The sequence below is a fragment of the Pelodiscus sinensis genome, chromosome 1 (assembly GCF_049634645.1).
Source record: "Pelodiscus sinensis isolate JC-2024 chromosome 1, ASM4963464v1, whole genome shotgun sequence".
NCBI classification, from domain to species: Eukaryota; Metazoa; Chordata; order Testudines; family Trionychidae; genus Pelodiscus; species Pelodiscus sinensis.
In genome coordinates, this window is record NC_134711.1 from 152272270 (window position 1) to 152560627 (window position 288358).

At 42.2% G+C, this 288358-nt stretch overlaps 1 long non-coding RNA gene across 3 annotated transcripts; it reads left to right on the forward strand.

Moving 5' to 3' along the window:
- Positions 1-91535: 91535 nt before the first annotated feature.
- Positions 91536-193550, forward strand: LOC102453810 (uncharacterized). 3 transcript variants are annotated; one of them, XR_012901142.1, is made up of 5 exons: positions 91536-91915; positions 169450-169603; positions 170913-171006; positions 175304-175342; positions 192784-193548. It is a non-coding gene; the product is annotated as an uncharacterized LOC102453810 (long non-coding RNA). The 3 variants fall into 3 exon arrangements; XR_012901144.1 differs by lacking the exon at positions 175304-175342 and having other exon boundaries at positions 192784-193550; XR_012901143.1 differs by lacking the exons at positions 175304-175342; positions 192784-193548 and adding an exon at positions 175380-176477.
- Positions 193551-288358: the final 94808 nt, after the last annotated feature.

The following is a 288358-nucleotide window of genomic DNA, read 5'->3' on the forward strand; positions in this document are numbered from 1 at the left end:
GCTGCTTGACCATAATCAAGTAAAGACTACAAAGATGAATAGCTGCTTTTTCATGTTTGCTATTTTTAAAGTGTACACAATTAAATATTTAATTCCTCATTCATAATGCTAAAAATGCATATCAAATTTCAGTTACTCCCAGAGGAGAAAGAGAGGAGTGAAAGATTACTTCCTAGATTGTATGTACTTGACTTACATTAATTGCTGATAAAGATTATGCATATTCTGATAAACTGGGGGATTTATCCTTTCAAAGGCACAAACAATTGCATTCTTATCTGACAGCATGTGCATAAAATATTGACTTTCTGGCTTTCTGAAACAAGAACAACAAAAAAACCCAGCAGCCAGTCAGCTGCTTTTTCTAAGAAGTCAGCATAAAAAGTTTTCAGGACCTGGAACATGCATGCGCCAGTACATTTTGTCTCATGATAAATTAATAACTGGATCCAGGGTTTTCACTTCTAGCTTTGGGAGCAATAATTTTTCAAAAGTGTCTTATTTAAATGAACTAATAATTGTAAGTATTGCACAGAAAGCAAGATCCCATAATCTGAATTTGCCCTCTAAGCATCTGCAAACAGGTACAATACATAATAGCCCAGGGTTATTTGAGTTACGGCTCTTGGAAGCAGGCACATCTCTTAGAGTAGTTATTGTGCCCTGTTTTCCAATGATATTTAGAGCAAAGCCCCAGAATTTTATTAGTTTCTGCTTCCTAGGTAGCATATGTAGAGCCAAACCCCTCCCCCCACAAATCACAGGTTACCTTTTCATAGTTTTCCTGAAACAACAAATGTTGTCGGTGTAAATGTCTTCATTGTAAATAGAAGTATATGTGCAATTCCGTGTATGTGATGATTTTTATTAATCCTTGTTAAAACTGCATCTAGGGCAAGGGTAGGTATGGCAGCTGGATCCAGCCCACCAAGCTATTGGATCCAGCCCTCAGGCTGCCCAGTCTGGCTCGTGGCTACCCCACAGGGACCCTCAGGCACAGAGCAGCAAGCCCCTTCACAATAGCTCCATGCCACTTTAAGAAACTGGCTATCCCTTTGGCGCTGTGTTTTGGGTGCCATGGAGGCTTCATACCCTATCTTGGTTCTCGCCCTCCTCCTTCCCCCCACAGCAAAATCTCTCATCTTGGAAACCAGCCACTGGAAGCTGTGAGATTTTGTTGGGGGCAGAAATAGCATGTATAGCCTCCCCCTACACCCAACATCCAGAGCAGAGAGCCACAGAGAGCAGCCATGCATTTTGAGCAACCTGAGGCTATGGCAGGCAGGAAGTGTGCATCAGGGTTGTGCAGGGCTGCTGTCCGAGAGCTACCTAGGTAGGTGCCTGCCTGCCAGCTACAGCCTGTGTCTGGCACCCCAGCCCTTCCCTGCCCCCAACTCCCAGCCCCAGGTCAGAACCCTCTCCTGCCATCCAAACCTTTTGCATGCCCCTGGTCTCCTCCTCTAGGTGACAACTCTTTTTCAAAGCCTGAACCTTCCCACACTCTTCTCCCCCAGGCCAGAATCCTCTCCTGCACGCATACTCCTTCCCTGACCCAGCACCGTAGTCCCCTGCCCCACAACCCCCTCCTTTATCCAAACTCCCTCTCAGATCCCTCATCCTCTTCTGTACCCTAATCCCCTACTCCAAACTCCCTTCTGCATGCTACCTCAATCCCAGATCTTACAACCCTTCCATAGAAAAGTGTGGCACTTCACCGCTCGACCATTTACCAAAATCTTGGAGTGCCCCCCCCATCAAAAACGATTGCCTACATTTGTTCTAGGAGAATGAGGTGCATCAGTATCAAAATCCATTTTCTGATTCCCCCATTGGTAGAAGAGAAAGCTTGTCAGTTAGCTAATATAATGGAATTGTGCAGAACCACCCCAGTAAACCTTAGCAGTTGATAACTGCTCAACAGCTCTGATATGTGGACTCTTAAATTGCAGAATCCACAAAAAAAATTATTTCAATCCCTTCCTCCTAGCTCCCTTTCCTGCAAAGGGAAGCTGTTTTAATCTTTTATTTATTTGTAAAAATGACTTTCAGCAATGGGTCCTGAAAGCCTCATGGATGCTGACTTCTTTGCAGCACTTCAGACTACCATGGAAACGTGACCATCCTCTTGATACTATATCTCAGTGGGAAATCCCACCCCAGTGTTTGTTTGTTGCAGCATTTCCATTGAGCGTCTGGATGTTGGCCTCCAGGAGATTTCCAGACCTAACAGAATTTTTAATGTTGGTTCAGCACAGAGCTATGCAAATACAGACCCCCTACTGCCTACGCCAGTCCAGGCCCAGGCTGCCTCTGAGATCTGCCACTGCAATCCTTTCAAGATACGTTCAGTTCTTAAAAGGGGAAAAAAGAAATCCCACCGTTCAGCACCGGCTTTCCAAAACATTGCTGCTTGTTAAACTAAAGTCACTCCTTGGGTGTGTTACCTGTTGACATCTCAGGGTCCATAAAGCCCCGATTAATTGCCCAATGGCCCTGAAACCTGAGACATTCCCACGCCTCTGCTTCAGGGTCACAGTTTTTCTCTTACTCTAGTCATAGCTTCCCTTTATCTTGCCTCATAAATGTTTCTGAGGACTTGGCACAGTAAGTAGCACATTTAATGTAGAATTCTCCATGAATAGGTTGGGCTTGAGCTTTGTCAATGAGCTAACTAACAGCACCCTGGGCTAGCAGCAGGGAGAGGAATTCTATTTGGTTTTTATTATACTAAAGCTTCTCTCTATAATATCAGCATGTCCACTGGGGAGAACTAAGCAAATACATTTCTTCTGCCTCCGTTCAGGATAACTGGTTGAATTTGTAATAGGCATTTGTGGTGAATTTTATGCATGAAGTGCACATATATTCAGTCATCATCTATGACCTCTCTCTCTCTCTCTCTCTCTCTCTCTCTGGACCTGATTTTCCTCTGACTTATGCTGGTGTTAATCCACTGATTTTTTTTTTAATGCTGTTTCTCTTGATTTACTCAGTGTCCGAAGAGAATTAGGGCCCCTTTCCTCTAATGCTCTCCAAAAGACTAACTAAAGAACCAAACACATCCCCTGGCCTCCTAACTAGCAATAATTGTCTTCTATTCATTAACAGCAGCCTCCAAAAAGTCAGGCAAGGGTTATTCCCCCGCTACTCCGTATCTGTGCACATCAATAAATGTGAGTTATACATCCATCTTGGGCTGGGAGATTACCAAAAACTCCTTACTCCTTATTTGTTGCACCTGGCTTCTTTCCAGGCCCCTGATTAATTCTGAAGATTCAGAATCTTTGGCAATAGATTTCTGAAAATGTGAAGAATGTACAATACAGCGTCGTGAAGGCAATTGGAAATGTCAGGTAGAATACAGTGGAAATAATGTACCAATCGGGAGATTAATGGCACTTTTCAACAGCATTTTGCTTTCTTCTGCAGAATTAGGTATTCATGATGGCGAAATAACTCATTACTCTTATGATTAATTATATCCCAGGTTATGGAAGTTCTTTGATCTTGACACCCTCTGTTCTAAGGGTTCCCCCAAAAGGCATGTGTTCCTCTCTTGCTTAATTATTTTCTGGGGTCTTCCAACCTACCTCCAGTGCTGGATTTAAGCACAAGAAAGTAAGCTACTGTTTATAAAGGGCCTCTCTTTTTTTTTTGTAAGCTAAATTTCAAGGTTTTTGTGGTAATGCTATGGGACCTCAACCTGTCTTAATCTGGCCCTGCCTACCTCCCTGCCTTCTGGCATCTTCAAGGAGTGGTTGGCAGATTCACTTCCCCATGTGGCCTAGTGGTTCAATTCCTCCATCCTACTTCTTAGGGGGATCAGCCAGTACTCCTGCCTCATGAATTCTCTGGAGAGCAGGAGACCTACCAATCCTGTATTCTTCAGCAATGAGACCTCAGAAATGGCACTCTGGTTTCATTGCTGTAGTTTTTATTCATCACTGAGGAAGGGGCTAAGGGAAAATCCCCTTTAGTAGCAGGTGGGATCCTGAGTTGTCTCTTCCATATATATGGCTGGAATAGGTAGGGTTGGTCTTTTGACCAAGCAGCACTAGGGAATTGGTGATCAGCACCAGAGAAAGGAATGGATGAATATTCATGTGCTGCACATTGCCCAAATGATATTTGAGCAATGGTAGTGTAACAGTGCCACTCCTTTGGTCGTCAATCAAGTCTGAGCCTAGGACCATTGGATCTGAAAGAAGAAATCTTACTAATGTTTCCTTTGCCAAAGCTGGCCCCATTGTAGTGAATGGGAATTTTGCCACTGGTTTCAATGGGTTCATGATTTCATCCCAGGTTTGTTGACTCACGGTGCTCAGAAAACTCTGTGTGGCTTTAGCCATAAAGAGGGGGTATAAAGCCACACCATGGCTGAGCACCCACTATCATGCAATGCATTTACTGAACAGCATGACATGAGTCTTCTCTCTGTCACTTAATGACCATAAATCAGAGTCTCATAAGGGATGGCAAATCCTGAGCAGAGTTATGGAATGTCTAAGTTTAAAACCCAGCTCTCCTTGTGGACCTGTGCTGTTGCTCTGTGCTGCTGCTGCCTCTGATAAAGAGGCAGCGATACAGGGAAGCAGCAGTCCGTCTAGGGGGTGATCTGAGCTCCTGGATCCACAGTGCCGGCCCACAACATTTTGGCACCTGAGGCGGGGAGCTCAAATGATACCCCCATGCCTCCTCACTTGGGCCAAAACTTTGAAAGGTCTCAATTCTCTGGGTCCTAGTGGCATCCCCCCACAGTCTGGCACCTGAGGCGGCTGCCTCAGTTCGCCTCATGGTAAGGCCAGCCCTGTGGATCTGGTGCGAACCAGAACTGAGCTGGGCTGCTGGCCTGCCCGCTAAAAAAATTACTGGCAAGTGGCAAGGGGGAATGCATTAACCTATAAGCTTTTGCTTATCAGTTTATCGGTTAATTGACTATATGTTTACATCCCTAGCATAAAATTTCATTTGACATCTTACACGGCCCACTTTGCACCAAATTTGGGGCAAACACACACTAGTGGGTGCAACAACGATCTGCCTACTCACATTAAAATCCAGTAATGTGACACTCACCTTGTGCAGTAACTGGTGTTCTTCATGATGGGTGTCCCTGTGGGGGGCTCCACTGTAGGTGTCTCAGTGCCCCTGCACTTGTTGGACCATTTAGCAGCACTACCCTGGGTGCCGATGCGCATCCGCTGTGCTACTCCCGCCATAGAGAGGGTACGTCTAGACTACATGGCTCCATTGATGGAGCCATGTAGATTTGTTGTTTTGGCAAAGGCAAATGAAGCCGCGATTTAAATGATCGCGGCTTCATTTACATTTACATGGCTGCCACGCTGAACCGACAAACAGCTGACCAGCTGTTTGTCTGCTCAGCGCGCTAGTCTGGATGTTCCCCCTGTCGACATCAAAGCCCTTTGTTGGCAGCCCCGGTAAACCTCAACTCCATGTAAATGTAAATGAAGCCGCGATCATTTAAATCTCAGCTTCATTTGCCTTTGCCTATGTGTCTAATCTACATGCCTCTGCCTACAGAGGCATGTAGTCTAGACACAGCCAGAGTGTGCCGATGCACTCATGCAGTCAACTGTCCCTCAGGTCTTTCTCTGTTGCAGAGAGATTCTAAGACTCTGAAGCAGAGGGGAAGAGGGAGGGTTGTGGAGCACCCACAGGGACATCCATCTCAAAGAACACCAGTTATTGCACAAGGTGTGTAACTTCTTTTTTTCTTCATTGAGGAGTGTCCCCTTGGGTGCTTCATTGTAAATGACTACAGAGCAGTGCTCTGAGAATATGGAAGGAGGGGCTTTGGGCGTGTTTTTGGAAATGGCTTGACCTTTAGAATAATCTGTATAGATGGAAATAGTCTAGGAAAAAGTCTAAATTGCTTTGTTCTTTCCAAGTAGAAGGCAATGGCATGACGGACATTTAAGGAATGGAGATGAGCGATATTGGTGTCTGGATGAGGCTTCTGGCAGAAGATAGGTAAGTATAAAAGCTCGTTAATGTGGAACTGTGAAACCACTTTGGGGAGAAATTTCAAGTGTGTGAGAACACCACTTTGTCCTTATAAAACACTGTAAAAGGAGAGTCGGCCATTAATGTGGCATGCTTGCTAACTTTTCTTGCTGTGATGTTGGCCATGAGGAAAGCGACTTGCATCGAGAGATGTGAGAGCAAACAAGTCGTCATTGGTTCAAAGGGGCAACCAACAAGGTTGTAAGGAAGAGGTTAAGATCCCAAGAGGGTAGAATTTGCCTAAATGGAGGGAACACATTGTTGAGCCCTTTCAAGAACTTTTTTGTAGTTGGGTAAGCAAAGATTGCATGTCCCACTATTTGTGAATACTCACTTGAAATTGTTGCCAAGTGAATCTTAACTGAGGAGTTTTACAGGCTCTGCTTCAAAGAAAACATGTAGTCTAGCACCCTCAGCAGAGGGGCTGAGTGTGGTGATAGTGAATTGTGAGTGGCTCAAAGAACAAAACGTTTCCATTTCTGAGTGTAGCTTTTCCTGGTGCTCAATTTGCAACTGCTCATGATAACTGTTGGACCTCTTCTGAATAGGTAGAGTTGGCTGTGATTAGCCTTGAAGGAGCCAGGCTTTGAGATGGAATCTCTGGATGTCTGAGTGGAGAATTCAGTCCTTGTTCTATGATAGGAGGTTTGGGACTTGTGGAAGACGAAGTGGAGGAGCCACGGCCATCTGTGACAGGTAAGGGAACCAGGTTTGTCTGGGCCATGCCAGTGCTACGATTTGGCCCCTGTCCTGCTTTATTTTTTGGATGACTTTGCTGAGTAGTGGTAGGGGCAATAGGAGGTCTGGGTGGTATCAGGCCTCCTCAGTTCTGGAGGTTTTGGAGCCACCGGCTGTGGTTTATGTTGTGGTGCAGCATGAGATGCTGCCATCTGGGCTCTAAAGGGGGGACCAAAGATTCCATCTTTGCCGAGACTGGGGAAAAGGTGTGGGTGGAAACCAGGGAAAGGGATGCCACATCTGCCCTTGGCTCTGTTGTTGTTGTTGCAGTTGTGAGGACAGTTTGGGTGAAAAGTGCAGTGGAGAGAGAAATCTCTTCATCATCTTCATCCTCGCTGGAAAAGAGTGGAGTAGAGCTAGAGGGAGTGGCAAGCCTACCTGGTCCCACAAGTGTAGGAGTGGCATTGGTACCAAAGCGGGGGGGGGGGGGTCCTTGGTACCGATGTGACTGCTAACTCTTGGGCTGTGTCTAGACTGCAGGGTTTTTTCGAAAAAAGTAGCCTTTTTTCGAAAAAACTTCACCTGCGTCTAGACTACAGCCGCGTTCTTTCGAAATTAAATTGAAAGAACGCGGCTTTTCTTTTGATGGTGGTATGCCTCATTTCACAAGGAAGAACGTCTTTTTTTGAAAGTGCTCTTTTGAAAAAAGGCATTCTTGAATGCAAACAGGGCTTTTTCAAAAGAGAGCATTCAGACTGCCTGGGTGCTCTCTTTCAAAAAAGCGGCTTGCTTTTTCGAAAGTACTGCTTGCAGTCTAGATGCTCTTTTTCAAAAGAGGCTTTTTTGAAAGTATCTTTCGAAAAAGCCTCTTTCGAAAGAGGCTTGCAGTCCAGACGTAGCCTTGCTGTGTGGTCAAAGGGCGCAGTGGTGGGAATAATGGTACCAAATGGTGTAGTCGTCTTGGTGTAGTGTTACTACGGAGGCATTATCCGATCTAGTTGTAGTCGTTTTTGGTGTGGGAGACATCTCGGTATGTAGCCCCGCTGCCATCTTAGATGGGATCTGAACTGATGGATCTGAGTGGCCTGAGTACTGGTGTGCTGTGTCGGTTTTGGTGCTGATGCTTTCAGTCCTGATGGTATCGGTACAGACGGTGAAGAGGCCGTCTCTTTTGGTTTTGAAGCCGAGACCTCAGGGCATGCTTTCTTGGTCAGCACTGGCCCTTGGGACTTGTCCACACCAAACATGGCTGGAACCTGCTTAACTCCCTGGAAGCCTGTGCCATCAGTGCTGAGGAAGGCTTCTATTGAGGGGATACTTTTTTGTAGGCCTTTCTGTGAAGAGGATGTATGCCTCCTCTTCGACGTCGTCTTGGCTGGAGGCTCCTGCAGTACCATTGTCCCTTGGTCTGAAACTGACATGGGAAAAGTTTGCGATGGAAAGGCTTGTGATACCAGTTCTGACCCTGGTCTCCCTGTCTTCTTCATCATGAGAAACTTGAGTTGCAGTTCCCTGGCTTTTAGGGGTCTGGAGAATAGCTTTTTACATTGATGGCATTTCTGTGGGGAGTGGTCCTCCCCAGATAACAGATGCCTTCAGCATGCCCATCCAATATAGGGACAGGCAGCTTACATTTAGGGCATCTCTTGAAACAAGGAGAGCCTATTATAACTACACAACTGGGAAGATTTTTTTTTAAAGATAATAGGAAGGAAAGGCACTCAAATTAACTAACGGAAATGCTAACGAGAGAGAACTACACTAATAACAATCTTATCTGTAGAAAGAACTGGAATGCTGCTGGATTCTCAACTGCCTCAGGCTTGGTAGGAAGGAGCTGGGGATGGTGGACAACACACACACACATCAGCATGTTCGCTACGGTGTGAGTGGCACAACACGTGCGCATTGGCACTCACGGTGCTGCTGCTAAAATGGTCCGATTTATAAGCTCAGGGGCGCTGAGACACCTACAGTGGACACTCCCAGAAGAAGTTCTAGATCCTGCCAAACATTCCAGTGGTCAGGGAGGTAAGGGTTCTGATTCAAACCCAACCAGAATGATGTGTTGCATATTTGACATGTTACCAACAGCTTGTGTTCTGCAATCTTAAAATGTCCACCTCACTTGTCCCGGTCTGAAACTTCATGGATGAATGACCAGTGTGTTGTGACAGGTCTTTTGATGGTGTTCTGTCTGATTCTTGGCAGTGAGACCTTAGAACAGGCTTATCTTATTAATGGCCACATTGTCACTGTATAGAGGGAACTGCAATGAAAATTCTCATTGTCTGTAGGGAATCATTGTACCATGAAAAGCCCTCCTGTGACCAGTCCAGGGGAAGATGTGCTATGTGGTTCTCACCTAAAATGGTTAGCTATCCTCCCATGTTTCTATTTATATGTATCCTCTTACCATTTGATATTTTAAATAGCAGAGATGATGAGAGAAGTTAGTACTAGCATTTGTTGAATTTGTAAACAGGTTCTGGAAGTGCTGGGCTGTGTCTGCAGGGAGCAGAGATGCAAAGATGATATGCTGAAAGCTGAAAGTTGCTAGCTAATGGGGTCTAAATCTCTCTTCACCTGAGCATCCTGGGTGATTCCTCTCTCTTACATGCATGGATGCCAAAAAAAAAAAAAAAAAAAAAGAGCAAAGCCAAAGTGCCTGACAAATAGACTCTCTCCTTTCTCAAAGGGATACTCCAGTATGTTTATGACCAGGAATGTGCTGACCAAATGAGGGCTGTATGTCTGGGTGTGCAGCAATCTTAAATGGATGCTGGAGCAGCTGCAAGCGATGGTGACAACATGAGAATGCTGAGAGTCTTGAGGGCCCCATACTTGCTGGTGAGGAATCGGGAGAAGGCAGCAGCCCCTGTTGAGATACCAACTTTGATTTATTTAAAACAAAGCACTTTCTAATATGTGGTTTTAATGTTTGCAAAAAAGTGCAAGGAAATTGTGGTAAGGAAGACAGAAGCGTATCAACATCAGGCCTTTTCTGTCCCTCTTCCCTACATGCTTTCCTATTTCTTACCACTGCAAAACCCTGGTAGCCTCTGTCCTCCCCTTCAGGGCCCTGTGTCATCTCATACATCCCCTACATATTACTTTCTCTCATACTCTCCGAGCCCTTTTTTGTGCCGCTCTCATTCTTTTCTTCTCCCTTCACCTCTTTCTTCCTCTTTTTTTTATTAGTACTGTCAGTCATACTAGTCCCCTTCAACTACTAGAATTTTCAACTTGCCTTCCCAATCATCTTCTCTTTTCTCCTTCGGATCTTGCTTTAAACTGCGTGACTTCTAGGAAGCCTTCTTGTACCTTGTTCTCATGATTTTAATGGGCAATGATAGCATGACCCCATCAATGTAATTCCCACTCTCTGCTTTCTCTTCTTGCCTTCTAGACTAGCACATGTTCTGTGGGTGCTCTGTGACAAGCTGGGCATAAGTTCTGTAGCAAAGATCATTGGTGTTTATTGCAAGGGAACTACTTAAAGGCACAGAAACTTTTGTCTGACAACTGAAAAGGTTGGAACTATTCAAATTATGGAAGGGCTGAATAAGACAAGACAAGGCTCAAATAAAGTATAAAACAATAAATGACAGAATAAAGGTGAGTTGGGCTAGTCTCTCATGATGCAAGAACAAAGGACACTGATGAAAATGAATAGCAACAAATTTAAAAATTGTCAATAAGCCTTTTGAATTCATTGCCATAAGGCAGTGATACTTGAATCTCAGTGGTTCGGGAGCAAAATTAGCAATCAATGTTACCCACAGTACTGTTAATTCATTGTTTCATTTACTATAATCCTGCATATTCATATTTGAACAGGGGAAATAGTTTACACGTGAAAATATTATCCTCACACCAAAATGATTGACCAAGTATTATTATTTTATCAACTACAATTGGCTAATAACATAGTAAAAAAATCCTGATTTTTTAATAACTCAGATGGGGTGGTAATTAAATCACAGTGTTTTAATATATGCTGCAAAGAGCCACAGGAAACACATGAAAGAGCCACTTGAGGCTTGCAAGCCTCAGTCTGAGTGCATCAGATGCCCAAGATTCAAATTGGAAAAAAAGTAGTTGTGCTTTCCCAAACTCCATGCATGAACACAGCCACACCTCCTTAAGACATCAAAACAAGATGCTCCTTGCAAAATATGAACATATGTTTTGCTGGGCTCCACAACATTCCTCAATCTTTAGAGAGTTGGATACACCCATGTGCAGGGCTGGTTTAAGGCATAGGTTTGTTCATAGTATCCTGGCTTCCATACTTCCATAATGATTTTAGTTTTTAATCTTTCTTTAAAAAATTTTTCCAAGTGGGGGTGGGGGAGACAATGATGGTACCAAATTATGTCACTTCCCTATCTGATGCAGATCTTCACTATCTGATGTCCTTTCGCCTTTCTACAGTGGATGATCAGCAATGGAATAGGTCATGGAGCTGACCTTTAAATGGTTGTAAATTTATTTGAATTAAGAGCCAATTAAGATGACTAAGGTACCTCACCCCTTCCATAGCTATTGTTTTAGATCACTGCAGACTCAAACATCATTACTTCAGGTTGCATACGGTTCAAATTTGTATAAATTTTCTCACAATGATACAGGCTATTGTGTATGAGATACTTAGTTTGGTTTTTTTGTGTTAATGCAAGTTAAAATTCTGGAGAGTGAAGGGCAGCCTTAAAATAAGGACTGGGTTGCTGACCTGGTGCTACTAAGCCAAAATAAAGCTCTGTTGAGGTCAAGAGTTTACTAAGATTTCTAAAAGGATTCAATCTTTAGGTTATTCCATCATTGTCAATCTTCTTGCAGCTTTCTCTTATTCATCGGGTGGTAGTCATTGTTGGAGACAAGATACTAGATTAGTGAAAATATGGTATGGCAATCCTTCCCCTGGCTAAGGAGGGTTGGAAAGTATGCTGTCCTTTACTCTTATCAATTCTGCTTCCTGGGGGAAGTCTGAGATTAGGCCCAGGTCTACACTGACCCAGCAGTTTGGCTTAAGGTATGCAACTCCAGCTACATAACTGGGGTCGGCTTACTTTAAGCCAAGCTTGGTGGTGTCCCCACAGCAGGAGTCCAACAGGATCAAACACTCCTGTAAGCTTCCCTTACTTCTGACAAGAGTGGCATACCAGATGCCAGCAGGGGCACCATCTGAGTTCAATTTAGTGAGTGATAACTAGACTCACTAAATCAAACTCTGGAACATTGATCACAGCAGTGGTGATCTTCCAAGGAGTGAAGACATGGCCTGAATGATGCCTCTATCCCTCAAAATTACTACACCTCAGACTAATATCCATCCCTTGCTCCATAGACAAGCGCTTCCTCCAAACCTTCTTTATGTTCCTTTTGATGCCAAGTCTTGGATCTTCCTCCCTCATAAGCAGCACAGATATCCCAACTACATCCCAATAGGCAGCTACACTGCTGCCTGCTGACTTTTGTGTGGCTAGATGAAAGCAATCAACCAAACTCAAAAATAAGCCTAGCACTTTTTAAATATCCTTTATTATTGAAGAAGACCTTTCCTCATTCCCAGCCCTTGTTATTGATGGCATTAGCTATTCTGCAAAATGGACACATATGTTGTATTTTGAGCGAGTTAAAATATTTTAACTCATCCATCGAGTATACTGTCACTGCTACACCTGATTATTGAACATCCAGCATCTATTACTTGTGCTGTAGTTGATGCATTGCCCTCATTGTGCTGAACTATTTAACTTTGTCTCTTTGAAATGTGAAATGTTAGTTTCTTATAGTAATAAAGCAGATTTATTCTTAGACTCTTAAAACAGGATAGTAAGTATGAAAATATTTATTTTGGCCAATATTTCTAGTGTTATGTGGTGAGTTATATCCAGAAAAAATAGGTTTCCGAAGTGCCAATGAATGAGCCATGACGTAGAGGCTAGAGCTCTAGTAGACTGGAACATACAAACCCCTTTTCCTGAATCTTGCCAGCTTCATCTATGAAATAATGCATGTGTGTGCCAGGATGCCATACATTAAGGCCATATTTCCAAAAATGACTAGTGATGTTGCATGCCCAACTTAGAGATGCCTTTGGGGAAATGGTTTCTAGAGGTGGGTGGTCAGCTCTTCCTGAAAATTAGGTTCCTTTTAGCTGTCTCAGGTTGGACACCCAAGCATTGAGGCCCTCAAAACCGTGACTCACTTTTGAAAATCTTAGCTAAGGAAACACATCTGGCAGGAGGCACACCATCACTGATTTATCACCTGGTACATATTTGATGGCCACTAGATGGGAGTGTAATCTCACAATATACATGTCAGATGTGTTCTTTTTCTTGCTCTTGGAAGGTTTCTTTCTACTTGTCTTTCCTATTCCCTCATGTCCCCTTCCTCCCCCGCCCTGCCTTTCTTCGCCTTCCCCCATACACTTTATTTTCTTCCTTTCCTTTTATTTAAATGCTGGGAAAATCAGCTAGTTGAAGCAAGCCATGCAGCTCATTGCACAGCCTTTGTGGCAGGGCAGAGTCTGACACTGCACTCTCATTGCCATGGCTGATTGGTCTTGCCATGTGGAGAGGGTGATGCTTGCGCTAAGCCTAGGAGATGCAGCAGGGCTCAGATTGAGGAGGCTGAGTGTGATCCTCCTCTGCCAAATAGGCTGGTTCTCTCAGGTTTAACGATAGATCAAAGGCAGAGGATACATGGGGGACGGATGAGGTATCAGAGTAGGAATGGCATCAACAAAGAACAGAAAAACAAAATCTCCCAAGGACTTACTAAACAAGATGGGAAAGTGTGCTCTTTTGAATGTTGTATTTCATGTGTATTTCAGTTCTCCAGATGCACAGTGGTAACCCACCTGAGTTGTCTGGTAAGGTGCTTGCACTGAAGTATCACTGGTAAAAATGAGACCCTGGCAACTGGCTGGGTTTTCTGTGTAGGGGCCCTCGTGGCTTTGGAATTTGGCTCTGCTTTAGTCTGACACCTTTTGGGGTGTGACAGCTAGCAAAGCTCATGTCTTTTTGAGGCATTTGGAGCTGGAGAAAAGCAGGGGAGCTGTGAGAATGGGGATGTGTCAGAAGGGATTTGAGTTTTAAGTTGCTGTTAGTGGGCATGGTAGTGCTGCACTTTGGCTGGATTGAGGTATTCATTTTAACTGGTATGTGAAGTGTATGGAGGGATATCCTCTTTTTTTAAAAGTGATTGGATAAATCCAAATAAATAAATTAGCCTTGGAAGCTGTAGAGCAGGATTACCTCTAGAGCTTGTGAATCTGTAACAACTCTTTTTCTAAATAATAGTACTCTTGTAGTGCCTGTTATCTGGGGATGTTAAAGCAACCTACGTTTATTAAGAATCCTCCTGCCCCCCCCCAAGCCTTCTGAGGTAGATAATATTAACTCCATTTTAGAAACGAGCAAACAGAGAGAAGCTTTTTTAAAAAAGAGAGTTAGTCAATATCAGAACAGACAGCAAAACCCAGAACGCAGAAACCCAGAACCCATAGCTCTGTGTCTACCAGTGTTTCCCAATTGGTTCTCTGTATGGGTTCAGTGAGAACTCGGCATTCCCCTGCCCCCTTTTTTGCAGTGGGACTTGGCAGGGGTTGCTTTTTTTTTTGCTTGACAAATTTGCTTGACAAACCCCTAGGGGTTCCTTGAAATTCTTTCGAGCTGAAAAGGGTTCCGTGGCTAAATAAAATTGGGAAACACTGGTTTATGCTAACATCTAAGGCACCATATACACATACACAGCATAAATATGTCAACAAGGACATACAGCCACTTGTGTGAGAAACTACATGTCGTCACAATGTTTATGATAAGGTGGTAAAGACAGAGCATTTGTGTTTCATTTTTTTCTTTTTTTTTATACCTGTGTCAGGAAAAGGACTATCAATGCTGAAAGCTTCCATAGAAATCCATTTTTCTAGGGATTTTTTCCCCACCTGTATCTCAGACACCTCTTCTGCGTGCATAAAAGGACAGGTAGAGATGGAGGGATTTTTTTTTCTTTTGGAGGCAGTGTTGCCTAGTGCATATGGCACTGGCCAAGGGCTCTGAGATACCACATTCAAGTTCTGGTTCTCACACTGGCTTGTGGAATAACCTTCACAAGTCATTCTTCCACTTTATGCCTCTGTTTCCCTATCTGTAAAATAATGAGACTGACCTCTGCAAAGTGCCTGGAGTTGTATGGAAATAAGAGCTCGATGCTTGTTCTTCACAAATCTCTTCCCCCTGGCTAACGGCACAGCTGAATGCAATGGTGTGTTGTCTCTGCAGTTTTTATGGCTTCAGATCCGTGTTCCTTTCAGCCTTGGTGCAACTCCTAATAACAGTAATGAGTTACAGGTGGGGGTAGAGGAAAAAACAGCAGCTTTGAACAGGCAGCTTGTACTTTCTGGAATGTGCTCCAGATGGATTGCTATATGAACATGTAAACACAGTTGCAGAAGCTGGGCCAATGTAGGGATGGCTATGAAACTGTTCCAATTGAATTAGAGGACAGCTTGAGCTGCAATATTAGGCTCTGGACCTTCATTTCAAACACACCAAAATTGTGAAGTGGTTGGATCTTTTTATTATGATTTGTATTACAGGTGCACATAGAGCTGCGACTAGGATTAAGGCACAGATGTGCTTGGTGCTGTACAGACATAGTTTGCCCTCCCCATTCCTCTGAAGCTTAGACTCTAGGGTCTAAATGCACAAGGGGGACTTAGGCATCTAAGGGTACGTCTACACAGCACACTTATTTCGAAATCAGCTATTTTGGAAATTTTTTCCTGAAATAGCTTATTTTGAAATAGCACATCTATTCTACAGGGAAGCCTCAAAATTAGTCTGAGGCAGGCTTCCCTAATGTGGATGCGCCACCTTGAATTACAGCCCCAGGAGGCACTAGGGAGCAATTTTGAATGGCTCTGGTGAGGCGCTATTTGGAAATAGCAGTAGTGGAGCATCCACACTACAGCTATTCCGAAATAGCTATTTCAGAAAAAGTGTTATTCCTCATGGAATGAGGTTTACAGATTTCAAAATATGCCATCCATTATTTCAAAATTATTTCAAAATAATGGAATTGCTGTGTGGATGCTCGCATTGTTATTTCGAAATAACTGTTCTGTGTAGTACAAATACCTTAAATGGATATTTCCCCCTTTTCTTTCTCCTACTTGAAAATGAAGCCCTTGTGCAAATATCAGTGACATGACACAGACCTATGCTTATATTTCCTTCTCTGAAATATAAGCCTGTTTCCCATTTTTTTATTGTGTCCATATCTATCTTTATCACATTACTCCTTGGGGAAGTCCACGCCCCTCGGAGGGCACAGAATTCATACCATCTGCAGATTTCTTGACTCCCATGCAGAAAAATGGGGGAGCAAAGAAATCTGAGGAACACTTCCTCTCCCCTCTTAGCAGCAGCTCAGGGATGGCTGGGAGCCTCTGGCAGTAGAGCACAGATCACTTGGGTTGAGGGGGAGGCAGGGTGTCCATTAAGATACGTGGGGGGATGGGTTGTGCTGGGCACCTCCATGCGAATGAGTGAGATTAGACTCATTCAGTCAGTCTAGTCCCTGATGCTGCATCCTGGCTTGGAGGTGTAAGGCTGTGTGAAGCAGGATCTGTTTGCAAGGCAGAGCAGAAATGTGACAGCTGAACAGGCAGGCTGCTAATGTTCATTAATTATTCCCATTCTTAGTCAATTAAGGCTCCTTTACCTTGCCAGAGTGGTGTAAAGGAGCCTTATTGTAAATGACAGTAACTGAATCCTCAGCTTGGATGGCTTATGTATTTTCTGGCTTTTTTTGCCTCTGCTAGAGAGGCCCATTCAGGCTGGATGACAGCTCAGGATCTATTTTACTTACCCATTAAAATAAATGCAGGACTGTGATTAGAAAACGATTCAACTTTTTGTGTGTGAAAGTCTGAGTAATGTAAATCCTTATCCTGCTTTACAGAACACCCAAATAAAAGCAATGTAATGTAAACGAAAATCTAGGAGTAGAACTAGAATGTAGGAGGCTCTTGGTTACCTGGATTTGTAACTAGGAGGTGCTGCCCCAGGACACCACCTTGTCCACTCTAGGCCCTGCCCTCATCCTTTGTTCCACCTCACTCTTTCTCTGCTCCCTTCTCCCATTCCACCTCTTCCTCTGAGCCTGCTTTCTTTGGTGACATGGCCTGTCACTAGCAGGGTGACTAATGGTGGCAGCAGGGGTCGGACCCAACCCTGCACTCACTGAGGGTGGCAGAGCAACCCGCTTCCAGCCCACTTTACTCACCCCAGCTACATCGCTCATGGGGATGGGGTTTGGGGGAAGGAGTGGGACCACCCCCTGCACTAATTGGTGATGTGAAGCAGAGAGACATGGATGGGAGCTGGTGAAGTGGGCTGGGACATTCCGTTTCCCACTGCCACTGGTACGTGTGTGGAGTGGTTCCATTTTTTCCCCGAAGGCCTTGTCCACTTCTTGCCACTATTGGGCTGGAGTGGTTGCCCAGAGCTCGCCTATGGACAGGATGGCTCTGTTTGTAACTTTCATGTGTTTCAAAAATTATGAACAGTTATTGTGGTTTTTTTTTCTATATAGTAGTTTAAATTACAAAAAATAAGTGAAAGTAGTGTGATTCTATTTCGTTGTTATGACAAACAAAATATGCAGAATTTTGGCGTTTTTTGGCACAGAATTCCTCCAGAAGTATCACATGACTATGCATTTTCCCGCTCACTCAGGCTTTACAAATAATCACATTACTTCCATCCAGCTCCCAACTAAAAGTCCGGTTCTATTTTCCTTATTTTCTTTCTCCATCAGTTGATTAGCAAGTCATTTATGTGTAAGTGGTGGCTTTCTTCCTGATTCCCTATATCAACCTGATTCCTTCAGTGATGCCACAATCTAGAGTTTGTGACATCACTATTCATCACCAAAGAAGGGATAATGGATGCCACAGAGTGTGTTTAAATCAGACAGCAGTAGCAGCAGCAGGCTGATAAGAAAGAAGGAGAAAGCTGCTGGTTTTTAAGCATAGGCAACTTGGTAATCAGCAAGGGAAGGTAAATGTAGACAGGGTGCTTAAAATATACAACAGTTGCAGTGTTTGCCGAGGTAAAATGAAAGGTGCGAAGGTGTGATTACTCTGATCATTCTAAAAAAAATTCTGTCTCCTTAAATTTCAATTGCATGTTAGTGATCAATTGATGTCAACAAGTGCAGAGGCAATTTCTGCCTGGTGTTTGCAAAAGTGGGGTGGAGGGGAGAGAAGCTATTGGTAACACGGTAGGGGAGCTCAATTCAATAGCTATCTGCTCTCATGAGATAATACAAAGATATTCCTGAGGCTGCCTATTCAGGAATTTTCAGCAAGTGTGCCCCGAGGAGAGCAAAAAAAGCTCCTAGGAGAGACTGAACCATGTCATCGCGTCTAACTCACTCTGATGTACAGGCTTTAAAAAAAGCAAATATTAAGCTATTAAGTATTAGTATGGTCGTTTGTTTAATTAGAGGCTGCTAGTGGCTGAACATTTCCATTCTCCTTTTGAAGTGGTGTCTCTGCTTGTCTTTTTTGTTTTCAAGCCCCTTATCACAAAGGTGTCTGGCTGTGATAAAATGAAATATTTTCAGGTGGGAGAGAAGGCGGAGCGGAGAGAAGACAAGCAAAGGCAGAACATGTGCAAAAATCTCCCTACGTGTGACTTTCCTACCACAAAATCCTCCATCTTAATCTTTGCAGCAGCAAGTTCACAAACAACTTCTTAAGAATGTATGATTTTTTTTCCTAGGTGTAGCACTGTCAGTCCCATGTATTAAAAAATCACAAGACTGCCTTAACTATTATAAGATTAAAAAATACAAATTTGGGTTCTTTTCACTTGCCTCGTGATTTCTGAGCTTTTAGGTTTATATGTTGGGTCCCCTTTGCTATCTTTTTCTCTGCACCTGTTAGAGTGTCATATTATTGGATTTTAAAGTGAGCGGACAGATCACTGCTGCACCCACGGGAGGTGTTTGCCCCAAATTTGGTACAAAGTGGGCCATCTGAAGTGTCAACCAAGCCCTGAAATACAACCAGATTTGATTCAATCCTGCAGTCAGAGACAAACACTTGTGTTACAGGTACTATACAGAGCATTCTTAAAACTGAAATATCCACCTGGAGAAGTGAAAAAATAGATGGATAGAGTCAGGAGAGTACCTAGATATGAACTGCTTCAAGACAGGCCAAGAAGAGAAAACAGAACCCCACTTGTCATCACCTACAGCACCCAGCTTAAACCCCTCCAATGCAGTATCAATAATTTACAACCTATGCTGGAAAATGACCCTCTTTCTCTCACAGGCCTTGGGGGGAAAATGCCAATTATCGCCTACATACAACCCCCTAAACTCAAACAAATTCTTTCCAGTAACCACGCATTACACCTCCATCATAATCACACAGGAACCCACCCCTGCGATAAACCCCGGTGCCAACTCTGTCCACACATCTATACAAGTGAGATCATCACAGGACCCAACCACATCAGCCACTACATCGGGGGCTCATTTAACTGCACATCCACTAATGTGAACTATGCCAGCAATGCCCCTCTGCCATGTATATTGACCAAACTGGACAGTCTCTATGGGAAAGAATTAATAGACCCAAATCAGATAGCTGAAAAGGCAACACACAGAAACCTGTTGGGGAAATATAAGTGGATCTCCAAGTCTGGGCACTCATTAATGGGTCTCAAAGCCATGGGTCTCAAATGGGTCTCAAAAACCGTGTTGTTTCAGGCCCATTCCACAAGCCAAATACACAGTGAAGTCTTGGAACTTAACTTCATTTACAGGTTTGGTTCCTATCACAAAGGTATAGTCATTGGCTGGATGCCCCCCAAATTCCATATCTTCATGACATAAAAACCCAAACAATAGGTAATTAAGAACAATTTGCAACTTCTCTGTCAGCTTCATGTAGTATGGAGACTCTAATTGACTGTCATTCTCTTTTTTCCTTCTCTCTCCCCTGTTTATTTTGGAACTGGACTTTTAATAGTTCCATTCATCTGAAGAAGTGGGTTGTTCCCATGAAAGCTCATGATACCATCTATGTGTTTTGTTAGTCTTTAGGGTGCTGCAAGACTATTTGTTGTTTTTAAAGGTTTTCTTTCTTGATTCAAGTTCACCTGCCAGAAAGGACATGGATCTGATTAGCAGAGACTGAGACTGAGGTTTGCTTCGTTATGCCACAACTTCTTGTAGTGTTACAGGGGTTGAAACTTAAGATTCCCTTCTTATTCATGCTTATTCAAACTACTGGTTTCACTAAGGGGAGCATAAGATGATCTATCTATCTATCTATCTATCTATCTATCTATCTATCTATCTATCTATCTATCTATCTATCTATCTATCTATCTATCTATCTATCTATCTATCTATCTATCTTTTTGCTGGGGTCTGTTGTACCTCAGATGTATGTACACTAATGTGTGTATATGTATGTACTGTGTGAGAGGCTCAGTGTGTTAAAATGGTGTGGGAGGGACATACAATCACCCTGACACTGTGAGAACAATGTCATTTTAAGACACAAAGATATTAGCAATATCTGTGGGTATGAAAAACATTATCAACTAGTTTCTCTTAGAAGTAGCCAATTTATTTATATTCTTTATGGGTTAGATCTCTACTCCCTGGATTTATAGCAAACATCTTATCTAAAAGTAGTTGCATGTTTGACAACAAAAGTGATAAAGAAGCGGTGGAGCGCAATGAAAATGGATGGGCGGGGGGGAAATGATGAACAGCAAAAGAGCCATTATGATCAAGTGATGGGGGAGTAGAAGGTGGGAGAGAAAGAGAGATGGGCTGTTCATAGTAATCTGGGTACCTCTAAACCAGTCTTGTTCACCTGCTTGTGAACATCTGCTTACTTTATTTATTGCTCTGCTTATTCGTAAAGTTGCTACAGTTCAGTAAAACAGTAAAACATCCTAAGTGTCTATACTCTCGTCTTTTCATTTGTGAGATGCAATTTTTATCCTTTTTTATCACAATCCCAGAAAAAAAAGCACCTCAACTTCAGTATAAAATAAGGAAGAGTAACCATAAGGGTGAAAATCTAAGAAGAAATGCCAATTTCTGGATGAAGGAAAATACACTTAGTTCATTGAACAGGGAGGGGAAAAAAGAAGAGACCCTGTTTATTTAGCCACATGGAGAAATGAAGTCTCTCCGAGGCAAATTAATTTAAAGGGGTGGGCCAGAGGTTTGGGAAAATTAGGTTTGACTGCTCTTCTATGTCCGTATCTGTTGCAGTCTTGTGATGGGATGTGCCCCCATCCCACTGTTTGAAAGGCTAATGAGCATTCCTGTTCTTAGGCAGTCCCAGTTTGTCCAGGAGCAGAGTCTACTAGGGACCGTTAGTGAGCTCCAGTAGCACTGTCTGAGGCAACAGCTAATCTTTACTTTATGCCTCCCAACCTTGTTTGGGGACACACATTGACCCACCAACCTGATGCAGACAAAGGACCCTGGAAAGCTGCTTCCAGCCAGCAACCTGGGACAAGATGTGGGGAGCGGTGACAGAGGCAAGAAGTAAATGGACTCAGAAAAGACCTCATGAGGGAGCTGAACTTCACTGGGAACCAAGAGGGGCTCCCATGGGACAAGAGACTCAAAAACATTCAAGGTGAGGATTGGCCGACTCAAACTTAGTTTTCAAACTAGTCCGTATTTGCACCCATGATTCCCATTGAGGTTGCTAGTGGAGTTAGGCTACTGTGTGACTTTGTGGGAGTAAGCCATCAGTTCAAAAAAACAAAAACCCAGAAGAAAACTTTAACAGTACCGTAATATTAATTAAAATATCTTCATGTTTTTTAAAAAAAATCAGTGAAAAGCATTTTTTCCCCAGGAAGAGAATATGAAGGCATTTTTAGAGATGTCTGTACTCCAGACACTGCAGTCTAGTGCTAAAATTTGAGAAGCAGCCTTGCTACAAAAGCTATACTTGACTTTTCTATTTCTATTGCTCAAATGTAGTGAAGCAGAAAAAGTTAACAAACCAGCCACAGACATGTGAATTAGACAACTTAGAAAATCGTTTTAGAATAATCAAACTTTAAGAACAGTACGCGGCAGGGAAGCCTGGCAGCAGCAGCAGCAGGGTGACTTACTCTGGAAAACACATAGTGGGTGAAATCTGGCCCCAGGGAAGCTAATGAAAAAGCTCTTCCAGGAGGTCACCCAGGTTGTATTCTCTGTCTGTGTCTATATTTTCAGCAAGTACGTGAGAAGGGGAAATGGCCAGAGCTGTCCATTCTCCCTTTGGGGGAGACACGTCTCTAGCTGTGATGCTCAGGAAAACAGGGATAGAGTAGTCTTCTTGTATGAGAGTACTGTGGGGGTGAACGGGCTCTCTTTGCCCTCTCCCAGATGCAGTGCGCCCACGGGGTAGCTATTCCTTAACCAGTGATGAATCCTATTGATATTGAGAGTTGGGGAATAGCCAGGGCATAGTTTACCCCAGTGTCGGGGGCCTCACACTCGGGGTTGCCGCCCCCATCCGGAGCATAATCCAGCCTGCTCGGGTCTAGGCCCGAAGCGCGATGCCCCTTTTTTAGGGGAAATATGGCCCACTGGCCTAGTCTCAAAGTCCACTGCCCCTGCAGTAGGGGGAATACGCCTCCTGGCCTAGTCCTCAATATGCGGCCTAGTCCCAAAGTCCCTCTCTTGGAGCAGGCCAGCAGTCTTCTATACCCGGGTACCCCTGGGAGCATGCCCAGTAGGGCTGTGTGGGTGGAGCCCTCTTCGCCCCTGGCACCAGGTGGCTGCCCTGGGCTTGAGTGTGGGGCAGGGCCACCCCGTCACACCTAGTAATGACCCGCGCACCTTTGGCCTGTCTCTTGTCCTGAGGGGGGATGGAGAGTCCTGGCCCTGTCACCAGGAGGGTATTCTTTAGGGGGGAGCTGGCCAGCTGCTTGTGATCAGTTTAAGTTGGTGCAGCCTGAATTCTTCCGAACTGGAGCTGGAACAACTAGAGAGAAGTTTGGGAGGAAGGTTAGGACCTGAGATGGGCGTAAGTACCATTGCTGCGAACAAAGGTGTTTGTGTGAGGGGAGGGACAGAACTGTACACGGCCAAGGAGGCCAAGGAGAAAAGCGCAAATCCCAAGGGGAAACTAAGCTTTAAACCAAAAATAAACACATCTACCTTTGCAGATTTTTGTTAAAGTTGTGAAATATGGAAGACACGTAAGCTCACATTGCCTCTGAGGCAAGGGCATAATATCACGTTTGCCAGGTTTGTTTACAACAAAAGTCGGGGTTTGTGATAGACATGCTGACAGAACTTTAGCAGCACTGGTGTCTGAAGGCGCTGCTATATTGAAGGCTCTCCTATCAAAAGGGAAAAGGGGGAGTGAGTGAATGAGCAAGAGAAAGACGACTAATGCGGATCCAAGTCATAAAAAAACCAACAACTTATCTGTGTGTTTTGAACCAACAATATGAGTTATTGTTGGGAAGATTTGGCATGTTTGTGCTAGAACAAAATTAGTTCCTAGATGGCTTGTACATTGGGCTAGTACTCCATGAGTAGCTCCAATTTCGGTCAGCAGCAGTGCACTTGGCCTAGCTTGAAAGTGTCACAAGGTTACACTGAATGGATCAAAAATGTTCTCATGTGGATTCTGATCCTTCTGTACGTATTGATCAGAGGAGACCAAGAGAAACATGCCCCATGTCCCACACTCCCCACAAACCACATGCAGCTCCAATCTCTGATTATCTCATAGATTCTTTGGGGGGAGGGGCGCTAAGGAGTTTTTATCATTTCTGCTGATATGTAAATGTTTTTAATATTTAAATGTTGGTGCTCCTGGATTTGCGGCTTGCTTTAGCTGCTAAATAAAATGATGGTTTCCAGTGATGAAGACAATTAAGAGCACAGAATGTAATGCAACTTGATAGCAGCTCCACAATCTTCCTCCCTATGAACTTGCACTGGCACATGTGTCAGCATTCACCAATTTAAAAAGCAATTAATCTGAACAGGGAGAACGTGACACTGTTACTTAAATATACTAACAGATTGTAAACCTTTCGTTTCCTCCCTTTTTTGTAAGGTCGTTGGTAGAATTGCAACTGATGATTTAAATCTTTCTGTCAGTCTGATAATTCTTACTACATTTTGAGAGCTGATACTTGTGAATGACATCTTGATATCATAATTACACATTCTCTGAGATTTGGACACCTACTATTACCTGGCATTGTGATTCATACCAGATATGATTAAAAGCTGACTGGCTTTAGAGATCTTTTGATAGTTTCCAAAGAACTAAATTACTAAAATAACAAAATATTAAGGAACAGTATTTAATATTTTGGCTAAGGGACAACCCTGAAGTACTTGGGGATATGTTTATGAACAATTGGCTCTAGAACATTAGGCATATATAGTGATACTAGCTACAGTAATTTGTGTCAGTTGCATTATCACAAACACAGATTTATAGAATGTATTGAACTCTAACTTAGCGATAATAGCAAAAATCATGTTTATTATGCAAAGCTGGAACTTTAAAATGTTTAAAAAAATCTCTAAACAGCATGCAATGTGCATATAAATGGGACATTGCATAATTTAACTTATTTTGAAAATCAGACACTAAAGATGATTGTATTGATGGTCTAACAAATGGACTTTCATAGAAATGAGTGGAGAAAGGCAGTTTATAAATCACCCAATATGTACTTTTCCCAGCTTTTCAGTTTTCATTTCTCAGAACCACAAATTGCAGATGTTCCTTAAGGTGTTTGATCTATCATCTCAAGAAGTCAATTTCATTTTTAATTTCCTCAGATGAGGCTCAAAAGACGCTGGATGAAATATTAGGTAAGTTCATGCCTTTTTCAGACCATGTAATGTATCTGCAGAACACACTGCATTCAGTTTGTCTCTGCTGCTTTGGAAACTACTCATCCCTTAAAGTACTTTTGATGGAATTGTCACTAAGCAGATGAAGGTAGTGCAGGCCTTGACTATAGCTGGGGAAAGGGTGGCTTAATCAATATAAGAACAGGGGTAATCAAATGAGGGAAAATAATTAACATGAAAGAAGTAAAGGGAAAAGAAATGAACAACGGAAAAGATTCCTAATGGTTTATTTACTGTGAGGGGTGCAGGGCTCTTACAGCTAGACAAGTTGTTGTGTGTCTAATTCCCAGTGATTCACTGCTAATAAAGCTATTTTATTAAAATATTAATAACCAGAAAGGACGTTTGCAAAACACTCTAAGTAAATCCTTCCTGTGTAAATAGGATTATATGGAAATTCAGCAAGGTAATTTAGTTAGATGGTGGGTTTTTATTTTTTTATTGCAATGGGAAATTAAAGCAAGGAACACAAACAGGCAAGGAAAATTCAAAGAACAAGCTACTGTATTACACAATGGCAATCTCTATTCTTATGTAAACCTACTTCATCCACACTAACAACAAAGAAATAGGAATTGAAACTGCATATTCCGTCATAAAGCAAACAAGCACATTATTTCCTGACCTAAAGCATATTGGAAAAAGAAAAAAAAATCATCTGCACTTTACTTCTGTGTGGAGGTTGAAAATATAGGGGACACTACTTTGATATTTTTCTAGGTTATTGTTAGTTGGATTAATATAAAGTCATTTTTTGACTTTTTTCTTTATTCTATTCATTAGTTATCTGTAAATGAATACTAATTATTGCACATTTGTTGTCTGAAATTTAAGAATTTGAACAATTTTTTTAGTTACAGACTAACACAGCTACCTTTCTGAGACTTTTAAACTAGCATTAGTGATTCATGTAAAACTATGAACACATACTTTCACCCCCAATTAAGTATTTAACTGCTTTATTCCCATGTATGTGAACCAATTATTTTTGCTTCCTTTTCCCTCCCCCTGAAAAACACATTGCTAATGAAAAGGTAGCTGTGTGACCACCAGTAAGCAGTATTAATACCTAAGAACTTTCAGCCAATGGGTTGTTCATGAAGTATTCACTTTGGCTGTTTACTTTTCCATATTAGTGACATGGGACAGGAATATAAAGTCATATGATACTGATACTGATCCTTGATTGGATGACTAAAACTTTAATTAACAGAAGGAATTTTCAAGATGGCCACATGAACATTTCTAGTGCAAACCTTCAATTAAACCAGTATTCATAAGACTTATACCCTCGGGGAGCATTATTATGAGCAAATATCACTCATCTCTGTTTTTATGGCAAACAGAAAAAAAGTCACAGATACTATTGAAGAAAATTCAGAATTGGTATGTGAACAAACTATTTTGTCATACTATCCCAGGCCTTGATGCTGGGAGAGCTCAAAATGCTCCATGAAAAAGTTTGGCTGGAACCTTCTGTCACAATTCCCTGTGTGACTTCTATTGTTTTGTATGATGGTTTCTTTTTACCCATGGGCTTTTGGGGCTACAGTTTCAACCCAGACAAGATGAGAATTACCAGATATTTGTTCATTGGGCTTTCGCCCTGAGAGATTAGAAACTGTGGTGAAAGACCTTGCCAAAGCACTACGGGATTGGATTTTGCTTATGGTCCCATGCTTTTAAATGTGGTTGTGGTGTTCTCCTATATTAAAACGTGGTTCCCTTTCAGTAAAAGTTGTCTTTTGGTGTACTCATATTCAGTTCTTGCAAGTGGGAAAGTATTTGCCTCTAGAGGTAGTTGTGCTGTTTAAATTCTCTCAGGGGTGAGATGCTGGGATAATATGGGATGCTCTTTACATTCTCTCGGATCACTGATTTGGGGGCTTGAGTCAGTTCTGTATTTTTAAGAGGAACCCCTAGATCAGAGGTGAACAACCTATGGCTCTAGAGCCAAATATGGCTCAGCACAGAACCAAATATGGCTCTTTGGTCATTCCCATAATGAACACAACTTTTTAAATTAAAATAAAAAAATCATTCAAAATTTTAAAAATGCATAATTACTCATGTCAAGATGTCTATTTCACCTTCAACTGTTCATTTTAACAACCATCCATCCTCCCCACACATTGTGTGTCATGTATATTCTCTTTCTATTTGATTAGTCAAGAAATCATTCTATCATCATACAGGATGGTGAACTCTGTAACCCCCAACAGTAAAAATGGAAAAGAGAGAGAGAGTTTCAAAAGGAGAGAGTGAACGTGTTTGTATATATGGATAGGTCTGGATTGCCACACTGTCTCATTTGTAGTGAGAGACTGTTCTCAAACAAACAAACAAAACCCCGCACGAATTTCATGACAAAACAATGTAGTATTGACTACAAAATACCTTGAGGGTGATACATGGGGGGGAAAAATGCTTGAAAGAAGCTGCAGCAAAAAATCAACATTGAATGAAGTAGCTGTTTGGCATGGTCAAAAAAGGTGGGAGCTTAAACTCCACAAGTTTTGTATGCTCATACAGCATTATTCAAGAGGAGAAGCCTTTTAATGACAGGAATTATATGAAGAGATGCATGCTAAAAATTGGTCATGAACTATTTGACCAGTTTCACAACAAGAACACAATATTACAGAAAATGTATGACATGCCATTATCGGCAAAAACAATTCATGACAGAACTATGAAAATGGCCCATCAAATTGACAAGGAACAAATGAAAAATTTGAGTACAGTTACTTATTTTTCGTTTGCTTTGGACAAGACAACTGACATATGTGACATTATTCAATTGTGTATTCTGGGCCAATGTATTTGTGGAAATGCTGTGCACAAAAAAATGATTCAGATATTGCCAATGAAAAATCAAACAAGGGGCAAAGACATCCTTAAAACTGTGGTGAACTTTGTAAGTGAGAGAGAAATACAGTTGGATAATCGTGTGTGTGTGTGTGTGTGTGTGTGTGTGTGTGTACAGACAATGCACCTAGAATGGTTGGCAAACACAACGGATTCCTTATTCTTGCCAGACCAGCTGAACTGCCCACTTTTGAACTTTCATTGCATTGGGCATCAGGAGGTACTTTGTGCACAATCTTGTGGAACCGAACTCAGAAATGTAATGGGACTGGTCATTCCAATGTCAATTGCCTGAGCTCATAATCACCATCAATTTCAGTCACCTCTTGAGGAAGTCGATTCTGAATACCTCAATCTACAAATGCACAATATTGGCTGGTTATCTCGTGGCAAAGTTTTGTCTCGTTTTGCCACCTGCATCAATGACATTAAACCATTTTTGGATATGAAGGGTGTCAAACACACTGGCTACGTCTACACTGGCATGATTTTCCATAAATGCTTTTAACGGAAAAGTTTTCCGTTAAAAGCATTTTTGGAAAAGCGCGTCTAGATTGGCAGGTCACTTTTCCGCAAAAGCATCCATGGCCAATCTAGATGCGCTTTTCCACAAAAAAGCCCCTATCACCATTTTCGCGATCGGGGCTTTTTTTTGCGGAAAATAAATATCTGCTGTCTACACTGGCCCTTTTGCGCAAAAGTTTTTTGGAAAAAGACTTTTGCCCGAACGGGAGCAGCATAGTATTTCCGCAAAAGCAGTGACAATCTTACATGAGATTGTCAGTGCTTTTGTGGAAATTCAAGCGGCCAGTGTAGACAACTGGCAAGTTTTTCCAGAAAAGCGGCTGATTTTCCGAAAAATCTGGCCAGTCTAGACACAGCCACTGAGCTTTCAGACTGTGACTGGTTGCTTAAGTTTTACTATCTCATTAACATTACCGGTCATTTGCCTTAAGCTACATGGGCAAGGAAATACAGTTCTGACTCTGTGGCAGGGAGTGTTTGGGTTTGAGTCAAAATGGACAGTCTTCATCAAAGATATAAGATACTGAGATGGGCAGACTGGCACATTTTGAAAGATTACAAATGTTTTGTGATTTGTATCAGAGAGAGAATCCAAATAACAGACTTGATTTGCAGCAGATTGCCAGCTTTGTTTCTGAGCTCCTGATGACATTCAAGTCTTGTTTTGTTGACTTTCACACACACAGTGCTCTGTTTATGATTCATCCACATAAAGCATCCAATGGAGAACTGGATTTGACAAGTTGAATTGTGATTTAGAATGTCTTGCTCAACAATGTGCAGAATTAACAAAACTGCACAAAAGGGCTCACACAAAGAAATTGGAGCACGATGATAATCTGATTCTGCAATCTTGGAAAGAACTTCCTGTCACATACCACACCATGCAGAATGTCAGCTTGGCCTTACTTTCAATGTTTGATTTCACCTATGTGCGTGAGCAGGCTTTCTCTCATTTGAATCACATCAAAGTTAATTTTTGCTCAAGATTGGCAGAAGACAGCCTGAATGTGTGCATGAAGCTGAATTTGACCAGTTATGATGTAAACTTCAAAGAAATGTGTGAAAAGATGCAGCAGCAGAAGTCCCATTAAAGAAAGTCCTTGAGTACAATGTTTCATTTATGCTAACATTAATAATCATGTCAATTATTAGTAATATTAAGTTGTATATTTGCAGTCATGCAAATGGACATTCTTATACTAGCTCTTTGTTGACCACTTGCTCTGAATTTTGACGTAGTTTGGCTCTTTGGTTTGAAAAGGTTGCCGACCCTTGCCCTAGATATTGAACCTGGTCCTTGTTGCTACTGACTCCATCTGGCAGATGATCTATGTGTAAATCAAAATAAATAAATATTCTGAAATGTGATGTTGAAGGCATTGGACCCAAACTGCAATGAGGCTATGCAAAATTTAGCATCTGGAGCTCTGTATTACTCAGCTAGGGATATACTCTGCAGATGTATTAATGCAATAGATGTGCACAGATCTTACAGCAGCAATAGTGCAATGGCAGCAGTGTTTAACAAGAGGGGTAGACAAGCTTTCTGTAGTATCTAATTAACAGACTGCAGATTTAAAATATGGGCAGAAGGAAAATGAAATTCAGGGCCCCCCAAAAATGCTGCAGCTGCAGAAACTTTTATAGTAAGTACTACAGGTGACTCGGTATCACAGTTTTCAGTATCAATAGTTATTTAATTCCTGGTCTTCCCACTGAGGCTGCCAATTACAGCGAGCTCTGATGGCGGCTTTTGACACTTGTGTTCATGGAGAATAAGACTAGTATCTCATTACATACCAGCTTCTAAACAACATCATACTGAAATAACTTTTAGCCGCTACCTGCCTGTACTAGATTCTAACCAGATGCCTATCACAGAAAAGGTGAGAGAGCCTGTATATTACTTTACTAATCCCTAACTTCTGACAAGCTTTCTAAAAATCTGGTTTTTACCGTTATTTATTCATATCAAGTAGGAATGAGCATGCCTCAATTTACTTCCTGTGTACTCCTTCAGCCATATTGACCTTGTACAGATCCTTCAGTGTGTTCTTAGGGAAAGAGTTTTTAACAGCACAAGGGGTATAAGGTTCCCAACTCCCAGTGAAGGTCAGTGGAAGTTTGGCCATTTAATGGTCCTTTTTGCCTTTGAAAATCTCCCCCTCTGTTCTCACAAAGGCAATGATGCAATTTATTCAGAAAGTTTTGCCTGGGTATTGGTGTATTGATCTTGGCTTCTTATCAATAAGCCCCTTGTGTTTTATATTACTTATCCACTGATGACTTTATCCTAATTGATACTTGGATGGGGAATATTTTTACAACCATTAAAGATGCAGATTTGTTTCTTGTATGGCACCCGTAGGTCTGAGTTCAAGCCTAGCTGCCCACCATAGGGCAGATGTTAGAGAAACATCTTCCCAGAGTTTACCATACTGTGTGTGTAACAAGCAGATGAGTAGTCATCTTTTGTCAAGACAAAAATGTGGTTAGGGTTCTGTTCTCTGCAAGCAATGATATTTCGGACTTGTAAAACATTCTTTAAGGATACTGACTCTGGTTTATGAACTTACATTTTTTGTCATAAACTTTTACAAAGAAACCTACTTTGGTTCTATATCATTTGACATTTGTTTAAGCTCTGGATATTTGGGAAAAACTAGACTAGATTTTTGGATGAACTCAATGGGAGTTGTGCCATTAATGTCAATGAGGGCCCTGATTTTCTTTTGAGCAATCTGTAACAAGGTGACAGACTAACACTAGAGTGTGTGGAAGGTAGGTATATTAGCCCTAGAATGCTAAAGGCAAGTTTCCCTATGAGATGAAGCGGTGATCTCAGGTTAGCTAAGGAGCTCTGAGTCCAATTAAATGCTGCCTATGACCTTGGGGAAAAAAAGTCTTTTGAGGAAGAAGAGGTGAGACCAGTTGCAGCATGTAGAAAAGGCTTCTCCTGGGTGGAAGGCAGATAACTAACCAAACTCACTGACAGTTTGTGGAAGGACTGGCATCTAGAAGTCAGTCTAACAAGGCAACACCTTGCCTGTAGCCCTATAGGGTCTACTGGGATGGCTAATCACTGGGTACTTAGAATACTTAGAGCCTACTCTATTAGCATCATTTAGCATGGACACTTTAATTAAGGGAGATTGCCTATCTCCTAGAACTGGAAGGGACCTTGAAAGGTCATCGAGTCCAGTCCCCTGCCTCCACAGCAGGACCAAGTACCATCCCTGATGAATTTTTGCCCCAAATCCCTAAATGGCCTCCACAAGGATTGAACTCACAACCCTAGGTTTAACAGGCCAATGCTCAAACCACTGAGCTATCCCTCCCAATATTTGACAATATTTCTCCCTCCCGCCTATTTTTCCCCTTCTCTTTCCCTCCCCATCCCCTCTCTTTCTCTGCTATTTGTTTGTACCATTCATCTGAAGAAGTGGGCTGTGCCCACAAAAGCTCATGATACCACCTACACATTTCGTTAGTCTCTAAGGTGCTGCAGGACTAGTCACTATTTTTTAAATTTGTTCAGTTACAGACTAACATGGCTATCTCTCTGAAACTTTTGAGATGGCTAAGGTTCTTCAGTAATAATTTTATGAGTTAGCAAGCGAGTCTTTCTCTGGCTTGCTAGAAAATACTTTGTATTCTTGTAGCACAAACAAGACCTTTGCCTCTTCAGCTGGTGTGAACTTGTTTCAAGAATCGATGCTTTCCAGAGATGACACAGTTTGGCATTCCATTAGTTTTATTGTTTAAACACCAAACACAATCTTGTATAGTTAACAATTACTTTGCCCTATATTCATGCACAAGTGAATTGACCTGAATACATTCTAGCACGACCTGATGTCCCAGTATCACAGAAGCATTCCTGTATAATTTCCCTTCCTCTTCAAAAAGTTTCCCCTTGCTAGGACCCTCTCTAGGACATGTCCCCTTTTGCTTTCTAGAATGGTGTCTGCCCTTTGTACATCTGCAGAGCACTGGGACATGACAATTGGGATGGCTTCTTCAGTTGCAGGGCTTGATTCTTCCTTCCCCAGCTCCAAGGACATGGGACATGCAGCTTTCCTCTGCCCTACATCAGCTGGCCTTGGCCACTCCCACCTCTGGAAATTCACTGATTCCTTCTTTGCAGAGGAGCTAGGAGGATTCCCCGCCCCCACTCCCCTGCAGTTTCTGGATCTTTTACATTTTCCTCTGGAATCCCACTACCATACAACATTAACAGCTTTAGTCATATGCAAAATATAATTCCCCGCCATGAGCATTTCTGTGGTGACATTACTTAGCATCCCTACTGTTCAATCACTCTCTAAACCTTCCTATTCCAAATGATCTCAAGTCAAAGACGCAGGAATTTTATGATCCCTCCCCGCCCCCCCAGCACAAGAAGATCTGCTTCATGGCTAATTAACATCAGTCTTTGGTACATGCTTTTCCTGTACAGACAGATGTGGGCACCAGTGTTTCTCCACCCTCTGTATTGTTTGCCATTCACCTTGGCAAGTTTAATAAATTCCATATTTACCTCGCCATAGGCGTGCGCAGCACATTTCATTAGGGTGTGCACCCAAATAATGTTTTTAAAATGCACTTTAACCCCCATTGGCCACAATCCTGAGCCCCATTGGCCACACCTCCGGAGGTAACATTCTCCAGTCTAGATGGACACATGACCACAAGTAAAAGATGTCATGTGACCCCCGCCCCCGAACTTTTCCCACCATCCTCCTACCAATAGGGATAATTTGGCCCCCACCAAATCCCCCTCATGCAACTATCCTGCAATTGCATTAACCCAACGTGTCTGACATTAACTCGGGGGCAGAGAGGCTGGGAGAAGTGTTCCCTCTAAGAGTTTCCTCCCATGAGCAGAATGAATTTTGTGTTGTGCACCAGTACTGTGTTAATATGGCTTGTTTGGCTGTGCCACTGTGGCACCCAAGTTATTAATATCTATCTCAAACCTCTACCTTTTCCCTCTGCTGCCATGTCTCCTCCCCTTGCTCCATCAGCTCCCCTGGTGCCTGCTGCCCCCCAGCCCCTCACCCTCCTCTGCTAGCCTGACTCCTGTCCTTCTCACTGCCCTCAGCCTTCCTGAGACCTGTCCCCCTCCGCCGGCCCTTCTCTCCCCCCGTGCCCACTCCTCCAGTAGCCTCACTCAGATCGTATGAGCTACCTCTCCTCATCCCCTCTCCTAACACCTCCCTCTACACACTAGCCCTGCCTCTCTTCTCTGGTGCCGGTCCCTCCCCTGAAGGTGTCTGCCCTTCTGCTTTACCCCCAGAATCCCCTGGCACCTGCACCTTCCCTTACCCCTGCACCCTCCTGGTACCTTCCCCTTCCCTCACTGTCCGTGCCCCCTTTGCCCTCTTTTCCCCTGAAGCCCAACCCCTCACCACCCTCTGCTCCCAGCCCCCTCATGCCCCTCTGTGCCCTCACACATGACTTGCTTCATCCCTGCCTTCCTCATGCCCACCCCTTCTTTCAAACCTTCTCCCAGAACCTCCCGTCTCCTCTCTAACCTTCAATGCTCTTACCCTCTCCTCTCCCAGCATCACCCTGTCCCCCCTCCCACTGACACCTCCCCTCCTGCCCTTTTCCTCATTGTCTCCTCTTGGCCCCCTGGCATTTGTGTCTCCTCTACCCTGTCCCTTGGTGCCTTCCCCTTTCTTCTCCTGACCTGCCCCCTCCCTCTCCCACTCCTTCCTCTTATTTCCCCCCCCCCTCCTCTCCCTTTCCTTACCTTACCTTACCTTCGGCTTCTGCTTTCCAGCTTGCAGGGCTGGAGTCAGTCAGCCCACACTACAGGCTGGCCAGGCCATAGCTCGGGATGCCTCAGGGGCGCTGCACGGTGCTGCCGGGCCGGGTGGGGGTGCTCTTGGGGGGCCACGCGGTGCTGCTGGGCTGGGTGGGGGCACTTCAGGAGGGCCGCATGGTGCTGCTGGGCCAGGCGGGGGCACCTCAAGGGGGCTGCACGCTGCTGCTGCTGCTGCTGGGGCGGGGCGGGGCTGTAAAAATGGCTCAGACCAGTGTGTGTAGTCGGGCCCCAGCTGCCTCTGGAGCTGGGCAGTGCAGTTTTAAAGTCCCAGATGTGACATCACGCCACGCCGAGCCCGGGTGTCTCCCCTCTCACCTATTGCACAGCATTTGAGGATGCTGCACATGCGCTCTCTCTGCCCCACAGTGCCCCGTAGATGGCCACGGGGAATTTAAAATGAGGGGCTGCAGCACCTCATCACAAATCCTCTTCTAGCCGGCCCGAGACATTAGGGGCACGACTTCAGGTAAGTGCATGCCTACCTCCAGAGGGTCTGCTCTCACAGAGCACCTGCAGTTAAAGACAGTTGCATTAATATGGGCTGGCCTGGACATGGGCTTAAGTTACTTGTAGTTTGAGGAATTAATTCCTCCAGGATTACACTGGAAGCACCTTCTAAAACCTTTGCTCTTCATAGGATGTCTGTGATGGGGTTTTCTGTAGGGGGATGATTTAGGAAGAGAGTGTGGCTGGGTTCTTAACCATCCTCCTCCTTCTTTGGGGGATGAAGGAAGAGGTAAAACTGGGTCCTCCTCCTGTTATATTGGGTTTGTGCCACTTCATCTGTGTCTTTGCCATTTCCTTTACAGCATTTAAAGATTTATCACGTACTAAATTTTTCTCCTTAGTACATTTGCTTAGGAAATGTTCTTGAACAAAGAGTTCAAACAATTTATCTCATTCCTCAGCCCCCTTCCCCTTTGCCCTTTTTTTCTCATTAGGTCACACATTTAATAGGCATATTCATTATGACTCAAACCAGCACATTTCTTGAGATTTCTAAATTTCGACCTATACACTTCAGGAATAATTTGAAGCCTTTGTAAAACATTCTGAATTTTAAAAAGCTATTTGAAAGCCTCATCAACTGGAATTTAATTAAATACATTTAAAGCTTTACCAGAGTTTTTCAATCAGTGTGGGGGATTTCTTGTTCTCTAGAACATTATGAACTTCACGTAGCCTTTCAGAAGTGGAAAGGTTTTTTTCAATACAGTCTGTTTGTGCAGGACACAACTTGTTCCAGCTGAGTGTTCCTTGTGTAGGATTGATTATTGCCTGAGGTTTGTCCACCCTTAAATCCCACAACGTGATTTCATGTTGACGTTTCTTTTTGTTTTCTTCCTGTTTATGTGACTTATGAAGGGTTTCCAGCTACAGTTTCTCTCTCTCTCCAGCTGCATCCATTCTGGACTTACCTGTAAACTGGAAGGCTTGTTTCCTCCTGCTGCTATGGAGCCTGACATCTCAGATGTGTCCTGATAAACTGCCCTGCACTCCTTTGGCTTTGTCTAATCCATGAGGAGATTTCTTAACTTCTCTGGCTTTTTGTTTTCAGGATGGAATAGGGAGCTGTCTGCATATAATTCTTTTTTTCCCATGTGCCTTCTTGCCCCTGCTTCTGTTCTGTCTCCTAACCTGAAATAAGCCAATAGTAAACAACAAACTGTAATTTTTCTTTGACTGTTACCATGTACCACACCTGAGATTCACTTAAAAGAGTTACTCCAGTGCTTAAAGTGTTCATTTCATCTAAAACAGCAAACTGCAACCAAATGCTGTTTAGACTATGATATTCTGGCCATCCAGACCAATGAGGGGCTATGTTGCCATTTGCAACAATGTGAAATGTTTCACAATGCTTTGCTGGTGTAGCTCCCAAGCTGTGATCTTCACAAACAGCTAAGTTGCTTGCAGGCCATACTCTGAGTGTCTGAGTATAGTCCAGCCATTCTGATCCCAGCAGTCTGGCAGTAAACACCAGCCACATTCTGGTTTCCAGCTGCTTTGATTACTATTTGCAGGGTGACCCCCAACACATCCCAGTCCTGGAGTTTGGCACCAGAGTGGTAATAGATCTAGTATAGCTGGACTAAGAGGACCAACATACTGTGCTAGCTTGAAAATGAGTAGTCCTACGGCACCTGCTCATTGTTTTGAAAGCTGCAGATTAACCCGGCTGTCCCTCTAAGACTTTTCTGCTATTTTAATTGAAGTTACCCAAACAATTTGCAACACTGGATTAGTTTAATTAAAGAATATTTAACTACAAAAAGAGAGATTTTAAGTGAGTACAAACAATCAGGCATTAAATTCAGTAATGGTTTATAGGAAAAATGTATCACACTTTCTAACCTAGACTTGGGTCAAGATGAAGTTCTTACCACATGTTTTCAATACAGTGCTGACCAAATTCTCAGTCCCGGAACTGCTTTCAATTCCATAGTCTTTGTTTCTTTTCTCATCTGAGGCGGAAAAAAGAGAGACAAATAGGGAGAGAGAACTTGGGGTGTTTTTGTCGCTGACATGTAGAGTTAAATCGCCTTTTGAAATGCATTTTCCTGAAAGTGACCCATAAGTATGTTTCCAGCTGAGAGCAAGGAGAAATGGAGTCTGGTGTGGTAAAGGTTTGCTCAAGTGCAGATCCCCTTTCATTGACAAAAAAATGGCCACTTGATGGGCTAGGGCCCATCAGTTTGATCACATCTGGCTGAGTGTCAGTTTATCACTTGTCTTTGAGATGTTTCACTTCCTAGACGTGTCTGATAAACACACTTCAGTCATTATTTCACTTTATGTTAATAACTTTACATATCATGTTGCTACATATATCTCACCATGAGTCTGTTAATCTGCAGCCATTAGTTTTCAAATGACACCTCACAAGGCATATTTTGTACAGAGATTATTACAACCTTCTTTAGGGTGTGACTACAGGGTGCATTCTATTATAGAGATGTATCATTTTTTTGTATTATGAATGTTTCTATTGGGCTGAAGAATACTGCTTGCTCCTACCTTGCAGCCCACCTTGTAAATAGTAAAAAAGGAAAGCTAAGTAAGGATACTATTCTGTGGAGTGGGACTGATTTGCTCAAATCCTCACTCCTCCAGAAGGGGAAAACCTTAAGCCCAACCAGGTGAAGGAGTTGATTTCCCCATGCTTTTCATTTTCATCCCTTCTTATTTCCTGTGCACAATGTAACCAAAGACTAATCCACAAGATATTTTCCACTGGAAGAAACTTGGTATCAGAGGGCTAGCTAACATGTTTGAAGATGGGGTGACATTAAGGGTAGTAGTGTGACTGTTGTCACTGGCTCATGGATCTGAATGCATTGTTTATTTTCTATTCGCATGATTAACCCACCCTTAAAAAACAAATATGAAAGACACCCTTAAAAAGATGGAAACAAGTCTTACAGGGCACAGAGCAGGAGGCTAGGTTGGATGGACAGAAGAGGTTGGAAAGTGCTGAATGCTGCCAATACATCTAGGGCAAACTGCTTTTATATCATGAATAGGGCAGACAGATTTTCTTTGCTCCAACGGTGACACAAACATGTTGCTGGCTTATGTGCCATTTCACTACTATGCCTCTTCCAAATTAAAAAAAAACAAAACACCTCTCCTATCAATATACAGGCAGTCCCCGGGTTACGTACAAGATAGAGACTGTAGGTTTGTTCTTAAGTTAAATTTGTATGTAAGTCGGAACTGGTACATATTGTAGGGGAAACTCTAGCCAAACATTTCTCCAGAGCTCAGTTTTATTCTCCCACACTTCACTTCCCTCAGTCCTTTATTCTCAAGCTGAGGTGTCTGCTGAGAAAAGCCTCTCCACGTCTCCCTGGTCTGCTGGGGGGGGAAGGAGGGCGCTAGCTTCGCGTCTCCCTGGTTTGCTGGGGGGAAGCAGCTAGTGCAGGGTTGCCTCACCCCGTTTGTAAGTAGGGATCTGATGTAAGTCGAATCCATGTAACCCGGGGACTGCCTGTACTTCTTCACTTCATTGGACTCGCTTTTGTGTCCAATTTTTGGATGGAGAATGATTGAGTTAGTCATGCCGTGATCTGAGCTTTTTGCAAACTTTTTATTTCAAGCAGGGTTAAAGTGGCAGCTAAAACACTGCCATTTTGGGGAAAGGGAAAATGCTTGGATATAGCTGTCTCCAGTGAGGAATAGCAGAATATTTTGGTCATTGTGCATGAGCTCTCTATTTGTTCAGCTTCTAAGAAAACACGGTTTAAATTTAATTTCAGACTCTCTTCTTAGGCTCATATATATTATTGTAAATCATGTTTCTGTAGGAAAGTAACCAACATGATTGAGTGGTGCTGACACTGGACCAGCGTAGCCCTGCTCTGAACTGACATTAATGAGTGCTGGCTTTGGTTGTCCTAGGGCTGGATTTAGTTTACAGTGTTCAGAGACTATTATTGAATATTGGTATTATGGCAGTGCCCAAAGACTCCAATTAGGATTCAGTGCTCATTTGTGCTGTGAGCTGAGATTATTAGCCTGAAGAATGACTCTGTCTGTTGCTAAATAGCAGATACACCCTAGGTAGCAACAGCACAAGCTTCCTGCTTGCTTACCTATTGCTGTGCTTCAGCCCTGTCCTCATGGAATCACCATGCTGTATAGGAAGTATGTGGCTGTCCCTTAAGTAGAGAAGTGGGTCTGGCCCACAAAAGCTAATCACCTAATAAACCATCTTGTTAGTCTTTAAAGTGCTACATAGTGCTGTTTTTTGTAGCCCCTTAAGTATGTCCTCTTGTGGACATTATGAAATATATTATGAAACTTGGCCACACACATGAAAAGTGGATGTCTGGCTAACTAAAATCATACTGGATGACAGATGTTTTCAGACCAGAGCATCATGGACTAGAGAGGTTCGACCTGTAGACAATAAGGGCGCATCTACAAAGCAGGGCTTACCTCGAAATAAGCTATGCAAATTGAACTATGTCAATTGTGTAGCTTATTTCAAAATAGCTTATTTCGAAACTGGGAGTATCTACACAGCACTTATTTTGAAATCAAGCACTTATCCGCCAACTTCTCTTACTCGTCGTACAATTAGAGTTATAGGAGTCTGAGTAAGAAGTCCTCCAGCTTGACAATATTTTGACATTATTTCAAAATAACTGCCTGCTGTGTAGATGTGGACTAAGTTATTTTGAAATGACACTAGTGATTTCAAAATAATGTTGCTGTGTAGATGTACCCTCTGTCACCAAGGCTACATCTTCACGGCAGTGTTCTAGCGCAAGAAGTCTGTAGTGCTAATTTTTTGGTGCAAAGGTTTTTTCTTTGATGTGCAAGACCACATCCACACATCAAAGCACCTCACTTTTGCGAGGCTCTTTTGCACAGGAGAGCATCCACACTGCTGGACGCTCTTGCGCAAGAAAGCTCCGATAGCCATTCACAGAATGGCCATCAGAGCACTTTTGCTCTTTCCATAGGGGTTTCTTACACAAGAGGCATCCACTGGAGCATCCACACTTGCCTTCTTATGCAATAGCTGTAGCGCTAAAAGCAGTTATGCCTCAGAAAAGGAGCTTTACCTAGGGCGGAAAAAGCCCTCTGTTCTGCCATTTAACTGCCCATTTAATAGCACTGGAGCTCATTTGAGGTGTGAATGCTCCTCAGGTTTTTGCACAAAAACCTTGTAGTGTAGACATAGCCCAAGAGTCTTCCAAAACAATGCTTTACACATGTATCCAGGCCTTGCATGCTATATATAGTTAGTAAACACAGTTATGTGAACCCTTTGTGGTTACATCATATGCATCTTGTGTAAAAAAAAAAAAAAAAAAAAAAAAAAAGTTATGGCAATAACCTGTAGGGGTGAGAAGGTAGCTCATTATCAATGTCTGTTCTGGCCTTGACCTCTTTCTGTTGAGTCTACCAAGAAGAGCCACATGGTGGTGTCCATTATAATTATAACCAATGCCACTAACTCATTCTATGTAGCTTTTTCTCATTATCAGTTGGCCTGGATCTGACCTGGTGAAAGAGGCAGAGAAGTGTAAAAAAGCCATGTCTCATTCTGACACTAATTCTTGACCCAACTTAATATGTTACGAAGTTAACATATTAGCCCTAATCCCCCAGCTGTCCCTAGTGCTCTGCTTGGCTCATCTGTATGAGAAGTGGGGCAAAGGCAGCAGTAGGCCATCTTTATGTTCCTTCAGTTCTGATGGCTGCTAAGAACCAAGGAGTTGAGATGGGGAGGGATTGTAACTGTTGGTGCTGACTTTCTATAATTCAAGGAGCCCCTATTCCAGCATCATTCCTAGCTACCTAATTAGGGTAGCTTCGCATCCCTCCTGCACTCCACCATTTAACTGCAAAGGGGTCATAATATAGGGCAGAAGCCCACTCAATATAATTAGTAGCTGTCTCTTTAGCGATTGTCATAGAAGTATGTTTATCAGAAAAATGCTTCCTTCTATGCCTTCCCTCCCTTATTAATAATAATAGAACTCACAAATAATAAATGTACATTGTATTTTCTTCCTTTCTGTTCCATCTGTTGTGTTTAATGCTTATTCTAGTTACCATTAGCTGGCATCAAAGCACCTTTCTTTCAAGGAGACATTGGGACTTCCTTTGAGACCCATTATGAATGCTATTTCAGATAAATTGCTCTCGGCGTGATACATCTGGCAGACTCTTTCCAAAAGCCAAATGCATCATTGCTGTATCACGTTTGACTTCTACCAGTCAATTTATTCCAATGCCCAGCTACAGTGAAAAAGAATTCTAAAGGGACCATTGTCCTCAGGGTAATTGCGAATCTCTTAAGCAGTTGTGCTAGAATAAAGGATCTCATAACAGTTTTACTTTGAGCTACCTAGACACATTTTCCCAGTAATCTAATATCTATAATATTTTTGTGGCGGTATAAAGATTTTATTAGCCTACATTTGAGATAGGTGTGTTACTTACAATTGGCAAAGTCATGGGTTATTTATGTTAGACTGCCCAAATGATCATTTAGGCCAAGAATGGGGAACCTTTTTTGGGTCGGGGCCACAACCGTGCACAGCTATGCACAACTGAGAAGCAAAAAAACAAAGAAATCCTCACTGACTCGGCTCCTGACTGAGAAGGAGAAAGGCACTCCCCACATTCCCCTTGCACACCATAGCCTAGGGGGATCCAGTGTGGGGGGGAAGGCTAGAACACTAGCGTGAGCTCCCCAGTGATGGGCGGGGGGAGCCCTGAGCCTCAGGGGCTGGATCCAGGCAAGCCAGAGGCCACATCTGGCCCCTGGCCTTAGGTTCCCCACTCCTGATTTAGGCCACCACAATATTTTTATTTTAAATGTTAAGAGACTTTTAAGTTGGGGTGCAGAGGCTGACTAGGGCAATAAACTGCTGCATTGATGAATTTGGGAATTTTGTAGCACTATATGAAGAATAATGGGTGACTTGCACAATGGTATTATCTTTATTATGCAGACAGGAAATTAATGCAGAAAAAATTGTCTTGATCAAGGCCACAGAAAATATCTATGTCCGTCATGAATAGCATACAGTAATTGGTCCTGTGCACAGTCCACATTCTGTAACTATGATAATATATTGTGTTTATGTAGAGGTTTTCCACAGTGAATCTCAAAATGCTTCATAAAGGATCATTACGTAACATTATTTTCATTCTACAGCTGGAAGAACCAAGGCAGAGAGGGGTGACATGTTTTGCCCAAGGTCACTCAGCATTCAGTGGCAGAGTCTGGAATTCAATCAGACATATTCTTCTGTACCTCCGTAAGTCCCCAAAAGCACATGGATGCATGCTTCTTGGGTGCCAAATACCATCTAAGATGGAAGTGGACTGATTGAATAATTTCTGATACAGATGTCTTCATATGTCTGTCTTCAGCACACTGTTGTATGCATTTCAGCTGGACCAATGTTTTGTTGGTATCTAGTTGAATGATCAGAAAATTTTACTTTCAATGTAATATGTTAACAAAACTCCAGAGATTGAGGTCAACGTAAACCTGGCAAAATACTGCTTTCTTTGCAGTCCTAACAGAACCTATGGACAATATTTCTGAAATTAGCATTTGAAATTAGTTTTCAAAACCACTAAATATTTCCAGGATATAGTTTTAACTTTCATATGTGCAACAGTAATACTGTGAGACAAATAAGCAACTTATAGTTGAGAAAAAATGAGTACACCATCTAAATAGTATGAAGATAAACTTTCAATTAACCAGTTAGCTACCTTGATCTTGTCGTACATTCACTAAAACTCAATAAAATGAGGACCTCAAAATGTGGGTGCAACTTTAAAGTAAATATTCATTTTCTAGGATGAGAATTTATTTTGGAACCTTCCACATATGACAAGAACAACATATTGAGACAGCATTATGGTTACTTGTGATGATCTATGAGTGTGGGGATTTCACTGGCCATAAATGAAAAGAAAATTACAAACAGTATTTTTCCTTTGACTTTTGGAAGATTAATTCTCATCATTTACAAATTCGCTCTGTGCGTGCGCATGAGCATGTATGTCTATTTATTAGTTTCTCCGAGTCCCCTGGCTACAATGCCACTATGTTGGTGCAAATCCTTTTTTAATGAATTTGTAGTATTAATGCTGCAGGATGCCAACTCCCAGGGAGGATGAACACTGAGGTACCTCAGTGTTTACAGATATGCATCTCTGTTAGTTACAGAGCCTGAGCCTGCAATCCCTTGTGCACAGATTAACTGTAGTGATGTGACCAATCCCACTGGATCTGGTGGGACTACTCATGACAATCTGCAAGTGTTCGCACATCAGGCTTTTTGTTCCCTTTATGTTCCCCCAGATGAAGAGAAAGCTGATTTTTGTTTTTAATGGATAATTGCCACTAATTTTTTTTACAGGTTCGCCTCGTGATCCTCTGACTCCTAGCAATGATTTCTGAAGTGTTAGAAGCTGCTCACCAAGAACCAGACTTTACAATCCAATTGCCTAAGGTTAAGGCCTGTGTGTGTGTGTGTGTGTGTGTGTGTGTGTGTGTGTGTGTGTGTGTGTGTGTGAAGGAGAAGGGGGGTCATCATCTCGTCTTTCTTTTAGCTCCTGAGCATTTACTGATTCTTTGGCTCCTCCCTCTTCCTTCCTGTCTGTCCACTGGTGATTAGATACTCAGCAAAGATGATTGCACCTGTTGATACTCTGTTTCCTGCTGCTTGGATTTCAAAGAGGAACTCATTTACTGACCTTCTATGCAAGTTTTTGTTACTCACTCTTTATTATCTCTCTTCATAAAATGCTACAAGGATCTGGATCCTTCTAATGAGGAAAAAGGCACATGTACAAACTCCACAATAACTTTCATTCTGTAGTATCTCTGGCTTCCTCCAGAGCATTTTAATTTGAAACTATCTAAGGGTATGTCTACACTACCTTCCTAATTCGAACTAGGAGGGTAATGTAGGCATACCGCACTTGCAAATGAAGCCCGGGATTTGAATTTCCCAGGCTTCATTTGCATAAGCCGGGTGCCGCCATTTTTAAATCCCGGCTAGTTCGAACCCCGTGCCGTGCGGCTACACGCGGCACGGAGTAGCTAGTTCGGATTAGGTTTCCTAATCCGAACTAGCTGTACTCCTCATTCCACGAGGAGTACAACTAGTTCGGATTAGGAATCCTAATCCGAACTAGCTACTCCGTGCCGCGTGTAGCCGCACGGCACGGGGTTGGAACTAGCCGGGATTTAAAAATGGCGGCGCCCGGCTTATGCAAATGAAGCCCGGGAAATTCAAATCCCAGGCTTCATTTGCAAGTGCGGTATGCCTATATTACCCCGCTAGTTCGAACTAGCGGGGTAGTGTAGACATACCCTAAGATAGGGGTCCTCAAACTATGGTTTGTGGACAACTATTGGCCTGTGGCCATCTTGCAGGTGGGCTGCAGCTTGAGGCTTAGTCCTGCTCACTGCAGTTGGGAGCCCATGCTGGTGGTCCAGCCCTGCACCACTCCCCCCCCAAGGTTTGAGTGCTGGCTTCCCACTGGGGAGATGGAGAGTGCTCATGGGGGGAGCAAGCAGCTCTGTGTGCTAATGTTCTCCTCCTCCTCCCCCTGCCCCGGCTGGAGGAATGGCAGCGCAGGGATACGCTGCCTGGAGGCTTTTATTGCTGCTCTCATTCACCAGAATCACAGCCCATTGTAGCATGAGAGGTGGGGGGTGGCAGTGCCTGGACTGGCAGGGGTGTGAAGCCAGGTAAGTGACCCCCATGCCCAGATCCTGCACTCCTCATCTCCATCATGCACCTCCCTGCTGAGACTGCGCACTCCTAGCCTGCTCTTGCACCCTCTCTTGCTCCCTCCCTCCTGGCCAGACACCACACTCCCAACCTGCTTCAGCCCCCTATCTCCCCCCCACCCCTCATCTTCCCAGTCTCCTGCACCCCTGTCCCTATCCCACTCTCTGGTAGCCCCCTCCTGCACACTGAATCCTTCATTTTTGGCTCCACCCCAGAGCCTAAGGGGGCTCATAAAATCTACTAACCCAGGGACACTGTGGCTGTGTCTAGACTACATGGCTCCATCGACGGAGCCGTGTAGATTAGGATTGTAGGCAAAGGGAAATGAAGCGGTGATTTAAATAATCCCCACTTCATTTAAATTTAAATGGCTGCCGTGCTGAGCCGACAAACAGCCGATCAGCTGTTTGTTGGCTCAGCGCGCTAGTCTGAACGCTCCGCGGTCAACATCAAAGCCCTTTGTCAACCGCCCCGTTATTCCTCATGGGATGGTGCGGAAGCCATTTAAATTTAAATGAAGCAGTGATTATTTAAATCGCCGCTTCATTTCCCTTTGCCCAGTAAACAAATCTACATGGCTCCATCGACGGAGCCATGTAGTGTAGACATACCCTGTAAGAGTTAATCTGACTTGAGGGAAGCCCTGAACCTTGGTTCTCCCTGTCGGTGCCCTTCTCCCCGCTCCCACAGACTAGAGCACCAGGGGAGTAAGGTGTCTAAGTTGGGGGCCACAAGAGTGAGGGTTCGGAGGTGTGCGTGTTTTGTTTAGGGTTTGTTTGTTTTGGGTTTTTTTGCCTCTGACTTCTGGGTGGCCCCCAATTGATTTCCTGTGGTTCAGCGGACCCTGACCCAAAAAAAGTGGTTCTTCGCCCTTGTACATAAAAACAATGTTGAAACCTTTTGTTTTGGATATAAAGTAATATTCTACTTAATTTAAAATGAAGCTTCATATACTAAAATGGAAAAGTTAAAGCCTTTAATTGGTTTAATTATTTTGATTTTGATTAATATTTTGTTACTTACTGGTTACATACACCTCCTAATGTTATAGCTTAACAATAGAGCATATTTAAGTTTTATGTTCCAGTAGCTTACTATGAATAATATAGTATTTAAGATATTTAGAGGTAAGTTGAAGGCATTTTGTCATTATTGGTGGTTGGCTGAATGTCCTCAGAAAGGTTTGCACTGAGCAGGGTGGGCCACGGGCCAAAAAGTTTGAGAACCACTGATCTAAAAAATAACGTGTGTGCTGTGAAATCTTTAAAAACCCTCTGGGAGAAATCCTTTCCCCAACACTAGATCAAGGGTGGGGACATTCAATGAAATGGAAAAGTGTCCAGTTCACAACAGATACTGTGGAAGTCCTTGCCAGGAGATACCACCGAGGCCAAAAGTTCAGCAAGGTTCTGCAAGATATTTAGACCTTTATATGGATAAGAATATTCTGGGTTATAATTGTGAAAATTAAAAACGAACAAGAGATTTGGGGGGTATATTAACCCTCATGCTTAAGGGCATCAACCAACCTCTGACTATTGGAAGTTGTGACAGGGCACTTGCCCTGCACTGGCCCTTTAAGGGCAAAAACCCAACCCTGAGTGAGGGTGGAGAGTGAAGCCCCAGCTGAGGTAGTTGTTGCTAATGAGGGCCCAGCTGGGGCCTATATAAAGAAGGGCTGTTGATGGGAGAGGAGGATTGACTGCTGCTCTGGATAGAAAGCAGGTGGGACCTGACTACCAGGCTGTGTCTAGACTACATGCCTCTGTCGTCAGAGGCATGTAGATTAGACACATAGGCAAAGGCAAATGAAGCCGCGATTTAAATGATCGCGGCTTCATTTACATTTACATGGCTGCAGCGCTGAGCCGACAAACAGGTGATCAGCTGTTTGTCCGCTCAGCGCGCTAGTCTGGACGCTCCCCTGCCGACATCAAAGCCCTTTGTTGGCAGCCCCGTTATTCCTTGTGGGATGAGGTTTACCGGGGCTGCCGACAAAGGGCTTTGATGTCGGCAGGGGAGCGTCCAGACTAGCGCGCTGAGCGGACAAACAGCTGATCAGCTGTTTGTTGGCTCAGCGTGGCAGCCATGTAAATGTAAATGAAGCTGCGATCATTTAAATCGCAGCTTCATTTGCCTTTGCCAAAACAACAAATCTACATGCCTCTGATGACAGAGGCATGTAGTTTAGATGTACCCCTAGAGAGCAGAGCAGAGCAGAGCAAAGGAAAGGAAAGGGCAGGGCAGGGGAAGCTCTGGCCAAGTTAGTTCCCAGGATGCAAGGCCTGAAGCCACTAGGGCTGCAGAGAGGCAACAAATAGGCAAAGGCAGGATGTCCACACCCCTTTGCCAGTGATGAGTGCTACAGTTTCCCCTGAGGCAGGGCTAGATGAAGGCTGGTGGTGGGTACAGGGGAACTGGGTGGGTGTTCCTTGGGATGAGAACAGGTTGCCCTTTCGGAGAGGAGGACCCTGGAGTGTGAAGTTGGATAAACACCAACACCTGGAAGGGGGCTCAGAGACACTGAAGTGGGCACGGCCGGAGGGCAGTGTCCTGAAGAGGATGCCCTGGTCCAAGAATGACACGGGTCTGGACTATTGAGGGAAGTGAGAACATGGGGAGATACAGCTAGAGGGAGGCATCCAATGAGTCGATGAGCTAATGCCTAGGGCTACCAGCTGGAGGCGCCATTGTGCTAAGTCTGTCCCATGACACAGGCTAAGAAGGAATTTTCTCAGGGGATGAGTTATCCCGTAATTGCCTACTGCAGTGATTCCTGCTTTGAAACTTTCAGCACTAACCACTATTGGAGACAGGATTATTGGACTACTCTGATCTGGTCTTGCAAGTCCTATACCCTTAAATCCTTACAAGAATGAGTGCCACAAATTTTAACACTTTTGCATCTTTTCCTTTAATTTTGAAATTTCTATCTAACAATAAAGAAGCAGCTAGGAGTAAGGAAACATATTAGTCCTTCTTAGATTATTTAAGTGGTCATACTTCATCCAGAGAGTTAAAATTGTGCCTCAAAACTCTAAAGGCTATGTGAAATCTCTGGCAAGCACATAGAAAATTGACTTTTAACATTATAAAAGCAAAAAGTCCTATAATGTCCCCAAAGCCCCTTGATGTGACTGATGAATCCATCTGAAAAAGGGCTGAAAATTGATTTCCAAAAGCATAATGTGTTACAAATAAATGATACATTTGAAATATTTCCTTTGAATTTCACAGCAAATTGACAAGTAATGATTTTTTTAATGTCTCTGAGTAAAGTAACTTCTGGATTATTTCAAATGCATTGGAAACATGAATAGCTATAGTTTTCCATATGCAAAAAACTAACATGGAAGTTGTTAATGCCAAATAAAACATTGAATCTCCATAATCATGAAATGAATAAGAGAGAAAATTCTGTTGTGCAGTTGACGACAATGTTTACTGTGAATGCTAAAACTGGTCACTTCCTTTGCAATGAACAATTTATTCAATGAAGTTATCCTTTTTTCCTGTTTCCAAACTATTTACAAACAGATGAGACAATCCCTGACATTGTTAGACAAACCGTTCAATACACAATTCCAGGTAATGAACAACTTGCAGCCTATGGATTTTTGACAAATCCAGCACTATGATTGTTCTTTCTGATTTGCTACCTAAGTCACATGATGATACATCTGTTCCTGATTAGATGACAACCTTTTTAAACAGATGAATGAGTGTTGAATAGCAAACTACAAATTCTCGTTTGTACACAAATACTTGTTTGCCAGTTAAAATAAGTATTTTGTGTGGATAAAGGCACTTTTGCAAACATTCAGGAAAAGACAAATCCCTTTCTACCTTTTGCAGAAAATGGACAAATAGAGGCATGAATGAAATTGCTAGGTAGATTTCAGGAAAAAATCAATAGCTCTTCTTGTTCAACCAGTCCTATTTAAGCACCAGTCCTACTTCTTCTCAAACAAGCATTAAAGGATTGGTTTCTTCATAAGAAGTGAGTATAGAAACTCTCTGTATAACTGACAACAGCCAAGTGCCTTTGAACATATCTACTTTCCCACAGGCAGTGTAGAAGTTTTACTCTCTGGCTACATCTACATTGGCATGATCTTGCTCAAATACTCTTTAATGCAAGAGTTCTCGTGTTAAAGTATTTGCACAGGAGAGCATCTACACTAGCATGTACCTTTGCGCAAGAGATGTATTTTTGCGCAAGAGCATCTGTGCCAGTGTAGACGCTCTCTTGCGCAAGAAAGCTCCGATGGCCATTTAAACCATTGGGCTTTCTTGAGCAAGAAATTCGTGTTGCCTGTCTACACTGGCCTCTTGTGCAAGAACAGTTGCGCAAGAGGACTTATTCCTGAGCAGGAGCATCATAGTTCTTGCACAAGAAGCACTGATTTCACACATTAGAACGTCCGTGTTCTTGCACAAGAACTCCCCACGAGTGTAGAGAGGCAGCATGTTTTTGCACAAAAGTGGCCGCTTTGGCTCAAGATTGCACCAATGTAGACACAGCCTCTGTGTAATACTTCTAGTGGGAGACTCCTGATCCCCCAACTGCACCTATCTGAAGCAGCAGATGTGGTATCCTGGGTATGTGTTTCTGTAGTGGTTGGATCTCCTTCTTCCCATTGAAAACAGAGCTCATTTGAGGCCACTAATACAGTTTGGCTGTGTCTACACGGGTGCGATCTTGCGCAAAAGCGGCCGCTGTTGCGCAAAAACTTGCTGCCTGTCTACACTGGCTGCATGTTCTTGCACAAGTAAACTCACATTCTAATGTATGAAATCAGGACTTCTTGTGCCAGAACTCTGACACTCCTGCTCAGGAATAAGCCCTTTTGCACAACTGTTCTTGCACAAGAGGCTGGTGTAGACAGGCAACATGAATTTCTTGCGCAAGAAAGCCCTATGGCTAAAATGGCCATCAGAGCTTTCTTGCACAAGAGAGCGTCTACACTGCCATGGATGCTCTTGCACAAAAACACATCTTTTGTGCAAAAGCACATGCCAATGTAGACGCTCTCTTCTGGAAGAGTTTTTGCAGAACTCTTCCGCAAAAGAGTTTTCGTGTGAGAATGCGCCAGTGTAGACGTAGCCCTTGTGTGCTGCAGTAGTCTTTGTGGCTTCCATGCTCCTTTATGATGAATAGGTGGGACTGAGGATTGACTAGGTGGTTCAAAACATAGTCACATACAGCACAGGGGTGGCCAATCATTTTGATGGCAAATGATCAAGGGCCACACTCTTCCATGATATTGATGGAGGATGTGTGGTGTTTTGGATGAAGGTTGGGTGTAGAAGGGTGTTTGGGGTAGGGGATTGGGGCATAGGCGGCAGTCTGGGTAAAGAAGGGGGTTGTGACCTGGTGCTAGAGGGGTGAAGAGTCTGGGAGGGAATATGGATATGGGTGCAGGAGAGGATTCTGACCTGGAGGAAGAGTGTAGGAGGGTTTGTAGGTGGTTGTGACTTAGAGCAGGTGTAGGGGTTTGGGTTGTAACTTAGGGGCAGTAGAGGGTTGTGACCTGGAGCAGAAGATTGGGGTGCAGGGTCTGGGAAGGGGTTATGGGTGTAGCAGTGGTGCAAAGGGATTAGGTTGTGGACAAGGCAGTTTGCCAGGTTTGCTCTGGCCAGGAGACACCTACCTGAGGTGGCTTCCAGCCAGCAGATGAATAGAACCCTCAGGCAGGCTACATGCTTGCCATGCCCCTGTACACTGCTCAAATGGCTGGCTGCAAGGGCCATATGGTCTCTGTGCCACGCACTAGTTAAGGAGTGAGAGGGCTCCATGCATTGCCTGCACTGCAAGCACAACCTAGGCAACTCCTATTGGATCCACCAGTTGGGTGGGCTTAATTTAGCCCATGGGCCATATTTTGCCTGCCCTCATCTAGCACCTTATTGCTGCTAGGAACTGCATGTTTTCTGCTGCAGGCAGAAAGCCATTTTCAGAGAATATAAACAACTTGAATTATCCTACAAACTTACAGACAGTACTATGTATTCTCATGTGCTACAGATGGTGCTCTTTCTATTACCTATCTCCATATTTACATATATATTCAGAGATGGTGGGTGAAGGTAGGGCTGTGGGGGAGGCAAGCCCCCAGGCCCACCCCCAACCTGACCTCTTCTACCAGGCCCCATCTCCCACCACCACAGAGAGAAGGAGGGTGCACGGCCCAGGCCCAGGCCCCGGCCCCAGCAGCACCATAGGGAGGGTGGGCGGTGGGTGTCCCCAGAGCACTGGGGAGGGTGGGTGCTGGAGGCAGCAATATTCCACCTACAGTAGATATTCTCAGGGATTGGGGGTGAGGGCTTGTGTTGTATGCTCACTGCCCCTTCTCCCTCTGGTGCTGTCCCCCCAGCAGTCTCCCCTCCCCCCGCTTTGCCCAACTGGCTCCTCTGGATATAACAGTAATATGGGCCAGTATATGTCAATGGATATGGTATTAGACTTAAACCTGAGAGACCTGGACTCAGTTCTGGGTTCTGTTATTGGTTACAGCAAGGGACCTCCCTCTGTTTGCTTAGTTGTGAAATGGCAATGTTGATACAGGCCTCCTTTATAAAGTACTTTGACAACTAAAGTTCTATCTAAAAGCTATATATTATTTACTTACTTGATACATAGGATGAACACTGAATCATTGTGATGCATCATATGATACATTCTATCAAGTTAACATTATACATATTAATAAGTTAGGATCATAGGAATATATCTATCTAGATCTATCTATATATCTCTGCAGCCCTTTATTAATCATAGATTATACATATATATATATATATATATATATATATACACACACACACTTGTGTATGACTTACTAATATATAGGGCTGTAGTGAGGCCATGGCTACTTTGTTAAATAAGACAAATATCTTTTATTCTTGGATTAACATTGTACAAATGAAGAGACTGAAAAGTGTAAAATATCAATTTCCCCATTAATGTACTTCTCAGGTAGTTCAGGTCCTATGAATGAGTCTGAACCACAATCATAGGGTGCTTTATAATGGATCTCTATATGCAAACATTAATCCTGGCCCCACCCCAAAATAAGAAAGAATGAGAATATGGATTGCTTATTACTATGAATAATTACAGACCTGAGTCTAGAGTTGTTAAACACAGGACATTTCTCTAATGGTAACAGATCAGTTTTAATTGGTCAATAATTCATGTTTGACATAAATTGGAATAAAATAGAGAGAGATGTCTAAACAAAAAGAATGGTCTCCCACAAACCAGACCATGCTGGGTTCAGGTGAACCCTTCCACCAAGGAACAATGGATAACATTTGGATAGTTCCCCTCCCCCCCATATCATGTGACAATGTAACCGTCTCTTGTTGCAAGTCTTTAGATGGTAAAAATATTTTAAAAATACTGCTTTATTGAAGTTTCCAGCAGGGGAGCTGCAGTAAAGAAACACTACTAATTATCTTAGCAGTCAAGCTAGGCAAAGCTCCAATCTAAATGACAGAGACTGACACTACATTGCAACATCTTGGAATAGCATCAGGAAGCCAAGAACAAAAATGTTGGAGCTGATTCCAATCTCAATAAGACAAATGCCTAGGTATATGTGTAAATCAAAGGCTAAAATGAAGTGCAATTGTCTGAAAAAAGTAAAGACACTGCAGGTGTGTAATTAACAAAGTGCTACTTGGGTAGGAAGAACAGAGGCTGATTAGGAGGTTTATCTTATAACAAAACAGCTGCAAGCACTGGTCTCTGAGTAGAAATAAGAAAAAAATATTAAACCCCAGATTTGACTGTTTTGATCATCAAGAAACAGAAGAGAGAAAAATCTGAACCATATAGACATTGAGAAATATACACATGAAGCATGTAAAGGACTATTTTAGCCAGGAATATGGGAATAATGAAGATGGATTGACTTAACTGGAGTTATTCCAGTTTTATACCTGATGATCCTGTAAGAACTACTTTGCCTTAGTGTCTAAATCTGACAATTCTCAGAGGAGGACGTACTCACAGCATGTGGGCAGCCAGATTATCTGTGACAAATTTTGGGGGAATATATATTCATAAAAAATGGGCATGAGAATTTCACTATGGTTACAGCTACTACAGAAGGAAACTTGAAAGAGCATATCTCCTGGATACCAAAAGCAGGGCTGTGATTAGTCATTAATTCTAGCATGAAGAGGAGACAAATCAAATCCATGGGGTATTTGGTCCATTGTGAACAAAAGACCTTGAGAATCAATACCCTTGCTTTGTAGCTATTAAATGAACAGTGAGGAATTAATACATCCCACAAGGCCAACCCCTTTTTAGACCACTCAGGAACAGACAGATGCAAAAGACTGTGCCAGAAACAGTCAAGCAGGCAAAAACAAAATCTACATTACAAGAGAACTTCCAAAGTGCTTGTAAAGTTAAATATATAGCAAGTGATTCTGTTCCTACACAAAAACCTCAAGGAGACCACTTCTGTGAAGCACATCACTAAAACTCTTCATTTCTTTGTAAATTATTTTATGATCTGAAAAGGAAGAGCACTATAAAACCAAATATGGGATTTCTCAGACCTTTAGAGGATGGAAATAAATCCAGACTTTATCATAGTTCACGGTCTAGATGGTGGCGGCAGGTTTAAGATATGGCTGTGACACTATTCCATATTTAAAATACTTTTTTTATAATAAAGAAATCACAATTCAGAATTGTCTCCCAAACAACTACACCTCTCCAGGCCATGTATACTTTTTTTAAGGACTTCTGAAGCCTGCGTAGTGTATTTTGATTCACTGGGGCTCCAGGATCAATGGTGAGAAAAATGGGAACTAATCCAAAGCCTATTAGATGTCATACTGGGCTCTTGTAGTATGGTCAGGTTTGTAGGATTTGTTATAGCAAGAAACTGCAGTATGAACACTGGATAATTGACCCAGCCCAGCCATTTGAGCTTCATCGTGCTTACACGCTAAATCAAGTTATTTCGTTCTGTGCAATATTATAGATCTTGTTGTTGAACTTCTGAAGTGTAGCATTTGCCTTCCTCATGACTTGTGGACTAAAATTCAACATGTTCATCAATGATGATGGTCAGAGCTGATTTATTACATTGCCATCCACTACATATCGATATTTAGTATATCATTGACTTGGGACACATTTATTTTTAGCTATTGCACTTAGACTTTTTGAAGATAATAGATCTCGGACTGTGTACGAAATTAAACTGAGTGAAAATGGACTATATCTGTTTGATTTGAATGGGACCGATCATGTGGATCATGCTTGATTGTGCCACTGTGCATTGCTTAAGGAGGTTTTTTTTTAGTTGTGAAAATTCAGTTAATATCTTTTTTTGCATCGTATATTTTTGGGGATGAAGAAAAATGCATTTGGACATGGGATTTCACGCGGAGGCAAATTATGATTACAATTTGGTCACTGAGTTGGCAGAGATCATTAGCTTTATTTCTCTTAAATTGTAGAGGAAAGGCTGACTTTTTCACAGTGGCTCGGTGCAGTTATATTTCCTTTACCTATTACACACCGAAACATGTACAAGTTTGGAAAATAACATTTGAATTGAATTAGGATGCTGTGAATGCTTATTGCATATTTAAACCTGATCCAGTATTAACAATGGTTGGGAGGATTATTGGGCCTGCATAGAGCTCTGTTGTGTATTAGACTTTTTCTACACTTAAAAGTATAAAGTGCAGCTGCGCTAGGTAAGCCACCTCCATTAAGGGGAGTAGCTAACCACTGGAAGCACAGCTCCCAGCACTGTAGCTTGGTTCACATATGCACTTCACCATGGATTTCAGGGGGGCCAGAATTTAAACCCTTGGTGAACAGCAGGTGGATTTCACAGGCCATTGTGAAAACAGGTGGTTTTCATCTAGTTTTGGGTTGAGTAGGGAAGACCCACATAGCTATAATTTAAAATTAATTTAAAGCAGCAGCCGGAAGCCAAGGCTGAGTCATGGTACCAAGGTACTCCTCATTTTCCTAAAGTTTTTCCTTTGGGACCAATATGCTTCTCAGTTGACAGCCGTGTACATGCATAGCTTGACATTTTGGAGCATATCATTAGATGTGCTCATCACAGAATTCAAGGACACCCAATGAATTACTGAAAAAAGTGTTTGTGTCCTACCTTAATCTTGATTATTTTGAGAATTCCTGGAAGGCATGTCATTAGGATAAGCGGGGGGTGAGGATAATTTTAATATGTTGGCACACTGGTTTGGAAGCATTGCCATGAAAGCTTCCAAAACACAACTGATGCTGGTGAGGATGATGATTTTGAAATCCACAAATATATTCAGATCCCTGTAGCTTTCATCTCTGAAGGTGAAGTTTTACCTATATATTGACGTACTCGAATACAGTACTTGGAAGGCATGATGTTAATAAGAGAGAGTGATTGGAAGAAATGTATGCAGCACTTCTGAAATGGTGCTGCAGGCCCTTTTCTGTACATCTGGTGCATATATTTAATCTTTCATTTTGCAGTGTAAGGTACTGGAAATGTGGGAGTCATCAGCACTTAGTTCTCTTAATAAAAGAGAAAATGCTGAAAATCTAAGTAATTACGAACCCATTTCAATTTTATCCTCTGCAGTGAAACTATTTCAGTGTCTTTTTTTTTTTTACAGCCAAAAAGAACAAGTTTAGTTTACAAATATTTTATTGCCATTAGGGAAACTTGATTTCCATTATCTTCATTTTTTTAAAACTGTAGTATGATTGAAAGTGTCAAATGGTTTCTGTAGTGAACTGCAGCTTTGGGTAAAGGTATTAGATGGTGTGGATGATGAGGTATATTTACTGCCAGTCTTTGAGCTGATGAAACACAGCATATTTTACTTGCAAAGTTATAGTCTCTTGATTTTACATATGATTCAGGCCATTTTCAATGTGCAGGTTTTGCCTTGCTGATACAAAGCAGTTCATTTTAGAATGAAGCAATTTTCTACAGAAAGATACTAGATATCACGAATGTTATATTCTTGGGTCAGTTAAGTCTTTGATATTATCCTTATCACCACCTGAGGGGGCAGGTTTGTAGAAATTTTGGTAGTGCCCCGAATGGGTCCAAGTCCTTCCCTGTTACCTGTCTAAGTCTCTGGAAGGGAGTTTGGGTAGGGGAGGCATGCAGACTTGGAACTGGGGCAGGAGGTGGGGCAGGCTCTAGAAGGGGGTTTGTGTGCAGGAGGGGTGAGGGGTCAAGCTCTGGGAGGGAGTTTGGGTGTTGGGGCATAGGCCTGGGCTGGGGCACGGGATTGAGGTGCAGGAAGGGGAACAGGGCACAGGGTCTGTGGGGAGTTTGATGCAGGAAGGAGTGAGGGGTTCAAGGTCTTGGAGGGAGTTCGTGGGTATGTGGGGAGAAGCTGGGGGTGCAGCACTTACCTGAGGCACCCCTCTCTGGTAGTGGCTCTTAGGTGGGGAATGGAAGGAATCTTTGTATCCTGCTGCCTGCAGGCACTGCCCCTGCAGTTCCCATTGGCTACTGGGGTGCTTGGGTTGCGGCAATGTGTGGAGAACCTCCCGCACCCATCCAGAGATGTGCCAGCAGCCATGTGCAGAGCCAGAGTGGGCAGGAACCACTAGGTCTTTTAAATCACCCAGGGACAGCAGGCAGGGGCAAGGGAGAGAACTCACTGCCCCATCACCACAGCTCCGTGCTGATGTCAGTCTTAGCGGTGCACTGATGGCTGCAGATGTAAATGCACGACACTTGGCCCTTTTTTCTTTGACTCCAATGACGGCTTAGTGTTAACTTCTTGAAGGGTTTAGTTCCAGTTTTTATTGCGCCGTGAGCATACAAAACTGAGTGAGCATTTACAGCCCTGCACTCCAGTAAACAAGTACAAGTGAGAGCTGGTACAGCTTCCAACTCTTCCTTCCTCCTTCCCCCCCCCCGCCCCACAACCTGTGCTCATCTCTCCAAGTCCCATGCAAATTGCTACAGCAGAGAACAAAACCCAACTGGTTATGAGTTCTGTACTTAGATTGCACTACCCATTTTGTCCAGAGTAGATGACCTAGTCACTATAATAACCTAAACATGGAGTCACAGGCAATTCCTTTAGATAGTCCAATCTATTTTGCCACATCAGTGAGCCTGCCTTTGTGATAGATTATATCTTACGCTAAGAGTCACAGCTATATTCAGACTACTCCCATTCCTAAAAGACCAGTCACTTACCCAGGTCAATTGCACCTTAGATCGCACACCGAAGACAAAATTTTAGCCAATCCTATAATAAAATATATAAAGATGTATTAAGTAGGAAAAGGAAATTAGAGTGTTCTTTAGAAGGTTGAAGATAAGGTTGTAACTCATTTGTGTTTATGAATTTCTATAAGTAATAGAAGCTTTTATCATAAACTCTACGGGTACGTCTAAACTACATGCCTCTGAGGCATGTAGATTTGTTTGTTCAGCAAAGGCAATTTAAATGATCGCGGCTTCATTTACATTTACATGGCTGCTGCGCTGAGCCGACAAACAGCTGATCAGCTGTTTGTCGGCTCGCCGCTAGTCTGGACGTTCCCCCTGTCGACATCAAAGCCCTTTGTCGGCAGCCCCAGTAAACCTCATTCCACGAGGAATAACAGGGCTGCTGACAAAGGGCTTTGATGTCGACAGGGGGAACATCCAGACTAGCGGCGAGCCGACAAACAGCTGATCACCTGTTTGTCGGCTCAGCGCGGCAGCCATGTAAATCTAAATGAAGCCGTGATCATTTAAATCGCAGCTTCATTTGCCTTTGCTGATCTGTCTAATCTACATGCCTCTGCCGACAGAGGCATGTAGTCTAGACACAGCCTACATGACCTAATTAGGACTAAACATTGGGGGTCTCTTGCTTAAGCCTAGAAAACCTTGCTCATCAAAAGCCAAGCAACATAAAATACCACCAGGGCCATCCCTAGGGAGGTGCAGGACCTGGGGCATTCCCCTCCAATACCCCAGGCACGGGGTCCAGGATAGCTCCTCACTGCAGGATCTGCCCCCTGTCTTTGCTTCACCTCCTCTTGCCCCAGCTTTACTACTTCCCCTGAAGCCCTGCTCCTGCTGCACCCCTTGCTGGACGCTTCGTTCACTGTCCATAGGACAGTTGAGGTAGCCGCTGCAGGGCCCTCCAACCTCAGGGCCTGGGGCCAAGTTTCCCTGTAAGCTGCATGCCTGTGTGGCCCTTTTCTGAGGCCCACTCAGAGGTTCAGAGCTCCCCGTGCTGGCAGGGAGCTTAGCTGATTGCCTGGGGAAGGGTGGGCCAGGCGCTCTCTCCTTCGTGGTGTAAGAGCAGAGGCAGCAGCATCTGCCTGATGAACTGGCTCCAGCCTCTACTCTGGTCCTCCACCCTCCTCTCCCCACTTCCCTGGAGGGTCTGTACTCACTGGCGTGAGTGAGTTCTCCAATCAGAGAGGCAGGAAGTACTTGGGGGATCATGTGACCCAGATCGTGCTGAAGCTGCCGCCTAAAGGGGAGGAGGGATCTATGCAACCAGCCACCTGCAAAAAGCTGGGTAAGTTACAGACACTGCCAGATAGGATGAACTTCTCTGCCTCTTCCTCAAATCCTCCCCTGCTCTGTGAACTGCTAACGGAGCAGCAGCCTCTCCCCCTCCCTGTTTCTCCCCTAGTCCTCCCATTGGGGAGTTGGCTGGGCTGGAATCCCTTGTGTTACACTCCCCTGCTGTGTGTGTGTGTGCGCGCGTGCAAAAAATCCTGTGTTACTAATTACTGCATGGTAAATTGTATTGCGTTAAGGTCAGATCTTTGCTATTTGGTAGAGTGTTGGCTCTTATGAGTCAGAAGTAGCAAGTAATAGGTGTGATGCTAGCTGTTTTGTAGAATGAAACCTTATTTGCAAGGTCTTTGAAACATGCATCTGTCTGTTAGAAGGGATGATGATACATGTGCTCTAAGGTCTCAGAGGGGTAGCTGTGTTAGTCTGTAATTAAAAAAGCATAAAAAACAACAATGGTCCTCTAGCACCTTTAGCAAATATATATATAAATAATATCATGAGCTTTCGTGGGCACAATCCACTTCTTCAACCAAGGGTAGTGTTAATTTTCTTATTTGATTTCATATTAAATAATCATAAGCATTGCGCCTTGTTAATTATCCCTTGTTTTAATATATTTTCTTCCACACCTATGGATTATTTACACATACTAATATTGAAGTAGTGTGTGGATGTGCACCCACCAGTACAAACAAAAACCAAAGATATATATCCACACACTACCTCAATATTAGTATTGCACATAAGAAATTTCAAATACCCAAGAAAATTCAACCCGTCCAAGGATCCAAAATCTTAGAGGGAACATTGCTTAGAGCAACCATCCTAAACTGTCCTATGGAGAGGGTGACTCCAAGCACCATTTATTCTTGTTCGGGGCTTTTATCCCCCTCCTTCCTTTGCTCTGAACTTCAGATTTAGCTGATGAGATGAATCCACTTTGTGACTCCTCTGTCAGGGCTGGAGGGCAAAAAAACAAAACAAAACAAAAACCTTTTTTTTGTTGTATTAATTATCCCACAATCGCTCATCTGGTGTTGATGGACTTTTTCTACTGGCAGGACACAACACCCTGTGTTGGAGATTAGCACTACATGCCAGTTAATGTCTTTCCCAGTCTGATGATTCACACTCTCACAGAGGCTTACCATACATCTGCTCAAACATTGCCTTTCAATAAGGGATACAGATGTTCAAAGTGAGATTGATACAGGTAGCAATTCACAAGCATTCAAATAAAGTTGAAACGCTGACCACATTCTTATAATTTCAATACCTCTTTGAACAATACCAAAACACAGATGAGCCAGACTGATTCCAGCTATGTATTTGTCAGTATTCAGTTGAGACATGGAGACCTTGGCAGGATCTGGCACTTGGTCTGCCAACATCACAGCTGCATTACATTCAGTTAGTTGAATACTTTGGCTCTAGTTAGAAGGCATACTAGTCAATTTTATTTTTTTATGTAAGTGGAGCAGCAACGAAGTCCTGGGATAGCTGTTATCACATTAGTCAATGTCATGTTGCCTGTCCATTTAAAGACCACTTTTTGACAACCAGGTTAAAAAATGTGTTCTAATTTTGAACAATTTTACAACTAGATCCTTCGGTCATTTGTTCCTAGAGCATGCATCCAAACATACTCTTTTCTTCCCTTGTATGTATTATCATAGAACACTAGAACTGGAAGGCTCCTCAAGAGATCATCAAGTCCAGACCCCTGCCCTCATGGCAGTACCAAGCACAGTCTATATCATCCCTGATAGATGTCTGTCTAACCCAGGGCTACTCAACACGTGGCCTGTGGGCTGCATGAGGCCCATAACTTGTTTGTTTGCGGCCCGCAGTGTGGTTTGGGTTTACACGGGGCACAATATGCGGCCCACGTGTGGAAGCCAAAACAAAAAAGTAGTCAGTATAATGGACTTCTATTAATATGTGTTTTAGTAGTTAAAATCCTGGATTGTCATTGGTCATTAAAAGTATTGGCAGATGGGTGGAAATCAGGTAAATATTGCATTTTATTGATATCAGCAGAACTGACTTAAATGGGGCCTGGGTGTTGTGTAGTCTTGCCTTAATCTTTGTATTCAGGACCTTCAGTGTGAAAAAAGTTATTTGCATATATTTGCATATATATTGGCATTTACATGCAGCCAACTGAAATTGAAGCCCTCGGCATGTGCTGTGTATCATTGTGGCCCCCAGGGCTTCCAAAGTGGAGTAGCCCTGGTCTAACCTGCTCTTAAATATCTCCAGTGATGAAGATTCCACAACCTCCTCAGGCAATTTATTCCAGTGTTTAAGCACCCTGACAGAAAGTTTTTCTTAATGTCTAACCTAAACCTCCATTGCTGCAGTTTAAGCCCATTGCTTCTTGTCCTATCATCAGAGGCCAAGGAGAACAATTTTCTCCCCTTCTTCCCTTTTAGATGCCTGAAAACTGCTATCATATCCCCCCTTAGTTTTTTCTTTTCCAAACTAAACAAGCCCAATTCCTTCAGCCTTGCCTCATAGCTCATGTTTTCTAGACCTTTAATCATTTTTGTTGCTCTTCTTTGGACCTTCTCCAATTTCTCCACAGCTTTCTTGAAAGGTGGTGCCCAGAACAGGACACAATACTCCAGTTGAGGCCTAATCGGCGCAGAGTAGAGCAGAAGAATAACTTCTCGTGTCTTGCTCACAATATTCCTGTTAATGCATCCCAGAATCATGTTTGCCTTTTTTTTTTAACAGTGTCACACTGTTGACTCATATTTAGCTTGTGGTCTGCTATAAGCCTTAGATCCCTTTCAGTACTCCTTCCTAGACAGTCACTTCCCATTCTGTATGTGTGGAACGGATTGTTCCTTTCTAAGTGGAGTACTTTTCTTTTGTCCTTATTAAACTTCGTCCTGTTTACTTAAGATCATTTCAATTAAGACCCTATCCTCCAAAGCACTTGCAGCCCCTTCTAGCTTGGTATCATCTGCAAACTTAATAAGCGTACTCCCTATGTATCATCTAAATTGTTGATGAAGATATTGATCAGAACTGCTCCCAAAACAGAGCCCTGTGAAACCCCACTTGTTATGCTCTTCCAGCATGACTGTGAACCATTAATAACTACTCTCTGAGAATGGTTATCCAGTCAGTTATGCACACGCCTTATAATAGCCCCATCTAATCTGTATTTGCCTAGTTCATTGATAAGAAGGTTCATACAAGACCATATCAAATGCCCTACTAAAGTCTAGGTATACCACATCCACTGCTTCTCCCTTTATCTATAAGATTTTTCCTGTCAAATAAAGCTATCAGATTGGTTTGACATGATTTGTTCTTTACAAATCCAGGCTGGCTGAGACCTATCACCTTATTTTCTTCCAGATGTTTGCAGATGAATTCCTTAATTACTTACTCCATTATCTTTCCTGACACAGAAGTTAAACTGATTGATCTATAGTTTCCTGGATTGTTCTATTTCCCTCTTTAATAGATTTTAAGAAGGACTGGTTGCATTTCTTTATTTTTAAATGACGATCCATTTCACTGAGATTCCTACAGTTTTCTAAAGTGGGAAATTTTCCACAAAAAAGTTTTCATTCTGGTTTTTTTTTTTTTTTTTTTTTTGGAAGGGTGGTGTGTAAGTTTCCTTTTCTTGAAACAATTCCGTGAAAACTTTGTTCATGGGTGGTAGGTGAACCTGCTGCTTGGGGAGGCAAGCTTCTCAGCCTATGGCTGTGCCCATAGTCCACCTCTCCTCCACCTAGGCCCTGCTCCCACGCTACCATGCCCCCCCCTTTCTCCACTGTCTCCCTCTTCCCTTCCCTTCCCTTTCCAGCTTACCCATTCCAGCCAAATTCCTAAACCCAAATGGAGCAAATGACATTTGGAAAAACAAATCTACTCTTCCAGTTTCTTTTGGTAAAGAAAATGGAACATGTTTTCCACTGCTTGCCAGTTGTGAAGATTGGACATGCAGAAGGCACCCAATTAAAAGCATTACATTTGGAAATAAAAAATGTGTGTCACAAGGTTTTTTTAATATACCTTAAAGTTTGTCAGAGATTTATTTACAAAACTTTTGTAGTAAGGGGAAGTCAGCCGTCCTGCTGAATACAATGTTAAATGTTAGGGAATACATGATGTACCCTTCTCTATTTTACATTTTCTTCATCAGTATTTCTAAGCTGATTTTATATTTTTTAAATATACTCTTAAGCCTTCATGAAGGAAACATTCCGGATTACTGCGTATTTGTTGTACCGAAACAAATACATTATTTTAAATTAATCAGTCAGAGTGGTTTAGTGTGTTCATAACAAAGTTAATTGCTTTTAGAAAAAGGGAACACTAATTTATTTTGTGTGATCTCCATAATAGTAGACATGTTTATGAATAATGTTTCCTAAGATTTTAGGCATCACACAGGATCGTATATCTTCCTACTGATTTTGGTGGAGAGTTCTCTTAAAACTAGTACTCATTAAATGGTCTAATGAAAGAATGGGAAATTCATTTGTCCCACTATCTGGAAGAAAAGGGATATTGTCTCATTAAAGGCTCTCTTCAACAGGGATAGTGAAAGGAGATCAGAGATGGACAGAAAGGACAGGAAGATTTTGGAAGCAAGTTGTTATACTATACATAGTAATTACAATTAAAATGTATAGGTTAGATAAGGTTGGTCTTTTGAAGAATTTATTTTAAAAACTATGTTTGAAGATCCAGGCATTTAAGGCTAAAGCTGAATACTCAGATTGTGCATATAAATATCTCTGCAAGGATATGTGATTTCTATAATCTTCAGCAACAAACTAATGACATGTTTAAAGCAAAATTTAAACTAAGGTCCTGTAGACATAGTACAGAAATGCACAACTATTTTTTCGTCAGTTTAAATTCAGAAACTAACAGATTACCTCCAGGTTGGCATCTGCCTGTTACAACATTACCACTTAATGGCTCTTTCTCAGGTTCAGTGTAATGCTAATAGTCTGGGAAGCTGGAAGGCTTTTTACTTTTAAATTACTAGATCCTGTCCAGAGATTCTCTAGGCTGCAAAAGCCTTCTGTGGGAGCCTGCAGGAATGGTTAGAATAAAGATAGGAAGAAAGGAGAGTTTGAGTATTAAGATCCCGGGAAGGCATTGCCTCCCCTTGCCTCTTATTTCCACCATCTGTGAGCCTGTTGCTTTATCTTTAAATTACCTCTTTACTCTTTTGCCCCATTTTCTGGTTTTGGTTTGTCAATGCGTAATTCAATGGGCCAGCTTGATCATTATTAAAAAACCCAGTTTTTGGAAGTTTCTGATTGTGATGTTTAAAAAAAAATGTATTTCCAAACTCTTGTATTAGGTAAATTATGAACACAAACATAAAGAGACAGAAAATAGTTCAAAGTTGAAGTGATTTGCACAGATGTTCCCATTCAAATTGGAGTCATATAAAAATCTCCAGGATCCTTCATGGAGCATTCCATGCAAGGCTCTGATCTGGCAGACACTTACGCATATCCTTAACTTCACTACCAGGCATGATCCCACTGAAATCAATGGAATTATCTGCAGTCATAAAGTTAAGCAGGTGTATAAGTGATTGCAGGATCAAGACCTGCATGGAGCCTTGATTCTACAAACAATTGTGGGGTTTTTTTATAACCAAATAACTGTTCACAAAATATTTCAGTTATTTAGACATCTGTAATGTGCATGTATCAAAGGAGGAACATGCTTCTTATTAATTACTGTCAACCTTGTGCACCATTGCAATCATTTTACATTTACTCAGTGTAAGTCCAGACAAGAGATGTGTTCTAATATGAAATCAATGCTATCATTTTAAAGGAAAGTACTGTACAAAGAACAAATGTACTGGAAATTCTGCTATGTTTGATTTGCCAGAGGGTACCACTCAACCTTTAGTACTATCCTGATTGCTAATTCTATGGACAGGCCCTGGTGCTTTCACATCTCTGCAGCTCTAGGGCCTTGTAAAAAGAAGATGGACAGTATATTCTCACTTGGGATCTCCATCATTAGCATGGAAGATCCTTCAGGCTATGGAAACAATGTGGTGAAGCTACATGGGTCACTTGGAGAGGGGGAATGTGACATAACGGGGAAACGACTAGTGGTGAGGCCACCAGATTTGCCACTTTGCTGATCCACTATGCTTTGCCCCTTAGTGCAAGGACATGGACATTTCAGGGTTATGTCTACACTGAAAGTAGACACCCGAGACTGGCCTGTGCCAGCTGACTAGTGCTTGCATGGCTTGGGCTAAGGGGTTGTTTTGATTGAGTGTAGATGTTTGTACTTGGGGGTTTGTGTAAGTATCCCACATACAGACTGGACACTATAAATCTTACCTAATGATGCAAAATATTGAACCAACAGCTATCTAGAGATGGTGAAAGTCCTTGTCAAAGCCAACAAATAAACATTATGCATGGAGCTTCTATGCCAAGCAATTGTCAGTTATGGGGTGTGTGTGTGTGTGTCTATCTGTCTGTCTTTCTTTCAAAAGGGTAGAACTATTTGCCCTGCTCTTTTCACCATAATTCTATCCTTTTGAAAGAATTCAGACTTTCAGTGCTGTGAATTCTCCTCATTTTATTACCAGTCATGTGTTTTCTGTTATTTTGCTGAAAGCCCCTGCTCTTGGAGACTTATGATGGGATGAGATTTGAATCACAGTTGCAAAAAAGCATGGAAAGTGTGACCCAAATGCACCCCAAAGGCGCAGACACTGGAAGGCAAAAATGTACTCTCCTTTTAAATTACTACCTCATGAGGTCAAAGATAAGGTCAAAGATGAGGTCAAAGATGATGACTCTTGAAAGTTGGGGGTTATTAACAGTGGGGATGCACGCACAGTATAAGGTGAAGTGGCTGCAAAATGATGCCTGACCTTACCAGTGACTCCATGCAGATTTAAAGATTTACCCAGGTGTAATGCAAGGTAATTTTGCATGTAATATCTGCCTTATTACACATTTGTGAAAGGGATTCAAATTACACTATTTCAACTCATTTCCAGATAAATGGAACTCAAGGAAGTAGGTCTGGTTTAGGGAGACAGCTGCTACTACACAAACATTAGAACAGGGGTGGGGAACCTCAGACCTGGGGGCCGGATGTGGCCCCCAGCTTCCCTGGATCCAGCCCCTGAGGCTCAGTGCCCTACCCAACATTTGGGAGCCTCTGCTGTTGCTCCAGCTCCTCTGCTGTCCCACTGTGAAGATGGCTTACGAACAATTTATTAGACTGGTACCCCCTAGGCTCTGGTGTCTGTGGGGAGTGTCTCTCCTCCTCTGTCAGGAGCCCTTTTTTTTCCTTCTCACTGGTGTGCCACCCTTGACTGATTTGTCTATGGGTTAACAGCCCCCAACCCAAAAAAGGTTCCCCACCCCTTAGGACGTATCATTGGTTTCTCGGGGTGCATCTGCACAGCTCCTCTGGTATCCCGAAATAGCTCTGAAGTGTAGACATAGCCTCAGTTTGGTTAATAAAACTGTTTTTTGCAAACTACAGGCTTGCTGCATTGCTTAGTGCTAATAAAACATGAGAGCAGCAACTTGTCTGCAAGAAATGCTAGTGTGCAACATAGAATCATAGAATACTAGAACAAGAAGGAACCTCGAGAGGTCATCACATATAGGCTATGTCTAGACTGCAGGGTTTTTTCGGAAAAAAAAGTGGCCTTTTCTTGAAAAAAAAGCTTCATCTGCGTCTAGACTGCCACTACGTTCTTTTGAAATTAAATTGAAAGAACGTGGTGGTTTTTTCAACAGCGGTAAATCTCATTTTATGAGCGATAATGCCTTTTTTCAAAAGAGCTCTTTCAAAAAAGGCGTTCTTGACCACAAACAGGGCTTTCTCGAAAGAGAGCATCCAGATTGCCTGGGTGCTCTCTTTTGAAAAAGCAGATTGCTTTTTTGAAAAAAGTCGTGGCTTTCTAGACTACCTCTTTCAAAAGAAGCTTTTTTGAAAGATTCTTTCAAAAATCTTCTTTCGAAAGAAGCGTGTAGAGTAGACGTATCCTTAGTCCCCTGTATTCATGGCAAGCCAAATACCATCCTAGACCATCCCTGACAGGTGTTTGTCTAATCTGTTCTTAAAAATCTCCAATGATGGAGATTCCTTACCTCCCTGAACAATTTCTTCCAGTGCTTAACCACTGTGACAGGAAGATTTTTCTAATGTCCATCTAAATCTCCCTTGCTGCAATTTAAGCCCATTGCTGCTTGTCCTATCATCAGAGGTTAAGGAGAATAATTTTTCTCCTGCTTACTTATAACATCCTTTAAACACTTGAAAACTGTTAGCATGTCCCCCCTTTATTTTTTTTCCAGACTAAACAATCTTAGTTCTTTCAGTCTTCTCTCATGGGTCACATTTTGAAAGATCTTTAATGATATTTGTTGCTCTTCTGTGGACTTTCCTTAATTTATCCACATGTTGCCTGAAATGTGGTGCTCAGAACTGGACACACTGCTCCAGTTGAGGCCTAATCAGTGCAGAGTAGAGTGGAAGAATGACTTCTCCTGTATTGCATGTATCACTCCTGTTAATACAACCCAGAATCATGTTTTGGTTTTTTTGCAACACTGATTCATATTTAACTTATGGTCCACTAAGACGCTTATATTACTATCTACAGTACTCCTTCCTAGGTAGTCATTTCCAATTTTGCATGTGTTGTACTGATTGCTCCTCCTTAACATCTAACAGCACAAAACTCTGTTGTATCATGGAACTTGTTTTTTGCTATAAACAGTTAATAAAGCAAATCGTTGGGAAGTGGCATATTGATGTAGTGGGTAGAAGTAGCTGGGCAGCTTCATTTGTAAAAATGCTTATGTTTCCATCTATCTATGGACTGTCAAATAACAATTTCCACTCTGACCATTATAGAAAACTGTTTAGTCTCATAGAACACATGGTCAGGCACACTAGATCACAGGAAGGTGATTTAACAGATGAAGTGAGAATCTGAACTCTAGAGTTCCTTGCTTTTGTGTGCTTGCGTCACTACCTTTATGGTATTTTGTCATTTGTCATTTTAAAAATATTTTTACTATGAGCCATAATATTCAATTTACTTTAAGGTGGCCAGATGCCTCTGCTTGACTTGATTCTTAAGTAAATGTGTCCTTTTTTTCTTGCTGCTTTCTCAAAGCCAAGGAATTTAATAGTTTTCATTAGCCTGGTTTTAGCAAACATTGGTTCATATCCGACTTTATAGTTCTATTATACACTCGGTTATAGAGTTTTAAATTGTATTATATGGCTTCCTTCAATACTAAGGATTTGAGTATGTACTCCCTTCCATGGTGGCACGCGCTTGTGTTGTTACACAGCAATCATACACAATTTTATATTTTATAAGCATTAGCTGTAAAATATGAGACAGTAAAAGTTTGTATTTTACAAGGCTATAAATGGTATATGTGTATTTTACTGGTTTTAAAAAAATGCATTGGCTCCGTTTTGAGATGGATTCTATTGGGTTCCAAAAAGATACAGCATATTGGTTCCATTAACACTCTGCATTGTCATGTCTTTGAGAGAGAACATTAAAAAATACAAAAAACGACGTTTGGGCTCTGTTAACTGCGACAGATGTTTCCTACATATGCCAAATCATCTTGTCTTTCAAATCATGGAACTCAATACACATGAAATGGCAGGAGAAATAGGCCAAAATTCTGCAAACACATACCCATGTGGTTAATTTATACGTGTGCACAGTTCCAGTGATTTCAATGGACTTAAACTCATTTTAGATCATCAGCATTAACATACACATGGGCTTTTTTAGCAGCTCTGTGAATAATTTGTGTGACCAAAAAAAGCGGAATGTTCTCAAAACCACACATAAGAAAATTTAAATCCAATCTGAGATTGTGTATGAAGTGGGGAGGAAGGAGGAAACAGAAAAATCTAAGATTGTGCTGGAGGCAGCATTGTCTGAATGAGACTCTCACTGAGAATCAGTGGGACATATAGAATTGTCCAAGCTCACAGTATGTTCTATCCAAATTGAGCACTTAAAACTGGTAAGAATGACTAGGTTCTGCTGGGACAATGTTATTTTTGAGAAGGCTGATTTTGAGGTGCTTTGATAACAAGCGCTTGATGGGACTAGCTTTTTGGCATACAAGGATGGTGTTGTTTGAGGCTAAGGACAACTATCCTGGGGAAATACTATAGTTAGGAAGCCTCAGCATTTTGGACCAGAATAGCAGTCTGAGAGATTGATATATAAATTTGGGGTGGTTTTGTTTAAAATGGAGACACATTTTATATATATATATAAAAGAAAATATTGCTGTGCATCTTAAATAAAACAAGTCCAAATTTACTGATTCAAATTATTTTCTATGAGGAGGAGAATTTTAATGATTCTGGAGCTGAAAGTTGATTGTTTAAAAAAAAATACAAAAAATACAAATAAAAATAAAACAGGTGAAAAATTTCACATCCAAGTGGCACAACTAAAAAAAAAATGAAGAAATGGCAACATCACAAGTTCAAACTAATACTATGACAGGCAAACAGTAATTTAAAACAACAGCACAAACTCTTGTTTTTAAACTAGCAATAGAGGTGCTTACTTGAAGAATGATATCACTTTTAAAGCATTCTCGGGAAGATATGTTTTCCAAATATGCTTAGCAGTTCAAATAAAAATATTCTCAACTGAGCAGTTGTGTATTCATTTGATTAAAAAGCCATCCATTCTTGGTTACTTCAGTTTTTGAAAACTACCATATTTCCATTAGCATGTAACTATGTACACCGGGATAAAATAATTGATTGGACACATTATTATAGAAGCCAGGGTAGTTCATTTCAAACCTATTTATTGTTCAGTGAAGCAACAATGTTGTGACATTTTTTCTCAGTGTTCCAAAATGTGGGACACAGTGCTGTTCATACAATGCTGCCATTAATTTTATTGAGTAGGTGCTCATGACTGATGTATTGCATCATTATCATTAGCTTCAGTTCCATCAATGTTGTGTCATTATCACATTTAGCTTAATTAGTATGGAATTGCTCTAAAAAGAATGCTTCATATAGAAAAAAGTTGTAAGTGCATTCTTGGCTCTTGATAAATAAACCAATAGGTTAATGCATAGTGAAGCATTTATAAAACAGCTGTTAGAGTGGAAGACTGGCAAAAAGTAACACTCAGGCTCAGGACAAGATGCTAGGAGGATAGAGAAAGAGATAAACAGCCCACATAATTGCTATATTATGGCATCATGTTCTCTCTTCAGATGTTCTATGGGGAGAAACAGAGCTTCTGGAAGGTGGTAGATAAGGCTCTGTGGTGTATGTGGCTATGATGAGGTATATATTGGGTGTCTTTGTTTTCGTTGTTCTGCACCGAAAGCATTTCCAAAAGCACTGCCTGCGTGCTGAGACTGGTACCGTTTTTGAATGGCTGCAGCTCCTACAGAGGCAATGTTTATTATTGATGGGTTTCCTTAACCTGAATGGGTGATCTATAGCTATTAAAATGTAAAAGGCTCCATTTCAGAACAGTGGCCTTCCTGGCTTGATCAATGCATTCACTCTCTTTCCCTTCTCCTGGTCCAGTTTTTTTAACACTATCACACAAACCTCTGTGAGGAGGTGTGCTGCATGGCAGGCACATTCGCTTGTGATATACTGTGATCTCCCCCCTCCCTCCCGCATGCTTTATGAAATGGGCTTATGGATACAAATATGCATAACTTGAAGATGTTTGGGACAAATGCCTCGTGTAACCTCTCAGTCTTAATTTGCTGGGTCTATAGATCTTATTTTGGTGTATGTGTCATTCTTGTGTGTAAAGTTAGATATATGGAGTATGGAATGCTTTATGGTTTTAAATGTACAAATGAAAGGCATCAAGGGTGTTTCCAGTGCTGGGATGCCTCAATGTTTGGGCAATTATATGTAAACACCCTCTTTTGTCCCTTAAATCTTAGCAGTGGTTGGTCTTAGGAAGTCATATGACCTCCCTAACTGGTAGGGACTGGCCAGGTAGCCTCCTCATGTAAAAGGGAATTCAAAAAAACAATGGGAAGCTTAGCAGGGTCTTTGTCTTTGTCTGACACACCTGAGAGAACAATCCAGAGACCCCCAAGGGAAGAGGAGTTTTCCCTGGTTTTGAAGTTTTAGCTGGAAAAGGAACAGTTTTAAGGTGAGTTTCTAATAAATTTGTAGAGAGATGTTAGTGTTAGAATTAGCTAAACGTTATTTTTAATTTGTAATGTGCTTTGCTCTCCCTGTTCTCACTTATGGCCACTTAAATCGTAATGCTTGTACTTAATAAAATCACTATTATTTACTATTAAGCTCAGTGTAAATAATTGCTACCTGGGGGAGGAACCAGTGTGTACATTCCCCCTTTCATTGCCACAGGGGAGGGGGAGTTACCTAAATCATTCATTTGGGGTTCTGATCCCATTTGGGGATGATATCCTGGGAAGCTGGGCCCTAAATTGCATTTTCCTTGAACCTGAAGAGTGTCAGTGGCTGCACTGCTTGGAGGTGGGGGAGACCAAGCAGTGCTCTGTGCCTTGGCTGGGGAAGACCAGGAAGCTGGCCCAGCAGGACAGAATGGTGATAAGCCCCAGAAAGCAGGAAGATGAGTGGCGGTGCCCTTGTCAGCACCCTGGTAAGTCCCCCCCCCCCCCCGGGACATTCTGTGATGGCACCTGTCACACACATTTTCTATGATTTCTTCCCCATTTCAAATATACCACATATGTATTTTCTAATAAGCAATTAAGATTATTCAGAGGTTGGAATTTAATTTTTTCACTTACCTCGCTGACCAGGCTTGCCCTTCACTACACCCATTATTCTTCTTAATTTCACTGTGACAAGAGGGCAGTCTTCATGTTTCCCTATTCCCCATTTAAAAGTACTGGGGCTGCAGATTTGCCACAGTGGTAGTAATGTCACAGATGACCATGACAGTTCCTTCTGTCTGTGATTAAACCCAACCTCTCTTGTTGCCATAGCTGAGCTTGAGGCAGGCTATCTGGTGGAGCCACGTCGGGAAAGGAATGGGGCAGTGCATTGCCTACATGCGATGGCAAGAGACTATGAGCCAGAACAGGAAGCCAAGCCAGCCCTGCAGGATAGGAACTACCAGGGTGGGTTGAGTGCAGAGCTAGCAGGCTCTACAGCCTCCCACAGACAGCCCACTGCTCCTGGGCAGAGCATGATGCCTCTCCCGCCTCCCTCAACATGTTCCCTATGGCTTTACACAACATTTTCCACTAAGCCAGTGACTTTTACCAAATTTTCTATGTCTAAGCTATGATTTTTGCTAGAAAATGTTTTGTCACATCTGTTGCTCAGTAACTGTTCAAAAATCATGAGTCAGGGTCCCCACAAATCACCGGAATGGATGAAAAAGCCTAAGATTAAAACAGAATGCCTTCTGTTTTCTGAAACATTAGGATGCACTTAGGTCAGATCTTTAAGCTTTTTGTCTACAGCCATCAAGACTCGAAGCATCCTTTTTAAATCAATGAGATTATCCCGTGATCACATGCTGCCCATAGTTGGACTTTAAGAAAACCATAAAAAACACAAGACTTGACAAAAATCACAGATGATAGCAACTTCGATGTTAAACTGCAGTGAGTAAGATCAGGTTTCCTGCAGTCCTCCCTGGTTATAAAGAATATTTTGACTTTGCCCTCCCCATGTATCAAGGGGTATTATTAGCTTGTTGGTTTTAAACAGTGCAGGAGAATAAAGAAACACCATAAATTGCCTTTTCTTTAGCAGACTTCTTTGTAAGTGTTTCTTGAATTGAAAAATTAAGTCCAAAGGGATCCTTTGAGAGTGGTACTGAGAACCCATATCTCTTGCTGACGCCAGGATCTGGATGGCAGGATCAGGTTCCTAATTCTGGCTTCAGACACATATGTCGGGCTCCTCACTGACTGTCAGTGTCCGGGCCAGCCCACAACATTTTGGCACCTGAGGTAGGGAGCTCAAATGACACCCCCAGGCCACCTTTTCTCCTGCCTGCCTGTTATGTCTCTTGTGCCCTCCTTCCTCCAGCACAGCACTCCACCATCTCTGTGCATCTAAAGCAGAGAGAATACATATGCACCAGCAGCAGACACAATTTTCTACACTCTGGGTCCTAGTGGCGCACCCCTCCCCCCCAGTCTGGCACCTGAGGCAGCCGCCTCAGTTTGCCTCATGGTAAGGTCGGCCCTGGTCAGTGTGACTTATGCATGCACAACAAATGTAGGACAGAGACTTAACTGCTTCTCTCACTGATTCTGGCAATGACATGCAATCTATTAGCTCAGTATATTAAACCCTTTTCTGAAGGTGGTAAGATCAAAGACAATTGAAGCTAGAGGAAAAGTAGTCAAAAATGAATAATCATCAGTTAGATTTTTTTTTTAAGTTCATTCCCTGTCTTCCAGTTTGTGGCAGATCGAATTGTCTGTTTTTTGCATCACAGAGAAGTTCAGGATTGACTGGTTTAGTACCAGAACTATAGGTGAATGTTAGACACAAGTCATGTTTCATTGGCTCTATAGCACAATACATCAGAACGTTTCTGTTTGAGATCCTAAGAGGCTGCCAGAAAAATTGGGGACATAGGAAGAATCTGTCAACAGACCTAAAAATCCATTCTATTTCAACAATATCACAAACTCACAGGTGGTGAGAATTAGAATTCATTACTTGAAAATTAAACTCAGATTATAAAATATTGAGTTGAATGCTATTTTTGAAGTGGATTAGGAGATATTTATAATTTTAATCAATAATTTTCAAATATTGTAAGGAGAGGGAAACTTTTAACTCTATTAACAAGAGAGTACTAAAAAAACCTGTTCATATTTCTTCATATTTCAAAACACAGAGGTTTTTGCTATATTTTTGTTTGAATCATTTTCCATAGACATCTGAGCAAGGGAGTTTGACTGGAACATGGAAGGCAAATGTTCTAAGTACATAGATAAAAATTTACCAAAAACTGACCAGTAAATTCACATGTGCATCTTTCAATACCCGAACAGCTTGCATAGCCTTCCCATCAGGGAATAGGAGCAATACTATATGGCTTAACTAATCAATCTAGCTGAGCAACACAACTTGAATTTCAAATATTTGTGATCACTCCATAGAACAGAAAAGTTCAAACAGGTATTCATCAAATACATTTGAATAATAAATAAGTTAGAGGAAATCAATCTGCTTCTGGATATTTCATGAGCAGAAAACGAAACTATAACTGTTAAATGTTTTCGTATTTATGAGGGTAAGAGGAAGGATTTTTATTCTAAAAATTCATTTTCTGTAGGCAGTGCTTTAGAAGTTGTCTTTGGGGAGTAAGTCAAATGAGGAGGATATGCAAGTAGACTTTGGATGTCATTCCATGCACAGGGAGTAGCATGGATGAAGAAACAGCGATGACTTCATGAGAAGGGGAGAGATTATGGGAGGGGTATCAAGACCTACATCTTTTGCTGAACCAATGATGTCTAAGAGATGTAAGCAGGGGCAGCAGCAAGAAGACACGTATAGGCAAGAACAAGACATTTTAGGATTGTCTACTTTGGATTTTTAGCCAGGAGTGGTGTAGTGTTGATCTAGTTCAGGGGTGGGCAAATACCAGCCTATAGCCTGGAGCTGGTTCCTCAGGATTATCTCTTGACAGGCCACCACCTCTATATTTATCTGTGCCTCTGCAGATACAGATGATTGCAGCTCCCAATGGCTATAGATCACTGTTCCTGGCCAATGGGAGCTGTGGGAAGTGGTGTCCACACCGCTTCCCACAGCTCCCATTGTCCAGGAACGGTTATCCACAGCCAACGGGAGCTGCAATCGCCAGCACCTGTGGAGGCACAAGTAAATATTGAGGCAACAGCCTGTCAGAACTAATCCTGGCACACGACCACATTTTATTGCTTACCCCCTGATCTAGTTCCACTAGTGGAGACCCTTAGGACAAGTGCACTACACGGATGCAAATTGTGACTCACAGCAATGTAACCTACTCCACTTTGTATAAGCCACACTGGTCAAGTCACAATGTATGTTAGTGAGCATATCAACTTTAATGGCTTGTCTGTGTACCTACGCAGTAGTATAGACTACAGCTCCAGTTGAACATGAAATACAATATGCCACGATATAGTCTAACAATGGCTTGTATTCGGCAGATGTATTTTGGCTTGGCTGTGGTAACTATGACATACATTTGGGGGATGGAAGATGGAAGGTAACAATCAAGGTGGAAAAGGACTAGATTGTGCACTATAGTTAACAGTAGAAACAGAAGGGAAGGGTCACATTATGCAGGGGATGTGTAGGCAGAAATTAGAGGATTTAGATGAGAGGGGAGAATCATACAGTCTTCCATGATGTTCTTATCAATAAACTAGGCAAATACAACTTAGATGGGTGCATAACTGACTGGATAACTGTTTTCTGACAGTAGTTATTAATGGTTCAGAGTCATGCTGGAAGGGCATAACAGGTAGGGTTCTGCAGGGGTCTGTTTCGGACTTACATTGCCGCAAGGGAGGTTTAGGCTGAACATTGAGAAACTTCCTAACTGTCAGGGTGGTTAAACACTGGAAAAAATTGCCTATGAAAGTTGTGGAATCCCCATCACAGGAGTTCTTAAAGAGCAGGTTAGACAGACATCTATAAAGCGTGATCTAGACCATGCTTGGTCCTGCCATGAGGCAGGGGACTGGACTTGATGATCTTTTGAGGTCCTTTCCAGTTCTAATATTCTATGATTCTAAGCTGATGATGACTGTGAGGCCTCAGGCTTGTGAGAAGAAAATAGAGGCTTTGGTGACAGGAATGAAGACAGGAGCGGTAGAGAGGGGTAAGAAGGAAAAGTTAAGAGATCAATTTTTATTATATTAAGTTTGAAATGGTGGTTGGCCATTGAAAGAAACACCAGAAAGGTAGTGCTGATTGTGGGACTGGTTAGAGGCAGATAGCTCCAGGTGGGAGAAATAGACTTGTAATTGAAATAGGTTAGTTCTAGCTGTGCAATGTTAGGAGGTGCAGATGGAAAAGAGGAGCAGAAGCAGACCTCTGGAGAATTCCCACTGATTTGGGAGTGGGGATGAGCATCATCTAACAGAAAATGTCTATGGGCCAGATCTTCAGTTGCTATTAAATAGTCTAGTTTTACTAAAGCCAGTGAATCCATATGGATTTACAGTAGCTGAGTCTCTGACCTATACACAAACATCTTAACTGTCAATGTAGTTAAGTACTGGAATAAATCAGCTAGGGAGGTTGTGGAATCACCACCACTGGGGATTTTTCAGAGCAGGTTAGACAAATACCTGTCAGGGATGGTCTAGATGGTGCTTGGTCCTGCCTTGAGTGCAAGAGACTGACTTGATGACCTCTTAAAGTCACTTCCAGCTCTGTGATTCTATTAAATGATCTGATCTAACACTAGTTGAAATCAAGGGGAGTGGAGTGAGCCAAGGAGAAAAAACATGTGCTGTTTTTATAGGGTGAAAGGCTATGAAACTCTTATTAACAAAGTGTTGCTAAATTTGATCTATTTAATGTGTGAAATGTTTTAGGCATTTCTTCAATTTCCTGACATTTTGCTTTAGAAATGTGGATTAATATAGAACTCGAATGCCAAGGTGTTCAATTTGAAGGGCCTTTTTTAAACGCACTACTGCAAATATGTGTAAAAGGTATTTTATCCTTTCTACTGCATGATATGATTACAACCATAGGAATTTACAAGTATTAAATTAGCCACAGTAGGATTCCCGTATTGTTTCCTAATTTCCAAAGAAACATATTGAGAATTACATTGAAAAAATGTTAAAAATATAAAAGGCTGCACTATTCAAAGAGAGTCTGTTCCCTACTTATCAAGATCTGTGCACATAGCAAATTTCATGCAAATCAGACTTAATCTACTGTTTGTTTTTACTGCTTTGAGAGAGAACAAGAATCATCTGTCATTTTAGCTCTAAATCACTACTGCAAATAAAACACTTATTTGGATAATGTTGTTCATATGTGATCTAGGTGTGACTAGATCTGTGTACAAACACTCAAGTGAAATCCTGTATTTAGTCAAAAGAATACCCCAGATATCCTTTCAGAGGGTTAGCCATATTTGCCTGTAACAATAAGTAGACCTGTGGCACCTTAGGGCAGTGGTCCCCAACCATTAGAGGCTGCCGGGCACCAGGGGGCATGGCCATTCGTCTGCCGGGCACCAGAGGGCAGGGACACATGTGCTCGGGGGCGGCGCCCCCCCCCCCCAAGCGCCACATGCCCAGAGTGCGAGCGGCCAATTCGCGGTGCTCCCGGGGCCGGCACTTACCATGTGCCCGGGGCCAGCTCTGGCACCATGCATGCACCACGTGCCTGGGGCTAAGCCAGCCCCGAGCACTTGGCGGGTGCACACAAATGGCCCATGTTGGGGACCACTGCCTTAGGGCATGTCTACAATAGGAAATTATTTAGAAATAACTACATTAGAAGAACTGTTTGGAAATAATCTTATTCCCTGAGGAAAGCAGGGATACAGATTTCAAAATAACTCAGCCCATTATTTCAAAATAACGGGCTTGGTAGTGTGGATATTCCACTTGTTATTTTGAAACTAGCCAATTAGCCCGTCATAAGTCGGGATTTTCAGGTCTCTCCTCCATGTCGGTCTTCTCTCCTGAGGCTCTTTTGCTCCGTGTCTCTTTCTCTCTCTCTCTCCTCCTCCTCTTGCCTCCCTCCCCCCCCTCAGCTCTCCTCCGCCTTCTGCTTCTCTCTCCATCTCTCTCTTTCTCTTCTCCCCCTCCTGCCTCTAACTCTCTCTTTGCTCTCCTCTGTCTCTGTTGGGAATGCACGATCATCCAGCCCCCCCCCCCCCTCTGGCCGTGTACGTCACTTCCCCGTCCCCCTTCACCTCCCCCCATGGCGCTCGGCTGACTTCTGCACCACTCAGCCAGGCTTTTGCAGGGGAGCAAACAGAGCAAGCGGCTGTTTGGGCTCCCCCATGGTGGCCCGGCTGGGTGGCACAGAAGTCAGCCGAGCACCATGGCAGGAGGCGAAGGGCAATATGAAGGGGGGCGGGGTGGTGACATACACAGCCAGGCCCTGCCCCCTGGCCGTGTACGTCACTGCCCGGCCCCCATCCCCTCCTGCCATGGTGCTCGGCTGACTTCTGTGCTGCTCAGCTGGCCTGCCACAGGGGAGCAAGCAGCTCAAGCAGCCATTTGGGCCCCGCTCTCCCCATGCAGCAAGGGGATAAGTGAGGGCAGGATGTCTGCTCTCCCACACTGCTGGCTTCTGGACCTGACAAAGGCAGCTGCCAGAAACCCAGAGGGAATGCTGGAGCTGCCAGATACTGGGGATACTGAGGTTCTATTGGGGTTGCCACTCAATATCTGACCCAAGGATGTCAATGACAACCCCTGGAACCCAGGTACCCCCAAATAGGAAGTGTAGGAAGGAGCCCAGGGGAGTGGAGGACTATGAGAATGGGCAGCTTTGCAACCGTTCTCCGGGTTCATCCTACCAAGCAGCAGCCTCAGAGCACTGGAATCTCCACCAACGGAACCTGGCTGCCTTATTTGGGCCTAATCTAATTGGCTATTAGATTGGTCTGAGCCACAGGCTTGTAAGTATAACAATAATCAGCAGGACTGGTCTGTATATGTGCGAATGGATGCATATGTTGCCTTTTACACGGTATTCTCATAAACGTAGCAGTTATAGATGACCAAATATGTTTACATGACGTTATAAGCAATGGCTACACTGGTAAGCTTTATTGAAACACAAAATTGACATAAATGAACAATACTCAAACTCTGTATGGCACCCACAGTGTTATTTCCAATGAAATAATCAAATATTTAAACTAAGACCATAATGTGTCTATTTTACAAATGTGCAAAAGTAAGAGGTGTGCCAAGCCATTTCAGAGTAAATCAAAACACTTCAAACTCAGAAGACTTGTATTCAGCATAAGCAATATTAATTACTAATTTAGTTAATAGAATGTGCTTAATACCGGCTACTCTTGAGCCACAAGAGATTATGAATTAGCAAATTAATTCACTGACACAGAACATCATTGTTTCTTAAAAATTCAAACAAGCATGGTATTATTCCCTAGACATGTAGTATTTGTTTTGTGTTTATACTTGAATTTATTGGTCTGCCACACATTGAAAAATGTAAAAGATGACAGCATCAAGATCGTGGTCAGCATAACTAAACTACACCTTTGCTGGGCATTGGCTCATGGTGGCCGAAAAGCTTTGTCAGGCCCTGAAGTTCAAGAGCTTCATGTCTAGAAAAAGGATTTTAGAAGCAAGATCCTCCATTAAGATCTTTACTTGCTTCCTCAAGATCCTTAAATCTGATGACTGACTAATTTGAATGTTTCAACTTTAACTGTCATGGTGGAACACAAGGACAGAGATGGCTTTTGGCATAGCTAGACTGCAGGTATCAAAGGGCTTATTGAATCAATGTCTACTCTCTGAATTCTGTGCAGAAAAGCAAAGAAAGCTAATGAAGTCTTTGGAGCTCTGAGGTAATGCACTAGTGTAGCTAGTGCCTCCAAAAAGAAAGCTTGTTCTGCGTCAGCCACAACCGTGGAATGTTCTTCGAGTATGGAACCACACAAGATATATGAAAGTAATCAAACCGGTGACAACAGCATGGATAATCCGTGCAAGAAAAAGTATAACACTAATCTCTGGCAAAAAAGCTACATACCTTTGGTCATCCAACTTGTTTTTCTATACTACAGTGGGGAGACCATATAGGGCTGTAGATAAATACACAGAAATTTCCATGGATTCTAGCAGCAAGGGCATGATACTTGTCTGTAGTTGAAGTTGCCAGCAATTTTTTGCAAAGTCATCAAGAAATAGGGCATCCTCAAAATATAGGCTGGTGTAGGTAGAAAATCACAGCTATTCCCTTCCTTGTTTTACCATAGTTATTCTAACATACTTTACTTAGGGTAACTAGCACTGACCAAGGCTGTGTCTACATTGGCACGATCTTGTGCCAAAGCGGCCACTTTTGCGCAAAAACATGCTGCCTGTCTACACCGGCGGGGAGTTCTTGCGCAAGATCACTGACATTCTAATGTGTGAAATCAGTGCTTCGTGCACAAGAACTATGACGCTTCCACTCAGGAATAAGCTCTCTTGCGCAACTGTTCTTGCGCAAGAGTCCAGTGTAGACAGGCAACATGAATTTCTTACTCAAGAAAGCCCGATGGCTAAAATGGCCATCGGAGCTTTCTTGCGCAAGAGAGCGTCTACACTGGCATGGATGCTCTTGCGCAAAAGCACATCTCTTGTGCAAAGGCACATGCCAGTGTAGACGCTTTCTTGCACAAATACTTTAATGCAAGTACTCTTGTGTTAAAGAGTATTTGTGCAAGATCATGCTAGTATAGACGTAGCCCTAGAGAGCAGCCAAAAAATTGAAGCAGAAATGGTTTTGCTAGGGAAAATGTGTAAAGAATATGTCCTCCTCAAACATCATCAGCAGGAAAGTTGTAGACCTGCAGTTGTGATGAGGGAAAGATCATAATCAGCTGTACATAAAACAAAAGTATGGCTTTGCTATGTGGTTTCTCCTTTGCAATTTCATTTTGTTCTTGTTCAGGGACCCTCGTGAAACATTGGCTGTTCAGATGCAGTGAAAATGATCCTGCTTTGTTCGTTTTGATTTTTTTTTAAAAGCAGGAAAACCTCTCTCCCTGCTGTGAATGAGTAATACTGGGCATCAGAAAAACACTTTGCCATAGGTTATGGCTATATTTGTTGCTGACTTTTATAGAGTGACAAAGTGAATTACTGAGATCATTTAAAAACAGTAATAAAACCTTGAACAACAAGACTTTTGATTACTAGGCCAGCTGAGTTTGAGATTGGATATTTGGGGGGTGGTGATATCTTGCTCAATTAACCCAGAATTGTGAGCCAATGTGTTGCCCCACTTCCTTGGCAAGAGTGAGAGTTGTACTTAATTCTAAGTTGTGTGTCACATGTCTCTGTGTTCCTTGCCAGCAAACTATTAAAATCTCTGCCAGTCTAAACCTTGCATCATAGGTACCCCAGTTCTTGGGTTCCCACAGAGGACTTCCTGCAGTGTCCAGTGCCTCTCAATGGGCATTCCCAGAAATTATATAGTTTGCTGCCTTCAAAGAGCCCAATTAGGTCAGTTAGTTAGATTAGATGGAGATGTACTCTTCACCTGAACACACAACACTGACACAGTTTTGGAGAAAACCAGGAATAAGTCTATTAGTAAAGAACAGAAATTCATATGATGCTACACAAGAAAAAGAGAGGCAGGTATGCTTACAAACTAAACAAAATAAAACCTGGTATATGGTGACTAAAACTTAATCTTTTGTGAATTACAATCTTTGCCAGAGCAGTTTTCTTGCATCCAGTTACTTGTATCTCTGGTTCTCTAGGCTGGGGGATACAACATTTACAGAATTGAAGGGTGCTGCTAAGTGATGGATACTTAAAAATGTCTTCTTTGCTCCCTTACATTATTCCTAATGTGGAGACTCTATCTCCTGGCAAGTTTTTCCGCAAAAGCAACTGCTTTTGCGGAAAAACTTGCCAGCTATCTACACTGGCCACTTGAATTTCTTCAAGAACACTGACGATCTCATGTAAGATTGTCAGTGTTCTTGCGGAAATGCTATCCTGCTCCCGTTCGGGAAAAAACCCTCTTGCGCAAATGCTTTTGCGCAAGAGGGCCAGTGTAGACAACACGGTATTGTTTTGCGCAAAAAAGCCTCGATGGCGAAAATGGCAATCGGGGCTTTCTTGCGCAAAACCGTGTCTAGATTGGCATGGACGCTTTTCCACAAAAAGTGTTCCACGAGGTGTACAGCTAGGTCGGATTAGAAGCCTAATCCGAACTAGCTAGTCCGTGCCGCGTGTAGCCGCGCGGCACGGAGTCCGAACTAGCCGGCATTTAAAAATGGCGCCGGCCAGCTTCATGCAAATGAAGCCCGGGAAATTCAAATCCCGGGCTTCATTTGCAACTGCGGATGACTACATTACCCCCGCTAGTTCAAACTAGCGGGGTAGTGTAGACATATCCTCTTTGTACATAACCTGTACATACATCATGCAGTGATTTTTGGGACCAGTGTGTCACCAGTTTATGTATGATATTTTACATGACACCTGTTAAATGCAGGGATCAGTGTTCATGTTGTGCTTCCTGTCTGTACCTGCCCTAGCCAGGGAAGCCAATCATCCAACTAGCAGATCCAATTTGGTGATGAATCTTGGTAACCTGCCACCTCCAGCACATTGCACATATGCTAAGAACAAAAACAACCACAGTGTATTGGGAGTATGTCAGGTCTGATATGAGAAACAGCATGGTGGGCCCTCTCCCACTTGGCATTAAGGAGCTCCTGTGCTAGAGTGGCTGCTTGTAGAAGCTAGGTTTAAACCATAAATCAATAGCTACACTGTTGGAGATAGATCTTAGTTCTGGAAACAGAGTACCATGCAGACAACAGTGACTAGCCTGGGGAATTATAGCATCCTCTTCTGAGACATCAATGCAGACATTGGTTTGCTGTTGGCAGACATCTACCTGGAAAATACACATCTTAGCTAGCCCAGAGATTTGTGAACCTCCTGATCCATTTATCATAGGTGAAAATTCAAGTGTAATCTATCCAAGGTGCAAAATTGTTTGCTACTAAATTATTCCCAGGAACTGAACACTGACCTTGCACTGTCTGACTTCAGTTCAGATTTATAACCATTAATAGTGAAAAGTGTGGAAAAACTGCAACTAGCTCACAGGTTACAGGTTTTGTTAGGTTTCCTCTCTAAGGCTGTGTCCAGCCAGACTCAGGGTTTTTTTTCGGGAAAAGTAGCCTTTTTCCGAAAAAACTTCACCTGTGTCTAGACTGCAGCCGCGTTCTTTCGAAATTAAATCGAAAGAATGCGGCTTTTCTTTCGACGCTGGTAAACCTAATTCCACGAGGAAGAACGCCTTCTTTCGAAAGTGCTCTTTCGAAAGAAGGCGATCTTGAAAGCAAACAGGCTTTTTAGAAAGAGAGCATCCAGACTCACTGGGTGCTTTCTTTCAAAAAAGCGGCTTGCTTTTTCGAAATTCCGCGTGCAGTCTAGACGCTCTCTTTCGAAAGAGGCTCTTTCGAAAGTATCTTTCGAAAGAGCCTCTTTCGAAAGAGGCTTGCAGTCTAGACATAGCCTAAGAGATCCCAGAGTGCTCATTTGCCTTGAAGGTTCTCATCTGACCCCACAAAGTCCTACCCACCCTCTGAAACATTTGTGTGGGAGTGAGGAAGGTAGTTTGGGAGGCAAGATGCTAGCAATAAAGACAACTATGTTGAATGGTAATATAGTTTTAACAAGGTGCTCTGTGCTCAATAACTCAAAAAATGAACCAGAAAACTCTGCTGGCAGAATGTAACAGGTTGCATTGCCCATGTAGGTATAGTTCAAGTAAAAGCATTGCATTCAACTGCTCTAGAACTACCTGTATTGCCATGTAACCTGAGGAGCATTATGGGAGCCAGTAAAAAGCAGAGGGGAGTCGAAGCTTCTCTTTGAAACCGTGAAGTGGATACACACACACACTCACATTGTCTTCTTTTAAACACTTTCTTATACATTTGATAGTAACTATTTTGTTCCTGATGATTGTGTCCTTTTCCCATCAGGACAACTTGATGCCCAGCCCTTCCTATCCGTCCTTCTCACCCATTGCGTCTGTTAGACTTTATTAGGAAACACAATGCAACATGGGTCAGCTTCATTTTTGCCTTTTCTTTGTACCAACCTCATTGTAGCTCTGAATTTAGTAGTGAACTAACAAGATTGAATTGACTGGTGCTATTTGTTCAAGGTGCATCCCAGTAGAGCAGACCAGCATTGCTCCTGATGGCAGCCTTATGTTCTCTTGATTTCAAATGGAAGTTAATTGATGATGGCAGCGCAGTAGGTATGATGTTGGAACAGCATTGACAGAGTTAATTTGCACAACAGCTGGTGCCTGTCTTGTTGCTTGCAACAGAAGTGCACAATTAGGCTGTCTAGACTACATCCTTTTTTCGATAAAGGCATGTAAATTAGGCACATCGATATTGCAAATGAAGCCAGGATTTAAAGATCCCACACTTCATTTGCATAATGGCAACTGCCACTTTTTTACGGAGCAGGGCTTTTTCGAAAAAAAATGGCAGTTTAGACGGGAATCTTTCGAAAATAAAACCTTTTCAAAAGATCCTGTAAACATCATTTTTTGAGGAGTACAGGATCTTTCAAAAATGGGTTTTATTTTCAAAAGATTCCTGTCTAAACTGCCATTTTTTTTTTTTAAAAAAAGCTCTGTTTCGGAAAAAAGCGGCAGCTGCCATTATGCAAATGAAGCACGGGAGCTTCATTTGCAATATTGATGTGCCTAATTTACATCCCTTTACTGCAAAAGGGATATAGTCTAGACACGGACTTATTGTGAGGTCATGTATAAAGAGTCAGTTTTATTGGTCAAAACTGCTTGAGCCTGGTAAGTAAGCCAGTAGACTTTCAAGTTTGTACATTGGAATTGACTGTTCCCATTAGGAAGATTCAGGTCTTCAAAACACTTAACATTTTAAATTTCAGAGAAGAAATGGACATATTCCGCTCTTAGCAAAGTCCAGAATAACTCCACTGATTGCACTGAATCGAAAGTGCTACAGATTGCACAAATATAGAGGATAATTGTTATAACTCCTTAAGTTGGATGAAGGTTGGATGGATGAGTTTGTTCATTCAGATTCCACCGGGGATTCTCTGAGGCCATATATAAGCAAACCAAGAAAAGAGAGAGTAGCACACATCATCAGCGCCTCTGATGACAGCAGAGCATATGACCAATTCATAGATTGGTGGCAGGTGCTCTGTCTTGCCTGCTCCGGTTGCAGCTGAAAGTACCCTGAAATCTGGGTACGTCGCTTAAGTCAACTACATCGCTTAAGTCAAAATAGCTTAATTTGGCTTTTAGCACTGTCTTCACAGCAGGAAGTCGAAGGAAGAACACTCTTCCTTCAACTTCATTTACTCCTCATAAAATGAGGATTACAGGAGTTAGAGTAAGAAGTCCCTCCAGCTCACCATTATTTCAAATTAATGGCTTGTAGTGTAGACATGTTCTTTGTTATTTCGGAATAACATTAGTTATTCTGAAGTAATGCTGCTGTGTAGATGTACCTCTAGGCTATGTCTAGACTACAAGCCTCTTTCGAAAGAGAGCATCTAGACTGCAACCACTTCTTTTGAAAAAGCGAGCCGCTTTTTCAAAAGAGAGCCCCCAGGCAGTCTGGATGCTCTCTTTTCAAAAAAAGCACTGTTTGCAGTCAAGAACGCCTTTTTTTTGAAAGAATAGTGATAGAAGTGTCGAATTTAAGCATGAATGACAGTTCAGAGGATTCTCTTTCAAGTGAAGTCTTAAAAGGCCTTTGAAGCAGGATGCAGGTAATCAAGTCATTGAGACAATGTCCTTTCTGGCTGAAATGGCAAGAAACTGTTTTTTCTTTGTGATCCTGTCTGATATCTGATTTGTGGGCATTGATCCTTTGGTGAAGTGTCTGAGACGTTTGTCCAATGTAAATAGCAGACGGACACTTTTGGCACATGATAGCATAAATTATATTTCTGTATGCATAGGAATATGTGTTCTTGATCTTATAACTCACTTGGGTAGGTCCATTAATGGTATCAGCAGAGTGAATATGTGGACCAACCAGAAAGGGCATTGTCTCAACGACTTGATTACCCGCATCCTGCTTCAAAGGCCTTTTAAGACTTCACTTGAAAGAGAATCCTCTGAACTGTCATTCATGCTTAAATTCGACACTTTACACTCCAGTTTGAATAAAGACGCTAATTATCTTACCCATTACAAAGATAGCTTCTCCAATTATCACCTCTAATATCATTAGCTCACAGACATTTACCTCCCCCCATCCCCCTTCTGTTCTGAAATTTGATTTGTCCTTTTCATATGTGTTCATTTTTTTAATTTTATCCTTTGGTATATATGGTTGTAACAATTTTCTTCCACTATTTGATCTGAGGAAGTGGGTCTGACCCACGAAAGCTCATCACCTATTAAACCATCTTGTTAGTCTTTAAAGTGCTACATAGTCCTGTTTTTTTTCGAAAGAGCACTTTCGAAAAAAGGCATTCTTCCTCGTAAAATGAGGTTTACCGCGGTTGAAAAAAAAGTGTTCTTTCGACTTAATTTTGAAAGAACACGGTGGCAGTCTAGACACGGGGGAAGTTTTTTTGAAAAAAAGCCACTTTTTTCAAAAAAACCCTGTAGTCTAGACCTAGTGACTACATTTCAGATATTTGCAGTTCTAAATATTATGCAAATGGTTTCACATGCTGCTCAAATGAGCCAAGAGGATGTAGGTATCTTTATCAGTTTAAAGGGAAATCAAATACAAAATAGGAGAAAAAAGATAAAACAAGAAAATATTAACACAGAGAAAAATGTGATAGAGTGTGTAAGATTATTTTACATTAAAGGACTGAGTGATGGAATAGAAGCAGGAGCTAGGCAAGATAATATTAATGCGATGCATAAACCCATTAATCAGACTCTGTGTTGTATGTGTAACATTATGCACCCTACTGACAGAGCAAGAATATAATAAAAGGTTTATAAATCTATCTGGAAATATATGGAAAATGTGTGGGCTAATTTGAGCAGAGAACAGAGCAGCAGGATCAAAGGGCATCTGAAAGTAAAATAGGTGATTAGCACACATGGAAACAAATGCTTCTAGAATATTGGTAATGACAATTTTCAAATGCTGACAAAAGGGGCCTCTTAAAGGCACATGATATCAAAACAAGGCATGGTTAGGCAGGTTTGCTGAATAAGGATGCCAAGTTATAGCCAAATCCCCAGGCCAGCTACTCATTGTTAGTTAACATAAACCTTCTTAGTTAATGGACAATTAAAGAAAAGAAACCATTTTAACGCATTAGCTGGGTAATTAGTTGTGGTAAGGATCTTACTTTAAAGCATCACAGAAATAGAAGCCAGTGAGCTGAGACAGGAAACCATATCGAATGCCCTTTTACAAATAAAATGAATATATTAATCTATTATTGATGAGTAAGCCAAAGTCGTACGTCTGTACCATAAATATATATTTATCTAAAGTCTTTTGTTGTCACGTGGCTTAAACTTTGAGAGTGCATTATATTCATAAGAACATCTTTTTATTGGCTTCTGGGTTTTACACAAAAGCAGTAAATTAAATGATGGAGTGGTATTAACATTTTGAACAACTGGAGATTAGATTATTTGGTCTGTCGAGTTTTGGATTTGAAAGTTTTTATGTGCAAGTGACCTGTTTTTAGAGGCTAGAGCCCTTAGCCTCTTAAACTACATAATAGCTACTATGAATAACAATAATGCTGTGATTTAAGCTCACCAAAGCAAGGAAATTCTGACTAAGGTTGAAGCCCTTTGCTTAACTTTCTTATAAATTTCCTTGGTGGCATGTGCAGAAGATAAGATCGCACATTCTGTTAAGGCACCAAAAATGTCTATAGCAGGCGAAGTCTGAAAGGCCTTAATTTTCTCTATATTTCAGAGTGTTTGTGCTTGCGTCTCTCTGTCTGTCCATCTGTCGTCTTTGAGTCTGTTTATTCAAGAACTCCTTCTGAAGTGGCATTTTCTCTTCCAGCGCGGCACTGTGGCTCTTAAAGGGGCCACAACCGAATTTTGGCTTCCAGCGCAGTTTTTTTTTGGTTGTCTCAACAAGTTTGCCCCAGAATACCGGCACCGTTTTTCTTACAAAAAAACCTTTGTATAACCTTATTGGGCCTGCAAGGGGCAGGAGTGGAAAAAGGAATAGCTATCTACTATATATTTCAGAGAGTTTGTCTGTTTCTGTATTTGTGTGTCTGTCCCCCAACTGTGGGACATGCACCCCTCCTCTGGCTATGCATGCTGCAGTAGCCATGGACAAGCACTTCTCACCTAGCCCCATGCTGCTATGGTGAGAGAGGGCTGGGGTTGTCCTCTCTCCCTGGAGCAGCCTGTGTACAGGCAGTCCCCGGGTTACGTACAAGATAAGGACTGTAGGTTTGTTCTTAAGTTGAATCTGTATGTAAGTTGGAACTGGCGTCCAGATTCAGCCGCTGCTGAAACTGACCGCCAGTTCCGACTTACATACAGAATCTACTTAAGAACCCCAAGCGTCCCCAAGTCAGCTGCTGCTGAAACTGATCAGCAGCTGATTCCAGGAAGCCCGGGGCAGAGCAACTCTGCCTCAGGCTTCCTGTAGTCGGCGCTGGTCAGTTTCAGCAGCAGCTGACTTGGGGACGCCTGGGGCAGAGCAGCTGGGGTGCTGCTGGGTTGCTCCAGTAGCACCGCTCCTTGGCGCTACTGGACCAACCCAGCAGCACCCCATCTGCTCTGCCCCAGGTGTCCTGATTCAGCCGCTGCTGAAACTGACAAGCAGCGGCTGAATCAGGATGCCTGGGGCAGGGCAGCACCCGGGTTGGTCCAGTAGCGCCCAGATCGGCGCTGCGCGACCAACCGGCAGCGCCCCAGATGCTCTGCCACAGGCGCCTGGAGAAAAGCCTAGTCTGCTGGGGGGGGGGGCGTACTAGCTGCGCCCCCTTCACCCCAGCAGACCAGGAAGACGCGGGCGGCGGACCGAGACGCACCGTGGTCCCGCCGCCTGGGTCCTCCGCGGCTTTGCTCCCCGTCTCCCTGGTCTGCTGGAGACCAGAAGACCAGGGAGATGGGGAGCAAAGCCGCTGAGGACGCCAGCAGCGGCTGTCCCGCTGCCGGCTTCCCCGAGGCTTTGCAAAGCTGTGGAGGGGCTCGGGCAGCGAGGCAGCCCAGGCACGCCTGGGCTGCTCCGCTGCCGGCTTCCCCGAGGCTTTGCAAAGCCGCGGAGGGGCTCAGGCAGCGGGGCAGCCCAGCCGCGCCTGGGCTGCCCGAGCCCCTCCGCGGCTTTGCTCCGTGTCTTCCTGGTCTGCAGACCAGGGAGACGCGGAGAAAGCCCCGGAGTACACGGGCAGCAGGACCGCGAGGTCCCACAGTCCGTGTCCTCCGGGGCGAGCCCCGTTCGTAACTGCGGATCCGACATAAGTCGGATCCGCGTAAGTCAGGGACTGCCTGTACTGAACCTCTCATCCCTAGCCTCACCCAGAGCAATAATTTAAATGAAGAAAAACAAAAATATTTCAATTCAGGACCTGAGCAATACCAGATAAATCCCTTAGTATTTTAATAAATGCAATAATTAGAGGTGGGCAGTGTTTAGGCAAATTTTTGTCACCAGTATTTTACATGATTTTGCAACTCTCACATTTTGCTTTTAATTCAGTTTTGGGGAACTAAAAAATTATTTGTAACAAACTCTGAAAACTCAAAATCCCTGGTTTTTTTTGCGTGTGCAACTTCAAACGTGAGTCCCCATTTCATCTTTGTTGCTGTTTAGCCTAAGTAATACTTTGCATACGTATAAAGCTTGCCACAAGGATTTGATTGCAAATATCTTGAGCATTTGAGAGGTGGGAAAAGTTGAGGATTAGAACAGTTAGCTGGCTTGCTCGTGGCCATACAGGTAAATTAGGACTGGAAGCCGGTGGCAGATTCTCTCTTCTGAGTTAGGCTGGTTTTCTAGCCATGTAACTGCATCAACCTCCGTGAAGTTTCTTTTGAGGCACATTGTGGAGAGTTAGAAAAGAAATAAGCCCAGCTCTCTAAACAGTTAGACTCAAGTCATTCTAGATAAGCCACTCAACTTCTGTGTTCCCATTTTCTTTGCTAGTATAATGGAATGATTATAGCTCTCATTATCAGTATCTAGAGTCCCTAAGGAAATTGGCACCCCATGGTGCCAGACACTGCAAAGGCACATAATCACTACTCTGAAGAGTTTATAATATGAAGAGATAGGATAGTCGAAGGATAGAAGGTGAAAAAGGCCCAGAGAGGTGAAGTGTCTTGCTTGTGATCACACAATGGGATAATGACAGAACCAAGGTTGTAGCCAACTGTCCTGACACCCAGTAGAGTGTGTGTGTGTGTGTGTGTGTGTGTATAAGTGTAAGCCCTATTATTATGCATAAGACAGGGACTCAGCATACATGGATTCTAGTCCAGAAATGACTTAGTGTGATCTGGTGCAAGCAACCTAGGTACATCATAGAATATGAGGACTGGAAGGGACCTCGAGAAGTCATCGAGTCCAGTCCCCTGTCCTCATGGCAGGACCAAGTATTGTCTAGACCATCCCTGATAGACATTTATCTAACCTACTCTTAAATATCTCCACAGATGGAGATTCTACAACCTCCCTGGGCATTACAAACAGTTGGTATAATAAGGATCTTACTGAACCTGCATTTGTAAAGTGAATATTTGTACAGCTCTATGTAGGCAGAATAATCTTTGTCAACCTGTGGCATAGCTGGACCTTGACTCCAAGCATGGTGGTTGATTCACTAAACTCCGTAGTTTCTATGGAACACCATTTCCTCCTTTACAAGTGCCTCTTCCTAAAACTGGCAGTGCAAATATTTGTGTGGAAGTAGCATTTACACTGACTTTGTCACCAGACAATAAGAGGCAAAAGAAGTTGCAATAAATTTTTACTCTGAAGTGTTTGTAACTTCATATTTTGATTTTGTAGAAGTTTCACTAACTTGAAAAAAGGTGATTATTGATAGGGGAAAAAAAATCTTCATTTGGAATACTAAAGACTTCCATGCACCTCCTGAGACATACTTCATTAGTTTAACACATTTCTTCGTCCCCATTATTAGGCTTATTATACACATGGGATGCGTCTAGATTGGCATGATTTTCCGGAAATGCTTTTAACGGAAAAGTTTTCTGATAAAAGCATTTTCGGAACAGAGTGTCTAGATTGGCACGGACGCTTTTCCGCAAAAGTACTTTGTGCGGAAAAGCGTCCGTGCCAATCTAGACGCGCTTTTCCGCAAAAAAGCCCCAATCGCCATTTTCACGATCGGGGTTTTTTTGCGGAAAACAAATCTGAAATGTCTATACTGGCACTTTTGTGCAAAAGCTTTGCGCAAAAGGGACTTTTGTCTGAACGGGAGCAGAATAGTATTTCCGCAAGAAGCACTGATTTCTTACAGTAGGAAGTCAGTGCTTTTGCGGAAATTCAAGCGGCCAGTGTAGACAGCTGGCAAGTTTTTCCGGAAAAGCGGCTGATTTTCCGGAAAAACTGGCCAGTCTAGACACAGCCATGGGGAAGTTGAAGCTCAAAGGGAAGGGATTTGCCCAAAGTCACACGATTAATTGGTATGAGATACAGGAAATCCTTGCTCCTGTGCCTTAAGTTCAAGGGCATCCCTTGGTGTGCTGTAACTCTAATACAGTTAAGCATAGTTCTTCACTGTTTGCTGTTCCATTGGCTGGGATCAGAGAACTGGAGCCACAGGGAGTGGCACAGGGAGGGGAGATAGTGCTTGTGGATGATGAATGTCAGCAAAATGTCTCCCAGCCCACAGTCTGATTACCTATGAGCACATGTTGCCCATCACTGCTTTAGAGTAAAATTCACTTCAGAGAGGTCACCTAAACAAAGCCGATTTGCCCCCTTCCCAATTCCTATTAATCTTTACTTTTCATGGGTTTAAATGGTTCATTGGCCTTGTGCTATCCCTCTGCCCTACAGTGGATTGTCTTGTGTGTTATTGGCTTATGTCTGGGGGAGATGCCACGGAATTAAGGTTTTCTTTGAGTTCAAGGATCAACCAAACTCCCCCTTATGTGAGTTTTATTAAAACTGAGCTTGTTTTTTCTGGAAGAAACGGGGGAGGGAATCTTTTAAAATTTATAGTTTGGTAGTGTATATTATACATTCTCATCCTAGAAAGCTCTGTGTAGTGTGTGAATTGTTTTAATGTTATGCACACCTTTACTATGGGAAAGGAAGTACACTCAGGTTGTGAGTAATGTTCCCTTTATTTTTTTCAATCCACGGGTGGAATACATTTTGTTATGTGCACCAAAGCATGTGAAGATGTGCACCACCAATATAAACACATGCTGCTGACTGTGGGTGCTCTTCTAATCAACTGGGCTGCAGTTGAATCTCTCCTGGGGTGGCCACCTAAGCACCCACAGCTTACAGGGAACTCTGGTTTGTGAGTTTTGGGAATTGATGTTCAGAACCATTTCAATGGGAATTAGGTGCCTAAATACACTTGGGGATTTGCCCTGAGAAGCTGGAAACCTGGAGGTCTCTTCATTACACACTGTTTGGCTTTGGGCAAATTGCTTAGCTGCTCTGTGTTTGTTTCCCCACTTATAAAATGAGGACAGAGATGCTTATCCTCCATTGTAAAGAGAGCATTTTAATTAAAAAGGTGCTGTGTATCATAGTATGACTAGAAAGAAATTTTTTATGTATTTTTTTAAATTAAAATTGTTGCCTTTTTTATTTTTTTGCCATTTTTTCATGATTTTAAATCAAATTAATTGAATATTTTAGCAAACATTATAAAACCTCTGTGATGGGATGTTCACCTCCACCCCTTTGCCCTGAGAGGGTGATGGCAGAACAACAAAGGGGCTAATTACCCAACAGGCCACAGCTAAGGGGACTCTGGTTGCTAAGTAATCCCCTAATTGAATGAAGAAGTCCACCTGAGAAGGAATGAGCTGGGCCTGGACTCTAAAGACAGGAAATTGGAAGTTAAGGGTGCCACTGGGAAAGTCAACTGTCATTCCTTGGGAAGGGGAAGTGGTAGGAAGTGGTCCAGGGAAAGAGCAGAGAGGGCTGGCAGAGGAAAGCTCAGATTGGTTGCTTGACTGGAACTCGGAGTAGAGACTGGAACCCCTATCAGCCAATCAGTGTGGCAGCCAAAGGGCAGACTGCCTAGATCAGTTTAGGAGGAGGGATTTAGGTACCTGAGAAGGGGGAACTCTGGGAGACTTGGTCAGAGGGCTGAGTCATGAAGTGGATGCTGTGGTTCCTAGAATGAGAGGAGGACTGCAGAGCAGATAGAGAAACAGCTCCATGGCAGGGCAACTATGGAGGGGGTGTTGACTTCAAGAGCTAACTCTCAGAATGACTCTTTCTCCCTTGTTGAAATTTGTAAGACCCAGATCTTGCCACCTTTATTCAGGTAAAAATAGTTATTTCTTTTCAGGATTTAGCTTAAAGAGATGTGCAAATGTTCTAAGCATCTGTGGTTTTTGTTTTTTTTTTACTATTTGCATGAAAATTTTGATGATACATTTTTATAATAGATTACTGCTGAGTGCAACTTAACTCTCATATTCCTGCGACATTGCAGAATTCTTGTATTACAAATGCTCTCAGACTCAAAGGTCTTGACAGTTGTTTGAGTGAAATGGTTTGCTAAAGTATCTATCTATCTATCATAGTGCCCTGAAGCCCTACTAAGGGCTGGGCACCGTGTGTGTATAATAAGTTCTGTGCTGCAAAGTACACTGATTGATACGCGGCTATTCAGTTATTCTAGGAGACCTGTCTAACTTTTGGATTTCACTGATGGGACTAATGGTGTAATTGGCTGCTGCCAAATGCATGTTTTGTGTGATTGCCAACACTTCTATACAGTATTTTTTCCTGAGCATTTGGAAGATTCAGTCACCTCTTCCCTATCTGCATGGCTCTTCGTGGAAGCAAACATTTGCATCCTTATGTGGTATAGGCAGTGATAAGCAGAAAAAGTGTATGCAGAAAGGTTATAGTTAAAACTAGAAGGAGCAGAGATATGGAAAGCCAAGGATTATGTGAAAGTAGATTTAATAATACCACTTGGGAATTATCCAGCTCTAAGCCAGGCCCCCAAGTCTGAGTACTTCCTAGTAAAATGCTACAGAAACTTCAGGGATAGGCGAGCCTTTGCTTTCACATGCATGATAAGGACATCAGCTGAAAATCACTTGTAAGGCATGTTAAACCCTCATGTTCCATGGTATATGCCAACCTCTAACTACTTGGGATTAAGAAAAAATTCCACTATAGGAGATTTACTGAAAAAGTATCCATTTTACACCTGCATATGATACTGGCCACTAATGGAGACAGGATACTTGATGGACTGCTGGTTTCAGCAAATCAGGATGTAAAGGTGCTTCCATTGTGACAGTCTAAGGAACAATCCTGTGTCAATTGTCACAGAGGTAACGGTCATTGTGAATTAGATACTTCATTTGGTAGCAGAGACCTGACAGGTTGTGAACAGACTCTCTGGGATGAGCAAGAAGGGCTATCAGCCACTGAATAGCTCTGGTGAAGCAATGGGGTTATTACTGGTGGAACCACTAACTTTTTAAACAACTCTCTTGCCTAACAATAGCACAGAGAGGTTAGAGCATGGAAGAACAGCATGCTTTAAAAAGGAGACCTGTTCTGTGAGTAAGTGAGCCCGGTCCTTTGTGAGAAACAGAGGACACAGCCGTACAAGTGGGGAAGGTGGGATATGCCTTTTCCCAAAAACCCTAATCAACCCCAAGGGGTCTTAGGCTTGATGGGGACTCTGGGGATGGAGGTGATAGTATTCAAGCATATATTTTGCCTAGATCTGTAACTCTCCTGTGCTGTCTTGGAGGAAAGTATATGTGGTTAAGAAGTTCCTTTTCATAGCTTGTGGTCTTTAATGTAATGGCATTGTACTGTACTGATTTTCATGGAAGTTTTACAATCTGAAAATGGTCAGTGGGTAAGAGATGCCCAACACCACTAGGGCAGAGAGGGCAGCAGGCAGGGGAATGAGCAGGCAGTGGGAAGGTGAGGGCTTGCTGCTGCTGCAGTAGGGCAGTCTCAGTTGCAGTCTGTGACTGGGGCTCTACAGGGAAGAGCTGAATCCAGGGAGTTCTGGAACTTGTAAACTGTGTTTGTTTGTTTTTCAGAATTGTGGGAATTTTGGGGAGAAATCCAATAAACCCCCCAAATTCCTTGACTATAAACCCAAGTGCTCGTGAGGGAAGAGCTTCAAGGAAAAGTGTGCATCGGGGGTGAGGTAGGCTGAGAGGGTCCAGCACTGGTCTTGGGGTTGAGGTCAGCTAGATTTCAGGGTCCCCTGGAGGGAGTCTGCACCACAGGAGCGTGTCCTAGAGGCCCGAGCTAGAGACAGTGACTGGATTCACCCCAGACCCAGCTGTTGGGAAAGTAAATGGGAAGCCCAATATTAGATTTAATTATAACAGCCTGGTGACTATCTGCTAGGGGGACTTAAATGGAGTTGTAACACCTATTGTCGCTATGACACTATTTTACCCGTATGTTGCTATTAGAATGGGCACTGCTAGCTAGGACTATCTACAACTGCTGAGTGCATTAGTTAATGTTAAGATGCATGAGTCTCCAGTTACACAGGGATCTGTTTGCTTTTGAAACAATTCTATTATTTCCCCCTGTAATCAGTGCAAAAAAAATTAAATTAAAAGCCTTAGTGTTCCTACAGTAATGATGACCTGTAATTTTATAACTCAGCCAAGCTTTTCATAGGTTCCCAGTAGCCTATGGGAGGCAATCAAACTTGTCTATTGTAAATCATCTGGAGTGTGAAATAGGACTGTGTTAAAGGTGAGATGCTTATCCATTGATTTAGTTTTTGTTTTTGTTTTAAAATCAGATATAAGGATGCCTTGCTATTTGAAATTCCCTTTTGTCAAGCCATTGATTTTGGGCATTTTGATTTTTCTTGGACTTTTTCACTGAATGAAAACTAGTTTGTTTTATATTTATGTAGTGCATGCGTGTGTGTGGGCGCACGTGTGCAAAAGAGACGAGCCCCACGGTTTTACAGATGCCCTGAAAAGCACTTAAAACAAAACCTGCCTAGATTTTCAGTTAGGGTATGTTTATATAGCAACGTTATTTTGAAATGACTAGCTTTATTTTGAAATAACTTAGTCTGCATCTACACAGCAGGCAGTTATTTTGAAATAATATCGCAATAATATCAAGCTGGAGGACTTCTCACTCCGACTCCTGTAACCCTCAGGCTACGTCGACACTGGCAGCTTCTTGCGGAAGAACAACCATTCTTCCACAAAAACTTGCTTTCTGTATACACTGCACGAGAGTTCTTCCAGAAGTAAATTTACAGTATAGCGTTGTAAAACAGGGCTTCTTCTGGAAGAGTTATTCCTCTCCCCATGAGGAATAAGTCCTCTTGTGCAAGAGTTCTTCCAGGAGAGGGCAGTGTAGGCAGGCAAGATGAATTTCTTGCGTAAGAAGCCCCTATGGCAAAAGCACATGGCAGTGTAGACTCTCTTGTGGAAGAGTTTTTGCACAAAAAGAGTTCTTGCGCAAGAAGCTGACAGTGTAGACGTAGCTTGTACGAGGAGTAAGGGAAGTTGGAGGAAGAGCGCTTTATTTCAAAATAAGGATTGTATAGACACTCCCAATTTTGAAATAAGATATGCAATTCATGTAGCTCAATTTGCGTAGCTTATTTCAAGTTAAGCCCTGCTGTGTAGACGCGCCCTCAGACTTTTATTCAATGCTGTTTGAAAGGCCATCTCAGAAGCTTAACAGAGTTCTTGCCCTGTAGCCAGACAGGAACCATTCCCCCCCCCCCCGCCATAACATCCATCTTTGCTTGCCTGGAGCACACAGGGCATAGAGAGAGAGCAGTAAAATTAGCATAGTCTTTGAAGCCTTGACAGAAGGCCCAGATATGCAGGCTGCTCTGACCCTGGATGGCTGTAAACAGAGAGATGCCAATTGTTGACCAACAGGCTGCCAAGGAGTGCCCTTGTCTGAAATCTATATTGATACAAACACACACTTGTCCGGGGGGAGGGGGAAAGGAATCTCCCACCCAGTAAAGAATGTCCAGTACTCACAATTTAGTTCTCTCTCTTGCAAGTGTAAATTAAGTTGAAACTCCCTTGTAAGAACTGGCGTCACAAAGACAGACCAGCACAATTTGGCATCTTAGATAAGAGAGAGGGTACGGGCCCCTATGGGTATAAAGATGGGTCCAGCAGCACACTCGTTCTGAGCGTCAATTTACCATCTATCTGCTGGTCGGGTTAGGTGATTGGCCTCCTGAGGTTCCAAGGAGATGCCCACCTCGTATTCGTCTTTCCTAGGAATTGAGGGACCGGCCCTGGCCTGATATGCAGGAGTCGAGAGGCACAGAAGGGAGTAAAAATTGTACTTGGATGTGTCCTTTGTCTTAAGTGTACACATAGATTTAGAGCTCTTTAAAGATTAAGCTGTCACTTGATACCATTATTTCTATTTTCTGTCTTTATTTTCTTTGCAACCATTTTTAAGATCTATATTTGCTAGTAGTTAAGAAATAGAGCAATAGCCATTGTAACCATATGATTTATAAGCTTCTTTAATAAACCTGTAACTGTTTAAGCTTTAACCTGACTCCTTCAGTTGCTGTAACAGAACCAAGCACAATTTAAAAGAACTCCAGCCTGTCATAAGGGACAGATACAGGCAGAGCTGGGCATTTGGATCGTGTCACTTACAGGGGACAGATCTGTAGGGGCATCTCTCAGCCTTCCCTAGGCTGCCCGCTGCGAAGGGATCATGTATCCTAAAAGTCAAAATCTGAGGTGTAATAAGCTCTCCCTGTAAACTCTGGGGCATCTGTCAGCCTGTTGGCTGCCCACTGTGAAGGGACCTGGTCCTAGTGGTTAAAGACACGGATGTTAAACTTCTCGGGGCACCCGTCAGCCTTCCCTAGGCTGCCTGCTGCAATAGGACCTTGTGTCCCAACAGTTGAAGACTCGGGTATAACGCACACACACTGCCCTGACCATTGGCTGACATGCCTTCATCACATTTTATTGAATCTCCCCCATTTTTTTCCAGGCATTAAGTTATTTTGGATTTGTTAACATATCCTTTTGGATAGAGCCTTCAAAGTAGTGTACAGTGTTCCGGAAGAGACATGCTTAGCTTTGACCATAGTGCTGGTTGGCAATATCCATAGCAAAATTATTAAAGGATGATCCATAAATAGTAGCTGTTGACAGTGTATTTATTTTAAATATCTTGGCAATAATTTGAATAAAAGAAATACTGAGTATTTTCCACCTAGGCAGGTCAAATTTAGGTTCTAATCTACCCAAGAAATATACTTTTAGAATATGTTTTGGTACGTCTACTTCTTTTACTAAAAAACATAGAATCATAGGACTGGAAGGGACCTCAAGAGGTCATAGAGTCCAGCCCCCCCGCCCTCAAGGCAGGACCAAGCTCCGTCTACACCATCCCTGACAGATGTCTATCTAACCTGTTCTTAAATATCTCCAGAGAGGGAGATTCCACCACCTCCCTTGGCAATTTATTCCAATATTTGACCACCCTGACAGTTAGGAATTTTTTCCTAATGTCCAATCTAAACCTCCCCTGCTGCACTTTAAGCCCATTACTCCTTGTCCTGTCCTCAGAAACCAAGAGGAACAAATTTTCTCCTTCCTCCTTGTGACACCCTTTTAGATATTTGAAAACCGCTATCATGTCCCCCCTTAATCTTCTTTTTTCAAAACTAGACAAGCCCAGTTCATGAAGCCTGGCTTCATAGGTCATGTTCTCTAGACCTTTAATCATTCTTGTTGCTCTTCTCTGTACCCTTTCCAATTTCTCCACATCTTTCTTGAAATGTGGCGCCCAGAACTGGACACAGTACTCCAGCTGAGGCCTAACTAGTGCAGAGTAGAGCGGCAGAATGACTTCACGAGTTTTTTGCTTACAACTCACCTGTTCATACAACCTAGAATCATATTTGCTTTTTTTGCAACAGCATCACACTGACTCATATTCAACTTGTGGTCTACTATGACCCCTAGATCCCTTTCCGCCATGCTCCTTCCTAGACAGTCGCTTCCCATCTTGTCAAGTATCAGAGGGGTAGCCGTGTTAGTCTGAATCTGCAAAAGCGACGAAGAGTCCTGTGGCACCTTATAGACTAACTGAAGTGTAGGAGCATAAGCTTTCGTGGGCAAAGACCCACTTCGTCAGATGCATCTGATGAAGTGGGTCTTTGCCCACGAAAGCTTATGCTCCTACACTTCAGTTAGTCTATAAGGTGCCACAGGACTCTTCGTCGCTTCCCATCTTGTATGTATGGAACTGATTGTTCCTTCCTAAGTGGAGCACTTTGCATTTCTCTTTATTAAATCTCATCCTGTTTACCTCTGACCATTTCTCTAACTTGCTAAGGTCATTTTGAATTATGTCCCTATCCTCCAAAGAAGTTGCAACCCCACCCAGTTTGTATCATCTGCAAACTTAATAAGCGTACTCTCTATCCCAATATCTACATCATTGATGAAGATATTGAACAGTATGGGTCCCAAAACAGACCCTTGAGGAACTCCACTTGTTATCCCTTTCCAGCAGGATTTAGAACCGTTAACAACAACTCTCTGACTACGGTTATCCAGCCAATTATGCACCCACCTTATCGTGGCCCTATCTAAGTTATATTTGCCTAGTTTATCAATAAGAATATCATGCGAGACCGTATCAAATGCCTTACTAAAGTCTAGGTATATGACATCCACCGCTTCTCCCTTATCCACAAGGCTTGTTATCCTATCAAAGAAAGCTATCAGATTAGTTTGGCATGACTTGTTCTTCACAAACCCATGCTGGCTATTCTCTATCACTTTATTACCTTCCAAGTGTTTGCATATGATTTCCTTAATTACCTGCTCCATTATCTTCCCTGGGACAGACGTTAAACTGACCGGTCTGTAGTTTCCTGGGTTGTTCTTATTCCCCTTTTTATAGATGGGCACAATATTTGCCCTTTTCTAGTCTCTGGAATCTCCCCTGTCTGCCATGATTTTTCAAAAATCATAGCTAAAGGCTCAGATACCTCCTCTATCAGCTCCTTGAGTATCCTGGGATGCATTTCATCAGGACCTGGTGACTTGCTGACATCTAACTTTCCTAAGTGATTTTTAACTTGTTCTTTGTATATCCTATCTTCTAAACTTACCCTCTCTCTGCTTGTATTCACTACGTTAGGCACACCTCCAGACTTCCTGGTGAAGACCGAAACAAAGAAGTCATTGAGCATCTCTGCCATTTCCAAGTTTCCTGTTACTGCTTCTCCCTCCTCACTAAGCAGTGGGCCTACCCTGTCCTTGGTCTTCCTCTTGCTTTTAATGTATTTATAAAAGGTCTTCTTGTTTCCCTTTATGCCTGTAGCTAGTTTGATCTCATTTTGTGCCTTTGCCTTTCTAATCTTGCCCCTGCATTCCCGTGTTGCTTGCCTATATTCATCCTTTGTTATTTGTCCTAGTTTCCATTTTTTATATGACTCCTTTTTTATTTTGAGATCATGCAAGATCTCCTTGTTAAGTCAAGCTGGTCTTTTGCCATATTTTCTATCTTTCCTACACAGCGGAATTGCTTGCTTTTGGGCCCTTAACAACGTCCCTTTGAAATACCTCCAACTCTCCTCAGTTGTTTTTCCCTTCAGTCTTGCTTCCCATGGGACCTTACCTACAAGTTCTCTGAGCTTATCAAAATCTGCCTTCCTGAAATCCATTACCTCAATTGTGCTGGTCTCCCTTCTACCTTTCCTTAAGATCACGAACTCTATTTCATGATCACTGTCCCCTATACTGTCTTCCACTTTCAAGTTCTCAACTAGTTCCTCCCTATTTGTTAAAACCAAATCCAGAACAGCTTCTCCTCTGGTAGCTTTTTCAACCTTCTGAAACAGAAAGTTGTCTCCAATGCAGTCCAGAAACTTATTGGATAGCCTGTGCCCCGCTGTGTTAGTTTCCCAACATATGTCTGGATAGTTGAAGTCCCCCATCACCACCAAATCTTGGGCTTTGGATAGTTTTGTTAATTGTTTAAAAAAGGCCTCATCCACCTCTTCCACCTGGCTAGGTGGCCTGTAGTAGACTCCTAGCATGATATCACCCTTGTTTTTTACCCCTTTTAGCTTAACCCAGAGACTCTCTACACAGCTATCTCCTACGTTCATCTCCACTTCAGTCCAAGTGTGTATATTTTTAATATACAAGGCAACCCCTCCTCCCTTTTTTCCCCTGTCTGTCCCTCCTGTGCAAGCCGTACCCTTCCATACCAACATTCCAATCATGTGTCCCATCCCACTAGGTTTCTGTAATACCAATGATATCATAGTTGTATTTATTGGTTAGCAATTCCAGTTCTTCCTGCTCATTACCCATACTTCTTGCATTTGTATATAGGCATCTAAGATACTGATTTGATCTTGCCTCCCTGTTGTGCCCTGACCCTCCTTTCTCCTTGCCATTATAGGCCGTAGTCCCCCCCCCATTTCCAACCCATCTCCCAGTCCCGCACATTCAGCACTTACCTGTGGGCTTTGCTCACCTGTCCCCGTCGAACCTAGTTTAAAGCCCTCCTCACAAGGTTAGCCAGTCTGTGTCCAAACAAGGCCTTCCCGCTCCTGGAAAGGTGAACTCCATCTCCGCCAAGCAGTCCTTCCTGGAAGAGCACCCCATGATCAAGGAATCCGAATCCCTCCTGGTGACACCATCTTCGCAGCCAGGCATTCACCTCCAGGATGCACCTCTCTCTGCCCGGGCCCCTACCTTTGACAGGAAGGATCGAAGAGAATACCACCTGCGCTCCAAACTCCTTCACCCGTACTCCCAAAGCCCTGTAGTCACACTTGATCCACTCAGTGTCACACCTGGCAGTATCATTTGTGCCCACGTGGATGAGTAGCATGGGGTAGTAGTCAGAGGGCCAGATAATCCTCGACAATGCCTCCGTAACATCTCGGATACGGGCCCCTGGCAGACAGCATACCTCTCGAGATGAGCTATCAGGGCGACAGATGGGTGCCTCCGTTCCCCTCAGAAGAGAGTCTCCAACATGAATAGTGTCAGGCAAAATAGGCAGAAATATACAAGGGTCTGGTCTAGCTAATGGTTAGATGCAGGATGGGGAGTCAGAACTATAGATTCTATTCCTGGTTCTGCTATGGACTTGCTGTGTTACCATCTGTTTTACTCATCTGTCTATGATACTTCCCTGCTATAAGGATAACACTTAAGCTATGACTGTGTAATGTTAAAATGAGACTGGTTATGCTAATACCTATTGTTACACTACACTATATTCATTAGGGATTAGGACTGACATAATAATAATGCAATTTGTACTGATGAGTCTTGTAAGGGGTCATTGGAAAAGTTATGATTTGCTGAGTGACGAGGAGTCCTGTGGCACCTTATAGACTAACTGAAGTGTAGGAGCATAAGCTTTCGTGGGCAAAGACCCACTTCATCAGATGCATGTGCGTCTACATGCATCTGACAAAGTGGGTCTTTGCCCACGAAAGCTTATGCTCCTACACTTCAGTTAGTCTATAAGGTGCCACAGGACTCCTCGTCACTTTTGCAGATTCAGACTAACACGGCTACCCCTCTGATACTTGATTTGCTGAGTGATTTTCTTACTTATGTGCATATACCATTTTTGTATTTAAAGTTATGAATATTAATTATGTATTTGTATTTCAAATGTAGTTACACCTGAGTGACATCATCTGTAGGCAAGATTCTTCCATCTTGTCAAGGGTATATTCAAGGTAATGGGCCTCTGGGAAAAACAATAGTCCTTATGAGTAACTTATCCCTCACCTGAGGAGCTTCCTGAGAATTCTCTAGCCTGAATGACTCAGCAGGGCATGCAAGGTCATATGACTAGACCACATGACACTGATCTCCATTTTTGGTACTTGTATTTTCCCACAAACTGGGCTGGGAATACGGTTGCCAGGTGTCCGGTATTCACCGGACAGTCCGGTATTTTCGCCTCCTGTTTAGTTAAAAAAAAAAAATTCAGAGACTACCGGACACCTGAGATGTCCGGTATTTTCTGAAATTTGTCCTGGCCAAGAGATGAAAATGCCAGGCACCTAGCAACTCTACAAATACTCAGCTCCCAGCCTCTCCATCTTTCTCCCCCCCCCACCCGAACTCCCCCCGTCTTTCAACACTCCCCACCCCCAGCCCCTATGCTTACCTGGTTCCACAAGGTTGCCGGCACAAAATGGCTGCCAGCCAAAAGACCAAGGGGAAGCAATGCTTTCCCTGGGTCTTAGTGCTCAACTGTTCCCCTGTTCCTATAGCTGCACTCACTCTTAAAGGGGGTATGTTGTTTTATTTTAATTTTTTTCTTTGGCTTAAGTCTTTTTTTTGCTCAAGAACTTTGGTCTCTCTTCCCTCCCCCACCCCTTTTTTTCCCCCTTCAACAGAATTTTTTCCTGGTGTGGTGGTTTTGTTTTTTGGGGGTTTTTTTTTTGGGGGGGGAGGATGTTCGGTATTTTTGTTTCAACGATCTGGCAACCCTAGCTGGGAACTCTTTTTGGAACAAAGGTTTCCCACCATTTGTTAAAGCTGTATAAGACAGAGTGACATCTATTGTTCTTTACTGCCTTGAGAATCTGCAAGCCTACCTGTATCATCAGTCAGGATGAGAAATTGCTAATTTATATCCAGTCTTCCTAGTGCTTTGGCTTAGTTTGTGGTTTTGTCTATTTACTGGGTAATCTGCTTTGATGTGCATGCTATCTCTTTTCACTTTTATTATCTACAAAAGATAGGCTTTAAAATCTTTGACTAAAGTGTCTGGGGGAAAATATCAGCTTGGTTTAACACAAGCATATTGTGCATATTCCTCTCCACATTGAGGGAGGGGTGAACTACGTAACAGTCATACTGTTCAGAGTTTCAACCAGGGCAGGGTGATTCAGCTCTGGGGTCCTAGACTGGGAAGCTGGGGTTTATTTTGGCTGTAGCCTTTATATTGTTGATCCATGCTGAGGCTGGCTGCATGCAATTGCAGCTGGGTGTGTCCCTAGGGCCGTGTCCAGACTCAGGGTTTTTTTCGGGAAAAGTAGCCTTTTCCCGAAAAAACTTCCCCTGCGTCCAGACTCAAGCCGCGTTCTTTTGAAATTATTTCGAAAACGCGGCTTTTCTTTCGATGGCGGTAAACCTCAATTTACGAGGAAGAACGCCTTCTTTCGAAAGTTCCTCTTTCGATAGAAGGCGTTCTTCAATGTAAAGAGGCCGTCTTCGAAAGAGCATCCAGACTCGCTGGGTGCTCTCTTTCGAAAAAGCGGATTTCTCTTTCGAAAGATCCGCCTGCAGTCTAGACGCGATCTTTCGAAAGAGGCTCTTTCGAAAGAAGCCTGCAGTCTAGACATAGCCTAACTGTTTGAATACTGGTGGGAGCGGTGCACAACTTGTCACACCAACACAGGCTGATAGGAAGCTTTGGCTGGTAGGTGAAGAGTGCTTAGTAGTACCCCAGTTCCAGGTGGCACTGCAAGGGGAACCCATCATACCTGAGTTAACCTCTGAGCATGCTGAGCATAAAACTGATGTGTAGAGACAACTGACCAGTTTCAATGGGAGCTAGCTGCTTGTGCAGCTAATGAAATTTCTCTGCCTTTTCCTACCTGTCTCTTGAGGGCTTGCTCAACATTACACCTACTTCACAGGCAATACATGAAGCAGGGTTGTTTGTTTGTTTGTTTTGTTTTTTGTTGGCCTGAAGACCTTGGATAAAAGGTATTGCATAATGTCACGTAGTCCAGAGTGAGCTCTGGGGGTCTGATTTTAGGTAATAGCTCATCAAACCTGGTTTCTCTAGCTACCTGCAAGTGCTGGGAGAGTTGGAGATAGAGAAGGTGAAAAGAGGTAAAGGTAAGAGGATGCAGAAGAAGAGGATAAAAAGGGAGTGGAAGTTCAGTAAAAAACAGAAAAGGAAGAAAAGGGCAATAAGGGCTCCTAGGCACTAATGTAATAATAGCTCTTCTTTCCTGTAACTATGCAGGGAGAATTAGGGAGCAAAGTGGGGAGCCTGTGAGAGGCTGAAGCTCCATATGAAGTAGTGGAGAAGAGAGAGATGTCAGGAGAAACTCCACTCCCAAATATGCCCTCCAAGGAACTGAATTTTCTGGGACAAAGGGGAAACTACACCTAAAATGAGTAGTCTCTGAGGCTATGTCTAGACTGCAGAGCTTTTCTGGGATACTTTAGGTATCCCGGAAAAGCTCTGCCGTGTCCAAGGAACACTCCTGCTTTTTCAGAGCAGTTTCAGAAAAAGTAGACATCATCCCTGTACATCATCCCTGTATTCCCCTCACCGAAGGGCCAAATTTCAGAAAAGCCTCTCTCGGAATAAAAATGGAAAAAGATACGTAAATTGCAGTTTGCATATGGTGTGTGTGGTGTTTTTACTTTTTCGGGCAGTATAGACATAGCTTTCTCCAGATACCACTTAGCACCTGAAAGGACACAACCAAAGCATAACTTCCTAATGAGGCTTTGACTAATCCATCCACCTCAAACTATTATTTAGGCCCCTCCTCTGACTGTAGGGTGACGCTAACACGTGGGGGCCTCGCTCCCTCTCCAATCTGATGGAAAAGGGGAATACCACATTGCAGTCTAACCACCTGAACCTCTCCCTGTGATGCTATCTGCAACTTTGCAATTAAAATCACAGACATGAGGTCTAGATCTGGGTCTTGCTTAGCACTGATTGGAAAAAAAAATGAGAAGTTTTTGATTGGCAAATGCATTTCCATAAAACAGGCAAATGCAGTTCAGCCTAAATCTAAACTGTGTGTTGAAAGAAGGCTGAATCAAATCCTTTGATTTTTCTTGATTTGTTTTGATAATCTCATTGTTACATTTCAATAAAGGAAAACATTGCTTCAACTTCATGGCCTGTATCTTTTTCCCTGAGTTTTTAATATTGCATTACAATATAGTATGTTGTATTTATACATTTGTTATGCATACATACATAATTTATAATGTTTAGACACTTTCACATTGAAATGTTTAATGTTTCCACACTGATATCTTAAAAGCACTTTTGATCAGCGAGAAATTCTCAAGTGTTAGAATTTCCTGTGGAATGGAAATTTCCATTTTCTCACCATCTCTAGTCTTGGTTAGTCTAGGGTTGTTCAGATCTGGATTGTGGCTTTAGGCCTATCTCTCTTAGTCAAAGATAATAACTGAGGAACTGCAGCTAAAAATCGCTTGTGTACATAAGAACATGATATTCTCATTATGTGACCCTAAGAGAAATGAACACTAGGCTTGGAAATCCTTCAGTATATGACTGCAGCTTTCAGTCCATTTCCCTAATTTTAAGATTAGGTTTGTATTCCTTTGTAGATGTGTTGCAAAGTAGTTAGATTTGCAAAGTAGTTAGAATATCTCGATGTCCAACACTCTGTACAGAAAGCTAAGTATACAACTGCTAAATGTTAATGTTAGGCAAGCATTTCTTGGCCTACACCCAGGCAGTCCTGAAAGGGTGAGGCTCATTCCAGATGGTCAGGACATCTATTTTAGAATGTACTTGAGGGGTTGACTTTCATAATCCATGTTTTCTCAGCAGCACAGAATGAGCTATTTATGCACTATTTTGCAGAACTAAACAGAAGTAGTTGTTTGCTTTAAAGAACTCGTACTTACCTTCATTTGTTTCTGAGGATTGTACCTCTTTATGCTAGTCTGCCAATACACAGATTGCAAGAGCAGGTGACTATGTCACATAGGGCATGGTGTAAGCCATATGGAGATGTAATTTGCACATAGTACAATTCACTGCTCGTATAACTGTAAGCCTAACTCTTCTTGGCTGGGCAGACAGGAAATAGGGCAGGATTTGTGAACTAGGTGAGCATGTGATTGATCAGAGTCTCTAAAGGAAAGCAGCCCTTCTGCCTTAACTTCACTCTGGCTTAGTGCTGCCTTCAAGACATTGCATAAACTGGCACCGGCAACTCAGATTTACAGCTGGCTCAATTGTAACTCTGATCTCTCAACAGCTATTACAGACGTACATAGCAATGTCAAAAAAGTTTCTTACAGCTGGGGATTCACAATTCATGAGTCCAAGCAGCTAAGGCATCAGTGGTGTGGACAGAGAAGTGGATTCCAGCTATTCAGGTTGTTACCAGCAGCAGCACACTGATGTGTATTTTGGTGTTGCAACCTCTGTTTTCCCCACTGTTCCTGTCACTTATACTGCTCTGGCTTGGCTGTGGCTAGCTTTACAGTAAATAATGATCTCTGGGTGACTTTTGAATGGTCCTGTGTGGAGCAGTTATGAATATCATGCCCTGGGTACTTAGTCTTGCACTAATGAGCACCTAGCTTTATAGCAGTAACACCCAGACTGATATCACCCAGAGTGTTTGATTACTCAAAGAGGTGCACTTTAGTCATGGTTTCAAGCCAGGAGGCAGAACTGAGCAGGTTCCATTATTTTGATTGTGCTTAGCAAGCTTATGAGGAAGGATGGTAATTTTAATTCCATGTTCTTGATATAATAAGACTCTATGTATGAAATTAACAATACTGGTGCGAAAATGGTATTGTTTCAGTGGCAGGGGGGTGGGGGGGCATGGCTGGATTGGCCCGGTGGGATACTGGGAATTGACTGGTGGACCATCGTCCGGTGGGCTGTCGTGTCCATACGCCATTGCCCCTCACTCCGAGCAGCTCCGTGTCCGTGGTGCATGCAGCACGCAGAACCTGATCCACTGCGTGCTGGACATGATGCAGGGGGCGGGGCTTGAGGGGCACGCAGAGGTGATGTCATGGGGAAGGCCATTCTCAACCCATTTCCCAGGCCTATTTTGATTGCCAGTATGCTCTTGGGGGGAGGGGGTGCTAGAACAATTTGTAGAGTGGGGGAGGGGATCACTGAGAGCCACTGAACCAAAATGTAAATCCTGTCTGTGATGGAAATCACTCCAAGTCAGAGGGTGGCAGCATGAGACTCCCTCCACCCCGCCCCCTTGTTCTAGCACTGATAAGTGTGTCTCAGCACAGTGAAGGCTGGGCAGTTAGTGACCCCAGTTGTTCAATTCTATAATCCCTGTGCCTTGGCTACAAGTGAGAGTTTGTTCTGCATAATGACCCTACAGCTATTGCTTAATAGTGGAGAGGGAGTTACAAGATCTTTCACTTTTTCCCAATTAATATTATAAGTGGAACAGCTCCAATGGGAGAGATTTAGTCACCAATGGAGAGATTGATACTAGAGCCCAGTTGTTGGGGCACTCACTGAGGAAGCAGAAAATCCTACATGCTAGTTCCTGAACCATAGCAGGCAATGCATGACCTCTGAATCTGGGTCTCCTACAGCCCCATCAGTGACCTAATGACTTGGTGGTATGAGCCCCCTTACCTCTCTCTCTCTCTCTCTCTCTCATGAAAAATGTTGAGGCTATGCCTTCATTCTGCATTGGAACTGAAACAGAGGTCAGAACCCTGAACGCTTTTGTGAAATGGATGTCTTGTTTTCCAGCCAGTGCCTTCTCCAATCCCATTATGTGGCTGCTGGTATTAAGTGTGTATGTATATAGATCACTGCCACACAAAACCACATGACTAAATCAAGTCTTGCCACTGCCAACATTTCTCCATCTGTGGAGAGGATGAGCAAAGAAACACGACAGACCTGTAACTGTGTTGCTTAGGGAATGATTGGAAAGAGCTCAGATACTACAGTGGTCAACAGAAGTAACAAAAAATCCTGCTTTCCTATTAGTCACAGAACAGCAGTAGAAGAATTGTACCTGCCTGTTCTGAGAAGCACTGTACCAAGAGCCCTGTGTTCAAACTTGGCCTCTAAACTTACACCCACATACAGGCAGTCCCCGAGTTACACGGATCCGACTTATGGCGGATCCGCAGTTACGAACGGGGCTTTTCTCACCCCGGAGGACGGGAGCGGTGGGATGCCGAGATGCGCTGCGGTCCGCCGCCCCGTCCTCCGGGGTGAGAAAAGCTGCTCCCCATCTCCCTGGTCTGCAGGGAGACGGGGAGCAAAGCCTTGGAGCACGCCCGCAGCGGGACAGCCCGGGCGCGCTTGAGCTGTTCCCCTGCGGGCGTGCTCCATGGCTTTGCTCCCCGTCTCCCGACCAGCAGACCAGGGAGATGGGGAGCAAAGCCTCGGAGCACGCCCGCAGTGGGACAGTCCAGGCGCGCCTGAGCTGTCCCACTGCCCGCATGCTCTGCGGCTTTGCTCCGCGTCTCCCAGGTCAGCAGACCAGGGAGATGGAGCAAAGCCGTGGAGGACTTGGGCGGTCCCGCCACCCCCGTCTCCCTGGTCTCCTGGGGGGGCGGGTGCAGCTAGCACCCGCCCCCCAGCAGACCAGGCTTTTCTTGCCTACCCCTGGGGTAGAGCAGCTGGGGGCTGCCGGGTTGGTCCTGCAGCGCCGCTCCGGACCAACCCGGCAGCACCCCAGCTGCTCTGCCCCAGGTGTCCCCAAGTCAGCCGCTCCTGAAACTGACCAGCAGCTGACTACAGGAAGCCTGAGGCAGAGTTGCTCTGCCCCAGGCTTCCTGGAATCAGCTGCTGATCAGTTTCAGCAGCAGCTGACTTGGGGACGCCTGGGTTTCTTAAGTTGAATCTGTATGTAAGTCAGCACTGGCATCCAGATTCAGCCGCGGTTGAAACTGATCAGTTTCAGCAGCGGCTGACGCCAGTTTCGACTTACATACAGATTCAACTTAAGAACAAACCTATAGTCCCTATCTTGTACATAACCCGGGGATTGCCTGTACTAAAAAAGGCTCCTTTGAATAAACTTTTATCTAAGAGCCAGTCTAGTGCAAGGTGAAAGCATGGAGCTGAATGAAGGAGGTAGTGTGTAAATTTGCACTTGGGTTCAGAGTTGAGAATGGAGACGAAATCAGTTCCATGGTTCAAGCTCAAGGGTGATTAATTCTTGTGGTAGTACCTCTTATCATGAAACGTGTTGTGTTTATAAGGACTTTAGAAAGGTGGCACTGTCTTCATTGGCATTCCTGCTGTAGGCCTAGTGTGAAGTCCTGGCACCATTGAAGTCAAAGTGGCAAAATTCCCACTTGACTTCAGCAGGCTAGAACTTCACCTCTGTTTCTCTGCACCCTTGATTTCTCTCTAGATATCAAGGACCAGTTTCACAACCAGTTTTTACCTACTTTGTGCTGCTGAGGTGATGCCTGAGTGGTCTAAATGTGCTGGTGCATATTAGTGAAATTGGACCAGTGTTTCTTTACTGAAGTGGAAACCACTCATGGAAACACAGATTATTTAAAAGGCCAGTAACTCGTATTGGTTGTCTGCAAACCTGCTCTCCTACGTTCCTGCATTCACCAACAGGAGGCATCTGCTACAGGCATCTTCAAAGAAGCATGTGCGGGCTGGGGAAGGATAGATTTTTAGGAAAGAATGAGCTGAATGATATAGCATTAAAAAGCCATTGTGTTTTGTCAGGCTAAATAAGATTGACTTTTATAAAACTGGACCCCTCCCACTTTCTCTCATTCCAGTTTGCATAGAAATGATGCTTTATTGATTTAAAAACATTTTTTGGCTCCTGAAAGCTTACTGATTTAATTTCTCACATTTATATTCCACACAAACTTTGTTAAAATTTCAGAAAGCTGTTGGAGCTACTGCTGCCTGTATTATTAATAGTGATATTTTGTGGAACAATACTTTCCTAAACCTTCCCAAAATATGTTTGATGAAATAGCTTTTTATATTTATATAACCAGTTGGGCCATTAAAAAGGGGAAAGATGCCCATTCAGCATTTATATTAGGAATTTTCCTTTGTCTAGGAAGCATTTGAGAATTGCTTCAATTGGTCAATCTCCTCTCAGTGCACCATAAACGATCTTAGTCTAATATATTGGTCCTTCAGGTTTCATGAACATGAATAACTGAGGCTATCAGTGGACAGACAGAGAGCTGGTTAAGTTGAAGAAAAAGTAATAAAATGCCTCTCTATGAGGACACACAAGCCCAGAGAGACTGATATTCATTTCCTTTCTTGTTTTCATATAATATCTGGCACAAATGAAACCTCATAGTAATTCTCATTTTAGAATCCTTCAGACAATAAGGTTTATTAGCTTCTCAGTGTAGAACAGTGATACTCAGATCTCAGTGGTTCAGAAGCCAAATTGGCGATCAGCATTACCTAAAAGAGTAGTGTGAATTCACTGTTTCATTTACTATAATACCAGTCACATTAAAAAAATATCATGGAGAAATATTTAGTTTATGGGGTTGAGCCCCTACATCTCCTTTTGAAAGGTGGAATACTAACTGGAGATGTATGTTCTCAGTACATTGATAATTCAGACCTTTCATTCTGCTGGCCTCTACCACATAGAGATAAATGGGACCATTTGCGTGGATAAAGATGATTGGCATGAATAGCATCTGTATATACGTTATAAAGCTTTACATGCAGCTAGTGGTCTGTGAAACAGAGAATTTGATTCTGTAAAAATATCGGTAAAGGAAAAAATAATGAACCAAGCAAAATTTCTCAAAAGGGCCCAGATTTCCATCTTCATAAGCCATATCCATAGGTTCTTACATGATTGTAATGCATTGAGGTGGTTTCTGCTAACCTGGTAGTGTTTTGGTTCTAGTTCGGGATGTAGTGATGTTACCTGTAAGCCTGTGTGGGCTTTTTCTAAAAAGTCTCTCGGCTGTTTGTTTATTGAAACAAAAAAATTTTCAAGTGGTTTTGGAAGAATCTATGTTCTACATGTAGAAAGGCAGCTATTGCTTTGATTGAAATCCGTATTAAAGTCAGATAAACTTGGGAATTTTTTCAATGCCAAGTCATTGAAATAAAATGTTACAAGACAAGGTCAGTGTGGTGAATTTTCCCAACTTGAAAAGAATGTTGAAAAACATTTTGGAATTGTAGACTTTTGACTCTTTTCCAGACAAAAAATGTATTTCTCTTTAGTTCGAAATTACAGTACTTTGTTTTACAATTTAACTTCAATGTCTAAGCAAGAGGTTTAAAAAGAGAGAAAAAAATTAAAATCAAAACAAAAATTTCAAAAATATCAAATAATGTTTTCATTTTTTGTTTTGTTGGTGCATAATTTTTTTCGTAACTTCCTATCCTGCAAGAAGTCTTTTTTCTTAAATCTCCAGAGTTTTCTATCCCAAATCAGAATAAAAATAGAAAAGTTTTCCACCAACCACTACTTACATGCCCTTCTACTTAATAAACCCCTCCTCTTATAAACTCTTTTTCAGTTTTGTATATTTTAAGGTAGTATTGACTGTATGAGAGAATAAAAAAGGGTTATTTTGCTTTTTCTTTCAACTTTTCTATTACTGAAGTGGCAGTCTACCATTTTGCAGCCTAGTAAGAATGGATAAAATGGCAATGTGTAAGCCCTTGTTCAAGATAAGACTTTTTTTCTTTCTTTTTTTTTTTTTTGATTTGATCTGGCCCAGGCCTTTTGAAGTTTGTCCTTATAAGATATCTGCATACATTGATTCTGCTGGGGTGACATTGTCAGTAATCAGATAACACCTGGGTCAGATGCTTTAAATATCTGTGGCTTAAACAAAAGTATAAATTGTAAAAAATTGTAGTAGAGAGTATGGAAGAAATGAAACACAGAAATGTAAATAGACTGGAGTAGGGATCACATCTAAGAGTTTGCTATCTATACTATAGCTATAATACTTATAAAACAACTAAGAAGCATTTGGTCTTCAAAGAAGGACCCTTTAAAGTAAAACAAAAGGGAAAAAATGTGTGTATTTCAGATGGTTCATTCAAAGGAGAGTATACCAGAATTCAAGTAGTTTGATAAAAGATTTGGACATAATTTGAATAATCTAGATTGTTCAACACCAACCTCAGGAACAAGAATCAGTAAGAAACATAGTATGCAAATGAAATGAACAAAGTGAGATTGTAAAGGGTATAACAATCTTCCTCTACAGAATGAATCAAAATGTACTGCAGCATAAAGAATATACCCTTCTGAACAGCTTTCTGTAGACACTGTTGATTTTTGTCTAGAGTGGATCTTGTGGCAGGCAGTTATCCCTTCTCTGATCTCACTTCTAGCTCGAATCCTATTACTGGGAATTCTTGCAGAGCCAGGAAAGAGAGTGTATGCAGGTAGATCTATCAGATGGGCACAATTAGTATTTTCTTTTTTAAAGTAATTTGAACCTCCGAGTATGGTACAGAAATAATGTTGGAAAAAAATTCAAGGAAACGTGTGTTTTACATTGTTTGTTGTGTGCTTTACAGGAACAAAGGGGCTCTGTGCTGTGTTACAAGTGACTGAGGGGTGAAAGGCTCTGCGTCAATTAGTCAGTTCTTAAGCTAACTCAACTGCAAACAAAAAAAAACCCCTCTGTATTCTGGGATGAGCCACTTAAGGCTGCAGACCCTCATCGTTTGTAGCACCAAACACAAGGTCATGTTATTTATAAATGTATGTGTAGGTTACCTGAAGTGCATCTTTTAAATAAACAGTCAGTTTATTTTTGTAATATAAAGGGTCATCCTGGGGCAGGTGGGTAACAAGGCATAGCTGTACACTTTTCTGATAATTACCACCACTTCTAGAGGTGGTAATTATTAGAAAAAATATGATCTTGTGCACTCTTGACTATTAGAACAGTTTCTCACCCCCCCCCACTTGTGAGATAAACAAATGGGGAATTAGTAAGATGATCAGGTCTTAGCATAAAAGAAAATGTAAATGTATGCAAAGGTTCTCCAAGTCTTTTTCTCAACATGCTACAACATCTAGGGTATAGAGGATGTCAACCAACTAATCCTCAGCCAAAACGCCCTTGGTTTATGATAAGGACGTTAGGGCAAATTTCCGTTCTTAACAAATGTGCTGCAGTTTATTTTAATGAAGGATAACAGAGCCTCTGATATTTTAACCTTCTTTTAAATAGTGTTCTACAGTAATAACCTCAAACCACTAACACAGATATATTGTAAACTGCAGCGGTTTTGGACCATAATTGTAGAATACTACAGTATTATAAAATATAAAGGTCCATGCAAATTATTGTGCAGCTTATCTACCTCAAAAGGTTTTGCCATCTCTAATGGGGTAGTGCTGGACCTTTAAAAGAAGAGGAAGCTGGAATACCCAGCTGAAATGACCAAAGACAGAGGAAATGGCCTGATAATGGAAGAGAGGAAGTTTGGAGCTGGGGAGAAGCCCCAGGATACTGCTCCTTTAACGGCCTGGGATCAGGAGCCCTATCGTGTGTGTGTGTGTGTGTGTGTGTGTGTGTGTATGGGGGGGGGGGGCGGGGAAAGGCTCCCATTTCTTCCATCTAGTTGAAAGGAACGCTCTGAAGGAGGGCAATATATAGAACAGGAGACACACTGGCAGGAGAAGGAAGGAAGTGAGCAGGCTAAATCTAGGTAGACCACGCTAGGGGAAGCTACCCCATGAAGAGCAGTGTGTGGCTGGGGCAGAGGTCTGTGTGGATGACAGAGGAGTAAAAGCTAAGTGTGTAACCCTTTGGACTACAGTGATGGATTTTATTGATGGGACTGCTTATCATTAAGCCAGGTGGAAGATCTAGATGGGGCCCTGGAGAGGAGAAACAGTGGGAGGCTGCTGTACAGGGAACTCATTCTCCAAAGATTGCTATGTCCAACAACATGGATCCACTGAACATGAACAATGTATTCAATGTCTACTGCACTTTCATTTCTGTTTCTCTGCTTGGAGGTGATATGTGCTCATTGACCTACAATATAGCTGGAATGTTTGAAAGGAAGAGGGCCAAAATAATTGCTGGTGGAATAATTGCAAGAGTTTATATAGAACAGGGGACTAGATTAACCTTTAACTCTGTATTGATGATTCTGTCCTTCCCCTGCCTAATCTATAACCAAGCCTCAAAGTCTCGAATCACATAATTTGGGGTGTTTGGATCTAAATGTGACTATTACCAAAAGGCTCTTAGTTCTAAAATGGCCCAAACTCTAAATGTAATACACAGAATTAGTACATTTGGCCATGTCTTTCCTCTACAAGTTGGCTTCAGTGATTAGAACAGCATGCTGCTTAGTTATAGCTAAATACGGAGTTTGCCTGTAGCACAGATGGTACAGTTTTGTTTTGATGCTGAAGATGCCAAGTTCATACCTTGGTGCCATCTATAGTACTGTAAGAATTCAGCCATCAGACCAAATTCTCTGCTGGTATAAACTCAAGTTAATAGAGTTCTGCCAATGGACACTTCCAGAGAATTTGGCCCACAGGTAATCATTGTGGGTGTTAGGCTCTCAATCTGACCTCTGTGACCAAGCAGATAATTGAGTTCTGGAAAGTGATAGTGTCACATACCTCTTCTTGGACAGTGACACCATTTTGATTTTTGTGGGTCTCTGAGGAAGAGGCCTAAACTAATAGTGAATTTGATCGTTCAGATGTCAGAATGTTCAGCAAGTAGTCCATCACTCAGGTAAGCTTCTGACACCAACATTTTGGAAATCATTTTAATCTATAGATGAGGAATCTTTGCAACAGTAAATACTTTCAGCCATTTTTCCCCCTACAATACAAAAAATATATATCTAAAACATAATGTTTACTCTGTGTTTCTCCAAAATCAGAGTCCATCATTAAGAATGTTTAGGTTTCTGGCAAATGTTACTGAGACAGTTCAAATTAAAAAATCAAAGATTTGCTTCTTGGCTGATGTACAGCGATGTAGTTCCATTAAGCTATGTAGTAAGAGCTTTAGATTTCAGTTGACTCCCTTTGATTTACACTAGCTGAAGGTGTGGCCACTGGTGTGGCTGCGATGGCAGTGGAAGTCCACGATCATTGTCTTTAGTATTTATACTGTGCCCAGTGTTAGGGAGCTTTCACCATTTATAAAGTTTTCAGAGTTGAAGTTGGGATTTTCTAAAGAACGTAAAGGAGCGAGGCACTGAAATCCCATTGAAAACAATGCTTGAGATTCCCAGTCTAAAATACTGCTCTCCATTTCTCCTCCTCTAACTCCTAAATGGCAAGATTTCCTTTAAGATCTTTTCTGCTACTGTGGGCAGCCTCTCTTAAGAGCAGGTTGAATAGATATCTAGATGGTCCTGCTGTGAGGGCAGGGGACTGGACCTGATGACCTCCCGAGGCCCCTTCCAGTTCTAGTATTCTATGATTCTCTGTCTCTGTACCATTCCCATTTTTTGCAGCTCCTTAGCACACTTTAGTAACTTATTTTTCAATGCAACTTTTTCATCAGGCTAAAGATTGACAAGGTCACTTCTTTGATTTAATAAGGGCTCTCCAGGGCATCTGGGAAACCAAGAGCTAGTATCATTCCTACCCTTGCTTTCAAAAATTAATTGAAAAAGCACTTTACCAGCAGCGCTGCTGTGCCTCAGAACACATGTACACACTGCATTAAAACAGCTTGGATCTACTCTTGACAGCCTACTTTCATAGTTCTGATAAAATTTATCGTCTCAAAGTAGTCTTCCTGACCCAACATTCATGTGTCCCCCACCGTAACTTTCACTTGTCTGTCTAAAGTGTGTTTACCGTCATTTGCCATACGCTACTGCTGATCTCTCTACATGCACACAGGCCTGGAATAGCTTTTGGGAGAGTATTATGGAAGGATATTTTAAAAGTTGCTTTCTGGATAGCAGCAGTCGCTTTACTTTAAATCTCCATGGAACATAAACAGTCAGATTCTTCAGAAGGGGATAAATCAACTATTTGGACCATTTTAAAAATTCACTGAGCAGTGGCCTCTTACCATAAATGCTAACTGTACTAAAACCCAAAAATGTCATTGTCATAAAATATTGCATATGGGCCTCTAATTAGATTACACCATTCTTTTAAAGCCTCACCATACCTAATGCACATAATTGCTCAAGCAGCATGATAATATTCCATTTTTTCTAAAATGCATTAGATCTTGTTCAAGGAACAATAGTTTAGTGATTAATATTCCTTCGCTTTAATTATCAAGATGAAATGTGAGTATTCAAATGGTCCATGGAAATTGTAAATACTTTTTGAGTGGGGGAAAAGCTAGCAGATTTGTGCTAAATGTGGCTACTTAAAATATTATAGAAATGTTCTAGGCATAATTAGCTTTCGTTATTGAGGATAGGTACCTGGTAACAATGCTAAACAGATGTACAAATACTGTAGAAGAACATATTGACGAAAAATTGCCATTTAGCTCAGTCTAAATATGCAATATTCTGCTAGACAATATAACAGGAGTGTCTAAAGATGAAGGAAATACACCAGCTCACTTATATGTTCCCATATTGTCTGATTGCTACCATGTTTGGATGCTTATTCCATAGCATTCCGACAAACTTAAGTAACTGACAATTAAAGAGACACATTTTCTCCTTCCAATAATAGCAACTGATTTTTGGGATGCTTCAATATCTGGGTGTCTCACTTGAGGCACAGTGGGCCTGATTTTTGAAGAGGTTATGCCTCCCACTGACTTTATTTGGAGGTCTGCACATTCTCTGAATCAGGCCTGTGCACCCATTTATCATGGTGGCAAATGTTGTCAAATATGGTAATTTGTTTTGTATTTTATCCTCAGAATTTTGCAGTATGTATAAGGGCTTGATTGTGACCCTCTTTCTGAGATTAGTGAATAGTTACTCATATGAGTAACCCCCCCCTCCCCATATCTGTTCAGCATCTTTGCCAGGCATCTATCCTTTCTTACAGAAGTTTAATTTATGCCTAGAACATACTTTGTGTAATATTTTAGAACAGGGTATTGGCACAATCTGCCAGCAGACTTTCCCACTCCCAACCAAAGATTTTACAATTTCAGGCTCAGCAGAACTTAGTAGTGATAGCTTACAGTTGTAACTGCTCACCAGTGTGTATAAGGAAGGGGAGGCAATAATTTTTAAAAGAGGGCCACTTCAGAAATTTCTGAAGTGGCCTCAGGCTGCCAGGAGACTTCTGCTCCCTTGCCTACAGGTGCTGATTGGCCTGGGGGAAGGGTGGGGTGGGGTGGGGTGGGGTGGAAAGTCTTTGCCCTCTCCCATCCCCAGCACCGAGAGAAACTGCAGCTGTTTTAAAACAGCTGGTGGTTCCCTCTAGGCACTGCAGTGGGAGGAGACCTTGCTAATCAGGGCCTGGGAGTGGAAGGACCACACAAAGTCTATTGCCTGTTGCATCCCACCCCACCTTGCCAGAGGTGCGCGCGGCAGCTAGATTGTGATGACACATGCCCCTGGTGGGGGAAGAGACTTTGCACACTCCTCCATCTCCAGGTCTCGATTGGCCTGTGGGTGGAGGAATTGAAGGGTGGCCATAGACCGGATCAACCAGCTTGGCTGGCAGAGGCTCTTTGCCCATCCCCGGTATAAGAAGTTCAGTCAGGCCCCAAGTAAAGACAGTATACTTAGAAAGCAACTAAAATAAATATAAATGTGTCTCTGAAAGGAGGACATCTATTGTAAAATATTCATGGTCTCCAAGGACTTCATGGTTGTCACTGCATTGTACTCCACAGCCTTGTGCTACTAAGATTCTCCAGCTCAAAGCCCTGATTAAGGAAATCATTTGAGGATCAGTTTTGCATAGAACTAGTTGACAATTTTTCCTCTAAACACTTGTCTAGGAGAAAATGCAGATTTCCTGACATTGACACATTCCTGCAAAACGTTTCAATTTTAATCATGTTTTCAATGGAAAGGGAAGTCAAAACTTAAAATTTTACTATGTCAAAGTGTTTAATTTTGAGAAGGTGAAATATTTTGACTTTATCATTTCTTTATTTTGCTGTTTATACTTTAACATTTATTTGTATATATTTCAATATTACCAAAACAATATTTGGATTGTTCTAATTTAAAATAATGTCATTTCAGAGGCAGTTTCTAAACTTTGTCTCTGTTCAAGTTCAGATTGAAAACCAAAATGTCAATTTCCCACATAGTGGAAATTCTGTTTTCAGATCAGCTCTAATCCTGCACTACTTTAGTCATTTGGTCCACGTCTATACTAGGAAATTATTTTTTAATTTACTAAATTTGACTTATGGACAAGTTGTCATGGGATAAGAAGGAAGGTCCCTTTATGGATTGAGAACTAGTTAAAAGACAGGAAACAAAGGGTATGAATAAATCGTAAGCTTTCAGAGTGGAGAGGGCTAACTAGTGAAGTCCCCCAAGGGTCTGTCCTGGAACCAATCCTATTCAATTTATTTATAAATAATCTAGAGAAAGGGGTAAACAGTGAGGTGGCAAAATTTGCAGATGATACCAAACACCACAAAATAGTTAAGACCAAAGCAGACTGTAAAGAGTTCCAAAAAGATCTCACCACAATAAGTGATTAGGCAACAAACTGGCAAATGAAATTTAATGTTGATAAATGTAAAGTAATGCACATTGGAAAACATAATCCCAACTATGTATACAATACGATAGGGATTAATTTAGCTACAACTGCTCTTTGAGTCATTGTGGATAGTTCTCTGAAAATATCCACTGAGTATGCAGTGACAGTCAAAACAAGCAAATAGAATGTTAGGAATCATTAAAAAAGGGATAGAGAATAAGATGGAGAATATTTTATTGTCTATAGAAAACCATCATACACCCACATCTTGAATACTGCGTACAGATGTGGTAGCCCAATCTCCAAAAAGATATATTTGAATTGGAAAAGGTTCAGAAAAAGATATATTTGAATTGGAAAAGGTTCAGAAAAAGGAAACAAAAATGATTAGGGGTTTGAAATGGGTTGATTAGGGGTTTGGAATGGGTATCATATGAGGAGAGATTTCTAAACTGATAAGGTCAAGTCTTTTTAAAGAGGAGACTGAGGGGGGTATGATAGAGGTCTATAAATTCATACGGTCTACAAAATGGTGGAAAAAAGTGAATAAGGAAAAGTTATTTACTTACTCCCACAATGTAAGAATTAGGGATCACCAAATGAAATCAATAGGCAGCAGGTTTAAAACAAAGTTTGTTCACTCAGTGCATAGTCAACCTGTGGAACTCCTTGCCAGAGGATGTGGTGAAGGCTAGGACTTCAACAGGGTTCAAAAAAAGAGCTAGATAGATTCATGGAAGTTAGGTCCATCAATGGCTATTAGCCAGGATGGGTAGGAATGGTGTCCCTGGCCTCTGTTTCTCTAGAGGTGGGTGACAGGGGAGGGATCATGTGAAGATTACCTGTCATATTCCCTCTGGGGTATCTGATATTGGCCACTGTCGGCAGACAGGATACTGGGATAGATGGACCTTTGGTGTGATCCAGTATGGCTGTTCTTATGATTTAACCAATTTGAACTTCTGTATCCTTACTACAGGGAAGTACTGAAATTAGTCTGAGGCAAGCTCTGTTTATGTGGATGTGCTACTTCAGACTCAGAGCTCCAGGAGCACTCTAGGGAGCTACAGAAGGCCTCCCAGAGGCCAATTAAGGCTTGAGTACACGAGATAATTATTTCAAATAACTAAATTCAAAATAACTCATGAAATAGCTATTTTGATATAAGCTTATTCCCCTAAGAAAGTAGGAATCCAAATTTCAGAATAATCAGCCTGTTATTTCGAAATAACATGCTTGGTAGTGTGGACACTCCATTTATTATTTTGAATTAAGGGAGGTTTGAAATAACTCCCTAGTGTAGAGGGTTTAGTTCGAATTAGTGACACTGGAGCAGTCACACTAACATTATTTCAGACTTACAAGTTCAGAATTAGTGTTCTTCCTCATGAAACGCAGGAATACAGATTTCGAATTCTGCAGCTCCTTATTCTGGAATAACGGGCTTGGTAGTGTGGAGGCACTGCTTAATAAGGTCCTAGTGTAGACCAGGCCTAGGAGTTTTGTGATTGATTGACTTCACTGGGAACAGGATTGGAGCCTTAAAGAATTGCTTTACTTTAAGCATATGAATGATCCCATTTGCTTCAATTCAATGACTCAGATACTTGAAATAAAGGACATGCCTAAGTATTTTGCTGATCTGGGGCTTAAAAGTACTGGCCTCTAGTATTGGGCTAATGGAGAATCTTTTTTTTAGCCAATGCATTTTAGGGCCTTTGATGCACAGTTGAGAAATTCTGTTTCTTTCATTAGGCGACAAGTTATGCTCATGCAGCGTGTATGAAGTGTTTTGTTTTTTTTCTAGATGGCACAGTTGAACATTAGGGTTTTGGTTTTTATTTATTAACTGGTGTAACAGCCACCAGATGGATTTGAAGCTGCGTCCTCTGGAGTTTAATATAGGAGCTTCTACCCTTTGAGCTAAAAGCCAGCTGGCTCCCAGCCCATGATTTAGAGGTCTCTTGTTGTTGTTTGTTACTTTGGTTTAAGTGCCACTGCATGGGACAGTGAACCACACTAATGATGCGTCTAGACTACAGTGTGTTTTTTAAAAAAGTGGCCTTTTTCCGAAAAAAGTCACCTGCATCTAGACTGCCGCTGCGTTCTTTTGAAATTAAATTGAAAGAACGTGGCAGGGGTTGTTTTCAACTGCGGAAAACCTCATTTTATGAGGAATAATGCATTTTTTTTTGAAAGTGCTCTTATTGAGCGCAAACAGTGCTTTTTCGAAAGGGAGCATCCAGACTACCTGGGTGCTCTCTTTTGAAAAAGCAGCTCTCTTCTTCCAAAATTCTGGTTGCTGTCTAGACGATCTCTTTTGAAAGAAGCTTTTTCGAAACATTCTTTCGAAAAAGTCTCTTTCGAAAGAGGCTTGTAGTCTAGACATAGCCTAAGTGTGTTGGTTACGCTAGCACATTTACCTGGGCCCTTATTTCAATTAAGGGATTTTTGGAAAATAAAAGGAAAATGTCATGCTTTATTTAAATGATTGTTTTTCAAAACTACAGTGTTATTTTTATGAACTTAATTTTAATTTCAGATTTCTTAAAAAAGGCTTGTAAATTTTTTCCCTGTAATTATTTTTAGTAATTTTTTAAAAATGGGAATTCCATCTATTCATCCGTATAAATTCTTATCATTCACTGTGTTTTAACTTAAAAAAAAAAGGAGGGGGGGGGGGCTGAAGTCAATGTGGTTTGCAATAACACATTCTTCTAATGTTTATACCTTAAGCATTGACTTAGCTGTGCCAAAACTGAACACTACTACAAATTTCTCCATTTTATTTTAAACAAACTCTCTAAAATATATAGTAGGTTCATTCCTTCCCCTTCCTCCCCCCGCCTCAGAAGACTGAAAGAGAGGAAATAGCATGGTTCAGACATTAATTATGAGTTTTCAGAATGAGAGGAGGCTGTATTTGTTCTGGATAAAGCAGCAATATTCATAACTTTTCTCAATCATTTATTGCATTTCCTAATTTTAATGTATCACCACCTCACACTAATACAGGCAGTCTCCAGGTTTCGTACAAGATAGGGACTGTAGGTTTGTTCTTAAGTTGAATTTGTATGTAAGTCGGAATTGGTACATATTGCAGGGGAAACTCTAGCCAAACATTTCTCCAGAGCTCAGTTTTATTCTCCCACAGTTTTATTCTCTCACTTCCCTCAGTCCTTTATTCTCAAGCTGAGGTGTCTGCTGAGAAAAGCCGCTCCACGTCTCCCTGGTCTGCTGGGGGGAAGCAGCTAGTGCGGGGTTGCCTCACCCCGTTTGTAAGTAGGGATCCGATGTAAGTCGGATCTATGTAACCCGGGGACTGCCTGTATACTATATTTCTTCCCAAAGGGCTTTTGTATCTGTCTGGAAAAAAAATCACTTTACGTGCCACTGACACAAACCACCCTAGGATCAAAAGACAATGGACAACCGGAGCACAGATTGCTCACAACATTAGCTCCTTGTGGCTTAATCATAGTTTTGATCTCACCCAATGGCAAAGGATACTGAGTCTGAATTCAATAAAAGCTCTGTCTGGCTTTTCCACAGCGGAATGTAAGAAAAGCTCCCAAAGCCTAGCCCTCGGGCAAGAGAAGCCCAACAGAGTTTAGGTGGAATTTACAGCAAGCATCATAGCAGCAAATGCTTCTGACATGACATTCTAGTATCCTGTTCAGCATTTCAAAGCTATAAAATCTGGTTGCTGAGTCTCCAGCAAGGCTGTTGTGTGTTTTTTGTTTTTGTTTTTTTGTTTTGTTTCCCCCCCCCCCCCCGCCCCCCTTTGGGAGATGTATGCTGCCTACTTTGTTTTAGTGAACTGGCTTGTCTTGCAGTTAAACTTATATGTATGTTTACCTTTTTTTATGCAGCCAAGAATTTGAGACAAATAATTCAATTTGAGGCCAAATACCCTTCAACGTAGTGTTAGAATTAAGGTTGCCAGGTGTCTGGTTTTGAACCGGACAGTTGAGTATTTGAGCTTTCTGTTCGGGAAACACATTGAGAAAATATAAATGTCCTGTATTTTCTAAATAAGATGTTATGTAGATTGTGATGTAATGTCAAGTGTGTCCAGTATTTTTCTTGAAACCATGTGGCAACCCTATACTGAATTATTCCTGGCACTGAACTACTGATACTTCTGTAACAGGAAAGTCATACCTAATGATGGAGACCTCTGAAGTAAAGTAGGAGTCTCAATACTTTTACATTTGCTTATAGGAATTCCTGGAACACTGCAAGTAACAATTCTAGCTCCATAGGCACAACTTAATTTCCTACTACTGCCATGGATACCGCCTTCAAATACAACAAAAACAACATACAAAATAACACTAGGGTTAAGACCTAGCAGCAAGTATTGGTAGAGGTGCTGCCTACACCAGAGGTTTTCAAACTTGGGTCCTGGGCCCATCTGCGTAAGCCAATGACGATCTGTGAGAAGCTTTGTTAATCTTCAAAAGCGACGAAGAGTCCTGTGGCACCTTTATAGACTAACTGAAGTGTAGGAGCATAAGCTTTCGTGGGCAAAGACCCACTTCGTCAGATGCATGTCAGACATGCATCTGACGAAGTGGGTCTTTGCCCACGAAAGCTTATGCTCCTACACTTCAGTTAGTCTATAAGGTGCCACCGGACTCTTCGTCGCTTTTGCAGATTCAGACTAACACGGCTACCCCTCTGATACTTGACACCATGCAAGGCACTGCATTTAGCCGTATGGAGTGGAAATCTATCAACCTCATGAAGAAACTTGCACAAGTACAAACAGATATCATCTTTCTCTCCAAATGCAAACGGATGGACATTATACCAAATGGACTGAAGGTGAAAAATCCATTGCTATCTACATACTGCACAGACTACAGTGAGAGATTATGCCATATACTATCCAAAAAACTGAGGAACCACCTGATCAGCATCCTGTACAGCAAACAGGAAAACATCAAAAAAGAGCTCTCCAATCTGGAGTCTCTCATAAAACACCAACCTTCTGCACAAATGGACTTTACTAAAACAAGACAGGAGATCTACATTACACACTTCACTTCTCTACAGAGGAAAAAGGACTGTAAGCTGTCTAAAATCCTACCTGCCACATGGGGCCACAACAATGGTACCCCTAACTCACCCAGCAATATCGTCAATCTCTCCAACTACACACTCAGCTCGGCAGAAGAATCTGTTCTATCTCGGGGACTCTCTTTTTGCCCCGCCACCCCCACTAACATGATACAGTTCTGCGGTGATCTGGAAGCCTACTTTCGCCGTCTCCGTCTCAAGGAATACTTCCAACACGACACTGAACAGTGCACTGACACACAGATACCTTCCCACCAACAGCACAAGAAGAAGAACTCCACATGGACTCCTCCTGAGGGCCGAAATGGCAGTCTGGACCTCTACATAGAATGCTTCCGCCGACGTGCACAGGCAGAAATTGTGGAAAAACAGCATCGCTTGCCTGGTAACCTCAGTCGTGCAGAACGCAATGCCATCCACAGCCTCCGGAACAACTCTGACATTATAATCAAAGAGGCTGACAAAGGAGGTGCTGTTGTCATCATGAACAGGCCTGACTACCTAAAGGAGGCTGCCAGACAACTCTCCAATACCAAATTCTACAGGCCACTTTCCTCAGATCCCACTAAGGAATATACTAAGAAACTGCACCATTTGCTCAGGACACTCCCCAAACAAACACAGGAACAAATCGACACACCTTTAGAGCCCCGACCAGGGTTGTTCTATCTATTACCCAAGATCCACAAACCTGGAAATCCCGGACGCCCCATCATCTCGGGCATTGGCACTCTTACTGAAGGACTGTCTGGCTATGTGGACTCTCTGCTCAGACCCTACGCCACCAGCACTCCCAGTTACCTTCGTGACACTACGGATTTCCTGAGAAAACTACAATGCATAGGTGATCTTCCAGAAAACACCATCCTAGCCACCATGGATGTAGAGGCTCTCTACACAAACATCCCACATGCAGATGGAGTACAAGCTGTCAGGAACAGTATTCCTGATGATACCACAGCACAACTGGTGGCTGAACTCTGTGAATTTATCCTCACACACAACTATTTCAGGTTTGGTGACAACATATACCTCCAGACCAGTGGCACTGCTATGGGCACCCGCATGGCCCCACAATACGCCAACATTTTTATGGCTGACCTGGAACAACGCTTCCTCAGCTCTCGTCCACTTACACCCCTTCTCTACCTACGCTACATCGATGACATCTTCATCATCTGGACCCATGGGAAGGAGACTCTGGAAGAATTTCACCATGATTTCAACAGCTTCCACCCCACCATCAACCTCAGCATGGACCAATCTACACGGGAGGTCCATTTCCTGGACACCACGATACAAATAAGTGACGGTCATATCAATACCACCCTATACAGAAAACCTACCGACCGCTATACTTACCTGCATGCCTCCAGTTTCCATCCCGGACACACCACACGATCCATTGTTTACAGCCAAGCACTGAGGTACAACCGCATATGCTCCAACCCCTCAGACAGAGACCTACACCTACAAGACCTTCAACAAGCATCCTGTAAACTGCGATACCCACACGAGGAAGTGAGGAGACAGATTGACAGAGCCAGACGTGTACCCAGAAGCCTCCTGCTACGGGACAAGCCCAAGAAAGAAACCAACAGAACACCACTGGCCATCACCTATAGTCCCCAGCTAAAACCTCTCCAACGCATCATTAGTGATCTTCAGCCCATCCTGGACAATGATCCCTCGCTCTCACAGGCCTTGGGAGGTAGGCCGGTCCTTGCCCACAGACAACCCGCCAACCTGAAGCATATTCTCACCAGCAACTACACACCGCACCATAATAACTCGAACTCAGGAACCAATCCTTGCAACAAACCTCGGTGCCAACTCTGCCCACATATATACACCAGCAACACCATCACAGGACCTAACCAGATCAGCCATACTGTCACTGGTACATTCTCCTGCACATCCACCAACGTAACAAGACATGCATCTGACGAAGTGGGTCTTTGCCCACGAAAGCTTATGCTCCTACACTTCAGTTAGTCTATAAGGTGCCACAGGACTCTTCGTCGCTTTTGCAGATTCAGACTAACACGGCTACCCCTCCGATATTTGTTAATCTTAACATCTATAGGCATGGAGTCTCGCAGCTTCCTTTGGCTGTGGCTTGCTGTTTCCAGCCAAAGGGAGTTGTGGGAAATGGCAAAGGCCGGGCCACTGCTTCCTGCTGCTCTCCTTGGCTGGAAACAGTGAACACAGCTAATGGGAGCTGCGAGGCTCCATGCTTATGGATATTTAGATAAACAGAGGTCTTGTGCCCTGCCAGTGGCTTACCTCAGCAGGTCTGCAACCCAAGTTTGAAAACTCCTGGTCTACACAAAGCATTACAGTGCCATTAGAACTGGTAAAATATAACACTTAAAATGATTTTGTTCACAATTCCAAACTGCTGTTGGGTTTTTCCAGGTTTGTACTTTAACATGTAGAGATTTTGGTTCATACAGGTATATGGGAAATTGTTTGTTTGTATGAATATTCATATGAACACAAGTATTTTTGGGGTGATCAAAAATTTCTCATCCAATGAGAGCAAATACAATATCATGTTACTTATGGTATCCAGTCATGCAGCATAGAAGAGCAAAGAGTTGTGAATATCCACAAAGCTGAAGTGTGTTTATCAATGCTTATACACCAGAAATGGATTAATAGAAGTCAAGACTGATTCCCAAATTATTTGAATTTTTCAAGCAGGAAAAAGAACTAATTTCAACACACAGTTTATTTATTAAATAAATAAACTAATAATTTGACCAGCCCAGCTTCTCAGCATGAGAGCTTAAGTAAGATGAAAGAGACCTCTGTAGTTCCTGCTGCTGAATTACAAAAATGTTTAGAAGTCTGATTACTGTGGAAGAAAAAAGTAAATACTTAAATGTTTGACCAGCAATTGATGAATGCAGTCTTTAGAATGTAAATAGGTTTCTCCAGCAACCAGAACTATGTAAAAACTTGTTAGACTTATATTTGCAACTTGATTAGAGTTCCCACTTGGTCTCCTAGTGTATGAAACATTGCAATTAAACTAATAACATAATTGTATTTATTTTTTCTCCCACCATTTACTCAGTCTAGTACATAGCCATATGACTCATGCCTTTTGAAGCTACAAAGACAAGAAAAAAAATCATATTTTCTTAACTTGGAGCTGTTGATTTGAAAGAACAGACAGGCACCAATAAAAGTCTGTCAGGGCTATGAGAAAAAAGCAATCATTTTGTTTTCCCATGAAAGTAAACATTTTTAAAAACCTTTTTATCACAGATACAGTCCGCAATAAAGGTCAACTGCAAACTACATCTTTCAAAGATTTAGATATTTGACAACATTCTTCTGCGGCTTGCCAAGCATGCATTGATTGCAAGCATTGGTCAGAGGTATATAAACATCTATAAATATTGTATGCAGAAGACAAGCTGCACTTAAATTGATGATTAATAGATCTGCTGGTAGTAATCTATAGCATCTCTCTTGCATGGAGAAAGCAATTAGAAATGTGTTTCCAAATGTCCCAGGTAGATCTTAAATGCTATGCAGCATAACACTGAAGACTTGGAATATATTCCTTCAAGAGTCTAAATATATAGATACAGCCTTGTTGTTATAACACATTGTGCTGTATAACAGCGTGCTGTAGTTAACAGGACACTATCAAATTTATTTAACTGAAAATTATTTTTTTCTCTCCTCTATTTTGCACAATCCCTGAAATTTGTAATTTTTAAAGTAGCTTCCATGAACAATCCTGCAATAATAATCCAGTAAGTGTGCTGTGTGAGAGACAACAATTAGGAAACAAACAGCAAATAAAACTATGTCCTTTAGTCACAGCGAGGCTTTGGCAATTGAGAGTCAAAGCTGTTTGCCATTAGCAGGTATTCCTGGAATGACAACGCAAGCTTTGCTATGGCAAGTACTAGAGTAAACCCTGCTTTGTAGACAGGAGTGCTCCTCTACCAACAAAGATAATTTGGGAGAGGGAGGAGGGAGATTTTTGTCTGCAGAAGAGCAAGCAAACATTTACACTGCCGGACATTTAGCAACATGAATGTGTGGACATGACCATGTCACTAAAAGCTGTGTAGTGTAGACACATCTGAATACTAACTTGTGACAAAAGTGGTTCCACTAATTTTTTGTGTGAAGTATTGTTCCTTTACTGTGGCCAAGGGGAGGGCACATTAAACGTTTATATAATAAAAATGCCTAGAGGCCCCATTGGAGATCAGGACCTCATCATGCTGTACTAATATTTAGAGAAGAGACCATTCCTGTCTCCAAAAGATTGACAAGACATATTGGGTGGCCCAGACAAATTAGTGGGGATCGGAGGACAAAATAACAGCAATACATTTACTACCTTGTTTTGTTTAACTGCAAATATGGCATAATTTAGCCAGACTTCCATTGGTTTCAATAGATTTTGGATTAAACTCTTCAGGATGAGGTTGAGTCTGTCTACACTGGGAAGTGACAAAAGTGCTGTTGACATACAAATCACCAAAAGTGAAAACTGGTCAGTTTTTCGGCTTCCCATAGCTGACATTTTCCCATGGCCACATTACTAGCACTCTGTCAACAGATAACCCACATTGCTTTGCTCTATCATCCCAGAGTGCAGTCTTGTGGGAAGACAGAGATGATCCCTGTGCTTCTTGAGATGTCCTCTGAGTTCTCCCACAGCATTCTCAGCTGCTGGGAGTGGCATCTTGAGTAGCTCTGTGACTTCTCCATGCTGAGAAATGTCAAAACAGTACAACAGTCTCTCCAGTCCTCCCCCTGCATCAGAAGTCTGCCTGCTGCTTTGTTCCTAATGCAAGGCAGAAAAGAAGCATTCTAATTATTTGCTTTTTATTCCCCAAATGGAGCAGCTCACTCACCCGTCAGATACTTTCCAGAGCTTTGAAAGGGGAGGGGTGCATGCCTGCAGGGCAGCAGAGATCACAAATCACTGAACACAGCCATCAAGGCAGGCATCGTGGGATACAGGCGAAAGCCAGTTCTTTCGACAAAGCAAACCACAGAGGTCCATACTAGCTCTTTGTCAACAAAAAAGGGAGGAGAAAAAACAAGTGTCTCTCATAGGGCTGGAAGTTTGTTGTTGTTGACAAAACTGGATGTTTTTCCTGACAAAAGTCACATTGCAATGTAAATGCTCTCACTGTTTTGAGGGCCAAACGTTTCAGTATAGACAAGGCCTAAGAGTAGTGGTTCTCAAAGTGTGGTCCACTTTGGCCACTAGTGGTCCATAACTCTTGCAGGTGGGCAGCGGGCTTGGGACTCATCACCAACCTGCAGCAAGGAGCCTACACTGGTGCACCAGTCCCACTCTGCCTTGCACGAGGTTGCCCTGCCAGCACGAGCTTCCTGCTGCAGGATGGGGGGAACCTCGGGGGGAGGGGGAGAAGGAAGTGGCTGGGAATACGGCAGCACAGGAGACTGCTCAGCTAGGGGCTTTCCCTGTTGCTCCCATTGACTCATCCTGCTCTTGTACCTTCTCTCCCATCCAGACCCCACCTCCACGCTCATTTTATCATACTGAGTAGCTGGGTGGTGCTCCGTGGAAAAAGTCTGCATTGAGTGGGATTGGCCATGGGCCAAAAAGTTTGAGAACCAGTGACTAAGAGGGACACTGTCATGGCTTTACAGATTGGGAGGCTGTGTAAGGGTACAATTTGTTCCATGCACAAGGGGAAGAATGGGACAAAGCGTGGAGGTTTTTACTGGATAATGGGAGAAAGAATAGAGGACTAGATAAACATACAGTAAGGGCTGACTTTGTTGGTTGAGCATAAATTCAAGTTGATGACATAAAGCAGCAATGCTGATAAGCAATGCGGAGATTATATTAGGGGAAATATTTGTGTTTATATAAGATGTCTTTTATTTCAGAGTCACTTGCTACTATAAATGTTGTATATGTTACCTATTGTTTTAGGTTATGGGCATTTTTATTTAAATAGAAAATGTTTAATTTTTAGCATATCCATAGTTTTACAAAAGGGATGATAGACTATCTATAGCAGTTCAACCTTGGCTAAAACATGGCATGGAATGATGCTGTCTTGGGGAGAATTATAAGTTGTTTTTTTACAAAAGAAATGTAAATAATGGAAATGCAAAAAAATCAAATCTTGCCCAGTAGCTGGTTCTGCTATTGAGGCGATTACAAAGTCACGACTGGTTCAGGAGGTTCTGTTACAACCATAATTTCATATCAAGCCCTACTCTTGGATTCCCTTTTAACTGAAGAAGAAAAAAGCCCTCCTTTTGCCTGGGAATTTCTCATGCTGAAGTTTCAGTAAGAGGAGACTTTTTTTCTGGGCATGTGTAAAAATCTGATGTAAATAAACTTCATTTCTACATTTACTATCTGCATGTTGAATATCAGTTGCATTTCTATATTTATTTTTCATATATATATTTATATATTTTAAGGGTCTGTCTCAGGCCGGCCAATGGGGATGGGGCAAGGGAACAGTTGCCCTAGGACTCGATGTTTCAAAGGAGCAGGATTAGCAGCAGTGATGGCTGGAGCCCTGGGCCCTTTAAATTGCCGCCAGTCTGGGTGGCTCTGAGGGCTTGCTGCCCTGGCCCCACCCCATCAACTCGAGACTCTTGCCCTTCTGGGAGCATGGACCCAGCTCCCTCCCACATCTTGCTCTGGGGCCTCACAAGCTGTTGACTCCCCTGGTTTGTCTAGACTGCATCTGGGAGCAAGCCCCCCAGCCTGGCGCCACAGATTTGAGTTAGTGGGGCTTGTGCTAGCATTCTAAAAATAGCTGTGCAGTTGTTGTACCTTGGACTGAAGCCTGGGGTGGTGGTGGTCAGAACACAAGCTGCTGTCAAAAAGCACCATCTGCACAACAATTTTTAGCACATTAGCATGAGCCCAGCTAACACCAAAAAGAAATTTTGAACTAAAAACCTCTCCATACATTATTTTAATGATCTTCGACAATTCAGATCCACTTTACTCCACATTCTCGATCTATTCTACCTACATTTTTTGAAAGAGTCACCAAAACAAGACACCTTACAAGATACCAGAAACCCACAATGCACACTGTCGGCATAGTACGCTATTGGATACAGAGAGTTGAAGCTTAGTTCAGAATTCCTTTGCTATCATGGAATACCTTAATATTATCTGTATATAGTGTTTTGTGATATTATTTAGACCTGTTAGGGGCTAAAAGTTGGCCTGCTGAGTAAGGCTATGTCAACACTACAGTGATCTATTGGAAAAAAGTACACAAATTGCACTCCGCAATTTGCGTTTCTTTTTCCAATAGTTTTCTTCAGAAGATGCTTTTCTGAAATTTGACCCATCTACACTGGGCCAAATTTCAGAAAAGCCTCCTCTTTCAGAAGAGCCATTCTTCCTCGTGGAAGGAGGAAGACTGGGCTTCTGAAAGAGAGCGTCTGCTTTTCCACAAAAAAAAGTAGAAGAGCAGAAGTGTTCCCCAGACACAGTGGAGTTTTTCTGGGATACATTTGGTATCCCAGAAAAACCCCTCACTACAGACATAGCCTAAGTGAGCTATTTTAAAAAAAATATATGTCCAACACTCCTGAGTCCAACATGAATTTTACTTAAGTAAAGTCACCAAAGAAGGAACAGTAAAGAATTTTAAAGGTCTGACCAGGACTTATTTTTCTGCCTTTTCTTTCTATGAGGAATACAGAGAAAACTAAACCATAGAAGAAAACAATAGTTTCAGTTGGATGGTTCAACAATAGAAATACTCACTAAATTCTGGTTGTGAGCCAAAATTTTGTTCTGTTACACTTGGGTAAACTGTATTGGACATGGAGGGTGAAGACCTCACATCACTGAAGTTTGAGAATTTTGTCTTTGGCATCAGTGAGGCGAGGGTTTCAACCGGAGAATGGGAAATGGTCAATTGGCCTGTAGTACCTCTGTTACTGATAGTGTTATATGAGAAGGAAAATATCCATTTTAACTTTCAGACCCACCATTGTGTCTTCTTAAGTGTTAGCCCTGTAAGTTCACCTTTTTTACAAGGCAAATTGGGCAAGTTTTGGTCTGGAGTCACTCAGATAGCAACATGAAGCCCTTATAGGCTGTTTTTATAGATTTCCTCTCTTTACCCTCCTCCCCCCCCACTAGAATGATCAGGCTCCATCTTCTGAAATAGTCCTGACGGTGTCCTCAAAAAATCAACACTGGCTCCGTGGTGTTTAAATTAAGCCCCACCCATCCCATTTTACCTGGTCTCTGAAAGATTAGTGAGAGGAAATTAAGAGCCTGATTTTTGTCTCGCTAAGGGCAGAATCCCATTGCAGTCATCCTAAACAACATTGAAGCAGCATAATATTTTCAGTCTAAGACAACATTTCAATGATGTACTGAATTCCTAGCATCCCCTCTGTGAATAGTAAAACAGAAGAGTCAGCAAATCATGAGTCTGTAGATAAGTTTTAATAAGGCATTACTCCTAATTCGTAGTCTCTAACACCAAACTCTCTCAGACTTTGAAGACTCCATGCATGCAAGCTACAGGCAGTGGCAAGATTTACCAGCATGCCTCTGTCTGCACTGTTTTAATTTCCCTAAAAAGCAATCATGGTGGAGTGAGTGAAGGCCCTTCAGTCCTGAGATCAATTATGATTCAAGGTGAGAAATCCAAAGGGGACACACTCAATTTGAAAAGGATTACAAGCCCAAAACAATCAAACCTAAATTATACGTGGGCTTACCGAGATGACTACGAAGGCCTAGGATGCACAATGCTAGTGTACATTTATGTGACTCATATGCATTATGTTCCACAAAAGCTCCAAGGATGTGTATTTCAAAAACATTTGTGTTACCATGTCATCTCAATGTTTTAATGGAAACACTATTTTTTTAATGTAAAGAATAAAGTCTCAACAGGGGTTGGAGGAAAATGTAAGCATCTAGGAATGCCTGGTCACTGAAGGGCATGTTTAATTCATTTGCTTTTTTATAACTAATTTCATATCCCTGGTGCTTTATAAAGTTTTGCTAATGACAATCAATACTCAGAGCACAAATTCAGGGAATTCACCAATTGCCATATAAATCCCTATATTCAGATTGTCACTCCAGTCTCCTATATGCCCCGTCCCACCATTGCCTACCATAAAAGATGGCCATCACAGTTTATTCAACAGGTTTAAACTAACCAGATATGGCTAGAACAAGAAGGAAGCAAATTCTGACATTAGAAACCTCTCCTGGAGAACTCTCACCAGGTGAGGAGCCCTGTTTAAGGATGTGATTCAGAGAGCATTTGAAGTCATCAGGAAAAGATGAAATGAAATAAGGTGGTTTGGTGCTAAGATGCGATTTGGGAGACTGGGTAAAATTCCTATGTAACCTCAGGCAAGTCACTTAATCATTCTGTGCCTTGGTTTCCCATCAGTAAAATTAGGTCAATTCTAGTTCTCTACTTCACAGGGATGCTAGAAGGATAAATGCATTAAAGATTGAGACACTCAGATGCTATGGAAGTGGGAGCCATGTGATTCTGGGTGATCAGTGTTTGAACGGAGAGAGAACCAGCTTGAATTGCATCTTTGATTATGAAACCAGGATAGATGTGGTATCTTTAATAACCAGGGTTTTGTAGTTGAGACCAATGCCTTGAATTCAAACCAGAAACTGATCTGCAGCCAGCAGAGGCTGTAAAGCATGGTGTAGTGTGTGGTTTCTGTGTCAGCAGGTAGCTACATTCTGAACGGGTCTTGGTTTCCAAGTGGTCTCCTGGGCGGGAGCAAATATAATGGAATCCACATCTAGAGGGGAATTAGGAGGATACCCAGAGGGGAAATATGTTGACATGGTGGCATGTCCCATGTGTAATGCATGAGCGGGGCTGTTGGAGGAACAGCAACTATGCTCATCAGGTTTCCCACTCAGGCAGATTAGGACCTGCTGGGATGGGACTAACTTGGACCAATTAGCATTAGCTGATTCCTCTTCAGGCCTTTCCAGAGACCTTTTAAAGCTTCCCCTGTTGGGTGGAAGGAGCGCAGAGGCAGGCAGGAATACCTGAGCTAAGAGACAGCAAGGAGCTCCAGAAAGAGAGGCTGGGCTCCCTACCCCAGGGAAAGACTATAAGCCCAACTTTCTCCTAAGCGGAAGGCTGACTGCCCTGTCATGACAGGGGAGTGTTTTTTCCAGTGCCCTGCCAACCAAGGGGAGAAGTGCAGAGGCTGGCGAAAGGAAAGAGGGGCCCTCGCGACACAACATTCCTGATACTCTCATTAAAACTCCATAATATGTTCTGCCACCTCCAAGTGTCTAGCCAATAAATATAAATTATTAGTCAGACCTTAGTGACCAGTAAACAGTCTAACTATGAGCATTTTGTGGATGTGGTTGTAACTTCGGCACCACGTATTTTCAGGCCTATTTCATAGAATCTTCTTCTTTTCTTCTTGGTCCATAGAGTTGCCTGGTGTCTGGTTTTCACCGGGACAATCTGTCATTTCTGGCCCCTGTCTGGTTAAAAAATGCAGAAAATACATGTAAAATGTCTGGTATTTTCTGTTTCTCTTGGATGGAAGGCTGGCGGGGACATTCTTCCCCTGCTGTGTCTGGGGTGAGTGTGTGTGTGGGGGGGGAGGGGGAGAGATGAGGAGCACAGGGATATTTGAAGGCGCAGCAACCTTTTTTGGCTCACCCCCCCCCCCCCTTCTTCTCTTCAACCAATTTTTTTTCCCTGCAATGTTTGGGAATTTTTGTGAAAGTATCTGGCAGTCCTATTGGTTCATAATTCTTGCCATTCCTTTTTTTAATCAAACTTTTAAATCCCTGCTCACTCCACAGAATCTCTACATCAATTTCTCCATGTTTTTAAAGTATTTTGGGTGCTTTATCTGCAGTTTCATTGTCCAGTGTCGTGGCACCATCTGGAATCCATGCTAGTAAGTGTTATGTTCCAGGCCTGTGTGTACTAACTGTCAGAACCAATGCTTCATTTATTAGCTCACCTCTGCTTTCTGAGGTACCTCTTTTAATTGCTAGTATACATGATAATGAATCCAAAAAGGCAACAGTTGGGATAGGCTGTATGTCCCTTACCCGGTTTAATGCTGCCATCATTCTCACCAGTTCAGCTGTCAAAAGGACTACAAAATTGACTGTTTTTTTTTTTTTTTTTTTTTTTTTTTTTAAAGCTTTCTTAACTCCAGTCTCAGGGATGCAAAAGGCTTCTTCCACTCTACCTGTTCTTTCATCTTTCAATCTATCATTATATAGTCGGCTCTGCTGATTCCATTTCCCACATATAAACTCAAACTTTATTTGGCATATATGATGACTCACTTCCTTTATTTTATTATATAATTCTAAAATCCATATCTAGAGAGATGACTCTCCAGGTATAATTTATTGTCCCATGGCAATACATTTAAATCTCTTCTAGTCCTTCCTTTTCACTTAACTATTTTACCCACATTTTAACCCTAAGAGCACAAAGGAGTTTGTCTTGAGCTACCTTTAATCTGCTTAATTATGAATATTCCTCAGATATTGGCCCACTATTCTTATCAGTGGTATTTCCCTTGGCTTGAGCCCAACATGTCACTGTATTACAGGAATGTTTTAAGAAATGCAGCACTTGCAGTACATAGCACTTGAAGTTGAATTGACTCTACCTTTTTAAGCTGCAATCTGGATGCAGAACTGAAGGCTTGGTGTGCATAATCTATTACTGATTTCATTAATGCCCTACATAGTATCATCAGAATTTGCTGATCTGCTCGCCAATTAATCCCAGCAATTCTTTTATGTAGATTAATCCTACTTTTACATTTGCTTTGTAATACTGTCTGAGGCCTTTAAATTTTTATTATCAAACATCACCTAGAAATTTAAAGCTTAACTACATGCACCTGTTTCCCACAAAGACAAATTATACTCCTCTTTAATCTTTCTTCCAGGGCAAACTCATTCCTTTTGTTTTAGTGATTGAAAATTTAAATCCCTAGGCATGTCCTCAGTCTCAGACCTCTCTGAAGACTTCATTGATTCCCTCTTCAGGAACTTTAATTCTCCTGTATTTAACCCATAAAGCACAATCATCTACAAATTGGGTAGCACCTACTCCTCTCCTTAGACTTTTTGGGTGATCATTTATTGCAATGTTACACAAGGAAGGGCTGATGACACTCCCCTGTGGGGTGCTGTGATGAGGTGTGCATACTGGGCTGGAAGGGGTTAATACACTGTGGGTGGAGGAAGCCCCAACCCTCAGCCATACCGGGCATGCTCCAATTGCTGGGCTAGCATAAAAGGGAGCAATGCAGCTCAGTCTGGGTTGATGGCTAGAGAGGACAGTCTTGCAGTAGGAGCTCCAGAGGTTGACCAGCCACAGATCCAGACAGAGGGAGCTGAAGACCTAGAGGACTGGAATGAGCCTCCAGAGCCATAGGAGCCCTGGGGAGTGACTTGAGCTGTGGAACTGGAAGACCCTGAAGCCTCATGGATCACCCTGCTGCCATAGACAGTAGGAAGTGACCCAGGGAGGGTGCATGTGGTATCTTCCACTTGAGTGAGATCGATGTGTTTTGGTGGGATTCCTCACTTAGCGAGTGGTGAACCACTCTGCCAGTACCAGGGCCCTGGGTCCAGGCCTGGTAGAGTTGGCTGTGCTTGGGCTCCCCTACTGGGACTGCTGCCCTACTCTTTCTGAAGACAGCTCAAATGGCACTGGCTCTTAAGCCATGCTGCCCTGCAAGCAAGGGCTATTCCATAGACTTTGGCCATTAGGCCACACTGCCCTGCAACTATTCTATAGACTCTGGCTATTAGGCCGTGGTGCCCTGCAAGCAAGGGGATGCTCTATAGACTCTGGCCTTTCGGCCATGCTGCCCTTTCAGCAAGAGCTGCTCCGTATACTCTAGACTCTGTGCTGCCCTGGGGTGACAGACTGATTTGTGGCCACAGGCAGAGTGGTGGTAAGAGCAGAGTCCACACATTCCTGTGACACTCCTCTCGGGACCAGGTGTGCATATACCACCACAGGTGTCATTGGCAATACTATAGATACCTGATAAGGCTTTCCCTCTCCTAATCATTATAGTCCTACTACTCAAAAAAACCTCATATTTGCTAGAACATTCTTCCTTTTATCATTCAAGTCAAGGACAACTTTTATTACAACCCCTCCCTCCATAACACATCTTAGGTTTTTTTCAGAGTCCATAAACCCAGAATTTTCATTCTTTGTTCCTCATACTTCCTTGTATTCCTATTTCTAATCTTGCAATATGATTTGCCCTTCCTAAAACCATTTATCAGATTCCCCCCCCCCCCCAGTATGCAACTAGCCTCTGACTTTTTCTTTCCATAACAACCCACATAAGATGTGAGGGCAACTGATCTCTCGACATCAATTCTTGTTAAGTAGCTTCCCCATTAGTGGAATGGAAACAAGCCATTACATTTCTAGCACTACTCCTTGTTCCTAGATACTATTATAATTTTCACGAAATCCTCCTTTCAGGTACTTTTAGTTGAACTATCTCACCCATTACCAAGACAGTTTCCCCAATTATCACCTCTAATACCATTAACTCACAAACATCCCACTCTCCCTACCTCTAATATCATCAATTCACAGACACTTACCTTCCTTCCTCTCCCCCCCCCCCCCTGCATCCCCCTCCTGTTCTGCAATGTGATTTGTCCTTTTCATATTTGTTCATTTTTTTTAATTGTATCCTTTGGTATATATGGTTGTGGCTACTTTCTTCCACTATTTGATCTGAGGAAGTGGGTCTGGCCCACGAAAGCTCATCATCTAATAAACCATCCTGTTAGTCTTTAAAGTGCTACATTGTCCTGCATTTTGCTTCAACTACCCCAGACTAACACGGCTACATTTCTATCTCCTTTCAGGTAAGTATTTAAGGGGCGTCGTACATATACTGTCTGTACCTGGGGCTGTGATTTTGCTATACTCTATAAACTTCTCCCCCGCATATCTCTGTTTCATTCTCATTATTACTAGCATTTTGGTAAACTTTTGCTAAGATTTCTGATTTTCCTTTGTTTGAACGTATAACTTTTGCTTGAGAACAGGGAGAAAAATTGTCACTGCTCCATGTTAGGAGAATGAATGGAACATGTTTGTGAACTCCTCTAACCTTGGCATCTTTATTTATACAAAAATAACTCTGTTTTAGTCGTCTTGTTAATTTTGTGCCACTGCTTTAGTTGAAATCCTCACTTTCCATGATGATTTTAGCTTCTCGGTACACTTTTTTTTTTTTTTTTTTTTAATTGAAGTCTCACATTCTTCATGTCACTATGGAACCAGGTTTCTCATTTTAGGGTAAGTAGATGTCTCATGAATAGCTATTTTGACTGCTGCCAAAATTCCCTTTATTACATTATCACTAATTTCGTCTATCATGTCACTTATACACTTGAGCAATGTCTACACTAGGAAATTATTTCAAAATTACTAAATTTGATTTAAGAACTCCCAATTTAACAAATTTGAACTAGTGTCCTCATTATCAGGGCTTGGCAAAGAGGGCAAAACCTACTCGCCAGCCCGGCACTGTGCATGCACAAGACTCGCATTGCGCATGCGCGTGCCGCTGGTGAATGGGGCGACCAGCTGAAATCTACTTGCCATGAATGAGTAGATTCAGTTATTTCTTGAGCCCTGCTCATTATGGGGAAGCGTCAAAATTAATCTGAGGCTCTTTTAATGTGGATGTGCTACCTCAGACTTAGAGCCCCAAGGAATCATTCTGGGGAGCTCCAGGAGGCCTCCCCAAAACCAATAAATTCAAATTAGTAGCACCAGAGCATCCACAATAATGTTATTTCAAAATTACTATTTTAGGATTAGTATTACAGCCTCTCTCCGAGTTACAAACGAGTTACGGACCAAACACTTGGCCGTAACTTGAGCTGTTCGTAACTTCACTGAGTTACATGAGACTGCGCTGTTCATAAGTGCGGGTCATATTCATAACTTGGGGACCGCCTTTACTACCGCTCCATGGGAGCTTTGGTCGTAAGTGCGAATGGTCATCTCAACTGTTCGCTACTCGGGGATCGGCTGTATTCCTTGTGAAAAGCAGGAGTACAGAGTTAGAATTCTGTGGCCATTATTTTGAAATAATGGGCTTGGTAGAGTGGACACATCACTTACAAATTTGAAATTGGGGTAGTTATTTTGGAATAAGGTCCTAGTGTAGACGAAGTCTTGTTGATCAAACATTCATCACACTTATTCTTGAAGAGCTCCCAGTCAGCCTAAAATTCTGTGGAGGAGTTCTTCAGTATTTTTATCACTCTTTCACTGGTGCATAATGATCTTAGGGAAATTATCACTTCCCACGCCCTTCTTCTTTGTGAATTTCCCAACTACATTTACTAGCTATCTTGCTTGCTGCAGTTCCCACATCCAAACAGGAAATGGAACTAGCAATGGAGTTAAATCTCGTTGGTGTTCCATTACTTAGTATTACCATACCATGCTCATCAGTAAAATGTTCCAACCACTTGCCATTATTATCAGATTTCATACTTCCACGTAACTCATGGCTATTCAAATCTCTGCATATAATAGATGAGTCCTTTTTACATCTGTAATTAGCTCTCTTAATTCTGAGCTTGCCAAATCTTTACAGGGGTTATAAACATTATAGATCCTTAAAGAGGTATATTTATTCTGCTTTGGAATCTCAATGGCACTATATCCAAACTCAGCTTCTAACATTATTTTGAAATGAATGTACAGATTTTCTTTTATGAATGAACAGTCCCCTATTCCCCTCTTCATATTTCTCTCTTGTAAGACTATCCTTTTTCCTTGGATTTTAAAAGATAGCCTTTCTCGTGGCCACATTTGTGGTACACTGATATTAGGTATGACCTCTATTTCAAGTATAGTCTCTCTTAGTTCTTGACCATGTGCTGCTGTTAGGCTTGTGTATTCCATCAACTTTTTAAGCACCCTATGAGTTTAATGGCAGTGTTATCTTCACTCCAAACTGCGTGACTGCATTCTATTGCCACGTTATTAACTTGCAAATATGTTATCCACTGCTTTTATCATAATCATTATTCTTTCAGTTTTCTTTCCTGTTTGTAAAGCACTGTGCATTATTTCTACCCTAAATGCTATGGATATTTTTCTGTACAAAAATGACATCTTCCCTTATTTCTCTTCTATTATGTACTATAGCCTTTGTAAAACCATGCTGTAGCAATGGCACCTTCCCCTTACTGGTTTTCTCCTCTTTCCCCCCATGCCACTTGGGAATGCTTTTTAACAGCTTCGGTATAAGATACCTTGTTGATAATTACTGTACTTCTCTCTAGCCCATATAGGGGGTGTCTACACTAGGAAATTATTTTGGAGGCAAGAGCGGGGGTGGGGAGGGAACTTGGGAAGGATTGGGTACAGGGAGAGGGGTGCTGGACTGCTCAATCGAGATGACCAGGCGGTCAACAGTGGCGGTGTATGCTGCGCACATGCTCTGGGTCTCCTGGGACAACTCCTGCCAGATGGTGTGGCACAGCTCCCTGCCAACATGGCATTCGTCCAGGTTGGCATCCAACCTCTGAACCTGCCACTCAGGAGACTGCTGTAGGGCAGTGCAGGCAGGTGATGTGTTCCCATTTTAGGTCCTTGTGGGGTTGTCTGCAGCGGCAGCTCTCGCAGGGTCAGAAGGAAGGTGCGGGAGGTGGTGATTCGCCTCACTTGCAGCAGATCCAGTTGTGAAGAAGAGAGAGACATTTATCCCAGGAGACACTGTGCATGAAGCCTGGCCCTAATGTGAGCCAACACTCGGTTCACATGATGATGAAATGCTTTGAGCAAGGCCTCGCTACCCCATGTCCCAGGTGCCGGCCAGTCCAGGAGCTTGTGGGCAGGGAGTGGGGGTGGTGGTGATGGTGCAGCTGGGCTTTCCTCTGTGCTGCACACGTTCCGGGTCTGGCAGTGGCAGCATCCCACAGAGAGAGAGGATTTATCCCTGGCTACTGGAGGGGAGTAGGGAGAGGGTGTTTGTGTTGAGGGAGGTGTGTGTGAGAGGCAGACGCCACTTGCCAGGGAGGGTGCTGCTGGGGTCCCTCCTGCCTCCTAGCAGGTTTCCATGCAAGGGCCCAGGGTCCTCCACCTCACTGCGCTTGCCCAGGAGCGGATGCTGCCTAAGAGTGTGGGCATGGCTGTGTGCAGCACTGCTGTTAGTCCATGACCCCAGACCCGTTAGTGGTGGCTTGTGGTGGGAAAGTGCCCACCACGGAGTTGGAAGAAGTGTTCCCTCAAAGATTTCCTATCCATGAGCGGAATGAGTTTTGTCTTGTGCACCTACATTGACATCATGTATTCGGATGTGTGCCATTGTGGCACCCACCAGTTACTAACACACAAACAAATTTTAACTGTTATATATGAAAAAATACTAAACCAAGGGATAATGAATGAGGTGCATGACCCTGTGGTACAGGAGTCAGGATGGGGGGTAAGAGACATGGGGTGGGGGAGAGGGCTCAGGCGAGGGGGAGATCACAATGGTGGGCTGAGAGGTTGGGGAGGTGGTAACTCCTGTCTGGGGCAGAGGCTGGAGCTCAGATGCCCATTCCTCCTGCAGTTCCTTGCAGGGGGTGGGCCCGGGACGAGGCTGCTTGTCCCCCCAGGAAGCAGTTTGCTGGGGGAGGGGAGGGAAGGGAAGCAGAGCTGAGCACTGCTGGACCCCTGGCCAGCCAGTAGCTATTTATGGGAGGTAGGGCTGGGGCTGGGCTGCCAGGCTCCCTTGACCCATGGGCTGTGCTGGCCAGTGCTCCCCACTGGCTGACTGTCAGTTCTTGGGGGGGCTCGTGGAAGCACTTGGGTCTGCCATAGTAGCAAGAAAAGTAGCGAAGGCTGCTCGTGTGTGACATGGGACTAGCAAGGCCTTCCTTGTGCCACAAGGCCTTCCTCTGTGGCTGGCTGTACTTTTTAAAGTCTGCAGGGGAAGGTAAGCTATAGAGTTCTGATGGGTGTGGACAGAGTGGCCACTAGGGCAGCTGTGCGAAGCCCTGGAGGCCAATTATTTTGAAAAAAGCACAGCTGTGCTGTCCACACCTACCCTATTTCGAAATAATTTTGGAACAGGCATTATACCTTGTGAAATGGGGGTTTATTATTCTGGAATAAGAAGCCTGTTATTTTGAAATAATTTCAAAATAATGGGCTTGCTGTGTAGATGCTCACCTTGTTATTTTGAAATAATGCTGGAGTGTAGATGTGTCCCCTCTGACTAGCACCGGGTCACAACTATGCTTCTTAAATTTCATCCTCAGCCTTTTCCAACAGACACCATATTTTACCTCCTCTTGTTTTCATCATAAATTTGTGTGGTTGACAATCTGCTTTTATTTTTCTCGGAATTCTAGTATTAAGCGTTTTTTCAGCCTTTTCTTTACTGGTACACTCTACCAACAAATATCTACCCTGTGTAATTTTCTCACTCTGGATATAACCCCAAAATGTTTCCTGAACTATTCAGCTATTTTCAAGAAATTAATGTCTTCTATTTTCACTTCCTTTCTTGGCCTTTTGACAATTGCAATACACTGGTTATCCACACTATACTTTGTTGCCTATCTGCCTACTTCCTCACATTCTGATACTTTTTTTTTGGAATTTGCACCTCTTCTCCATTCCTACTTTCTTCTCCCTCACCTTCTAGAGTGTCTTCTGTGCTATTCATTCTTCTTTTCCCCCTAAGCCGAGCACCAGCCCTCAGCTAGTTAAGCTTCCCCAGACAGAGTCCAAGCTGAGGAAAAGAAACTTCTGTCTCTCAGATCATGTCGTTTAGTGAGAACAGCTTGATGCTCTCATGGCCTTTTCACTTAGTTGCTAGCCTTCGGAGGGAGTTCAGAAGGAGATCAGAAGTGGCTTTGCAGTTGAACTTCTGAACTAACAACTACACCTGTTTGATGAACAAAGGTGAGGGTATAGGTTGTTTGAATGAGTGCTAAATCACTGTGTCCTAGAAACTATCAATGGGTGTTCTGCAAAGCACCAAGCCTACCACAGAAACATTATTAAGCAATCAAAGTGAGTGGGAATATTTTGGGTTGTGTGGAACTGAATTTCAAAATGTAATATTACAAAACTGTCTCTTTCCTTGGGGAGGGAGACCCCAACCTTGCAAGCTTAACATAATTCCCTGTGTGATCATGAGTTAACCAACAAATCAGAGAGAATCCTCCCGCTAATCTGAGGCAGGAAGAATACATTGATGTAGAATAGAATCTACTCAAGTAAGAGACAGAAAACACATTCTATTCAAAATCCATTAACAAGAGCATCAGTCAACGACATTTCTCATGTAATCAAAGGAAGGTAAAAGTGCTGCTCTTAATAGCCTTTATGACAAGGATTATTCTTTCGGAACCAGTTACTGCTGTACGTGTTTATAAAAAAAGTATATAGACGTGTTTACAAATCATCTGCATTGACAGCATTCAAGAGCTCTTGAAGAATACCTTGAAATGTGGTGTATACTTTATAGCCCATTGTAATTTAATGAGGGTGAAATTCTCTCCTGTGCAGAGGGCCCGCACAAAGTTTAGACCTACGTGAGCTCCTGAAATGGGAATTAAGTGGTTTATAGGCCTATGCACCCATGAGTTTCACCCTGCATAGTTCTTTGACTTCCGCTCTATGTATAAACATCCTCATACCAGTATATTAAAAGTCTAGATAAAGGGCCAAATACTCTTATGTAAAAGTAGATACAGTAATCTCTCTCCCCCTCCCCCCCCCCACACACTTGGGATGTTACTGGTTTGGACATTTAGGTGTCTCTTGGTTTGGACACTAGACATTTTTCAAGAGCTGTCCCCAACTTGGTCCAATCGACCCAGCTCCATAGAGAGTTCTGCTGGAGAGTAGGAGGGGAGGGGGAAGAAATCCACCGTCCTGCTTTGTGAAGCTCTAGTGACACCAGTCATTACAAGCTGCTGTGGTGTCTGTTTTACTTGGTTAAAGTGGATCTGGATAGGTGTGAACCCCCTGCCCTTTTGCTAACCTGGTCCCCCTTCCACCCTGGTAGTTATGGGAATGGTGTATAGATGAAACAGAGATGTCTTTGTTCATGGTAAATAATTCACAGACTAAAGTGCCTGTAGATGGCACTCAATCCTATGCAGAGCCACAGTTGTGCAGGTTCCATAAAGCTTCTTGCTGATGTGCACAATAAAAGGCTTCATGTGTGCAATGCTTGCTAGTAGTGGGGGGTAAGCTTTTGCTAAGCTGGGCTCTGATGTGTTGGGTGTACATCTCTTCTCAGTCAGAGCCTTTGCACCCTCAGAGAAATAATAGGATTCACTCCTCGGAGTGAACAGGTTTGCTATATGTGCTGTTCTGGTCTTCAAGAGCTGAGAGTTGCAGTCAAAATTCCAATCAATATAGAAAATAGACATTATTATTGTCATGTATGATTAGAACTGAGCATTTAGTGGATCATGAACAATTTTCTGGCTATGTTTAGTTTTGTTTTTCTGCTTTGAAAATATCCAGAAGCTGCCTGCAAACTTATTTGAAATGATGACGTTGTGCAAAATGTAGGCAATGATTCTTTTCAATTTCTTGTTAAATTCTGTGGGTTGATTGAGAACAGCTTGTTTGACATTCAGAATTTGAACTGCATGCCCCTATTGATTATTCTTATCGGGAGGGGACCTTTAATCAGTCAGACAGGTAGCAGATAAAACAGGACTGGCGAATTTTTAGAACAGTTTCGAATGTTGTCACATATATGTGGCACGAAACTGCCATGGTTGTGTGTATGTGGACAAAACTTTAAATATCTGCTAAGAGCACTGCCATCTTGTTGTTATGGACTGATACAGCGGTGTCTTGTGTGTACATGCTGTACTCACTCATGGGGACTGCTTTCGCTCTTTTGTTTGTTTGCCTTAAGCACAAAAGTAAAAATTTGTTTTCCAGATACCCCTCCATCCCCATGCATGAAAACATATTGTCACCCCTCTTGATAAGTTCATGGAGGGTAGATCCACCAAAGGCTGCTAGCCAGGATGGGCAGGGATTCTAAACCAGGCTCCATGGGCCATGGCTGAAGGTAGGGCTGGGGGAGGTAAGCCCCCAGCTCCACCCCCAACACCACCCCATTTTCTGAGGCTCTGCCCCCCCAGGCCGCCTTCCCGCCCCCACCCCCCACACCACGGGGAGGCCAAGCAGTGTACCACACCTCTCCTCCAGCATGGGGAGAGAGGTGCATGGCCCAAGTCATCCCAGAGCATGGGGAGGGAGAGAACATGTGGCCCCAACTTCCCTGATCCTGGGGCATGGGGGAGAGCAGGTAGTTGGGGCCAGCAACACTCTGCCCCCAGTACACCTATGATAGGTGTTCTGGAAGTGGAGTGTGGGCGATGTGAGACAGTGCCTTCCCCTGCTGAGCATGCCAGCTACCCATGCCATGCTCTAAAGTGTCCCTCGTCTCTGTTTGCCAGCATTGGGGAATGGGTGAGAGGGATGGATCATTTGATGAGTATCTCTTCTGTTCATTGCCTCTGGGGTGTCTGGCATTGGCCACTCTCACAAAACAGAATCCTGGGCTAGATGAACTTTTGGTCTGACTGAGTATGGTTGTTACGTTGTCTTCTGAGCAGTAGCAGCTGTCACAACTTCACACGTTGGCTTTCTACCGGAGGAGAAATCCTTGATGTGGAGTTCAGGTATATCAGACCTAAGCCTGGTTCCCGGGGAGCAAGACTGCCTAAAGAATTGAATCAAAGTTACAGACATGGAAGCAATAGGCACATTCCTTTGCTGTTTGGCACATTATCCCCCAAAGCTCTGCATCAGAAAAATACAACTGCCACCAAGCTGTTCTTCCACAATTAAAACCTTGCTGTTGAGATAAAAGGAAAAAGAACTAGAAAGTCTTTGGGCAAGACTGCCATACCAATCACTTACACTTCTTTTTTTCTTGGCTATATACGATTTATTGGAGCTATTATTTTTAGAAAATGATGTGAAACCAAAATCTTGCCAGACCATGGCTGTTGCTGGACCCGAGCGTGCAGGACTAGTTGAGTAGATGTTCTGTTTATGCCTAAATGTACAGCTAAATTGCAGGAGAAGGGAAGGCTTTTTTTTTTTAACTGAAGGAGCAAGGCACAATTAATTAAAATCTGATTTGTGTGAAATTATGAACGCAACCAAATTTTGGTATGAAGTAGGGAAAATCTTTTGTTTGAACTCTTTATTCAATTTTTTAATTAACTTTTCTCCGTAATTCTCAATATGTTTCTATTGTAATTCACAACATGATTCTCTGGCATTCAGGGAACAAAATGAAAATTTACTGTGGCTAATTTAACACCTGTAGATTCCCACAGAGGATGAGAAAATGGAGACCATGTAGCTTTTTGGGAGTGGTGGTGGGGAGTGCAAACCTTATGCTGTAGGAGCCAGGCATTTGAATGATGTCTTGATTGCTGCTTTAATTATAACTTGAATTTTTCTCCTGTCTCATTACAATAGATGAATTCTGACTATTTTAAAGCAGTAAAATACTGCATTCAATACATTTCACATTTGGTTAAATTAATAATAAAAGTAGGCTTAGGGTTAAAGTATCAGATAGTGAGTTGAGAAGGCATGGATTATTTCCCAGTCTTCTCTGTGGTCTTGTATGACTGTCACTAGGTTACTTACACTTCTAGCTGCTTGGTAGATGTATGCTCAGTCCCAGGTCTGATAGACATACCCGAGTTAGTTCTGATTGAGCTACTGTGCTAAAGATGATGTAAGTGGAAAGATGAACTATCCACACTGTGCACAATTGCATCCTAAGCAAATAGATGTGTCCCTGGCATAGGCATCAGCTCCCTAGGATATCCAGGGCTCAAGCAACCAAGGGGAGAAAATGGTGAGTGCTGAGTACCCATAGGTAGCCTCCTACCAGTGCCACCCCCACAGTGTTTCCTGCCTTTCATGATCATCTGCTCTGTGAAGGAGGCAGAGGAGGGGAGTTGGAGGAGGGCCGAGTGCACTTGGGAGAAGAGGAAGGAACAGGGTAAAAAGAGACAGGACAGGGTGGGGCTTGGAGGAAGGAGTGGGGGAGGAGGAAGGGGGGACAGGGCCTGAGATGGAGCAGGAGGAAGCCTTCCCCTGGCAAATTAGCAGCTTGGCACGTATAGTCCTGCCAGCTGGGCAACCATTGCTAGACTGCTATTTTTAGCACTTTAGCGGGATGAAAACTAGTATGGATATGTCGACCTGAGCTGATAGCTACATCTTTCATGTAGACATACCTTTGGAATTAAATTATCAGTACAGGTTGGACCTCCCTGGTCTGGCACGCTTGGGACCTGAGTCGTCCTGGACCAGGGAGTTTATTGGACCAGGGGAGGTCAATGATCCCCTGCTGGCTGCCCCACTGGGGCTCCTAAGGCTGGAGTTCCTCACCCTGCTGCTGCCCCACTAATGCTGGCCTATTAGAGGCTGCCCACTCTTCTGCCACCAGGGGTTCCCAGGCGTTCCCCAGTCAGGACTACTTGGCCACCACCAGCCCTGTTCTGTTGCTATCTCTGGGAGTTCCTTGCAGTCCCTGATCCTGGGCTGCCGCCTTCCCCGCTGCTGCGGCCTGGCCCTGCTGCTGCTGGAGATCTCTAGGGGTTGCCTTCCTGGGGCCACCAGGCCAGTGGTTTGTGCAGAGCTGCTCCCTGTAGGACTGAGCTACCGGTAGCAGTTTTGATTTGTACTAAATTCTCCCTAGGGAGACTGGCTCCACTGCCACTGGGGTTTTACCCTGCTGGGCTGGGACTCCCTGGCTGTACTGTCAGGCTGTTGCATTTCCCTGCTGCTGCTGGTGGGTTTCTGGGGTTCCCCAACTGGGGCTACCTGGCTGCCTCCATCCCCATTGCCAGGGGCTCTCTGGACACATGACCCCACTGATGCCAGGGGTTTCCTGGCTAGGGCGGAGGCTCCTGGCAGATGCCAGGGTTTCCCTGCCTAGCCACTACTGGCCCATCTGGGACTCTGCAGTCCCTGGGTCCTCCTTGGGCTCTTTGGTCCAGCAACATCCATGGCTTTGCTGGACCACAGATGTTGCCAGACCAGAGAGTCCTGGATTTGGGAGGTTCAACCTGTAGTGGCTTGTGAGTTTGGAAACCCCCATTTTTACTTGCCAATCTATAGGTATATAAGGCCTAAATTTTAGCACTTTTGAAGATCGGGCCAACAGGCTCCAGTTCAGCAAGGTGCATAAGACCATGCCTGTCTTTCAGCACAAGCTAATGTTAGGCATGTGGTTAAATATCTTGTTGTTTGTGTGTTAGATGTCTCAAGCTGGGCAACAAACAATTGGGGCAACATTAAAACAGTGGATAATCTGGCCTTTGTTGAGACAGTTTTAAAAAAAGAGAATCAGATGTTTATGCTCCATTCTGTGATTTGAAAAGGGGTTGGACAAAACTGCCTTGATCACTTCCTCTCCCGCACCTCCTTCACCCAAACTAGCTGAGCAGTATATGGCTTTGGGAGGTGAACTCTTTGCACAGCACTCTTCGACATCCTCCTTCTGTAATCCACATCTCTGTCCTTCTAAATAATGTGGATTGTGTGTTCCCTTAGCATATTGTCTCAGAAAATTTATAATGAAGCGTGATTATGAATTGTTTTAAAAGTGGAAGACTTTTCTTGGTGTACATCAAGTTTGGTTCTCCTGTGTGATGGAACATTCATTAAGAGCATAAGACTAATGGTCCATCAAGTCCAGTATCCTGTCTTCCAACAGTAGACTGGCCTGGCCAGGTGGTTTAGCAAGAATGAATAGTACAGAGCAATTATGGAATTATCCCTCCCCCAATCATCCAGTTCCAGCATCTGGCCGAGACAGAGGGGCATGTGCAGTATGAGGCTGCATCCTGAGCACCTTGGATATAGACATAATCTCATTCTTTTTCTTGATCTTCACAATATCCATGACAATGAGTTCAACAAGTTCACTGTACATTGTGTGAAGAAATACTTCCCTATGTTTGCTTGGACCTGCTGCCAATTAATTTCATTGGGTAATCTTCAATTCTTGTGGCATGTGAAAGGGTCAATAACACTTTCCTATTCTCCATGCCATTCATGCTTACATAATCATGAATGATTATGTAGCCTTCTAGCATATCCCTTCTTTACTGTCTTTTTTTCTAAGATAAACAGTCCCAGTCATTTTTCATTGTCCTTTATACTTTTTTCCAGTTCTAATGTTTCTCTTTGAGATGGGGTGATCAGAGCTGCACACACTATTCAAGATGTGGGTGTACCATGGATGTATCTCACAGCATTATATTTTCTGTCGTCTTTATCCCGGTGCTGATGGTTCCTAACTTTGTTAGCTTTTTTGACTGCAGCTGCACAAGGAGCAGATGTGTTCAGAGAACATATTCAGTGAATAATGACCATTAACCATTTAATTTGATCCTTTGTCTTCATTGGAGATCATTCCAGAATGTAGTTCATATAACCAGAAACCAAAGTAATGTTAAGGGAGAAAGTAATTGTGTTATAGTGCCACTGGGAGTTGAGTAAAGAGAAACACTCCAATGTTTGGCTATATATCCAAAGCCGATCTAAACTATCCTAGCCTCTTACATCTGAAAAACTGGGTCAGGCATCTCCTAGGAACTAGTTTTCTCAAGAGATTGGTTCCCTTCACTCTTTTCTTTTACATTTCTGAATAAAAGGCAAGTCGAGGGCCTAGTATGCTCCCAGAGTAACAGATTTTGTGCTGGTGGTTAATTCAGAATATTTTTTCAGTCATTGCAGATATTCTGAGAATAGGCTTCATTTTCCTAGCATTTCTCATTAGAGTCAGGAAATGCAGAAGCACATGAAAGGGGTAGGTGGTGTGTGTGTGCGCTCGTGCATGTGAGAAATTTAGTTTTATGATCCTCCGGATCATTCAGTGCTTATTTTGAAGGAAGGTTCATATTTTTTCTGATTCAATTTACCCAACCTTACTTAACTAACAAGAGGAGAGCTTGGTAGTGATTAAATTGGAGGAGTGGGAGTCAGTACTCCTGTGTTCTTTGTTCCTGGTTCTGCCAATTACTGATGTGGTTTTGGGATACAGTGCATTCTTAAACCTGATCTTTCTGTAATGCTGATTCCTCTGTGGAAAATCAGCCCAATTACCTCTCAGTGCACTAACTAAATACAGCAAGGGGAGAATATTAACTTAGTATGAAGTGAGAACGTAAGCAGTTCCAGTGTTACGTTCTAGAACATTAGAGAGATTTTAAGGTGGTGCCCTTTAAGATCGAAGGATGGATGAGAATCCTCTAAGTACTTTCACGCTGGGTGATAAGTTAAATGTAAGTACAATAATAAAGAGCTCAATGATGTATGTTATGCAAATGAAATATATTGGAAAACCATATTTTCTGTCTTGCAAAGCCGTCATAGTGAAATACTTTTGTTTAATTATTGTAATAATCAAGTGTAGATCAAGGTTATTTGGCAAGAATGTGAATGTAGGAAATACTAATGGTGTTCTTACTCCCCAAGCTCTACATATTAAAATAAACAGCCTTTGTGGCTCCAAGCCTCCCGGGATTTTCTGTCATGGAAGCTATTGTGGTTTCTTAGGAGTAAACGATGACTTAGTTTATCCCTCTCCCTTTCTGTCCCATTCCTCAGTAGCCCATTGTCTAACAAAGAGCAAGTGACTCTTGCTATGTAGAAGAGTGATCTAAATCTAACTATGGAATGACCGAGGTGAGTCAGGGAAATCTTGTCAGTAAAACAGGTTGCTCTTTTTCAAATGAAATACCTTTCGTAAGGCATCGGTGCTGGAAGTAGGGGCATTCTTTAGACTGAAGTAGTTTCCATCATAAAGAAGGCTTGCAAGTTGCATCAATGCTCTCAGCACCTCTGAGATACACATTATTCAAGCACCTCTGCTGTATGGTATATTGTGGGAGCCACAGTGTTCCTAAACCCCTTTATAAATCCTGCCCTGTTTTGACAGTCTGCTCTGAGGTAGGCACCTACATGATGAGCCACTCCAGACACCTCAACAATCTTGGGCTGATATTAGCTAAATTCAGGACATTTTTTTATTATTGAGGGGAGGGCAGGGAGGGAGAAAGTATAATGTACACTTAGTTGGAGTAATTTCCAACTAACTTAGTTGTTTGTGGTGATTTGAACTCGCCCCTTCTCCTTCCCTTATATGCCAACACATGGGGTCTTCTGGCTTCCTTGGATCCCTTATGGAAACCAATTCTATAGTGTACTCTCACTCAAGAGGATCTGCCAATATAGATGTCCACATGGACCTTTTAGAAGGACAAGAGTGAATGAAGAGGCAGTGCTATCGAATAGATCCCTTTCCTCACCAGATGAGGCAGTTATACTTCCCATCCCATTCTTTGTGGATTACTTCAGTCCTCCTAGAACTCCAACAAGAGAGTAGCTGTATCCTTATTGATGTGCTTGGAACGGGTGCAGGAATTACAGTATATCCTGGTACGTCCCCTAGGTAGGATAGCCTTGCCCACAGATGACACTTTACATACCCATGAAGGTTCTCCATCCCACCTTGTGGTCTATGCCATATATAACAGAAAGAGACAATATAGCTCCTGGTTGATACTTTTTTCATTGTTGCTATTCTTTGTTTGAATTACAAGTTAGGGTAGCTAACTATTATGCCATATTGGTAAAGTATGACTACAAGAATTACAGTATTTTCTTTGATTTTACTAATGTGCTATAAAACCAGTTACAGGCTCTCTTCACTAATGATCCTGTGATTACCAAAGGTGTTTTTTTTTTTTTTGCAATAGTCTTTGGGTGTAGCCAATCGAGCCCCTCATTCTGAGGCCGAGACCATAGTTCTGCACTTTGCTTTGTGGCTACAGTCTTCTGGTCCCCACAGAGAACCTCTTGCACTGTATCCTGGACTTCCATTCAAAGGCCTCAAGCTCTTCAGCAATGCCACAGATGAATCCTTTTATTCATTAAAGAATTCTAGAGTCCTCTTGTGTCTCTGAGCAGCTTCTCTTCTGCAACCAAAAGAAAATGTAACAGGTCACAAAAACCTCCTATATCAGTGTTGTAGGATATATACAGCACAAGGGTGGACTCCACAGATAATGTTTCGAAAAATCTTTAACCAAAAGTGCAAGGGTAGGCATGCAGCTGAAGTGGAGCACTCATTGGAACCAACCATCTTGAAGGACACCAATTACTACACAGTAACATCTCCTTTTGATGAATCAGTATCTTCAAGTGGAAAAAAATGTGTTGAAAATTTCCTCCCAAACTAAGGGGGCTTTTAGCAAGTTATCTTTCAGCACATGATTCTACTGGCATGCTTATGTAATTGAATGGTCAGTATGTTATATGTCCCTCCTTCCCACTCCAGGCCTGAGCTACTAAAATTGTGATTCTTTTATGGCCCCCACCTTAAGATCCTATTCCTTAAGCTTACACTGTAGACAATCATGACGTTAGCTCTAGAGGTGTTCTGTTTAATCCATGGTGTGCTGGCTGGCTCATGAGTGAGGGCTTGTCTGGGAGTCAAAGTGCTGTGGTCAATCTGAATCTAGTGGCCTAAGCCCACACGAGTGGGAGTCGAGAACCTCTGCATTATTTTTGTTTAGCTCTTACCCCGATTCTCAGTCCTTGGACAACTCGTTTGCAACAACTTGGGAATTTGTATAAAGGTATGCATTCTGGCTGATATTATGAAGTGTCCCTATGTAAATTGCTATATCATGACTGACTCTTTACATATATCTGTGTCAGACTGCAAGCTCCATTTTGAATGTGGGGCTAATTGCCCTCTGTTGTCCTTTGAATTTAAGTCTATTGGAAGGAAATTCCAACAAGGCAGGGACCAAGGTCTAACAATAGAGACCGCATTATTTAAGGAAAGGGCTCAATCACAGAAATGTAATGAGATTCTTTGACTCTGTGTTTTAGGCAACTGGTATATCTCAGCGATCAGGGCTAGGGCTAGGGCTGGGGCTTAGGCTGAGGGATTTCATTTCCCAGGAAAGTTAGCAAACTGAGAGATTTTCTGGAAACTGACGAAGAGGGTCCAAAGAGAGGAGGGTCCATTGCCTTAGATGTTCACCTTGGATTTACCTCCTAGCAGTGGGGGGATGGCAGGAGGGAGATATGTCACCCAAACCTGGGACAGTGGATTAATCTTTTCTTTATAATGTGTGTAAGGTGGTAATGCTTAATTGCTTGCCTGAGATGTGTACAAAGGGGGTTCATGTTTATGAAGTGCCTACATATAATTGCAAAAGCAACCAAACTTATGATTTGGTGGCAGTGTCTTGTTTTTTTTAAAATTTATTTCTAGGGTGCCTTGGCAACAAAATAAACGATGCTTCTAATTGCTCACTGGGTGTTGGCTCCCATCCTGGGTGACTATTACTATAAATATTTATTTGAATTACCATAATGCCAAATGCCACAATCAGGGCCCTATTATGCGAGGCACTGCACAAATAAGCACTCACAGTAGGGGTTTAGATCTAAGAGATGTGCTAGGTTCTATTTTTGCATCTTAAATAAGAGTTAACGAGCAGTTGCAATATGCTCATACTCATTCATTAGGGTCATAAAATTTTGAGATTTATTTAGTAAGTCTTGATATGCAGAATATTTTTCTTTTATTTTACATAGTGTGATGTCCAGGATTTTTCAAATCACATTAGTCTAAAACTTAGTGGTGTATCAGCTTTAGAATAGTTTTTAATATAACTGAAGGCATATTTAAGTTTTCATTGCTGCATTAAAACATTTTTTATTGTGCAATAAAGTATATGGGCAATATTTACATTTTGAAATATTTTAAATATGTAGCCAAGTCCTTGAAAAAGGATGAGATACTGGCATTTCTCCCTTCAGTATGATTTTGCTTTAATGAGAACACTTGAGAGTATTATTGCTAGATATTATTGCAGAAAATATCTTTGTTGGAATGTATCTTATGTGAGTCAAATGTCATTTTATGGGTTGCCTTCAGGAAGAGAGTTACCACATGTCATTGCTGAGAGGCAGTGTTGACCTTGGCTATGTCTACACTGAGTTTTCGCAGCAAAAAATATGCTAATGAGGGACTTATTTCCATGAGTCGCGATCTCATTTGCACATTTTCCGCCAATCTGTTTTTGTGCTGGGGTTTTTGCGCAAAACCCAGAGATCTTGCGGGAAAAGGGGTTTTTGCGCAAAAAGAAAATGTCCACACTGCTTGTTTTTGCGCAAAAATGGGTTGGTAGAAAATATGCAAATGAGATCATGACTCATGCAACTGAGTCCCTCATTAGCATATTTTTTGCCAAGAAAACTCGTATTGTAGACGTAGCCCTCGTGATTAGGCTGTGAAACTGGCAGATGCAAGACTAGATTTTTACTGCCACTGTGGGTATGTTGCACTGCAATAAAAAAACCTGCAGTACTGAGGGCAAGTCTATGCTGGAGTACTACATTAGTATGGGTACACTGATGCAACTTCGCCACTGTAGAAAGCCTGGTGAAGATAACACTATGCTGATTGGAGAAGGTCTCCTGCCAACCATAGTGCCAATGTGGACAGTTGTTAAGTTGATGTAACTTACATCTCTTGGGGGAGTCTTTTTTTATGTAAAAACTGGGGTGAGGTGTTTAAAATGCCTACCTTTATGAAGTATTTTAGTGTCTGGATGAAGTGTACGATGTAAGTATTTGCTTTTATTCTACATTATCAGTAACATCCATTGCAATGAAGAAAGTATTTTTTGCCCACTGCTTTCCGTAAGAAAAAATAGGGATATGTTACCTAACACGGCACTGAAATCTAATACATTCTAAGAACGATGTGATTCAGATGCTCAAGCAAAACAGAGTTGCTTTGTAAGTAGTGCAACTTCATCTTTAAAATATATTTATTCCCTATGGCTCCATTAATATGTCATAGCTTGGCTCTTGAGGGACTAACTCTAGCATTGAAAGACTAGTTCAATTTCCACGCAAGTTTAATACTCTATATTCCCAAGAGGGCCAAAGAGGGTCCTATTTCTGCTGTGGACTCGGATCACTAACCCATTTCACACAGACCTCTGCACAGTCATTGCATTATAATAAGAATCAAATAGGTTGATATTCAAGCTTGCTTAGATTGTTTGTGGCAGCTGTTATTTGCCTGAGACCAGGAATGCATAATGCAAATATTATCTAGTTTTGAATATCAAACTCGATGTGCTTCACTCTTGCTTTACCTGTCAATGCACAGCGCTGCTTCTCTTCCCACCACCTACCTCTTAGATCAGAGAGTGATAACAGTAGGGATAGTCAACAATGCTATATGTTAAGTGTTCTTCTATACTAGATATAACAGGAATGTCTTTCCCCGCAGGAAATTCTCTCATGTGCAGGGAGAGGAGAAGATGTTCCCAATGGGAGTGAAAAGACAAAATTTCCTACAGGAAATATAAAAAACTTTGATTCTAACCAACAAAACACTTCATTTCAATAGTGTTGAAATGTTTCATTTAGACTTTTTATCATGTTAGTGAATACATATTCTTTATTTGTATTCCAAACTGCCCGGAGTTTTAGTCCAGACCAGGCTCCCATTTTGCTAGGTGTTATACAAACACAGAACAAAGATACATACGAAATAGCTATATTAATAAAATGTAAAAAGTCTAAATAAAACATTTTGACTTTTTCTGTCAAATTTAATCCCAAAGTTTCTGTTAAATGTTTAGATTTTGATGAAACAAACTTTTCTAATCACGTTATTTGGTCAGCTCTTAATATACCATTTTGGTTTTCAGATTAAGAGGGAGATTTACTACAGGTGGAACCTCTTTAGTTCAGCATCCTCTGGACCTAACTGGTGCTAAACCAGAGAATTTGCCAAACCAAGGGAGGTCAATATTGTCTAGCAGAATTACCAACATTTCCACTGCTTACTGAGTTCTTAGAAGACATTTAGGAGTAAATTAGAGCTTAACAGCACAGAACATTGCGAGCCAGGACTGGTGGCTGTAAACACACTTTATGGGACCATGGAAACTTGGCCACACCCATAATAAGTAGACATCTGGGTAACTAAAATTCGTGCCAGACTAGAGTGGCTCAACCTGTACTGATTTCTAAAGAGCATCATAGTAGTATTGCTGGTTAGAATCCATTCACAGAACATGGAGCAGCAACATCTCTGCTTCACCAAACCAATGACAAGCAAGACAGGAAAGAACAACAGTCTATCAAGAAACAGGAAGTGACAATAATATACTTTCAGGATCCTGTTGCACAAACTGATTTGTTTCCAGACCTGAAAGAGGAAATATACTTCAAAAGGCATATCACACTATTAGTCATTAGAAATTCTCAAGAACTCTTAATTAACATAGGGTCAATTCACTCTGTTTACTTAAAGCCCAGGGAATTGTATGGGTGAAATGTGTAGCAGTTAACAGCAAGAGATGTGATGAAGAAGCTTGCACTGGAAAGCCAGGTGAAAACTTCATAAATATGAACGTATATGAACGTTTTCTCTTAGCGACTATTCTAGAGCATAAGTTTAATAGCATCCCTTAGCTTTTTGCATGGCACATTTCACAAGTAGTTCTTGAAGTACTTCTCAAAGGCCATCAGCCTCATTATTCACATTCTTACATACGAGGAAACTGAGGCAGCAGAGAAAGTGACTTGCTCAAGATCATCTGCCAGGCAGAGCTGTTAGAGCCAGGAATATGACTGAGTCACCTGAATCACAGGGCAGTTGTCTAAATGCTAGGGAACATTGTCTTTCATCACGGCATAAGTGTTTATGGAAATGGTATTTTAGGGGAATATTTTAGAAATTTGCAGAAGGCACATTTAAAGTCATAATTGTGTGGATCCCTAGTGACTCAAAGAACTTTTCTTATCCATTGGATAATGGGATTCTAAGGGATGTAAATGCCAATTAAGACATGGAATTTGAAATCTACTATATATTTCAGAGAGTTTGTCTGTGTCTGTCCTCCAGTGAAGGCACATACACCTCTCCCCTGGTTGTGCCCGCTGAAGCTGCAGTGGTCTTGGGGAGGTGCTTCTGACCTAGCCCTAAGTTGCTGCTGTGAGAGGACTGCGGCAGCAACACTCTCCCTGGGGCAACCTGCATACTGAATCCCTCATCCTTAATCCCACCCTGGAGCAATGATTTAAATGAAGAAAAACAACTTATTTGAATTATGCACCCAAGTAACACCAGGTAAATCTAGTAATGTATAATAGAAATTAGCTTCCCATGCACACAGTATAAAGAAATAATTATTCATCCGATAATGTATTCCAGAAAAATATGGTCTACACTGACAGTAAAAGGGGGCAAAAATTGAATGACATTATGTATTAGGAGTTATACATAAAGGTCAGCTTGTGATTACAAACGTATGCCATCTCTAGATGGAAGAATTTCTTCTCTGGAAGCCTCCAAGGCCACTTCATTTAATTAAAAAAAAATCAGAGGTATACCTGTGACCACCTCATTTCTTCAGTGTTCAGTAGGAAGTTTGCTTGAATCAGTTTTTTTTAATAGCTTGTAAAATGTCATACAAAGCCAAAATAGACTAGAATAGTAAATCTTATACAAAGTCAAGTGTTATTGGGCGCATTCGTCGTCAGCTGCTTCAAATAGCATTTTTGCAACAATAGGCTCTGATTTTTGTTTCAGAAATGAATTAATAATGACTGTTGTTGCTCATCCTTTTGGAAATTGGATGTATTGTGGAAACGATGGGCTATGTCCCTGAAGAGAGGGGGTGGCAGCTGCAGTGCACTACAGCTGCTTCTTGCTAGTTCCTGGGAATATCCTTGGCTTTTCTATAGCAACTATTGCAACTAGGAATAACCAGATCTTAGATGACTTAATGGAGTGAAAAGGTGTCTGGCAAGAAAAGAAAAGAAAATCCTATGTGCCTATAGCTGAATATGGCTTGAATTAATCTCTGAGAGAGAGATTTATTTTTACAGTTACGTAACATATGTATTACTCCAGCAGATCACTTACACACAAGCTTAAGGTTAAACCTAAAGGTTAAACCACTGAAGTTAGATCTATCAGGGAGTGTCTTCACTGCAATTAAAACACCAGCAGCTAAGTGAACCTCGTGGGTCTCTGACTGCCAGGCTGTAATACTGAGGTATAGAGACACTTGAGCTTTGGTGGAACCCCCTCTCTGAAACTCCATGATGGGTAGGGGTCCCACACTCCATGTTCCAGTCTCAGCTTGAATATCTGTGCCATAGTTTTACAGCCCCGCAGGCTGAGGCTCATGAGACTAAGTCAGCTGATGTGGGCCAGCCCTGTGTGTTTAAATATTAGATTTTTGTCAATAGCACCAATCGCTTGCTTAAAGTTTATGCAGCTGCTTAAGAGATCTGCTGGACTGAGGCCCAAGTCTGGACCTTGGGGCTACATCTACTCTGCACTGTAGTTTGAAATAAGAGATGCAATTTGAGAAACATAAATTGCGTGTCTTAACTCGAAAATAACTGTGTGATGAGGAGTGCATACCCCGCACTGTAACAGTGGGGGTTTAAGATCATGTGGGCAGAGGAAGTCCCATCCTCTTCACCCAGACTGGGCATACTCCAAATGCTGGGGCAGTATAAAAGTCAGCTCAGTCTGGGCAGGCCAGCGAAGGACAAGGATCTCCAATCTGAGCTGCAGCAGCCAGTGACTCAGACAGTGGGAACCAGAGTCCCAGGAGACAGCCATGATACAACCCCCACAGAGTTTCAGGGAGAACCAGAAGACCCAGCTACTACACGAGACGTTGATCTGGCAGAAGTGGTAGGAAGTAACGCGGGGAGGGTCCAGGAGAGGTCTCTACCACCCAGGTATCCTCAATGTGTTTCAACCAGATGCCCTGCAGACTGTTCTGCTGCTCACAGGGCTCTAGGTTGGGACCCATTGGAGCAGGGTCCCCCTACCAGGGTGCTTGCCCTAACCCTACTGACTCTGGCCCTTAGGCTACATTTCCCTGAACCAAGGGCTGTATATAGACTCTGGCTATCAGGGCCATGCTGCTCTAAACCACAGGCTGCCTAGAGACTCTAGTTGGTAGGACATACTGCCCCGTGCTAGGGGTCACTAATGGATTTTCGGTGTTAGCCACTATCTTGGGGTATTAAGTGACTTTCGGCCAGTGGACTATACTGCTCTGTGCCCAGGGCTGCTTATGGACTCTGGGTCACCCTGAGACAAAGGAAGATTTGTGGACTGCAGAGATGCCCTGCTACCTCATGGCTGAGCAGGCAGTGTACCACCCTAGAGTATACTCACACCTGTAATGGGGAGTGCATATGTAATCACCACCAAGGCAAATTTGAACCTGGGACCTAGGAAGCTGACTATAGGAGCCTCTACCCTCTGAGCTAAAAGCCAGCTCTCTCCCAACCCATGCTGTAGAGGTCTCTTGATCTTAACTGTTGCAGTGGTCTAGGTGCCACTTGCAGTACAGGCAGTCCCCGACTTACGCGGATCCGACTTATGTCGGATCCGCACTTACGAATGGGCCATTTCTTGCCCCGGAGCTCACGGGCGGCGGGTCGCCACCCGTGTCCTCCGGGGCAAGAAAAGCTTCTCCCGGTCTCCCTGGTCTGCTGGGGGGGGGGGGGGGTCCAGCAAAACCGCTGGTCCCCCCCCCCCAGCAGACCAGGGACACCCGAGCAAAGCCGCCCAGGTGGCGGGAGTCCCGCTGCCTGGGCATCCCACTGCCTGGGCGGCTTTGCTCGTTTGCCCCGGAGCAAAGCCGCCGAGGCAGCGGGACTACTGCCGCCTGGGCGGCTTTGCTCCTGTCCCCCTGGTCTGCTGGGGGGGTCCAGCGGCTTTGCTGGACCTCCCCAGCAGACCAGGGGGACAGGAGCAAAGCCGTCGAGCACGCCCGCTGCGGGCGTGCTCCAAGGCTTTGCTCCCCATCTCCCTGCAGACCACGGAGACGGAGAGCAAAGCCGCTGAGCACGCCCAAAGGGGGACAGCCCAAGTGTGCCTGGGCTGTCCCGCTGCGGGCGTGCTCTGCGGCTTTGCTCCTGTCCCCCTGGTCTGCTTGGGGGGGGGGGGCGGTGCAGCTAGTGCCCCCCCCCAGCAGACCAGGCTTGTCTTGCTTACCCCTGGGGTAGAGCAGCTGGGGGCTGCCGGGTTGGTCCCGCAGTGCAGCTCCGGACCAACCCGGCAGCACCCCAGCTGCTCTGCCCCAGGTGTCCTGATTCAGCCGCTGCTGGTCAGTTTCAGTAGCGGCTGAATCAGGACGCCTGGGGCAGAGCAGCTGGGGTGCTGCTGGGTTGCTCCAGTAGCGCCGAGGAGCCGTGCTACTGGAGCAACCCAGCAGCACCCCAGCTGCTCTGCCCCAGGCGTCCTGATTCAGCCGCTACTGAAACTGACCAGCGGCTGACTACAGGAAGCCCGAGGCAGAGTTGCTCTGCACCAGGCTTCCTGGAATCAGCCGCTGCTGATCAGTTTCAGCAGCAGCTGACTTGGGGATGCCTGGGGTTCTTAAGTTGAATCTGTATGTAAGTTGGAACTGGCGTCAGCCGCTGCTGAAACTGATCAGTTTCAACCGCGGCTGAATCTGGATGCCAGTTCTGACTTACATACAGATTCAGCCGCGGTTGAAACTGATCAGTTTCAGCAGCGGCTGACGCCAGTTCCGACTTACATACAGATTCAACTTAAGAACAAACCTACAGTCCCTATCTTGTACGTAACCCGGGGACTGCCTGTACTCAGTAACCACATTAGGTGAGGGTTACACATACGCCACCGCAAACCTGCTATTCTGAACCGTCCTTTACTCCTCATGGAATAAGGTTTACAGGGACATCAGAATAGTGAGCCTGAAATAATGGGCTTGCTGTTAAGCTGAGAGGTAGGTATTTTGGGATAATCCAAAAGAGCATTGCCGTGTAGATGTAGCTTTCAATCATTTGTCTTTGGGTTAATCCAGAATAGATATATAGAGTCCATCAAACCACACCAGAAATCAAAACTATTGTATACAAGGCATAAACCATTATATGAAATGGTTTATACAAGGCATAAACCATTATATGAAATACCAATTCCAAAAGTATATTTGGAATTATACCAATTCCAAAAGTATAAAGTGGGAGAAGTTCTGGGATTTACCCTAAAATTCAGAACACCTGGCTACAGTCACACCTTTGTCAAAAGAATTAGGCCAGAGGGTTCTTCTAGGCTTGCAGCATGACCTGGGACTGTATTATGATGCTAAGAAAAATTTACAGTTTGGGTTTTGCTTGGCAGGTTAGAATGAAGCTCAGTTTTGGGGAGTGAATTCTAGCTGAACCCATTTGCTTAGACCTACTCCTGCAGCAACATCCAAAACCACCTGTTTCGCTGCTGTTCAACATTTCTCCTTATCTTTTTCCTGTTGATGCCTCTGTGTGTTCTTTTTGTCTACCTCCCATACAGCTGCCTTGCAGCATATTGTATTTCCCCCACTTCTGATAATCGGGACTTCTTTAGAACTTAATCTAGATCTGGTCGAAAAGTGGAAAAAATAATTTGTCAATACATTTGCCAATTGACAAAAAATTGCAAGTAATTTCTCTGGTGAATACTGCTCAGCCATCTATTTTCATCTCTATATAAAAAATACTCGTGATTACCTCCAGCTTTTACTTTATTTTCAGTGAGACCTTTTTTTTTCTTTCACTTTGCCACTGAAGTTAGGAATATGACTTATTTTCCTGAAATCTAATCAATTTCTCCTGTAAACTGACTGATTCTATTTTAACTCATTATCATTTAGAAGGCTAGGTAAGTCACGTTGAAACACAGGCACTATTCTGGGATTTACAGTGAACAGTTAAAATGCTAATATCAGAGGAGATGGCTGTGAGGCCAGCTCTGACAAACGCACTGGCCCCATACTCTCCTTGATTTATTTTTAAACAGCGGAAGAGTGAGGTGCCCCCTCCTAGAAAGGCTCATTTATTTTCTATGCTGATTTTCAGGGCTCAGAAGCATCTCTCCAGGGCCCCAGCCTCTCTGAATGGTAATCTCATTCAGACTAGTAGATATAAATACATTCTGGATGATCTCTGCTGGGAATCCCCAGCTTGTGGAAAATTATGAATTCAGAGATCAAGAGCTCAGCAGAGAGGAATTCACCGCCTGCACCATCAAGCTTCACATATTTCTCCCCTACTCCTACCCCAAATCAAAAATTGAACTTAGGAATAGAAGAAGCTTTCTAGGAAACTGCAGGCAGGGAAAATCTTGAGGAGCTTGGTTTCTATAGGATTCAAAGGTAGGGAGGCTGGCAGCAGGTTGGGGAGCCTTTTAGGAAGGGGGTAGAGAGATGAAAGGTGCCTGAGTTACATCTGCATTATAGCCAGCAGCATGAAAGGCAGCTTGTGTAGACTTCCCTGTGCTGGATGTATTCTAGCCAGCTAAAAAGAAAACTGAGGATACTCTGGAGTAGGCATCAGCACACGCTGCATTAGCCAGCCTGACCCTTTTGGATATGTACTCACTTAAACAGCCACCTCTGTAGCCCATGCCACTACATAAATCACTTCTGTTGTTAGTGAGCTAACTGGAATATAGCTTGCACAGGCATGGCTATGCAAGCTGCTGGTCACGCTCTGGGTGGGCAGTATAGACAGAACCTAGGACAGAAGTGCTCTGGGCAGCTGAAGGGAAAGAACCTCCGAAGGATTCAAGAGGTAGAGGGAGAGAGTGGGAAGACTGGAACCTATCGTGGAGGAAAAGGGGGGAGTAGTGGAAGCTAGTGAAGATGGCAAAGATTTGACAGGAATTGTGGGCCACAGGAATGTAGGAAAAGAACACTGAAAAGTTTGGTTTGTTCACATAGGTACAGTATGGATCCAAACTGACCCAACCCAAACCTCTAGGACACATCTAGTTAGAATATGTCCCTGATGCTCAGTATATTGTCGCTGATGCTCAATGTATTATGTATAGACAAAGAACTCCATGCTGAAGTTCTGACACAAGCAAAGTACCCAGAGAAGACAACTTGCCTACAAAAAGACTCTAAGAGAACACAGTGTGTGGAGAACACGGACAACAGGACTAGATATATACTCTGTTTGGAACTGCAACACATACATTACCTATTCAGAGCAATTTGTAAAAATCTACATTTACAGTCTGGTAAATAATTATAACAACACAGCAATTACACCACTTACTCTGGCTAAGAATGTGGTTCAGACCTGGTTTGGAGCCATTGAAGAATCTGGTCCATTATTTCAAGCGCTACCTATTTCAGTAAAAAATAGTAGGTAACTTCTCTGTTCCCATGTGATTTATGCGTCTCACAAATCTTTATGTATCAGACATTATCTTTTCAAACTTGGGGCACTTAAATACAGTCTGCTGAGCACCTCTGAACATCAGCCCACTCTTAAATGCCTAAAGATGGGCATAAGTGCATAATTTTAGGTGCGCTTATCTGAAAAATTTGTCCAATTTTTCTAACTATTTAAAACTCCGCTCCTTTTAGAGCCAATATCTCTGCATTTTTACATATAATAATGCCACACAGGTATATTTTAAAATTAGTTTTCAAAGTCATTGTTAGCAGGGCTCAGAAGCAATTTTAACAATCCTCTCTGTGCAAACCTCTCACCAGCAAATGCACACATGAACTGAGCAGAGCTACAAATTTGCATGGCAGGTTGCTAGTATGCATCTGTTGCTATTTTCCTGGCTATAAAAACACGAGTTCTTTCATAAATTGATTGGAGGATATTGGCTAGGAAAAGGCCACTAGTTTCCTGGAAAGTTAAATCAAGCCCACTTTTCTACTCCATGCCCCTTTATCTTCATAAAAATGTCCTCATCTCTTAAACTCATTATAGCATTAGCTTCACCAGACATATTTTTCACCTTAATTCGCATATTTGATTGAAATGTAGCTAAAATAATTGACTGGACTAAAAATGGCTCGGATCAATCAATCACTGGTCTAGATATAGATCTCTTGTGCCTCCCACCTCACTGGGTTAATGGTTTATCAGCAACTTCTGTTGTAAGTAACTTCTTCCTTTTTGTGAGTTTGTTCAGAATTTGGACTATTTTGGCTGTGCATGCTTCAGCAAGGGTGATGGGAGTTCAATAGCACCTTTTGGCTTGAAGTGGTTTCCATCCTATATAGGATTTACATTTTAGTTCAATAGCTTTCAGCACCCATACTATAAACGTTGTTCCCATGCCACTGTTTGGTGTCTGATATATAGCTTCCTGCGACCGCATGCCAGACTTCTCATTGGCGTTCTTAGCTTGCGCTTTCTCTCCTCCCTGCCTTTTGACCCCAGCCTACTTGGAGGTAACAGGTCTCTCCAAAACCTGACTGCTTCTGTATAAGATGAAATGTACTTTTAAGAGTCTTTAGTTGAACCTCTGTTTCCTTTGCATTTTCCAGCCAAAGGGATAAAAACCGTCTTTTGTTTTGTTTTTTTTAAATCTAAAGCAAGTGGCAAGTGCTGACCCAAGAGGCAATCCAAGAGATGGCAGGTTGGACCTGAGTAGAGAGGAACTCAAACCAAAGCTGAGCTGCAGAAAGATGCCAAACATCAGGGAGCAGAGTTCAAAAGGTTCAGATCTGAATTCTGAGCTTGGCTTCGGTCGCTGGTTCCAAATTCTGGTCAGATCTAACCCCCTCCCCCCGCCCAAGTCAGGGAGTTCAAAAACCTACCTGTGCAATATGCTCCAGGACCCCCATTTCCATAGGGCCTGAGCGTTCACAATTTTCAATGTATTTATGCTCATAACACCCTGATAAGCTAGGGCAGTGATACTAGCCTGATTCACAAAGGCACAGAGACTGAGTGACTTGCAAAGCTGTACTGGGTCTTCTGAGCCCCAGGTTATCATCCTAGCCATTGGAGCATCTTTTTCTCCTCTGAATGTGTTCTAAATATTGCAGTTCTGGCCCAGTTCTGGGGGAACTGTTGATTCAGCATATTCTCCTCCGTCACCTCTGCCTGCAGGGCTTCCATGGAGCTCCCCCGCCCCCATGCAATGCAAAGCTGTCCCTTTGTAACCTGGCGTGCCGAACATAAACCCTGAGTGGGCTGGAAGGACACTCCAGGCAAAATGCCGAAAGGGGTAATGGTGGTCTCTGATCTCCTACTGGAATGTTAGAGGCTACTATGAGCCTTGTTCCTCCAAAGGCAACTGAGCTGTGCATACAAATAACCCCTAGTGTCTTCCTATAGGTTTGCTGCCATTTGGCGGGATAGAGTGAGAGCGTTTAAAGAGGGAGAGCTTGAAAAGGTTCTGGTCAGTGTATTTCAGACAAATGTCTAACACAACCTAAACCACTATTGCTGTGCTTTCCAAATTCCATTGCAGCCATGCTCTAAGGGACCCATCCAATCTGCTTCTCAGTCAGCTTTTTATTTCTATGCTTGCTTTTCTGTGTGTTTGTATTTGTTTACTAGGGTAAGACTGAGGTGGACAGGAGAATAAACCAGATTAGCTATACTTGGCTGAGATAATTACCACATAGCTGTTCAGCAAGTTGCCTAAAAATGTATGTGACTGCCTGTTGGATTGGACACAAGTAGCTTAACTGAGTTCAAAGTAGAGCTAGTGGATCATTTTGTTACAAATACTATTAGTTACTGTGACCCTGTGACCCATGTATTCATGCTGTACACATTATTGTAATAATCTTTGCATAAATTATACCTTGTCAGGTGCATTTGAAAACTAACTCACTGAAAGTTAATGTTCTTATGTGATGTATGTAGGTGATGTGATTAATGGATATACGCTAGAATGTGTTTAAACCACACCTGTCGGGGGAAGTGGTAAGCAGGCCTGCCCTAGCCAAAGGAATGTTTTTGATTCTCTGACTAGTGTAAGGGGACTGTTAGCCCCTTACTAAAACTCAGTGGGAGTTTTTGGTTGGCCAGCTCCCAGTACCAAAGGGGAAGGGTCCATGAGAAATCAGGGCACTGAGACTGACAGACCCCAGGGACAATGGGAAGAGGCCAACACTCCAGTTCAGCCTGTTTGACAGGTTGGACAGATCAATGAGAGAATTAGAAGTCCAGGTCCCCTCCTCTGTGTGAGTTTGGGATTTTCTGGGTCTCTGTGAGAAAAGGAGAAAGAGCTGAGAAAAGCAGAAGGAATAGAAAGCTGTGTGGAGAGACAGACCTTCAGCATCAGAGCCATGAGCACAGCCCAAGGAGCGCAGATCCTGTGCGCTGAGCAGCAGACTTGCAGTGATCAGAGAGCCAAAGGGGTGAGAGAAGCAACACAAGGAGTTGGAGTTTGGCAAAGCAGCACAGTCTGCAGCTGGGACAAGCAAAGGGAGGGAAAGAGGCTCTGGGCAACATGCCACCAGCCAAGAGGCCCTTCAGGCCAAACTGGGAGAGGGGTCCTGCCACCTAGAGCCTGAGGCCGTGTGGTCACTGCCAGAGCAAGTGTGTCCAGCCTGCAGCCCCCCTGCAGCACAGCCAGGGCCTGAGAGAGAGCCCCAGGACCTATAAAGAACAGACTGTGAATTGTCCTTACACTCTGCAGACTGCTGTTTGTGATGTCCCCAGGCTACAGAGCAGGACTGTGTGTTCTTATTAACCTTTCTCGTTTTTCCTTATTCTTTTCTTTTTAATCAGTTGTTGTTTAGTAAATTGTATTTGCTTTGAACTGTATGTAATGATCACTGGGCCAAGAAAGCATGCAGTGTGCGGAGACCACCCCGGAGGGAGGACACCCTAGCCCCTGCCCCAAGTGACTATAAAGTTGGGGATTAAGCCCCAGAAAACCTGGGCCCAGCCTTGTTGGGATTTCGAGGACTCTGCTACTCAGGAGAGTGGAAGGGGAGCCCTCAGGGTCAGGGAGGCCTTTGGGTAAAGGAAGTGGGAGCGGGGACTCAGATCCTTTCGCTGGTCCATTTCACCAGAGTAGTATAGAAGCCAGGAAAGTTCCTCATCATAGCAGGACCATTCCCCCAATTACACTAGCATCCCCATTACTAGGCAGAGACAAGGATGGTATATTTATATGCCAGGTAAATATCAAGATAAAGATGTCAAGCTACCAAGTGCGGGAGGAGACAGCATGGTGTCTAGGCCTCAGCAGGAGACAGAAGCTTGATCAGGATTTTATTTCAAAGCATACTGTGGAAAGGTTTACTGGCCTGTAAAATGTGTGGGAAGGGGACGGAGCTGCACCTCAGGTGATAACCATGTGCATCAAGTGCTCGTGAACAATATAACTCTATTATGAAAGTGAATAGAGTGAGGTCTTTTCTGCTAATGACGAACTGGTGATTAATATCTGTGTGAATTGCATGTACTAACACTACATAATGAAATAGGAACACTTAATGATATTGTGTTTTAAAGTCTGTGGCCAAACAGGAAGAAAAGGGTTTCCTCACAGATAGGAGAAAAGGCAGTTACCTACCTACCTGTGTCCAATGTAAACTAAGCTGGGGATGAAGCCAGAGTTAAGCTATAGGCAGGCTGCTGGGTCAGAGTTGTTGAACCAGAGCTGTCCAGTATACAGGCACTGGGGCTGTGAACTGAAAAGCTTGTAAGCTGGCTATAAGCGTCTGTGGCTGGGAGCTATCGGAGCAAAGCTTTGTAAAGTACACAAGATGGCAGGGCAAGTAGTGACATACCCCCTCACTGGTCTGGATTGCCCTCTCAATCCTGTGACAGCGTTTAGACCCTGTTGTGGTCTACAACTCATTTGTGGACTGTACCTCATCTCTTGAAGGAAATTCATTATTTGTAAGCATTCATTGAAGAGTTTGGATGAATATTTTCCAGTCTATAGATCATCTGCAATGTATTTACTACAGTTATTTATTGTTAGACTATGCAGACTTACTAATGTTGGTATACACTTTCTCACACTAGACCCATAGAAGTAAAAGGCCCGAGTCCTTTCCATTGTGAATAAGCATTAGCAGTCTAGCCCTAATAGTGTGATGCGACTGGTCACCTAAGAAGAATGGAATTGTTTAGATACCCTCACTGGATAAATAAAATACATGAAACAAACAAACAAAAAAACCCCTGGCTAATAGTGACTATTAATATATTATTACTATATATTAGTATACTAAGTAATATAACTTAGCTTTATTTATCCAAAATATATCCCCTTGTCCTAAAATTAAAGCTTATGGATTAGGGCTGAGTGAAACTTGGACCTTCCAGTCTGCTGAATATTTTGACATTTGGAAATTTCCAACATGTTCTCAAAATGATATATGTTCCTTGGTATGGAAGTAGAACAAGGTAACTGCCAGGGATTCTGGGATCTATGGCACTTCTACCATATGGACTGTTATAGAGCCAGGCACTCCAAGTCTTCCATACTCCCATGTCAGTTGGCTTCTGGGTCATCATACCCCTAGAGCCTGGGAAGTCAACTGGCTTAGGAGTCTTGCAGGCTCCCAGATCAGTAGGAAGAAGGCTGGAATGTCACTTCTAGAGGTAGGGTCTCTAGGCTTTGAGCAGTGCTTTCAGGCCCCAAGAAACCAATTGTTGACTTTGAGCAAGTCCACAGGGCCAGTCCATTCAGAAGAGCTGTAATTCCTGAAAGTCCAAGTCTCTAGCAATCCATCAAGTGAGCTGGCAGGAAACTAAGCGGGATTCTATGGGAATCTTGCCAGTCATTTGCTCGTTCTCTGTCTCTTCTCCCCCCCACCCAGTATTTTGGTTTCAACAAATTGGCATTTTCCAGTGAAACCAACCAGCCCTATTTAGAATTCAGAAACACTTTCAAGAATACCTTATGGAAGTTCAAACTGTCATGAAAAATCTCTCTATATATATTAGTGTGTGTCTTTCTATGCGTCTATTTGTCCATTTGTTCAAAAACTTCTCCTAAACCATAAAAGCTAGGATCACCAAATTTGGTATGCAGCTTCCTCTTATCATAACTTAAACCAGTGTTTCTTAGTGGTCTGCGGATCCATTCAGAGAAAACTTCTGCCAGGCCGGTCTTGTTTATTTTACCATCTCTGCAGCCATAGAGCCTCGTGTTCCCATTGGCTGCCATTTGCAACCAAGAGAGCTGCGGGAAGCAGCGGCCCAGGCCATGCCACTTTCCGCGGTTCCCCTTGGCCATAGTTTTGCAGTCAATGGGAGCCATGAGCTATATACAGTAAAACTCCAATAGTCCGGCACTGCTGATAGTCCGGCATCAAAATGGCAAGACCTAGTGAGTGAGCTTCAGCAAAAAATGAGTCACAAGGTAACAGCGGCAGCAGCTGAACTGAGCAAAAAGGATAAAAAAAAAGGGCTTAAAAAAACTAAAATATTACAGTATACTGTATACAGTATAATAAAAAGGGTTAAGAACACTTTGTATACTGTGTGTGTGTGTGTGTGTGTGTGTGTGTGTGTGTATATATATATATATATATATATATATATATATATATATATATATATATATATATATATATATATATATATATATATATATATAAAAAACCAGCCTATAGTACCTCCTGATAGTCTGGCATATCTGATAATCCGGCACCACCTAGGTCCCATAGGTTCTAGGTTATCAGAAATCTACTGTAAATAAACAGACCATAACTAGAACCCCCACAATTGGTATAGAGCTTCCTCTTATCATAACCTAAAGCAATGTTAGAGTTTGGCTCTGCCAAGAAAATAAGATGTGCCTGGAATGGGATTGCATCTCATAAAACCAAACAGAAGAGAGACAGAATCACCAAAGCAATTACATTCCTCCGAATTGACACAACTGAATGAATGTTGATTGAGACTGAGCTAAGATGAGCCAGAATAATAGAATGAACCTGAAACAGGAATACTTCTTAATAAATCTTACAGAAAAGAGATCACACATAGAGAAATTTGGAGTAGTTAAGGACCTGAGCAACACCAGATAAATCTGCTAGTAAATAATATGATCTTCTGAATCACAGTGAACAGAACATGGATTTGTCTATGGAATATTCACTATTGTTTACTGCTAAAACTCTAATTTTCAAGATGGCGTTTTGCTAAAATGTGGGAAGGAAAAAAGCTATAAAAGAATGTTTCTTGGTCCTGGCTCTTCAATTGAATCAGCAGATTGTTGACTGTTTAAAAAACAAAACCACAACAAAACAAAATAAGTCACTTTGTTCTTTTAAATAATTTTTCTAATGTTAAAGAAATTACTTAGTTCTTCCACATGGCTATGTCAAGTTAATAGTCCAGATATTGCTTGATTTGTTGTGGTCTGGGTGTTATTTTCCTTTGCCCATGTCTGTGTGGTATCTGGATGTTATTAATCCGTGGTAGAATGGGAACCTGTAGGCATACAGATAAGTCCCTTTCTGTTTCAATTTGTCTCTAATTTCCTTTCCTAAAATGACCTTTTTTTCCTTTCAGAGAATTCTTTGGTAATAGGGACAGCACACCCTTAATGCTGGGGAATTACGAGAAAATCTACAGAACTCAAGGTGCCAGCTGTAGTACTTTGCCTGATGGCAAGTGAAAGAGATGGGAGCAAAAAGAGAATCAGCAGCTGGATTACAGCAACCAGGTAATTAATGTAAATGATCCTTTGGGAATTGGCCTAGCAATGACAGTTGGTAGAAAAGTCTGCCTAAATATGTGGTTTTTTTCTCTCCAAAGGTAAGGATCACGCTAATCCTTACTCTTGTACATTATGTATTTTAAATGTATAATGATTTCGCAGCTAGAACAACTTGTGTACTCAGAATTTTAAACTATTGCCTGTGCTGGTTTGTACAGCTAATTTGAATCAAAACCTCTGTTTTTATACACATTCTGGAATTCCATAGTTATTTACAGAGCATGTGTTATAACATGGCTTCCTGCCTAGTTGTCTTGACAGCAGTCCGGGATGGATCAAGGCATGCTTTTTAGATCCTCCAGATATTGATGCATTTAGATAGGGAAGAGTTCCTAGGCAGAGTAGTGAGACAGAATAACAGATGGCTGACAGTTATTCTCTGTGGTAAAATAGGCTGTCTCTAGTACAAGGAAAATTATGGTATCAAGAATTGGGAGAAGATAAGTGTCCATCTTTGGATGTCGTCGTCGTCGTCATCATCATCATCATCATCATCATCATCATCATCATCCTTCATGCCCATTGGCGTATAGGGCAGCAGAATTCTTTGTTGCTGTTTCCGTACCAAAATGTTTTGCTACTTCAGGGTTGTTAGCCCTGAGCCAAACCCCCAATCCTGGAGAACCAGTGTGCATGCTTAATTTGGCTCCTCTCCGCTTGACCTTTCCGGCTTGGTTGAACCTACCAGAAGCACTAAGCTCCCACCGGCATAGCTTCTGGGATCATAAGAACACGCAAGCTGCCCCACCCCAACACGGCGCATGCACTAGGGGCAGATCTTTGGACGTGGGAAGTAGATTTCATTTAGCTGGAAGGATGAGTCTGTTCTGGGTGAAGGCTGGAGAAAATATCTAATTCTGTGTATTATTCAAAAGGGTGGTGGTTGCAGACCATATTTAATCTTTAAATTTTAATCCTAATCTAGCCCTGATAGAATCAGCTCTGTGGAAGAGCTTTTGGTATTCTTCACTCAGAGCATGATTTCAGCAGTGTATTTAAACATGTGTCTAACTTTAAGCAAATGCTTAAATGTATACCTTATTCACCAAAACGTTTAGGACCTTAGTCTGGAATGATTCCATTCCTGTACAAACATCTGTGGAGGCGTGACTGGTAACAAAAGGGAAGTATTTAGCTTTTATTATTTGGAATCTCGGTAAATTTTTGTTTGGATAATGAAAGAAAACTGTTCCATTAAAAATTCTATATACTAATATGCACTATGTTCGGTGAATCATTTTGTCACCATACACAGGCAGCAGGTGCTGAGTCGGGAGCTTGAAACAAGAGTATCAGGATCACTATGGCCACAGAGCAGTGCAGCATTCATTACTTGGCAAGAAAATCATGTAAGTAATCAGCGAGGTCTCAGAAGGTCACTCTCCTTCAAGTATTACCTAAAAGCCTTTTTCCCCCCTTTCCTCTATTTGAATTGATCCTGACCTACAAGGTCCCACCTGGTGAATAAATTCTTGAAAAGTTTTTTACCTTCACTCTAGCCATTTTTAATTCACTTTGTACTTTCTTGGTGTGTAAAGTTCCTCAGAATCTGCAATGATATCCAGTATGAAAATTATTTATTAAAAGCACACGGTGAAAGTGAATTAATCAAATACAATGGCAGCCAACATTTTCCTGAAAGCAGTTTCAGCCTAATTTCTCCTGCATTTTGGCAGCAGGTTTTCAAATGTGCCTAAGTGACTTTGGAGCATAATGTCCCCATGAATGGCAGTAAGACTTGGGCTCATTAGTCACTTGCATGCTTCTGAAACTCCTGCCCCCAGTTTGTAATTGCTAAGCTGTGTGAGGAACCAACTACCTAATGGGAAAACTGTGAAAACTGCCAGTACTGGATAGATCTGGAGTGGGCAATAAATCAGAGGTGATTTGCCAGGGTTAGTCTGCCACAGCTTTATTTACCAGCGCCTCTGCAGACACGACTGCTTGCAGCTCCCGTTGGCCATGGATCACCTATCCTGGCCAATGGGAGCTGTGGGAAGCAGCATGGACCTGGACACCGCTTCCCTCAGCTCCCGTTGGCCTGGAATGGTGATCTGCACCCAACAGGAGCTTTAAGCTGCCACACTTTGATGTAGTCGGGGTGATCTCCACTCAGCTTATTAGCATGTGTGTAGTTCTTTCAGTGTGTTAATATGCTTTCTCTAATGCTTTTTTATTAAAAATAAATGTACTTGCTTAGAAGTTTTCACATAGCCCTTTCTGACTCAGCAATTATGCTTTTTATATCCGTTGAGGAGAAAGAAAAGTGGGCCTGCTAAGGAAGCTGGGCTTGCCTGGGAGATCTCAGTGTGGCAGGAAACTGAGCAGCCTGGAAATACCCAAATCAGGAGCAAAAGAGACTCAGGTCTCTTCTCAACCGAGGTGATGGCTGAGGAGCCAGGAGGCTAAAATGGATGCCCTTCCTGTATCTCACAGGAGGAATATTAATGCAGTTGCCCCAAACTGAAAAGGATGGGAATTGTTATTTCACGTTCACATCCGAAAGGCGTACTGATGGCACGCTGCATATAGTTCAGTTTTGTATGTCAGAAGGCTTAAGGACGAGCTGCCTCCTCTAGAATTTGAACCTTGCTTGCTATCAAGTCTAACTATTTCTAGCCTAATATGGAGACCACTTTGCCTGTACGAAAAAGAATCTAAAAAGATCATGAGGTGTAAGTGTGAGACTGAGACTGAGGCTGATTTCTAAGCCTCACTCACTCCATGGCTGTGGGTGAATCACTTATTCACTTAGTGGCTTGGTTGCCTCCTCTTTGAGAAGGGGATTTAAGTATTTACCACAAAGGGCTGTGGTGAGGGTTAATTAGCTAATGGATCTAATGCACTCTGAAGACAAAAAGCACTCTATAAATGTTTCGTAGTAGTAGTGTTACTGGGGGAAAATAGCATAGATTTTTGAGCACCCCGCATCTGAATTACTGGGATAACATGGGTGATAAATGGCGCATCTCCGTAAGTCTTTCACAGTTATAGCATAACATTAAGGGAACTATTGCAAAATATGTGCAGTAGCATTATGGCAATTTTTTAACACCTACTTAAAAACCATTTGTAAAATGTTTCTCTATAAGCATTCAGAAATCTGGATGCTCCATAAACTCTAATTATGAGGTTAGACTTTATATGAGCCCATGAAAATGTCTTTAGTTAATTCAACTGATATTTCAAAACCAATAATCCTCCCCACTGCCCAGCAAATGTGGAGATAGCAATTAAAGAAAGAACCATATGCAACTTTTTAACAGTATAGACCCTGTTCATTTATCCTAGGACTGAAAAAATGTATGAACTCGGAAAGAAGGAACACCTTAATTCTCTTTGGACTTGCATTGCCCCTAGCTGGCTTGCTGTTCGAATGTACATCCTTTTTATCTTTATGAATGGAAGTTGAAATTCGAATCCCGTTCTAGAAAGGAGTCGTTCCGTTGCATTAAAAAAAAAGCAGACTGATCGAGTCATAAATAATTTATGAACTTGGTATATTGATTTTCTTTAAGCACTTATAGGAAATTATACATTTGTGTCTTCAAGAAATAATTGGACCAATCTGACCACATAAAAATTATGCTTCTATATAACTCTTTGGAAATGGAACATTAATGACCTTTGGGTCATATAGTGGGGTTGGAATGGAGAGGGGTAACTCTACAAATTGAAGAGAAATAGAAGGGTCAAAAACCTGCAGGTTTTCAGACTTGTAAAGATGACCCCCCTCCTTTCCCCATGGCAGAAGTTTCAGATGAAATTGAGTTGACATCTATGTGATTACAAACCAGCCTTTCCAGAAGGAACTGACAGCTTCTAATAACAATATTAAATAGCATATTGCAGACCAGTGCCACAGAGCACTTGAGAGGTTTTTGCCCCATTGTAAATATCAATATGTAGAAGGCTCTTTCTTCAATTCAACTCAGTCCCCACGTTCAGTAAAATAGCTCCTTCTGGGTAAAGTTTAAAAAAAATTAGGGGCCAGATATTCAGCCTGTGTACATAGATCTATGTACTCTGAAATGCCAGTTTACAACAGCTGAAGATTTTTTTTTTTAACTTTACATGATGCAAACGGAAGTAAAACGAGCTTGCTCCTGGTCTCATTGAGGACAGGGTTAAGTCTCATTCGGTCGAAGGTGCAGGTTTAGGGAAGGCAACAGTGCCTGTTCTTTGGGATTTCTGCCAAGAGGAATCAGCTGTAAGTGGCTGTGGCAGAAGTCCCTCGGAGTAATGTAACAAGCTCCTAAGACAGTACTGCCATGGCTGCACTGGGTATAACATGTCCAGTTCTTGGCATGACCCCCCCTCTGACTCCAGAACAATGATAACAGCTGAGTCATAGTGACCTTTTCCTTTGAACATTATATTCAAAATAGACAGTCCTTACTGAGAATGAATGCTATAAATGTAGAATGCATATATATGTTACACTTCAACACACATTTTAATACCACCCGGCACTTATTTTATGATCATGCAATAACAATTTTATTAAATATAAATTTAAAGGTCTGTTTTCTGTTTGATGTGCATTTATGTTAATACCTTACATTAGCATTTTTATGAGTGAGATTTCAATGACAAACATATTAAAATATCCCTGGGCAGTGTTCAAGCTGATGGCATGCATTCTTGTACCATTTTATTTGGGGAGCTAATATATTTTCCCATTTGTCAAACTTCAAATGATAAAGTTTAGGAACAAACAGGTCACAGGAATGGAATTGCTCAGCAGAATGGTAATGGCAAATCAAACCTTTGACCTTTAAGTTGCTTGTTCAAAGCCAATCAAAGTGGGTGGTGAGTACTGACTGACTGTCATTACAGCTGATAACCAACTGGTGGCTTATGGAAAATAAGTAAATGGTTTCAGGCTAGTTCCCAGTGGAAAAGAGTCCACTGAATAAAATCACCACTTTAGTTGATCTCTTCTTGTCAGGCTTACAGGATAGTCTAAGGTCTGACTAGGCATGGAGAGTAGATTATGTATTGGTGCATGGGGGAGCCAATATCACTTCAGTTCCAAGGAATGCCGGCCTGGAATTTTTCACAGCAGTGTCCTCTGACAACCCAGACATCTCAGAGAAGCAGGCACTAGAACTCTCTGCTTGATGTCCCCTTCTGGTTTCCTTTTGATTGTGACTGTAATGCTGGCAAACTAGGTGCCAGCTCTTGCCAAGGCTTTTGTATTCAGCCAAGTACTGACTAATTCATTGCTGGGAACCAGTCAGTTTCCCTATGGGTTACTTGGTTAAGCTGGACATTGAATTTATGACAATGTGTGGAGTGTTTAGACTCTATGAAATGCTCATAGGCTGCTTCATACATTAATCTCACTTATACTTTTGTTGCAGCTGTAAGGTAATATTAAAGTTTTTGCTTTGTAACTGTAAAATATGTTTTGCCATGAAACTGTTGGCCTTTCAGAAGGGATTGTCTTCTGTTCATTTAGAAGACTGTCAAAACTAAATTGACCATTGTGGGACCTCACAATACAAAGCCTTTGTTCCCTATTTTTATTTCCTTCTTCCAGAATTCTAACGGGAAGCTCTTTTGCATATATTGTTTTCATTGTGTAAAGGGGTAATTAACGACCATTTTTCTTTGTCTGTTTTGCTGTTTGGCCTCTCACAGGTCTGGAGCTATGAAACGGAAGTAGAGTCATAAAATCCAGTAAGCAAATACTCTTTTATTTTTTATTTTATTCTAGAACTGGCTACAAGCATTATCTTCTGTTGTGAGATATGAGGTACAAATTGACCTGGGATAAGTAACTGGTCTCTTGGGACTGAAGCAAACTGTGTCTCTTGTGATCTTTGGTATGTAGCCACCAATTATCACTACGTCCATCTTGCCTGGCATGCCCAAAGTTGGTGATAGACTGGCATGCCCAAAGTTGGTGATATCTAATTATGGGACACAATAGTTTGGGGTGTTTGCCCTGCTTTTGGGCAGTCTAACCTGAGATGATTCACATGCATGGTTGTAAATCACTTCAGATATTGTGACAGTGACTTTGGTCCCACTCTTGTCCCTATGCTTTTTCCTTTAAACTGCAAATGTAGCAAACATCTGTGTTTTTGTGACTCTTCCCCTCTCTGGATGGGGAGACCACTGTTTGGTTTGGTGTGAATTGCTTTTGAATATTCCACCTCCTTCCTTCCGCTCAAATAGACACCTGTTACAAGAGCTGAGCTCCTTGAAAAGATGGAGTTGATATGAAACTCAGAAATACGTTGTTGTGCTGGCAATGTTGTTAACCGCTAAAGTGCTCCCCAACTTATTAAAAATGATGACTTTATTAGGCATCAGTTGGGCTACATCTCCCAAAATGCACCTTGACTAGGTACTTCCATAGTGAACTGCTTGATGTATCATGGTAGATGATGTCCAATCACGGACTCTGATTTAGAGAGGAGAATGGGAGCTCGAGGCACTCAAAATTGTTTCTTTGAGGCAGAGCAGCAGCTTTTCCAAATCAGACTATTCTATTTAGCTGATTTTTTTTTTCAGGTTTTGGTAAAAATATTTTGAATGTTTGCCAACAGTCAAAGTTTCCCTGGGGTGAACCCATGTTTTTAACTAGGTCTAGAAAATATCCTTCCAACACAGGAATTCCATGAATAAACTCACATTGCAATGCATACAATATGGAGTACTACAGCTCAAAGTGAATTCAGTGTGAACTGCATTGTTTCGAGTAATCAGCAATCTTTAGGAAGACAGCTGTGGGGCTAAATTCAGTGGAATAATTTGCTCACAGCAAACAAACATTGCATGGACCCTACTGTCAGATCTGTATGTGGTGTGAAATAAAATACATGTGATGAGGAACGTAATCGTCTTAAGTTTGTGGAAATGTTCCATTTGGGAATATGAAGAGGTGAAGGGATTATGAAAAAGCCTCTAACTATATAAAAGGTGTATCTAACTATTGGGGACATCCTAAATCTGATGGTGCCTGGCTACGAACTTGATTCTAAAAAGACGTAAGTGAGTAGCCCTAATCCTATTCATTTTAAGCTTAAGTCCCATCAAAATCAGTAGGTATTAGCAAATATAAATGGCAAAATCCACAGTGCTTTGGTTAAACCCCAATGTGTGTGTGTCTGCCATGATAGTTTTCTTTAAGGGAACATTAAAACAAGGGATCCTACTCATTGGAGAGAAACTAATTTTTTACTGCTCAATTAGAAAAATTATTCTCTTGGAGATAGCATTGTTCTCTGGGAGTATTTATGTTATCAGTCACTGTCTAATCACAGACAAAACAATCTGTTACTCAGATACAGTAAGTATAGTACAGACTCTGATTCTAATACAGACTCAGGACTGAAGAGGTGGAGCGTGCACATGTGTGGGAGGAGGTTAGGAAGGGGGTAGGCAAGTAGAAGGCAGGGGCTTAAGCTTTGAACAAGAGTATGAGACGAGCATTATGATCCACATCTAGCAGGAGGAAGAGGGAAGACCAGTGACAAAAAAGGGCATATGCTGATCATATCTTAGCACAGATAATTGGACCAGATTTGATTACAAATAAAAGAAATGATGGACAGTTGTGAATTACAAGGTTATATAATGCTGCTGAGCAGCTTCTGGTGACATCTAGAACAGCAAAGCAATAAAGAGGATTAATGGGTCTGCTTTTTCAATCTCTCTGCTAAACAACTCACTGAAAAATGCCTGGCCGTTGCTTGCTAAAAAGCACATCAAGGATCTGTATGCCAGAGATGCACAGATGTTGTGCTAATACCTGCTGCTTATGTTTTGCCTAGCAGTTAAGAGTGTGTCCAGAACACACACACACAGTTCACAGCTCATTTTCAAAGATTTCCTTTCTACTTATTGTTCACTTCATATTCCAGCCTTGTTAATTCCTGGTGGGGCCGTTCTGCTGTATGTTTCTGAGTTGGAGCATGGTTCAACAACAGGGTGACCTTTTCCAGATGATATATTTGAGTATCAAGCTCTCAGTGGGTGGTGTACAGTTTTACAGCCCTCTTGCCTGCTTCCTCCTCTACTTTGAATACCACTGGGAGCCTGCAGGGGGAGCACTGACTCAGCCTGCACCTAGGAGTGTGTGTCAAACAGGATAACACCCCTTCCACCCTCCCCTCAGCAAGATTAGCCATGGAAGAGAAGAAAAAGGGAGCCAGAGAACCTTGAAAAAAGCCTGGAGATAAGCAGAGGGCTTGTGGCAGGAGAAAGAGGATGAAGTGACTAAGACGGAGGATAAATTGGAAAAGGAAAGACAGAAGATTAATTGTCTAGGGATGGCTGAGGGAAGAAGGTTAATTAGATGTGGTGAAACTATAGGCCAAAGCTAAACTAACTGGGAGCAAAGGAATGACTTTTGGGCTGGAGGATGAGATGATTGGTTGAGGGTGCCTAAAGGGCAGAGAATGGATTGTGTGATTGATTATCTGGTCTTCCAGACAATGGCTGGGGTGGGAAGAAGGCAGAGATTGGATTGAATGGCATTCTAAGAAGGTCTTTGATTGGGTCTCCTGGGTGCTGGGTTGAGAATCGGTTTGTTAGGGAGTCTTATAGGACAGAAGATTGATTGATATGGTGGATTGTGTCCAGAAGGGGAATTGAAGAATCTTGGGCGGGAGAAGAAGTTGAAGAGGGTGGCTGATGGTGGCACAGATGTATTGACGGTCGGAGTGGGAAGGATAGAGACAGGAGTTTAGCAGAATTGTGAGAACAAACTAGGGAATTGATAAGAATCTTGGGATGGGGGAGAGAATTGATTGGGATGTATGGGCTAAGAGGTTGGCTTGGGACAGAGAATTGATTTTAGGAACAATATAAAAGCAGAGCATTGCTGGCTATGCTGAATGACCCAATTACTTTGTCTGTGTTTTGGGTGGAAATAATTTAAGGTAGCACCACAAGTTGGGTACAGTATTTTCATCTCCTCTAGCTCTGAACTACCATAGGACCCCTCTTCAGTGGAAGGAAACTTCAGAGTACACATTTCTTTATAAAAATAAGTAGTTTCATTAATGAAGTGGTGACATGCAAGGTCACGGGTAGCAGGGGAAAGTGTCTTGAATTAATAATACTTGGTTGATTTCTTTAACAAGTTTGCAGTTCCTATGCCTGCTGCTGAACTCAGATTCTAGCTGCAGTGTTCAATTAAAAAAATAAATCACTATAAAAGGAAAGACGAAAACAGGTGGGTTTCATTTCTATGTCAGCTGGTGTTTTGACATTCCCCTCCCTTCACCACTGGTGAGATACAACAGTGTACACAGGAAGAGTCATTCCGATGTCACAAAATTATTTTAAATAATTTGTATGAATATTCATGTCATTTAGTGTATGAGCTGCTGTCATGATTCCATCAAGTATCAAGGGATGGCAATAGGGTGCTATTTTGATGACCTCCTATCTTGTCACTCCTCCCAACAATCTCCATCAAACCCTTTGGGTCCAATCATGGTGGCGTATACTGTATTGCATCTAATTGCATTAATTTGAAACAGAATGAAAAGAGATACAACTCAGGGACATTTAAAAAAATCTAGGCATAATAATGTTTTAATAAGTTTCCTATTGCAGTTATGTGGCTGTGAAGCAATGTCCCTGTTATAAACCAATGTAATATAACATCTTGAGGGCCAATATTTCAATTTGGTTTGCCACATACATTCAGCTTGGCTTTGTGACAACCAGAATCATTTAGATAAGTTCTGTTTATTTTAATTTGAGCAGACTGTTATTGACTTGTGAGGGTCACCGTTGTCCCAAAAGGAGCAGTCCCAAAAGGAGCAATCCCAGAATCCTTTCTTCAAAAACTGAAGGGGAATGAAAGAACAATGGTACCAAAATGAAAAGTATTGGGAACAGATCAACCCCTAGCAGTGGAGTTCAGGATGTTTGTTCCTCATCTCAAGGATTTCTATAGAAAAGATGGCTATAAATGTGTTTAAAGATCACATTTAGGCTGTCAGATACAGACTGACCCTATACTTCTCAGGGTGCGGCTAGACTTCAAGGATCTATTGTAAAAAATAGCGCATTTTGCATATCTTTTTCCTAAACTTTTGTTGGAAGAGACTTTTCCGAAATTTGGCCCATCTAGACTGGGCCAAATTTCAGGAAAAAACCCTCTTTCGAAAGCCCCATTCTTCCTTGTGGAATAAGGAATATGGGGCTTCCGAAAGAGTGCGTTTGCTCTTCCACAAAAAAAGCAGAAGAACAAACTCATTTCCTGGATGCGGCTGAGTGTTTCTGGGATACCACTCTAACACAACCTATACTGGAAAAATGAATAGTCTAGCAGCACAGTAAAATTAACAAATATGTATCATGAGCTTTTTGTGGGCACGACCCACTTCTTCATACCATATACATGTTTTGTTAGTCTCTAAGGTGCTTCTAGACTATTCGTTGTTTAAGTGTTTCCAGTTACAGACGAAGGGTGTGTCGAGACTACAGGGTTTTTTAGTAAAAGGTGGACTTTTTTCAAAAAAACTTCCCCTTCATTTAGAAATTAAATTGAAAGAACGTGGCATTTTTTTTCTACCATGGTAAACCTCATTTTATGATGAAGAACGCCTTTTTTCGAAAGTGCTCTTTTGAAAAAAGGCATTCTTGAATGCAAACGGGTCTTTTTCAAAAGAGAACATCCAGACTGCCTGGGTGCTCTTTCAAAAAAGCGGCTCACTTTTTCGAAAGGGGCTTGTAGTCTAGATGTAGCCTAACATGGCTACCCCTCTGAAGCTTTTGAACAACCTATGCTGTTTGTCACCCTTTTGCGTGTCTCTCAGCCTTGACCTTGATTTACCAGTCAGGTAGTAGTGCTGCAGCAAAGCAAATGTAATAATCTGAACCAGAGGATGGAAGTAATAAGTAGAAAATTCATGTTTGAAACTGGGTTTGAGCTGCTCTTTCCCAGAATTTCTATCTTGTCTTGAGTCACAAATTCTAAGGAAACACGAGGCCTCATATTTTGGCATTTTCCATCTGGCATTGGCTGGTTTATTAGGAGCTGGGGAACTTTTTGGGAAGAGAAGACCTGTAAAGGAAAGATGGGGTTCCACCTAAACGAAAAGTGTTAACAGATTGCTGGCATATAAAATGATAAAGATTGTTGAGTTGTTTTTAAACTAAAGGCTGAGGAAAGGCTGATTGATGTGGAGGAGCACAAAGTTCACACACCTTAGAGTGTCCTCTGTATTCTCATAAAAAAGGAGAAGATGACTGGGCCACAAAATGGCAGAAGAAATTCAGTGTTGGTAAATGCAAAGTAATACACATTGGAAAACATAATCTCAAATATGTATACAAAAAGATGGGGTTGAAATTAGCCATTACCATTTAAGAAACAGATCTTGTGGTTCGTTCTCTGAAAACATGTGCCCAATGTGCAGTAGCAGTCAAAGTTATACAGTAACGTTATAAAAAAATAGGAAAAGAATAAAAAAGGGTTGGAAATATCATAGTGCCACTAATATAAATGTTTGCACTGATAGTAAGCCAATTTTTAAAAAGACATGAGAATTAGAAAAAAAAAAAAGGCAACAACATGATTAGCAGCACTGCAACCCACCTTTCCCCGACTCTTTTATGGGTCAGGACCCTTACAATTACACCCCCAGGTAATTTCAGATTTAAATAGCTGAAAACATGAAATTTATGACTTTTTAAAAAAAAAACCTGTGGCTGTGAAATGCACCAAACTTGACTGTGAATTTGGTATAACCCTAATACTAATATCTTAGTATCTAAAATTATAAATATTGACTATATACCTGTTTTTCAAGTGTGCTTGCACTTGTCGTGACACACACAAGGTAATGTACATCCAGGCTGGTCAGAACATTCTGAATGAACAATCTGAGTTATTGGCACGTTAAAGAATATGTAAGTCTTACAATGAACTACAGACTCTCTGCCTGGCAAGCCTTCCTTTGGACGCTTTAGCCAGAGTATGGGTAATGGCCACTGCTGTGAGTTATTTAGCCAAGTAAGGGCACATGACTTATGTGACTCTGGATTCCATCTTGTGCCTCTAATTTCCCACCAATAAAGACTGAGAGCATTCCCTCCACATGGGAGAAGGTATAAAAACACTGGAAGGATCTCCATTTTGCCTCTTTCTTTCTCTGATCTCAGGACTATGAACTGACACTAAAAGGTGCCATTTTTTGGAAGTTACCGGAGGCCTTATAAGCCAGCAGTTCATACCATCACTGCTTCAAACCTGATGCAAAAATTCAGCAATGATAGTGTGTATATATAAGATTCCTTCAACCATTGAAAGCCTCTCCCCTTTCTTTTCTCTTATAAATAAGCCTTTATATATTAAATATTAAAGGATTGGCAATAGCATGCTTTTTGGGTAAGATCTGAGTTATATATAGTTCAGGCTATGCAGCTGATCTCTCGGGATTGGAGGAACCCTTTGTTTGATAAAACCGGTTTGAAAGAATCACTCATCAGTAGCTCCACTGTCTGAGTGATGAGACAAAGGCTGGAATGCTTCAGGAGACTGCAGTTTGGACTTCCATGCCTTGAGGCAGAAGTTTACTTTTAGTTTCTGGCTTTGTATATCTTATGGAAAAATAACCACCAGTCTCGTGAGAGTCTGCCCTGTTTCTCAGGAGTTGGTCCTGACCTTGGCATCTTCAGCTGTGACGCACTGAAGTTCTGTGACCGCTTCATTTCAGGCACGTAGTTGATTACTCATTTGATTTTTGATATTTGAGGTACCTAATGCTGGGAATAATGTTCAGTTTAACAGGCCACATTCAGTCATGCGGTCATATGGACTTGAATAGAATTCTATTAATTTAGATCAGCATTAACTCGGCTTCAAGGATACCGAGCCATGTTATGGCATAGTTCTGTTCTCTATGGGCTCTTAGCCCACCCTTGCCACCATCATATCTGAGTGCCTTGCCATACATCAAGTTTTGAATTTTGATTTAGGAGTCATAGTTATGGAGAGAGACTGAGCACACCCCACCAAAGCTGATACATTCCTCACATCTGCAAAATGCTTATGCACGTGTATAACCTGCATCATATGATTAGCCCATTCATTTTAGTGGTACCGCTCGCAAGCTTAGTTACCAGCACGCTTAGGTGCCTTGTTGAACAGGGACTATGCTAGCAGACATAGTCATCCATAAACAGATGAAGTAACATTGAAATCTAGGTAGCAAGGATGTAACTCAGAGCAATATTTGACCCCTGTTTCCATGGATGAATACTCACTCTACTGCTCAACTTAGAGAAGTAGTATTTACCAGGATGGCTGGAAAAATTTGCATGGGGTGCTGAGAGGCATTGAACCACATTGGATAACCTGTATATGATGGAAGCCACTTCAAGTCCAAGGGTATGGCAGCACCCCCAGCACTCTTCTAGATCCAGCACCTGTGGTATTTACTCACCTGAGCTGAATACAATCAGCAGCAAGAAGCCTCAAACATTCTGTCTGGGTTGCATTTCAAAACATAGGAAAATGTAAGGCTTGACAAGGGATCAAAAACTAGCTTTAACTCTTGATACTGCTGCCTAAAAGGATTAAATAACTTTTCAACTGATATCCCAGCACTTCCTGCTGAATTTATAAATGAATGTCTCTAGATCTCTTAAACTGCATTTTATATTAACCTTTTCTTTTCGTTGTGAAAGAAGCCAAGAACAGTGGCCATAGTATAATGTGATTTACAGAGGTCATAGAATTCTCATTTCAACCTATTGCACGCAATCAAATGGCAGATGAAGGTCTCACCTTGATAGCTGGATACTTTTGTTTCTCTTTTCTTTTTAAAGGGTAAATACAGCAGATTTGGTAGGTGTGCAAGCAATGAGGATGGCTGTACACATACTTAACATCAGGTTTCTTTTCTTGATGGGTGAAATTTTACAAATGTTCTGTTAATCAGAATATCCACATTACTTTCAAGAAAATAACTCAGAGGAGGGATAATCTTGGCAGTATTCCCTATAAGTGTAAAATGGAATATTTCAGTCTGACCCCATACTTTTTCTGAGATGAAGATCGTTATTTATATTGAATAATATCACTACCCCCAGTACATTTTAGGGCCTGCCCTCTGAAGATCTCAGCATAGCACTGACATTTGATCTAGATTTTACAAAAGGAGAGGGCAGTAAGAACCAAAAAGCCTTTTCTACCAGTGGGACCAATGTGATTCCCCCAAGTTCAAGGACTGTTCTCTGTTGGTCACTAGCTCAAAGGGAATGGAATGGAGAAGGAAGGAGAGAAGCTGGGGTCCAGTTTCTAGACTCAGCTTTCGATCTCTACACAAAGAGGAACACGCTTCTCCTCACAACTTCTGTGAGGGCCAAAAGTATAACACTGTTTTCAAAAAAATATTAGGTAAATGCATGGAGGACAGATCAATCAGTGGCTATTCGCCATGATGGTCAGGGATACAACCCCTTGTTGTGAATGTGCCTAAACCTCTAACTGCTAGAATCTGGGACTGGATGATGGGATGGATCACTCGATAATTGCTCTGCTCTGTTCTATTTCTTTCCTCTGAAGCACCTGGCATTGGCCACTGTTGTAAGACAGGCTACTGGGGTGGATAGATCATTGGACTGACCCAGTATGACCACTTGACTGATAACAGCAGAGGATGTGTTCCTACTGAAGGCTTGGGCAATCTAGGAGTGGTTATTCCTCCCTGAGATGCTATGTCTCTTGATTCTCTTGCTGAGAGGGGGACATTTTGCCCTGTCACTTAATCATGGCTGTGCCTCTCTGGGACATCTGAGTCCCAATTGATGGAGTTTCACAACTCCTTTGTGATGCAAGTATGAATATACTCACTTTATAGAAAGGCAGACTAAGCAAAAGTTCTGTCTTGGAACAGACTGTTCCTTGACTAGACCTTCTACTTCCTTTCCTGGGAGCTGTTTCCACTCATTTACAACCTGAATTTAATCTAGTAAATCAAATACAGGTTTGGAATACTATAGAACTCACTAGTTCTGGCTCTGAATCTCTTGCTTTCATGCTCCATTCTTGTAAGTGATGATACATTACTTCAGCCTGGGAGAACAGAATATGATGTTACCAATTGCATCTGCACATGTGCAAGCTCAATCCTGTTCTGATTATATGAAAATAGGTTAATTTTAAAGACTGAAAACCTTGACACTGTATCTTTAAAGGAACATAAAAAATGTCTGGCAGCTTGCTGGACTGTATTCTTCACTCCCAGACCCTAGAAGCATAAGGAAAATGAATCCTGCTCACTAGCATGGTCTGAAGTAGGAATGGCTAGAGTCAGGGCCAAATTAACTCCACTGGGGGCCCAAGACTAGTACATTTTGTGGCTCCTCCAGGCTCTGGGATGGGGCCAAAAACAAGAGGTTCTGTGTGTGTGTTCGCGCGTACACCACTGGAAATCAGGCTGAGAGTATGGCGTCAAGGAGGGAGGGTGCAGGAACAGCCTGGTATTCAGGGCCTGGGAGGGAGGGAGGGTGAGCGGGCTAGGGGTGGGGATGTAGGGTCTGGGAGTGAAGCAGGGTGCGGAAGGGATAGGGGATTGGGGCACACACTTGGTGCAGCTCCCATTTGACAGAGGGAACAGGTGGTTCCGCACCACACTGCATTTGCAGGCACAGTGGCCTGCCACTCCCATTGGTTGAGATTCCCAGCCAATGGGAGCGGTGGGGGGGAAAGCCTGCAGACAAGTGCAGGGACAGAGAGCTTCCCTCCATTATTGACAATGATTGTGGCTCCAGCCTGTTGGGAATGTGCGTGGGGCCACCTGCTTCTCCCCCCACCATGTGTTGCTGTCCTGGAATGCAGGGACTTAATCCCCATTTCATAATCTGGTCCTGGATGGAACACCAGATTCTAGTCAGAGGCCTGGCTCCGGTTCAGGAAAGTCTGTTGAAATATTTGAAGTCCATCTCTCCTAGACAAACTTATAGGCAGAGGGAGCAGAAATGTCTGATCAATGAAGATTCAGAATAAAAGATGTGTTGTCTTTCCATGTCATGGGGGACAGGGTGGGGAGGAAATGACTCAAAACAAAAAGTACAGCCAGTTGAAATTTTGTTTCACAAAAATGAGAAAATATAAAAGTATTTCTGGTTTTTAGTGTTCAAAATAGTCGTTTTTCATTTTACAAAGTTCTTTGTCTTCTAAAAACATTCAAAACTTCAAAGAGAGCTTGGTGTGAGTGAAAACCGGAGCAAATGCACCCAATCAAGGAGTGGGGAAAATGCAACATTTCACAACCTGTATCTAATCAAAAGCTGAAGGGGGAAAAGAGTGTTCATACACCTGAGAAACTTTACTAGAGCTGAAATTGTTCATGGATTTTTTTAAAAAACATGCTATTTTTCAATTAATTTTGAACCAGCTCTACTTAAGTTGCTGAGCCATGTTTAGTAAAGTGTGTGTGTCTATTTTAAAGATTGTTAAAAATTTGAAGTTAATGGCCATATACTGGCTGCTGCCTTCACAGAATGATTTTGGATGTACAGTTCCCATAGATAGCTTTTGAAATCTCAGCCCTTGGATTCCTGAAAATACACGTTGTGCAGAATTTGCCTGTGACCCTGCCAGGACAAGGGAAATTGTCTGTTGAAAACGGCCAATTCAAGAAAAGATGTCTGAGGAGGATGTTATTTTGAGCATGGAAAGGGAAGACAAGTAAGAAAGGAGAGTTGCTGGATAAAATATAGCATAGCGAACTGGTAGTAATGATACATGTTGCTAGAGCCAGGTAAAATAATTTGTTGAAACATTTTTTTCCAGATTGTAAAATTCCTCTCTGCTTCTTGACACACATTTCTGAAACTTTTTGAGAGAGAGAAATTGTTTTGTTTTTAGGAAAACTCTTCCAAACTTACTTATTTCCTGTCTCCCCTTCTTTCCAGTGGAGGCAGTGGAAATTTTTCTAAGGGTACATCTGCACTGTGGCATTATTTCAGGATATGTCCGGTATCCCAAAATAGCTATTCCTTGTCTTTGAAGCAAGCCAGTTATTTCACAATATAACAGGCTGGCTATTCCAACGTCCCTGTAAACCTTGTTTCACAAGGAATAAGGGACGTGTCAGAATAGTGGTTTATTGCAAATTTTGGTGTTGTGTAGACAGGGTTACAATACAAAATAAGCTATTTCAAAATACACTCAAAATAAGTTATGTAATTTGTGTAGCTCAAATTGCATAGTTTATTTCGAGCTACGGGTGCAGTAGAGATATACCCTAAGAAACAAAGTGAAATGTAGTTGAAGATTTCAGTTTTTTTGGTCAAAAGAATGAAAGATAACAAACTTTTCAATGAAAATGTTTCCTTTCTGTTCAGATGTATTAACCATATAGACTTTTTTGGGTTTTGGACTATTCTGCACATTAACTAAGGTGATAGGGCAGGGAAAACACACCTGACAAGGATTTAAGAAACCTGTCTTCTTTCGCTGGTTCAGACATTGACTATTGCTTTCATTGCTCCGTGCCTCAATTTCCCTACCTCTACAATAAGGATAATAATACTCAGTCACCTTTTGTAAAGCACTTGGAGACCTACACACAGTATGTTCTCTATAAGGTCTGGTAATTAACTAAAAATGGGAGCAGGGCCTTAGTTGTGTCACAGACCTGAGATATTGGACCCCTAGTACCTTGGCTTGTGTTGGGGTCCTTTGTACCCATTTCCAATGAAAGCATCAAAAACAACAAAAGTACTTACCCCGAAGTTCAGTTTAAAGCAACTTGAAATCAGCATTTGTTTAAAGTAAAAAAAATCTCTGCTAGACACAGAACATGCTGAGAGTTCCCCATGGTGAGAGATTTTTAAATAATAAATTCTGCCTGGTATCAGCCCTAATTAGCAAACTGGATTTGCTCCTGTCACATGTGTGCTTCTGTTCTTCTCAGGACTTACTTTTATTTAAAGTGGCGTGTGTGAGGCAACCACACACCTGCAGTGAGAAGGACATGTTTTTTTCATTGTTTGTTGGTTTTCTTTAAGCAGTTAAAGGCATGTGGTACTGGATGCTGTAGACATAGACAGGAAAGGAAACTGTGATGTCTTGAAGACAGAGAAGTCTCCAGCACTAAGGGCACTTCTGAAAATGTAGACTTTTAAGTTAGGAGCTAGTGGCATTGGGACTTGGCATTTTCGGGCAACAGGAATAAGAATGAGATCGAGTTGTCTATATCCATCCTTTTTGTCTCTTTGTAGCCAGCTTGCAGAGAGTTCTTCCGGGGGGTAAGTTTTAGGAACAAGCAGCTGGAGGCAAGCCAATTGATCTAATGTTTAAAGTTTGATTTAATTTTTTTCCCAATCAGGAAAGAGCGACTGTGAAAATGACATACTGGAGTTCTGCATTTATTCATTCTCTGTGGCTTACTACTCTTTAGGGTTTTTCTTGCCACCAGCCCTGCAGACTTAGCCTGGTCCCTGACAAATGAAGGTGTGTTCTTTCTGCCTATTTCATCACCAAAACAAATGATTCTCTGGTTTCATGTACCACAGCTGATAATTTTGCTGATGCTAGAGGCAGAATAGTCTCCATCTTCTTTTCCCATGGCTGTCTTGGCTCTGAAGGTATATTAATATCTTGATTTTGTTGGTGAAGCAAGCCGATGTGACTGGCAGATACACAAGGAACAGCCTTGGTGAATGAGAATGCACAATCTTTGCATTTAGCAGATCCAACAGTGAAGCTGATTAGAAATTTGGGCCACAACCTGCCACTTAATGATAAGTCAATTACAAAGATCTCGATTATAATGATTTACAGCAGAGGTGAGGGCAACACAATATGTCACAGAAATCTAAAATAGATTCAGCTCTAATCTGTTCTTACACTCATTCTATTGGCCAAACATAAAACTCTAGCTACACAAAGAATTCCTCATCCAACCTCAGAAAAAATATTTTCTGTCACGGAAGCCTCTGCAGTTTTTATTGAAAGATACCTACAAATTATAATAGGAATCAGTCCTGAATGGTCAGGGATGGGATGGATGATCTAGTAGAGACTTGTCATTGGTAACTCTGCCAGGATGGGCAATCATAGAATCATAGAATAATAGGACTGGAAGGGACCTCGAGAGGTCATCAAGTCCAGCCCCCCGCCCTCAAGACAGGATCAAGCTCCGTCTACACCATCCCTGACAGATGTCTATTTAACCTGTTCTTAAATATCTCCAGAGAGGGAGATTCCACCACCTCCCTTGGCAATTTATTCCAATATTTGACCACCCTGACAGTTAGGAATTTTTTCCTAATGTCCAATCTAAACCTCCCCTGCTGCACTTTAAGCCCATTACTCCTTGTCCTGTCCTCAGAAACCAAGAGGAACAAATTTTCTCCTTCTTCCTTGTGACACCCTTTTAGATATTTGAAAACCGCTATCATGTCCCCCCTTAATCTTCTTTTTTCCAAACTAAACAAGCCCAGTTCATGAAGCCTGGCTTCATAGGTCATGTTCTCTAAACCTTTAATCATTCTTGTCGCTCTTCTCTGTACCCTTTCCAATTTCTCCACATCTTTCTTGAAATGTGGCGCCCAGAACTGGACACAGTACTCCAGCTGAGGCCTAACTAGTGCAGAGTAGAGTGGCAGAATGACTTCACGAGTTTTGCTTACAACACACCTGTTGATACAACCTAGAATCATATTTGCTTTTTTTGCAACAGCATCACACTGTTGGCTCATATTCAACTTGTGGTCCACTATGACCCCTAGATCCCTTTCCGCCATGCTCCTTCCTAGACAGTCGCTTCCCATCTTGTATGTATGGAACTGATTGTTCCTTCCTAAGTGGAGCACTTTGCATTTCTCTTTATTAAACCTCATCCTGTTTACCTCTGACCATTTCGCTAACTTGCTAAGGTCATTTTGAATTATGTCCCTATCCTCCAAAGAAGTTGCAACCCCACCCAGTTTGGTATCATCTGCAAACTTAATAAGCGTACTCTCTATCCCAATATCTACATCATTGATGAAGATATTGAACAGTACGGGTCCCAAAACAGACCCTTGAGGAACTCCACTTTTTATCCCTTTCCAGCAGGATTTAGAACCACTAACAACAACTCTCTGACTACGGTTATCCAGCCAATTATGCACCCACCTTATCATGGCCCTATCTAAGTTATATTTGCCTAGTTTATCAATAAGAATATCATGCGAGACCGTATCAAATGCCTTACTAAAGTCTAGGTATATGACATCCACCGCTTCTCCCTTATCCACAAGGCTCGTTATCTTATCAAAGAAAGCTATCAGATTAGTTTGGCATGACTTGTTCTTCACAAACCCATGCTGGCTATTCCCTATCACTTTATTACCTTCCAAGTGTTTGCATATGATTTCCTTAATTACCTGCTCCATTATCTTCCCTGGGACAGACGTTAAACTGACCGGTCTGTAGTTTCCTGGGTTGTTCTTATTCCCCTTTTTATAGATGGGCACATTATTTGCCCTTTTCCAGTCTTCTGGAATCTCCCCTGTCTGCCATGATTTTTCAAAGATCATAGCTAAAGGCTCAGATACCTCCTCTATCAGCTCCTTGAGTATCCTGGGATGCATTTCATCAGGACCTGGTGACTTGCTGACATTTTTGATGGGGGGGAGGCCACTCCAACAATTTGGAAAGTGGTTGAGGGCCACAATCTTCTAGGGTATTAATGGAGGAGCTACAGCGTATGGGATGGAGGTTGGGTGCAGAAGGGAGCATGGGGTAAGGGACAGAGTTTGGGTGAAGGAGGCAGGTGTGACCTGGGGCACTAGACTGGAGTTAAAGTCTGACTTAAGACAGGGAATTGGGGTACAGGAGGAGGCGCAGGGATTTGGGTTGTGAACTAGGGCAGGAGGGAACTGTGATCTGGGCAGTGGATTGCCAGATCTTGGAGGGGATATGGGTACAGGACAGGGGCAGAGGATTTGGGTATGTAGATTAGGGAACAGAAGCAGGGGGCAGACGATTGGGGAAGGGAGTGACTGGGGTACGAGAAACAGGCTGTGGCCAGGAGAATTACCAGCCAGCAGCCGTTCCTGAATCATCCTCCCTGCCTGCCAGTGTTCCCTCCAGATTGTGCTGTAGCACAGCTTCACAGGAATTAATCAGCCCTGCCCAGTCAGAAGCTCAGGGGTCTGGGCATGGAGCCCGGAGCCTATGACTGGGCAGGGCTGATCAATCACTTGTGGCACAGCTTAGAGGGAACACTGCTGCCTTTCCTGCCCCAGCAAAGGTAGCAGCCATGTGCTCTGGAGCTTCCCCCCTCCCTTCTGGACTTACGGTTTTTAAAGAAAAACTGTCCTGCAGCCATGTTTCTGAGCGGTGTGCAGTTGGGGAGAGGCAAATGGGATCCTGCCTGGGGCTTCCTGCAGAATCCACGGGCCGGATCGTGTGGCTTGGCAGACAGGATTTGAACTGTGGACCATATTTTGCCCAGGCCTACTCTATGTAATTACATTATAGTTTTCTCATTGTACTACATCAGACTCAATATGTACATGCTTTTAATAGCAGAAACATGGAAGAGGTGAGAGGATATATGTGGAAGATTCTATCTTCACAGCAATCTGAAAGTGGGCATGTTGCAATAACCTCTATAATTACCCACATACTAACCTGCATCTTGAACAGTCTGTTCATCTTAGGTAAGCTTGTGTAAGACCCTGTGGGTCTAGAATATGGGATTACAAGAGTTCTGAGTTCCCACTGCTTCCATATAGCCATTAGATGCGTAAGACAGGTTTCTGCTGAAGGCTGCTGTGATGCTAGCAACTGCAGGATATACCAACCATGAAGGCTTGAGTGGTACCCTCCACTCCCTGCACAGTTTGGTGATTGGTTTGTGCTGGTATATAAACCAGGAAGCTAGCATGGGGGAGCTATCTGGGCAATCATGCAGACTTCCTCCTTCAGCCTCAGACCTTGGCTCTCTATGGATCCTAGATCTGTCTTCTGACTGTGTCTTTCCCAGCTCTGTTACTTGTCAGGTACCTGACCTTGATTTCCTGTTATCCTGATCTGGCTTGAACCTGATCTTGCTACTTATCCCTTGACAGCAATGCCATAACTGATTGGTGCACATAGCCCAGAACTGGTAGTGTGTTTGTGTATGGGTGCTTTCTTACACAACAATCTTCAATATTTTCAATGGTTTTCTGTTCATCTATAAACCCAAATCAACTGTCCTTCTAGGATTTCTGAACTGTTTATGGATTATCTTCACCTTACTGCTTTGATCTCATTCTCTTGTTCTATCAGCTATTCACTTCAGTCCTCCAGTTGTTGCATTCTTCATGTGTCTTCTCTAGGATTCAGTCACCAATTTAGCTGTGGTGACTAATTTCAGGAATCTACACCCCATGTGTTATTTTTGTGATGACTTCATATTTAAATATTTTATCCCTTCCCTGCCCTTCCAATTATCTTTATGTTAATAAATGGTGTTTTCCTCCTCTATGAAATGTATTGCAAGAGATCAATTCCCTTGCAGTATATTTTATGCTAGTCCAGGTTCAAAATAGGGAACTCAGGTCCGTGCAAGCCATCAAATATGTATATCCATTGCTGGCTTATAGACCTTGCCATCCAATATTAGGCCTGAAAATCTGAATTCTAGAAATAGAATTATTTTAAACTTTTAAAAATCATTTATGTCTAAGCAAGATTTTTAAAAGTTCCCATATACTGTAGATATAGTTCAGACAATAATGTTACCTACATTGTATATTTTAATAGAACTTTCTTGACTGCTACATTTTTCCCAAAGCAAGGAATTATTACAGTGAAAATATAAATGTCATCTTTCTTACATTTTGGAATTTTACAAGCAGTATTATATTAATAGAAACTTGGGAATCCCTACATTTGAAGGGGAGTAAATAATAATAAATTCAGTCATTTTCATTCTTTGTCACGGAATGACAGTGTAATGTTACATTATGATTCAGCACACACCATCCACACCAAAAAGCTTATGTTCTGGGGTCCAGAGCTTTTCATTAAAGACCCAAATAGTGCATCATAACCCTTTGAAAACTTGCAGTTGGCAGGCTGGTAGTGTTCCAAATGCTGGCAGGTGTACTAACTGAAATATGAGATGCAAACTCTTTTTTCTTTTCTCTATTTTCAGCCAGATACAATTTAACAGCATTCTGGATTATACACCTTCTGTTAACAAAGGGAAAAGAGCAAGGAAACCCTGTCAGGAAGTGCGTCTGAAAAGGAAAGTGTGTTTCAATGAATCAGTTCAGCATTTTTGTCCACCTAATCCTGTGAAGCAGCATGCTTTGGCTAGTTAAAGGTGACTAACCCAATCCCATCTGTTCACAGGAAAAGTGACTGAAGATGAATCCAAAGGGACTTTCATGATTTGAGGATGTAAAAATGCAGGTGGAAATGAAAGCAAAAGGACAAAATGTTGAGGTCGCAGCTGAAATTAAAGGTGAAGGGCTAATAAAAACATCTTACCTTCCTTCTCTGTCTAAAGGAAGTTAGCCCAAGAGGAAATTTCTGAGAAAACTGATTATTAAAAATACTATGGGTCTTTGTTAAGCTTGTTGGGTTTTATTTTCATTATCACAAGAGGGGAGGGTTAGTTGGCAAAAGATAACACTATAGAAGTGATAGGGTCTCCTTGCCCCCATCAGATGTGGGGAGAAGGATGAAAGTCTCTGAAAGGCCGCACATATATCCTAATAGGAAAACCAGCATCTCTGCCCTCCCAAATGGAATTATCTGAGGAAAGATTGGACGCAGGTGACTGGTCCCTACAGGGGCAGCAGAGGCAGGGAGGGCCACCCAGAGGGGGCAGGCAGAAAGTATGTTGGGCACCCCATTTAGCAATTAAAATTTTGGCAATCTCATAAGCTATGATTGGGAGCCAAGCATTCCTCTTATTACTTCTTCTGTGAAACATTGGGAAAAATTTTCAGATGTGCTTGTGTTGCTTTTTTAAAACCATTGAAATAAAACAGGTGCTTTTGAAAATTTTACTCAGGAGCATCTTTTTTACCCTGATCTTCTGCCTATCCTCCCCTACTCTTTTCTGCTCAGCAAGAGCAGAGGAGGAGGAAGAGGAGGTGTTTGGTGCCCTTGGAGGACAGCACTTTTCTCTCTGAAAGCAAATGACAGCAGGAGCCACTTAGGACACTGAATTTTGCTGTAAATTGAGTGAGACTTCACTTCAAGGAGTATTGGAAGTCTGTTGAAATATACTGAAGCCATTCAGGACTTGTCCGTGAACATATGTTACAGCACTTTAAATGTACTGGTACAGTTAAAATGGTACAACCATCTCAGTGGCTTCAGTTATATCAATAGAAAACAGAAACAAAGTACAGGCAGTCCCCGGGTTACATACAAGATAGGGACTGTAGGTTTGTTCTTAAGTTGAATTTGTATGTAAGTCGGAACTGGTACATATTGTAGGGGAAACTCTAGCCAAACATTTCTCCAGAGCTCAGTTTTATTCTCCCACACCTCACTTCCCTCAGTCCTTTATTCTCAAGCTGAGGTGTCTGCTGAGAAAAGCCGCTCCGCGTCTCCCTGGTCTGCTGGGGGGGGGGGGGGGGGGAGCGCTAGCTTCACGTCTCCCTGGTCTGCTGGGGGGAAGCAGCTAGTGTGGGGTTGCCTCATCCCGTTTGTAAGTAGGGATCCGATGTAAGTTGGATCCATATAACCCGGGGACTACCTGTAAGTAAAATTAAATAGAATCAACCATGACTTTTTTAAAGTTATGGTTTAAGGGATTATTAGTACCAAAGAAGACTGACATTTTAAAATACAGCAATAACCTGACATTGTCTTGTGAATTATGTGCATTCCTCCTATTTGAACATTTTGGGAACCGCCCTAACCTGTCTCGGTATTTATGATTAGCCAATACAGTGCTTCTGTTCCATTGCTGGGGGTCTCACATGGTGAACGGCTGACCACTCCCTACTGCCACTAAAGCTAAGGGCAGTTAACCAGTTGAGAACTGAGTCCTAAGCATATATCCAAAGTGTGTATAGAAGGTCTAATTCCGCAATAGGAATCAATGAGTTTTGCCATTTAATACACTGGGAACAGGACCACATTCTTAGTCCTCATAAAACATTTGTGTAACAGTCTCATGTACTTAGGGTGCATCTACACAGCAGGGCTCAAGCAGAAATAAGCTATGCAACTTGAGCTATGTCAATTGCGTAGCTTAAGTTGAAATAGCTTATTTTGGCTTTTGGTGCTGTCTACATAGCAGGAAATCTGAATTAGAGCACTCTTCCTCTGACTTCCCTTATTCCTCATAAAATGAGGGTTACAGGAGTCAGAGCAAGAAGTCCTCCAGCTCAACATCATTTCAATATTATATCAAAATAACTGCTTGCAGTGTAGAGTCAGACTGTATTATTTTGGAATAACATCTGTTATTCCAAAATAACCTTCTGTGTATATGTACCTTTACAGAGGAACTTATACCAATATATATTATTGCTATTAAGGAAGGAATATAAGCTATACTCAGGTAAAGCACTGTTATGCCAATATAGATGCATTAACAGTAGGGGCTGTACAGATTTAAAACAATTTGGTGGCAAAATTATACTCCCTAGCTGAAACAGTTAAATAGATACATAGATCAGGGATTTCACTGTGACCTAACATATAAAGCCACGATCCTGCACCATTAATGTTGATGGAAGTTTGAGCATTGACTTCAGAGATTATGAGATCAAACCCTTGAATTTCTATTTATTCTTCAGCAGCTGTACAGCCTTCCCATTATGGCTTTCTGTAGTTTAGACCTGGCACAAATACTGTTTGTATTGTGGCATCTAAACCGGAACAGGGTTAGGTGATACAGTCGTGTAAAATGGCTTGGACCTAATAAACACTAGAATTTGGACTGCTGGCAACAGTATTTCCTAGTGGAAAAATATCTTGCAGATGGGTTCCATTCTATTTGGAAAATTGGAAATAAGAAGTTAAAATTTCAGGTTTTGGACACAGTATGATCCATGGAAATTCTAAGTAGTATATACAACATATTGTTAGTAGTAGTAATAATAATAGTATGAAAATACACTGCCAGATTTTACCTGCATGTAATAAACATGACAGGTTAGTTCAACCAGTTAGCTAGTGTTTGACCAGGTCAAAGTATATACAACTACTTCTGCAGAGAATTTTTTTTTAAAGGAAATTTCAAATTTTCCATAAGTTTTGACCACCCTGTAAGCTGGTTTAAAATAAAATGAGATTTTCTTTGGTCAGAATTTCCAGAATTAAAAATCTTGAGTAGCTCTAGTCAGTGGTCTCAGCATCATATCCAGGAAAATGTCTCCTTTCTATAGGGCAGCAGAGTTCAGATATACTAAAGGGATGACAAACTACAGCTCTGAAAAGAGACCTTCACATTCATTGTCCCCACTTTTTAAATCCCAGCCAACTGATCAATGTAATTGCATGAATAGGGTGTCTAACATTGGATACAAGCATACCAGAGTCCATAGATTCCCACCAGCTTCAATGAACTTTGGAGCTGACACTAGAATCTATACTGAAACACCAAAGCCTTAGATGTATATTTAGCTGATAAATCTGGATTTTAGTGCCTAACTTTTGGCATGCAAAAATTGAAAATTGTAGCCTATGTGTTTGGTATCCAAATTTATTGCACAAGATCTGGAAGAATGAGTGAAACTACCAGGTTGGAAAATGGTATTTGGCACAGGACTTTGAAAGGAAAAGGTTAAAAGGGCTGCAGAAAACCATATTTTTTGTACTTGTGATTTACAACAGTAACCTGTCTCAGCTGTATCAGTATGATGAAAGAGAAAAATGAGAAAAGCAGCAGGAATAGATCATTGTAATAACAACAACAATGTTCTCTATCATTTTGGACTTGTCACTCTAGAAATGATTAAATCCTAGCCTCATCCAATGTATAGCGAGTAACTGGCATGCTTCCAAAATGAATTAGTAACAATCATACAAAGCCTGGAATTTTCTATGTAGTACAGAGTTTGCCAGAACCTATTTTTAAGGGCCTACTATAGAGTTTGAGCTAAAATCCATTGGATTCAATGAGCTTCTATCTATTGACTTCAGCAAGCTTTGGATTTAGCCCACGTGATTTTCAGATCCTAATGTTGACTGTGCCATGCTCCTTATTGTCCCCAAACTGCCCAACAAGAAAAGATGACTAAGAATAAAAGCTTCTCTCTTTGGTCTTGTGTTCCAGTCCCTCATGAATTTGTGTTTTCACACAATTTGGGAGAATGCTAATGGCTGAAATGATGAAAACTCATTTTAAAAATTAAATTAATTAAATTTTTTAAAACTCTTTGCTGAACCTCTCTGATACCAGTTTGGGTGTTTATCTTTTAATACAAGGTTGGCTGTTCTCCACTGGTCTGAGAGCCATATGCTCTCCCAATATATTTTAAAGCATGGCCCATGTGCTAAATAAATTCCATAATCAAGCCCCCTTCCTGGTCTTTGCCTTTATTAATAAATTTTGAGTTGGCAATTTAACAATATTCAGTTCAAACCCATTTCCAGGCTTGGCTAATTTTAAGATCCTTCCCTGAGATCTGCTCAGCCAACAGCTGAGACCCTCTCTCTCCACCTCCCTTACTTCTGGATAGAATAACAAGCCACCTGCCTCAATGAGTTAGTAAAGCAGAAGCGATCATTTTCCAGAAGGGCATGCATTTGCAAACAAGATGAATTGTAGAGAAGTATGACCAAGGTGAGTTCAACAGACATTTTCCATATGTTAAAACCTTTGTTAATATCATCTGTCAGAGTTGGGGGCCAACTCTGCTATTCTGTCGGGGTTTGTTATTCCACAGGGCCAGGGCCCAACAGGGTTGTAGATTCGCTTCAACACAGTGCCGATTAGGGATAATGTTCTTTATTTAGCTCACTACTCCACTGCTACTACATTTCACAGGGTACACTCTAGCAAGCGAAAGCACTACTGAACAATGGTTAAAGGAGTAAAAGGCTCCTTGGAATGCTCACGTCCCTTCAAGTCTGAGGGGAGTCCTGTTCCCGTTACCTCGCACCCATCCGCAGTGGACGTGGCTTCAGCATGGGGGGAATCCTGGTCAGCCCTCGAGGTTGGGTCCCCAGTTGAGACTCAGCTAGGGGTGGGACTTTCTACACTGGTTATACTACAGTTGTTTACCAGGTGTGCGCGTACCTGGCTCAATGCCATGCTTATGACTCTTATGGGCTGAGTCCAAAGTCAAACCGCTTAGCAGTTTCCCAGCTCAAGGCATGGGTTAATGCTGATAAAGCCCACAGCTGCTGTTTGGGCTTGCAGAGTCCCATACTATGCTAAGGTGGGTACAGCGGGGATAGAAACTTCCATCCTAGGCCTGCTAAGCTGCAGGACCCACATATGACTTTTATGTGACCGGGTTAGATGCCTTTAGCTGGTAAATGTTTTCATTCTGCCCTCCTAGAGCTTGAGGGCCTGATTTTCAGAGCTGTTGAGCACTCATTTCCATTAGAGTCAATGAGGGCTCCAGGCTTCTCTCAATCCAGCTGTTAATATCCGGTCACTAGAGCTCAGGAAGTTTGCTTTTTAATGAAACTTTTTTCACGCTGGTTTTTGCATTTCTGAACTGTTCAAGCTAGAATCACGGATGCACTGTTCAGTCTGGAGCATCTTCCCAACTGACTGTGAAGGGAAGTGAGACTTGCTTTGGCTGCATAATGCCATCATCTCTACCCAGCAGTCCTCATTACCAGGGCTTTGTATGGGGGGAACCCCCCACTATTGCTATATTTCTCATGAAATAAAATGTATTCCTACAGACTGATCCATACTGATCATTTTTAACGATCGGTACTGATATTTGTGCAAATATACTCCCTAGAGACAGAGGCAGGTGAAGTTCATATGCCTTTCCAATCTAGTTGGATGCATAAAGGCTCATGAAATGCTTTCCCCAAATTGCTACTATCAGTGTTCCATTAAGAATACCATGAAAGGTACTGAGCTGTTTATTTAGTCACTTTTCCATTCCGTCATGTTACCCTGGGAACTTGGCTAGATGTACAAGCTCTGTACTAGGAGAAGGAGGATAATTGGCCTGCTTCCTGCAGCACTGTATTTATAAGAATATCTTTCAGTGATCTATGTCTGTACTGTCTGGAAGTATGATTTCTATTCTGCCCTTGAAACACACATGCAGCAATGCTGCCAATCCGTATTATTCCCTGTCAAACATTTCACTGAGTCAGGAGTCTGTGTAAGGCTTTAAAAGCTACGTCCTCTGCCAGGATTATTGCAGCACTGTCTTCTTCAGCAGCAAATTTGGTTAACCTTTTGGGAGGGAAGGGCTGTAAGTCAGACACTTCTCTGTCCGTTTCTATAGAACACAATCTTCACCTTTCATTCACTAGTCTGACAAGGCTGGATTTACATCTCACTGCCATATTGTCCCTGGTGGGTCAGTGGTCAACAAACAGAGTTGTCTTGCTGTGGGAGGTGCTGGGAAACAGCCCCACCCTGCTGACTTAGGCTGCATCTAGACTGCCGCTTTTTTCAAACTTTGTTCCGATTGTTTTTTCGGAAGAGGCTTTTCTGAAATTTGGCTTGTCTACACTGAGCCAAATTTCATAAAAACCTCCTCTTTTGGAAGAGCCCTTATTCCTATAAAATGAGGAGTACCGAGCTTCTGAAAGAGCACGTCTGCTCTTCCACAAAAAAAATGTTGGCAGAGCAGACGTGTTCCCTGGACGTGGTGGAGTTTTTCTGGGATACCTATGGTATCTCGGAAAAACTCCATAGTCTAGACATAGCCTTAGTGTCTTTGGAGTCCTTTTCTAAATGCCCAGCCTCTAAATTAGTCATCTTTTTCTTTTCCTTCATATAAATAATTCTTTCCTCTCTAAGTGACAGGTCAGCAACAATGGGCATCTCTGCTCAAAATTTCACACTCTCTCTCTCTCTCTCTCTCTCTCTCTCTCACTCACACACACACACACACACACACACACACACACACACACACACACACACACACACACACACGATTGGCTTTTAACATAAACAACAGCCGCCCCTTTCCTTACAATCAATACTTTGTTTCTTCTTCTGACTGGTGGAGCCACTGGTTGCATTTGGAGATATGACCATTGATCTATTCTCAGGCACAGCTTGGAGCAGCCCCTATCTATCTGCCTATGACTCCAAGGAGCAGTTGTGGTAACCAGGGACTTCTGGGGTACAAAGATGCTGAGGCTCCACTCTCACACCTTTTCCTCACTATGCCTCTTATGTTAATGGCTGAGGTGATGTGTGGTATATGAATTGCTATAGCAATTCTACATGGCTAGAGAATCCCCTTATACAAAGTTTTTAAAGTTGGCTCTGAATTTCATGCAGTAGTTCCAGAGGAACAGACAATGTCGAGTAGCAGAATTTGAAACAACAGCCATGTGCAGCCATGGTACTGGCAAAATTACTCTGTGGTACTCTTACAACTCACTAGTGGGAATTTTTTTACAGCAGTGAGAAGCATGGCAATGCAGAATTCTCACAGGAATGGCCAATTTTTAACACATCTAGGCCTAGATTTGCAAAAGTGATTCTTTAACTTCAATTTTTAGGAGGCCTGTTTTTTAGAAGGCAGAACTTTGGTACTTTGTAAATATCAGACATCAAGTCATCTTAAGTTAGGCACTGAAAATTACTGTTGACTTTTTAAAAGGTAGGTCCTAAAGGGGCTAATGTGACTCAGAAGGGGCTGACAGAGCACACCTGAGGGAGAGTTAGTTGTGAAAGGCAATCCTCGATTGAGGCTACATCCCAGCTAAGCAGGAGCTGACAGGACTAGTATAAGGCCAAGCAATGAAGGTAGAAGTGAGGAAGCCAAGGGGGAAAGGAGAAGTTTTGGAATTGTGGTCTAGAGAGGTGATAGAGAAGTCTGACAGAGGTGGAGTAGGAAAAGGCTCAGGTAAACTTCAGCAGGGTTTGGGATAATGCAGAGCTTGGTTTCTGATTTGAAGATTCTTGAGCTGGAACCCAGACTAGTAGCTGTGCCCAGATTCCCCACAAGCCACTGCGGAAGTGGCGCAATCTAGATAGGAAATTGAAATAGTGCCTGGAGCAGGTAATTAATACACAAAAATGCTGATGCCCTATGTGTCTCCACCTTTTAGGATATGTTTAATCTGCAGTTAAACACCTGTGGCTAACCTATATTAGCTAACTTAGGCTTGGGCATCTCAGGCTTTAGAGCTGTTTAACTGTAGTATAGATATTTGGTCTTGGCCTGAAGCCTGGACTTTAGGACTTTCCTCCATCACAGTGTAGATGTATCTATGGTTATCTGGCTGGAGGGCCAAGCCATGAAGAGGGAGCATTGTAACTCCTGGACTGTAAGAGGGGCTGCAGCATGAATATGAGAGAGAAGGGAGCATCCGAGTAGGTGGAGCTCTTCCCCAGATGCAGCCATAAAATGGCACCCCAATAGTGAGTAGAGAACTCATTGACATACCCCTGTTTAAAAAAAATCCTATGGCTTATTCAGATATACTTTACAGAGCTCCTAAAACAGTTAACTTGAGAGAGAAGACTTCTAACATGTGAGGAAGTAGAGGTTTTTCCCCCCACAAATTTAAATCAGAAGTAAATGAGCAAACAAACAATTTCTCCTTTGCATGACAAAAGGAAATTGGGATGTATATTATAACTGTTCTTGCTGCTCAGTCATAAAGGAGTCTTCTCCTTTGTATGTGTCACACTTATAGCCACTTTGTCAATCCCTGCAATAAAGACTCAGACAACATCTGCCACATTCACTTTGCTAGTAAAAACACTCATTTAAAAAGGTGATGGGGAGGGAAGAAAATAGAGAGCAACGATATATTACTTTTTTCTCTGTAACTTTTCCCATTTGCTACCAGGTAGGTTGCTTGACTTGCACAAATCTCCTGTTCCTTAAAGCTAACCTGTTGTGTTGTGCCTTTGCTTGAGTCTGAACATTTACATTGCAATTTTTAGCTCTCCAGCCTGAGCTCTGTGAGCCTGTCAGTTGACCTGGGCCTGCTACAGCTGTGTCAGTCTTCTACTGAAGTGTAGACATACCTAAGGCATCACTGACGATCTCACCTTTATGTGGCTATGAATGGGAGTAAGTAAAGGGAGGGGAAGGATCATTAACTCCTCACTGTGTAGTTTGGAAGAGATTAGCGGAGAGGAAGCCCAGGTCCAGAGTGAAAGCAGGCACCACATAGCTTCTACACCCTGCCAGGAGCAAGCAGTTTGGGGGCCTGGCTTAGTTCCCCGCTGTGTGCTGGCTTGCAAAGCAGAGAGCGAGCAGAGATGTCAGCTGTGTCCTGGATAGCATGACGGGAAGGGGATTGTGCCCCTGAATTGCTATGCATTCCAGGGCTCTGACTGAGATGGCATTGCTTGCTGTACATTGATCAGAAAACAGGGCTTGGACCAGAAAACAGGGCTTGGACTCAGCCTAGTCCTGTCTGGGTTTAGCCCTATGGACAGCAGAAGTAAATTTCAACAGTGATACCCCTCTTCCAATCATGCCTTATCCCTAGCAAAACCAAACCAAAAAATACAATCAAAACTGTTAGCTTTAGGGTTTAGTTCATGCCCAATTACAGTGCAATTGAAATAAATGAGTTAAATTCTGCTCTATTTTAGAATTAGCCTGAAATAAACTCATAGATGTAGCTACTTCAGATTTGTACTAATGTAAGGTCTGGCTGTGATGAGGTTGAATAAGGCTGGAGACTTTGCAGCTCTATCACCTGCTACCCTAAATATGACAGTAGAGAGAGGTCCTAGAGCAATTGTGAGGGAAGCAGCCAATCAGAGAGACTACAGGTAGCAGCCAATCAGGGCCCAGCAGGCTACTATAAGAAGAGCTACAGTGCTCCACTCAGATCAGTTCCTCACAGGCGTTAGAGTGTAGATGATGTCCCTGGTTGACTAAGGGAACTACAGGACCGGGACATAGCAATGCTGATGGAGGCTGGGGGTGGCAATGTGAAGGTTGGCTGCTGGGATTCAACTAGGCTACGGCAGGAAGATAAGGATGAAGAATTGGGGGATTTGGGGTAGTGTTCCAGGGAATCCTAGCAGCAACACAGTTTATTTAAAGGAATGGGGTAGATGGCTGCTATCTATAGGATTCTATAGGATTCCTAAGCTAGTGTCGAGCCTGGTGTCGAGCCAGGCCAGGGTCCCCACCCTACCAGCCTGGTGTCAAGCCAGGCCAGGGTCCCCACCCTACCAGCCACTAGAGGTACGTCTAGACTACATGCCTCTGTCGCAAGAGGCATGTCGATTATACTACCCGGCATAGGAAAATGAAGCGGCGATTTAAAAATTGCCTCTTCATTTAAATTTACATGGCTGCTGCGCTGAGCTGATCAGCTGTTTGTCGGCTCAGCACGGTAGTCTGGACGATCCGCGGTTGACATTAAAGGCATTTGTCGTCCTCCCAGGTATGCCTCATCCCGGGATTCTGTGCCCCTAATATAGATTTGCAGTTACAGCCTACAGCAGAGTAGCACAGACACTGTAAGCATCTCCATTCCTGGAAGACTCAGTCACAGGGCCTTGATGCAACACTCGGGTTCACATCCCCAATGGTAGCAGAAGCCCAGAGAAATCCAACTTAATTTGCATAAGTTTTACACACAGCAAGCTCTTCAGTTCTGTACCTTTATCAATGAAAGAGATGCACAGCTGTTCTCTCCCCCGCCAAGTAACAATTACTTACACTGGGATTATTAATAAATGAAGGTGAATTTATTAAATATAAAAGTAGGATTAAAGTGAAAACAAACAGATCAGATCAGTTTATGTAACAAGCAAAATAAAACAAAAAATACCAGAAAGCTTAATACTCCAGGGCTATGTCTACACTGGCGCGATCTTGAGCCAGAGATATGCAAATGAGGCTAAGCATGGAATATCGCCGAGCCTCATTTGCATATCTAATAAGCTGCCATTTTTATGGAAGAGGCTCTTGCGCCAGAAGGAGCTGTCTACACTGCCCCTTCTTATGCAAGAAAAACCCTCTTGTGCAATGCTGTTATTCCTGAAAATAATCAGCATAGTGGCATTGCGCAAGAGGGTTTTTCTTGCGAAAGAAGGGGCAGTGTAGACAAATCCTTCTGGCGCAAGAGCCTCTTCCGCAAAATGGCGGCTCATTAGATATGCAAATGAGGCTCAGTGATATTCCATGCTTAGTCTCATTTGCATATCTCTGGAGCAAGATCATGCCAGTGTAGATATAGCCCAAGACTATATCTACACTGCAGAGTTTTTTCAGAAAAAATGCTGTTTTTCCCCAAAAAACCCTTCAATTGAGTCCACACTGCTATCACGTTCTTTAGAAAAAAAAAATGGAAAGAACAAAGGCATTTTCCCGACACTGGTAAATGTGAGAGAGCATCTATTCAGTGTGCACACTATCTTTTGAAAAAGCAGATCGCTTTTTCCATGTGCTTTGGCAGTGTGGACGCCCTCTTTTGGAAGATCTCTTCCAAAAAAGCTGCTTCTGAAAGAAGCCTGCAGTCGAGACATAGCCTAAGAAACTTGTTACATGCAATTTCTTACCCCAACAGTACTTTTTCTCTTTTCTCACAAGCTAGGCAGCCTCCTATCTTGGGCCCAATCTTTCTGCCATTCAGTCTTTGTTTCCAGCAGTAAGCAGCAGCCGGCTGGTGTCTGGCAACTGCTCCTATTTGGTTTCCTGCCCATAATTTTTTGCCCAAGGCACGAATCCTTTAGGTTCAGCTTCAATGCTTTTACACCTCTATGGGAAAGTAATGCATCCAAAATGTATTCCAACTTCAGGTGTCCTGGCTACATGTCTTGGAAGGAAAAACCATAATCCAGGCTTACAGGAAAAACAAGACTATTCAAGATCATAGTCTGTAGTACTCAAGGAACTTAATGACCCAGCACTTATAATGGCTGTCACTAGCACGTCTAGATCAAAAAATGGGTTTATGCTTCATATTTCTAAGTTCATATTCACATTAAAGGAATTGCAAGCTCTCCAAGGATAAGTCACATGCCACCTTTTGCATAAAGCATATGGGCATATTCATATTTCTGTACAAAATAAGGGGGTGACATTACACATGTTTAATTGTAAGTAGTACTTTGGACTTCTAATTAAACAGGTGCACATGTCTCTGTGGAATTCGACTCTGTTGGAGAGCCACCATGGAGGCTGGGTAGGCTGAGTAAAGGGGCCGGTGGGAGGAAACGAAGGAAGGAATGGAACGTTAAAACTACATGGAAGTGGGGAGCAGGCTGTTTCTCAGGGTTCCTTTTCCAAAATGTTAATCTGTTTTGGTGTAAATGCTCATTAAATAAACAGTGTAAAACAATTATCTGCAATCCAGGAAAACTCATTTTTAACATTAATATGTATCAGGGTTTCTTATATGTGAATTTCCCAGTTTTGGAAAGATCCTCAACATTTTCCACTGGATGATGATTCTGGAAGTCTGGCTCAATCCAATCTTGTATATCACGTGACAGAGTAGACTGTAACTCTGTAATTCCAGAAAAAATGGAGCTGTTGGAAATTGAGCTAATAACAGAGCTGCTTTCAAACTTAACTATGCAGTGACTTATGCCACTCTATAATAAACCTGTCAGATATCTTCACTTCTTGTAGTTAGAAATGTTTGCAGACTCTTTAGTATAGGGAAAAATTTTCTCTTATAACATCATACTCTGCTTACACATGTAGGTTTGGTAATTTTGAGTCTGTGGAGGTTTGGAAGAGAACACTTTCTATTTTTTGACAATGCTATTTGACAGGCTAAGAAATAAAATACTAAAGTAATCTTGCATCTGAAAACAAAGATGGAAACAGCAGATGTCACTTTGCAAATGGAAAGTAAAAAGGTTTTTGTGTTTGTCAGCAAGCACAGTTTAGAATAATTTTTTTGCATCAGTCAAGTTTTTAAATTATTCTAAAGTGGCTGGTAAACAGGAGCAATACAATTAAAGCTCTTTTTAAAGGGTTTGTGTAAATTATTGATATCAAGTTACAACAGCAAAACTGCAATACATCATGTATTAAAAAGTAGACATCATTTGTTTTCCTGCTAGATGGAACTAGATTCCACACCTGGCCTAATCGGTCAAAGAAATTGGTCATTGTTTTTCAAAGTGCATAAGTATTTGATCTGTAGAAGACTGGCAGGTGCAAATGTTCCTTAAATTAGTATTGCCTGCTTAGAGCAGCATCAGGCTTGGTATAAAAGGACTAAAAATGAAGCCCGAGAAGGTGAGGCATGGCTATTTTGTTTACTGGAAAGTGAGGCCTCAAATTTTAATCACTTCTGTTGTACCTAAATTTCAGGATAAATTTAAAGAGCAACAAATGGTCTGGTAGCACTTTATAGACTAACAAAACATGTAGATGGTATTGTGAGCCCATCTGAAGAAGTGGGCTGTGCTCACAAAAGCTCTAAGCAGGCAATACTAATTTAAGGAACATTTGCACCTGCCAGTCTTCTACAGATCAAATACTTATGCACTTTGAAAAACACTGACCAATTTCTTTGACCGATTAGACCAGGTGTGGAATCTAGTTCCATCTAGCTGGAAAACAAATGTCTACTTTTTAATACATGATGTATTGCAGTTTTGCTGTTGTAACTTTATATAAATAATTTACACAAAATTTGACTTACCCCCTGAAGCTTCCTAAATTTCAGAGGTATTCAGAATCTAGTCCCAAGGTGAGAGTCACTCTGACTTTGCTTTTTAGCTGGATGTTAAAGTAGTGGAGAAATTTTTTTTTCTCTTTTCAGCTGTGACCCAAGAGATTAGAAATATTTCAAGTTTGGGTGATTTGGAGCTTGTGTCTTTGATGATCAATTTGGAGAGAATTTGGTGCCACTGAACCTATACTTCAAATCCCAGTTTAAATCTAATTGGACTGCTGGTGTGAGTACTGTCTCTTTGGGTCATCTCAAACTGTAATTATTGATGAAAGACATGATATAATTAGCTGTCAAACAGACACATTCATTTTCAGATTTAACAGCCTTTAGCTTTGAGCAACTGTCATACCTTGGGACCCTTGTGCTGCAACAAATTATTCTCCCCCACCGGGTGTACCGGATGTCTGGCGGATGGAGCACTCTCTTCTTGCTATCTCATTTAGCCTGATAAGTACTTCAAAGTGCCCTGTTCTCTGACACCAACTGAGAAGTCAATCAGCTGCAGAGAGATCTTCTTGTATTCTGCTTGCCAGTAGGCTCATGTTGTCTTGAGTCCAAGGAATGCTTGGAGTATCACCCTATATATTAAGGTTCCCATGTATAAATGGTTTGTTAAAGGGTAACAGAATGATCAGCTTTTATAATCACATTACAGATATGACTAATGTATAAGTGCATCAGTTACAAATGATTAACCTGTGGTAATAAGTGACTAGACCTGGCCAGAAAATAAGAAATCTAAAAGCTGTTGGGAATTCATTACCCTTGAATGAGAATGACAAACTTTCCATAAGATTATATGGAATGAGTGTGGTTTCAGGGCCTTCAATATCATAAGCCACACGCTGGAGTAGAAGTACAGGACTAGAGAACTCTGTGGTCATGCTGAGAGTAATTTATGAACAATTATCCAGAGCATTCATATGATCAAGCTGAGTGATTTTTTTTATTTTTATTTTTGCATGCTAAGGACTGCAATAGAATGAACCTGCCATGGTCTGCTCTCACAGTAAACAGCTAAAAGGTACCTTAGGCTGGAGTATTAAAGGAACACTGCATTTCAGCAATGTGGATTAAGCTCTTGAGGACATTGCAAATCCACGTTGGCAATGCCTTAAAAAGGAAATGGTGGTGAAATGTAACACCGAGCACCATTCTATCAGGTAACCTAGAGTAACACCATTCTATCAAGTAACCTAGAGTAACACCTAGCCAGCATCACTGAGAGGAGAATAGGACTTTGTAATCACAGAAATCTGACATGTAACTCTCAGAAACATTGCCCTTTTGAATGGGCTCGGATTCTAGAGGTGACCATTTTAATATGAATGGGAGAAAGATTACCATAAGTGATGATGGCTAATGGTAATTTAGTGAAATAGCAGTTGCCCCTTTACTTCTTACACTTAGGCTATGTCTAGACTGCAGGCTTCTTTCGAAAGAGGCTCTTTCGAAAGCATCTTTCGAAAGAGCCTCTTTCAAAAGATCGCGTCTAGACTGCAGGCAGATCTTTCGAAAGAGAAATCCGCTTTTTCAAAAGAGAGCACCCAGCGAGTCTGGATGCTCTCTTTCGAAGACGGCCTCTTTACATGGAAGAACGCCTTCTTTCGAAAGAGGAACTTTCGAAAGAAGGCGTTCTTCCTCGTGAAACGAGGTTTACCGCCATCGAAAGAAAAGCCGCATTCTTTCGAAATAATTTCGAAAGAACGCGGCTTGAGTCTGGACGCAGGGGAAGTTTTTTCGGGAAAAGGCTACTTTTCCCGAAAAAACCCCTGAGTCTGGACACGGCCTTACTGACTCAGTTTTGCTCGCAGATATGCTGGTGTGAATCCAAAGAAACACCATTTGACTCGATGACTCGTCTACCAATGTTTTTCTTCTTGTATTTATCCTACATATGAAGAAAACAAATACTTGTTCAGATATAACATGAAAAAAATTGCAGCAATTTTCCTAACTATGTTCAATTTAATATAAAAATCTGCACAAAAGATGATGCTACATGTAGTGACATTGAGGTTGGAGTTTATACAACCACCAAGGTTTATATGTAAACATTAGGAAATTCCGTTTCCCCTCATGCGTTCTTTCCCTCTGTTCCCTCCAGAGAAAGGGCTCCTTCACACATGGTGTGACCGCTATGATCTAATTTTACTAGGGTGTGCTGAGATTAAATTGATACAAAGAATTAATGCAAATAGCATTTCCTTTATTTGTAACTACAGTTTAATTCTCGTACCACGGCTTATACCTTTGGGCATACCACATCTGAGCAATTATTTCTCATTGTTACAGTCCTTCTGTAACATCAATTGTTCTGACTTCAATGACCAGGCAACTTCTTCTTTACTACTCCACATGCTACCTGTCCTCCTCCATCACCTCTGAGGCACAGTGCAGTATATTTTCTTGTGGCAACTCTGACACACTCAGTAGATGTGGTATGACAACTACTTAGCATAAAATTAGCTTCAAAGGGAAAACAACCCTGATGGGTGAAACATTACCGTCTGAGGTTTTGCAAAATTCTTCCAACAGCATTTACAGGTAGAACTCTCAAGATGTGAGGCTCTGTTACAAACTCAGATGATGTGGTTGCTTGAAGGGTGTGAATATTGCATTTCTCCTCTGAGTTAGCTCCAAACTTGAGTGACGTTTCAAGACTGCTTGGACCTCTTTATGGATTCAATTTATGGAATGTTTAGGTCTGAACCAGGTAAAATGTGATGGTTTTAATTGAGTTTATTTCAGATTCATTCAAACAGGACCATGAGTCCACCCAAAATTACTGAGTTCTGCACAATGCCACTCCTAACTCCTAAGTGGAAAGAGACACCTACAGAAGCTACCCATTAAAAGACAAATTAATAAGGAAAAACTAGAGCAACCATAAGCTGTTATTTTGCCATGTCCATTTCCATGGGAGCCTATGAGTCTGCATTTCTGCCACTGTGTGGTGCTGCTAAAAGGTATAAATAAGTAGCCTCTCACAAGGCTAGTCACATGATTCATGAAGGCATTATTCTCCAAAAAACACATCCAGGCTCTTTCCTGAATCCCAGAGGAACCCCAAAGAGTAAGGAAATATTCCTTTTAAATAAATGCAGGTTTGTAAAATAATAGGCAGGAGAATGCAGAATACTCAAGGCAATGTACGATTTTAGTTGTTTCTTTGTATCTATGGTGACCAGATTTGTAAACTGGAAAGTCTGGACATCTTCCCTTTTGGTATGGAGGTCAGGCAGCAGGCAGGCATAAAATAGCTTGGGCAGTGATGTTGGTGTACCAAGTCCCATTTTTCCATCCACCCCTACTCAGCCAGGACCTCTCCTCGCTGTTCTCAGGATAAAAGCAGAGATTTTAGATTAAAGGGTGTAATGGTAGATAGCATAGCATTCCTTTTATAACCAATTTCTACCAGTCTTGGCCCATTTATGATGTGTTCTTTGCTTCTCCATTTAACATGCTCTTATAATTCGCTCTTCACTTTCTCTGTCTCTCTCTCACTCCCTTGCCTTCACAGTGGAATTTATTGTGTTTCCAATGCCTTCATCTTCTTTTTTCACCCCCCCCCCCTTCTGCCCCTTCTGCTCACTCTGACCCCATATGGACCTGATTCTGTATGATGGAAGATAGAGGAAGAAGGAAGTAATAAGGGCAGTATGGAAAAGATGGAAGGAGGTGACATTTGAACCACTCTGCCAGTCCTGTCAATGGTTTCTTCAGATGGCCAAATCATGGAGGGCTTACAAGACCAGGATAAAAGCTATCACGTCCAGCAACAATCATTGCTTCATTGTCAGTGAAAACATCCACCAGCCTTTATGCTGGTTTAATCTATGCTGTAATAAATGAGCTATACTACTTGACTTCCAAATGAGACTTTCTAATGTGTCCAAAAGCTGCATGTAAAAGACCTCAAGTAAGGGGTGGGTGGGAGAGGGTGGTCTTTTTCCTGGATTACAATTTTTTGGGAAAGAAGAGGATCAGCTGATGTTCATGAATCTTAATATGATTTAGGGTGGGGGAAAGGTCCTTGAGGAAATAGTGTGTAAGTGAGAGAGAAAGCGAGGTGGGGGCAAGTTTGTGAGGGGATTAATCTTGGAATTGCAGGACAACCATTCTGGAGCATCTCTGATATTTTCTAGGTGGCCCTTCAGAATTAGCATCAGGTTAAATTACTCTTTCTGTAAATAGAAACCAAGGTACAGTAGGAGCAAAGTGGAGAGCACTTCTCTGAAACATTGACACTAGTCATATGTAACTTCTGTTTTCCCTCCTCTTTAGCCCTCTGAGCCTGACACTATAAAGTGGATTGCTTTAATCCCTGGAGGAGCGGTAAGCCATGGACATTCATTGTTGCCAGCAGTGTTTGGAATTATACTGAGACAAAGTCACACAGGTCATTCAGCGAAAGAGCTTTTGTAATTCTACAAAGTCAGACTAACTGAAAGTGGATCCCCTCTCTCTGCTTCTGGTAGCTGATTTCCAGCACTGGGTTGAAGCAGTAGCTGCATAGTTCAATGATCTTAACTGATTCTTGGGTTTGTTTTAAAACTTGTTTCAGGTACTGAGTTATTCAGAACTGAACATTGTATCTTGGATGCATTTTCATGAGGCCTACAGAGAGGAACAGTTGGTACAAAACAACTGACATGTGAGCTCAGATAGGGCAGCCAGAGTTAAGTGGGGGGCAAGTCTGGCTTAGTAATTGGATGTCAAGGTTACTATTTATGCTCCGTAGTTTTTGGGGGAACTCCTGTTGGTCCTGATTGCTTACATGACTGATTCTTATTGATGAGGTAAAGAAAAGCTAGCCAATCTGTGGCCCTGTGTGTAATGACTGACTTAGGAGTTGTCAAGGTAGGTAGTTTGATAAGAAGAGACTAGTTTTGACTAGAACTTCATGTTTGAAGGTTTAAATATTGGAGTAGCATGGGACATAAAAAGGAGTGATTGGGTGATTTTTTTTTTTAAATACAAAATTTAGATTGATTTGCAGGAAAAAAAATCCCAATAGAAAATTGCATTAGAATGTAAAACTGTTTCCCAGGGGAAATGATGGAAACTCCATTTCTTGTAGCTTTTCAAACTTGACTGGGAAAAATACTAGTGAGTATTCTGCATGGAATAGTAGATCATTGGCAGACGATTTAATTTTTGGGTTCCTTTGTAACTTGCTATCCATTGTCCCCTCTGTTTCCTTGTACAATATAGAAGATGTTATTCTCGATACAATTTATTTTTCCAAAAGTGTTTTCCAAATTTCACAGGTACCTCTGATAAATTCAGAGATCTCAATGTTTTCCCCAATTAGATGTTTAGGGTTCAATCAATCATTAGCTAGTTTTTCTGGAGAACTATGATGATCTTTTCACAATATAGGTTGGACCTCCCAGGTCTGGCACCTTCGGGTGGTCTGGAAGGGGGGATTTTGCTAGAACAAGAGAGGTCATTTCTGCCTCCCTCGCCACCGGCCCCCAAGCCTGGCTCTGTTCCTAGTCTGGCCTCCTAGCAGGCTCCCCACCTGGAGCTGCCCTGCCATGGAAACACGAACCCTGCCAGCCCACAGTCCTGCTGCCAGAACTCCTTTCCTTGTCCCCCATCCATGGCAGATGGCTGCTCAGCTGCCAGGGTTCCTGATCTTGTCAGCTCTACCGGGGTAGCACCGGCCCTGCTGAAAGGGTTCTTGTCTCCACCAGCTCTGCTGAAGCAGCCCCGCAGTTCAGCTGCCAGGGCTCCTGGTCTCACTGGAGCATGCTGGTGTTCCAGTTCAGCTGGACTCCCGCGGCAGGGCTCCCAGCCCACTGGCCTCCCTGAAGCCAACCTGGCTGGGTTCCTGGCCCCTGCAAGGCTCCTGCCCCTTGGTCTCTACCGGGTCTGTCTGGTCCAGAAACAACCTACTGGACCACAGATGTTGCCGGACCAGGGAGTCCTGGTTGAGAGAGGTTCAACCTATTTTTATTATATGCAAAAAAAACCAAAGAAACCAAAACCCTGTGGTAAGGTTGCAAAGTCAGCTAGCTCATTAAGAAATGCTCAAATTAACTTTGCCTCTTGAGCTATAATTTGGCCCTTTTGAGCTACAACTAACACCCATAATGTTGTTTTGCTTATCAATTTACTGTATTGACAACATTGTATCTTCTTTAACTACAGTCGTATCAATTAGTAGTCTTTCGTCAATCCGTGTACAATGCTTTTGTGACAGGCAATGCCCACATCTTCACCTTGGGCTCATATCATTCCCCATGGAGCTAGTATCACAACTGTGTGGGTGGCAGCCTGTGCCACCCTTCCCAGGGTCTCTATACTCTGTTGTGAGGTTGCGAAGAAAAGTTCAAGAATTCAGAGGCAGACCCTTATGCACCACAGTGAGACCAGTGGCCACAAGATCATGGAAAAGAGGATCTCAGGACAGGCTGCTGGATTCAAATGAGAAAGGGTGCAGCTACACTGCACCGTTATCTTGAGATAACTAGTGTTATTTCAAAATAACAGTTTGAGCATCTACACAGCCATTCCATTATTTTGAAATAATTTCAAAATAACAGAAGGCTTATTCTGAAATCTGCAAGTGTAAGCAAGGTCAGGATAAGCTCTACCCTGACATCTGTTGGTGAACTGTGGCAAGTGATGCAAAAAGACTTCAGGGGCTGATTCATTTGCATTGGCACGCCCATCCTGTCTAATATGTGCTCTCAGCAGCCAAATAGTCAGTTTGGCCACTGTGGGATCTCAAGTTTCTCTGTTATTGAGGCAGGGAGGATAAAGTGTTGTTACCCTGATTATGTGAATCAAATAATGGAACTGTTTCACCATAAACTAAGTAGCACTCGCTAGACGAGGGGCATGGGTTCCAAACCCAGTCAGACTGAGAGAGGCTGGGGATAGGTCTTTGTACCTGGTGGTGAGGGCCCTGTCTGAGGGCCCAACATCCACCAATTGCACCTTCTCTCTTGCTGGCTTCACTGTGGGCAATGGTGCACTTGCACTGAGGCTCTTCTACTGTGAGCTGAAATCACTGTTGCTGAGCTACTAGCAAAGCAGATCGTGGGATGGCTAGCAGAGAGGTTTGTGGGGGCGACTGGTGGATGCAGGTGAGCGGCCAGTGGAGCAGCTGTGGGACCTACTAGCTGGTGGCCGGGGAGCGTGGACCGAGATGGGCTGACGGAGCAGACGCTGCTCCATGGAACGGCTGGAGCAGCTCACAGGACAGCAGGTGGAGTGTGGCGGAGTGATTTGTGTCAATGGCGGCAGCAGAAACCTACGGGGAGGTGGAGCCGCCGGTGGACCGCGTAAGGTGTATCAACCCCTGCCCCCTCCATTGCACCCAGGTTGGGATGGTAAAACCCTGCCAGGTGAACTTTTGAACCTTGTGGCGGCACTAACCCGGGGCAGAGACTTTGGGACTTTGGGTGATTTTTGGGTTGCTGGACTTGAGAGACTTTTGGGGTGTTGGACTTTTGGGGACCTTGGGTGATTTGTGGCTGGGGGGTGGGTCTTTGCTCATGTCTAGTTTATGAATCTGAGTTGTGGTGTTTTCCCCCTTCAATGCTGATGTCGGTTACCTTGTGTTATTAAAGATTTGCTGCTATACCAAGGCTCTGTGCTTGTGAGAGGGGAAGAATTGCCTCTTTGAGGCACCGATGGGTGTGTGTAAGACACCGAGGTCACTGGGTGGGGGCTCGAGCTGACTTTGTATTATGATGTTGGGAGGAGACCCCTAGATATTGAACCCGGCCTTTGCTGCAATTAACTTGTCCTGGCAGAAGAGTTACACAAGGAACAACACCTATTCCAAAATAGCTATTTTGAAATAAAGCCTGTGTAGATGCTCCACTTCTGCTGTTTCGAAATAGCCCTCACCAGGGCCATTCTAAGTTATTCCTCCCCAGTGCCTCCTGGGGCACTAAATTGAGATAGCACAGCTACATTTGTGAAGCCTGCTTCAGACTAATTTTGAAGATTCCCCGCAGTGTAGACGTGCTGTTTTGAAATAAGCTGTTTCGGAATATCGATTGCGGAATAGCTTATTGTGAAATAAGCGTGCAGTGTAGATGTACCCAAAGAGGGCTTTTAGATATTTCTGTTGACCTTACTGTCTCAGTTCATGAATGTGTAATAGGAGAGCTATTACCAGACTGGTGTTATCAGACATAATCACTTACAGGTCAAAAACGTGGCTCCATTGATATCAGTGGCAGAACTCCCATTTATCTAACTGGGAACAGGACTTGACAAGTAGTTATCTAGTCAACTCTGGGACTTAGTTTTTCATTGTTAGTACAACCTTTCTCCCCTACCCTTCTGGAGCTTATTAAGCATAGATTAAATAAAAAGTTCAGTATCTCCTACCTTAAATAATCATGGTCTCCCTATGATTATTTATCGGGTTTGATATATTTGTAAAAGTCCTTTCTTTTCTGAATTAATACATTTTGCTGCTGAACTCCTTTATGTCCCACTGTAACCATGCACAAACTCTATTATAGCTTCCTTGTTTCTTTGCCATTTACAATACATGTCCATTTTTATCCTCAGATTTTTGAGCGCTCACTCATGAAACTGCATTCATCACATCTTATGCTGGACATATTTCTCTCTGAGTTGATTTGCGGACTTTTATAGTGGTTTACAGCACACACAAGCCCTTTTCATACTAGTAAGCACTGCACTTTATATTGTGCTCTAGTCTTCGCCTTGCTGTGTATAAAAATTTATATCTATATATAATATAGTAAAATATAGAACATAGTGAGCATTTGTCAGGAGAGCCTTCAACTCAGTTGTTAAATATCCTTCACTGAGTCGCTGTGTGGAACATATTCATTAAACTAGTGTGGCTGTATGCTGTAGGTATCACTATCAGTGTCAGAGATCTGCTATCTCTGTACCAGGGTTTGTTCTCTAGGGAGAGGAGATATGGAACTTAAATAGACCTTTATGGAATTTACAAAGTATCATATGGATGATGATGCCAAAAATGAATAGAGCTGGCTGAATATTGGAATAGCCCTAGTTTTTGGTGGGTATTAATACTCTCCCAAATAATTGAATTAACACATTAGCCTAATAACCACTTGACCAACTGTAAAAGTCAATACATGGGTTTACAATGCCAAATCTTTACTCCTAACAAGTAGAAATTCCAACAAGTTGCATTACTTTCATAGTTCTGTACTCCATCCTCCATAATAAATTCTAAAAAAAAAAAATCATGACTGGGCAACTGATTGCTAAAATGATATTTTGACAGTGTCTAAAGAAAGGTAGAGAACTCTTTTTTTCTTGATAGCTGTTTTTTGTCTCTAAAGTAGAGGCTTTATGTTTCAAAAGTGATTGTTGGCTCATTAAGGCCAGCTGGAACTCATTGACACAGGATGTCACCGAGGCCCAGAACTTAGCAAGATTCAAAGAAGGATTGGACATTGGATATGGATAGCGAGAATAACCAAAACTGTAATTGTAAGACTAACAGTTTTTGGAAGGCTTATTAAACATTATGGCTGTGTCTAGACTGGCAAGTTTTTCTGCAAAAGCAGGTGCTTTTGTGGAAAAACTTGCCAGCTGACTACACTGGCCTCTTGAATTTTCGCAAGAACACTGACTTCCTACTGTCTGAAATCAGTGCTTCTTGCGGAAATACTATGCTGCTCCCGATCGGGCAAAAGTCCTTTTGCGCAAAAGGACCAGTATAGACAGCTCAGATTTGTTTCACGCAAAAAAGCCCCCATCGTAAAAATGGCTTTTTTTGCGGAAAAGCGTCCGTGCCAATCTAGATGCTCTTTTCCACAAATGCTTTTAACGGAAAACTTTTCCATTAAAAGCATTTGCGGAAAATCATGCCAGTCTAGACGTAGCCTATGCGTCAGGATGTAACCAATCTCTGGCTAATAAAGGTTAGATGAGGCCTTTATAAAAGGGTTTCTTTTGGTATATCATGAAGATACTGGTCACCCTTGGAAAGAGGATACTAGATCAGGTGGCCCATTGGTCCAACACCTACATTCATAATGATCATGTATTTCATAGTTATATTTTTGATTAAATATTGATCTTGCAAACAGTCTTTGTCCTATAAGTATGCAACAAAAGTGAATAAGCATCCTTAGTTACAAGGCTAGATTTTACTGGAACTTTACTGGGCTTCCTCTGCACTGTGCATGAATTGGACTGTTATGAAACCTCTTCTGTCAAGGTCCTCTGTGACCCGCCCTTAGCAGTCATTGCTCCTCCCTTGAGTCTTTCCGGTATCACTGCTGAACCTAGCTTCCTCATTTTCCTGGTGACCTTGGGAGCTTTCATGTTTAAATGTCCGAGGGGCATGCCATCTGTCTGGAATGCATACCAACTGGGGGAAGGGGGAGAGGATATAGCAGGGCAAAGGCATAACACATTATAATCAGTGTCTGTTTTTCTGTGACACAAGAAACAGGGTAGTTGGAATAAAACTCAGGAATCAATATCTTTCCTGTATGTTGAAGAAAAGGACTAATTATGATCTGTGTCTTAAGGAATAAGTGCCAGTCCAGGTCTTTGGGCCACCTCAGAGAATGTTCCAAGAATGGCTTTCTGAGAAATTTGACTAATGCTACAGGCCTTCAACATCATCAAATTCTGTCTTACACAACCGCATGCAGTGTTTGATGTGGTTTTTTTAATGATTACCCTGGCCATATGCTAGTGATTTACAGTCTTTAAAATTCCTTTTATTCAGGTTATTTCTTACTATTGTGTGTGTGTGTAGCAGTCACTGAAATGATGATATAATGCTGAGCTGACAAAATGGAGATTACAAAAAGCATTTACCAGCTTAGTGGAGGTGGGGAAAAATATTGACATAATTTGTCAATTTCGCACCTGAACATATCAGAGTTTTTGTTTTTCTCTAGTAGCCTCATTCAAAATGCTTTAGAAAAAAATACCTTGAAAGTTGCCAAGTGCAGGAATACGTTCACGCAGTGTGAATGTCAGTAAGTTTTGGTGAAAAGACGTTCCTTACTTATAAGACTGGTGGAATATATGTGATGGTAGGTCAGTATATATGTTATTCGAAGAGGAAACATGAGTACAAAGCTAGAACTGTGGAAAAAATGAAACTTTGTTAATCGAAGAGTACAAAAGAGCTGAATAGTGTCCTAAGATTTAAACAGTCTTAGTTCATTATTAAAAAAAATAAATTGTACTGGCTTTTACTGCTTCCTAAAAGTGATTGTAATCTTCTAGTTTTGCAATTTCCATTGTATATGGCTAGGTGCAAAGCAGCCTTTTGAGGATTCACTCCCATTGAATAATGGTGCTCTGCAATTTAACACCCTTCGGCAGAAATACCCAAGTCAATTAAATGGAACAGCATTTGTATCTCCCTCCAGGTTAACTAATTATTGTTTCCCAGAAGGCTCCCAGTCATGGAGCCACTTAGGAAGTTCTAATATCATAGCAACAGTACAAGCAAGTCAACGCTTTGGTTATAAGATTATACTCTGCAGTATCTCTACAGTGTAGGTGGGACTGTATATCTGAGCTAGAGGTACTTGAAGCAAATTACTCATTATATTCTTTATACTGTTCATGAATTATTTGCAAAATGACCTTTTGTTCATATGAGTGTACTCGTTACTTGAAAATTATTCCGTGGGGTTTATTGTGAATTAGGTATGAACAACCTGCCACGATTCCTTGAGCATCCACCATTTCTAATTTTCTGTTTTGTGCTGTGTGAGTGGTTACTTTGGTCACCTGGTACTGTTTCTGTTCCCTAATTACATGACTTCTGAACTCACAAAGAGCTATCACGTACTTATAACAAAATACAGGACTATGTAGCACTTTAAAGACTAACAAGATGGTTTATTAGATGATGAGCTTTCGTGGGCCAGACCCACTTCCTCAGATCAAATAGTGGAAGAAAATAGTCACAACCATATATACCAAAGGATACAATTAAAAAAAACCACACATATGAAAAGGACAAATCACATTACAGAACAGAGGGGGGATGCGGGGGAGGGAGGGAGGGAAGGAAGGTAAATGCCTGTGAGTTAATGATATTAGAGGTGGGGAAGGGGAGATGTCTGTGAGTTAATGGTATTAGAGGTGATAATTGGAGAAGCTATCTTTGTAATGGGTAAGGTAGTTGGGGTCTTTGTTCAGCCCCCTGCGGAGAGTGTTGAATTTTAGCATGAATACCAGTTCAGAGGATTCCCTTTCAAGTGCAGATTTGAATGTCTTCTGAAGTAGGATGCATGTGATTAGGTCACTGAGACAGTGTCCTTTCTGGTTGAAATGGCAAGAAACTGTTTTTTCTTCGTGATCCTGTCTAATGTCTGTTTTGTGGGCATTGATTCTTTGGCGAAGTGTCTGAGACGTTTGTCCAATGTACATAGCAGATGGACACTTTCGGCACATGATAGCATAGATTATATTTCTGGATGCTCAGGAATATGTATTCTTGATCTTATAACTCACTTAGTTAGGCCCAATAATGGTGTCAGCAGAGTGAATATGTGGACAAAGCTGGCAACGGGGTTTGTTGCAAGTGAAAGTACCAGGGTTGGTATTAGTGTGGTATGTCCTGTGGCTGTTGGTAAGAATCATCCTGAGGTTAGGTGGTTGTCTATAGGAGACTATGGGTCTGTCTCCCAGAGCCTCTTGGAGTTTAGTGTCCTGTTCCAGTATAGGCTGTAATTTATTGATAATGTGTTGGACAGATTTAAATTGGGAGCTGTAGGTGATGACAAGTGGTGTTCTATTGTTGGTTTTCTTGGGTCTGTCTTGTAGTAGATGGTTTCTAGGTATTCGTTTGGCTCTTTCAATTTGCTTTTTTATTTCTCTGGGTGGGTAGTTGAGGTTTATAAATGCTTGGTAGAGATCCTGAAGCTTCTGGTCTCTGTCAGTGGGATTAGAGCAGATGCGGTTGTATCGAAGGGCTTGGCTATAGACGATGGATCGTGTGGTGTGTTCTGGATGGGAGCTGGAAGCATGTAGGTAACTGTATGAGTCGGTGGGTTTTCTGTAGAGAGTGGTGTCTAATTTTCCATTGTTGATTTGTACTGTGGTGTCCAGGAAGTGGATCTCTCATGTAGAATGGTCCAGGCTGAGGTTGATGGTGGGGTGTAGGTTGTTGAAATCTCTGTGGAATATCTCCAGTGTTTCTTGGCCATGCGTCCAGATCATAAAGATGTCATCGATGTACCGTAGGTAGAGGAGGGGTGAAAGGGGACGGGAGTTGAGGAAACGTTGTTCTAGGTCAGCCATAAAGATGTTAGCATACTGTGGGGCCATGCGTGTACCCATGGCTGTGCCGCTGATCTGGAGGTATAAGTTGTTCTCAAACTGGAAATAATTGTGGGTGAAAACAAAGTTACATAGGTCTGCTATCAGGTTGGCAGTGGTGTCCTCTGGGATAGTATTTCTAATAGCTTGCAATCCGTCTTCACGTGGGATGTTGAAATTTGACACTCTCCGCAGGGGGCTGAACAAAGACCCCAACTACCTTACCCATTACAAAGATAGCTTCCCCAATTATCACCTCTAATACCATTAACTCACAGACTTCTCCCCTTCCCCACCTCTAATATCATTAACTCACAGGCATTTGTTAGTCTTTAAAGTGCAACATAGTCCTGTATTTTGTTTCAGCTACACCAGACTAACACGGCTACATTGCTATCACTATTCTATCACGTACTTATGACATACCTCTCTTTTTGTGACTTTTCTTTCAAACAAAAATGGACCTGTACTATTATTATAATTAGGGGATGCCTTTTTTTATTTTATATGTGGAACATGAATAGATTCCTTTGTCCATGACCCTAACCATTATAGCGCATGCATGCCTGAGGTATAAGAAAATAAAGAAGCACATATTTAGTAGTCCCTTATTAAAACATTGGCTTCCTATCACTGGCTGTATTTGACAGTGAAACAGCACAGTTTTACTAGAGTGTTTGGAGGCCTTGATTTTAATGTGTGAATCTTCAAGAAGGAGTTGACAGCCTTTATACAGGGTGAAGCAGAAGCATCTTCTATATTTTTTTATAGCCAAGTAACTACCTTATTCCAGGTTTTGGTATGCCTGATCCTGCTTTTAATATTTTTCGCTCGCTTGCTTGCTGTGGTTGCTGCATGCTGGTAACACTTTTTTCCCCAACGTGGAGCAGCCCTTATGTGCAATATGTAACAGTATTTCAGGAGTCCTTGTGCTCACCTTTAATGCCTGTGTACTTACTTGCTCATCCAAAACTCTTATCAAACCTATCGTCCATTCATCCAATTATTTCTCATGCATCTAGCACTATATTCTCTGGGTTACTCTTCCTCTCTCTCAAATCTCTCACGAACTCACTCTTACAATTACTGAATTGGCTGTAATGAGGCAAGATGTCAGACTGACAACACTGTACACATTGAAGCTCCCTGTTTAATGACCTCGATGTAAGGAATGCAGAAGCTGTTTCTGAGTGTTGCATTTCTCTAATGTTAGTGCATATGGGGAATCTGTTGGAAGATTATTTTTTTAATCTTTTTAACCCAATACTAACATTATCACTCCAAAGACTGCAGTGTCATGGCTTTGTCACCTTGTAGTGTTTTGGAGCATTGCTGTACAATCTGGGTGCATGTACACTGTACTGTAACTCAAAATAAGATACGTAATTTGAGCTATGCAAATTGCGTATCTTCTTTCAATGCTATTTTGAAATAGATTAAGAACATAAGAATGGCCATACTGGGTCAGACCAAAGGTCCATCTAGCCCAGTATCCTGACTGCCAACAGTGGCCAATGCTAGGTGCCTCAGAGGGGGAGGACTGAAGACAATGATCAAGCAATTTGTCTCCTGCCATCCTTCTCCTGCCTTTGACAAAGGCCAGGGACACCATTCCTACCCCCTGGCTAATAGCCTTTTATGGACCTAACCTCCATGAATTTATCTAGCTCTTTTTTAAAACTCTGTTATAGCCCTAGCCTTCACAGCCTCCTCTGGCAAAGAGTTCCACAGGTTGACTACACGCTGTGTGAAGAAGAACTTTCTTTTATTAGTTTTAAACCTGCTACCCATTAATTTCATTTGGTGTCCTCTAGTTCTTATATTATGGAAACAAGTAAATTACTTTTATTTTTCACCCTCTCCACACCACTTATGATTTTATATATCTGTATCATATCCCCCCTTAGTCTCCTCTTTTCTAAACTGAAAAGTTCCAGTTTCTTTAGCCTCGCCTCATGAGACCCATTCCAAACCCCTATTCATTTTAGTTGCTCTTCTCTGAACCTTTTCTAATGCCAAAATATCTTTTTTGAGGTGAGGAGATCATATCTGTATGCAGTATTCAAGATGTGGGCGTACTATAGTTTTATACAGGGGCAGTAAAATATTCTTTGTCTTATTTTCTATCCCTTTTTAAAAAATTCCTAGCATTCTATTTGCTTTTTTGACAGCTGTTGCATACCGCGTGGACATTTTCAGAGAACTATCCATGATAACTCCAAGATCTCTTTCCTCATTAGCTATAACTAAATTAACCCCCATCATATTGTATGTATAGTTGGAGTTATTTTTTCCAATGTGCATTACTTTACACTTATCCACTTTAAATTTCATTTGCCATTTTCTTGCCCAATCACTCAGTTTGGTGAGATCTTTTTGAAGTTCTTCACAGTCTTGACTACCTTGGTCTTGACTATCTTGAACAGTTTAGTATCATCCGCAAACTTTGCCACCTCACTGCTTACCGCTTTCTCTAGATCATTTATGAATAAGTTGGATAGGATTGGTCCTAGGACTGACCCTTGGGGAACACCACTAGTTACCCCTCTCCATTCTGAAAATTTATCATTTATTCCTATCCTTTGTTTCCTGTCTTTTAACCAGTTCTCAATCCATGAAAGGATCTTCTCTCTCATCCCATGACAACATAATTTACACAAGAGCCTTTGGTCAGGGAACTTGTCAAAGGCTTTCTAGAAATCTAAGTATACTATATCTACTGGATCCCCCTTGTCCACATATTTGTTAACCCCTTCAAAGAACTCTAATAGATTAGTAAGACATGATTTCCCTTTACAGAAACCATGTTGACTTTTGCCCAACAAATTATGTTCTTCTACATGTCTGACAATTTTATTCTTTACTTTGTTTCAACTAATTTGCCTGGTACTGACATTAGACTTACTGGTCTGTAATTGCCAGGGTTGCCTCTAGAGCCCTTTTAAAATATTAACGTTATGCTAGCTGTCTTCCAGTCCTTGGGTACAGAAGCTGATTTAAAGGATAGGTTACAAACCACAGTTAATAGTTCTGCAATTTCACATTTGAATTCTTTCAGAACCCTTGGGTGAATGCCATCCGGTCCCGGTGATTTGTTACTGTTAAGTTTTTCAATTTGTTCCAAAACACAGCACCAAATTTCGAAATAAAGTGCTATTCTGAAACGTTCCTTACTCCAGTATCCTGAAATAGCATTTCAGTGTAGGTGTAGCCTTGGTAAACAGAACAGTTTTTGTGTCATCTATATCATTACACCTTCCTCTAAGCTGTTTCCTAATAGTCAGAAAAATAGATAATTTTTCCTAGAACGTGTCTTGTACTTGAGGAAACTCAAAAGAATGAAAGTGAGAAACTGAACAATCACAATTTGCAGCCATTTCTTTGATTCCAAATGTTTCCCTCTGACTTACAATGTGCATGAGTCCTAATTCGATAGATTTCTGAAACCACTCCAAGCAGAGGTTAGCAAGTCCATAGGACATATGTGGAGATAATGGGGTTCATGGAGAGGAATAGAAAAGGAGATGGGGTAGCTTTGAGGCAGATGGGAAAACTTTAACTTCCCATCTGACTTCCCCTTTTTTCTTATGACACATTCACTTGGAGACCTCTCTTGGTGTCCTGTACCCACCTTTCATGTCCCCTTTATCTATTGTTCCTTTTCCCAAGTCCTTGCATTGTAATATTCTGTTGATTATAACAATAGTTGTATTTGCATATTTTATATATTTAAATAATACTGTTTATATGCATGCAATGTGAAAAAGCCACCTGTACTCCACAGTTCCCCATGTAAGATTTTGGAAATAAAATTCCTGACTAAATTTTAAATGAGTCTGATCTAATCTGTAAAACAATTTCTTAAGTTCCTCTCAGTGGGGAAAAAAGTTAAAGTTTTATATTTTCTTACGTCCCCTCACCAATATAAATAACCTCCTCACCAGTAGATTTAAGTGGCATTAACATTTAATAGCAGCCCACCCATAAAGATGAAAAATAGACATTGTAATAGGCAAGCACGAGTCATTGTAACATTAACACTAACCAACAGGATGATTATGAAGCTATAAATAGAAAGGGTCAGAGAAACCATAGGAGCAAATTAAAAGTCAGACTCTAAGACTATCCATTGTGTTAACTAAGAATGATCAGATTTTAATAGATGGCCATCTGAGTTTGTAAGCACCTAATGTTCCTGCCTACCATTCTGCTCTGATTTATAAATGTGTATGTTGGGGGTGTGAATAAAACTGTCCCTGGTAAATCCATCTGAAGTTTTATTCAAATACCTTAATATGCAAAATCAATCTGGAAATCTTGCAAGAACCAGCCCTTTTGCGAGTTCCAATATTTCCTGCTTCCAATAAAGATTGCGGAAATAGCCTTTCTTGTGGTATTTCTGTTTCCATCTGTTCTACACTGCTAGGTTCCAGATTGGATCAGCAGCAGCAGTAGAAGTGCATGAAAAAAGAAAAATTATGTAGATTTAAAAAATCATTAGATTCAATTTTTGGACAAATCTGTGGGTCAGTTCTTACTCTGCCTATATTGGTTTGCCCTTTCCTAATTGTAACTGCAGTGGTAATTTTTAGAAGATCAATTCTGATAATACAGTATTTTATTCCTTACTATATTTCAAATAAAACCTATGATTTTTTTCCCCCAATAATAACAAAACTCCAGAAGCTGGGATTTTAAAATAAAACACCAACTGTTGCAAAAATTATGATTAAAATAATGAGAGCTGACAATACTTTTAACAAAAGTGAATTTTGTGTATGAAAAAACAGTGTGTTTGTTTTTTAGGGGCTTTCCATAACTTTTGATTCTTTCTGCATATATTCTAGGACATTTATTTAAAGATTGATGGCCAGCTCTTAGACTTTAAAGCCCAAAGGGACCATCGTGATCATCTAAAGTGACCTCTTGCACATGGTAGCCCACAGAACCTCACCCATTTGCTATAGTATGTAATGGGAAGAAAATCCATAACCTCTGGCTGAATTACTGAAGTTCTCAAATCTTTATTTAAAGATTTAAATGTATAGAGAATCCACCATTTTCTCTAGTTTAAACTAGCAAATGGCTGAGGCCCCATGCTGCAGAGGAAAATGTTCAGTGTCTTCATCAACGATTTAGATGATGCATAGAGAGAACGCTTACTAAGTTTGCAGATAATACCAAGCTGGGAGGGGTTTCAACTGCTTTGGAGGATAGGGGCATAATTCAAAATGATCTGGAGAAATGATCTGAGGTAAATAGGATGATGCTTAATAAGGACAAATACAAAGTATTCCACTTAGGGAGGAACAGTTAGTTTCACACATACAGAATAGGAAGCAACTGTCTAGGAAGGAATACTGCAGAAAGGGATCTGGGGGTCATAGTGGACCACAACCTAAAGATGATTTAACAGTGTGACACTGTTGCAAAAAAAAGCAAGCATGATTCTGTGATACATTAACAGGAGGGTTGTGAGTAAGACACGAGAAGTAATTCTTCCGCTCTACTGTGCACTGATAAGGCCTCATTGGAAATGTTGTGTCCAGATCTGAGCACCACATTTCAAGAAAGATGTGGAGAAATTGGAGAAAGTCCAGAGAAGAGCAACAAAAACGAGTAAAGGCCTAGAAAACATGACCTATGAGGGAAGACTAAAAGAACTGAGTTAGGTTTAGTTTAGAAAAGAGAAGACTGAGAAGGGACATAATATCAGTTTGAGTATCTAAAAGGTGTTACAAGGAGGAGGGAGAAAAATTGTTCTCCTTGGCCTTCGATGGTAGGACAAGAAGCGATGGTCTTAAATTGCAGTATGCGAGTTTTAGGTTATACATTAGGAAAAACTTGCTAACTGCCAGGGTGGTTAAAAACTTGGAAAAATTGCCTACGGAGGTTGTGGAATCTCCGTCATTGGAGATATTTAAGAGCAGGTTAGATAGACATCTGCCAGGAATGATCTAGATGGCACGTGATCCTGCTGTGAGGGCAGAGATCTGGACTTGATGATGTTTTAAGGTCCCTTCCAGTTCTAGTGTTTTATGATAGTGTTTCACAACCTTTAGGGGTACTAGGGAGAAGTCTAGGAGGTACATCAACACAACTGAAATTTGGAGAAAAATGCATTTTTGTTTTAAGTTTTACAGCACTTTTATTATTTTTGTACTTTTTACAACCACAATTCCATCGCCCACCCGGCTACGATTAAGTTGTTTAGACAAATGTGTTGCAATGGTAGAAAAAAATGGTGTGTCTGAAAACTGGAGGTACTTATATTTTTAAAGGGGTACTTTATAAAAAAAAAAAAGGTTGAGAAACACTGTTCTATGGTTCTATAACCTCCTCTCCCTGGCAGGCTCTCTACCAACCTGACCTGGGGGAAAATTCCTTCCTAATCCCAAATGAAACAATCAGACTGTGAGAAAGTGAGTGAATTGCATGTTAGTTTGAATCTGAAAAGTCATATTAGTTTGAATCTGCAAGAACAACGAGAAATCTTGTAGCACCTTACAGTAACTGATATTTTGGAGCATAAGTTTATGCTCCAATATATCTATTAGTCTATAAAGTGCCACGGGACTTCTTGTTGTTCTTGCATCTAGGACAGAATTCCATGCAGAAATTCAGAACCATTCCTGTCTTGCAAATTCTTATTACTATAACAAATCAAAGGAGGGAAACCCAATAGAGTAAAGTTACTCAGATATATGAGTTGTTGGGTGAGATTCTAAATTTCTCTGTTGCCCAAATACAGCCATCACAGTATATACACTTGGGCTAGTGCTTCTCTGTTAACTCAGTCCTACACCAGTTTGCTTCCAGTTAATGGAAGCTTTCCTACTGTGAACTCTTTCCTACCCTGCTGCATTGACTTCAGTAAGACATGAACTCCAAAGACCAATTAGGTAACTCGATATACTGAGGACTGGATTTTGTGCATAGCCCTGCATAGGACGCTTTGTATTGTTCCACAGGAGGAACACTAGTAAACATTACATCTAAGAAAATGCAACATCTCCCAGGGCTACTTGGTACACGTAAGGGATGCACAGTCTGTAGTTTACTGTAGAATGAAAGCTGATTGTTCCTTTTAGTGCATTTCCCCCCAGCTCCCTAAGCCGAGGGAATGACCTGGTCATAACTATGACTGGATGATCTACCTTGTGCAGCTCCCCCTGTGAGCCTGCAAAGGGCTACACACAATCTAATAATAATGATTCACGTTTCATTGTTACTATGTTGGAACACAAATATTCTTTCATATCTATATTTATAGATTGATTTATATTGCATCATCAGGGCCACACAGTTAAAACCACAAAAGGTCAGAAAAAGCAAAATGTGAAAGGAGGCAGTGTGATCTAGTGTAGTGGTTTTCAACTATGGTCCAAGGACCCTTGGGGGTAGGCAAAATACACCTAAGATTTTCAAAGGGGTCTGCACCTCCAACCTAATATTTTCGGAGTCCACAAATGGAAAAAGGTGGAAAACTACAGGCTTAGCGCATAGAACTTGTGGAATAGCACTCAGATTGGATTGCATTCCCACCCTCTGCTGCTTACCTGCTGTTGGACTTTGGACAAGTCACTTCACCTCTTTCTGTTTTTCCCTCCCATCTTTGGTCTATCGTCTTCATAGACATTAAGCTTTTCAGAGTATTTCTCACCCTGTAGAATGCCTAGTGTTAAAGGTCCCTGATCTCAGTTGGGAGCTCTAGGTGGTACTGTAATACAAATAATATAAGTCCTACAGCAAAATTAGTTTGTCTTTAATCCGTATAACATTATGCACCATGGATCTTTTATGGCTTAAAGTTAATAGCATAAACAGAAATACACGGAATGAAACAAAAATAGAAAAAACTGCATATGGGCTGCATGTCTAAGTCAACATGACTGTAATGCTTTCTTCTGTTTTCTTCTTTTAATGTTGCAGCCTTAACACTGCATTTGTATTTCATATAAGAAGTACTGGTGGCAGATCTTTACAGACTAGTTTTAATTTTGAGCTTTTCCCAGCTGTCAGATTGGACTACATGTGTCTTAATTATATAAACCGAGTTCTGGGGGATGGAAGAATCTAAGCCCCAGATTTTTAAAGGTGCTGAGAGATTGCAAAACTGGCTCCTGGCAGTTGCTGGAATATCTGGCTCCTACGCACAGAGGGAATCAAGGAAGCTCTGTGTGTTGCCCCCATCCTGAGCACTGGCTCCACAGCTCCCATTGCTGGGGACAGTGGCAAATGGGAACAGTAGGGGCAGTGCCTGTGGGCATTGGTAGCTTGCACTGTACAGAGCCCCTTGGCTCCTTTATCTAAGAGCCAGGTATGCCAACTGCTTCTGGGAGCTGGGCAGATTCAGGGCAGGCAGGAAGTCTGCCTTAGCCTTGCTGCACTGCCAACTGGGAGCTACTTGAGGAAAGTGCCTTCTAGCTGGAACCTGCACCTCAAACCTTCTGTCCCTGCCTAGAGCCCTTCCTGCACCTCGATCCCTGCCTGGTTTGGTGATTGTGCTGAAAAAAATATCAATCATTCACCCAATTCTACTCCTAAAATGCTTCTGAAAGGGACACTTGATTCCTAAGTCAGTTAGGCCTTGCAATGTTGAGCAGAGCAATGCCTAACTATTTTCTACAGTCTGGGATAAAGTGCCATACAAAAGTTAACAGTGTGCATGTTCCAGTGATATTAGAGACAATCTATGACTATGTGCAAAGAGCAGAGGAGTCGGTGACCAACTCCTGGATTCTAGTTGTGACTCTGCGATAGGCTCGCTTTTTGACAATCTCAGGGTCACAAAGGCCAGTGTTGCAAGCATGAATGTATACACTAGACTCCAAAATCCATATTTAGCCACTGAAATAGAAGTGGCTTTCAGAACCCCCAACTCTCATGGACTTGAGCACCTCTTAAAAATCAGGCTACTTCAATTTAGGCCCTTAAAAGTGGAGTAAGACCCAAATGTTAGGCTTTCACACTTAAACTTAAAAACATTGTGCTTGCTCTATTGGTGCCTCAGTTTCCATACCCTTATAAGGATGATCCTTCCCTAGAATGTCAATGCAGCACTATGGGCACTATGTCAGAGAAAAGTAATATTAATCTGGTGGACATACCAATATCACTCCAATTTTTCTTGCTTCCCAAGCATCACAGCTACTTCTAGAGGGCTACATTCAGATCCCTTTGGAAGTTGCTTGCTGCATTAGTTAAGAAGAGGTGGCAAGATTAGCCAGCCCTTCCCTGGGGCTTAGTGTGCTGGTTGTTTTTTGCATCCAGCCCATGCTTTTTTGCAAAGTTTACACACCAACTTTTGGGTCTGTCCAGCTTGGTATTCACAGCAGGGCTGAGAGCCACTGGGGGCTCTGGGGTAAGGTGTGTGTGTGTGGGTGGGGGGCAGACCCATCTCCATGCCCCAGAAGGGGCATGGCCTCAGGTGGAAGGGGGAGGACGGAGGGCAATCAGCTCTTAATGCTGCCCAGACCTCTTCGCCCTCCCACCCCTCACTCTCAGAGCCATGTGAAGTGGCACTCCAGCTATTGCTGCTGCCACAGTAGCATCATTATCATCCGGGAACTTTGGGCCCCTTTTGAATTTTTGGGCCCCAGGGCAGTTGCCCCCTATGCAGGCAGGCCTGGCAATACACGTGGCCACTAAAACCACAGAATTTTAGACAATCCCAAATTTACCAGTCCGCTTATCAGGCAACATTTCAAAACATCCAGGATCTACTTAATTGTCCAGTATGTTGTGTAGTTATTTGTTCTTCCAAATCCCGAAGAGAAGTAGTGAATTACAACGGCTTTGAGATGGTGTAAATGACTACATAAGAAGGAAGGCAATGGTGAATCTGGCCCTATATCCACTATCATGCAGTTGTTATACGACATCAGTAAATTCTATTCTTTTGCATACTCTGCAATCTAAAAATGTCTTGGATCTCGTAAACCAGATTTCCAGCTGTTGTAAATTGAAACAAAAGGAGCTGTACCAGTTTTAATTCTAAATTGAGATTTTAAAAATCAAGTATTTGACCCTTGAAAACAAGGTTTTATCATTTAATTAGTGGTGTAGTCATTGCTGCTACGTAAGGCTTTTGCCATTGTTTGAAACATATGGTGGGATTTTTTTTTCTTTTATTGTGGTGAATCCTGCAGCATTTTCTTCCATTAGCTAAGCTCCCCCAACTTCACCTTTCCAAATTAATGCAAATATAACTGTTCGTTGTCAACTGATTCATTAATGTACAGCCAAACACCACAGAAACATATGGCCTGAAGTCAATAAATTTAAAATGCATGATGTAAAATAAATTAGAACTAGTATTTTAATGTTGATAGCTTTTACTGCCAAACTCTTTTTACATCTGTCCAGAGATTCTGATTTTTTTTTCAGATTTGCACTTCATTTTGTATGAGACCACAGTAAATCTATCTTTTTTTTTTTTTTTTTTTTTTTTTTTACAGGAGTCTAATGGGAAAACATATTTTCTAAGAAATAAAAAACTCAGATGCTCTGAAATGAAAATGACACCATTTCATCCTTAAGTGAAGGACCCTTTCTGAAGACTGACAGCCACAAAGAGGAAAAATAGTGACGTGTATAGGGATGTTAGGTGAATGGAAAAACTAATCTGCATTCAAAAGGGAAAAAAAGCATGTCTCAGAAATACTGGGAAAAGAGGTGTATTTCAAAATACTCAGACAATATTATTAGCATTGGGCAAATTTCCCACATTTCAAGATGAAGTTGGGTACTCATCCAAAAGTTTAGAGGCCTAATATAGTATTCATAACTTTGCCAAAACTCCCCTTAGACTCAGAGGGAACTTTCAGTATCCAGATCCCAGATGCTTATCAACATTTAATCTGAATTATCCAAATCTCTGTAAAGGAGATTTGCAAAGCCTATCATGCCCCATCTGTTAGCTAGTCAGCAATGGATAACAGCTATTAGTAACTAGGATTAATGACAACTGAGGAAGTTTATCCTTTTGCTCCCAGGAGAGCTTTGGAGTTGGAAGTTCATTTTCAGGCTAAAATAAGCACTTTTGGATCAAAACTCTTAAGCTTTAGCATTTTTCTTTTGGTGTTTGCTGAATCAATTGGTTGGATTTGGTAGAAAAGTAATGATCCTCTAGGATATCACTCCTATAGGCAATCTTAATTTTTTCTTTCCCTCGGTGAACACAAAGATCTTGCTGTTGTAACCTCTCAGTGATCCTGACTTCATTTAAACCAATTCCCAGTGTAATTGACTTTAACTGGGGCAGGATCAGAGTTTTTACCAATATAGGTTAGACCTTTCTTGTCCAGCACCTTCAGGACTTTACTGGTCCCAAACGAGGGGATTTGATGGACGAGGGGAGATCCCTCCCAACATGGCCGCTGTTACCCTGCTGTCCACCTCCTCGGGCTCCAGTCCGGCCATGCTCCCCAGGCTGGATCTCCACAACTGCCACTGCCAGCCCCCAAGCTCTGTGGCCGGGGCTGGAGCTCCAGCCAGTGCTGGACCCCTACTACTGCTCAGTTGCAGGGGCCAGAATTACCTGCTGCACCGCCTGCCCCTCCATGCCTTCCCCCCTTTATTTTGAAAGGGCTGAATACATGGAACAGACAACTTGCTGGATTCCATCCAATGGAGAACAGTATAATTATTCATCAAGGATCCATAGATCAATAACTATCTTGAGTAAAGTTCCAAGTTGACTGTGAAGGGTTACAAAAGAATCTCACTAAATAGGGGGACTAGGCAAAAATAGAGCAAATGAAATTCATTGTTGGTAAGGACAAACTAGTGCATAATGGAAAACATCATCCTACCTATATGTACAATATGTTGGGGTCTAGTTGCTCCCATTCATGAAAGAGATCTTGAAATTACTGAATGGTATTCTGTAAACATCTGCTCAATGTGCAGCAGCTATCGAAAGGTTCTAGGAGCTACAGGACCATTGTTTAATGTTTTTTTTTTAAGTTGCAGACTAACATGACTACCCTCAGAGTGATAGAGGATAATAGGAAAGATATAGATAATAAACAGGAAATATCATAATGAAGGGCTGTCGATTTTCCATGGAGGTCATGGCAGTCATTGATTCCATGACTTTCTGGGACCTCTGTGACTTCTGCAGCATCTGGTGGTACTGAAACGAGGGATGCCCAAGCTGCCCCAGGCTAGCCACACCTGCTACTGCTGGGGCAGTCTTGAATCATTCCATGCCTCCACACCCAAGCAGCAGTGGCAGTTCATTGCCAGCCCCACCACTACTGGCTCCAGCAGTGGTCCCAGGTCTTCTACCACCAACCCACCTATCAGCAGTGCCTCTGGGCTGCACACCACCATTCCAGAGCACCGGAGCCACCCCCACTTCTCTCCTGGAGCCCCTTCTCCAGAATACCCGAGATTTAGTCAGGGGTCTATAGTAGAAGACATGTACAGGTCACTAGCCAGTGAATTTTTGTTTACTGACCATGGCCTGTCCATGATTTGCACTATAAAAATACCCATAACTTAATCTTAGCCTTAATCATAATGCCACTGTTTAAATCCATAGTACATCTGCACCTTGAAAATGATGTACACTTGTAGTCACCCTTTCTAAAAAAAGATGATTAGAGTAGGAAAACATATAGAAACAGGCAGTACTCATGATTAAGAGTTTAGAAGAGCATCCATATGAGGAGAGATTAAAGACTGGGATTGAGAAAAGAGACAACTATAGGGAGGGATATGAGAGAGGTCTAAAACCTGAACAGTGTGGAGAAAGCGAATAAAAGTATTTTTTTTACCCCCTTTACATAACACAAGAACCACTACTCCATACAATGTGCATGGTTATGCTGTGGAACCCATGGCCAGTGAATGTTATGAAGGCCAAAAGCACAGGATAGTGGGCTAGATGGTTCCAGTATGACCATACTTATTACTGTTAAGGATTAAGGAGTGATTGCTTTAGAACTGTGTAATGAAAGAGTAACACTTGATCTCAGACCTCACTAGTGAGGCTGTGTTCTGTGGATGTGTCTGAAGTCCAGAGAGGAAAGCCCCACCCTAGGTTGTGGGTAATATCAGAACTGCTCTACAGCCTCTCCTCCATCTTAAATGCTGGGGTGGTTTTTGTGAGCCGCCCCCCATCCCAGCACACTTACTTAGTGTCAGATGTTCAGAGAGCTCAAGACTACATTTTCACTTAACATGCTGAGGATTGTTTTTTCAAAATCTGCCAACTTATTTTGGAGACTAAATGGGAGCTAAGAAGTTACAAAGATGTGGCTGTAAAGAACCTTTTAAAGCAGCTACCAGGTAGTCGTCACAGTTGTGTGAAATTGCCACAGAAAATCCTGCCTCATATCTACTGCCCATTAGTGTGGGGTGGCAATAGGATTTGTGGCATGATATCCTCCTTTAGAAAACTCCATACACACTGGAAGCAACTTGCATATCTTGTGTCTCCAGTTAGGGTGTGTCTAGACTACATGCCTCCGTCGACGGAGGCATGTAGATTAGCCAGATCGGCAGAGGGAAATGAAGCCGCGCGGCTTCATTTAAATTTAAAGGGCTGCCCCGCTCTGCCGATCAGCTATTTGTCGGCAGATCGGGGCAGTCTGGACGCGACGCGCCGACAAAGAAGCCTTTCTTGATCGGCACAGGTATGCCTCGTGAAACCAGGTTTACCTGTGCCGATCAAGAAAGGCTTCTTTGTCGGCACATCGCGTCCAGACTGCCCCGATCTGCCGACAAACAGCTGATCGGCAGAGCGGGGCAGCCCTTTAAATTTAAATGAAGCCGCGATTATTTTAATCGCGGCTTCATTTCCCTCTGCTGATCTGGCTAATCTACATGCCTCCGTCGATGGAGGCATGTAGTCTAGACGTACCCTTAGATGGCTGGATGGCATGCAGACCTCACCCATGGTGCTATGTCGGATTACTGAGGATTGGTGAGTGGTTCAAATCATGAATTAAAAAGTGTGACCAAAGGATTGTTATCACAGTGTTCCCTTATACTAGCACTGTTGAAAAGTGTAAGAAATAACAGTTTGTAAATGATTTCACAATGTCTGAAATAGTATCATATGCAATAATAATCTGTGTTGAAGACAGAATTGCTGTGCCGCTCATTCAGTTTGTATCAACTATGTTACCTTGGGCTACCTGGAGGTGAGCTGTTCCCTCTTTTTATAGATCGGCAAATGGAGAGACAGAGGGATTAAGTGGCTTGTAGGATGTCACATCTCTTGCTGCAGAAATGGGAACAGAGCTCATATCCTCTAGCTCCAATCTTAACAAAGTCATCTGTCATTCTCTTTGCATTTAAAGAAAAGTGGTCTAAACCAGTGGTCCCCAACCTTTTCAGGTTGTCAGGCGCCAGGGGGCGTGGCCGTTTGCCCGCCGGGCGCCAGGGGGCAGGGACACGTGCGTGCCCGGGGGCGGGGCCCCCACCCTCAAGCCCCGTGCACCCGGGGCCGGCGCTCTCCCCCGGAAGCGCCGCGTGCCCGGGGCCGGCGCTCCCACACCCCGCCGAGCACCGCGCGTCCGGTGCCGGCGCTCCCCCCCGGCAAGCGCCCCCCCGCCGAGCACCGCGCGCCCGGGGCTGGCGCTCTCCCCCGTAAGCGCCGCGTGCCCGGTGCCGGCGCTCCCCCCCACCAAGCGCGCCCCCCCGCAAGCGCCCGTGCGCCATGTGCCTGGGGCCAGGCCAGCCCCGAGCACCTGGCGGGCGCATTCAAATGCCCTCGCGGGTGCCATGGCGCCCGCGGGCACCGTGTTGGGGACCACGGGTCTAAACACATTTAACATTTTTACCAAATATATGCTGAGGTTGATGTGTTCAAATAAAACACTTATTAGCTTATTTTATTAATGTAAAGTGATGACTGAATTTAGCCAGTAGCAATGATTTTGACCAATCCATGTTGGGGGTATGGGTGTTATGGTCCCAGATTCATTAAAGCACTTGGCACATGCTTAACTTAAGCATGATCTTAAGTACTAATTAAGTCAGTGGGGCTATTTATGTATTTAAAATTGAACTCATGCTCACGTGCTTTCCTGAATAGGGATAAAATCAATCGAGGGTGCTTAGAGTGAACCATCTATTTAAATGCTGTGTTAAATTAGGGCCAAAGTTCCTTAGTGAGGGTATAACATGCTCCAGAATATTGAAATTTGTGGGCTCACTTCCCAGATTTCCTCAGGTGGGGCTATAAAGATGCATAGACCCATCCTTGCATTGGTCCCCAGCTCAGTTTTGCACTTCTGTCCCTTTAAATCCTAAAACCCTGTAAATGGGTTCCATAGCATGATTGGTGAATGGTGATGCTTCTATGTAAACGTTTCCTCAGAGAGGATTAACACAGGTTAATTATCTCCACAAAAGCAGTGAGGAAAAAGGTTCAATGTTGCAAGAGAATAGCCATCCAGCTTGCCCATCCACCACACAGTGGATCGTGGTCCTCAAGCAACTCCCATTTAGATGTTTTTCTGGTGCTCCTAGGAAGGCAGGGATGATACAATAGAGGCGGTGCTTCTCCCATGTTAGAACTCAGCAAGTCTCACATTCTTTCTACTCCCAGGCTGTGTCTACACTGGCATGAATTTCCGGAACTGCTTAAAACGGAATACTATTCCATTTTCAGTTTTTCCGGAAAAGGAGCATCTACATTGGCAGGCTGCTTTTCCGGAAAAGCGTCTGTGGCCAATGTAGACGCGCTTTTCCGGAAAAGAGCCCCGATCGCCATTTTCGCGATCGGGGCTTTTTTCCGGAAAAGACTACTGGGCTCTCTACACTGGCCTTTTTCCTGAACAGTGTTCCGGAATAAGGACTTATGCCCAAGCGGGAGCAGAATAGTTTTTCTGGAATAGCGGCTGATTTTGTACAGTAGAGCATTGTTGCTTTTCCGGAAATTCAAGGGCTAGTGTAGACAGCTCGCAGCTTATTCCGGAAAAGCAGCTGATTTTCCAGAATAAGTGGCCCAGTGTAGACACAGCCCCAGAGTTTTATGGGATGATTTGGTCTTTAAGTCCTTATTTGGTGGCATTTTTACCTATAGTCATACCCCTGGATATCAATGGGAATTGCAAGCATGAATTAAAACCAGTGTTTGGGGGGGCGGGCAATCAAGGGAAAAGGTGTTAGAAAAGTTGGTCTAAGGACAGTTGCCTTTCGTTTTGGTGGTGGGCCAGATAAAAATAAAAACACAACAATAGCAGTTCTAAACAAATTGCATGATAATAAGTGATTCTGATGACTCCTCTTTCATGGTTAATACAGTTTTGAAATTTTACAAACTAGACATCAGTAAATAAATGAAAGCACACCTACATAAAAGATAGAGTGCAAATCTATGCTAAAGAGGTGTTTATGAATGAAGTTTCCACCAACAGATGGAATCCTTTTGCATTCCATACTTTACAGCTAAATTCTTGAGATGCCTCTTTCTTGTGAGATCACACAAGTTTGTTCCACCAAGAGCATGAGGAGAGGATTAATGGCTTTTTTGGCTTGACAGAATCGAGATTTCTCCTTCTACCCCAGTCTCAATCCACAGGCATGTGAGACATTCCATGGCCTTTTCATGTGGCTAAGGGATAGTCTCTTTGTCAAGAACAAGAATGGTGCAATGTTGCCAAAAAGAGCAATGTTCTGGGATAAACATCTCTAGGTGCTTTGTGGGGAATAGCAATATTAACAATACAAAACAATTTCTTTAGAAGTTTCCTCTACTTTCTTTTTTCAAATGTTTCTCCCTTCACATGCCATAGAATTCAAGAGTCTGGACATACAATGCACCTTTGCCATTTTTTGGTATTTAAAAGCTAATTAACATTTTTTGAATAAAAAAAATTAAAAGAAAGCGGGACATAACTATCCAAGTGAGGGAAAGTATTTATTTCAATACGTCAGTAAAATCTGAAGCTTCAGGAGGTAGCCGAGTTAGTCTGTACAGGATGAACTTAAACAATAAATGGACTGGTAGCACTTTTTAGATTAACAAAACATGTAGATGGTATTATGAGCTTTCGTGGGCACAGCCCACTTCTTCAGATGACTGGAGTTGGAGAGCCAATTCTTCTTCCTCTCTGTCCCCTTCCCTTTTTCACTGAGGTAGGTGTAAGCAACTTGTTTTGTTTCTTCCCAAAGTTATCCCATAATTGCTCATGTTTCATGTCTCTTGTACTTCCTTTTGAAGCAAGTATGAATACAATATCCCAAAGTTCTGCATCTAACTTCTGATGTTTTTCTGTTGCTTTAGTGGAGGGTCTAAAGCATTCAGTGGGCATTGGGCACCTACCAGCTTAGAGTTTTTGGAAGTCCCACAAGAAGCATGTCTGCAGATAGGTACCTAAATACCATTTGAAGTGAAAACTCTGGGGGCTTGCTGGGAGCCAAAATCAGGGGGTAACATGTCTGTTCCATCTTCCTCTCTTTGCAGGCATCTTTTTCTGTTGTGTCAGTGAACTTCATGCAGCCAAAATGTGACTCGTAATGCAAGTCTTTGTCCTTAGTTTGCAGGCTGATTCAATCACTGAACACATGTTGAGAGAGCTTTTTCAATTTACAGTTCAGCTTTGATCAAGGTCTAGTTTTACTGGTTCAGATAGCAGTACAGTATGTGGTTCCCATGTCCTTCACATCTCACTTCAGTTCTCAAGACTAGCAGGAGTTAAATTTGTGCCTAATTTGAGAAATCTGTATAGGGCTAATTATAAACCAAGTTAAAAGCAGATTGATGAGGACCCTGCCAGATGGAAACAGCTTTCACATTTTTTCCTATGGGTTGTGGGTGTAGTTAAAAGTAATATCCTCCCCTGACTAGTCTATCTCTATCAGCTATTACCTCTCATAACAGCACTTTTTTTCTCCCTAAATCATGTGGAAAAAAGCGTAAACCTTCAGATTTAGAAATAAGATGGCCAAGCTCAAAGTGTGCTTGCTGATGAATCTAAAGATAGATGCACTGTGCAATTTAATTTTTTTTTTTTTTTTGGTGGCATGGTGTACTGAACATTTATTTCTGGCTGGGTGAGAGACAGGGATTCTCTCTGGCTCTGAAAGACGTAAATCATATTTCATCCCTCTTACTTCATTGCAGAATTTGTCTGTTGGACTTGAGGGCAAAGTTTTCCAATTATAGAACTGCATAATTTTGTTTTTGCTTATTTTCTGCTAGGATGCAGGACTATATACCTAAAATGTGGGGTTGTCCATGACTCTTCAATAAAGCATGACAATATCTGGCAGTCTAGTACTCTTAGATGATGGGCTAGTCTTCCAAAGTAGGGAAAAATCTCCAATTTTTGCATGTTTGAAAATGAGAGTAAACAAAGCACACAAGAATACAGCAGAAGGGAGGGGGAAAACGTTGCACCTGGCAGAGGAATAGACTTAGATGACCCGATATTGATATTTGTCTGTCTGTAATTTTTTAAGTGATGGATTTTCTACCTCAGTGGAACAAGGGACACACTTTTCACCATCTTCTGTGTCTGTTTTGTGCTGCTGTGTAAACCAACCAGAAATCTGTACTCATGGGACAGTGACAGATTTCTTCTGACACCAGAGCATTGTTAGGATAGGGAAAATAGTGCTAGCCCACCCATCCGTCACCTCTTCATAGGGGCATATTGCGGCCCAGGAATGCCGGGAATAGGGCATGCCCATATGGGGCAGATCACCTTGCTCTTCACCAGATTGTCAAATGGCGCAGCAGCTGACTAAAGCTAGTTTAACTTAATACAGGCCTCTAAATCAGCTTCTTGCTGATCTAAAATGGGGTGTGTGTGGAAAGATGCTTTAAGTCCATTTTTCCCTTTCTTTCTTTAGCTGCACCAAACGAAAACACCTCAGGAAAAAGCTCACTGCTACCTATTGCACCACCTGGTATTTTCAAATCCTGTCACCAAAAGCCAGCCATGCTATGGTACAAGGAAAGAGTATTTTTGAGAGCTTCTGAATCAAGAATTTGCATCTAACAAGAACTGTTTAGCTTGTCCTGGCCTGACTCACCTCCCTGGAAATATGAGCCCTTTTTAATGCAAGAATGGAAAAGAGTTTGGGTGTGAGTTTGATCAGTATTAAACCAAAACTAGTTGCTGGTTTAGTAGCATGAAGTGCAACATTGGTGCTAATGAGTTTATATTTTTATAAGCTTCAAAGATATTGGTGCTATGAAACCAATTGAAGAGTATCTGATCAACACAGACTGTTTGGGTCTAAAAAGGCTAATATGAATATATCATCTGAACAGGTTTATACATCTGATGATAGGAAAGAGTGTGCAGAAAAGACTTAACAATATGCGCATTCCTATATATTTAATTGGAGACTCAGGATACAAACAGTATCTCTCTCCTGCCACTTTACCTAGGGCTTTTTTCTTTCATGATAGTCTGTCCAAAAGCAGTAGAAAATGAGCTGAGCCTCTGCTAGTTTTTAAGTTTAACGATGTGACCCATTAAAAAATAGAAATGCTTATTTAGGAAGCATAAAGAATACCATTAGTAAGTAGGCTTGGGGAGTTGGCTGCTGTCCAAAGTCTTTTTTTCTTCATCCTTCTATGTTGTTTTACCCATGTATTTCCCCTTCCCCCTTTTCTTCACCCAGTGTCAGCCTGGATATTTCCTTGCCTCCAGCCAGTACATGGATCTGTGAATAATCCATGGGTAATTATTTGTAGATGGAGTGGCAAAGGGCCGATAGAGAAAGCTATATGGCCATCATCATAAATTCAGAATGCCTAGCAGATCAGTGCTCAGCTGGAATTCTCAAAACAACATGGCCCAAAGCCTTGAGACTTCACATTTTTTCCTACACAACTTAGTGAAGCTTCCACAACCAAGCCAAGTGTGGGGATTATGGCAGCTCTGTTGTTCTCTGTCCTCTTTTCTGGGTTTCTGAAATTTTAAAAACAGCCCAAAGCTGCTTTCAAGAAGTTTAGCCTCATAATTAAATTCCCTCCATCCTCTGCTTTGTTCAATGTGGTGACGAGGAGACATACTGGGTAACTCACTTCGAAGAACTATAAAAACAACCAGTAGTCTTGTGGCACCGTAGGCCTGGTCTCCCCTAGGGGATACACTTGAATTAAGATACGCAACTTCAGCTGCATTAATTGTGTAGCTTAAGTCAAAGTATCTTAACTCGAATTTTTGGCACTGTCCACGCTGTAGGAAGTTGAAGGAAGAACATTCTCCCTTCAACTTCCCTTACTCTTCGTGGAAGGAGGACTACAGGTATGGACCAAGGTGCCCCTCTCAGTTCGACTTAGCGTGTTTTCATTAGAACCACTAATCCAGCCCCTGGAAGATTGACTATGGCTACTTTGATCTTCTCTGTAGTGTACGCTTGGCCTTGGAGACTAACAAATATTGTATTATGAGCACTTTTATGGGCAAAACTCACTTGATATGAGAAGCTCATCTGAAGAAGTGTGTTTTGCCCACAAAAGCTCATACTATATATATTTTTGTTAGTCTCTAAGGTGCCGCAGGACTACTGGTTGTCTTAAAGTTACAGACTAACACAGCTACCCCTCTGAGACTTTCAAAGAGTGATGTGCACCAATCCCATTAATGAAGTGGAGGACCATAAGCACATTTACAATGGATGCTGAATATAGATTCAACAATGCAGAAAAACTGTATATGTACAAAAAGTACATTTTTATGGCCATTTTCACTTTGTTGCCTAATTTGAATTTTAATAGACAAACTCTTAACAACAGTGGCAGGCTGGAAAGGAACAATGATTGAAAAAAGCCAAAGAGGATATTACCAGATAATTACCACTCAATTTAAAATGCATTTTCTCTTATTTCTGTACAGTATTTTATTAGCTCATCATAGCATGTTGGAAGGTTATGGCTGAAAGCTGTGGTAAAGAGTAGATCCCCATTAATAGTGGTATTTCCCCCCCTCCAGCAGGTTCAATGAGGCATCAGGTTGTAAATGGAAAGATACCCTGGATGACCATCTCATATCAGCAAAACAAAATTCATTTGCACATCAAGCGAGCAAACATCAGAGCTTCTGGAAACTACAGCCATCCAAACACTGACATTACATGGGGACACAGAGAGAGAGAAAGATAAAATATTTTTTTTTACTTTGTGACTACTGTGGCTTCTGTAAATATATCCCCAGCTTCACAGAGCTGATGATATAACATTTAGAAAGCTTTTAAGTGCTTTGTGCAAATGTTGGGCATGTTCCCACTGGAAAAACCTCTCTGTGCTGCAGCAACAGTGCCAAAGCAATTTGAAAAGCACAACGATTGAATTTCAAATTCTCTCCTTTTTTTTTAATTTGTAGTTCGTCTCTCCCCCTTCTCTCCCTCACCCTTAACTTTTTGGAAGATCTTTGCAGCTGCTCTGCAGGTACAATAACATTTCATGTGTCATAATGAACAGTGGCAAAGTTGACAGCATCTACTTGATGAAAAGAAAACAGGGAAAAAAAAGTCCCTTCCCCTTTCTGAGAGAAACAGTGTATAATCACCACTGAAGCTGTGATTAATACACCTGTTGAATATAGAACAGATTTTAGCAGGGTATTTGTACAGAGCTCACGACATGAGAGAAGCATTTCAGGCTTCACTTGAGAGAAGGGGCTAGCTTACCTGTATCTTTAACATCTTTGGCTGGCCACTTTTTTTTTCTGTTTTTCTAGCATACGTTTGGCTTGACTGCTTCTTGGGTCTTCTGGTAGAAACCTGCAGAAAAGGATATTTTGCAAGTCTTTGTTGCATTGTTAAACCTGAATTGATGTGCTTTCTAAGAAGAGCTCTGAAGAGGAGGTGCTAATAATACAGTGGTATACATGGTTCAGTGCTGCCTTTTTAGCTTTCATCTGCGCATTGTATGAGTGGGGAAAAATAGATGAAAAGAGATCCTGAAGATGTATCTGCAATGTTTTGGGGGGAATGCTGTTTTTATTGCCCTTAATGTACTCTGGACCATTTTTGTTTATTGGAAAAAAATATGGATTTCCTATCTTAGGTCTTGATATTGTGTAGATTCACCCAAACCATCCCTTGTCAGCAGTGAACTGGAGAGCATCTACCGTACACAAAGAATTGGAGCTGGTAGCTTATGGATTATACTGAAGCTGAATCACATTGGCTGCTTGGCCTTTGTGAAACAAGCTTGGTTTTGGTTCAATTCTTAATGCCACACATAATGATCAAACCAGACATATTGCATGTACCGCCACCTTGTTGTGCCTGCCTACAATGGGAAATAGAAGAACTGGAAACTTAATATCATCCTACAATGAATTCAGACAATGCTGGGTTTCCTGACTCAAGAACTATCTTCTTAACAGCCCTTCAGGACTGGGCTCAACTTTCTGTATCATCTTGGGAAATGTTGCATTGCAGAGATGCTGTGACTAATGGTCATCCTAAACAGTGGCTCAGAAAGTTCAGAACACTACAGAAATCAGCCCTTGCCACTACTGAAAGTCTTAGTGTAATAGAGGCTGAACACGGGTCCTGAGAATTTCTACCTTTTTGTTCTGCCCACAAAGCTTGTGTTCATAGGCTAAATGAAAAAAAAAATTTAAATTGGATTAGCTAATTTTGGTTGAAAAAGAAGATACAGCTACTCTGCTTCTAAATATTAACTCTACAGGGAAGACTGGGGTTGAACTTGAACTGCTAACTTAACTTAAAGGCCAACTTGCTCTGTTTACTGCTCTTTCAACTCCAAGGCTATGTCTAGACTGCAGGCTTCTTTCGAAAGAGGCTCTTTCGAAAGCATCTTTCGAAAGAGCCTCTTTCGAAAGATCGCGTCTAGACTGCAGGCGGATCTTTCGAAAGAGCAATCCGCTTTTTCGAAAGAGAGCACCCAGCGAGTCTGGATGCTCTCTTTCGATGAAGCCCTATTTACATTGAAGAACGCCTTCTTTCGAAAGAGGAACTTTCGAAAGAAGGCGTTCTTCCTCGTGAAACGAGGTTTACCGCCATCGAAAGAAAAGCCGCGTTCTTTCGAAATAATTTCGAAAGAACGCGGCTTGAGTCTGGACGCAGGGGAAGTTTTTTCGGGAAAAGGCTACTTTTCCCAAAAAAAAAACCCTGAGTCTGGACACAGCCCAAGATAACTAATGTGGGTTGGCTAACTTGAGTTAAGAACACACTTCCCCTTTCCCACTGAAGACATATCCTCAGACCTGTTTGGCAGTCTTAATAAAGAGACCCAGGACTGATTGGCACTGGAGACTAAGGCTTAGTCAACACATAGGGCTCTTCCACCCCCGCCCCTTGGTATAAATATTTTTCTTAGGGGGGTGGAACTTCGTTAATGTGCACAGAATTTTATGGGTGGAAAGGCGCCTTTATATCTGCTCATGTGAAGGGGTTAATTGAGTATAATGAGAGACACCAGCAGGTAATTAGGTTATTACTAGTCCTGGCAGGGGTGGCTGGGGAATGTTGGCTAGAAGGAGGTTGTGTGGGAGGAGTAGTTCAACTTTGGTTGAGAAAGGAAGGTTGATGGGAGAGAGAAGTCCAAGCAATACCAATTTAAAACAGGGTTTGTGAGCCAGATCAGTCTGGAAAGGGCTCCAGGCTTGGGATGACTGAAACAAGTTGCAAAGAAACTATTTGCTTATTACATACTCGTATTGCTTGTTCCCCTTCACATAGAGGTGTAAACTCTATTGATATAAGTATATCTGCACCACAGGTTTGTGCTGCTTTTTCAACATTGGGAGTAGTAAGGTGACACGAATTTCTAGCATACTCAATGAGGTGGTCTCATTGCTACAAACAGCCTCTCCAGAGCTAGTTTTAAGAGTGGTGAGTCAGTGTGAGAAAGCTTGAACTGCTGTTGCCTATGCTACATCTGTTCAAGGGGATAAACATACTCCTGTGATATCCAGAGCTGTCAATCTACATCCTCTTGGCAAGCAGTAAATTCCCTTCATTGTATTTTGAATTAACTTTTTATTTCTGTTACATTTGAAACAGCATCCAAGAGAAGTGTTAGTGGGATTTTATTTATATATATGGTATCTAGTCTTATGGTCTCTCACTGAATTCATAACGGATTAATTCAGTTTAAAAATAATAGCAATTTGTATGGCTGCACATACACTATGGTTTTTTGCTGGCATAGAAATGCCCAGAAAATTAAACTGGTAACTAACATGGTTAGACTGAAAAATATTTCTAGTGTGGAACCAGTCTAAGCACTGGAAAACTTACAGCTGAAACTTTTTTCCATGGAAAATTATTTTTTGACAGAACACACATTTGATTAGAAAATGTCTGGCTTTTAAAAAAAAGTGTATAGCAAATCAACCTCCCAATATTAAAAAAATGTTTGCTCAACTGAAAATTTTAAGTTTCCGACCCTTTCCTCTTCCTTCCATAAAAGAAATCAGTTATTGGCAAATATAAATTTTTCTTAGGAAGAGAAAAGGAAGAATTGAGGAGAAGGTGGGGGGAGGAAGGAGAGATCAATTAGCTCAAGAAATAAATTTAAAGAAGCTAGTCCAGAATAAGACCAAAGAATAGACAGACTTGTTAAAATGACATTTTGCAATTTCCTCTTTCAAAGAGGGAATCTTTTGTCTATGAATCTTCAGTTGTTTCATTTGCTAAAAGGAAACAAATATGTAGAATACCAGAAAGTCCTGCACTGCTAGTCTGGACTTCCTGTGTTTATTCAGATTCCTGCTGAAGTCAATGAAAACCTGCATGATGCCAGAATCTGTCATGGTGGACCTCAACACGAGGTCACAGCCTAACTCAATATCCACTGTGCCATGTTGCTCTTCTCTGTTAACCCATCATGCATAAATATTTGAATGTTTGGTCTTCATTACATTTAGCGGTTTGAAATTTGTGCTGCTTTCTACATTTTCATGGGGTGTAATGGTAAAACATGAATGACTTTAATATCCTCTGATGGTGGAAACGACACAGCACCTTGTTTCATGAGTTCAAAAGCCTCTGCATTAGGAATCCTTAAATTTCCTTGAATTGACAAGAATCTGTGGTAAGTCTGTGAACAATGTGAATTCAGAGGCATTTTTTTAAAGTGGGGACACATACTTAGTTGACGGAAGTTACATCTAAAAGCAAAATATTTGCTGCCAGATGCTCAGGAACTGTGCTCAAACTGTGCAGCTCTGAATATTACTGGGATTTAGCATCAGTCAATTTAAGCAAAGATTTACCAGCTATTTGCAATTTTTTCCTATCGGCTTAGTTTGAAAAGACTGAAAATGTGTTCCCTTGTGTCCCCAATTTTTCTGTTTAAAAAAGAAAATAACATAACCCAGAAAATTCAGAAGAATTTCACAGTTGTAACAATGAACAGTTTGCTCAGGAACAGAGAATATCATAGAATCATAGAATAATAGGACTGGAAGGGACCTTGAGAGGTCATCGAGTCCAGCCCCCTGCCCTCATGGCAGGACCAAGCTCCGTCTACACCATCCCTGACAGATGTCTATCTAACCTGTTCTTAAATATCTCCAGAGAGGGAGATTCCACCACCTCCCTTGGCAATTTATTCCAATATTTGACCACCCTGACAGTTAGGAATTTTTTCCTAATGTCCAATCTAAACCTCCCTTGCTGCACTTTAAGCCCATTACTCCTTGTCCTGTCCTCAGAAACCAAGAAGAACAAATTTTCTCCTTCCTCCTTGTGACACCCTTTTAGATATTTGAAAACCGCTATCATGTCCCCCCTTAATCTTCTTTTTTCCAAACTAAACAAGCCCAGTTCATGAAGCCTGGCTTCATAGGTCATGTTCTCTAAACCTTTAATCATTCTTGTCGCTCTTCTCTGTACCCTTTCCAATTTCTCCACATCTTTCTTGAAATGTGGCGCCCAGAACTGGACACAGTACTCCAGCTGAGGCCTAACTAGTGCAGAGTAAAGTGGCAGAATGACTTCACGAGTTTTGCTTACAACACACCTGTTGATACAACCTAGAATCATATTTGCTTTTTTTGCAACAGCATCACACTGTTGACTCATATTCAACTTGTGGTCCACTATGACCCCTAGATCCCTTTCCGCCATGCTCCTTCCTAGACAGTCGCTTCCCATCTTGTATGTATGGAACTGATTATTCCTTCCTAAGTGGAGCACTTTGCATTTCTCTTTATTAAACCTCATCCTGTTTACCTCTGACCATTTCTCTAACTTGCTAAGGTCATTTTGAATTATGTCCCTATCCTCCAAAGAAGTTGCAACCCCACCCAGTTTGGTATCATCTGCAAACTTAATAAGCGTACTCTCTATCCCAATATCTACATCATTGATGAAGATATTGAACAGTACGGGTCCCAAAACAGACCCTTGAGGAACTCCACTTGTTATCCCTTTCCAGCAGGATTTAGAACCATTAACAACAACTCTCTGACTATGGTTATCCAGCCAATTATGCACCCACCTTATCGTGGCCCTATCTAAGTTATATTTGCCTAGTTTATCAATAAGAATATCATGCGAGACCGTATCAAATGCCTTACTAAAGTCTAGGTATATGACATCCACCGCTTCTCCCTTATCCACAAGGCTCGTTATCCTATCAAAGAAAGCTATCAGATTAGTTTGGCATGACTTGTTCTTCACAAACCCATGCTGGCTATTCCCTATCACTTTATTACCTTCAATATGCCTTCAATATGCCATAGCTGTTTTAATCTAATAATGATAAAACTATCTTTGAATATGTTTTTTCTATTATTTGATTAGTTTTATAGATGGATTGATATTTATCATATGAAGTCTTTGCTGTGTCCACCATTAGTTGCTAAATAAATTACCTGTGAATATATTTTTTCATCACCCAGTCAGTTCTATGTAGCACAGGGGAGTTGAAATCTAGTTGTTGCAATATGGCTCATTTTTTGACAGCTGGATCCCAGTCAGAATATTGCTAGGTTTTGCTTCATCTTTACTTGTATAGAGCTAGACTTGGCTGAATAAGATTTTTATTTTTTTTAAATTTTGGCAGATACCAATGTTTGTCTTGTAAGCATGATTTTAATTTTAAATTTTCACAGTTGTGCAAAATCATGGCACTTTATGCATTTTGTTTTAGAATGTTAACAATTGAAAATGTCACAGTTGTAGGGGAAAAAATGGGAGTGGTCAGACAATAATTATTTAATGAAGGCTGATGTTGAGATTTGAAAAAGTTAAAGCTTTCTAACACATTCTCAGCATCAATGGCAAATCATACAAAGTAAGTAGTCTTATATCAAACTGTAATAAGATCTCAACACAGTATTTTTCCAACTGTATCTACCTGTACATTTCAAATGTTCTTGATGGGGAAAAAATGTGTTAGCTCGTCAGTGTTTATTAGCATTTATTATAAAAAATAGTGTCTTCCCAAGCCTATTTATAAGAGTTATACTCTATTTCCTCCCAATTGCTTTTCTCCCTTCATTGCCCCACCCTCTGCAAACATTAAATCCAGGCTTGCTTAGTACCACAAAGCATGGAGATTTAGGCTTAGGCTGGGGAACCGCATGTAATTTGTGTGTAGCTCTTCACAGTGTTCTTCATTCGTAGTTGCTCTGCCTGATGTCATCATGTGGCAAATGGCACTTCCAGAACACTAAGGTCAGGTTCTTAACGTATGTATAGTGTGCAGGGCTGGAACTGTAGCAGAATTTATCAAAAAGCAGTTCTGGAGTGACTCACAGAGCAAACTCTGTCAAAATGGTATTGGGATGTGCTGATGTGAAGAGCCATGCTGAAGTTCAGTGGTTGTCCTGTATCTCTTAGTTCTTCCCTTCTTCACTGTTTCCTTGTGGCAACTGGCAGGAAACTCCAGAAGTCTCCGTATGGGTGACACTCCAAAGCCACTTGCTGCTCCCCCAGTTGGACACGGTCACAACTCTGAATGAAGCTATTCTGGGAGAGTTTTATAACATGATGTAATGCCATTTTCTTAAAATATCTTTGTAAAATCTCCAGAATTGCTTTCAGTAGTCACTGGGTGATGAATGCCGACTCCAGGGCAGTCATGGAGGATGGGCAGTCCTACCAGTTGGTGGACCTCTCTTGATTTGTGCAGTCTGGTGTACAACAAACAGATAGGACATTGGGAGTGAAAAGATAAGGCTGGGCAGGAATAGGTTGCCTCAGGGTACGTCTACACTACAGCGCTAGTTCGAACTAACTTAGTTCGAATTAGTTAATTCGAACTAAGCTAATTCAAATTAACGCGTCTAGAACTAAAAACTAGTTCGAATTAGCGTTTTGCTAATTCGAACTAGCAAGTCCACATTGAGTGGACTCTGAACAGGGCTTAAGGATGGCCGGAAGCAGTGCCGGCAGGGCATCAGAGGAGGACTTAGAGCGTGGAGATGCTGTCTCAGGCTAGCCGAGGGCTGCGCTTAAAGGGTCCCGACCCCTACCCCGGACAGACAGTTCTAAGGGGTGCCCCGCTTGAAAACCAGTCCTGGCTTGGAGTGCCCGGAGTGCCCACACTGGGCACATCACACCACTCGGCCATCAGCCCGGCTGCACTTGCCGCAGGCTGCCATCTGGGGAGAGGGGGCAATTGGGGGGCTGCGGGAGAGCTTCCACCCCCAGAAGCCCGCAGAGCCAGCCCAGTCCTCCCCATCGGGGGCTCGTACCCCATTCCTCCCTCACCTCCTTCCACTTACCCTTCCCTACCCCCTTTTCTTGATGTACAAAATAAAGGACAATTGTGTTCAAAAATGGAATCTGTCTTTATTGAACAAAACTGGGGGAGACTGGGAAAAGGAGGTGGGAGAGGGGAAGAGAGAGGCTGGGAGAGGGGAGGGCAACTAACATGATCAGGGGTTGGGAACAGGTCCCAGATGAAGAGAGGCTACAGAGACTGGGACTGTTCAGCTTAGAAAAGAGGAGACGGAGGGGGGACAGAATAGAGGTCTCTAAAAGCAGGGGTTGGGTGGAGAGGGTGCATTCAGAAAAGTTCTTCATGAGTTCCCATAAAGAAGGACTAGAGGATACCAAAGGAAAGGAATGGGTAGCAGGCTTCAAACTAGTAAGAGAAAGTTGTTCTTCCCAAAGCAAATAGTTAACCTGCGGAACTCCTTGCTGCAGGAGGCTGTGAAGGCTACAACTAGAACAGAGTTTAAAGGGAAGTGAGATCAAGTCATGGAGGTTGGGTCCATGGAGTGCTATTAGCCAGGGGGTAGGAGTGGTGTCCCTGCCCAAAGTTTGTGGAAGGCTGGAGAGGGATGGCACGAGACAAATGGCTTGGTCACTGTCTTCGGTCCATCCCCTCCAGGGTCCCTAGGGTTGGCCGCTGTCGGCAGACAGGCTACTGGGCTAGATAGACCTGAGGTCTGACCCAGGACGGCCATTGTAAGCTCAGGGCTCAGGGTCGGGGGTCTCAGTGGACCCTCTTGATTTTCATGCACACCTGCTCCTGGGTGGCCAGGCTGGCAGCTCTCCTGCCCTAGACGGCCACTTTCCTGTGCCTAGTGCGGAGATCGTGGACGAGGTCCACGATGTCCGCACTAGCCCAGGAAGGTGCCCGCCTCTTGCGGTCCAGGGCAAGCTCCCGGGAGCTGCCAGCCTGGTCCCGGGAAGAGGGGGTGGGCTGGGGGACATCGGGTGGGTGGCTCTGTGCCGTGCCAGGTGCAGGGTCTGCTGGCTGGGTGCTGGCAGGCTTGCACCTGGCACAGGCACCGTAGCCAGCCCGTGGCCCTTTAAGGGGTCCGGGGCCGGGAGGGGGGCATAGAGTTTCCCTGGTGTTGGCCAGAGTGGCCACCAGGGAAACCTGGGGAGGGCTAGCCTCCCACTAGTTCGAATTAAGGGGCTACACACCCCTTAATTCGAACTAGCTAGTTCGAACTAGGCTTAATCCTCGTAAAATGAGGTTTACCTAGTTCGAACGAAGTGCTCCGCTAGTTCGATTCAAATTCGAACTAGCGGAGCGCTAGTGTAGCACCTAGGAAAGTTAGTTCGAACTAACATCTGTTAGTTCGAACTAACTTTTCAGTGTAGACATACCCTCTGAGAGCTGTGGAACTGTTGAAGAAATTCCCCTGGCTCCAGCGGTATGGGAAGGAGGAATGCTGCTCATTATCACCTCAGGCCTTTGCAAGAGAGGGGGCTAGTGGATGGGGCTGAAAGCAGAAAATCTCTCAACAACTGCTCCTTACAGCCAGTGAGAGTATAAGGGAGTGGAAAGAGATCCCTTCTCCATCTTACTTTCACTTATATATACACTCGATAGCACAAGCCAACCTGTAGATAGTGGGGGTAGGAAGAAACTGACCCCTTATGGGCAGGCTATTACATAGATGTCTTCTTTTGGAGTTTCTTGCACTGACCTCAGAAGCACTGGTTCTAGCCTCTGTCTGAGACATGATGGACCACTGCCTGTTTCAATAAGGAGTCCAATTTTATTACATCATAATAAAATTGTTAGTCTTTAAGATGCCACTGTACTCCTTGTTTTTTGGTGAAGCAGATTAAAAACTCTCTGAAGCCTGTTTCAGTATGGCAGATCCTGTATTTCTAATGGTCACAGGAACTCTTATTCGGGAATAATTCTGAATACTGTATACTTTGAACCATTTACAAATAGAAGAGAATTCAGATCAAGTAGTTTATTAAATGAATATCACTTATTTGTCCAGTTCTACGTTCTAAGCTTGAACCACATATAACCAATGAAGATTTTCTCAGCTACCTTGGTTTTGGAGTTTGATTGTAGGGTGATCATTATTTCTAATAAGTTTCCCAATTTAATTCCTATGTCAGTGCTCAATGTTGTGGGGGGTTTTCACTTCTGACTTTGAATAGAGTAAAATTCAGTTTCCATTTTTTTTCATCTAAGTGATAAGTTTAATCATCAACTCTAGAGGGGAAAATCCTACCATAAAAAGGGTACAAATCCAAAAATCTCAACAATGAGAACTCCCAGCATCTTTTAAAATAGCATACTGGAAAACAAGATTTGTTTTTTAAAAGCAATAATACAGAAACTTATAGTGGAGAACAGATGAAAGTACTTTCAAAGAAATGCTGTTTAACAAAAGAAATACATTACCCGTAGCCTTTGTGAAACCCGCATTATAACATTTGACAAAATGGGCTTTGAGGCATAAAACATTATATGCTGTCTGTCAGTGGTCAGGAGTCTGAATAAACAGTATAGGATTCTGAAGCCCTGGTGAATGAATATATAACACCAAGGTTTTAGCCTTTTAATATTCCAGTGTATGATATTCAGAAATTATTTCCTTATAACTAGTAAAAAAAAATCCCTAGTGAAAAATCCTGTAGTGTTGCACAGGAGGGGATGTATTATTAACTAGATATTTGCATCTTCTACACCTATATACAATATCTTCTCCAGCCCATGTAAATAATTTCTGTGTTGAAGGGCTTTGGTATTATACCAAAAACCTTGAGTGATGGGTGTATTTCTGGGTTCTACAGCTGGATATTATTTATATCTCAAAAACAGCCATTTTTATTTTGTAAAGCATGCATTTTATGTGATGCATTTTGGATACTGTATATTCCATCATAATATGACAGCTGTCCATACCCCCCTTCAAGGTCAAAAGGAGGAGGTCTTCTTGGGCTGTTAATTCAAACCTAATTCATCTATCCTTAGGAAGCCTGTATCTTTATCTAAGTGGAAATATAGTGACCTTAAAACTCCACAGGAGTAAAGCTCAGATGGTTTGTTCATGTCATCAGAATTCCAAGATAAATGTCATAACAGAGCTCAGCCATCATGCATTATATATCTACAGACAGTGAACAGGTTTTTTTTTTCTCCCACTTTGCTTCAGGACTGAAATTTTTTTTATATGACAGTTATGGAAAACCTGAAGTGACTGTAATGTGCAAAAATAGAAAGTTCTGAATGCTGTTAATAAAAGTTTAATTTGTGAATTACGTCAGCATAGAAATAACTAGGGATGTGTGAAACCCATAGGTGCAGCCATTCAGGTAATGGTCTATATCTGAACTTTGTAAAGATTTTTTCCCCTGTTTGCATAAAAGACTTCCCATCGTTCCCCATACTTCTGTCAACATAGTCATATTCTTCTACCTGACCCAGTCTTTCCATTTTCTTGACTCAAATATCCATCTGCTCCTCCTCAGAAGGTCCTCTGTGCCCTGAACCTCAACTTTAGATGCCTGATACAGTCTGTATCTGATGCTAACTTGTTTGTGAGGAGGAATGTGTCTCAGTCTGGCATTTTTACTCCTGAGATTTTGGGCCGCATGCTGCATGCAAATCTTATGCACTCCTAAGCTTCTCAAAATGAAATTCTCTTCCTTCTCCATTCCACTCCCAAACCCCACCCCCCAGGTTTTGGATGCATTGATGGGATTTTCAGAACCTTGTGAACTTGTTTTGTTTTTAACCTCTCTACAGCAAGTGCCACTAAAACTTCAGTATTTCATAATCATTGCTGAGCTGCAATCCACAGTCTCCCCCACCTGTAGGAAGATCCTACTGTTATTGTTGTAGATCCCAAGGATGGTAAATATTGACTACTGAAACAAAGAAACTGGTCAGTTGTATGTAGGAGTATCATTGAGTTTACCTGTAACCATGGTTTCCTTTTGTTTTCCTCAAGGTTGGTCATGAGGAAACACTTCCTAATTTTTAGGATAGTTAAACACTGGAATAAATCGCCCAGGGATGTTGTAGACTCTCTGTCACTGGAGATATTTAAGAGCAGATTAGACAGACATCTATCAGGAATCATCTTAAATAGTACTTGGTCCTGCCATGAGGGCAGGGGACTGGACTTGATGACCTCCTGAAGTCCCTTCCAGTTCTGGTTTTATATAAGTGTTTGTTCCTTCTGCAGTCAGGGTTTTTAATAGGTTCTGTGGACCACTAGCAAGACAGAGAGCAGTGTCTGGTGGTTTGTGCTGTTGTTTCTGTGACAATGGTAGAAAATGGCAGTCATCGGGCAGTGACTCTTCCAGCTAAGTGTAGATCAGTGCTAGGTTCTTAGGCTTTTTGAACTGCACAAAACTTAATCAAGCAAGCATCTCTCTGCCCTCTCCTCTCTGCATAGCTCCTTCAACCCTGTTCTTGATGTGGGTGTCTGGGCATATGCCCTTGCTCCTAACACTAACCTATTTATGTCACCAGGGTGGCAGAAGTTCAGCAAATAGGCAGGTGGACAGAACCAAACATTGGAGAGATCAGACAAGTGAGCCTTGAAGAGTCAATGAGAAGAGAATGAGAACTAATAAACAAACCCAGGTTTATATACTAAATAAGAAGCGCGGGTAAAACAAAGGTGGGATGGGAGATAAAGTATCCAAGCAGCCATAATATGAGCTTACTTTCATTTTTTGGCTTGAAGACAGAACCTTCATATTGCTGTTTCGAGAAACTAAACGTTGCATCAAGGGAGGGGATTGTGACTAGATGATGATTTCAGGCTGCCAAGTTAATGCTGATTGTACTTAATTTTTAAGCTTAACAGGAAGCAACTTCCATATTTCTTCAAGATGTGAGGGAAGAGCAATGGAAAGAGCTGCCACTTGCTAAAAGACCATTGAATCAGGTCTGGTGATAACAAATCACCTTTCAAGCCAGAGGCAATTACTTTTCACACTGGACCTGATTTTGGTCTTGCTTGCCCAGATGTAAATCAGGAGCAACTCCACAGAACTCAATCTGTTTATACCAGTATAAAACCAGAGTAAGTGTGCTCAGAGCCAAGTTTGTTGTCTTTGAGGAACACCTGCACGGCTGTGAGGAATTATTATATAATTTAATATGATCAGCCCAGATAAATAGTTACAACAGAGTATTGGATATTCAATCATCATTGTCTCTGATGGTTGGCTTAGTGTTAATTGGCTTATTCTTAGCATGGATCTTGAAGCTCTTCCCTCTGCTTTGCTAATGTATCATAAGGAGCATAGCATTTACTCTTTCATTCCTTTGGAATTTATTGGCCAGGGGGAATAAATCCTCTCATTATGTGTAGAGGATTGACATTCTTTTTGTGCTGGCATCTCACCCAGACAAGAGTGAACATAGTGCTATTGAAAATAAGTAGATAATCTTTGGGAAAAGGAAGTAGTTTTCCGCCCTCACAGCAAATAGGCAGTGGCAGTACACGTGCCTCTATCTGGAACAATCCACCTTCATGTTCATTCAAATCCCACAGTCCCCAAGTTCACTCAAAATCTTGTCCTTTTCACCAGAACTACAAAATTGGCCATATGTGATGGCAGATTTTATGATGTGCCTACCAGCAATTGGACGCTGACATCTAACTCATTTCACAAAGGCCACCGAACAGAAGTCACATTGTGATGGTTTTTCATTCCTAATGAGTTAAGCCCGATATGAACTGGTAATTTAGATCTCAAAGACACAATATCCAATTGGCAGGTCCCACCATCACTCACTGTCTCTCTTAAGAACAAAGGTCAACTGCTATGGGACGGAAAGAATGTTGGTAATGGGGATGGGAAGAGTGAGCATACTTAGTATATGAGAGAGAAGGCAGAGAATCTCTTTGTAGACAGGAGGAGAGAAATGCATTAAAGGAAAATATGCTGATTAAATACAGCTGCAATGCATTCATGATGTATCATGTCAAAGGCCAGTACCTAATTAAAATCAAACCTTCTCCTGGCTTGAAAACAGTTAAATGCATGGGCTGCTGAGAAGTGCAAAAGAATTAGGGTAGTATTTGTATGTATACACCTAGAGAAATAACTAGACAAGGAAAGAATTGTTTAGAAGCATATCTGGCTTATTAGAATACCTTACGGTATTAGAAGTATGATGCAGGTTATACTGAAAGACTTTTTAGCACACAGAGGAGACATGTCTAGGAGAGATCAAATGTCTTTGCACCCATACTCCTTTGTGATCCTTGCTGTGTGAATGCAGGCTGCGTGGCCTTTGCCTCTGAAAAGGTAACAAGGTACATGCTGCTGATCTGGACATAACTTGGTGTGAGAGAAAAAGTTGTCTTGTTCCCAGTTTCTTTAACCCATCCATATTTAATGTTAAATTCTGTAATCTGTACTAGTTCGATCACTCACTAGGGATTCTTGGGTAAGAAGGGAAATGTTAGAGCTGGACAATTCAGTTATTTTTGAAGCTTGGACTTTCAATCAGGGTTCCTTTGAAAAAGAAAGGAGGCGAGTATCTGTACTTACAAATAATAAGGTATAACTTAAGTGAAATGCAAAAAAGGAAGAAATGAGCATAAGTAGTCAAAAGCCAGAAAGCATTTTGAAGATCTGCCCAGGAATTGAAGGTGTTACTGGAATGTAAGTAAAGACTGAATGGGAAAACTAACCTTTGGTGAGTGACATTTGAGGTTACGCGGATGAAAGTTAATGTGAACACTGAATGATTTATGTATGGCTCAAGGTAAGTTTCAAGTATTACTATCTCACTGTGTTTCTCATAGAGCTAGAAACCTTATTCCTGAAACTAGTGTGTGAGTGACTTGGGATACAAATAAACAAAAAGACTTAGTACTGTAATTGCTTCATATTTTATATCCTCACATGGTGGAATATGCTGCCTATCTTTAAGGAAAGAGGAATAAGGGATCTTTCGGAAAAGGCTTTATTTTTTGAAAGATCAGCGTCTAGACTGGTGCTTTTCTCGGACAAAGCTCCGTGCCGAAAAAAAGTGGCAGCCATTTTTAGGCTAATGAAGCATGGGAGATTTAAATCCCCGCTTCATTAGCAATTGTGATACGTTTTATTTACATCCCTTTTCCGAAAAAGGGATGTAGTCTAGACATAGCCCTTGTGTATTCAATGTATCCCATAGGAATTTTCCCTGAGAAAAGATTAAGAACTCCAAGAATTGGTCCATCTGCTTTTGATGCCGCAGTCTCTGAAATGGTACATATGTAAAAAGTCTTAATCGCCTAGGGAGAGTTTAAAAAAAAAAAAAAAAAAACGTCTTTCTAGAAACTGCTGCTGTATTTCTGTCAAGTGATTGTCCAAACCAAACCTGAATTCTGAACCTTTTGGTGTTCCCCTCAGTGCCTAACTTATTTTGTTGATACGATTTGACAAATCAATAGATTCAATTGAAGGCACAAAGTGCAATGTGCCAGGGACCTCTTCAAACATGTCTGGGTTATTTTTTCTTTAATTGTTGATTTTAATTTCAAGGACATTTTCCCACTATGAATGCAATAAAGGAGTTTAGTAAGTAGACATGCACATTATAATTGAACAGATTTTTAATAGCAGTACCTTAATCAGCTCAGCCCAACCCCTCTTACTTTTAATAGGGAAGGAAAAGAGTCAGGCCTCTTGCCTGTGGGCCACTGGTTCCAAAGCCCAGTACCAGCCCCTATAACAATAACAGTTATAGTACAAATGACAAACAGGTCTAAACTTATGAAAAATACCTCTATGCAACTGAAAGTATTCAATTATTAAAATAATGTTTTAAAAGGATAGAATAACCCTCATTCATGGCAGTTCACCAGCCAAGATAACAAGAAGATAAAGTCATATTCACTGACACCTAAATCAACATCATCCCACTGGGACTGCAAACACACACACGCTTTGGATGAGAATATACCACTGAGGTCTATAGAGTAGATCCTATAGTGTAGATTCCTGTCTTTTCCAAAAGCAAACTGAAGCTACTTAGGGTTCCTGTCTTCATGAATTACTACTGTGATGGGTAGAACTGGTCAACTGATGTAAAGCTCTGCTTACAAACTGCAGCTAAATTCTAAACAGCTGTTAGCTATTGCAGCTGGGTTGGTTAGCTGTGCTGCTTCCTATGGCATTACTTTTCCTTGACTGGCTGGATAAGTACACAAGCACCTTCAGAACAAACACACTTTTGTTTGCATTTAAAAATATTTTTTGCAAATATTCACACAGTCCCTTTACAATTTGCTTTCTGAAGAGCTGCTGGCTGTTGAGATTACATTGGTTAGTTTGTGATCAGTTATGTAGTGCTGCTTCTCTTCTTTGACTGAAGGTACTTAAAATGATGCTCCAGGTTACATCATCTGTGAAGAGGGGACTTGAAACCTCAATGTCTAAAGGCTAGAATATATACTGCTTCAGTTAGAGAACCTGGTGCATAAACTAGTAGACCTATCCCTCTCAATGTGACCTAGCTGCTGTGGGGAGATTGAGCTGCATTGCTTTAGTTTGATTTACAAGTGCACACGTATTTCAGCTCAAAGATTCCTGCATTTAAATTTTAAAATTCAAGTTTTGCAAATTGGCATGCATGCAGCTTGTATCTGTGCTTTATATGGACATTTATGCTAATACAATTCAACCATCAGTTTGTAAATGGAGAGTAGACCTGGCCACCTTTTTTCACCAAACAGGCAAATAGGTCAATCTGCAAATTCATGGTGAGTCCACCAACTAGTTGGAACTGATGGCCACCTCTCCTAAGATCACAATGTTTTGGGGAATGTTGAAATATTTCTGACTTTTTTCAGTCTGGTGAAGATATCTGTATGTTTGACCTGAAACAAAACATTTATCTTTTTTTTAAAATTGCAAACAAAAGTCTCTTATTTGGCCAGCTCTAATGGAGCATGAACACAACAGGCAAAAATTTCAAAGTTGTTCACTGATTTTGGAAGGTGGAGGGCTTGGATGATGAAAGTCTAACACCTTGAGCATGATTTTCATACATATTGATACTCTTGTTGACTTTAGTTGGAGCTGTGGCTGCTTGGTTTTGTCTGAAAATCAGTCTAACTACACTGAGAAACGGCAAATCAAATAAGTGGTTTTGAAAATGTTGACTTAAAGGGGCACTTCCATGGCTAAAGTGAATTCATTAAAAAAATTCCAATGAGTATTTACACTGAACGTTTTTCATCTTTAGATAAACCCTAAATTAAGAGGTAAGCTTTCTGAGATTTTTTCACTTTTTATGACCTTACTCCAATTCCATGCATTATTATTCCATGTTACAAGTTATGGATGAAATATTTTTTAACTTCTCCTGGAGGCCTTGTGGCCCTGCCATGTCCCTTCCCAGAAAAGGGCAGTGAAGAGGGTCTTCCAAGTTGTCTAGAATGGCTGTGTCCCACACAACCAATCAGGGTCCAGCAGGCTCTATAAGAAGAGCCGCAGGGCCAGAGTAAATCCTTGATGAAGCTAGTAAACTGTGGATGGTCACAGCAGCTGCAGGTCCTTGGACAGGGGCCATGCTGGCAAAAGTTGGGAGAGTAAGAAGTTGGGCTGGGTTGATTGCCAGGATTCCATCAGAACAAAGTGCTGTAGTGAGGGTGAAAATGGGGTTGCGAGGAAGTGGCCCAGGAAATTAGAACAGTAGTTTGGCTTAGATAAAGGGACATAGCAGACAGCTGCTAAATACAGGGTCCCTAGGCTGGGACCTGGGATTGTGGCTGTGTCCATGTGCTTCCCAACCCCAAATAGTCACAGGGGAAGTGGCCTGGACTTTGAGGGTACCCCAAAGAGGAAAGCTGAAATGGCCAGAGAATGGGAGGACACTGACCCCATTCTGGAAGTTCTGGAATACAGCTCAATACCAGGGCTGAGACCTTTTTGATAAGGGGACAAATTAAGGACCTAAGCTCAAGAACGACTACAGGGAGAGTGAGTGCCCGCACATGCCCAACTCTATTGCCCGCACATGCCCAACACTACTCACTATATTTCTTTATATCTTGTTTTTAAATTTCCAGTTACAAAATGGACAGGGATTAAGTATAAATAGCTAAGTTATCTTCAGTGTCTTGTACAACTTTATGGTAATAAATGAAGGGTGGGTTTTTTTTGGTTTAAAACCAAACAAAAAACCATGTCTTGTGGCACCTTAGAGACATTAGATATATATTGAGCTTTCATAGGAAAACCCCACTTCTTCAGATGAGCTTGAGTGGAGAGAGTTTTTAAAGTAGAATGTCATGATTGTGTGGACGCTTTAATCATGAAAATACTGACTGAGCTGGAGTTTGTTATGCAAAATGTTAAATTTGCTTCCAGTTATGTTTAGATAAAAAGGGGGCTTTAAAAGCCAGTGTATTTATGCAGATGCTGATGCACAGCTTTTCTTACATCCATGGAATCATGGTAATGGCCACACTGAGGGTGAAATAAAGACCATAGATAGTGTCTGCAGTGGTTGGAAGCATGGCCATGAAATCCCATATTAGTGCAAACTATGATGTCATAACTTTTCAGACTTGGGTCCTTGGATTTGATGTCCTAGTTTTCTTTCACCTTTCCCAGTCCTGATGTAACTGAGGCTTTGATCCCATAATTAGTGCTTTTTATGGGTGACTCTCTTGACTTTAGTGCTCCATACCATAGATATATAATATGTATGATATTGTGCATGTAGGTTGTGTGTACTCTACACTAGGGAAATAAGCAAATGTACAAGTCATTCCTCTCCTTCAATGTTATTTTTGGGCTGTGTCCTGCAAATATTTGGACCTATTGCCCCTTTTTCAATATAGAACACAGTGTGTACTTCTCAACAAACACCTCCAGTTGCTCTTCATCAGAAGAGTTTCTTATGGGGTGTGTCATAATAAACCATCTAGCTGGACATACTTAGTTTTCTGGATAGGAAAAAAATAGAAGCAAGGAATTACTGTGCAGTGGAAGGGACTTCTTACACTATTGCTAATGGTGCATCAGAGATTCAGAAACTTACTGAACAAATTCAAAGACCTGAGACCAACATCAACTTATAAAGTGTCAAAATAGACCAGTAATAACCAAGACAAAGAGCCAAGATACACAGTGTCTCAACAGAAAGCAGTCTGGGCAATTTCTGCCCATACCTTGCAGTGGGCATGAAACAAACTTCATTCTGAATAGTTGTGTTGCAAGATGTTGCATAATAAGAGGTGAGTGGAAATTTTCTGTCAGAAATATTTCTGACAAGAATGGCTTTTTTTGAAAATGTATAGAAAATTTTCATTTAGTTTGAAACTTTTTTTTGGATAAATAAAAAACTGACCATTTTGAGTTTTCACGCTTTTGATACACCTGCATTTCCTTCTTTTTGCCTTTCCTTCTCACCCCCTTTCCCCTTTTTTCCCCACTTCTTTCCCTCTCCCTTTTCCTTTTCCAGTGGAAAAACTGCCATACTTTGTTTCCTAAAGAAAAACAAATTGATTTTCAAAGTTAGAAATAAGGGAAAAATACTCCTATAAAACACAATTAGTATTTTTCAATGGATTTCAGTATGATAGTTATGGTAGCTCTAAGCATTAATTTCCTTCCTGGTTGGTTTTTTTCCCCCAAAGAGGGAGAATTGTAGTGTATGTAATTAAACAAAAAACATGCTAAAACAGAGGTGGGTAATATGTGGCCCACAGGCAGATGTAGTTCACCAGGGTAAGCTCCTTGTGGGATGTTGGGGCTCTATTTACTTCTGAGTCCAGAGGTATGGTCATTTTCAACTCCCATTGGCTACAGATTGCTGTTCCTGAACAATGCGAGCTGCGGGAAATGGCACAGACTGGGACGCTCCTCCCTGCGTCTCCCATTGGCTAGGAACAGTAATCTGGGGCCAACAGGAGCTAATGGATGTACTTGCAGATATGTAGGTACATAGTGTTTGATGGCCTGCTTATTTTACACCCCTATGCTAAAAGAATATTATTTGGTTGCAAGACAACCTCTTGAAATTTAGGAAATGCTAGTTTTATAGCTGACTATACAACCTAATTTGTCTACCCTATGCCCTGAATGAAGCAGGCTTATCATCCAGATGATGGGGAAAAAAATAGCTTGTGATCATGTAATTAAAGTCTATGTAATAAGTATTCAAAAAGAGGCAGAATTAAGGTTACACACCCTGATTCCTCCCTTGTAGTCTGCCTCCCTGCGGGAGGAGAATGGGCCACAGGTGCTACGTGCTATTTCTGACGATGAAGAGCCCAGCTTGATTCTGTTTCCTTACCCCACCAACTTTTTCTAACAGCTCTCTCAGCTCCTGGGCATTTTTAGTACTGCATGTCCTGTTGTTGCTTTGGGAGAGGAACAGGTCTGGCTCTGTTTAGCTGTTATGGCACACTGCAGGAACTTTCCTCAGGACCACAAACAAGAGCCATTCAACTGCATTTTTCACTGTTTGTCTCCAGAAAATCTGAATGGAATTTCATGGGATAAAGAGAGTTCACTTTTACTGCCTTGGATGTTTTCCCCAATTGAATACTGAAGGCCTGCTGAAAATAATAGAAATTTGAGTGTGTGTCAGAAAAAGGTTGCAGGAATCTTTTTGTAAAGGAAAGTGTTAGGCAACCTACATATAAAAGAGTTGCTCTTGCTATAATACAATATGGTTCTATGGATTCCACGCTTGTATTCTCCATTCAGACCCTGGGCACTGCAGATTGAAATCTGAGTAAAACAGAGTACATGTTGCAACATCTCTGATGTAGTCTACATTACTGATTTCCTCCTATCCAATCAGCCAATGATATTTGCATATACTTCAGTCTCTTTGTGGGACCCGAGCCTAACTGTAACTCAAACTTCTTACATGCATCATCTTCTCTGTCATCCCCTCTCCCCTCCAAAATTAATCTTCTGTGATTATTCTCCTCTCTGGTTGACTCCCCTGTTTGTTGTTATAAGTAATTATCATTGGACTTTTTTTTTTAACTTTTACCCTGCACTAATAAATATAGACTTTGAGTCTCATTGCATTGATACATCTCTCCAAACTTTTAGACATCTGATGGAACTGGTGGGGGGGAGGGGAAGATAGATTGGAAGATTGTAACTTTTTGTATAGCTGTTTAGCTTTGGTGGTAGAACTTTTCATTATTGCCAACATTCTGGGGGAGAAAAAAGAGATTGAGGAGGGTGATCTATGGAATGTTTTTATTGTGGGATTGTAGGATGAGAAAAGAAGATTCCTTTCAAGACTAAATATAATACAATAAAATCCGCTCCCTAAAATTTACTATTATAGTCAATGAGCTGAGGAACTGTCCTGCCAGATCCAGTAAATAGGGGGTCAGAACATATAAGAACCAAACCAAACCAAAAGAGAGAGAGAGAGAGAGAGAGAGAGAGAATTAGTGTGTGTGTGAGATCTGTAAATTCCCTACAATGTGTTTGGCAAATGTCTAAATAAACTAAATTGGTCTCCTGATTATTGGAGGGCAGGGTTTTGGTGCTTTTTAGTTTCTTTATATTCTTGTTTTGAGTCTCTTAATTTGCTCTTGTAGTGAAAAGGCACTGGGGTAAGGCAGAAATCATGCTGCTTGAAAGCAGGGAGCTATAAAACACAAGCATTGCTCTTTGTATTAGTTGCAATGAAGTTTGCATCACACTTCTGCACCAGAAAACTTGTGAATATAACCTTACAAATGCTCAAAAATTACAGCTTTTGTGGGAAGAAATACAAGTTGTGGGTTTTTTAAAACAATTTGAAAATGTCATGTGCTATGTATGCTAAGCGGTTGAACTTTAGGTTGATTTACATTAGCATTATACAGGATTAATTTTCTTTATGAAAATAAAGCACCAATTTAAATAAAATCAGTCTTGGTACATTTCTCAACCTGGTCTCTATTTAAGCCATGTGTTTTTGTGAAATGAATCACTTCATTTCATAAAGAGCATTAATCTTCTCTAAAACACACACCACAGTCTTATGAAGCAGCTGTGCGTCACACACTTTGGAAATCAATTTCTATGGGGAGCTGGAGTAACTGTACAAACTTTTGGAAATTAAATAAGACTGGATCAACATGAGTTACCTGAAAGTAATTCACAAAGGGCCCCAAATCCTGCAAAGTTAGGCATGTGCTCACTTTTAGACATGTTAACTTCAGTGAGACTAATCACAGTACTATTGGATAGAATTAAGCACACATATTGGGTCCAAAGTGTATCATTCTTTTCCTAGTAAGTAACTGGAGAATAAATAATACATTTGTGATTGATACAGGATGGCTACGTCTACACTGGCATGATTTTCCAAAAATGCTTTTAACGGAAAACTTTTCCGTTAAAAGCATTTTCGGAAAAGCATGTCTAGATTGGCAGGATGCTTTTCCGCAAAAGCACTTTTTGCGGAAAAGCGTTCGTGGCCAATCTAGACACGGTTTTCTGCAAAAAAGCCCCGATCGCCATTTTGGCAATCAGGGATTTTTTACAGAAAACACTACTGTGCTGTTTACACTGGCCCTTTTGCGCAAAAGTCTTTCGGAAAAAGACTTTTGCCCAAACGGGAGCAGCATAGTATTTCCGGAAAATCACTGATGATCTTACATGAGATCGTCAGTGCTTTTCTGGAAATTCAAGTGGCCAGTGTAGACAGCTGGCAAGTTTTTCCACAAAATCGGATGATTTTGCGGAAAAACTTGCCAGTCTAGACACAGCCGACTTGTTTCTGCAAAGGCTCATGTAGGTACTTATTTCATGGATATGAATAGTTCCGTTAACTTCAGTGGGTGCATGAAATTGAACTTGTGCCTATGTCATTGGCGTAGGATTGCACAAATAATATTTAAGGCCTTAGTTGTGGGGGTAAGAGGGCTGTCAGTTCACAAAGATTTGTTAAACTGCAGTTTGTAAGCCAAACTACATAGGAACTACAACACTTGTGGACACGTGGCAGGTGCCTGGTGCATACTAAGCACATGGCAGTCTGGGAAAGTATGCCATGGTCCTCTGCTTCGCCGCTTAGCAGTGACTCAAATTGCCGTGTAAGACGAGATTTGATGGAGTAAATAATAACAACAACAACAAAAGGACTTGATAGTGCCTTTCTGCATCAGAATGAGATGTTAGGCTGTTACTGGTGGAAAAGTCAGATGAAATGTCAATACCCCGTGTTACTGATTTGGACTCAAAGGATTGTGTCCCATTGATCACAAATCTTTTGAATATCTTTAAGAAGTCATTCAATGTTATCCTTCTCAATGTCAAATGTAGCATTGCATGCTTCAATTACAAGATTAAATTCATGGATCATTTTTAGCAGCTTCATCCACCTGGACGACACTAAAATACCTTCAAATTTGGATGTATACTTCAGAACTGACTTAAGTTCAATGCGAGCCTGTGCTGTGAGAGTAAGAGATTCAAGTTCACTTAACACCTTTCTCACAGAGTCCAAATGCTGTGCAACTGGTTTAATGCCATCAGGTCATGCTGACCATCTCATTGTCGACATGCTGTGAAGGGAAACAGGCAGATGCTGCTTCAGAATTTCCCATTTTCAAAGACTGCTACAATTTCTGGATTGTTCCAAAGTGTGCGATTGCTTTTTTGCATGATTCAGCACAATCAACACTGACAAGATTTAGTGCGTGGTTGCCACAACTGGAGAAAATACAGTATGGATTTTGCTCAAGAAGGACTGCTTGTACTCAGTTGTACCTTCCAGCAATGTTGGATCAATTGTCATAAACTTGGCCAATGCAGACTTGAAAATTGAATTTGAAGCCTTCCCGAATTTCTAATAATGTACTGCGATTTCTTTTCCAGTTCTTTGTGAAATTATCAAACAAAATGAATCATTCTTCAGTTGAAACCTTTGAACTTCCTGCAATTTTAGCATATCAAACAACCAAGATCATCTCTTCTTTATTAAAACAGCCAGGAGTTGCATCGATAATAATTTAAAGGTACTTTGCCTGTTGTATCTCTTCAAGAATTGTTGTTTTCATGAATGTCCCACACAGCCCAATAAACTCATTTTGCATTTTGGTAGACAGGCATACATTTTCTGCTCTCTTGTGATTCACAAACACACTTAACATGGCCTAATAAAAATGTGTCATACTTGCTAAGAAACTCAAGTATATCAAGAAATTTTCTGATTTTGTAGGGTTACCGATACATTGACTGGAACCAAACAAAGCTAATCCCTGTTCAGAAAGAAAAAGAATAACATTCAATATGCACTCATGGAGTTTTTTCCATGTATTAGTTTCTGTGTTTATTTCACTCAGGAGTAAGTTTTCAATGGAACTGTCAGCTAATGCTGCTCTACTAGCTGATTTTCGTGTAACATAATTATCTTTATGCAATACGGAAGTTTCAGGTGCAGGTATTCGGTCTTTAAGCTTCCTCCAACCTCTACTGATGCTCCAGCCAGATGCATCAGAAAGTACTTTGCATTGTTTGCAGATGATACCACACTGGGAGGGGTTGCAAGTACTTTGGAGGATAGGGTAATAATTCAAAATGATTTGGACAAACTGGAGAAATTGTCTGAGGCAAATAGGAAGAGGTTTAATAAGGACAAATGCAAAGTACTCCACTTAGGAAGGAACAATCAGTTTCACATGTACAGAATGGGAAGCCATTCTAAGAAGGAGTATGGCAGAAAGGGATCTAAGGGTCATAGTGGACCAAAAGCTAAATATGAGTCAACAGTGTGATGCTGTTGCAAAAAACCAAACATGATTCTGGGATGCATTAAAAGGAATGTTGTGAGCAAGACTCGAGAAGTCATTTTTCTGCTCTCCTCTGCGCTGATTAGGCCTCAGTTGGAGCTTTGTGTCCATTTCTGGGCACCACATTTCAAGCAAGATGTGGAGAAATTGGAGAAGGTCCAGAGAAGAGGAACAAGAATGATTAAAAGGTCCAGAGAACATGACCTATGAGAGAAGACTGAAAGATTGAGCTTCTTTAGTTTAGAAAAGAGAAGACTGAGAGGGGACATGATAGCAGTTTTTAAGTACCTAAAAGAGTGTTACAAGAGAGAAATTGTTCTCCTTGTCCTTTGAGGATAGGACAAGAAGCAATGGACTTAAACTGCAGCAGGTGAGGTTTAGGTTGGACATTAGGAAAAACTTGCCAGCTTTCAGGGTGGTTACATACTGGAATAAATTGCCTAGGAAGATTGTGGAACCTTCATCTCTGGAAATATTTAAGTGCAGGTTAGATGGACATCTATCAGGGATGATCTAAATGGTGCTTGGTCCTGCCGTGAGGGCAGGGGTCTGGACTCAATGACCTCTCAAGGACCCGTCCAGTTCTAATGTTCTATGATTGGAAATATTACTGTTAAAAATGAAACAGGGTACACATTACAAAGCCTGCTTTTCCATGCTCCAGCAGAGCCAGTATCTTGTGTAGTTCTCTCCATTTGGAAGTTTTTGTCAGTGGATGAATGGGAAAAGAGATGATTTTCAGCATCTTTAAGTATATTACTTGGAATCTGAAAACAATTAACTTTGAGAAATGACTCCATTGAGCAACATTGTTCTTATTAAGAAGTCTAATATCAGGTTCTTATAACTAGCAAAGGATACAGTGTAACAGTGGCATACGTTCTTGCTCTTGCTGCACAGCATCTCCAAGAGCCTAATTTTCTGCCTGCACAGTCTCTAAATCGAGCGTAGATTCTGTATCTATCACTACTGTTGGCATTTCTGTGTCTTGATTAATGATCTCCCACATTTTGAGGCAGTGGCATTGAAATGTCATTTGTGGGTACAAAGTTTTCATCATCAGAACTGGAAGTGTCACTGTCAGTATGGTCACTATTGAATTGCTGAGGTGTCTTTTCTACAAGAAATGATGTTATTGGCTTTAAACTGCTGCTTCTCTCTATTGCTTTCGCCATCTTTTACTTGTACCAATTTCAAATCTTCAATTCATTTTTATAAAGGGGTTCTTTTAAAACACATTAATTCACTAAAGGCTATTGGTTATATAAAATTTAACCAATGACCATTATAATAGTTTGGAGGTGTTATTTACTACAGCCCTTATAGTCTTATTTCAAAGGCTTATTGAAATTTCATCTAACATGTTTCCATTATTTAATTTCTCTACTGGTGTGTTGTTATGTATACGAACATGGGGTGATTAGCAGGTTATATGTAAAGCTTATTAAACAACTAGAATTAAAAGTTTATTATCACAAAAAGCCTTTAAAGGTGAATCTGAAACTGGATAAAGAGGTAGCTTACAGCTGAGTCTGATATAGTTATCATAGAATCATAGGACTGGAAGGGACCTCGAGAGGTCATCGAGTACAGCCCCCTGCCCTCAAGGCAGGACCAAGCTCTGTCTACACCAACTCCCCGCCAGATGTCTATCTAACCTGTTCTTAAAGATCTCCAGAGAGGGAGATTCCACCACCTCCCTTGGCAATTTATTCCAATATTTGACCACCCTGACAGTTAGGAATTTTTTCCTAATGTCCAATCTAAACCTCCCTTGCTGCACTTTAAGCCCATTACTCCTTGTCCTGTCCTCAGAAACCAAGAGGAACAAATTTTCTCCTTCCTCCTTGTGGCACCCTTTTAGATATTTGAAAACCGCTATCATGTCCCCCCTTAATCTTCTTTTTTCCAAACTAAACAAGCCCAGTTCATGAAGCCTGGCTTCATAGGTCATGTTCTCTGGACTTTTAATCATTCTTGTCGCTCTTCTCTGTACCCTTTCCAATTTCTCCACATCTTTCTTGAAATGTGGTACCCAGAACTGGACACAGTACTCCAGCTGAGACCTAACTAGTGCAGAGTAGAGCAGCAGAATGACTTCATGAGTTTTGCTTACAACACACCTGTTGATACAACCTAGAATCATACACGAAGGCATGTGAGAAAAAACGGGAATACAAAAATCTCCAATGCAGAGATAAACATCTAATTTAAAGGTTAAAATCACCCTCAGACCAAGCAAAATTGCTTTACAGTAACAGAATTAAGTACTGCATCTGACAAAGTGGATCTTTGCCCACGAAAGTTTATGCTCCAACACTTCAGTTAGTCTATAAGGTGCCACAGGACTCCTCTCCGCTTTTGCAGATTCAGAGTAACATGGATACCCCTCTGAGAATTAAGTACGACTTTCAAAACCTCTAATCTATGCAAAGACTGTAAACAGTGTTTCATAATGTAGAATCACTAATCACAAAAGCTATTCCAATCTCCAGTCACGCAGACGAAAACTCAGATATGACTGAAAAATTGGTGAAGACCTGAGGTCCCACAGAGATTTAAATAGATTTTTTTTTGCAGGTGAGTATATAGAGCTTCGTTTGTTGTCTTTAATATACAGGCAGTCCCCGGGTTACGTACAAGATAGGGACTGTAGGTTTGTTCTTAAGTTGAATCTGTATGTAAGTCGGAACTGGCGTCCAGATTCAGCCGCTGCTGAAACTGACCGCCAGTTCTGACTTACATACAGAATCAACTTAAGAACCCCAAGGTCCCCAAGTCAGCTGCTGCTGAAACTGATCAGCAGCTGATTCCAGGAAGCCCAGGGCAGAGCAACTCTGCCTCAGGCTTCCTGTAGTCAGCGCTGGTCAGTTTCAGCAGCAGCTGACTTGGGGACGCCTGGGGCAGAGCAGCTGGGGTGCTACCGGGTTGGTCCAGTAGCGCCCAGAGCGGTGCTGTGGGACCAACCGGCAGTGCCCCAGCTGCTCTGCCACAGGCGTCTGGAGAAAAGCCTAGTCTGCTGGGGGGGGAGAGGCGTACTAGCTGTACGCCCCCCACCCCAGCAGACCAGGAAGACGCGGGCGGCGGACCGAGATGCACCACGGTCCCGCCGCCTGGGTCCTCCGTGGCTTTGCTCCCCGTCTCCCTGGTCTGCTGGAGACCAGCAGACCAGGGAGACGGGGAGCAAAGCCTCTGAGGACGCCAGCAGCGGGACAGCCGCGGGGCGTCTGGGCTGTCCCGCTGCTGGCTTACCCAAGGCTTTGCAAAGCCACGGGGGGGGGGGGAGGGAGGGGGCTCAGGCAGCGGGGCAGCCGAGGCAAGCCTGGGCTGCCTCGCTGCCCGAGCCCCTCCACGGCTTTGCTCCACGTCTTCCTGTAGACCAGGGAGACGCAGAGAAAGCCCCGGAGTACATGGGCAGCAGGACCGCGAGGTCCCACAGTCCGTGTCCTCCGGGGTGAGCCCCGTTCGTAACTGCAGATCCGACCTAAGTCGGATCCGCTTAAGTTGGGGACTGCCTGTAACTGCAAGGTGTACAATATATGAAAATGACTTGGCAGAAAAATATCAAAATTTGAGACCCCTTCATCTCCTGAGGCCTGAGCTAAATGGCCCTTGTGGTCCCCCATCTCCTTTGATAGAGCCTGATCCTGGATGACCTTGATGATTCAATGTTGCTAGGATCTTTCCAAAATCAGCTCTTTATGAATAAAGGACAATCTTCCCCAAGACTCTTTAGGGCTATTTCATAGTGTGAGGATTGCATTGGTTATCCTGAGAAACCTGACTTGTCCTCTGCTGCCCTGGTTAGTAAAGCTATTTACTGGCCTCTTGAAGAGAAGGAATGAATTGTTTTGTGATTGCATTGCACTAGCAGTGTGCATTTGCACAATTGAAAGGAAAGTGTGTTAATGAGCTAGGGTAGGAGGTGCAGAAAAATCTTGACTAAGATTACAACTGCCTGTTGTATTTTCCCCAATATTTGTGACACTAAAGGAGAAAAACCTTGGTGATGGGTGGGAGGCTGTATGGCAGAAACTTGCTTTGTTGTTTGAGGATCCAACAAGGTGCCCATTAGAACTTGGAAACATCCAGAGCAATAATGTCAGATGCCTGCTGCTCTGACTTAGTTTCAGGCCTGAAAAATGTGCAACTGCCCACCAGCTTTTCTTTCAGAGAGTGGTGGACATGGAGAATGGCTTGTGAGCAGTGTTGTTTTTTGTATGGGTAGAGACATATTGGGGTATGTTTTATCTTGTGTCTGTATACTTTTGGATGAAATGATGACTTACATGCAAACCATACACCTTTATGTGTGCACCATGCATTGGTGTCTCCTTTATGAATGATTTTTCTAGTATTTTTTCTTAAGCAACAATTTCTTATATAAAATCCAGAACTAAACTAGCTGTTAAAACAATAAGACATAGCTTTAAAGTGAGACAATGCAATGGGGGATAGAACACGAAAACGGAGGAGGAGATTCCAATTTACAGGCAATTACACATCTTGCCTCTGCCGCCATCTCCCTTCTTCCAGTGTTGAGTGTAGGGACCCATAGTTATCAGGGAAATGGCATTAAGTTGCTCAAAAGAATTGAGCTCCTAGGTGCAATTGTTCTTGTTGATTTGAGCCATGGGCTGGAGGGGGAAATGGCCTTTAGAAAAATGGCAGTGGGGAAAGTATTCTTGTGTTCCCTCGTACTCTGCATTGTCAATGGACTGCAAAGCTTGTCTGGTTCTTAGTTGAGGCCCTGGATTATTGGGGTGCCCTTTAGCAGAATCTGCTGCATCACAATTCTGCTTCTGTATTTCTTCCAGGAGGTGTCTTTGGAATCCCCATCGTAATCCAGTTTCTTACTGTCACTGGCCACTTCAGCACTCTCTTTGCATGGCTTCCTGTCTTTTCCGTCTCTGACCACAAATACAACCTGGTTTCAGTTTCTAGGTGGAGCTTGCAGTAAGGTCTGTGAACCTTGTGAACTCCAAGTTTTCTGGTTCTTTCCTAACAGGTTAGCTAGTGGTTTGGGTGTTCGTAAATATCCAGTTCTTGATGGAGTGGCAGCTGTAGGTGGTGTGGCTAGGGGGGAAAATACAAGCAATTATTGTTTATATTCCAGAGAGGGTAAGATAGCATTTATTTTAAACAAGTATTTCTCATTTTCCCTCCCTGAAAATCTTTTTCTGTCTTGGATGGACATCAGAGATGGTAAGTGGTGGATGCATGAGGAAGGCTCAACTTAGATTTGCTGTGTGTGTGTGTGTGTGTGTGTGTGTGTGTGTGTATAGTATATACTCTTTGGTTTTGTTGTGCTTTGGAGGTACTGTACTTACATGGAATTGTAGGGGTTAATGGGGACATATGGGAGTGAGCTGGCTAGTAATTTTCTCTACATCCTCGTTAGGGTGCCCGGGCTTTCTTCTAATCTAAAGGAAAGTGTAGAGCAGCAAGATACACTGTGGCGTTATTCTCCAACATGGTTCCCAGAATGCATAAGGAGTGGAAGGGCTTTGCGAGAAATGCTAGGGATAGTAACTGTGCAGTTATTTCACATAGTGTATAGACCCAAATCAAGGAATTTTTTTCAATTCTAGTTTCTCTCCTCTGAGTGTTGAAAGGGTGCAAAGAAGAATGGATCAGGCTCTGATCAAAGCCTTAATTGCTCCCGGCCTTCAGGATAGGGTGGCTTGGGCAGTCTATGATATGTTTAGAAGGTTGGATGTAGTGGTTCCTCTACCATTAAACTCTGGCTCTGAGAGCCTGTGAAAAGCTATTCAGAGCACTCTCTATGGTAAATTTATTTTCCTGTACAATATGTGTTAGAACATTTACACCTCAGCAGGAAGCTGTGACCTTAATACCTTTACAGACATACAACCCCCACATCCACTTCATGGAAACAAAAACACTAACCGAACTATTTTTCCTGTAACAACTCTCTCAACCTATTGAACATTCCATGACTGTTTGCATTAATCACATATGCTGTGGGAAAGGAGTTGGTGGCATGGGGGCAGAGGTGGTGGTGGTACCTTTCTGCAGGCTGCCATTTTCAGTAGGTGAACTGGGCTGGGTCTGGAAGGGAAAAGAAAACAGGTAAAATGGGTAAATGGGTATGCACACTCTATGGCATGGGCCTGGAAGCAGTTGATGCTCGGAGCTTCAGTATGACAGAACTGCTGATATTTTGAAGATGTAGAGGGGGCTGAAGGAGGAAGGGAGGTTGATGCTGGAGACTCGAGCTCCTAGATCACATCTGCCTAAAACGACTGAGTCTGTGAGGCCCCCCACTACAGAAGTTAGCATAGCAGCAGAGTATAATACTGAACTGTAAAGACAGATACTGAGTTGTAGCCTGATCTACAGGTTGTGTCTTAGATCCACACCTTTCACCCTGAGAAAGATGGGGACTTGTCCCATGATAAGGCCCAGTATTAAAATTATTATGTAGTTGGGTGCATAAGTGCAGCACTCACACTAGAAGAACTCTTCTATATTTACAAATAAATTGAATATATAAAGGAGAGTGTTTGTATGTTTGTGCTCTAATAACTTGGACACTATAAGACCTACTGCAACCAGGAGAAGGTTTTAAGGTACTGTGAGAGGGTGTGGTGGGGGCCCCACTCCTCCCTCCCCCCCCAGCACTAGCTCTGTCGGCAGCAGTGCGCTCCCAGACTGTCACTGTTCTGGGCCTGTGACGCTTGCGCAGAGGGGATGCGCGGAGGACCGCCCTCACAGCGCAGGTGCGCATTAGCCAGAGTGCAAACCGGCGGGCAGGTGGACCAGGGGAGAGCGGGGCACCAGCAGGGACGCTGACGTGGAAAAGGGTGCTGACATTTAAAACTGGCGCCGGGCCAGACACGGGGGGGGGGGGGGGGGAAGAAAAAAGGAGGAAGGAGGAGCGGGGTCAGCTCTTTTGCATGCTGCCACTAACTGCCAGTCTGTGCCCCACACAGACAGTGCCCCACTTCTCCCCTCCCTAGCCCTTTCCCACCACCTCTCAAACTGCCAGCCTGTGCCCCACACAGACAGAAAATATGGTTTTCTTTCACCACATCTGTCCAAGTACCATCCTATTTAATCTATAAAGGAGAATGTTTATATGTTTGTGCGCTAATAACTTGGACACTATAAGAGCTATCACAACCAAACTTTGCATGGGGTAACCTTTCCTCCAGGAGAAGGTTTTAAGGTACTTTTGGACAATATCAGGGTCCTGCCCTGCCCTGCCCCAGCAGCACCTGCAGCCCTGGGCGTGAGCTGGGGTGCCCCTCCCATGTGCAACCTCCCCTCCACCCGGGGTCGCTCCCCACCTGCCACCCCACCTCCAGAAACCAAAACCAAAGCTGGCCAGCCTTTCTGCTCAGCTCACTGGCCTTATCTGAGCAGAAGGAATCCATGTGCCTGCTGCAGCGCAGGGCGGAGGAGCCGGGTTAAACCCTCAATGTGTCCCACTGCTGTGAAGCCAGCTGGCTTCTGTTCATACTGTGAGTGGAGCTCTTCTATGTCTGGTTCCAGCCATTGGGGTTAGATGTGAGCTCTGAGCTTTTGCTTGCCAAGGCAGGGCAGGTGGATCCCAGAGCCAAGCTTGCAAAGAGAAGTCCCCTTGATACTGGCCTCATGACTGTACTGTTTTCCTGGGGGCTGGCTGCTCGGTCCTGGGGAGAGGAGGGTCCTGCTGCTCTCACAGGGTCAGGTCTGGGCCAGGAGCCATCAGCCCCCAGGGCTGGCTCCGGGTCCTCTCCTTTCCTAAATTTTGTTCCTCTGGTTTCCCGAGCAACACCGAGTAAGTCCAGCTAATAATGTATTAATACATTTAGTGCTCTCTCTCTCTCACTCACACACACACACACACACACACACACACACACACAAAATCTAAATGCAGAAAGTTTATCTGAACATCCAAACTTGCACCATCCCTTGAAGAACAACTTGAAATGTTAGCCATTATTTTCCTTATTGACCAGCCGATTCTGGTCCTTCCCAAGGCTTATATCTCTCCTACTGCCCACAGGTTGGGAGTGATGCCACTTTTAGACTATTTTATGCTCACATTGTTATGTCTAATGCATATTCAGTGAGGGCTTCTTCCCTCTTCCTTATTTGTATTTCTTCCCCTTGCCAATGTTAAGGTGCCCTTATTTTACAGATCAGTATATTTACGATGTCATCCCATTATTATCAGGCCACTTTGTTGCAATGGCACTTGTGCAGTTAGATGTTCCCTCCAACTGCTCCCAGAAGTTGGTGTGTGTTCATGTTTCTGTGGTTGGTCAATGTCATTATGAACAAAATTTCCCCATACATTCTACATCCAGTTATCCAGAATTTATGGGTTACCTAAGTTTATGCCAACATTCTCAGGCCAGAGCAGTGGAGAACATAAAGATAGACAGGCCAGTAATGCCCACCTGTAAAACAGCATGGGATAATAGTTGGACTACCAAAGTAGTGCACATCAACATGGCATAAACACGACCCACAGATGAAAGTAACTCAATTCACATCAGCTTAGTATACTTTGAAAGAAGACTAGAATTTGTGATTAAATGCAGAGTTAGTGTGATCTAATAAATTGTGTTGTTTGTACACAGTCATTTCCATAATAGCCTAATGTGAGTCACAGCGGATAAACCCCCTTCCAGGCACATAAACCAATATGCATTTTAGGGCTTTTCTCTGATAACCCCATTATTCCAGGGCCCTTCCAATGTGGAAAGATTTGGGGAATTAGGAATGGTGTTGGAAATTCAAGCATTATTGGAAGAGCAAATAGCAATGTGCCAGCATCCTTATTCCCAATTCAAATGAGTCACTCACAATTGGTGTAACTCTGAGGTTTATAGGTTTGGTTTTTTTGCTCATGTTCCCCCCCCCCCCCCTCTTTTTAACACATCCTATGGGAGTCTTTGTATATTGCAGATACCACCCTTTTCCATTCAGTGCCACATTTACATGCCTTAAGTAGGTAAACTAGCAATTTAATTTAATTCTCCAACTTGCCTGTGTCTTGAAAGGCTACCATTTACGGGTACATGTGATGCATGTAGCAATTTAAATTACAGATTCCTCTGCAAGCCAAATTGTGTAAATTGTCAGTTTGCATTAATACTCAAGAAGCATTTGAAGCTGTCATACGCTATATGCTGAGGGGCCAGAAGAGAGAGTAGTGTAACAAGCAAATCAACCTACTAGAAGAAATTTGCCCTGCGGGAAATTCCCACGGTGCTGGTGGAATGTTAGTACGTGGGAAAATCGCTGCAACAAGAGTGGATACTGACACAGACAATTGGTGTCTAACTCTCAGCCATTACTACTGCAAATTCTGTAAGTACCCCCCTTTGGGGGCTTGCTTGTGACTACTTCACTGGAGATATTTAAGAGCAGATTAGACAGACATCTATCAAGGATAATCTAGATGGTGCTTGGTCCTGCCGTGAGGTCAGGGGACAGGAATTGATGACCTCTCAAAGTCCCTTCCAGTTCTAGTATTCTATGACCCTGGAGTGAATTAAGTGCTCCCAGAAGGAGCATTGGAGACAGTGAGCTGCAGATGCACACCGTCCCGCCCTCATCTTCTGCATGCTTCACAAGTGGAGTATCATGCTAAACCTGCTGAACAGATGAGTTAGTAATGGCCATTTTAGCTATAGGGCACTTTCCTATCTTTCAACCTGATTATCCTTAGGGGCGTGCTCTCCATGTCAAAGGGTATGGGCAAGGCAATGTGTGGGAAATTTGTACTAATGCTGCCTCTGCTGCCACCACTCTCTGGAGTCGCAGAAGCTCCATTCTCTAGCCATAGTCATTAACCTCCCAATCAATGAATAAACTGAAAAGTCAGTCAAAAAATGGCCCTTTTGTATTTAATTGTAGTGGTGTTTTTTTGTTGCACCTCATTATGCCAGCACCATCATCTAGCAAGCACCAGGCATACACATTTTCCTTTACCCATGGGCTGACCTTCTGCAGCTCAGTCATTTGCAAATGCAAGTAGCACTACATGGAGAAAAGGCATTCTTGTCTGGTGATGGTGCTGCTAGGATTCTATCAAAAGGCTCCTACACAAAGTTCCCCCCCCCCAGTCTGTGAGCACTGTTGTCACCCAGAGGGTGTGTACCCACAGACACTAGCCTGGGGAATCTAGTAATTAGCTTCCTCGTGGAAAACCTATTTTCTTAAAGCTACAACCAAGGCAGGATCAAAATTGCTCTAAGGGCTCCATCTGCTGAGTTGCTGAGCACTCTGGTCCCAGCCCAGTAATGCACTTTAAAGTGTACTAACTTGAAACAGGGGAGTAATCCCACTGAAGTCACTGGGATGGCTCACATGCTTCAATGCTTTGCTCTATCGGCATCAGAGTGTGCAACACCTGGCCAGATTGAGACTTCTGGCACTAATTTAGCAAAGCACTTCACCATGTGCTCAAGTGCTTGGCTGAATGGGGCCTTTAACACACAAATTTACATGAAGACTCTTCACTGGAAACATGTGTTTTGTTCTTAGATAATAGAACACTCGACCTTGCCTCTTTTCAAGTCAGAGGAGTTTTTCCACCAATATAAATCAGCAGGATTGAGCCCATTAGCAATAGGATATATTGAAAGTATTACACCAGGTTCAACTTCTGCAACTTGAAGTGGGAGTAGCCACCTTTTACAGACTCAAAGGCTGCCAGCTCCCACATTTTCATATGTGATAATTATGCAGTGGGGCTCCCTGGTCCATTTTAAAGACTAAATTGTTTTTCTTTAGAGTATTGTATTTTTAAGAGTCTGAAGAAGTAAATTATTTGGCAGGGATGATTTGGCATGTCTAGATTAAGGGGTATTTCCATCAGAGAGATTCACCCAACCACCCCCTTTTGTTGGGTAGTGCAATTTTATTAAAGAGGCTTTTGTAAACCTGTGAGCATCAACTCCAGTATACCAATGGTTTTCTTCAGTTTCACAATGTGTCATGACACAGTGTTCACTCTGCATCTCTGTTTCCACTCAGACCAGTCTGGTAAAATATAGCACTTTCCAATCAATGTGTTTCCTTAGCGAACAGTGTTAAATGTTTTCAGAAGCCGCAAAAATGATAGCCAGAAGTACATGGAAGCAAACAATTATTCCATTTTAGAACTGGCAGAATGGTGCTGGAACTCATCCATGAATATTTTTTCTTGCTTTCCATGATAGTCAAGGATCAGATTTACAAAATCGACATTCTCTGAGAATTGGGTGCTTTTTCAGAATCTCACCAGTTACTTCTCTGCATTTTGTCTTTTTATAAATCTGGCCCTAATTGATCAAACTGTTTTGGCTGAGCCACAAAGAGTGAATTTGAATGTCATGTGTAGCCAGGGAACAGAAACAATACTATGTGATTTATCTCACCAATCACCACTAACACCTCATGGCTAAAATAGCAAATATCAGATATTGGATAGAAATACTGTTCGATCCAATCAGAGGTGGGGGTTTTTAATGACAGTATGAATAGATGAATGAAACGCCATCTCAGTTTTCTGACAAGTAACATTTAAAATCTAAAATGTAATGAGGATATTAAAGAGGGGGATCAGGAAACCCTTTTTGCATAGCTCTGTAAGGGACCAGGAATTCTACAGAACACCAGGGCCTAAGAAATGGCAGAGGCAGGATAATGGAAGAAAGCTGTCCTGGAGGAATAAATCAGTTTTTGAAGAAAAAGCCACACTGCTGTTTCTTTAAGGCCTGGGGCCAGGAGTCTTGAAGTGGAAGGCTGTCCTTTCCTCCAACCAATTGGAGCACTCCCTAGGAAGGGGAGCAGCATATATGCTGCCTTCCCCCTCCTTACATGAGGTAGGAGCAGAGCTGCTGACCTCTCAGAACCTAGGCGTGAAAGGACTGATTGAAAAGGGCCCAGCTGGGAGAAGCTGACAGAGGGCTGCAGCTGGATTGAATTTAACTAGGGCTGTAGGACTTCTGCTCTAAGGAGAGTAAGCCAATGTGAACTACTGCACAGGCTCCAGAAGGAGCATTTCTGAACTTGTGACGGGAAGCCTCCCTGAATTATCACTTGGCCCCCGAAGAAGGTTTGGACTTCAGAGGCTAAAGAAGAGTTTTTGTGCTTTGTAAAAGAATTAATAAGACCCCATGATGGAGGGTCTTGTTCTCAGCAGTTTGGTCTGAGTCAGTTATTGTAAGAGCCATCAGGGGGCTAGGGGCAATCGTCTGAAGGGCTGCACTGTGCCCCAAGGAGGGGTGCATGGGGGCAGCTATTTCCTGCACTAGACTTTCTGACTATTTATTTTGGGGGACTATCTTGCTCTTTTCTACACCACAAAATGTATATACTGGATTTTAAAAATATTTCCTTGGGCATGAGGTGGGCTGAAATGTTGCTTCTTGTTTTTAAAGTTTTGCGTCAATTCTGCCTTTCATTCACTTTTAAAATGAAAAGCTTAACACTATCTCAGATGAGCCACAAGATGGATCCGTGCCAGCTAAAGCCATAAGGTCATTTTCTTTTCTGTAACTTAAATATGAGGGTGAAATGATCGATTCTCTTCCTTCATGCTAGACTTCTATTGCAGAAAATGTGAAGTCACTTCACTATCTCCTTACCCTGGCCCAGATGATTCCTTCTGTCTTGTGTGTAGGAGATACTGTACCATGTGGCTTTTTCTTTGTATTGCATTATCCCAACTTTAACATCAATGCTCTCCATTATCTTTTCCAGATTGAATTTAGTTGGATTCTTAAAAGGGAGAGAAATTGATAAGTCTCTTGAAAAGCTCTGCTTTTGTGTGGATCATATCATCTTCTCTTGTGATGAGGATTCAGTCTAATCTTAACAGAAAGATATTGCTTAGGCTTTTCCATTCAGTGTCTTTTATTATTGCAGACATTGTTCAGCTTTTATAGAACCATAGCCCTCTACTAATTCACTAAGTATAGTTTCAACCAGTCTGATTTGCTCTTGCATTTCAATGAAATTCAATCCCTAGAGGGATCTTTTTCAGAGTAAATTCTACCAGTATTAAAAGGCCTCCTGGTATAACAAACCCACCACACACAAACCACCATGTCATTCTACTTAACTAATTACATTATAAACCCCACTCATTCTAATTCTACATTTGAAAAGAAGAAAATAAAGCAAAACAACCCTCCCTCCTCCCATCTTTGAATCCTGGATTCTAAAGGTAAATGCCTAATGCCTCACAACAAGGTTAGAGTTTCTTTTTGCTTTCTTGCACATGTTTTGAACCTGTTTTAATTCATAATCATGTTTCTATTCTGACTTGTCTATTTTTTTTCCATTCACCCTCTGCTCTGCAAATTGAATATGAGTTTGTACATTTCCAAACTTTTCCTTGAGGGTTTCAGATGAACGGTTTCATAATCTGCATTAATTTCATGAAAAGCAAACCCTCTGGGTTAACCCTTTGGTGCTGATAGTCAGGTATTTCCACACTTTAAGATTTAAATTAATTCAATCATTCCCTTGAAGAGAAATAATAGCTGTTGTACCTCAATCTGGTGTATCTTAGTTATGCACTTTTTAAAGAAATGCTAGCTGTAGACTATATACTCTGTAACTTTGATTTTTATGGTAGCTACACAGTGCACACTTGCAATGCCATTGAATACTTTGAAGGGATTCAGCAATTAGGAAAATTTTCATTTGTAAGAAAAAAATATTTGCGACTGAACTAAAAAGATGACTGAATTCAGTGCAGAAGGTAGTTTTCTGTGGATTTTTGGGTCTGGTTCTAAGAATCCCAAGAATTTCAAAATAAATGTATTTGTATTTCCCATTCATCAATCTGTTCTGTGACGGGCCGTCACTCGCCCCGGGGCGAAACAGTCGGAGCCCCTGCCAGCAGGGGGCCGGCGGCCAGGCCCAAATGCCCCAACACTCCCCCGGCGCAGGCCGGAGGGGGCGGAGGACCGGCGCGCTCCCACCGCGCCTGTGCCGGCAGCGCAAATATGGCCCTCCCCCCGGAGCCCCGCACAGCGAGGGCGGGGCGGAGGGAGGCAGCTGGCCGGCAGGGACGCATGCCAGGACGTGCCTGGAAGGGGCGGGGCCCCACACAGCGGCCGGCATGGCGGGCCGATTCAAAAGGGCTCGCCACCAGCAGGGCGGGGGGCAGACTCCTCACAGCAGCGGAGGAGCAGCCCCTGTCACAGGACGGATCCCGAGTGCCTTGCCACGCAGCTGTCGGCCCGGTGCTGGTCCCGGGGCCTACGGGACAGCCACTGCCCCTGGAGGTCGGTCAGCCCCTCCTCCGGACGACGGGCGAGCCCCGCCGCGCCGGACCAGGAGGGAACGGAATACCCAGGAGCGGACCGGACCCAGGGAACCTACGCCGGAGACTTCACCCGGACGTCGGGCGCCTTACACTGCCGAGTCAGGGTAGGAACGGGGACGTGGGGTACCACCCACGGGAGGCACTCGAAGGGAGGAAGGAGCCTGGGGCAGGGCGCTTTTGGCGGCCGTGGGCGGACGGGTTACGGAGGGAGTGAACCCCCGTCCGCCGCGTTGGGGCGCCAGCCGACCCCGACGCTTAGGGCCCTGGAGTGGGACCCGGAGAGAGGGTGGGACCGGGTCCCCCTCCCTCCCCAAGGGGAGCGTCCAGCTCCTAACAGCCACACCTAAAGGAAAAGCGTAAACTAAAACCCTGTACTGGGGAGGATTTAAACTGGGGGCACCGCCCCCCCCCCGCAGGGGCGGGTAATCATTTCCAGGGTTTGCTGACCCCCCCTTCCAGCCGGGAGGGGGTGATCGCACCCAAGGGCCCGGGCCCCATATTGGGGATCTGGGGGACAACAGGGGACAAAAGGGTTCGCAGACCCCCCCTCTCGGGCTGAGAGGGGGGTGATCGCACCCCAAACCCTCACACGTTCTTTTTAATAAGATCGTTTACCATATAAATTTTGCAGTCCAATAATTTACCATGTCACCTAGGAAATATTTCAACTATTAATAATTACAAATTTTATGTTTCCTGGTCCTCTCTCTAATTCACTATGGTTACTTTGGCTCACAGGAGGATTTAGTTTAAGAATCTATACTTCCTATCCAGGTATTCAATTATTCAAACTATATTTTGTTATCTTACAAAAGAACTCCTTCACATTATTTTCATTGGGCAAGGTCATTCTTGAATCATTGCCTTTTGCTGATTGTCCTCAACCAGTTGCAGATTATCTAAACTAATTTTAAAAGCAAAGAACCTGACTTTTTTTGGAAGCAATTGGACTAATATGTACATATCTTTGAAGGGTCTTTGAAATATGTACATGTCTTTGAAACTTTAAAATGGAGTACAACAAAATCAGGAATTGTAAACAAACTTTAACTACAGATGGGCCTAATGGAAAAGGAAAAAGAATAAAGTGTGTGTTTTTTGTAATAAAGCTGGTTGCATGACATGGGACTGGTCTTGTAGTAGAGGATTTCTTGTGTAGCAAGATATAGGAGCTATTATTCAGAATCTCATTGCACAATGAAAGAGTTACGCAAAGAGAAACATAAGCAGTTCCAGCCCATTATAGAGTCTTAAATATGATGAGTATATTCTTGAACTATACCTAGAAATCTGTTTTTTTTTTTTTTAAATAAGTGAAGATGTTCCAGCATGGGAGGGACCCAATGTCGAGTGAATGGGATTAGACATTTGTTGAGTAAAATCTACTCTGGTTTGTTACATTGCAAATGCAATGTTGCTAATTTTATCTCAGAAAAAATATCTGGGATTTATTGGGAACACAGTCTAAAAAGCTTTAAGTGGATTAGGAGTACACATGCTAACAAACTGCTATAGGGAACACGCACTCAAGAAAAATGAGAATGGCTATAGATGGGGATAATATTGGAATTATAGAACAGCATGAATTCTGCAGGAGTCTATTACTCTACATAGTAAGGCACAAGTGTTGCATAGGTAGGGGTACAATGTGACTATATCCTTAAGTGCCCAAGTCCCACTGAAAGCCAGTGATACTTGGGTCCAAATTGCCTGAATTGCTTTTGAAAATGGGGCTTAGGCATCAAAATCTCTTAAAGGCTTTTGAAAATTTGACCCCAAATGGCCACATACATGGAATTTGCTGGCCTATGCATATTTTTGGCATACAAGTAGTCCAGTTAGGTTTTGGTGTGTGTTGTTTTTTTGGAAACATGGGGGGTTGAGTTTGGGTTTAGTTTTGTTTTTTTGGTGATGATGGTATGCTGATCTCAGTCTCATTTAAATTTTTATTTCCAAAGTTATTTTTGGGGATTCCCTTATGTTTGCTCTCTTTTTTTTTTCTTTCCCTGTATGTCAGATGGCATTCCTGAGCCCACGGCTGTAATGTTTTGGCAAGTTTCAAGTGAATGAATTCCTGATAATTATGCATTTGATTTTGTGTGATACGTAGCATCCTTAATTATTAACTTTGCTGTTGCTTCCCTTCATCCCGGTTCTCTTGATAATGTTGTTTTCAAGTTGGAAGTTGCTCATTCCTTTTTGAGATCAGCCATATGTTCTCTTTTTCCTCTCATTATAATTATTTTCCTTTTCTAAAATGCTAGGTATTGAATGTGCATTTGGGAAGGAGTTTTTTGCTTGGGTTTGCTGAGGAAACTTTATATATATATATATATATATATATATATAAGTGTGTGTGTGTGTGTTGTGGAACTTCGTTTGCATTAAGCTTGTTTTTTATTTTTGTTTTTGTCACAATGCAGTTTTATTTAGGAATATGTCAATTCTGATTAAACATAACAATGTCTAAATGTTTTTTATTCATTTTTGTTTCCACTTTTTTAATATATGAAAATACTAAATATAATATATTATATACACATTTCATGAATATAATATCCTAGTCAAAACAAAATGAACTGAAAAGGTAATACCGAAATGAAATATTTCAAAGGTCCCAAATTACATTGTTTTTGTTTAGAAGGAAATTTCAAATTGGCGGGGTTTTGTTTTGATTTGGAATAAATAATGTTTATGAAATGTCAGAATTTCCAGTGACACAGAAATTCCATCTCCTGAACAGCTCAAGGCTACAATCCTGGGGCATGACTACACTACGGAGATCGACCCTCTAGAGGTCGCTCTTTTAGCAGGTCTAGTGTAGGCCTCCCTCAAACTGAATGCTGGGGGGCACCCATGCTGGTGTCCTGTACTCCTCATAATGTGAGTAAGGGAAGCTGATGGGAGCACATGCTCCCGTCGGGCTCCTGCAGTGTCTACGCTGCAGCGGCTCGATTTAAGGTACTTTGTCATACCCAAGTGTACCTTGGTGTACAGCCCAAGTAGAGTCACATCTAATCAAGCAAGAGGCTCCTGAGGGAAACCAAAAAGGCTGCAGAAAGGAGTGCCAAAAATTCAGTAGTTTTTTCCCCTTCATTTTTAGAAATAAGCCACTATCCTAACTTAGAATTTACTAGTGCTTTAACCTGGGTTAGCTGAGTTGTCATCTTTTCAATCAGCATTACATCAGGCTGCAGTTTTCTCCAAAGAGGTGTAAGTCCACTGATCACTTCTAAGCATTACAAATCCCATCGCAGTGTGTGGTGTCTGCCTTCCTGTCACGGGTAGTTTCCGGTATAGGTAATTAAATTCTGCCTATATAAACTTGTTTTCATACAATATGGTATTCTTAACTCACTTTCCTTAAGCTTCTTTGTAGCTTTGTTGGCACCTCTGCAGCCTTGTCTTCAGTTTTTGTGTGCTGTTGGTGGCTGAATTTTGGTGGTCAGTGAAGTAATATAATATTTTTTAAATAGGAAAAACAGGCTCACTCAAAAGCCTGGCTCTCTGAATTGAAATTTCGCTGGGGTATCACCTCTACCTCTAGTTCTGTAAAGCTGTTCTGAGATTTATTCTTGGAATTTTATAATTGAGAGTGTGAAGGGCTTAATCCTGCCCACTTGAACGTGGAATAGGTTGCAACGTTAGAATCTGCTCTGCCCTAATCGCACATCAGAGACTGAATGATTTTGTCTAGGTCACAATTCCCTCCTGTCCCTGCAACTTGAGCAAAAAAGGGAAAGACAGTTCCCCCCCCCCCCCTTTTCATGGAGCAACTTATTCTCCCTACAAGCTAGGCCAGCTCCTTTTTGTTAATAAATAAGGAGGTGGAGACAGAAGCAGAGTGAAGGCAACCCACATTCTGGTCCTTTCCATATTTGTCCTCCTGCATGCGTACAGTAGAGAATATTTTGTATGCAGCCTCTTCAGTTGGATTTGCAATCTGAGCATGGTTTCAAAAATCTGCTAGGTAGGCAAGAGTTCGTGATGGAAATGCTGTGGTCACTCAGCAGCCCTCCAGTGCTGCATGGCTGCAAACTGAAAAATCCATTTTTGCTCATCTTTGGTCAGAAGCTGTATGAGTGGGTCCTGTGACCGATGCAGCAGCAACTTTGCAGGAATCTTCGAGAGTATTTCAGTGAGAAGTAGGGTTGCCAGATGGTTGCAGAAAAAATACTGAACAACAACTGTGGCCCCTTTAAAAACCACGTGGTGAGGCTTTTTGGCCATAACAGGCTGCTGGAGACTGCCCACCATCTTGCCTCACTGGGCTGAGCTGGACAGCTCCCTGGTAAGTACTCGAGTTGCCAGGATGCCTCCCTAGTGAGCCAGACAGCCTGGGATTTTTACATGCTGTCTGAGGAAAAAATCAGAAAGTACAGGACATTTTAGGTGTCTGGTATCTTTTTTGATTTTTTTTTTACCAGACAGGAGGTGAAAATAACGGACTGTCCGGTTAAATAACGGACTGTCTGGTTCAATAACGGACACCTGGCAACCCTAGTGAGAGGTAGAAATCAGGGTTTCAGAGAGAGTGAATAAAAAAGGACAGAATGGTTGAAAGCCCAAATAGAATTGTTAATTAATGGAGCTGCTCAATACCAGAGTACACTAGACCCCTAAGGGTACATCTACACTGCAGTTGGCGGGTGCAACTCCCAGAGTAGTAGAGAGATTTGCATTGAGTCAGCTTGAGTTAGCAATGTGGATATAGCTGAAGAGGAGATGGCTTGAGGTAGCCTCTTGAATTTAGACCCATGAAATGACGCATAGCAAAGGGATGCGGCGGAATTTTCTATACATCTGGCTACTCTGCAACTCCTGTGTAGCCATGTTGCTGATGCTGCTGGTTCTTCTGGAAAAAAAATAGTCAGCTGTTTCCTGATTCAAGGCCCTATCTGGCCAGGGGAAGAAATGAAATGGGGAAAGGGCTTCTGGGAGTTGTAGTCCTTTACTTATAGCAGGTTCATCCGGCAATGAAATGCTCAATCAAACAACTGTGCGGGAAATGGATTCTCACAAATGTCTTAGGTCACTCCCCATCCTTTCAGACTCAGAAGTTAAACATGTTGTCATGGTACTGTGAGGATTACTGCTTCTTTTCACAGAACTAAAATATTTGCTTCTAAATTCACATTACAGCTGTTAAAAATATGGACACATTGTCAACCGTATGGCATTTATTCCCAGAGCCTATAAAACCTGTAAAAATAGCATTGCCAAAGCAAAGCATCAGGCTAATCATTTGTACAGCCTACTAGGTACTTCTTTCTGAGGCATGATATTTAGCATAGTACAAACATTTTGTTGGTAGTTGTCTGAACCGTTAATTTTATATCCACTGCACACTGTATTATGATTATATCCAGATTGGCTAGTCCTGCTCTTATTATATACGATGCATACACAGACGTAATTTTAAACAAAGCAAATACTGATTACATTTAATGAGTTAGAAAACATTAGTTGAATTAAATGATGGTGCATGAAAGATCGGGATTTTTGGGGTTTTTTTTTAAACCAAAAGATGCTTGCTTTCAAGTTACAGTGAATAGAAAATATTTCTAGCATAAATGACTCTCTCTTTATTGAATAGGTTTGTATAAAGAGGTTGCATGCATATAGAGGGAAAATATAGCCCTATGAAAATAAAACAAATAGCCCATAATATATATGCTGGTTTTTTTCCCGAAATAACTATTTCAAAATAAGCTTATTCCTCTTCAGAAGCAGGAGTTATTATATTGAAATAACAAGCCCCTTATTTCAAAACAACAGTCTTGGAAGTGTGGATACTTCACTTGTTATTTTGAAATAAGGGGAGTTCTTTCAAAACTCCCTAGTGTAGACATGCCCTGTTATACTACAGAATATAATTTAATCTATCAAAAATCTTGATTTTTATAATATTAAATAGAATTTTAAATTAAGTCAATATTAAATATTTTCATTTTTCCAAACTTAAGTTTGCAGTTCTCATTTTGTTGGATTTAATGCTTCTTTCTGATTCAGAATGGGGGGAACCCTCCCTCCTGCAATTTTGGAAACTTCAGGTTGAAACCTGTAATCTGTAGTGGCCAAGTATTTATGTAAAAGTATAACAACTGATTACTTTCTTGGCAGTCTCAGCAAAAATCCAAAGATTAGAATGAGAAATAGTAATATTAATGTAACAACAGTACCAAAATGATGGGGGAGGAGGGAGTAACACATAAATCATCCATGAGTTAATTTAGTACCATGAAATAAATGGATCTTTCTCCTTATTACTTAAAAAGAACTCAGGTTATTAAAGAGTTCAAATGTGCATAGAATGTTCAATGTGCAGAAACAAGTTGTTCCTATACATAATTTCTTAGAAAACCTATCTTTGGATGCTGCAAACAGAGCTTCATTCTTCAGAGCTATATATCTTGTGTGGCTATTTAGGACCTTACACAACAACCATTTATGCACACTCAGTAGGACTACTCATTAAAGTAATGCATGCGTGTAAGTGTTTCAGCTGCTAGGACTTGCATGTTATCTGATACCCTCTTTTTTTATTCTTTGCCCTGAGGAGAAATAGTCTACACAAGATGTAAGGCAGCAGAGAATCTGATCCATATTATCCTCTAAGAGGTTTGATGGTTTTTGGTTATTAGTCTGGAAAGTGTTAACACTACAAAGGTCAGTGTTAGAATGGGTCAAAATGATTTTATTTTGCTCTTGAAATGTAGCATTTTCATGGAAATTCAAAAGCTGAACAATTTCAGGTGAAAGCCAAAAAATTGCAACTGAAAACTTAAAAAATTAGATTTGAGAATGCTGGTGCAATGCCTCATAAGAGTTGTAGTTTGAGTGCCTCATGCTCCCATTTTCCCCTGTTTGGGCTCAGTGTCTTTCCACGCTTAGCTGGCTAGTTCTTGCTCACATTCTCAGGGTGTAACTGATTAACACCTATGGGCTTTGGAAGGAATTTTTCTCCAAGTCTGCTTGGCAATGACCATACAGGGAGGAGCGTTAATTTTCCTCTGTGGTGTGCGAGTGTGGATCATGTGCTGACATTATCTGGGTATATTAATTCCCTGCCATTGAAGGGTCTTCAGGTACTGGTGAATCTGTCCTTCCAAATCTCTGCCATAATGTTTTACATCTGGGGACTCCCATGACTTTTGAGGGATCTAAAAATTTGGTCTAATTCCAATTGTTGGGTTTAGTGTGCAGGTGCTGGGTGGTGGTAGTGGCCTGTGAAATGTAAGAAGTCACACAAGACTATCTGGTCTGTGTTTACATGATTTCATCTCCCATAAGGCACCATGGTTTTGTTGAAGAGGGGATCAAGTACATCATGGGAGCCCCCATATGTGTGCATTGTTGGAGATGTAGTCCAGTCTGGAAATTCAGAGCAGAGAAGGTATTTGGGTGTTCCATGGCACTATTCTCTGCTCTCATGAAGCACTGTGGTGGCATTTCAGAATCTAAATATTGTGGTTTTCAGGCCTTCATTTTATTGTGAAAAATAAAATCACAGACTTCTCTCAAAGTTTTGTGTAAAAAAACAAAACAAAAAAACCCCTTCCATTTTCTCTTGGGAAAACATTGTTGATGAAAAGTTTTTGATTAGTGCTAGTCAACATATGTTTTGTTTCCTTTACAAAGGACCCCAACCGACTATGCTCTAGGAGAGCAGGCTCTGAACTCAGTGGAAGTCATTAGAACTGCAATGTGAAATATGAAAATTTGTTGATGATACACCATATTCTTCAAGATGATCAAATGTTAGAAATGTGGGAACATCTTTTCAGTGAAAAGAAAAATGTCAAGTATTTAAATAAGAATTAAAACAATAAGAAAACCCATGTCTTTAAAAAGCAAGGCAAACATTTTATCCCATGGAAGCACAATTAGATTAATATTGTTATCGCTACCAGAGGGAGTACATATTGTTTCAGCACGAAATAAAATATAAGACTCTGTATGTGATAGTGCTTAAACAAAGTGTGTTTCCCTAGACTATGACTTAGCAAAAGACTTCAATTTGTGTTTGAACTAAATAGTGCTACTGGCATCTCAATGATCGTACAACTAAATAGGGTCCAATTCTAGAAGTTACTTAAGGACGTAAGTACTCTTATTGACTTTAGTAGTACTACTCACATTTCAATAAGGGCCCAAGTTAATATCAAGAACTACAGTACAAGATATATTTAAAAATCAGACTTGCTGTATTATTGCTAAAACAGATATTTTTAACTGAATATTAACATACTTTTCTCCATAAATAGGTAATCTCTTTTTTAAAAAAACATTTTAATGTAATGTTAAGTGGGTTAGATCTGTCAGTAGGGTAAATAAAAATAAGTCTCCAAGAAGATGAAGTATAAAGCTTCAGTTTTTGATGTTGTCAGTCTGGGTATGTATTGTATAATAGCAATTGTGCTGTTTTTAAGAATCTCAAGTCCCAGCAGTGATTCAGTCAGACTAAAGGCAAACTAAAACACTTTCTGTTCTACCTGTCAGCAGTGGTTGCTAGTACTCACTGCTGCTCAGTGGTATGTTGACTTTTGGAATAAATACTCTTTAGAAAAAAGCAACTATGCCCATCAATGGTGCAAAGAGAAATGTAACAGAGGAGGTTAATTTTAATTAGTTTTCTCTTACTTCAAAATTTAGAAATGGTTTTATTTTGGTTTCCTACTGGAGATATTACATTATTCATTCAGGCTGTGTGTAGGCTTTAACATTAGAAATACTATCAATTACAGTAAATGCTATTTTAAAGACCACTCTCCTCCTTCTTGTACATAGCCAGAACTAAATGAAGGTCTGGTATTTTTCCTTACAACAATCTGTAATGCATTAGCTCAGGTGCCTAGTATAGACAGCTGGAGATTTCCATATGGAATGCTTTTTTTCAGTGGAGAATGTCTGGTTCATCAACCTAAAAGCATTTTGCAGAGATGGTTCAATTTTATTGAAGCTGCTGTGGAACACAGACACAGTTCCAATAGAAATGTGCCTGACTTCTTACCATCTTACCTGCTCAGTTACTTAATGTGTAGACAAGCCCTTCAACTGTGAGATCTTCAGGC